Source organism: Callospermophilus lateralis, chromosome X, assembly GCF_048772815.1.
Source record: "Callospermophilus lateralis isolate mCalLat2 chromosome X, mCalLat2.hap1, whole genome shotgun sequence".
Taxonomy (NCBI): Eukaryota; Metazoa; Chordata; class Mammalia; order Rodentia; family Sciuridae; genus Callospermophilus; species Callospermophilus lateralis.
In genome coordinates, this window is record NC_135325.1 from 105,748,770 (window position 1) to 106,014,709 (window position 265,940).

Below are 265,940 nucleotides of genomic sequence, written 5' to 3' on the forward strand. Positions count from 1 at the left end.
TTAATTGGTAAATTTCACCAAGTTTGTCTTAAAAATTTACGTTTTTGCTTGACTCTGTTATTTTTTTAAAAAAAAATTATCTATTTTATTCATTTTAGTTGTTGATGGACCTTTATTTTTTTATTTACATGTGGTGCTGAGAATTGAACCCAGTGCCTTACACATTAGAGACAAGTGCTCTACCACTGAGCCACATCCCCAGCCCCTGTTATTCTTAATTCTGTCATAAAGGTGCCTATAATGATTACAAGAAGGTTAAGAAAATATATATATTTACCAGATAAACACTTGCTAAAATACTGCTTGCACATTTTCCCTCCTCTCTTTTTTTTCTTTTTTGCTTGTTATTTTTTGTCCCTCCCCCACCCCCTTTTTTGTTTGTTTTTTCATCTTTTTGGTTGGTTGTTTTGGGCAGCAGGGATTGAACACAGGAGCACTTTATCACTGAAATGCATCCCTAGCCCTTTTTATTTATTTTTATTTTTTATTTTGAGACATGGTCTAGCTAAGTTGCTGAGACTAGCCTTGAGTTTGTGCTCCTCCTGCTTCAGACTCCCAAGTTGCTGGGATTACAGTAGTGTGCCACCATACCCTGGCACATTTTCAAAGCATCGGGTTTTCAGCTGTAAAGAATATTTCCTCTCCCAATTTTCCTCATGAGGCCTGTGGCACTAGTGCTTCACTTTTCAAGAGTTACTCAGCTATAACTGTGGCTTATTCTTTTTTAATATTTATATTTTTAGGTGTAGATGGACACAACCCAATGCCTTTATTTTTTATGTGGTGCTGAGGATGGAACCCGGGTCCCGCCCGTGCTAGGCGTTCGCTCTACTGCTGAGCCACAATCCCAGCCCCTGCTTATTCTTTAACACATACACAAGTCCAGAAATTCACTGAATCCTAATGTTTCCTATTTGTGCTGGGTTTTTTTTTTTCTCCTCTATACATCCATTTGCTTTTGGCCCTAAAAATAAGCTTTGCAGGAAATGACAGAGAATAACCAGAATTAAAAACATAAAAAAGTTTCAAAACCAGGCAGACTAATAAGAAAGCTCATGAGCGTTCTCCTTTGGCACTTCCAGCAGAAAGTTTAAAACTGGCAGATGTCTCCCCAGCAGAGGCAGGATGATTTCAAGTTCAAAGCCAGCCTCAGCAACTTTGTGAGGCCTAAACAACTTAGCAAGAACTTGTATCAAGATAAAAAAAAATCAATCAATCAATCAAAAGGGCTGGGGATGTGGCTTGATAGTTAAGTGGGTTCAATTCCTGGTACCAAAAACAAAAAACAAACAACAACTGGCAGATGTCCAACATGCCTGACATTTTCTTCTGTGCAGGTGGAAAATGTAAAGCTTCAAGTCTCCAACTCACCCACCCATTTTTCAGGCTGGTGGGAAATTTAAACTGGCGAGTTTCCAATCTGCCAGCCATTTCCTTTATAATAGGCAGAAATTTTAAACACATTAATCTCCATCCCCACCCCCTAGACACTATAAAGGCCCAACTGACTACTTCTGCCTCTCTCAAGTCAGCCCAGACCTGTTTGCATGTCCATCTCACTACCTGGAGTTCCCTGGGTAATAAAATTTCTCTCAGAATCCTTGGTGAATAATAGTGTCAGGAGCCTCCACATCTGATTAAAATTAGGAAGCGGGAGGGCCCCGTAACAGAATAACTAGAAAACATTTATACACCAAAATTTCAATTTAATTTATTATTGTTTCATGAAAAATGTAACTGCCAAGAAGACCAGAAAACTCTAGTTAGCAAACTTTGTCAACAAAGGAGAAAAAGAAAAGGAAATCTACATGAGAAGCCAAATCATAATGGAAAGGATATCTGATGAAAATGGAATTGACACATGGGGAAACTGGGTGATTTCAACTTGTCTATCCTTAAAACTCCTTTCTGTGCTTGTAGAAAACTGATCTTTTGTTCTCTTGACTAACTAGCCATGTGTTCTCTTTTTTTCACAATTACCATTAAATAAAGATTTGCTTCTAAATAGCCTGTTGTGGTGATAATTTTTAAAATAATCATAAATTCACATAAAAATTCATTTCTTGCATATATTCAAAATACTGCATATTCATCATCACTATCTAATTCCAGAAAATTTTCATTATCCCCTCCAAAGAAAACCACACCCTATTAGTAGCCACTCTCAATTCCTTCCTTCCTCTATTCCCTAGCAGTGATTAATTAACTTTGTATATCTATGTTTTTGCTTATTCTGGATATCACATAAATGAAATCAATCACACAATATGTAGTTTTAGTGTCTGGTTTATTTCACTCAGCATGTTTTTGTTTTGTTTTGTTTTTTGGTACCAGGAAATGAAGGCAGGGACACTCGACCACTGAGCCACATCCCCAGCCCTATTTTGTATTTTATTTAGAGACAGGGTCTCACTGAATTGCTTAACATCTTGCTTTTGCTGAGATTGGCTTTGAATTCATGATCTTCCTGCCTCAGCCTCCTGTGCCGCTGGGATTACAGGTGCACACCACCACACCCAGCTCACTTAGCATGATTCTAAGGTAGATTCTCCCATGTTGTAGCACTTACCAGTGCCTCCTTTCTTTATATGGCTGCATAATATTTCATTGCAGAAATATATCAGTTTTTGTTTATCCATACTTTAGTTGATGGACATTGGGTTGCTTACACTTTTAACTATGATTAAAAAAAAGTCACTATGAACATTGGTATATAACATTTCAAAAAGCAGTTTTATTGAGGTATATATAGTTCACATACCATAATTCACACATTTAAAGTGTATAATCGAATGGCTTTTAGTATATTCATCAGTATGGTGACTATCACCACAGTCTATTTTAGAACACCTTCATCACCCCAAGAGAAACCCCTATACATTAGCTATCATACTCTACTTACATACCCTCATTCCCCAGTTATCTTCCAGACATATATAGCCACTAGTCTGCTCTTTGTGTAGATTTCCCTGTTTGGGATATTTCATATAAATGGAAGTATATAATGTGCCATTTTTTTGTGACTGGCTTCATTCCCTTGGCATGTTTCCAGGGTTCTTCCATGTTTCAACATATACTTCTTTCCTTTTTGTGACTGTATAATATTCCATTGTGTGGATTTAGCACATTTTGTTTACCCATTTGTCAATTAATGGACATTTGTATTGTTTCCATCTTTTGGATATTATAGATATTTGTGTGTACATTTTTGTATGCAGATATGCTTAAATTATTCTCTGTTATGTAACTAGAAGTGTAAATATTAGAATATGTAGTATTAATAATTATGATTAACTATTTAATGGACTGCCAAGCTTTTCCACAATGTCTGTGCCATTTTTCACTCCCACTAGGATTTATTAAGTTTGTAATTTCTCCACAACCTCACCAAAACTTTCCCTTTTTTAAAAAGGTAGAGCTGTTTTAAAATACCTTTATTTATTTATGTGGTGCTGAAGACTGAACCCAGTGCCTCACATGTGCTAGGCCAGTGCTCTGTCACCCTAGCCTCAACACTTGGTCTTTTTCATTTTTGTTTTTGCTTTTTTGGTTATAGCCATCCTAGTGGGTGTAAAGGGGAATTTCCTTGTAGTTTTGATTTGCGTTCCTCTGATGACTGATAGACTGATATTGTTGAACATCTTTTCATGTATTTATTGGCTGTTTGTTACATATTCTTTGGATATCTATCCAAATCCTTTTGCTAATTTTCAAATTAGACCTTTTGTAAAGAGCAGCATTAAGTTTACAGCATATCGAGCAAAGTGTACAGCAATTCCTGTATACTCTTTATCTCCCACATGCATTGCCTTCCCCATTATCTATAGCCCCTACCAGAGTGTTACACTTGTCACAATTGGTGAGCCTGTGCAATCTAGGATTGACACCCCAGAAATGATTAGTGAGCAATGCAAGAACACGGATAATCAAGTATTAACTTTGTGTGGTTTACACTGTCAAGTGTAGAGAGAATTTAGAGAAATGGGAAGTTAGAGCAAAGGGAAGTAGACATGCAAGGCCTGTGTTAAGCTGAGTTTTGACTAAGCAGGTTCTTGAAGGATGAATACAACTTGATAAAGCAAAGAAGAGGCATTTCAGATAATAGTAGGGAAATGAAGGAAGGTAATGAGACATAAATGAAAAGTATGGTTCTGTAAGACAGTAAGTGATCCATCTGATTAGAGGAGTTGTATATTAGTGTTAACAAATGCCAAAAGTCTTCTTTGATATAAGGAGAGCAACTTAGAACAGAGCAGGGAGGAAGAGCATGAGAAGAAGATTAACATTAAACTGGGATGAGAGGTGGGAGGGAAAGGGAGAGAGAAGGGAAATTGCATGGAAGGAGACCCTCATCATTAAACAAAATTACATATAAGAGGAAGTGAGGGGAAAGGGAAAAAAAACAAGGGACAGAAATGAATTTCAGTAGATGGGGTAGAGAGAGAAGATGGGAGGGGAGGGGAGGGGAGGGGGATAGTAGAGGATAGGAAAGACAGCAGAATACATCAGACACTAGTATGGCAAAAACATGAATGTGTAACCGATGTGATTTGCAATCTGCATACAGGGTAAAAATGGGAGTTCATAACCCACTTGAACCAAATGTATGAAATATGATATGTCAAGAACTATGTAATGTTTTAAACAACTAATAATAAAAAAGTTCTATCTAGGAGGCAGATTGAATGATATATCAATCATAATTAGAAGCATCATGTTCAAAAATTAAAGAAAACTTTTAGGAAACAAAGATATATACCAATTGCCTTTATGTGTAAGATTGCTTAATTCACCTCAACATTTTAGCCAGTATAATTATCGTCAAACAACCACACAGTGAATTTTCAGTGCTTTCTGTTTATAGGAGTAGTTTTCTAAATAAAAACTTCTTGCATGGATGAACAAGAAGTGAGCCACCTCCAAAGAAGCTTACCAACAAAACTGTTCATTTATTATATGATACTCCCACCGAGTCTTTTGTTTTTGACTGATGATGAAATGTCCAGGAACTGTCAGAGGGATTATGTTTCCAAGAAGCAGAATATAATGAAGGACTAATGAGAATCAGGGACTAAGTAAACACACTTTTCTTCACAGAGGTTTTATTTTCATGTGTCCTGCCACCTTTTTTTGATGGTGGGGGGTGGGTACTGGGGAGTGAACTCAGGGGTACTTGAGCACTGAGCCACATCCCCAGCCCTATTTTGTATTTTATTTAAAGACAGGATCTCACTGAGTTGCTTAGTGCCTTGCTTTTGCTGAGGTGGCTTTGAACTCATGATCCTTCTGCCTCAGCCTCCTGAGAAGCTGGGATTACAGGCATGCGCCTCTGCACCCAGAGCTGTCCAGCCACCTTTTAATTCAATGCTCACAAGTTTACTTTACAGGCACGTACTCCTAATGGGCGAATAATCCACCCTAGTTTATTTTTGGGGTCAAACCATAAAGGAGCCAATTGAGTAGGTTTTTGTTAAATATTAAATATGATTGCAGCAAGAAATTACAAGATAATCCTGGAACATCTTGTACCACAAGTTAAATATCAAAGGTCATTGGGTCAGGTCAAAAACTCAGGAGCCAACTTGAAGATTCTCCTGCTGCTTCAAAAGGGGGCAATTAGAGCATCAGTTGGAATAATAATGAAAATGGATTTAAATGTATCAAATTGAATTCAAGAAATTCTTCAGATTGATAATTTAAATCAATACTAGGGAATCAGTATGGTTTTGGAAACAAAAATAAAAGAATATAGCAAGTATTTAGTTCACTTTTCATTTACATGTTTTACCTCAGGGTAAACACATAGTTTAAAAAGGAACATTTCTCTTTACAGAAACATTCCAGCTAATAAATGAGGAACAAATGATAGAATGTCATCATTTTATTATCCCTAATGAAACAGTGCAGCTCAGACGGAATCTGCAAGTGTTGTTAACTTCATGAAAACATTGCCCTGATGCCTTGTGTATTGTACCACATATAAAGAGTTCTTCTAAAAAAAAATCAAACTAAAATCCCACCAAGCCTCTAAGTCTATAGAATGACTTACAAAAAATGCAGAGAATAAGTGACACAATCAAAAAACACAGACTATGGAAAGCTGCATAGGACAGACAACCCAGTATTGTGTCAATAAATTGAAAGAGGGAAGAGGCACTCTAGATTAAAAGACAGTTAAGACCTATCAAACAAGTATGGTATATGAAATGTATTTGGATCTCAGTCTGAGTAATCTAACTGTAACAAAAACATTCATGATACAATTGGGGAGGGTTTGAACACTGACTATTGTTGCTATTAAAATGTATTATAACTTGTTTTGTGGTAGTGGGGATTGAACCCAAAGCCTTGAGCATGTTAAGCAAGTGCTCTACCACTGAAGCTAGACCAAAATGAGGAAATAAAAGTGGGGAGGACCCCATGAAAATAGAAGAGAGATTAGTGGAGTAGAGGAAGGGGATTTAGGGGAAGGGAGGAGGGACAGGAAAAGGGAGGAATGGTGGAATGAAACTGACCAAACTATCCTGTGTACATATATGAACATATCACAGTGAATTTCACCTTTATTATACCTATAATGCACTAATTAAACAACTGTAAATAAATAGAAGAAAAACTAGCAGAATAGAGGAAAGGGAACAGGGGGAGGGAGGGAGGGAAGGTGGAAGTACTGGGGACTAAATTAGAGTAAATTATATTCCATGCTTATATAATTATGTCAAAGTGAACCCCAGTATTATGTATAACTATAATGCATTAATAAAATTTGAAAATTTCATTATAAAAATTACAGGTATAATAAAGTTATTATTATTACATTTTTAGAAGTATCCTTATTTTTTAGATATGAGTGCTGGATCTTTACAAATTTGTTTGATTTAAATTAATCAAAAAGTAAGGATGAACCAAAATTGGCCATGAGATGAATATTTGTTCATCTAGATGGTAAATACATAAGAGCTAATTATACTGTTGTATTCACATTAAAAAGGTATTATTTGGGCTGGGGTTGTGGGTTTGTGGTAAAGCGCTCACCTAGCAGGTGGGAGGAATAGAGATCAATCCTCAGCACCACTTAAAAATAAAATAAAGGTTATATTACCTACAACTAAAAAAAAGAATATTTTTAAAAAGGTATTACTTTTCATAAAATATAATTAGGCTGTAAAATTGTACTTAGAAAAAGTTCTTATTTTTTATGTTGAAATAAATATACATTATATAGGCATATGAGCATACAGAGATTAGAGGTATAAGAAAGTATAAAAAATTCCCTACTGTTGGTAGGATTAAATATGAAATATATTTTTTATTGGATTCTGTGTTTTTTGTTTATGGGAAACATACTTTTAATTGAGATCCAAAATTCATGTGCCATACAATTAACACTTGTAAAGTATACAATTAATTGCTTCTTGATGTATTCAAAATATTGTGCAACTATTACCAATCCAGTGCCAGAACATTTTCACTATGCAGAAAAGAAAACTCATGCCCATTAGATAGTAACTTGCTAACCTCCTTTTCTTTCCTAGTCATAAACAACTTCCATGAGAGTTGGTGTCTATAAAGTTATATCTATTTTGGACATTTCATACAAATAGGAGCATATAATATGTAGTCTTATGTGTCTGGCTTCTTTTAATTATCATGTTTTCAAGGTTCATCCATGTAGTAGCACAAAATGATACTTCATACCTTTTTATTACTATAATGTTTCATTGCATGAGTATAACTTTTTTTAAACATTTAATTTTTTAGTTGTAGGTGGACACAATACCTTCATTTTATTTTTATGTGGTTCTAAGAATTGAACCCAGTGCCTCATGCATGCTAGGTGAGTGCTCTTCTTCTGAACCACAACCCCAGCCCTGGTACATCTCCTTTTTGTTAGCCACTTGTCAACTGATTGACATGTGGGCTGTTTCAATTATTGACCACATTATCTTCCCTGAATGTGTTGAGGAAATATAATTTTCTTAGAACAGGGCTGCAGAGAAACAGATTAATTCAATTGGTATTTCTTTTTCCATTTTGAAGTGAACATAAATAATGCTCCTGGGTATAAATTATTATATGGACATATGTTTTCCATTCTCTAAGGTATACATCTTGAGTGGAATGGCTGAGTTTAAAGTGTTTCCAAAGCAACTCTACCATTTTACAATTCCACCATAATGCATGAAGTTTCCCAGTTCTCAATATCTTTTCCAACATTTATTTTATTTTGTTTTTGTAATGGGGATGGAAACCAGGGGCATCTTAACACTGAGCTACATCCCCAGCCCTATTTATTTTTTATTTTGAGACAGGGTCTCAATAAGTTGCTTAGGGCCTCACTAAGTTGCTGAGGGTGGCCTTGAACTTGTAATCCTCCTGCATCACTCAGCCTCTTAAATTGGTAGGATTGCAGGTGTGTGTACCTAGCTATTGTTCTTTTTTTTAAAAACTATAGCTAGTTTAGTAGGTGTGAAGTAGTATCTCATTGTGATTGTTGTGATGTGTATTTCAGGCATTCACCACTGTACCTGGCTACAACTTTTATGTTTTTATGTATCCTTTTTTTTTTTTTTTAAAGCTGGATCCAGTGGTACATATCTTTAATCCCAGTGATTTGGGAGATTGGGGCAGGGGGGTTGAAAGTTTGAGGCCAGCCTTAGATATTCAGAGAGACCCTGTCTCAAAATTTAAAATAAGAGAAAGGGTTGAGAATGTAGCTCAATGGTAAAGCATCCCTAGATTAAATCCCCAGTAATTAAATAAATAAATAAGCCTGGCATGGTGGTGTGTGCCTGTAATTCCAGCTACTAAGGAGGCTGAGGCAGGTGGATGGCAAGTTTGAGTCCAGCCTGGGCAATGTAGCAAGACTTTGGCTCAAAATGAAAAATTTTTAAATGGGCTGAGGATGTAGCTCATTGGTAGCACACTTGCCTAACATGTGAAAGGCCCTGGTTTCAATCCTCAGTACTGGAACAGCAACAACAACACATTAAAAGTTGTACATATTAATGGAGAACTATGTTATGTTTCCATACATGTATACTAAGTGAAATATTAAATCAGGTTAGACATATTTATTTCCTCAAACACTTCTCATTTTTAGATGAAAACTCTCAAAAAAACTTTCCTTTAGGTTTATGACACATACAATACATTATTGCTCTTTATATTCATCCTACTGTGCAATAGCACACAGAATTTCTTGTTCCTATTTAACCATAACTTAGTACCCATTGATCAATCTTTCTTCATTCTTCTGTCATCCTTTCTCAACCTTCTCTGCTCCACTCCAGCTTCTGGTAATCACTGTTTTTATGAGATCAACTGTTTTAGATTCCACATATGAGTGAGAATGTGTGTCACTTGTCTTTCCGTGTCTGACTTATTTAATTTAACATAATGATCTCTATTTCCAACTATGTTATTGAAGATGATGGGATTTCATTCTTTTTATGGTTGAATAGTACTCCATTATGTATGTTATGGGTTTGTTATGAAGTGTACCTTAAAAATTTATGGTTGAAGACTTGTTCTCCCATGTAACAATGTCCAGAGGTGGGGATTTGGGCAATTGATTGGATCATGAGGTCTCTAACCTCACTGATGGAGTAATCCATTGGTGGATTAATAATTTGATAGCATTAGTGAGACATGGTAGAAAATATTGGAAGTGGGGCCTAGTTGGAGGCATGCTCTGGAAGAATATATCTTGCCCTTGCTCTTTCCTCATTCTCACTCTCTGTTTCCCAACCACCGTTAGGTAAACAGCCTTCTTCCACCATGCCCTTCTGCCATGATGTTTCTTTCTCATCACAGGCCTAAAAGCAATGGAACTGAATACCCTGAAATCCCAAGTCAAAATAAATCAATCCTTCTTTAGGCTGTGTTTCTCAGTTAGTTTGTCACAGAAAAAGAGAAGCTGACTACCAGTATACATATTTTCTTTATCCATTCATCAGTTGTTGGACTTCTAGGTTGATTCCATATCTTGATTACTGTGAACAGTGGTGCAGTGAACATGAAAGAGCAGCTGTCTCTTAGACATATTGATTTCATTTCCTTTGGCTGTATACCCAGGAATGGGATTGCTGGATCATAGGGTAGTTCTATTTTTAATTTTTTGTCGATCCTCATACTGTTTTCCACAATAGCTATGCTAATTTATATTCCCACCAACAACATGCAAAGGCTCTCTTTTCTCCACATACCCACAAGCACTTGCTCTCTTTTGTCTTTTCAATAATACCAATTTTTACTGAGTTGAGGTGATAGCTCATTGTGATTTTTTTCCTTTTTATTGGTTCTTTTTAGTTATACATAATATTACACTTATTTTGACATGATTATAAAAGCATGGAATATAATTGATTCTAATTCAGTCTCCAGTACGTGAATCTCACCATCATTTTGGTTTTGATTTGCATTTCCATGACAATTAATAATGTTGAGTATTGTTTTCACGTACCTGTTAACCATGTGTTTGTCTTATGATTTTTTTCCCTCAATACTGGGGATTAAACCCAGGGGCATCTGCCACTGAGCTACCTCATCAGTACTTTTCATTTTTAATATTGAGACAGGGTGTCACTAAGTTGCCCAGCCTAATCTCAAACTTGCAATCCTGTCCCATCCTCCAGAGTTGCTGGGATTATAGGCATGAGCCACTATGCCCATCTTTTGTCTTCTTTTAAGAAATAACTATTTAGGCCTATTAAACATTTTAAAATCAGGTTATTTGGGGGAGGGTTGCTACTGAGTTTTTTAAGTTCCTTATGTATTCTGGATATCAACCCCTTGTCAGATGTTTAAATTTGCCAATTTTTCTTCCATTCTGTAACTTGTCTCTTCACTCTGTAGATTGCTTCCTTTGTTGTGCAAAAGCTTTTTAAATTTGATGTAATCCCATATGTCTATTTTTTGCTTTTGTTTCTTGTGCATCTGGGACCTCGTCCAAAAAAATCCTTGCCCATTCCAATGTTCTGAAGCATTTCCCCTATGTTTTCCTCTAGCATTTTCATAAGTTTTGGGGTCTTACATTTAAGTCTTTAATTCATTTTGAGGTGATTTTTGTAATCTGTGAGACAGAGGGTGGAGTTGCCATTTGACCCAGATTCCACTCCTATGTGTATGCCTAAGAGATCTGAAAACATACAATAACTTATCAATGAATATTCATAAAATAATATTCTTAATGCAAAAAAGTAGAAAAACAAAAAATGTTTATTACATGATGAATAGATTGGTAAAATAAGGTACACAATAGATGTTATTCAGTCATAAAAAGAATGAAGCACTACTACCTGCTACCACATGAACGAACCCTGTAAACATTATGCTATGTGAAAATAGTCAGACACAAAATATCACATGGGATCCTATTTATATAAAATATTTAAAAAGAGAAAAATATAGACAGAGTACTGACAGATTAGTGTTAGAATATAAAAATAATTGTCTTTTAAAACAACTGAGCTATAAATTACAGGCCTATATTTTACACATTCAATAATTTTTATTTCAGTTATAGGAATATGTGATCAATACTTCAGTTAATCATAATATAATTTAATCACCTCAAAATGAACCCCCTATAATTGATCACTTTAAAATGAAATCCCCTTATACTTTTTATGGCTATCATCTGTCATTTCCACCCTCTGTCCCAGCCCTAATCAACCATGAATCTCCTAGCTGACTCTACTTGTTTGCCTCTTTTGAATATTTATCACTGGAATCATACCATATGTGGGCTTCTGTCTCTGTATCCCTTCACTTAACATTAGCAAATTTCCTCCATGGGATAGCATGGAGCATTATTTCATTCCTCTTAATGGCTACATGATAAATATCCCATATATGAGTATATACCATTTTTATTCCATTCATCAGTTGGTGAACATTTGGGTTGTTAGCCCTTTTTGTGTATTAAGAATATAACTGAGATGAACATTGGTGTTCAGGTTATTGTGTGAACATATGTTTTCAGTTCTCTTGGTATATATCTAGAAGTGGGATTGATGAGTCATATGGTCACTATAGTTTAACTTTTTATTTGGTAACTGGATTAAACCCAGGGGAACTTAACCACTGAGCCATATCCCCTCCCTTTTTAATATTTTTATTTTGAGGCAGGGTCTCAGTAAGTTGCAGAGCCTCACCTAGTTGCTGAGGCTGGCTTTGAAATTGTGATATTCCTGCCTTAGCCTTCCAAACCACTGGGATTACAGGCATGCACCACTGCACCTGACAACTATGGTTTAACTTTGTGAGATACTGCTAAATCTATCTCCATTATGGCCACATATTTTTAATATTCTTTCCCATTTGAATGAGTGTGGAATTTCTACACATTCTTTTCAAACACTTAAAAACTTATACCTATTTTCTTAGGTATAACATGGTACCTCCTTGCGGGTTTAATTTGTATTTCCCTGTATTAATTGATTTTCTATTACTATAACTAAATACCTGAGGCTGGGTACTTTCTAAAGAAAAGGGTTTTGTTTAGTTACAGTTTTGGAGGTTTGAGGGAAAGGCCCTTGCATTTTCTGGCTGTGATTAAAGCCTTATGGTGGATGGCATCATGGAAGGAGCACAAGCAAGAGGGATCACATGGCAAGACAGGAAGTTAGGACAGCTGGGGATTGGCCAAGCTTGTTCCTTTTTAAAAATATATTTTTAGTCGTAGATGGACACAATATTTTTATTTATTTGTATGTGGTGCTGAGGATCGAATCCAGTGCCTCACACGTGCAAGGCAAGCATTCTACAACTGAGCTACAGCCCCAGCCCCAATCTTGTTCTTTTATAACAGCCTTCTTGTGAGAACTAACCAGGACTTGATGAGAATTTATCAATTTCTTCCCAGGGAAATGCCCTTAATGACCTAAAGACTTTTGACTACACCCTGCCTCTTGCAAGGTCCTGCTACTTGTTAACATTGCTACACTGGGGACCAAGCTTCCAACATATGAACCAAACCAAATAATCCCCTAAGGATTAATAGCACTAAGCATCTTTTCATGTATTTACTGGTCATTGGTTTACCTTCCTTGGAGAAATTCATATTATGTCCTCTGCTAATTTTTAACTAAATTGTTTACCTTTTTTAGGTATGATAATTATGTGAATATTTTACATAGTAGGCTCTTTGAAAATTATGATTTTTAAATATTATTCTCTTAATCTCTGTGCTGTCTTTTCACTCTCTTGAGGGTGTTCTTTGAGGCATAAATTTTTATTTTGATGAAGACCAATTTATATACTTCCTCTTTTCATGTTTTTGGTATACACACACACCCCCCACACACACACATATATATACATATAATTTTTTATTCTTTTAGTTGTTGATGGAACTTTATTTTATTTATTTATATGTGGTACTGAGAATCAAACCCACTGCCTCACAGGCAAGTGCTCTACCACTGAGCCACAACCCCAGCCCCTGTTTTTGGTATATTTAACAAACCACGTTATTATCCAAGATAATAAGATTTGACATCTATATTTCTTCTTAAATATTTAGAATTTAAATCTTATATTTAGATCTTTGATATCTTTTGAATTAATTTTTATTACCAGTATGAGGTATGGCATATAATCCTTCTTTTTTGCCCCTGGTACCCCCACCCACCACCCCCCCCCCAAAAAAAATCCTTCTTTTGCATGTAGATATCTGTTTCTTCAAGAACCATTTGTTGAAAAGACTATTTTCCCTCATTAAGTGGTCATGGGTTTATGGTATATTCACAAAAAGAATATTATTTATCGATAAAGTGGAAGAAAGTACTGATACATGCTATGATATGGAAGAACCTTGAAAATGTAATGCTAACTGAAAGAATCCAGACACAAAAGCCAATTATTATGATTTTTAAAAATATGATATATCCAGATTAGTCAAATCCATTCAGGTAGGCAGAAGATGAGTAACTCCCAGAGCATGGGTGGAGGAGTGAATGGGAAATGATTACCTACTGGGTATAAAGTATTCTGGGATCATAAAAGGAGTTGAAACTGCAGAGAGATGGTTGTTGCAAAGCATTGTGAAAGTACTAGATGCCATTGAATTGAACACTTCAAAATGGTTAATTGTTTAGGTGAATTTCACTTTTTTTAAGTTTATTTATAATTTTTATTTGTTTTGACTTAGAAACACTAACAATGAATTATTTAATTGAAACTATTCTTTTTTTTTTTTTAGTTTCCGGTGGACACAACATCTTTGTATGTGGTGCTGAGGATCGAACCCAGCGCCCTGTGCATGCCAGGTGAGTGCGCTACCACTTGAGCCACATCCCCAGCCCTGAATTTCACTTTTAGAAGAAATAAGCATTGTAGCAAGGTTTAGGGAAATCCATATCTAAAATGTGCAGAAGAGTAAATGTAAATACATTTTCTATAGGAAATCTCAGATGTGATATATTCTTGCTGGCTTTTCAAGAATCATGAGAATTCAACTGTGACTGGTACACCATGAACTGAAGGATTCAATTATTATTAAACTGATTTTTACATTGCATTGTGCCTGTTAGTCCCAGGTGGATAGAGATATTATAGGAAATATGCTGGTAGGAATAATATTTACCCATCAAAATGACACATGCAAAGGCTGTTTTAGAGCATGAAAAAAATTGCCTTTTATGTCAAATGATTGATAGATTTCATTTCAGCCCTCATTTTTAGTGTCTAATTTATTCACTGAATGGTGCAGAAAGATGCCTAGCAGCCCCAATCTTTAAGGAATTCAAAGTTTAACGAGGAAAAGAAAGTATAAAATAATCCATTATGGGCCTTAATAAATATGAAACCTTTTTACCAGTTAGTTCCCCACTGGAGTTGTCATGACTGTGTATTTGAGCAGATGGCTATTTCTTCCTCTGAATCAGTTGTAGATGGAGGGTGAAAAGTTGACTCTCCATTACTCTTGAAACCAAATACTAATCCACCACATCAGATTACATGCCTCCTCCTTCCCCAGGATTTCTGTCTAGCTCTACGACTGAGCTGTGCAATCTCCCACAGAGTTGTGGCATTTTACCACTGGAATGAGGCCTTAAAATTTATCTAATTCATCTGCCCATTTCATGCTTGGGCCTTTTGTTACCAAAAATGACCATAGGGCTTATATCAGTTAAAAAAACTAGATTCTAAGTAACAGAAAACTCTAATCTCTTTGACCTAATGAATAAATGTAGGCTTGGAAGCTGTTTGATTTTGAGTTTCAAAAATAGCACCAAAGTCAGTTTTTTTTCTGTCTATGCTTTCTTGATGTCTACCTAATTTTAACTTGCCTCTTGTGGCTGGAATATGGCTGCTTATAGCCCCAGGGATCTTGTTTCTTTGAGTCATGCAGAAGAGAGGGTCACCTCTGAAACCCCTCTAGAGTGAAAAAGAAAAACTTTTCTTTCCCCCTCACTCTCAGGAAGAAACTGTTTTCATTGGCTTCAGCTGGGTCATGGTCATAGCCAGCTCATAGCCGGGAGTATGGTGATATATATTATATATATATTTTAGGTATGATAATTATTTGAATATTTTACATAGTAGGCTCTTTGAAAATTATGATTTTTAAATATTATTCTCTTAATCTCTGGGCTGTCTTTGAGGCATAAATACATATATGGACAGAATAACTTCATTTTATTTGTTTTTATTTTTATGTGGTGCCAGGGATAGAACCCAGTGCCTCACACATGCCAGGCAAGCACTCTACCACTGAGCCACAACCCCAGCCCCTATGCTGATTGATTTGGATATGAATTATGCTAATTTGCCTATATTGGACCCAAGTTCCAAGAGGGGGTCAGAGTAGGGATGGACACTAAAGAACATGGGGTGGGCACCAAGAAAAAGGAATTAACACTGGGGTGGCTACACAGGGTCTGGCACAGGGTTTTGGTTTAGCCATTGACAAAATCAGGAAAATCTCCATCCCAAGCTGCAATTTCCTTCCTTTGCACAACAACTCTGGTTGTAAGGAAGGGTTTTCACATCTTCCTCTGAATCCACTTCCTTGTTCCTATCCAACTCTGAGATCCAATGGCTCCTTCTTGCTATACTATTGTCCTTAGACTCTGTCTGTTTCTTGCAATTTATTACTTCTTTCTCATCAATGTCTCTTCTGCCTGGGCCTCACAGGCCTTTCCTGCATTGACTGACCTCAAACTGACTGGCTATCTCTGGAGACATTTTCACTTTCACTCCTGGATTTAACAGTACTGACGTTTAATTGTTTCTTTTTATTTATTTATTTACATACATGACAATATTGGAATGCATTACACTCATTATTACCCATTTACAGCACAATTTTTCATAACTCTGTATATAAAATATGTTCATGCCAAATTATGCCATTATACATGTACTCTCTTTTTTTGCATTACAATTCTTAATACACATATATACCACAATTTATCATATCTCTGTTTGTATGTAAGGTATGTTGACACCAAATTCAAATCTTCATACATGTATTTTGTATAATGATGACTATCACCTTCCACCATCCTTGATATTCCCCTTCCCTCCCTTTCCCTCCCACCCCTCTTTCCTATCTAGAAATAATCTTCCTCCCATGCTCTCCCTCCCTACCCCACTTTGAGTCACCCCCCTTATATCAGAGAAAACATTCGGCATTTGCTTTTTTTGGGATTGGCTAACTTCACTTAGCATAATCTGCTCTAATGCCATCCAATTCCCTGCAAATACTATTATCTTGTTCTTTTTTAGTGCTGAGTAATTAATTGTTTCTTTTTTTACTCCATTTGAGGGTTCTTCCTCAGGATAAATTCAGAACTTGTGCCCATAGTGGTTGTGTGAGGAAACCTGTCTGGTTCTCCTCTGAAAATTTAAAGAGGTTGTCCTGATCTATTTTCTAAGGACTCATCCAGCTGTGTAATTCTGTGGCCCTGAATCAAATTATTCAGTCACTGTAGACATGAGAGTTTGAATGAATGGAATGTTTGGAAGCCTACCTGGCTTTGTGGGGTTTGAGTTGGGTTTTCTCTTTTCTCTTGCATAGAGCTCAGCCCTGAATTTGACCAATGTACCAGAATCCTCCCTCCCTTGTCTCAAGCATCTTTTGCGTTTCGCTCAGTGGAGCCTTCTAGACTTGTGCCATCATCTTCAAAGGCAGCTGGCTCAGGGATGTCATCCTTCTGTGTAGCCTGAGCCTATGATCCAGATGTGTCCTCTGCTACATCTCCTCTGGGTCCCCCTTAGGGCCTCAGGGAGGAGTGAGAAGAGAGAGAGGGAGGAGGCGCCACGCTCTCAAGAGGGCTGTCCTCTGCTGCCCAGGCTGGCAGGGTCTCGGTGGCGCCTTTCTCCCCAAGCCCCAACTGGGCGCTTTGTCTTGCAACTATGCAGTGGCCCTTCCAGCTCTTCCATACCTGCCCCCGCGGCCTCCCACTTCCTTTGGGAGGTGGCTGGAGCGAATTGGGACTATATGGTTCTCTAAGGCCTTTCCTTCTACCCCTCACCCCGCCAGGGGTGGAAGGCGCGGGCACCGGAGAAGCTGGGGCAGGACTCTGTGCTGAAACCACCCCAGGGGAAAAAAAAATGTCCGCCTAAGTCCCACCAGTTGTTTTCAGAGGGACAGCCAGCCCTCCTTGGGAGGAAAGGGCAGCCAGACATGAAAGCCACCTCCCCCACTCATATCCCAGAGCCAGTGCCGGGAATAGGGAACCCTGAGGCTGGTAATGGAAGGGGAAACCCGAGCCCGCTCCATTAGGCCAAGGAAATTTTAATTGGAGTGGTTGGATGTGGTGATGGGGCAGCGGGCAATTTCGGGCTGGTGGGTGGTGGGGGCGTGTTGGAGGTGAAGAAGCGGCACCATGGCACTCCTTTGCAAAGCACCAAGTCCAGAGTCCTCTCTACACTGGGGCGCTGAGTGGGGCCCAAGGCTTATGTCCCAGGTGGAGGACCGGAACTTGGAGCACTCACATTGCGCCTTCCACTCGGTGCTTGGCTCAGGCGGGCTCCCAGGGTCTGGGACTTGTGAAACAGCTGGAGACTTTGATTGCGGAGCGACTGGTGCTATCCAGGGCTGACTGGCTGCTGGCAGAGTAGCCAAAGAGGGAGGAGGCTGAACTGGGGAGGAGGATGCCTGTGTGTTCTTTTTAATAACAAGCCTAGGACATCCAAAGGGGAGCTTTCTGATCCCCGGAGACCCTCAGGGGACGTCCGAGTGTTGGTGGCCGCAGACATGTTCCTGACAGAGCCTATGCTCCTTCCAACTTGTCAATTCTATTGTTGCCATTGCCGGAGGAGCGGGTCATTTAAAATCTCTGGCTGCCAGGGTTGGGGCTGTGGCTGTGCCCCAGCGGGGTAGAGCGCTTGCCTAGCTAGTGTGAGGCCCTGGGTTTGATTCTCAGCACCATATAAAGGTAAATCAATAAATAAAGGTCCAACAATAACTAATAAAAAATTTTAAAAAATCTCTGGCTGCCGCTGCTCTGCTAGATAAAAACCTAACTGACCACTCATAGGACTGGGACCCCACACTCCTGGGAACCCGAGTCACCCCTGGGTAAGGGTAGCTGGAGACGGCCAAAACTCTGCCAGCACTTTTGTAAGAAAGGCCTCCAGTTTTCGGCAGCTTGGAGGAACACGTGGACTAAGTGCCCTGGGTTCGGGCATTGGTCTCTACCGCCCATTCCCTCAGGGCTTTGTGAACCAGTGGAGGGTGTTGGAAGTTTGTTCTTCCTCTTCTCTAAGGCCTGCCCCCAAATCCCCACTCCCCACATTGGGCTTTGGTGATCTCTCCCTGAACTCTTTTTCTCCGCCTTAGGATCAAAGATGAATCCCAGCAGCAGCATTTGGCTGCTGTAGGGGCCCACAAGTAGCTGAGTAATCTGCCCGACTTTAGTGCAGTGTGGACTTTTCTTTGGCTTCTTGAGGTTTTGCTGAGGTTTACAAAGAAACAAAGGGAGGGAGGAAGGAAGGAACAAGGGAGGGAAGGAGGCGATGTGGAAATTAGGCAGCGTCAACTACATTTGCTTTGAGCATTTCTGGGACTAGAGTCCAGCTTCCCCAAGTGGATATCTGAACTTTGATGTCATGTCTAGACTTGCAGATTTAAAACTTTAATGCTGGAGCAGTCATTTGATTTACCTAGTGAAAAGGAAAACAGTGTAAACATGAGTCACCCTCTGACCCTGATGTTTATTAGAGATTTAGGGATTTCAAATTTTAAATATATAAACAATAAAATTGTTCAACAACTCTCTATACATTCTCCTCTCAAAGATCTGCTTGATAGAATTTATGATATGGGAAAGATGTCAGTTACAAGAAAGCCTGTTCAGGACAAGAGTTTCCAGCCTTTTAAGCTGTGCAACTTTTTTTGTTAAGACTGCTTCAGGATTTTTTTTTTTTTTTGACATGGGAAATATTTAATGTCAAAAATATCAACTAAAAGCAAAAAACTGTGTGCCCTTACTTTTAATGGGTTGAATTTCATCATTAACTGCTGGTAGGAAGCAAGACCAACACCTGCCCTCTAGAACTGAATCTTTTTTTAAAATATTTTTTAAGTTGTTGATGGACTTTTAATTAATTAATTAATTTATTTATTTATATTCAGTGCTGAGAATTGAACACAGTGCCTCACACGTTCTAGGCAAGGGCTCTACCATTGAGTCACAACCCCTGCCCCTAGAATTGAATCTTTATGCTTTTTTGGTATTCTCTTCCCTCCCCCTCCTTTTCTTTCTTTCTTTCTTTTTTTTTTTTCCAGTCAAGGTATCCCTGTGTTGTCCAAACTGTGCTATTGTAACTCAAGTTCCTTCCATCTCACCCTCCAGAGTAACTGAAATTACAGCTGTGCTCCACTACCTCTGGAGTTTCTGTTTGTATTAATTTCATTGGAAACGAATTTTTTCTGCACAATGCTAAATAATGTAAATTTAATTCAATTCATTTTATTCCAAAGTGAAGTTTATAGGTAAAATTTTACAGATTATATAATAGTAGAACCTTTTGTATAATCGACTGGTTTTCCAGAACATAACCAGTAATTTTCAAATAGTCTTAGTAAATAGTATTGCTTGATGTATTGCCCTATTATTTGTAGACTATTAATGAAACAAAATATACAAATGAATAGAAGTTTAGATTGATCTTCACATGCAACCTATTAGATTGTCCTGTATTCATATTATATTAATAGTATCTAGAATAAGTTAGATTCTAATTCCTACAATAATTCTATCTTAAGTTTATTTTTTGTGTATTTATCAATTTTTTTTTCAGTACTGGGGATTGAACCCAGGGCCTCAAGCATATTAGGCAAGCACTCAAATACTGAGCTACATCATCAGCCCTATTTTTGTGTAGTTATGACTAATCTCCATTATTAAACATTTATTCCATTTATGTATTTTGTTTTTCTAACTTTTGGAAACTCATAATTTTAAATAAACATTCAAGAAGCAAAGTTCATTTTTAAAAGATCATAAGGAGAGTGTGAGAATTAAGTTAGAGGAAGCTTTATAAAGTGTGTAGCATAATATGTGGAATTTATTAAACACTCTATAAGTGTTCATTTCCTTTTTACTTGTGATTCCATGAACAGTTACAAATTGATTTCGACCTAAAACTGTTAGGAACTTCTTCAAGCCTTGGATGCTCCTTGGACAGGGACTGTTTTGAATTTCTAAAGTATGTTCTGAACAAGACAATGGACCTGTTATCCTTTTTGTGTGTGTATGCTAAAGACTAAACCCAGAGCCTTAGGAAGGCTAAGCATGCATTGTACCACTGAGCTACACTATCATTATTTTTATTTTTATTTTTTTGTAGTTGTAAATGGACAGAATGCCTTTATTTTATTTGTTATTTTTATGTGGTGCTGAGGATCAAACCCAGTACCTCACACATGCTAGGCAAGTACTCTGCCACTGAGCTATAGCCACGGCCCTACACTATCATTTTTAAGTGCCCTACAAGAGGTTCTGCAAGTCATGAAAATCAAACTATTTTTAAAAATGGGTTCACTACAAAATCTCACTGCATTTAAAATGTTGTGATATGGAAATTGTTGTGGGAAAAATGGGGCAACCTAGATATTTAAGACAGATTGCAGATTTTAGAAGAGAGGATCCTTCAGTTTCTTAAATCTTTATTTTTTAATAAAGATTTATTTGGGGTGGGGGAGTTGAGTCATAAGGTTTATTGGGAAATGCTTACCTTCCCAGGAGACTTTACCAGAGAGTTCAGGGGCAATGGCTGGATAGGAACACCTCTGTCCCTCATGGTGCTTTGCCAAGTAGTACCTCCTCTCCTCATAACACTACACCAGAAAAGAACATATTCTCCCCCTCAGAACATCTTATCTTGTGGTGAATAGCTGGATGAGAGACATATATTCTTTCCACAACGCCCTCATTTCTGCACCAGTTACCACAGAAAGGGGTTTCATAAATTAGTCTATAGAAGCAGTGACATCATCAGCATTAGCTTGCTTAGTCTGCTTTGTTCCTTGTGTGACCAGCATGCCAAGGAGCAGCTGTCCAGGCATACATGCAAAGCAGCAGCTTTCTACAGCTAGCACTATGTACATATATCCCCTCACACATGAGAGAAAGTCAGTGTTCTATTTTCTAGACATTCTGAGTCTGGATCTGCTCCCTCTTCCCTTGACTTGGCCAGGGTTTCTGGTAACTAAAGGAGTGTTCCAGGGACATGGTGTGTTATTATCTTAAGGATGATACATAGTACTACTCAAAATAATGAAAAACTGAAAATAAGCCAAATGTTCATCTGTGATTAGTTAGATGAATAATTTTGAGCCATGTTCATTAAATGGAAACCCATGCAGCAACAGGAATGAATAAACTACAAAAATATGCAACAACATGGATGGGTTAACAAACATCATGGTCAGTGAAAGAAGTCAAGAGCTATTTTATGATAGCTCTTAAATATAGTTCAACAGAGACAAAAGATCCCACAATGTTATATTGGCAAAGTGATTACCTTGGGAAGATACTAGTTACTAGAAGGTGACAGGCTTCTGAGGTGCTGGTAATGATTTTTCTTGAACTTGATGCCAATTATGTGAGTTCATTGTGTGAAAATTCATTGAAGTGCAGTAACTTCCTTGTGCATTTTCTGTGTATGTTATATTTGAACAATAATAATTTAATGTAATAATGTAATAATAATTTACAATAAATAAATATATCATAGCTAAAATAATATAAAAAATTAAGTACATATAAAGGAAAAGTTCATGCCTGAGGGAAAGTACATGCCTGAGGGAAAGGGAAGGCACTGGGAAATAAGATTGATCAAACCATATTATTTGCATGAATGTATCCCAGCATATGTACAATGATACTACATAAGTTTCTTAACCCTTTAAAGGGAAGGAAGATACTTACCTGACAGAGTAGGTATAAAATCTTGATGAGCTTATGTATGCCAAGGTCAATAAATGTTAATTTCTTTTGTGACATACTTTAAATAATTTTTATTTCTTCTTTTTAGTTATACATGACAGTAGAATGTATTTTAACATATTATACATGCATATAGTGTAACTTCCCATTCTTGTGGTTGTACATGATGTGGAGTTACACTTGTGGTATATTCATATATGAACATAGGAAAGTTATGTCCAATTCATTCTACTGTCTTTCCTATTCCCATTCCCCTTCCCTTCTCTTCATTCCCCTTTGTCTCATCTGCGACATTTTCCCTTTATTCTATGATTTTCATTTTGAAAAGAAGTTTTAAATGATTTCCCAGTCTGTGGTCACAGCTGCTTAGGAAGCTGAGGCCAGAGGATCACTTAAGCATAGGAGTTCAAGGCCAGCCTGGGAAATGTAGTAAGACCTTAGCTCTCAAAAAATAAGTAGGACTGGGGCTGGGGTTGTGGCTCAGTGGTGGAGTGCTTGCCTAGCATGTGTGAGGCACTGTGTTCGATTCTCAGCACCACATTAAAATAAAATAAATAAAATAAAGGTATTGTGTCCATCTACAACTAAAAAAAATATTTTTTTTGAGAGAGGGAGATAGAGAGAGAGAGAGAGAGAGAGAGAGAAAGAGAGAGAGAGAGAATTTTTTTTTTAGTTTTTGGTGGACACAATATCTTTTTTTTTAATTGATTGTTCAAAACATTACAGAGCTCATGATATATCATCTTTCATACATTTGATTCGATTGGGTTATGAACTCCCATTTTTACCCCAAATACAAATTGCAGAATCACATCGGTTATACACTCACATTTTTACATAATGGCATATTAGTGACTGTTGTGTTCTGCTACCATTCCTATACCCTACTATCCCCCCTCCCCTCCCCTCCCCTCCCATCTTCCCTCTCTACCTCCTCTGCTGTTGTTTAATTCTCTCCCTTTTTTCCCTCCTCCTTTCCCCTCACAACCTCTTATAATTTTGTGTAACATTGAAGGTCTCCTACCTTTTCCATATGCTTTCCCTTCTCTCTCCCTTTCTCTCCCCCCTCTCGTCTTTGTTTAATGTTAGTATTTTCCTCATGCTCTTCCTTCCTGTTCTGTTCTTAGTTGCTCTCTTTATATCAAAGAAGACATTTGGCATTTGTTTTTTAAGGATTGGCTAGCTTCGCTTAGCATAATCTGCTCTAATGCCATCCATTTCCCTGCAAATTCTATGATTTTGTCATTTTTTAGTGCTGCATAATACTCCATTGTGTATAGATGCCACATTTTTTTTTATCCATTCATCTATTGAAGAGCATCTAGGTTGGTTCCACAGTCTAGCTATTGTGAATTGTGCCTGTATAATCACTGATGTGGCAGTATCCCTATAGTACGCTTTTTTAAGATCCTCAGGGAATAGTCCGAGAAGGGCGATAGCTGGGTCAAATAGTGGATCCATTCCCAGCTTTCCCAGGAATCTCCATACTGCTTTCCAAATTGGCCTCACCAATTTGCAGTCCCACCAGCAGGACACAACATCTTTATTTTATTTTTATGTGGTGCTGAGGATCGAACCCAGCACCCTGCGCATGCCAGGCAAGCGCGCTACCACTTGAGCCACATCCCCAGCCCCTAAAAAAATATTTAAAAAAAAATAAAATAAATAGGGCTGAGGGTGTAGCCCAATGGTAGAGCCCTTTTGCGCAAGGCCCTGGGTTTGATCCCCAGACGAGAAAAACAAATAAATAAAATTATTTCCTTTGGCATATTTAATTGATACTTTAAACTATATGTCTGGTGCTTTTCAAACTCCAATGACTAATTTATTTTTCACTAAGTTTTATTGGTACATTACAAGTATCCACAATATTGGTATTCATTGTGATATATTTATATATGCACATAACAATTTGGTTGATTTCTACAATGATTTTCTTAAAGTGGTTATTATGTTATAGTGTGCTATTTTTTTGCATAGAACATAGGATAATTTGGTGCTTAAAGTAAACAATTATTTAATGATTATGCAATAACATATCAATTATCCTAAAACAAAAATTCAGTGTTGGTGATACCACTACATTTCATTTTGTCTTTCCTGATTCCTTGTGCACAAATATTGTTCTTAATACCCCCATCAACTTGAATTTCTCCTTTAGATAATGTTTCCTGTCTTCCCAATATGGAATCCTGTACTTTTGGATGTCTATACTCTTGTTCCTGAGTTATTCATATGGAAATCATTCCCCTTTCTGCTTTCATTCATGGAACATTTATTGAAATTCTACCATATTCTAGTGAATGAAACTAATTGGGCAAACAAACAAAAAAAAAAAAGATTCGTTCACATTCCCTAGGCAGAAGGAGTCCTCAGACTTATGGGGAAGACAAATTATTTTATAGGATAAATGCTGTTATAGGGTTGGCCCAGGAAATAGTGAAAGCAGAGAAATAAAAGCAATATTTGTTTATGGAAAATTCAAGATAAAAAACCCTTCAATATATATTTCATGCCAATGAAAATAAAATCTACTATGTAATTTAAGGAGCAGAGGATTTATTCCTGAAAATATTTCCCATTAGATGAATGATCTTAGTCAAGGGAATTACTCTCTGCACATTTAGATTTATCACATTTAAAGCAAAAGTTTTGAACAAGATTACAGTCTCCCAAGTATGTTACATAGAATATTTCTAATGCATAAATAAAGAACTGTGTGGTCAAATATATTTGAATATTACTGGGTTAAGCAAAATTAGATTTATTTATTAATGAATTTGCCAAGTTTTAATGGGTTGTTATAAATTATAAATCCTTAAGAAGGGAATATAATTGTTCATATTTTTTTACAGTATGGAGTCTCTCTGTACTATGGAACAGAGTTATGAATTGTGTCAGTTATGAATTCAGTTTGCTAAACAATTTTCTCAAGAAATAGTTTATATAACTCTTACCCTTAAGTCTGTGATTAATTGAAATTTTAATTTTTAATATGGCATGAAATTAGGGTCTAACCTGTTTTTTATTTTTTCATATAACATTATTCTATTTTGACAGAATAATGTTCAAAATATTCTTTCCCTTATTGGATTGCTAAGGAATATCAGTTATAATATCTGTGGGTCAATTTCTAGACCCTGCATTTTGTTCCATTAATCTATGTGTCTATCTTTCTGCCAGAACTACCCTATCTTGAATACTTTAACCTAATAAATCTTGAGATAAGGCAAGTGTAACTCCTTTAAATTTTATACTCTTTTTTTTTAAAGAGTTTTGTCTATTTTAAGTTCGTTTGTAAACATTTTAGTATCAGCTTCTCACTTTTGTAAGTAAGTCTCCTGGGATTTGGTTGGTATTGTATTGAATCTATTGATCAATTTGCAGAGAACTGATATTTTCATACTATTTGGTCTTCCAAATGATGAATACAGTATATCTTTGTATTTAAGCCTTCTTTAAATTTCTCTTAGCAATTTGTTTTTAGTTTTCAATGTGCAGGTCTTGCACATTTTCCATCATGTTTATCACTACGTATTTCATATTTTGATGCTGTTTTAAATATTTTAAAAATTTAAATATCCGTGGTTAGTATATAAAAATAACAATTGTTTTTGTGTAGTGACTCCATATCCTGCAACCTTAATGAACTCACTTATTAGTTATAGCTTTTTTTAGTTATTCTAGAAGATTTTCTGTTTGGACAACATATCATTCAGGAATAATGGGAGTTTAAGGTTTTCCTTTATTATCTGAATGCTTTATTTCATAACTTATTTCATTCACTAGAATTTTATCTGCTTAACATTGAATAGAAGTGAGTTGTAAGAGTATGTATGCTTGCCTTGTTTCTGATTTTAGGGGAAATTTTTTCAGTATCTTATCAGTAAGTGTGATGTTAAGTGTAGGTCTTTTGTAGTTCTTTTCATTAGATTGAGGAAGATCCTATCTCTAGTTTGCAAAGAGATTTAATCAAGAATGGATGATACACTTTGTCAAATGTTTTCTCTGTGCTTTTAGACATGGTTATATGGTTTTGCTTTATTCTTTTTTTAATATGGTAAATTATAGTGATTGATTTTGTTAAACCTAATTTACATTCCCTAGATAAATTCCATGTAGATATAACAAATTGTCCTTTTTATATATTATTAGACTCAATTTGCTAAAATTTTGTTAAGAACTTTTAAATCTAATTTCTTGAAGGATATCAATTTTTAGTTTTCTTTGTAATATGTTTGTCTGATTTGGTATTAGGGCAGTGCTGCTGACTGACAGAATGAGTTTGGGCATAGCTTAGGTGGTATCAGTGTTCAGGGTCTCTCAGGATGGACTCAAAGTGTTGGTTAGGACTAAGATCTCATATAAAGACTTGATTGAGAAAGAACCCATATTTTTTCTTTCTTTCTTTTTTCCAGTAGTGGGACATGAACTCAGGGCACTCTACCACTGAGCTACATCCCCAAACCCTTTATTTATTTATTTTTAAATTTGAGCCAGGGTCTCACTAAATTGCCCACACTGGCCTTGAATTTGTGATCTTCCTTGCCTCAGCCTCCCAAGTAGCTGGGATTACAGGCCTGTTCCACCAAAGCTGACTGAAAGGACTCATTTCTAATCTCATGCTCGTTAGTGGAATTCAGATCCTTGTGGGTTGTTGGAATGAGGACACTGTTGAGCATTGTGCAGATGCTGTCTTCAGTTCCTTGCCACATTGGCCATCTTATCATACCCTGTCTCATTCCTAATACTAGTTAATTGCATTCCTTTTTCCCTGATCAATTTGGCTGGAGATCTGTTTTATTCTCAGAGAACCAGCTTTTCTTTAATGCTTTTCTGTTTTCAGTGTGTTTGCTTTCAATTTATTTTGATTTCCAGACATGGAATGACAAATTATTGTATGGTTTCATTTATATGAGGTACTTAGAATAGACAAATTCATAGAGACAGAAAGTAGAATAGTGATTTCCAAAGACTGGGGTGAAGGAGAGATGGGGAAGTGATAGTTTAATGAATTTCTGTTTGAGATGATGAAACGGTTCTGGAAGCAAACAGTGGTGATGGTTGCACAACATTGTGCATGGACTTAATGTAATTGAATTGTACACTCAAAATGGTTTTAAAATGGAAAGTTTTATGCAATGTGCATTTTGCTACTAACAACAACATCAACCACAAAAATATCCAAAATAGTCTTTATCTCATAGTTTTGAGCTTAAATGAGATCATTTGTGTGAAGTACTTAGCACAATTGGAGAATGCTTAAGAAAGAAAGGATAAATACTTTTGTAATAATTTACAACTAGTTAGAGGAGGAATAGGCTTCCTTACTAGTGGGATAGTGACTTCCCTGCTATTGAAAGTGTTGAAGAGGAGACAGAACAGACTTCTAAAAGTTTCATGTGCAAACAAGTCACCTGGACCTAGTGTAAAATGAAGATTCTGATTTAAATAGGTCCTACTTGGGGCATGAGAATCTGCATTTCTATCAATCTCTGGTGGAGCTGATGCCACCAATTGGCCTCAGTTGAATAGCCAATAGTTGAATAGCGGGGCACTAGATGATTCTTTGGAGGGATGCTGGAGAAGGTATGTGATAATCCATCAGGTGGAAGAGTTAGTTCTCTGTTGTCTGGTATGGTGGCTATTTGTCATGTGTGGCTTTGAGCACTTGAAATATGGCTAGGCTGAGTTGAGATTACTGTGAATATAAAAGACAAAGATTTAGTATAAAAAGAGACTAAAATATCTCATTAACAATTTTATATGGATTACATGCTGAAATGATAATAATTGGAGTTAAATTAAAAAGTTAAAAACTTAAGAAGGGCTCTGAATGGAAGGAAATTGGCCAGCATCTAGAGGGCATGAAATGTTAGAAGATATTTTTTAAAAATATTTTTTTAGTTGTAATTGGACATTTAGTTGTAATCGTAATTTATTTTTATGTGGTGCTGAGGATCAAACCCAGGGCCTAACGCATGGTAGACAAGCATTCTTCCACTCGGCCACAACCCCAGCCCCAGAAGATTTTCTTTTTTTGGTAACATGGGAAGAGCATAAAGCTGATAGGAAGGAAAAACAGTGTGGGAGAAAGTGGGTTTCCAGAAGCAGCAAGGGGGAATGAGGGAGGGAGTCAAGTCACTAAAGAGGCAGCATGTAATCAGATTTATTCTGTATTCAGACCATTGTATGAATCACAGAAAGACTAAAAAGAAAGACATCAAAATGTTAAGGCTGAAAAGACAAATTTAATATAAAATGTTAGGGCTGGTATCTGGGTGGTGGAAGTGTTGTTTACATCATTATTTTTGTTTTCTTTTATACTTTTATCATTTGTGTTTTAATTATTTTTTGTATTTCCTTTCCCTAGAGTTTAATAACTTTTATAATCATAATTTCATAACTTTTAAATCAGGGAAAGTATTATTTGTTATGAAAACAAAAGCAGCAAATCTATTTCCGATGTTGGAGGAAGATAAATTAGAGGTAGTGTGTCACTGACTTTAGCACACTAGGCACCCCTGCAGGAGCATGGACAGGAAGATGCACTGCACAAGAATTATAGTATTAGTTCATGTATGCAAATGGTGAGGACTAGAAGGATGATCTTTTTTATTTATTTGTTCTAATCAGTTATACGTGACAGCAGAATGCTCTTTGATTCATTGTACACAAATGGGGCACAATTTTTCACTTCTCTGATTGTAGAAGGAAGATCTTGAGACTGTCCAAGTAGTAGTCTTTAGATGTTTGGATTTCAGGTAATTTCTACCTGTCTTCCACTTTTGTATACAGTTTAAGTTTTTAATTTTTATGTTTTATTTTTTGGTTCTAAAATACCCAGGGGCACTTAACCACTGAGCCACATCCCCAGCCCCCATTTTAAATTTTTTTTATTTTGAGACAGGGTCTTACTAAGTTGATTAGGGCCTTACTTAGTTGCTGAGGGTTGCCTTGAACTTGTGATCCTCCTGCCTCAGCCTTCTGAGTCACTGGGATTACAGCCATGAACCATCCAGCAGTTTAAGTTTTTTTAATGACTGCGTACTTTTTTAGATCATAAAAAACATTAAAGCCAGATTGGGGTTGTGGCTCAGTGGTAGAGTGCATGCCTAGCACGTGTCAGGCCCTGGATTTGATCCTCAGCACCATATAAAAATAAATAAAATAAAAGTATTGTGTCCAACTGCAACTAAAAAATAAATATTAAAAAAATTAAAGCCAGTGTAATTTTAAAAATAGATATAGTCTTCATCACAGAAGTTAATAGACCCACTAAGTTAATGTGATATTGGTAAAACCACATCTTGAATCCTCACTCTCCAACCTGGAAGAAGCAAGTGGCTCTGTTGTGACCTAAGTATGGAGAGGAACACTTCGCAGGTAACTAGATCAGTGGTAGAGTGCTTGCATAGCATGCACGAAGCCCTGGGTTTCACTCTAGCACTGCAAAAACCAAATAAACAAAACCGTATACACACACAAAGTCCTTAGTGCTACAGCTGCAAGGAAACAAATTCTGCAACAATCTGAGTGAGTGTGGAAGAAAATTCTTTCCCAGTCAAGTCTCAAGATAAAAACATAGTCTGGCACTGAATGCAGTGATTCACATCTGTAATTTCAGTTATTCAGGAGGCTGGGGCAGAAGGATCACAAGTTTGAGGCCAGCCTCAGCAACTTAGTGAAACCTTGTCTCAAAATAAAATAAAAAGGACTGGGAATGGGTTCAATCCCCAGTAACCCCTCCTCCCACCACACACACACAAAAGAAAACAGCAACAACAACAAAACATAGTCTGACTGACATCCTGATTTGCAGCCTCATGAGACCACAAGCAGTTAAGTCATGCCTGAACCCCTGATCTAAAGAAATGGTGAGACTGTAAATGGGTATTGTTTTAAGCTGTTGAATTTGTGGCAATTTTGTTATGCAGCAATAGAAAATTAATACATACTTCTACCAGCTCTGTGTGAGAATTTGAGATGCTTCATATCCTTACCAACCTCTGATATTGTCAGTCCTCTTAACATTGGCCATGGTGGTCATTGTATATTATGGTTTTAATTTAATTTTTTGATGACTAACAATGTTGAGCCATTTTTTGTATCCTTTTTTAAATTTGGTTTTTAATTTTGAGGCAGGATTGAGACTGGCTTGGAACTTGTGATCCTCCTGACTCAGCCTTCAGGGTTGTAGGGATTACAGGGTTGTGCCACCATATCTGGCTTCCTTTTTCATATCCTAATTAGTCATTTGGATGTACTCACCTATGAAGTGCCTTTCAAGTATTTGTATTTATTTATTTGTTTTTGTTAGTTCACTGCAGTTATACTTAATAGTGGTGTTCCTTTTTTTTTTTTTTTGGCACTGGGGATTGAACTCAGGGGCACTCAACCACTGAGCCACATCCCCAGCCCTATTTTGTATTTCACTTAGAGACAGGGTCTCACTGAGTTGCTTAGCACCTCACTGTTGCTGAGGATGGTTTTGAACTCGTGCTCCTTCTGCCTCAGCCTCCCAAGCCGTGGAGATTACAGGCATGTGCCACTGCACGCGGCTAGTGGTGTTCATTTTTACATAAATGTCCATGTGTGTAATATAACTAGCTCCACTTCAGTTCCCAGTACTTCTTTCCCTCACCTCCTCCCTCACCCCATTCCCTTTATTCTACTCTACTGTGGTCTGCCTTCTATTTATTTATTTTTTAAAATTTATGATTCATAGATATACATAAAGGTGAAATTCCCTGTGGAATATTCATATATGTACTTAGCAAAATTTGGTCAATTTAATTCTGCAGTTACTCCCTTTTCCCATCCCTCCTCTTCTATGCTCTTTGTTCACTCCACTGATCTCCCTTCTATTTTAATGGGATTCTCCCTCCTCCCTTTCCCCCTGATTTTGGTCTAGCTTTCACATATGAGAGAAAATACTCAGCACTTGCCTTTCTGATTCTGGTTTATTTCACTTAGTATGATATTCTCCAGTTCTATCCTTTTATCAGCAAATGCCATCTATAATTTTATTCTTCTTTATGGCCAAGTAAAATTTTATTGTGTATATATACCACTTTTTCTTTATCCAATCATCTGTTGACAGGCATCTGACCTGGTTCCATAACTTGGATATTGAGAATTGCACTGCTATAAACAATGATGTGCCTGTATCACTATAATATGCAGATTTTAGTTCTTTTTTTTTTTTTTAGAGAGAGAGAGAGAGAGAGAGAGAGAGAGAGAGAATTTTTTAATATTTATCTTTTAGTTTTCGGTGGACACAACATCTTTACTTTATTTTTATGTGGTGCTGAGGATCGAACCCAACGCCCTGCACGTGCCAGGCGAGCGCGCTACCGCTTAAGCCACATCCTCAGCCCCGGATTTTGGTTCTTTAGGATAAATACCCAGGAATGTGATAGCTGGGTCATAGGTGGTTCCCTACCTAGTCTTCTAAAGAATACCCATATTGCTTTCCAAAGTTTTACTAATTTGCAGTCCTACCAACAAGGTATGAGTGTGCCTTTTCCCCCACATCCTAACCAGCATTTGTTATTATTTATATTCTTAATGATCTGAATGAGATGAAATCTCAATGTAGTTTGAATTTGTATTTCCTTGATTGCTGGGGTTATTGAACATTTGTTTTTCATACATTTGTTGGTCATCTATCTTTCTTCTTTTCAGAGGTGTTTGTTTAGTCTTTTTTTTTTTGCCCATTTATTGATTGGGTTACTTATTTATTTTTGTTAAGTCTTTTGAGGTTTTTTTTTTTGTATTCTGGATATTAATCCTATGTTGGTGGGGTACCTGGCAAAGATTTTCTCCCATTCTGTAGGCTCTCTTCACATTCTTGTTTTCTTTGCTGTGCAGAGGCTTTTTAATTTAATGCCATCTCATTTATTGATTCTTGCTTTTAGTTTTTGTGGTTTAGGGATCTGTACCAATATGTTGGAGTGTTGATGCAGTGTTTCCTTCTATTGCATTGTTTGTGGTCTAATTCCTAGGTTTTTGATCTATTTTGAGTTGATTATTCTACAGAGTAACAGGAATCTAGTTTCATTCTTCTCCATGGGGATGTAGTTTTCCCAGTACCATTAGTTTAAAAAGCTATCTTTTCTGGGGCTGGTGTTGAAGCTCAGTGGTAGAGCACTTGCTTCACATGTATGAGGCACTGGTGTTCTATCCCCAGCACCACATAAAAATAAATAAATAAAATAAAAATATTGTGTTCATCTACAACTAAAAAGATTTAAAAAAAACAACAACATGTTTTTGGCACCTTTGTCAAGTATCAGATAACTGTATTTATGTAGATTTGTTTGTGTTTTCTATTCTATTCCATTGGTCTTTTTATATATATATATATATATATATATATATATATATATATATATATATACTGATATATATATATCAATAATATATAATATATAATATATCAATGGAATATATAATATATATATATATATATATACACATATATACACACTAGTATCATTTGTTTTTATTACTATTGCTCTGTATATAATTTGGTATCAGATATTGTAATGGCTTGAAAATTGCTCTTCTTGCTCAGGATTACTTTGGTTATTATGGGTCTTTTACTCTTTCGTATGAATTTCAAGGCTGTTTTTCTATTTCTGTGAAGAATGACATTGGTATTTTGATGGGATTTCATTGAATCTGTATAACACTTTTGGTAGTATGTCCATTTTGACACTATTAATCCTGCTGTTCAAGAACATGGGAGGTTTTTCATCTTCTAAGGTCCTCAATTTCTTTCTCTAGTGTTCTATGCTTTTCATTTAGATGTCTTTCACCTCCTTGGATAGATTATCCCAAGTGTTTTAAAAGGATATTTTGAATGGGATAATTTTCCTGATTTCTCTCAGGAGACTCATTATTGGATTATAGTAAAGCTATTGAATTTTGTGTATTAATGTTGAATCAATTTTGTGTATTAATCTTGTATCCTGCAACTTTGCTGAATTTATCAGTTCCACAGGTCTTTTGGCGGAGTTGTTTTTTTTTTTTTTTTTTTTGGCCGGGAGCAGTGGGAGGGGGACATCTACCAAATTACCAGCAAACAGGAATAATTTGACTTCTTCTTTCCTATTTGTAGCCTTTAATTTCTTTCTTTTGCCTGATTGCTCTGGATGGAGTTTCAAGAACTATGTTGAATAAGAGTGGTAAGACCCCTTATCTTGCTCCTGATTTTAGAGGAAATGCTTTCAGTTTTTCTTTGTTTAATATGATGTTGGCCTTGGGATGTTGCAGAGAACCTTTTTAATGTTGAGGTAAATTCCTTCTATCCTCTGAAAACCAGTGTGGACTTTGTCACATATATTTTGGAGTGTGAGGGATGTAGTGGTCTAAGGTAGAGGTATTATAGTCTGGATTTTGTGGCTGGTGAAGGTGTACAAGGCTGCTGCCCCTTTGGAATGTACAGGTTGCAGGTTGGTGAACCTGTTTCTGGGCCCATGGAGTGGCTGGTGACTGTAGGATGCTCCTTTGTAAGCCCCTCTGTGCCGTGTAATGCCCTTGTGTATGCACGAGGTTCTCTGCAGGCTACTTGGGGTTATCCTCAGGAGTTGCCTTCTAGTGGTGCTGGGGCCGAGGAGCTACTTTCCTGGTTGCTATGGTTTTCTCACCAGTCCATGCTTGTGGGGCTTGTTTCTCATCCAAGAGAACCAAGTCTGTGTTCTTGGAGGGTGCTGCATAGGCTGGCTGTAGGATGTTGAGCACCTGTTGCCTTCTCAGGGGCTTCTTCACAATGGCATAGAGTTTGGTGGATAACTGTAACTGTGCCATCTGTGAATGCAGGCTGTCTGTAGGCAGTCTGTGGCACAGAAGCCTCCACTGTGGCTGATGTAAATTTTTAAGTATTTTTACTTAAAATACCTTATTTAAAATAGTTTCCCTAAAGTGCAAGGAAATAAAATCAAGAATCAATATGGATTCAAACTAAAAAGCTTCTTTTCAGCAAAGGAAACAACATGAAGAGACAGACTACAGAATGAGAGAAAATCTTTACCACTTGCACTTCAGACAGAGCACTAATCTCCAGGATATACAAAGAACTAAAAAAACTTAACACCAAAACCCCCAAATAATCCAATCAATAAATGGGTTAAGGAACTGGACACTACACAGAAGAAGAAATACAATCAATCAACAAATAAATGAAAAAAGTGTTCGATATCTCTAGCAATTAGAGAAATGCAAACCAAAAGTACTCATCTCACTCCAGTCAGAATGGCAGTTATCAAGAATACAAGCAATAAGTGTTGACAAGGATGTGGGGGAAAAGATACACTCATATATTGCTGGTGGGACTGCAAAATGGTACAACCACTCTGGAAAGCATTATGAAGATTCCTCAGAAAACTTGAAATGCAACCACTATTTGACCCAGCTATCCTATTTCCCAGTTTATACCCAAAGGACTTAAAATCAGCACAGGACAGTGTCACAGCCACATCAATGTTTATAGCAGCTCAATTCACAATAGCTAAACTATGGAACTAACCAAGATGCACTACAACACTTGAATGGAAAAAGAAAATGTGGTATATATGCACAATGGAATATTACTCAGCCTTAAAGAAGAATAAAATTATGGCATTTGCAGGGAAATAGATGGAGATGGAGAATATCATGGTAAGTGAAATAAGCCAAATTAAAAAAAACAAAGGTCAAATGTTTTCTCAGATTAGCAGATGCTGATCCATAATAGGAGGTAAGTAGGGAAGAATGAAGGAATTTTGGATTGGGCAGAGGGGAGTGAGGAGTGGACAGAGGGTGTGAGGGTGGAGAGGATGATGGAATGAGATGGACATTATTATCCTATATACATGTATGGTATATACACAATGGTATGACTCTGCACCATGTACAGCCAAAGGAATAAGAAGTTGTGAGGCTGTGGTTATGATTCAGTGGTAGAGCGCTTGCCTGGCACTGGGTTTAATCCTCAGCACCATATAAAAATAAATAAATAAAATAAAGATATTGTGTCCATCTACAACCAAAACAATATAAAGAATTTGTGCTCCATTTGTGTACAATGTGTCAGATGAATTCTACTGTCATGTAGAACTAATTAGAACAAAGTTTGAAAAAAAATTAGTTGCCTATTTTATTGTTACTAAGTTTTTAGAAGTCCTTTATATAAACAGGATGAGATTTATACAATTTGTAGATTAAAATCTCTTCTCCTGGTCTGAGGCTTGCCTTTTCATCCTCTCAATAGAGTCTTTTAATGAAAATAAAACTGTTCTCAATTTTAAATTCCCACATTTTATGTTTAGTGTCCAATTTTGGACATATAATAGGTTCCCCCCCTTGTCCCTGCAAATAGGCAATATTAGCAAAAAACTTAAAAATGCACCGTAATTTGTCTTTGGGGTGGATCAGAATATGCTACTCTAAAGTATATCACTTTGGTGTAAGAATGATTTGGAGCTGCCAGGTGTGATGGTGCATGCTTGTAATCCCAGAGGCTTGAGAGGCTGAGGCAGGAGGACAGAAGTTCAAAGCCAGTCTCAGCAACTTTGTGAGAGCCTAAGAAACTTAGTGAGACCCTGCCTCAAAATAAAACATAAAAAGGGCTGGGGATGTGGCTCAGTGGTTAAGTGCCCCTGAGTTCAAACCCGATATCAAGCAACAACAATGACAACAAAACATAATTATTATTTGTAGCTAAAGGCAATTGAGAATGAACAGGTGCAGAAAGAATTCCTTGCTCTCCCCTGTTTAAATGTGGGGCATGAATTTCCATTGGAGGAAGCCTTCCACCACTCATACCAAACATTCCTTACAAAAATAACTCTGTCTTCATTACTTCCCCCATGTACTTCCAGTCACATCCCCACAACTTATCCCTTAAAGCTGAAACCCTATTTTTTTCTGTTGAAAGAGCACCTAAACCTGAGTCTATCTGCTTCTTTGAGTTTCTTTGCCTTTTCATCCTCTCAATAGAGTCTTTTAATGAAAATAAAAATGAGTTTCACTTCTCTTTTGTGAACTCCCTTACACATAAATATTAATAAAAATTGTGTGACTTTTCTCCTGTTAACAGGAGAAAAAGAATTGTAAGTTTAATTCACAGCCCCCAAGTTCGGACCCTATCAGGATAAAGAAAAAGTTTTTTCTCTTTGACATCTGTGGGAGCACGATAATTAAGATGGTACAAGGTCTGGAAAGCATATTTTATAAAGGCTGGTTGAGGGGGATGTGACGTTAAGTCTATGGAAGAAAACACTACTGGTTTGGAGGATAAATGGGAGGGCTGTTAAGGAAAGGAAGAATAAAGGAAGGCAATTAGCATTTACTAAGCATACACTGAGCTCCTGACTCTGTGCTAGGAACATTAGAATAGTTAATCTTCAAGGAAACTGAAGCTCAGAAAAATTAAGCAGATTACCCAAATTACATAGTTAGAAAGTGATGGAATTTGGCTTCAAAAAGGTCTTCTGGTCATTTCCTTCCTAGCTACATATACCCAAAAGAATTGAACACTGGTACTCAATCAAATACTTATATGTGCATATTCATAGCATTATTCACATTAGCCAAAATTTGGAAATCACCCTAATGTTCATCAATGGATGAATGTTTGAAGAAATTGTGTTGTGCAAATATAGTGGAATGTTATTAAGCTTTAAAAATAGAATTAAATACTGGGGCTGGGGCTGGGCTCAGCAGTAGTACATTTGCCTGGCATGTGTGAGGCACTGGGTTTGAGTCTCAGCACCACATATAAATAAAGGTCTATCAACAACTGAAAAATAAAAAACTAACAAACTTAAAAAAAAAGAATGAAAAATTGACATTTGTTACAATTTGGATGAACTGTAAAAACACTAAGCTAATTGAAAAACCACAGAAAAAAGGTCACATGCTGTATAATACCATTTATATGAAAGTTTCAGAATAGATAAATCCAATAGAGACAGAAAACAGACTGGTGGTTGTCAAGGATTATGGAGAGAGAAGAATGGGGAGTGATCGTTTAATGGGTCTGGGGTTTGAAAACAGTAGATGATGAGGACGGTTGTGCAATATTGTCAATGTACTAAATATCGTTGAATTGTTCACATTAAAATGGTTAGTTTTGCTGGATGGTGTGGCTCCTACTGCAATTTCAGCAATTCAGAAGGCTAAGGCAGGAGTATTGCAAGTTGGAGGTCAGCCTGGGCAACTTAGTAAGACCCTGTCTCAAAATAAAAAAATAAAAAAATAAAAAGGGCTGGGGATGGAGTTCAATGGTAAAGTAACTTTGGGTCCAATCTCCAATATCACAATAGGAAAAAAAAAGCTAATTTTATATCATCCGAATTTTTTGAAAAATAAGTTGTTCTTGCTCCAAGTATACTGTTTTCTTCATTAAGACCAGCTGCTTCCCTGGGGCAGTAGAAGGAGGAAGGTACAATTTGGTTTAGTAGAAAAAAGAACTTTCATTCAGTTATACAGTAGTGTAATAAGCTGACTTGTGTTGTAAACTAACACTAGAAGTATTCCAGGACAGCATAGACAACTGTTTATAATATTGTAGAATGAGCCTCTAAGTTTCCTTTTAATGATTAGATTCCATAATTCTATCATCTTTTATAGTTTATGACTTAGAGCAGAATTCAAGCATAACATAAGAAAATATGTAATGTCAAATACTGGTCTTTGTGATAGAGCCTACAAATAATACAGGGCAATTTATAAGAGAAATGACAAACTTTGGTAAATGTGCATTTTTTAAATATTATAGCTTTATAGAATATTAAAAACAAACTATGAAAGAAACCAAACTGCAGATGCATTAAAGTGTGGCATGTGTTTATAATGTTGCTTTTGCAAATGCTGTTTTATTCACTTATTGTAGAACTTTTAAAATAAGTCATTTAAAAACAAAGCTCCTTTTAACAAAGTTTACACAGGTGGTCATGGGATTAGCTGGTGGTGGCAGTAACTGAGGAGGCTTAAAGTAGTCTTGCAGAAAGCTAAGGTAGTGATTTGCCCAGAGGGAGGGCCATAATTCTACAGGGCTTAGTCTACTGGATGTGATGGATAAGCTCAGGCCATAGCTGCACACAAGTCAGAATATAGTCCTTCCAGGTAAGGAGGACTCTAAGGTACAACCCTTCTTGTTTGGCTGAAAGGTAGTGCTCTGTGGAGATGTAAATGAAAGGGAATACACATTTTGAAATGTGTGCATGTTTCTTCTCTCCTTCAGTACTGGGGATTTATCCAGGAGACTGTTCTACCACTAAGCTACATCTCCAGCCCTTTTTATTTTTTTTCAGACAGGGTCTTGCTAAGGTTGCCAAGGCTGGCTTTGAACTTGAGATCCTCCTGCCTCAGCCTCCCAAATCACTGGGGTTACAGGCGTGTGCCGCCATGATGGTTATTTTACCTCTTATTTTATTAAATTTCCAAGTTTAACAAAGCCTGGATTCTGAAGTTGGTTCTGAGTTCAAATTTTAGTTCTACCACTTACCAAATTAACAAATCATTTTTTTTTGCCTCATTTTTTCATCTGTCAGGGAAAATAATGGTACCTATCTTATAGGGTGGTTGTGCACATAAAAAGATCTTAGCATCACCTCTGGTACATGTAAGCACTCACACACAGTATTAGCTATTATTATCATGTGCTGCTTGAAGAAATTTTTAGATGGAAAAAATTTTTTAAAAATGTGAATTAAAATGAAAAAATAATCCTCTTGGAACAAAGGAATTCCAAACATTTGCTTATTCACAAATAATCTTTTAGGTCCAGCTGCCTTGAAGCAACCCAAGTCTACCTATAACATAAACCACAATATATTATATAGTTGTTGCCTACTCTCGCGTGATTGGGAAATCCACGTGAGAGGCTCAAAAACAGGTGTGGCCTGTGGGCTAACGGACTCCCCCAGAGGGCTTTGCGGTTATACTTTTCCAGAGGCCTTAGGGACAGAAGTCTGAAGCTGTCATAGGCCTTCATTTTCTGGCAGATCTTGAGGTGCGGATTAACTGGGACTCCCCCATTAGCATTTCTCCTCTTCGGATTCTTTTCCTTTAACTGTCTGTGGCCCCTCTTCAGTGTCCAAGATGGTTTTAAGTTTCTGTTTAAACCTTGAGCTTCAAGTACAGGGCCTGTGAATAATTTTTCAGTCACTAATGTCTGAAGTTCAGTGGGCACAGAGATTTATTTGCGGCCCTGATCTTTATTTTCTTTCCCAGCCCTGGTACCTCACTGAATTCCGCCCCCCTCCTGTTCCTCAATTTCCCCATTTTTGTTTTAAATCTTTTGCCATGCCTCTTTACATTCCCACCTTTTTCGTACTTTGATCAAGCAGGATGCCCCCTCTCGCGCCCCGCCCATCATTTCTCACGCCCAGTCCCTGTCGTCTGCCCCTCCCCTGTTCTTCAACCTCCTAGTAACAGCAGGGTGGGTAACGCTGTCACAGGGTGATGCTTCTGCTCCGCTGGCATGCACGTCAACTTCAGAAGCCACCGAATTCTCACGCCCTAGCTCCCTTCCCTTATATTTCCTGAAAGTCTCACTGTCCCCTCTGGCCCTTTGTTCTCGCATCCTTCCCGACTACTGCCGCCTCTTGATCCCTACTGCTTCCGCCTCTTATTTCGCGCCTTCTTTTTTAGGCTTGGAGGGGGCGGAGTTGGAATGGCTGCGTCACCGTTGCCGAGGCAACGCCTTGGTTACTTCCGTCGGTGTCAATGCTTCCGGGTTGGCGTTGCAGTGGCGTTTCCGACTGTGGGAGCCTCGGCTTCCCAGTCGTTTGATGAGCCGGAGCAGGTGAGGGGGAGCTCCTGGACTTCCAGGCTGGGGAGCGGGGTTGGGCCGCGCCAGGCCGCGCGGGGCCGGGCTGGCCTGGTTCCCGGCCTGGGAGGGGCTTAACGGTCCTTTGGTCTCTCTCTCCCCTCAGCCGAGTCCCTTCCCTGTCTTTCACTCTTCTGGCATCGGTGGTTTTACTTCTTCGATTGAACCCTGCTTCCTCGACCCCCCTGGGAGGCCGCCTCCTTCAGGCGCCTCCCTTCTCTCCACGAATTCGCTCTGACAGCTGAGGAACTGGCAAGATCCTGCTACCCAGAGGGTGAATGGGTATCTTTCCTGGAATAATCCTAATTTTTCTAAGGGTGAAGTTTGCAACGGCGGCCGTGATTGTAAGCGGAGTAAGCAAACACCTCTCCATTATATTAGTGCTGTTGAAAGATGGTCCCCTTCAGTTTCTACCTCCTGCCACTCCTGAGGTCAAGGCATTGAAGGCATCTATTAAAATGCAGTTCAGTTACTTGATTGGGATGACAGCTTGTCAACATGAATTAATATCTTAGACTCGGTAACATCAGGGAAATTTATAGTTTTCTGTTGGTGATTCTTTGACTCTCCCCCCCCCCCCCCGCCCTTCCGCTCCTCAGGCTAGAGTGGTCGTGAACTCTTCCTTCATCTTCATTCCGTACACCATTAAGTACCTTTTGTCCCCATTTCAGAACTTTATCTCTAAGCTCACTGCCTGTAAGCATCTTTCTCTTCTTTACTTCACACCATCCTAAGACAGTCTCCCTGCCTCTGCTGTTTGTAATCCACTGTGCTTGCTGCAGCCCTAGTAGGTTTACTAAAAATATGGGTTTTTCTCAAGTCACTTTCCTGTTAAAAAAACTTAATTGTCCTCTCCACACCTTGGTTTTTAAGCCTTTAAATACAACCTGCTCCTTCCACTTGTTTCAGCCAACAAGTGAATTTTTTATTCCAGATGGAACTTTCATTTCCTTCTCAGAACAAACCATATTGATGTCTACCTCCACATACTATGTTTTTTTTTTTTCCCACATGTATATCTCTGTTCATCTTGTCCCCTCTCCCACCCTTTCCCTTATCTGCCCCTATCCGGATTCAACCTGCACTCTGTCAAGGCACAACTTAAGTTCTGTCACCTCCATAAGCTTTTTCAAATTATTTAAACCGTGTGGATTGTCTCCTTTTCCATGTTCCTCTTGCTTTTATAAGATTGTACTACATAGTGTAGCACTTAATTTTTCTCTAATCAAGTTTTTTTTCCTACCAGATTCTAAGCTCTTAAAAGGCAAGTACTCTATTTAATACAACTTTTATCCATGCCCCATTTCCTTGATTATTCAAGAAAGATACATTAAGTGGTAAATATTGCCTTGGTGTTAGAACTAATTTCTGTTTTATAAAAAATGTGATGATTATACCCTTAGCACATTATAGGTTTGAGCATTTAGTATGACTTCAAAAAATATATGTTGGCTCCCCATTGTTACCTTCTCAGTCTTAGATTCTCCATTATCTTCTTTTTCTTAAAGGAGAAACCAGGAAAGTCACCCAGAGTTTCCTGATCAGATCTTTGGAGTATCGTAGGGCTATGTAACTAGTATTCTGAGACATGTTTATTGGTACTTGTTAGGTTATCAGTTTTTACTTAGATCTTTATAATACATATATGCAGATTTAAACACAATTTTCATGGGCTTCTTTATATAATAAAATTATTTAAAGTATTATGTTTCTATTTTAATTAAGATATGACTTCTGTCTTTTTACACATATCTGGGGTTAGCCTCATCTGTCAAAATAATTTAAGAGGATTTGGGGTATATTTTACACAAGTAATTCTCTACAAGAAAAGAAAGGGAAGAAGATTTTTCGGTAGAAAATATCCGGTGATTAGGGCAGCATCATGTACAGGGTGTGTAGCATTGGCCAGGTGCAGAAGTTACCTCTCTGTTTTCCCCTGTAATTTTTTTTTTTTTGGTAGCAAGGATTCAACCTAGGGATGCTTACCCACTGAGCCTCAACCCCCCCCCCTTTTTTTTAGATGAGATTTTTTCTGATGGACCCAAATATCTTTTTGTTTATTTATTTTTATGTGGTGCTGAGGATCAAACCCAGGGCCTCACGCATGTGGAGCAAGCACCCTACCACTGAGCTACAACCTCAGCCCTCCCCAGCCCTTTTTTATTTTTTATTTTGAGACAGGGTCTTAATAAGTTGCTAAGGGCCTCTCTCAGTCGCTGAGGCCAACTTTGAATTTGTGATCCTCCTGCCTCAGTCTCCCAAGCCTCTGGGATTTTAGACATGTGCCATTGTGCCTGACTGTAATCTTTTATATATAGGCTGCATATATAGCTAAATGATGTCACACTGAGAAAACAAGTACTTAATGGGTTTATATCAAATTCTGCAAAGCTCTTCTGAGAGTTATAAAAAGTACCATGAGGTATGGTATCTGCCTTCATGATCTTACCTAGTTAAGAGAAGAAATAGCATGGGGCAACTAGAAGATAAACCCAATGCTACTCATTATTTTTATGCCTGGATTTAAGATATAAATGAAGTTTCAACAAGTATTTGTAGGATAGGTGTGACATAACATGTGTCCATATATACAGACTTATGTGAAAAGACTCAGAGGTATCAGCTGACAGTTAATGATTTCCATAGTGTGATAGGGCTCCCTAAAAAGCAACTTAAATTTTCAACTATCGTAATTAAAGTATAATATACCGAATTAAGAAAATGATCAGGAATATTTAGCTTGAGAAAGATAAGATACAGGAGAACATGATTGTTATCTTTAAATATTTGAAGGATTCCCCCAGGAAAAAAGAATACATTTGTTCAATATTGCCTCCAAAGACTCAGTGAAAATGACTTGAGAAAGAAAAACTTTTGTCTTACTATGAGGAAGTACTGTCTAAAATCAGATCTAATCAAAGATGTTACTGTATTTCTTCATAAGATAGCATGGAGTCAAAGAGATTTTACTGTCATATATGGATGGGGAGGTGCTGGTAGAGGCAGTGTAGGAACTGGCCACACTTGGATTTCATGAACCAATAAAATTTAAATCTAAGCATGGGGAGAGGCCATAAATACAGGGCAGTCAAGCTTATTTTGCCACATAAAGACACTAAACAATATCAACTACCAATTAATATTTTGTACAAGAAAGGTGATATTTTTAATGTTCCAGGAGTAAGAAGAATGTGATCTGTTTAATAATAGTCTTTGAGGTTAAATAAATTTGGCAGGAAAAAACCCCTAGATACCCTTATTTGTGAAAACTAGGGAACTCCTGGGCTAACTGGCTTAAGATTTGGTTCATTCTATGGCTCTGCTCCTACCTTATTAAAAGGATGGATAGCAGGTAGTAAAGTTCTGAGAGAGGCTTTTTCTGTTAAAAGAAATTGTAAAGATGGTTTTGGGAAGAAGCATAGCAGCTGGCTGAAACATTTAAGACTATTCTTGGGACTCTCTAAATTGGTCAATAGTGAATTTTTTCCCCACAAACTGAGACCATATATGTCATGTTTTACTATCAATTCTAATCTTAAAATGCAGGCATAGATAAAAATGTTGATATGGTAGTGCTTAGTATTTAAGATTTATTTCAAACTACAGCTGATATTTCAAATATCTAACCCTACTTTGCTCATTAGAATTCCTTTCAATAACTTTCCTCTAATAGGGTTATCTCCTCTAGACTCTATGTTGTAGGCTTGAAGTTTCCATAATTTTTGTGGACTGTAACTAAAACATTCATCTGTATGTTTGTTATCTTACCTGGAAAATTATTCTTTGCTTAGTTACAAAGAATTCCTTATGTGGAAAGAAAGCAAAACCTTATCTCCTCTAAAAAGGGACGGTGACTCAAAGGTGCTAACCCTAGATTGGCATTGGATGGGGGTGGCCAGCAACTATTATCTGTTAAAATGTAAAATTGGATACATATATAATAATGATAATAATTAGCTAATAGTTATTGAGCTAGGTGCGAGGTACTTTTCTAGGTTTTTAACACATATAATTTTCATAACAACCTTATGATATAGTTTTTGTTATTCACATTTTATAGTTTGGAAGAAGGAGGCACAGAAAGGTTGAATAATCTACTCAAAGTCACAGAAATAGTGGTGGAGTCAGGATTTTAGGTAACCTGATTTTAGAGTCTTTCTTCCTGACTGTAAACCACTTGAAGCTGCTTTTGAAATTCAGAAGTATACACACTATATAGCTCTGAAAAACGAGTATTTAAAGGAAATCTGAGAGTCACAGCTAAGAAAGATATTACTGTGAGCTAAACCAGAACTTTGCAGGTGATATCCAGAGCACTACTTCTTAGGTGTAGAAACGTTAGCATTATTTGGGAGCTTGCAAATTCTCATGGCCAGACCCAGACCACCAAACAGAAACTGTCGGGGAGAGGCCCAGTGGTCCATGTTTTAATACACTTTCTAGATGATTCTGGTACATGCTAAAATTTGAACATTACTGGTCTAGATGCCAGAGCTGGGGAAAAAAATCAAATCCAAGAGAGAGGAGCTGAGAATGGCACAAATAGAGAAGAAAGCTGAAAAGATTGAAGATGACAGGTCTGACAGGTGGGATGGAGAAAGAGGGGGGCTGGGAAAAGAATATATTATTAAAGAATTAGAGTATAAAAGAACAGAGTTTGTACGAATGTTTTAAAAGGCCAGGGGGGAGGGAAAGAGTAGGCCCACTAGAAGGATATATGTTCAATGTCAGAAGAGAGAGAGAGAGATGTATTGCTGTCATTCCTCTGGGAGCCAGAAGGAAGATGAAGAGGCTTAGCTCAGCCTGGTCCTAGTCAGGGAAGCTAGTTGTATGTAGCTAGAAGTATCTCTTGGACAAACTCAGACCCTAAAGTTTAATGGAGAGATGAAAGGACTGAGAACATGAGAGGGTAGTGAGCCCGTGCTTTGTACCTGAATCAAGCTAACTAAATACCATGAACTGCTTTTATGAGATGCCTCAGCCTATATAATTTGAATTCTAGTTTCCTTCACTTCTTAATTGTTTAGTTGAATGTCTAAGTTGGGTATGCTGGATGGACTAAAGTCTCTCTTTGGGTGGGGATGAATAATTACACTAAAGAAAGTAGAGAGAATGAGGACATAGGTTGATCTTTGAGTGAATTACATACCTATCCCAATAAAGAACAAATTCATGATTATCCAGCACATAAAATAAGATCTGCCATTTAATGTCATTTGCTTGGTGGGATTTTCCCTTTACAATAGTTTTATCTGACAGTTTTGTTGATCTAATATACATGATCAAATGCTAACAAGTACTCCTCACTTTTGTGCCTTGTTCTGATTTGTCTTTATTTTTAGCACCAGAAAAGTGCCACTGTAAGCCATGAGATGTCTGGTCTGAATTGGAAACCCTTTGTATATGGCGGCCTTGCCTCTATTGTTGCTGAGTTTGGTAAGAATGTGAAAAAACGACAAGTTTTCATTTTATGCTATACATAGTGGTATATGGTGACAGTTATTTATTTTTCTGGTAAAAACTAGAGAAAAAATAAAAAGCTTTCCCTCTTTGTTTTAAAAATTGTTGTCTCAAAGCCCTCAAGAAATATTTCTGAGGAAGTACTACTAATGGTATGGCAAATGAAGTTAAGAAAACTCAAACTTTGGGAAGCTTTTTTGACAGTTTAATGTTTTGCTAATTTTCTAGGCTTAAATAATATACGTGAACATATAGAAGGAGTTGGATATGATAGGTGTTTCTGCAAGTACCCTAGCTTTTCTTTCAAACTGGTATTCTATTGAGAAGAAAATGAACAAGATTGAACAATATTCTTCTCTGTTTAATTTTAGTTTTGAAATATTTTTAGATTTTAATTTTTCTTTTTGTCTTTCTTTTGGATTGAACCCAGGGACACTTGACTACTAAGCTGCATCCCCAGTCTTTTTTAGGGTCTTGACAAGTTTCCATGGCTGGCCTTGAACTTGCGATTCTCATGCTTCAGCCTCCAGAGTAGCTGGGATTAAAAGGATGTGCCACCATGCCCAGTCTAGACTGTGATTTTTAATCTTCCATATTTTCCTTTTCCTCTACCATTCATAAGTGACTATGGTCCACCAGTCCTTGCTGGCTTTCTTAGTAGATGCTGTGATGTCCAAGTCAAAAGTTAACAGAATTACATAATCACCTTGTTAGATTTAGATCTTTAAATATTCCTTGAAAATGTATTTTGTCAATATAATGTGACATTAAAAAAAGAGGTTTGGTTGAAGAAATTTCTCCCCTAAGCCCTCTGCTGGTATTAGTTCACAATTACCTAAGAAACCAGGATGAGTAGAACGTAATAGGACTTTACCATTATCTTTTATAATATTGAGGAGCTGTTTATTTCTTATAACCATATAAAAGAAAAAAACTAACAAAAATTTGTAGTTGTTTATAAGAACACCTGAAGTAGTAAGACCATGCTTTCCTGTGTTTGTAAAAATTTGAGATAACATTAGGGAAAGCTAGAGAGACTTGAAGTGGGAGAGGGTGGGAAAAAGAGACTGATAAGTGGCATATCCATGGTATAGATGAAATTAAAGCAACAGTTATTTTTTACAGTGTCAAATGTACTATGTGTCAAATTGTGTTGCATAGATATAATATAGTACATTTCACTTTACCACATACAACTCTTGTCCTCTGGCAATGGCATTCTAGTAGAGATCTTTTGTATGTTGTTGTTGCTATTACTATTATTTTACAGTGCTGGGGATGAAACTAAGGGCCTTGTGCATGCTAGGCAAGTGCTGTACCACTGAGGTATACACCCAGCCCTTGTATGTATTACAAAAAAACTCTGTCTTATGTTTCAGATATTGTCATTGCCTTATATTTAGCCAAAACTTAACTGTGACTCCTTGGAAACACTTATAAGTGAGTGTGTTCCTTTGTAGGAACTTTCCCTGTGGACCTTACCAAAACACGACTTCAAGTCCAAGGCCAAAGCATCGATGTCCGTTTCAAAGAGATAAAATATAGAGGGATGTTTCATGCCCTGTTCCGAATCTATAAAGAAGAAGGTGTATTGGCTCTGTATTCAGGGTAAGGCTGGATTCCTTCCTTACATCATGAGCAGAAATGCTTTTTAAAGAGGCCAAGGCTGGATGTGGTGGCACATGTCTCTAATCCCAGTGGCTTGGGAAGCTAAAGCAGGAGCATCACACATTCAAAGCCAGTCTCAGCAACTTAGCAAGACCCTGTCTCAAAATAAAAAAAAAAATTAAAAAGGGCTGGGATATGGCTCAGTGGTCAAGCCCCTCTGGGCACAATTCCTGGTGCCATAAGCAAAGAAACAAATAAATAGGCCAAGTATTTCAACTCTATAGAAGTTTGTGCCCTTTGTATTCACCATTCAACTTGTAATTCTGTGTTGATGGGCCTGTTTATATCTCATCTGCTTTTAAGATATGAGCTTTGGATTTTGTGTTTTTCCAGCTGTAAGTAATATATGTTAAAATGGACATATAATTGCAGATAGGCTTTCTCCTGGTTTCTTGATACTCATCCATAGCTGTTATTAATAGCAGCACCAATTAACCACATATATTCTTGTGATACTTTTCCTGAGTTGGCAAATGCTGACTTTCTTTAAAATTTTCCTTTTTAAGAAAATATTATTCTGGTAGCTTAAACGAAAATGCAGAATGAGAGAGGGAGACTTATCTCTTTTGGTCACCTTTTGATTAACCATCAGTTTGAGATTTTTTTTTGGCCAGTTTGTAGCTTATCTGCTAAACAGTATCCTAGGCCATTCTAAATTTAGGCTATCAATTTATTGCTCAGAATGGAAATTAGTTTTATTATTAACCTATGTTAGCTTTATCTTAAAAATAATTTTCTTGGAGAAAAAAAAATCAAGTCATTCTTCTGAAGCAGGTGATTCATGGATCATCTGTTTTAACTTGTTCTTTCTCAGCATGGATAATCACAAGATTTTTTCTGATAACAAGCAATAAAACCAGAAATATGCATATTTAGTCATAATTTTTTATTCCTAACCATTTAAGCTGTTGCTATTTATACTTCCTAAAGTGCAGTTCTACAATTTGGAGAATCTCAAAGGAGGTATGAGTGAAAATGTCTCCAGTTTATGAGCAGAACTTAAATAGGCTGAGATTTTGGTTTTAGTACCTCCTTGTTGATAAGATTAAAGATGTGTCTGCAAGTATTAGGAAGTATAGGTGGATTTCAAAAAATCTTTATAGTGGATAATAGTATATAATTCTTTTTGTATATTTCTGGATTGTTTTCTAATGTTTTCTTAAAGATTTTTGCATCTGAGTTCATGAGAGATATTAGTCTATAGTTTTTATTTTCTGTACATTTTTGACTGGTTTTGGTATTAGGGTAATACTAACCAAAAGGAGTTGACAAGCATTCCCTTTTCTATTTTCTGGAAGAGATTGTGTAAGATTGGTGTTAATTCTTTAAATGTTTGGTAGAATTCCCTGGTAAAATTATCTGGTCCTGGAGATTTCTTCTTTTGGGAACTTTTAAGTTATGGATTCAAATTCTTTAATGTGGTCTTAGTTTGGCCTATTATAACAAGGTACCATAGATTATAAACAACAGAAAATTTTTTCCATAGTTCTTGAGGTTGAGTTCTGGTGAATTCTCTCTTCTAGGCTGCCAACTTCTTGTATCTTCATTTAACAGAAAGAGCTAGTGCTCTCTGGGGTCCTTTTTATAAGGGCAATAATCCCATTGCTTCACTCTGGTGACCTAATTACTTCCTAAAGGTCCTGTTTCCTCATACTACCATGTTGAGTTTAGGATTTTAACATGTGGCTTTTGTTGAAGGGATGATACAAACATTTAGTCCATTGAAATGGTTATAATACTTACTCAGATTTCAATTTTATCTTAATTAAGCCTTGGTAATTTGTGGTTTTCAAAGAATTAATCCATTTCTTCTAAGTTGTTGAATTTATGAGTGTGAAGTTATCCTTGGAATGGTTGAAGGATTTATAGAACTATTCCATTTTATTCCTGATATTGGGGATTTGTAACTTCTATATCTTTCTGCTACAAATTTATTAATTTTATGTATTTTTTCAAAGAGCCAACTTTTTATTTCATTGATTTTTCTGTTTTCATTCTTTGTCTCTCTTTCTTTCTCTCTCTCTCCTTTTTCTTTCTTTCCCTCCTGCTCCCCACCTTCCTTTATTTATCACAAGGGATTAAGCCCAGGGTGTTTAAAGACTGAGCCATATCCCTGGCCCTTTTTATTCTATTTTACGTTTTTATTCTTGAGACAGGGTCTCGCTAAGTTGTTTTAGGCCATGATAGGTTTCTGAGGCTGGCTTCAGACTTGTGATCTTCCTGACTCAGACTCCCAAGCCACTGGGATTATAGATGTTTGCCACTGTGCCCAGCTGTATTTTCAATTTCAATGATTTATGTTTTTTTTTTAAATTTTCTTCATTCTGCTAGTGTTAGGTTAATTTTCTTCTTCCATTTTTAGTTCTTGAGGTAGAAACTTAAATTATTGATTTGAGACTTTCCCTGCTTTCTGATGTAAGTATTTTGTGTTATAAATTTCCCTCAGTAATGCTTTAGGCTGCCTCCCATATATTTTAATAGATTGAATTTTGATTTTCAGTCAGGTCTGTTTTTAAAATTTCCTTTGAGACTTTCTCTAACCAATAGATTATTTAGAAGTGTGTTGTTTAATTTCCATGTGTTTGAATATTTCCTTAATGATTTCTAGTTTGATTCTATTATTGTCAGAATACACTTTATATGATTTTAGTTTTTTAAATTTGTTGAGGTTTGTTATATGATCTAGAATGTTTACTGCCTTGGTCAATGTCTCATGGGTGCTTGAAAAAATACATATTCTGTTGTTTTGAGTTGAAATGAGATGGGTAACAGAAATGAATTGGCTGATATGTATAATCTGCAAATGCATGTTGAGTAAAATTAACTTTTCTTTGTTTTGGGAAGGATTGCTCCTGCATTACTAAGACAGGCATCATATGGCACCATTAAAATCGGGATTTACCAAAGCTTGAAGCGATTATTTGTAGAACGTTTAGAAGGTCAGTATACTCAACTCTCTTTTGAGGTGATCCTCAGAGGGATTATTGAAATCATGCTTAGTGTGAAATGTTCATCACATGATGCCTCAGAACGGAGAACTATCACTTCAAGGACAAAATGAGCTTGTATTGATTTGGGATAAATCCTTGCAAAGGTGATATATGTGTTAGAGGGACCAGCCATTCAAATTTGTCCTTTTTAAATAATAATAATAATAATAATAATAATAATAATAAAATTCTGGTCATCTCTGAGGAAGCATGGAACAATTATGTCCAGATATTGATGCTATCCTCATCAATAAGAGGATTTCATAAGGCATTTTAAGGTGCCAATTTTGATAAGCTTTTGCTAGTTAAATTTTAGGCTATTGTTTTCTAGATTGTGAAGTACTTATGGCCACCTTACTCACATTCAGAATTATTGTATGTCTCTCTATTTGCTGCTGCATCATTTCCAGCCTGATATGTACTAAATGGTTATTTTACCACAGGCCAGGGGCAGTTGGATGGTTGGGAACAGCTGGAGAGACTTTCGGTTAGTAATGTCCTTTGAATCACTTTTTTGTCCTAAACCAACTTTTTCTGGAACCTCCTCTTTGGGGGATCCTGAAGGATTTCCTTCCACCTCTTCCTAAAATAATTTCCTTTCATAGATACTTCACTTGGGTTTACTTAGTTTCTAGTCGTAGGCTCTTCATGGTGGGAAGGAGGGATGAAGAAGAATTTTTTGCTGTAGAATGATGTTCTGTGGTTTCTATTCCTTTTTTCAGTTAAGGAATTTAATTCTGAATTTTTGCTTTTGGGACTAGGGGTATAGGTCAGTAGTACAGTGCTTGCCTAGCATGCATGAGGCCCTGGGTTTGATTCCCAGCACTATAAAAATTAAAATAAAATGAGTAAATATATAAATTATTTTTTACATTTGACTACAGAACCTTTCTGTAGACAAATAGAAGCTTGTAGTGATTTAAGACCAGTCCAAATCAATGTTTAGATAACTTTTTCTCTATTACATGTAAGATTTTATCTTTTTACAATCATTTCCGAATGTTTTGCATTGATGACTGTCCATAAGAAGACTTAGAAAACATATACTTTAATTTGAAATGATTGAAGGGGAAATAACCACATTCTAAATTCATGTGGGTTATGATAATTATGTAGAAGAATAGGTAGGGCATGTTTCAGTGTCCTTTTAGAAATACTGATTTTTTTGGTAGAAATAATGATTTATATTTTATAATTTTATGTTTGGTACTGATTTGGGATCTAGAAATATTTGAGTTTCTTTATTTTCATAAACTTTGTAGTTCATTTCTAAAGTCATTTCTCTAAGATTCTCTTCCTCTGATAGTTCAGTATTCTCTTTTCAGAACTTAGTGCCTAATAAAAGCAGACCCTTTTTAAAATCCTTTTTACAGATGAAACTCTTCTAATTAATATGATCTGTGGGGTGGTGTCAGGAGTGATATCTTCCACTATAGCCAATCCCACCGATGTTCTAAAGGTAAGAGAGATGTCTGCAGTATGCTTTGAAAAGAGTACAAGCTTAAGACAAATTTGGGTCCGTATTCCCACTCTGTCCATTGCTAGCTGTAAAACGATGGATAATCACCTAATTGCATTAAACCTCAGTCAGTTTCCTCATTTGTAAAATGAAGATACAGCAGTGGTTAGGCATTGTTAAGAATTCAATATAACATATGTCAACTGCCTGAAATTGTACTTGGTAGCAGATGCTCAATAAATAGTAGTCTATTTATTATGATATGCATTACCCATTGGTCTTTTTAAACAGGGGCATACAACCCCCTCTAGGATATTTTCAAGGACTGTGTAGTTTTAAAGAAATCAATATCCAGATCTCTTACTTCCATTTGTATTCTTTCCTAAAACTGGTCTGAGAATGAATCTGCATTTCTAGTAGCACTTTTCCCATTTTACAAAAGAAAGGCATATCCCTCCTTACCCATTCCAAATCTTCATATGGTGTGTTGATCTGTGGTGTAACCTGAGATATCAAACAAAGGGATGAATTGAGATAACAGTTTTTTAGAGAAGCCTCTTTTAATAACTATGTGGGTTATCTGTTTCTGTCTTTCCCTGTCTTATCTCTATTTCTCTTAAGGGTGAGATTTGACTTTTAAAAATGCTATATTTTGGCCTGTTTTGGGATATACTGAATTTGGAACCACAATGCTATTATGGTTTAGTGGTACTAATTTGTTAAAAATATAATTGGATTTTATCACATCATATAAAGAAACATTTTAATATCAATCTAAAGTGCAAAATGGTAAATATTTTCTATTTATTAATTTATTTAAATTTATGATTAAAACACTAAATATATGATTGAAATATGTAACAGGATTCCAAGTTTTTGTTTTTGATGCTGGGAATTGAACTCAAGGGCTGTGTACCACTGAGCTATATCCCTGGTCTTTTTTTTCTTTTTACTTTTGAGACAAAGTCTTGCTTAGTTGCCCAGGCTGACCTTGAACTTGTGATCCTTCTGCCTCAGCTTCCCAAGTATCTAGAATTACCAGTGTGTGTCCAGTGAGAATTTCAAGTTTTAAGAAATTATTTTAGGAAGAATGTGAGAAAAAAGAGAAAAAGACACAGCTTTATTTATTTCAGCATTAGCGAATCCACAAGTGAAGTACAAATTATTGCAATTCAGAGAATTTGAGCTGAGAGGGTGACTTGTAAAACAGCACACATGAAAGAAACCACTGGTAGTTGGCAGAAAGAGATATGAAATCATTTTTCTGCTTTAAAATGAGACTAGTTTAGCTTTAAAATGTTTATATTACCTTAGATTTATAGAAAAAGTATGAAGAGAATTGACTATATCCTAGAACTCTAGAATATTTATAATATACTTGTAAGAATGTGCTTTTCAAGAATAGTATACTTAACTCCCTGAAACTACCTTTCTTATCCATCTGGATCTTAGACTTAATCACCTAAGTGATTTGCTTCAATTTCCTATTCCTCTGATCTCTCTTGCAAAATTACAACTGTTGATCAATGCTGCAGTCTGCATTTTCCTTTCTTATACCTTGATAGGACTGAGTATTACCAGTATTGTTTGTGGGCTAAATCTGACTACTGTCTGGGGTGAAGTCACAATTTTAGATTGTGACCTTGCCTATATGATTTATAACATGATTGAAATGTTCAGTCCTTTCACTTATTCTGGGACAGTTCTTTTTCTGGTCTTCAAGGGCATTTTAAATCTTCAAGCCTTACTTTTTTTCATCATTCCTCTTTCTTTCAGCAGACAACTCTACCTCCTATGGCCTCACCTTCTACCTGTTCTTGCCTTTCTACCCATCACTTATAAATCTATTTACATTTATACCTGTCTGTACCTTGTCTCTACTATAGATGTTTTCAAAATGTGGTTCTCCAGACGTGCAACATCAGCTTTACTGGGAGTTCATTAGAAATGCAAATTCTTTTTTAAAATTTTTTTTAGATGTTGATGGACCTTTATTTTATTCATTTATTTATATGGGTGCTGAGAGTTGAACCCAGTGCCTCACACATGCTGGGCAAGTGCTCTACCACTGAGCCACAACTCCAACCCTAGAAATGCAAATTCTTGAGCCCCGCTCCATACTTACTGAATCAGAAAGGATGGAATGGGGCCCAGCAGTCTGTTTAGGACGAGCCCTCCAGGTTATTCTGATATACTATCAAGCTTAGAAATCATGACTTTACATTTACTTCTGTTTCATCAAGGACCATTCTGTATCATTTAATCTCTCTTTTTTTGCAGTGCTATGGATTAAACCCAGGGCTTCATGCATGTTAGGGAGACAGGCATTCTACCACTACACGGTATCCCCAGCCCATTTATCCACTTTCTTATCTTTATTGGTTGGCTCCCTTCGAATGATAAATATGTTCAAGTCTTTCCTAAAGTACTTTTTTCTGACCCTCTGACCTCCTTAAGATACCACCTTCTCTTTTCTGTTCTGCTTCTTGCTTGAAACTACTTTCCACATAACTGGGTGCAGTGGTGCATACCTGTAATCCTGGCAACTTGGGAGGCTGAGGCAGGAGGATCACAAGTTCAAGGTCAACACTTTAATGAGACCCTCAGTAATTTAGTGAGATACTGTCTCAAAAAAGGACTGGGAATAATACAATTCAGTGATAAAGCACCTCTGGATTTAACTTCCAATACCAAAAAGAAACTACTCCCCAGGTTCAAGTAGTATAGTCTATATCATCCATTCCATTTTAGTTCTCAACCTATTTTGATTAATTTCTCTGGGAATTTCTGCTTTGATTTTGACTCCTCCTAGGTTTCATACATTTTGGTTTCATATGTAGGCTTATTTTTCCTATATGCACCTAAAATGTTTCTCTTCTCTATGCAAGTTTATATCATTTCTCCTCTATAATCTTTCTCTGGTTAGTCTTTTTCATTTTCTAAAACTTTAGCTCTCTGGGGCTGGGTTGTGGCTCAGTGGTAGAGTGCTTGCCTAGCTTATGCAAGGGCCTGTGTTTGATCCTCAGCACCACATAAAAATAAAGATATAAAAAAATACTTTAGCTCTCACTATAACAAAGAAATTCAAAATGCATGGCCTCAAATAACATATGAGTTTATTTCTCCCTCATGTAACCATCTAGAGGACAACAGCTTATGCTGGTGGGTAGTCCTATGGTGCAATCAATCATCCAGGACCCAGGTTCATCCAATTTTGTTGCATTGCCATCATCTAGAGCATGGTTGGCAAACTGTTTGTGGGCTAAATCTGACTACTGTCTGTGTAAATAAATTTTGTTGGAACACAGCCACCCCATTTGTTTCTGTATATCTATGGTTGCTTTTGCTTTAGAACTGCTTAGTCAGGACAGAGGCCATAGGCCCTACAAAGCCTAATTTATGTACTGTTTGGCCCTTTTCAGAAAAAAGTTTGCTAACCCCTGTCCTATGGTAATTTTTAATGTATTTAGTTGAAGGTGGGCCATAATCACATCTGTTTTCCAGCCCATGGGGAGACAGAAAGTTAAAGGAAAGCCATTTCTTTTTGTTTTGTCAAAATAAAATCAGATTAAGTTAGAAAAATTTTAAAGTTTATTGATATACAGTAAGAGAGAGTACATACTTTCATCCAGGAAACTTTAAACCAAATGGTAAGAATGTCACCTTACAGCAATTACAGCACAGTTTGTGATACATAAAAGGGGAAGTCTACTCATCTCTAATTTTCCACAGGGGGATTGGTTCCAGGACCCCAAGCCTCTGGGCTATCTGAAATCCTTGAATGCTCAAGTCTGTCATATAAAATGGTGTAGTATTTGCATCTAACCTCCTCACATCCTTCTGTGTATTTTAAATCAACTCTAGATTAATTATAAGTCTAATATAATGTAAATGCTATGTAAATAGTTATGATACTGTATTGTTTCAGGAATAATGACAAGGAAAAAGTCTTGGGACTGGGGATGTGGCTCAAGCAGTATCGCGCTCGCCTGGCATGCGTGTGGCCCAGGTTTGATCCTCAGCACCACATACAAACAAATGTTGTGTCTGCCAAAAACTAAAAAAAAAAAAAAAAAAAATATTAAAAAATTCTCTCTCTCGCTCTCTCTCTTAAAAAAAAGAAAAAGAAAAATCTATACATGTTCAGTACAGATGCAATTGTTTTCTGAATATTTTTGATCATTGGTTAGTTGAGTCTGTGCATATGGAGGACCAACCGTATTTTCACCTTTTTTATTCTAATACTGGGGATTTAACCCAGGTGTGCTTTACCACTGAGTACATCTCTAATCCTTTTTTATTTTTTATTTTGAGACAAGGTCTCACTAAGTTGCTGGGGGGTCTCTCTAAACTTACAATCCTCCTGCCTTAGCCTTCCAAGTTGTTAGGGTCATAGGCACGTTCCATTGAGCTCAGTTATTTTGACTTTTTTTTTGATTGGCTGTTATACATTACCATTCTTTTTAAGGCAAGTAGAGCTGTTAAGCTGATTTGTCCATAACTGATTGATTTCATTTCACTGATTCATGCTGATAAGGATGTAAAGCTTATGTTTTTTATGATTATAGATGGTGCTTTGGGGAAATCAAGATAACTTAAGTTTTGGGTGGTGTATAGTTGGCCTTCAGGGTAAAGCTCAACTGTGGCCTCCATTTTTATCTTAAATCTTTATGTAGTTTTAAAAAAATTTTTATTTTCTTTCTTTTTTTAAAATTAATTAATTTATTTTTTATTATATAGTTTTTTAAAAGAAATTTTTATTTTTAAATATTTTTATTTATAGATGGACACAATACCTTTATTTTATTTATTTATGTGTTGCAGAGGATCAAACCCAGTGCCTCATGCTTGCTAGACAAGTGCTCTAACACTGAAGTATAACTCCAGACCTTTATGTAATTTTTGATAAAAAATTTTAAACATGCACAGAAGTAGAGAAAAAGTGATATAGTGAACATCTTTGTATGCATCACCTGCATTCACTTACCTTACTCTACTCCTAGACCTACTAAGGAATCACCTTCTTGAAGAAGTCTTCTACTTCCCATAGGGTAGTATTGATCTGGCTTTGTGATAGTTTGCATCTTGATTTAATTTGGTTTAGGTTTTTATTTCAAATCTCTTTTAATGGCAGTTGGCTTTCTGCATCAAAGCATGCCACCATTATATGATTTAGCAAGTACATTTATTGAAACCTAGAATGCTAGAGTCATACTTCATGAAAATCAGACCTACGTTTGGGCCATGTATTTTGTGACTGACTACTATGATTCTATGTATGCAGAGTCTGTGGGAAATTGTACCATATCTTTTACTTGGTTTTTTAATGATGTATTTTCTTTCTTGCAGCTTTCAAATGCCACTTGGCAGAATATAGTATCATGCTTTTTACAAGTAAATTCAATTTAAGGTCTTTTAAGACTAAAATTATATTTTTAAAACACTTTTTTGCTTTTTATAATTATATAAGTAATGCATGTTCAATGTAGAGAGAAATGGAAGGCATAAGAAATAAAAAAGAGAAAACAATACTCACTTGTAGCCTCACCATTCAGATATAAGCCACTATCAATATTTGGGTACGTATGTTCGTCCAGTCTCCTTGCTGTGTTTATGAATATTTTTAAGTTCACATATTTTAATAAAAATGATATACATACTGCTTTGCAATCCTTTTTCTAAATTAGCAATTAATTTTAACATTTTTCATTACCAACAGATATTATTCTACAAGAAAAGTTTATGGCTCCATAGTATTCCATTAAATGGCTATACTTGAATACATAATTTTGTAACTGATCTGTTATTGTTATTGTTTGGGGATATTCAGGTTGTTTTTAACTTTTTACTAAACCAACCATATTTTAAAAATTATTGCCTACCCTTTCTGAATTCATGTTCTTTTCCCCCACATTTTCTCCCAACTCCAGAAATGTTGGACTTACCATGGGGAATATGAGGCTAATGAAAATAATCTTTATGAAATATACTTTGACATAAATTGTATTTTTTGGCTGGAATTTAACTCATTAATTTCATCATAACAGCAGAGCTCTTTCTGAGAATTCCCAAATACTTTTTTCTTAATTTTAAATGAGTGAAACATCTCATTTTGGTTCTCTTTGTCAAAACAATGGTCACATCTTGTATTCTAGATTCGAATGCAGGCTCAAGGAAGCTTGTTCCAGGGAAGCATGATTGGCAGCTTCATTGATATATACCAACAAGAAGGCACCAGGGGTTTGTGGAGGGTGAGTACTCTTTTCCTGATATTGTTCTATACTCTCAGTTCCTAGAATTTGCAAGCAATACTTTTTTATATAAGGCCATAAAATTGTAAATTATAACCTCCCCCAAACAAAGTAAGAAGCTCCTGGGATGTGAGGGGGTTGGTTGGGGTTGTGGCTCAGCGGTCGACTGCTCGCCTAGCACATGCGAGCCCTGGGTTTCATCCTCAGCACCAAATAAATATAAATAAATAAAATATAAAGGTATTGTATCCAACTACAACTAAAAAATATTTTTTAAAAAGAAGCTCCTCATCACCAATGAAAGGACCAATATTTATCAGTGATCTTTATTTCTGCTTAATGTTTGAGGGTTGTATATATGGGGAAAGGTATTGCATTATTTTTGGTTTGTTTAAATTCACAGTGAATTTAGTTCTTCAAAGTATTTTTTACTAGTTTTGTAGTGACACACAATCTTGGTCTATGATGGCCTCTGTAGTGCTTATGTTTAAAAATTGTTACTTAAAACAACCTTTTTAACCTTATAAAAAGTACAATGTACTGTAAAATATTGAGAAGATACAGAAAAGTAAAAACAAAAATTACAGTGGTAGTCCCACCACCTAGCAATAATAACTGTTAACAATTCGTCATATTATCTTCCAGCTTTCTATTCTTTTTTAAAATTTTTTTTAAACTTTATTTTTTTATGTGGGGCTGAGGATTGAACCCAGTGCCTCACACATGTTAGGCAAGCACTCTACCACTGAGCCACAACCCCAGCCACAGCCTTCTATTCTTTACTGTTTGTTGTCATTATTGCTATAACTTTTTAATCTGTGTTAATTACTAGATATTGTAATAGTAAATAAGACTACTTATAAACTATGCAGAGAGAATGTATGGGAAACCCATTAATGACTTCTAAATAAAAATGAGAGCTTTGCTAATATTCTTCCTTTATATTTTCCACAGCTACTTGTTATTAAAAATTCAAACATAGACATTGAAAGAATTGAGCTATGAATGCTACTTATGCATGATCTCATGACCTGGACTAAATGACTGGTAGAATTTGAACATATTAGTTTTATTTATGTATATATATATAAACACACCCACTTTTTAATTTTTGCAAAACTAGATGAAAGGGCTGGGGTTGTGGCCCATTGGTGCGGCTCATCTAGTATGTGCGAGGCCCTGGGTTTGATCCTCAGCACCACATAAAAATAAATATATAAAGTGAAGGTATTATGTCCAACTACAACTAAAAAATAAAATAAAATATAAAAACCATGTGAATGTAAGTTGTAGGCATTATGGTGCTCCCTTGAATACTTCATTATGTATCTCCTAGAATATGAACATTCTCTTATACAATAAAAACACCATTATCAAATGAAAGAAAGTTGACAATAAATCCCTAATACTTAATATGCATTTTATGTTAAAAATCTCTCTATTGATGAGATCAGACTAGTTTTCTTATAGGATGTATTTAACTAGTTCCTCTGTTCCTTATATTTACAATAAGCTGAACGTTGAGACCATTGGCTTGATTATATTCATGTTAAGCATTTGTGGTTAGAGAGATTCATAGATGATGCTGTGTTTTTCATGTTGCATCATAGCGAGAGGTGCATAAAGTTAGGTTGTCCCATGATTAATAGTGCTAAGTTTGATGACTTGGTAAAATGATGTTCACCAGGTCTTGCTGTTATAAAAGATAATTTTTCCCTTTGCAATTAGCAAGTAATCTGTGAGGGGATCTTCTGGCAACATTTATATAATACTTCATAACTGGACATACTTTTATGATCCAGGCTAGTTGGATGATTCTGGCACATAACAAAGAAGCAAAGTACATTGTGTTGTGTATTCTTTTGAGATAGACATAATCTTTCATGTTATGATCATAGCATCCATTAATGATCCTTAAAGTTTGCTCTTTGATCACAGCATGGTGTACTTTCTTGATTAGTCTACCTTAAAACCAGAAAATAAAACTAACTAGAACCTTTTCGTAAACTGATTCCAGGTGACAAAGAGCATAGATATTTTTCAAGGGAGCATAGATATTTTTGTCAAGGGAGCATAGATATTTTTATTTTTAATTGTGGTAAAATCTACATAAAATTGATCCCTTAACCATTTGTATGTGTATAGTTCAGTAGTGTTAAATACATTCACATTGTTGTGCAGCCAGTCTTCAGAACTCTATTTTACAAAACTGCAACTCTGTACCCATTAACAACTCCATGTTTCCCTTACCCCAAACCCCTGGCAACCCCTATTCTACTCTCTTTCTATGAATTTAACTAGTCTAGATACCTCATATAAATAGAATTATATAATATTTGTCCTTTTGTGAGATTTCACTTAGCATAATGTCATTAAGGTTCATCCAAATGGTAGCATGTATCAGCATTTCCTTCCTTTTTTAAGACTGAATAATCCCATTGTATGTATATATCACATTTTGTTTATCTATTCAACCATTCGTGAACACTTAGGTGGCTTCACCTTTTGGCTATTGTGAATAATACTGCTATGTAAATGGGTATGCAAATATATCTTTGAGACCCTGCAGTTAATCTAAAAAAATTTTTTATAGTTGTAGATGGGCAGAATGCCTTCATTTTATTTGTTTATTTTCATGTGGTGCTGAGGATCTAACCAAGTGCTTCACACATGCTAGGCAAACTCTCTGCCACTGAGCTACAGCCCCAGCCCCTGCAGTCAATTCTTTTGGTTATATATCCAGAAGTAGTAAATCTTTATTTAGTTTTTTTAGGAACTGAATATAGCTACTTTTATGATCCAGGCTAATTACATGATCAAGGCATGCAATGTAGAGAAGCAAAAAACATTATATCATGTATCCTTTTTGATGCAGACATATTTTAAACACAGAAATATTTTCTTTTCAACAAAGAACTATGCTTATGATTTTCTTCAAATGCATGGTTTATTTTCCTGCTTTGATTGTAACATGGGTACCAGAAACATTTCATTTTCTTCCTAATTCCATTGTAAGAAAAAAATAGTAGGAGTATAATAACAAAGTATAACCAGAACTTCAGTCAGAGTTGGAGAACCAGTGGTGAAGGCTGTGGTTTGAACTACAAAGCACCAGCTACTTTGAAAGAGGACAGTTTCTTCTTAGCTCTAGCTGCCATGTATTGATGGTAAGCCCAGTGTGGCCAAGTTTTCTAGCCTTTCAAGAAAATCTAGAAATGTGCATTTCTATGTAAAGTATCCTAATTTTTCACATATTGACAACTTCTGAATTTTTAAAAATGTTCTGTGGGCCACACAAAACATGTCTGTGGCCTAATTTCTACCTGTGGGTCCCAGTTTGGGGCCTTACTGTTTACAAGTAGTCTTCTGGAGACATCATCCTATTTAACAGTGAAGCAGGTGAAAGAGTCACAGAGGAAGGCACTGTTTGGCCAGATTATCAGAATCAAGCATTTCAGCATAGTTATATCACTTCTACTTTATAAATTGAGTTTGGGAATTTAGAAGAGATTGAACATTTTAATATTAGAGTTATTCCAGAAAGCAGTTATCCTCCTGGTATGTTATTTTCAATTTTTAAAATTCATTTATATATTTTCATTAATTCCCCAGCTTTATTGAGGTATGATTGATAAAAAAGTATTCATATTTAAGGGGTGTAATTTTCAATTTTAATGATAAACAATTATAAAGGTAAAATATTTAATTGTGAAAATGAAAAATATGGTATTTGCCGGTAAATAGATGGAATTGGAGACTATTACGCTAAGTGAAATAAGCCAATCAAAAAAACCCCTAAGTCTGAATGTTCTCTCTGATATGTGGATGTTAACACACAATAAGGGGAAGGGGAAAGAAGAATCGAAGTTTATTGGATTAGACAAATGGGAATGAAGGGAAGGGAGGGGGCATGGGAATAGGAAAGACAGTGGAATGAATCAGACATAACTTTCCAATGTTCATATATGAATACACAACCAGTGTAGCTCCACAACATTGTTAATCACAAGAATGGGATTCTAATTAGGGTAAGTTGTACTCCATGTATGTGTAATATGTAAAAATACACTCTACTGTCATGTATTATCTAAAAAAACCAAATAACATATATAAAAGGCATAAAAATGAAAGTTAATTTATCTGTTTTCCTAACCCCAGATGTGTTTTCTTCTAATTCTTTCTAAAATTTGGTGTATGTGTGTATATGTATACCTTTTTCCCTAAAGTTAGAATATTACTATATATAATTTCATGTCTTGCCTTCTTTAACATTATATCATAAGCATATTCTTGTATCATTAATATTCTTTCAAATATGTGACTTTTAATGCTTTAGCAACCCTCTGTTATCTTGTGAGCTATGAAAGGAATATTGTGTTAGTGAGTAGATCACTGATACTGTTCCCACAGAACTTGTAAGGACTTGAAAGGGAAGTTTTGCTTTTCCTAGGCCTTTTTCCATAGCTGCTTCATACCTTTACTGTTACCCTACTGTGTGTGCATTCTGTACATCCTAAAATTCTATGAATTAAACTCAGAAGTTCTACTTTTCCTCACTGACTTTTGTTTCATGGTTTTATTTTTCATAGCAGCTTTTGCCTTTAAAGTATACAATGTAAGGCTTCTAGTATATTTATGTATTTGTGCAATGGTTACCACTGTCTTAATTTCAGAACATTTTCATTATCAAAAAGAAACCCCTGGGGCTAGGGTTGTGGCTCAGTGGTAGAGCGCTTGCCTAGCATATATGAGGCACTGGACTCGATTCTCAGCACCATATATAAATAAATAAAGGTCCATCAACAACTAACAAAATATTTTTAAAAAAACCCTACCCTTTAGTTTTCATTTTTTATTTCTCCCAGCCTTCCCAGCCCTATACAACTACTACTCTATTCTCCGTCCATATAGATTTGTCTATTGTAGATATTTCTTATAAATGGAAGCATATCATATATAGTCTTTTGTGACTGGCATTAACATACTGTTTTCGAGGTTCATGTGTGTTGCAGCATGTATCAATACTTTTTTTTCTTTGCAATGCTTGGGATGGAACCCAGGGCCTTGTGTGTGCTATGCAGGTGCCTTACAACTGAGCTATATCCCCAGTACTAGTACTTTATTTCTTTTTATGGCTGAATAATAATTCTACATTTTTGGTTTATACTTTCATCAATTTATGAATGTTTAGGTTGTTTTCTACTTTTGGCTATTGTGTCTAATGTCACTATGAACATTGGCTATACATTTTTGCATGAATATATATATTCATTTTTCTTGGATATGAACATAGTTATGAAATTGCTGAATCATATGGTAATTTTGTATTTGACATTCTGAGGAAATGCCAATTATTTCCACAGTGGCTGTCTCATTTTGTGTTCCCACCCCAGCAGTGTATAAGTGTTCCACTTTCTCCACATCTTAACCAACACTTGCTATTTTACTTTAAAAAAATAATTGTAGTCATCTTAGTTGCTGTGAAGTAGCATGTCATTATGATTTTGATTTGCATTTCCCTAATGACTAATGATGTTAAGCAACTTTTCATTTGCTTTTTGGTCATTCACATATTTTCTTTGGGGTAAGTGTCTTTAGATCTTTTGTCCATTTAAAAAATTGGATTATTTTTCTTTTTATCATGTGTTTTAAACGTTTTTTTTTTTTTTTTTTTTTCATTCTGGGTACACTCGTTCCTTATGAGATACATGATTTGCAAGCATTTTTTCTGATTGTGTGGGTTTCCTGTTCACTCTCTTGGTGGTGTCTTTTAAATCGCAATTTTTTTTTAAAGACAGAGAGAGAGAGAGAGAGAGAGAGAGAGAGAGAGAATTTTTAGTTTTCGGCGGACACAACATCTTTGTTTATATGTGGTGCTGAGGATCGAATCAGGGCCACACACATGCCAGGCGAGCGCGCTACCGCTTGAGCCACATCCCAGCTCCATAAATCGCAAAATTTTTAATGATGAAATCTGATTTATCTATTTTTGTCTCACGCTTTAGGTGTCATATCAGTGAATTTATTTTTAGTACAGCAAGTAAATTGGGAATATATAAGTTTTAGTCACTGATTTGAAAGAATGATCTCTGTATTTCAGACTTGGCTTTTTTCCCCCATACTTTTCAACTATTGATGTATTTTATTCACTTGGAGATTTATGTCACTCTCTTTATTTCCTTAGTGTCTAATGTTAACTTGTGTTTTGTAGGGTGTGGTCCCAACTGCTCAGCGTGCTGCCATTGTTGTGGGAGTAGAGCTACCAGTCTATGATATTACCAAGAAGCACCTGATATTGTCAGGAATGATGGGAGATACAATTTTAACTCACTTTGTGTAAGTAGGAAAGGTTGTACTTATTTTATACTTTTGGCAATTTGAGCACACAAAGCCTCAGTCACTGATTCACAGGTGAAATTAATAACTGTTAAATATGACCATAATACATTTGTCTCTCTTATTTCCAGCACTTCAAGACTTCTGCACATTTTGCATTTCAGAGAGATCCCAGATGCTATGAGCACTTGAGTACTGCAGAGCAGTGTGTAATACAGCAGCCTACAAGATGTTTATAAGATTTGCATATATTCAAATATAGACTCTATATGCTAAACTCATCTATTATTTTCCTTGGTTTATTTTATATCAGAAAGCAAACTTTTCTCAATGAGACTAAGATAAAAGGGTGAAGTTTTGTGGAGTCTCTGAATCTAAACCACATTTTTGGCTAAAGACTGTTGCTGATCTCATTTTATATTTTTTTAGTCCTGCAAACTTTATGATGTTTTGTAATTTAAATGTATTTGACATATTATGCTGTGGTTTGAAAATTATATGTAACTAATAAATAATGATTTACACTTCCTGCTTGGAGGTGTTGTTAAGCATATAAACTGTCTACTTTGAAAAAGGGGGCAAGTGTCAGATTGAAAAACTGATGGGATAACCTTGAATGATGTTTGTTTAGAAAAGATTTCCTTTTTTCTTTAGATTGTAATGAAAGGGCAAATGTCAGGTTTTATCTGATAGGTCTGAGTTATTGTACCTTTATGTTTGGCTTAATTTCTCTTTAAGTGAACAGGAGATGGAAGTGGGGACAATCTATTTTCTTAAAGTTTTCATCTTTAGTTCCAGCTTTACATGTGGCCTGGCTGGGGCTCTGGCGTCCAATCCAGTTGATGTGGTGCGAACTCGCATGATGAACCAGAGGGCAATCGTGGGACATGTGGACCTCTATAAGGGAACTTTGGATGGTATTTTAAAGGTATGCAAAATGTGGGTTTGGGTTACATTTTTGGTTTTCTTTGATATCTCAGATATTTTTTCAGTTCTTATTCTTAGTTGCTACATATCATTCTGAAGACAAAAGAACCATTATGTATATTATGTCGCCTCTCTAAGTCATTTCCAGGTAGAAAATCTGTCTTTTTGGCCACCTGCTGATGCTCGGTGGTCCTTAATATCATTATTCTAATTTCAGTGCTTAAGAATACAGGATAATTTTATTAGTAGTACCATGTAGAATTATTGATAGAAAAGACTTAACATATCTCACATTACCCACTTCAGATAAAACAGAGATTCTGTAATACAAATTCTGGTACTGAAAACAGCCCAGAAATCTGGTGCTTGATTTAAGTTCAAAATTGTTTTATTGTTCATATTTTGCTTTGAAAGTTTCTGCTGTTATGTTTTTATAAAGTTTAATATTATATAAATGTATTATATATATTTATTAGTAAAATCATTGCTACAGAAACAAACCTGGGGCTAAAATGTGGTGCTGCCATATTATTTCTCTGCTGTTATCAGATTCATTGAGCAATTATTATATATTAGGCACAGAGAAATAGCTATTACAAATGTACTGGTACTTCTACTAATCTAAGGGGATAAGCATGAAGCAGTGGGTCTTTAAAAGTTTTACATGCCTCATAAAGAAATAATTAATAAAGCCTGGTAAATGATAAACTCAGAGTTATGTGGGAGACAATTACAGTCCAATTTGGAAATTTGAAATAGAATCCCTGTAGATGGTGGTAAATTACATAATAACAACTCCCGTCTGTTTAGTACTTCATTGTGTGTCAGGAGCTGTCCTAATGAGACTTACATGTATTCCTTCATTTAATCCTCATCATTACCACGAGTTAGATACTGAAGCACTGAGGGATTAAGTAACTTCAGGGTTCCACATCTAATAAGTGGGAGTGCTGGGATAAACTTAGACCATTTGGCTTCCAACCGACCTTAGCTTCTACATTATGATGCCTTCCTCATAGTGGTAGCTAAATTTTGGCTAGGCTATAAAAGGTATTGAATGTTATGCTGATATGCTTGTACTTTTTTTTAACTTGATAGAAAAATATTTAAAACTTTTTAATCAGGTCACATTTACATTTCACTTTTTAATGTTTTTATTAATGTGTTAGAGTTATACATAGTAGTAGAGTTCATTTTTATTTATTCATAAATGCATAGAATATAATTTTCTCCATTTCAATCCCTGGTACTTCTGCTCATATTTGCATTTTAAATAGATGAATTGCCTTTAAAGAGGTGGGATCTAAGACAGTGGCTCTCAGTCTTTGATGAAAATTTAATCACTTGGGTTTCACAGGTACTGCATTTACCTTAGAACAATCAACTCCGGACCTGAAGTGTAAGACACAAGCATCAGTATTCTTAAAACTTCTCAGGCTGCTGCAATATTCATCCAAGGCTGAAGACTACTAATCTAAGGGGATAAGCATGAAGCAGTGGGTCTTTAAAAGTTTTACATGCCTCACAATCTGCAAGGCTTGTTAAAATGCAGTTATCTGGGCACTATCTCTAGATGCTGATTCAGTTGGTCAGCAATAGGACCTGAGAAGCTGTTCTTCTAACAAGTTCCCAGGCAACACTGATAATACTAGCCTGGCAACCACACTTTCAGAACTGCTGACCTAGAGATATGGAAGCTGACTGGACGGTTTTTATACTAATGTGAGCTAGAAGTGATAAAGGCCTTAACTTTAAAATGGTAGTGGGAATGTAGAAGGTGGTACAGAATTGAAAATAATGTAGTTGATAAAGTCAACAGAATTTGTTTGAGAAGTGTGGGAGAAAGGATATATCAAAGATGACTTTCAGATTTTTGGATTTGATGACCAGATGGCAATATTCATTGGCAGAGGCATCATAGGAAGGGGAATAGATTTTGTGGGAAACATCATAGTTGTGGATACTTAGTTTGATGTGCTCATGAGGAACACCCAGTGCATATGTATGGATATACTAGCCCTAAGATGGAAAATTTCATGGATGTAGATAAGACGTTGTGGGATCATTAGCATATAGGTGGTTCATAACCAAAGAGAGCAGGTAGAGGTGTTCTCAACCTTTTTGCCTTCCTAGCACACTGCAGCAGTATGTAATTCTTTCCAGTAATAATGATTCACTGAGGCAGTGGTTCTCAGACCCTGGGGAATTTAATTTGGCAAAAGTCTCCCTTGGTATTTCTGACATGTTCACCTCTCCATTTGACAGTCGTTGGAATAGAGAGAAGAGGAGTGGACTAAGGAAAGAACACTGGGGAACATCAATTTTTAAGAACTTAGTAGGTGATGACCCCAGGAAAGACAGTTTAAAAGATATGAGGAAACTTCGGAGAGAGTGATGTCATAGAAGCCAAAGGAGTAATGAGTTTCAGGAAGGAATGAGTCATGAGTTATTTAATGTCATATGCAATAGAGAGATATAGGATGATGAGGATTACAAAATATCTGTTGGATTTAATATTCTCTAAGTAAGGTTTCATGGATTGATGTTTGAACTGTATGTTGAACTGTGTGGATTACTGTGTGTTGAGGAATATGTTTAATCATTCATTCATTCAGTGAAAACAGTTTGTGTATCACATGATAGACAGTGTTCTAGGTTGGTATAGATATGTTGGTGAACAAAATGACACTTAAATTCTAATAGGAGGAGATAAACACATAGGAAGTGAGGATAAGTAAATAGGTATAAAGCACTCTTTCAAGAAGGTTGGCTAAGAGCTCATAGAAGGTAAAATAATATAAAAATAGCATTTATTGAATGCTTATTATGTGCCAGGCATTCAATATAGAGTATATGCTTTAACAAATCCTATGGAGAAGATATTATCTTTCCCTCTTTATAAATGAGGAAACTTTCAATCATAGTAGCTAAGCTTGGCCAGTAACTTGCCTAAGATACACAGCTAATGAGTGGCAGATCTGAGATTGACTCTAGGGTCTAATTCCAAAGTTTACTTACAACAACTATGCTGTGTTGTATCTGCAGAAATATATTTTTATATTGGTAGTACCTTTAAGTATTTATATGTGCTCACTCATTCATGTACTTGCTATGAAAGTGATTTTGTTTTATGTCATCATTATATATGATGTACCTTCCATATTATTTTGCATTTCCTCTTTTAGAGTCCTAAAACACTTTGGTAAGGAGTCATGCATTCATCTCTGACATAGTGAAGAATGGCTGCAAATCTCATCCTGTCACCCCTATCTAAAGTTCATTAGTGAGTCAAATGTGGTGGTATATACCTATAATCCTAGTGACTTGAGAGGCTGACTCCAGGCTCTCTATGATCCCTTTTCTCTCTTGTAGCCTTATTTATATCACCTTTATTTTACATTCCAGGCACACTAAAAATTTCCAGCCCTAGGTTTTCCTTTTCCCTTCACATGTTCACCCATACCATATACTACCCCAAATATATCTTTCACTTGGCCAGTTCCTAGTCATACTTCAGATCTCATTACTTTTTCAAAAAAGGTCTTCCCTGACCATTAAACTAGGCTATATATTCAAGAGTTTCTTGTAGTTCCTCTCTCATAGCATTTATTAATATTTTTAAAAATTTACATATCATTAAATTAACCCATTCAGTATTTAGTATACTTAGCATTTTAGCGTATCACAACGAGATATATCAACTTTAGAACATTTTTATAACCTCAAAAAGAATCCCTATATCCTTTAGCTTTCATTCCTTATCCCCCATCCATCTAGTTCTGAGCAGCCACTAACCTACTTTCTATCTCTATAGATTTTCCTCATCTAGATATTTCATGAAAATGGAATCATACAATATATAAATTTTTGACTGGCTTCTTTCACTTACCATAAATGTTTTCAACATATTACATGTTGTAATATATATCAGCACTTTATTCCTTCTTATTGCTGAATAATGTTGTGTGTTTCTGTTTATTCATATTTGTAATTGCTTTTAGTGTCTTCTGTCCTGGTGGAGTATAAATTCCATGAAGGCAGAGCTGTATGCATCTTGTTTATTACTTTTCCACAGCAAATTATTAAATGAACTAAGATATGTATCTTCATAAAGTATTCTGTGTCTATGCTTATCTACCAAAGTTCTTTTTTTTTTTTTTTTTTTTTTTTATCTAACCTCAGAGTTTTATTTCTGCAATCTGGTAAAACTTCACAAATTAGAAAGATTTAAAGATCTTTGGAGATTTTGCATACTCATCCCCAAAGTTCTTATTTTCACACATCTGTCTCAAACAAGAAAGTATCTTCCACTTCTCAAGTTTTGAAGGTGTTCACTATTTTGCAGATTTATAAGGATTTAGATGGTTGACAGAATTGTTAGAGACCATCAGCATTTGTTTCCCACAAATATTTGTTGGAAACTTAAATGGGGCAGACATGGTGGGGATGAAATAGTAAACAAGACAAACATAGTTCCTGCACTCTTGGAGATTGTATTTTAGTTAAGGGAGACAGACAATAAATACACATGTACACACAAATGGTATAATTTTAGATAGAAGTAAATATTATAAAGAAAATAGACCATATTAAAATATTCACTGGGTGCTTGGGAACTACTTCAGCTTAGATGGTCAAGAAAAACCTGTGAGGAAGTAACAAACTGACATGTGAATGATGAGGAGTTGGTGGCCATGTGTAGAACCTTGAGAAAAGCATTTCATAAACAAGGAGCAGGTTACAAAGGATCTGAGTTGGGAATAAGCTTGATATGTTCAAGAATTAGAAAGTAGGCTTGTGTGGCTGAGTATGGTGAGTGAAGAAGAAAGTAGTAGGAAGTGAAACTGGTGAGAGAGGCAGAGGCTAAATCATGTAAGTTATTGTGTGTCATTGCAGAGAATTTGCAACTAGAATGAAATCCACAAGAAAGCCATCTGAGATCTTTAAATGGAAAAGTGACATGATCTGATTTATAACTCTTAAATATTGTTCTGGTTTCTAGATAGAGATTTTAGACCAGTTAGGTATTCCAGGTAAGAGAAGATGGGATTATAATGTATCTCTGAGGTCCTTTGTCATTTATTGACAATTCTAGGTTATCTTCATCTAAGCTTTTGTTTTGAGTGATTTTCAAATTTTTCAGCATTAGTTTTGGCCTGAGACCTTCAGAATTTGCTAAAGATCCATCGATGTCAACATTACCACTGTGTTTCCATAAATAGTACCCTTATTATATTATTCTTTGTTTCTTCCAAAATTGATTAGTAAGGATAATTATCTCTAGTGTTCTTAAACTGTAAGGGGAGATAGGGATATTTGTAAATCTGGCTTCTCATATTGTCTTATCCAAATACATCCACTTTTATATAGTGTTAAATTTCACTTCATCAATTCAAAGGAAAAATAATATTTTTCAATATCTAACACAATGCCTAACACATTGTATTTACTTAATAGATGCTTGTCTGATATAACAGACAAGTATCTATTAAATAACAGTTAAAAAAAACTATAAAATAACAGTTTCTGCTGGCAAAATTCAGCACATACCAACAGTTTATGAGCTTAAGTATACATAATTTATCATTTAGATCTTATAACCACTTGGTCTATACAGAGATCCCCCCATGCACCATATTGTACAAAGCAGGAAACTGAAACAAAGCAGTTTACATTGTTCCTTCTGTAATCCTGAAAGCATTCATATGAAATAAACCATGGGGTCACACAGAATTTACAATGATGGAACAATGAGTTGTCCAACTCCCTATGGACTTATACCCTGTTTTACTTTTCTTCATAGCATTTGTTCCTAGTTATCATATATATCAATTTGTGTATTTGCTTGTCAGCCCCACTAGAGAATATGTACTCAATGAGGGGAGGGACTTTGTAAGTTATGTACTGCAGTGCTTTAAAACAACAAAATATTGCTACTTTGGAGTTTTTGTGGATCAGGAATTGGGAAGTAGCTTAGCTAAGTGATTCTAATTTAGGGTCTCAGAGGAGATTGTAGTCCACATGTCACCTACGACTGCAATCATATAAAGGTTTGACTGGAGCTAAGATATCTACTTCAAAGACTGCTCATGTGGGCTGTTAACTGGAAGTCTTATTTCCTTACTGTGTAGGCCTTTCTTCATGCCACAGTGGCTGCTTTCCTTCAGAGTGAATGATTTAAGATCATAATAAGGCAGATGCCTTATATATATATGGATATTTTTATGATACTATATTGAACCCAAAAGCACTCTTATCACTGAGCTACACTCCCCAGCCCTTTTATTTTATTTTTATTTTTAAAAAAATATTTATTCTTAAGTTTTAGATGGACACAATATCTTTATTTTATATTTATGTGGTGCTGAGGATCGAACCCAGTGCCTCATGTTTGCTAGGCAAGTGCTCTACCATTGAGCCACAACCCCAGCCCCCCTTTTTATTTTTATTTTGAAATAAGGTCTCACAAAGTTGCCTAAGCTGCCCTTGAATTTGTGATCTTCTGTTCTAGTCCCCTAAGTATCTAGGATTACAGACATGAGCCTCTGTACCTGGCTCTAAAATATCTTAAAACCTAGCAAGGGAAGTGACATGTGTAAACTACTGTCATATTCTATTGGTGACAGAGCAGTCCTGATACATTATGGGTGAGGGCTTCACAAGGTCATGAATAACCTGAAGGTAAGTTTTATTAAGGGCCATCTTGGAGGCTGGCTACCACAGGCACTATTTGTGTACTATTCTATTTCCAGCATCAAGAACAGTGCCTTGCATATGTTAGGTGCTTAGTAAATATTTGTTGAATAAGTGGGTAGATGTCTTTAGACTACTTATGAATTCAAAGTGTATTTTTAGAAAAAAAAACATTCATGGAGCCATAAGTTGCTGGGGTAGGGATGGAAAATGATTGTCACATGTAAAGAGAAAGGGAATTTACTGTTTTTTGTTATATCTTTCCTTCAGATGTGGAAACATGAAGGCTTTTTTGCCCTCTATAAAGGATTTTGGCCAAACTGGCTTCGACTTGGACCATGGAACATCATTGTATCCTTTTCAAACATGAGAATGAAAGCAGATTTTTCAAGATCCCAGATAATTCTAGGCTATGGGAAGGAAAATTTGATTATGAAAGTAAATAAGTAAGAAACTCAAGCATCCTAATGAAGACCATTGAAACTAAATATAGAGAACTAAATATAGGAACTAAATATAGAGAAATAGCTTTTAATTGGAGGCTAATACAAACTAACTTGTTTTCCTATTCAAATCAAAATGACTACAAACACAGCCAATCTGGAAGGGACTATGAAGTTTTTAGAAGCCCTGATGGGAGATGCCCACAGGAAAGTTCATGCTGAGGTGGTCTGGGTTTCCTACTCCTAACTATAGGACTAAAATAGCTGGGAAATAATAACAGGACAGAAAACATTCATAGAGTGAAGAAATCCACAAGAAATTTCCTTGTGGGTGAATTGCCCTCCTTTAGCTGTGCAGAGCCATGTATTGGGCGCTGTGTGTGGTGCTTTGTGAATAGTCATGAGCACCACAGGGTTGAAAAGTAATTCCCTCCCTATGGGGTCTGTAGGCTGACAGAGATATTATCTCTTTCCTGAACTCTTTGAAATTCCTCTAATCACCTAATGTGTATAACAATTATTCTAGCATGAAATTATACATTGTCCTTGATGTTCTTGGGTATTGTGTATGTTCTCTTTGTCCCTAAGTATATTAGGATTTTAATCTGTTTAATTCCTAAATGCCAGCAATCATAGTGGGCACATGGTAGGTACTCAGTGCATCTTTGATTTGACAGGTATTGTTTTAAAAAAGACTTTTAAGCCAATGCATCTTAGAATAGCACAGACTAAGTACCTTAATTTAAGAGAATGTAATGCACAATTTTAAAACTGGATTTGGCTTTCATCATCAACTGAGAGATCTTCCATGACTTTTTCCTCAGTTTTTTATTACATATGAGCAACTCAAGAGGCTTCAAATCTAAGAACTGAATATGTGTGAGCCTGGCTTTGCCAGCCTTTCTATTCTTTTTCTTTTTCCTTTTTCGTGTTATAATGTATTTTGACAAAGTTGTGTTTACTGAACCAATGGTCTCCCAAAGGCCTCCTGATGGAAGAAAAAAAGGATGGTTCAAAGTTGTTTATGTGTTTGTGTTATCATGTTAACTTTTCCCTGAGAGGAGTGTTAACATTGAGACTCTGGCCCCAGATTGGTATCTTCTGTGAAGATGGATACTGATGGGTGACATTCAAAATGGCCTTCTTTTCAAATGTTGGTTAAATGTAGTTGCTTAGCCCCAGGTTTGGGCTAGAGCAGAAGGCATAGGCCAGGACGGTTACTGCTATGAATGTTATAGACCTTGGTTCTCATTAAAGTATTTATTGGCAAAATCACTTTGACTTTGTCTTTATTTACTATTTTCTATACTATTTTATGCCAACTCTTTTTTTATATCTTTATTTATTTTTAAGTGGTGCTGAGTATTGAACCCAGTGCCTCACATATGTGAGGCAAGCATTCTACTGCTGAGCTATCGACCCAGCCCCCTTTATGCCAACTGTTTAAGTTACATTCTCCAGAAAGTGATAAAAAGAAGGTGAATATGAAATTGAGACTGTACTCTTTTTTAATATTTATTTTTTAGTTGTAGTTGGACACAATACCTTTATTTTATTCACATATTTTTATGTGGTGCTGAGGATTGAACCCAGGGTCTCACATGTGCAAGATGAGCGCTCTACTGCTAAGCCACTACCCCAGCTCCAAGAGACTGCACTCTTAAAGCACACATTTATGGGAATAGAATAAGTGTTTTGTGTTTTCCCACTGCTATTCATTGTCATAATGCCACTCACTGCTAAACACCAGGCAAGTAGCTATTTCCTAATCATGAATGAGGAAGCAAGTGGCTCATTTGGAAGTTCCTACAGATAAAATGTTAAAAGAGGCATTAATAGGGAAGAAGTTCTGGCTACTGTCTTGTAATACAACATTGCCTGGCATATTGCAGTCACTCAAACATTGGTGGAATGAATAGTATAGGTCTTCATCTTTATTGTTCATTCTTTTTTTTAATTTTTGTAGTTGTAGACCGAGAGCATGCCTTTATTTTATTTGTTTCATTTTTATGTGGTGCTGGGGATCGAACCCAGTGCCTCACACATGCTAAGCAAGCATTCTACCACTGAGCTCCAGCCCCAGCCCTGTGGTTTTTAAGCTCACATTATGGTGGGAGAACAGATGTGTAAATAAGTAATTACAATAAATTCTGAGTACCATGTGAGGGATGAACAATGTTCTATAGGAACACGGAAGAGAAACAGCTACAGGGGATTTGCCACAGGTTCATAATCGAGGTGACATTTGAGCTGAGTCAAATGAAGATTAGATCTTACCGTGTTGATGAGGCATTATACATTCTGACAAATGTTTAACATGTTTCTACAATTAGAAAATCATATAGAATGATTTAACTGCTGTCAAAATCCTCTCTCTCCTCTTCATCCTTCCCTCCTTCCTAGACCCTGGCAGCCACTGAATATTTTTATTGTCTTCATGGTTTTATGTTTTCCAAAGTGTCATATAGTTGGAATCATATTGTGCCTTTTTCAAACTGGCTTCTTTCACTAAGTAATACGTATTTAATTTTCCTCCATGTCTTTTCATGTTTTGATAGCTCATTTCTTTTTAGTGCTGAATAATATTCCATTGTCTGTATATACCATGACATATTTATGTGTTCATCTACAGAAGGACATCATGGTTGCTTCCAAGTTCTGGCAATTATGAATAAAGATGCTCTAATCTTTTGTGTACATGTTTTTGTGTGGATATAAGTTTTCAGGTCACTTAGGTAAATACCAAGGAGCACAATTGGTGGATGTTATGCTAAAAGTGTGTTTGTTTTATAAGAAACTGCCAAACTGTCTTCCAAAGTGGCTATATAATTTTGTATTCCCAGCAGCAGTGAACAGGAATTCCTGTGGATCTACCTCCTTCCTAGCCTTCAGTGTTGTCATTTTTTGGGGTTATAGCCCTTCTAGGAGATGAATAGTAGCATCTTGTTTATTTATTTTTATTTTTGATACTGGGAATTGAACCCAGAGGCATTGTACCACTGAGCTACATCTCAGCCCTTTTTAGTTGCCCTTTTTTATTTTGAGACAAGTTCTGGCTAACTTACTGAGGCTGGCCTCAAACTTTTGATTCTTCTGCCTCAGCCTTCCCAGTCACTGGATTACAGGTGTGTGCTGCAGTACCTGGCTGTTTTTTTTTTTTTTTGTACTGGGGATTAAACCTGGGGCACTTTACTACATCCCCAGTCCTTTTAAAATATTTTATTTAGAGACAGGGTCTTGCTAAGTTGCTTAGGGCCTCACTAAGTTGCTGATGCTGGTTTTGAACTTGCGATCCTCCTGACTCAGCTTCATGAGCTGAGCCATTGGGATTATAGGCATTTGCTGTTTATATTTATTTTTAAACACTTACTACATCTGTTAGATAACCAACTCAACCCCAGATAGATAAGCAGAAAGAAGGTCATTTTTTCCACATTGGCTGAAAAAAGAGTGTTCATATTGTTAGAAATGACTCTCATTCACATTAACTTAAATGTTCTTTCTTAAGAGAAACCTTCCAGAGGCTGAGCTCTAGGTTTCTGTCACTTGCTGATGAAAACAGTGTGAAAGGGCTGGGATTGTGGCTCAGTGATAGAGTGCTTGCCTAGCACATGTAAGGCATTGGGTTCAATCCTCAGCACCACATAAAAATAAATAAATAAATAGATAGATATAAAGGTATTATAAAAAAGAGAGAAACCTTGCAGTGAATTTATCTACCCAATCTAAATAATTTTTCACACTATAATTTTTATATCGTATCACAATTTATATTGCATTTATGTGATTATTTGATTAACATCTATATCTTCTATCAGTCTGTAAACTTCATAAGGAGAGAGATTATGTCAGTTTTGTTGACTGCTGAATTTTCAGTACCCAGAACAGTTATATACACTGAGTAAATTTTTGTCAAATGAATAAATGAATTGATCTGTAGCCAAAGTATCAGATAATATGCATTAAAATATCATAAAGGTTCAGCAAATACTATGGGATTTAAATTGAATTAAAATTTGAATTACTAGATAGAATATTATATGATAAAGTTTACTTCAAACCTGAGCCACTTGAAGGGCAGTATCATCTTGGCTTTAAGTATTGTCTGTGTGCTAATGACTTCCAAGTGTCCATCCCTAGCCCATACCTCTCCCTGTATTCTCCATTCCATTGCTTACTCCACATCTCTGCTAGCGTCTGACAGGAACTACAGACTTAACAGGAACAAAACAAAATTCTTGACTTGCCCCATACAAAAACCCTTTTAGTGGCTCAGACCTTGAAGTAATCCTTTATTCTCACAACTCACATCCTGTACCCCAGCAAGATATATTTAAAGGGCTGAAATGATGATCAAAATCTGTAGGTTACAAGTTGAAAAAATCTTCACCCCCTCCTCCCCCAATGTTTTGAGTGGCTGGAGCATAAGATGACTCAGATAATAATAACTAAGCCAGGCAGAGTGGTGTATACCTATAGTCCCAGCTGTTCAGGAGGAGGCAGAAGCAGGAAGATTGCTTGAGCCCCGGGGGTTGGAGGCCAGTCTGGGCAACATAGTGAGACCCTATTTCAAGGGAAAAAAAAAAAACCCTAATATTCACATGACTTTTTGTTTGCCAGGTACTGTTTTAATTGTATTATTTATAAAACTGTCCAAATCCTTATAACTATCCCTTTAGAAAAGTACTGTTCTCATTTTTCAGATGAGATGATGAGACTCAGAAAGGTGGAAATGATTTGCCCCTAGAAAGTGGCAGAGCCAGCATACTAACCCAGGTAATCTGGCTCATGAACCCATGCCTGTAGTTATTATAGAGGTGTACTGACTTAACCTTGTCTAGAGTGAAGAATTTATGGCAGTTGAGCACTAAAAAATATTGATTTCATTAATTCTCCTATCTTTATAGCACCCTTCTACCCCACCCTTCTTCCTCCTGTCTATGCGAGCACAGTTCACCGGGGTAGCATAGTGGGGTTCAGAAAGAAGGTTCTTGCTATCAGAGATGGCACATCAAAGCAAAATGAACTTGTTTCTGTTGTACATTAGACCATTTGTTGAAGAACTTAGAATTATTGAATTTAGAATTCAAACTAGAATTATTGAACTTAGAATTCAAACACTAGTTTGAAATTTAGTTATTTGGACATGGGGCTAGACTTCTTGCTGTCTGTATTTTGTATTTTGTTATGCTTACAAATAATTTTACAGGACAAGTGATTAAGCTACTAAGAACCTGATTGTAAATAATGTGTGTGTGTGTGTGTGTGTGTGTGTGTGTGTGTGTATATATATATATATATATATATATATATATATATATATATATATATATATTTGGTACTAGAGATTTAACCCAGGGGTACTTTATCACTGAGCTACATCCCTATCCCTTTTTGTGTTTTTATTTTTGAGACAGGGTGTCACTAAGGCCTAGGGCCTCATAAAGTTGTTGAGGCTGGCTTTGAAGTTGTGAAATTCCTGTCTCAGCCTCCCAAGCCACTGGGATTAAAGGTGTGTGCCACTGTGCCCAGCCTGATTATAAATAATTCTTTATTTACTAAATTATGTCATTTAATGAAATTTTTAAAAAAGCCTAGTCCTCAGATATTATATGTAAGTTAAAGTAATAAAATTGCCTCCCCCCATATTTTCATGTCTTCTTAGTTAGAATGGCAATTCCACAATAATCTTAATTTCTAAATTTTCACTGTAAAGGATATTTGTCCTCTCTTTATTTACAATGTCTTAGCTGTGCTTACTCACTTAAACACTTTTCATGCATTCTTCCCTTTCCTGTTTGTTTAAAAAAAAAAGCAACACAGGCTGGGGTTGTGGCTCAGTGGTAGAGTGCTTGGCTAGCACACATGAGGCACTAGGTTCAAACCTCAGCACCACATAAAGATAAAATAAAGATATTATGTCCACCTATAACTAAAAAATAAATATTAAAAAAACACATTATTATATTAAGATTACTAAGGGACCTGGAAATCTTAAAGTAGTGGTAGGGATTTTGGATAAGAAATGCTTGAATTAGGGGCTGGGGTTATAGCTCAGCAGTAGATTGCTCACCTCACATGTGCAAGGCCCTGGATTCGATCCTCAGCACCACATAAAATTTTTTTAAAAAATTAATTAATTAATTAAAGATATTGTGTCCAACTACAAGTACAAAAGAAATAAATAAAAGAAATGATTGAATTATGAGTCAGTCTGGTTTTTTTTTTGAAATTAACTTGTGGTCATTCAGCTATAATTTATTGGTTATTCTATCTTTTTTTAACTACCTCTGAGATGATATGACATCCATTTGCTTTTCTATAGGAAATGTTTTTATAGTTGTTGAATGGCTCAATGAACAAATCTGCAAAAATACTACAGGTGATAAAATCACATTGAACAGTTTTGTAAGATAGCATGGCATTTTATTGGACCTATGACTATGTTATCTTTTTGTGTTAATCAGCTTTTAGTGCCCTAATGTCAACACAATTGAGACAGAGCTGGAACTGATATGGATCTATTATGATAAATGAGAAATAAGATTAAATCATGGGATTGTTGGACAATATATACCAATAAGAACAAACCTAAACAGATGCAGAGACCTCATCAGGCTCTTGGCCCCACATGCTCTTAGTCCTTCCAGTGCTGAGGAGCAAATAAATCCTGCCTGCCCTGTGCTGTAAAAGGGGTTTTGAAAAAAACAGGAACTGCTTTGTGCATTAAAACAGAGTCTTAGACTCTTAGCAGCTGCATCGGTCGTTTCTAGGATTCCTCATGAGAGGGCTCTTTGAGCCCAGTGGCTGATTATGGTCCTAACAGCTTGTAAATCCAGTGAACATATGGCTGGGTAGTAGCATGTTAAGCTCTCATGTACTTTACCCAGCCATGGTTATCCATTAGATGAGAGCACATCTTTCCCTGTGAGCAAACTGAGAGACTATGGCTTTAAGGCTTCAGTTGCATCAAGAACTATATCCTGGCCCTTGTATAAATGTTTTATTCCCATGCCCTCTTAGCATTTTATGGTATTGCACAAAGTAACTGCCTGAGAAAAATTTAAGAGTCAAAACACTGAAATATCACACTGTGCTATATTGATGATGGAGTTGCACCCTGAGGTGCTTTCTTAAACTACTGTGCTCTATTAGTCCAGACCTCTGAATTTGCAGGAGGAAGATTAATCCTAGTGGTGGAACATATCAAAAGGTTTCCTTTTGTTAACAACAACAACAACAGGAACAACAAAAGTTAACTCCCTTGGTATGGTTTATGCTTTCCGGAATTCATGTGCCTTATTTCTTTGATATTCATATCAATGTGGTCTGTTCATTTATGGTTCACTTATGACTCCTCTTAGCAGATCTCCCAGGGAAACATAAATGCTCCTTGATCTAGTAATACTGCTTTGGAAAACTTATCCTTAGAGAATCAAAGAGAGACATGTCGGATTTATACACAGAGTGTTTATAGTGATATTATAACAATGAAAAATTGGAAATACCCTAAATTAAACACAACTATAGGAAAATGGGTAAAATATTACATACTTGTACACTTATTGTTTAGGATTTTAAGGAAAAAGAAAGGGCTAATGTTTTTCTGAGCACTGACAATGTGCTATAATTTACTAGGCATTTTCACACATACTATCTAAGTTAATCCTCACTATAACAACTAAGGTAGGCATTATTACCCAATTAACAGTTGAGGAATCTAGTTCTGAGAATTTAAACAACTGAATCATGATTTGAACATTTGTCTGTTGGACTTCAAAGCCTGTGATTTTTCTCTTGCACATACTGACCCTCAGGGAGAGCAGAATTTTGTTATTTGGATTGAACCTAGTATTGATCACCTAACCTTCTGTTTCTGCTATTCTCCTGTAGCTTTAGAGAAATCTTTAAAATTTTATTTTAATTGACAGATAACAATTGTACATAATCATGGGGTACAATATGATGTTTTGATATATATTTACAATGTGGAATGCTTAAATCAAGCTAATTAAGTAAATTACACTCAGCTTTGCTTGTGTTATATTACCAAGATCTAGCCTTTGCAGCAAGGCCAGGAACTAAACTTTGAACCACCAATAAGGATGGCATTGGTTTGAACTTGCTTTCAATTTTGTCCAAAATCCAGTCATTATTTGTATTTCTGTCTAGTTTCCAATAACTCATAAACCAATCCAAGAGTGTGTTAGCAAAACTGTTATTTGCTGGATGCTCAGCACTTCAAGGGATATTGGGTTCCATCATCTACTCAAGAGCCAAAATCTTCAGTTGTAGGAGCATAAAGCTTTTTTGGTGAGAGCAAGCATGTTCTCCTCTGGGCTAGAGTGGTAAACAGAACAACTGCAAAAGAATTTACCAAAGGAGGACTAATGTGTAAGAAACCCACCATTAGAGAGTGAAGATAAGGAGTGTGGAAATTTCAAGAGTACAGAAACTCAGAGTCGTGAGTATTTTCCTCTGAATGGCTGATGAAAGAAAGCTGGGAGTTTATCTAAAATTAGAGGGGAATTAAGAAAACCCAAGTGCAAAGCATCATGATGTGGTGACATCTTTTTGAGATAATGATGGCTAGGTTCTATACAGTTTCTGAATATTGTAATTTGAGTTTTTAATGAAAAATTTCAAGGGCCTCTTGAAATTAGCACATTAGGTTATCATTTTAGAGATATTGGAGGATTAACCTTCCAGGGTTGCTTCAACACCAAATCCCAAATATATTAGTCTACATCATTTTAGTTTCTTGTTGTCCTCTTTTGTTCTCAACTCACTTTCTCAGGAGATAACTCAGTTTAAGGCCTTGTGAACTAAACTTTCTAAGAATCCACTGTGGAGACCAGGAGGTTGAGGAATGAATTACAGGGAACTTAGGAAGGCAGAGTGTGGTTTCTGGGTTTCTCCTCATTCTGTCCTTGAATTTTCCTGCCACGGCTTCCCAGAGGTAGCCTGAGCAAAATTCCCAGCTGCCAATTGTCATTTTTATACCCCACAGAAAAAAGAATGAGGCACCTGCTCCTCAGCTGGCCTCCTCTACCATTTTGGTGGCATCTTCTTGTGTGACTGAGTTTCTTAGGAAAATGCAACTTTGGGAGTAACTGGATGAAAGTGTATCTCTGGGGGTCAAAGTGGGTCCAGGCTGGAAAGCTTGGCTGTGTCTGCCTTGGTATCTACCTCTTTTCCTTTCCAGTGCCTCAGAATTTGTGTTTGAGCATTGTTATCAGTAAGTATCTATAAGTTACATATGAGACAACTGGGGGAAAGGAGCACCAGAGAGTTAAGGTGGTGGTGGATTGGGTGACATAGTAGCAGAAACAATCACAAAATAGGCTGTTTCCCAAATAATACAATTTGAACTCCATGAAGTGTGGGGAAAGACAAGCTTTAGACTCTAATTCAAGTTCCTATGTTTTATGCAAACTCACTATGTAAAATCCCTGATTTATATTAAAGAAGGCAGGAGGTACAAAAACTCCTCACCAACTAAAAAAACCCCTTATTTCTGTAGTTCTGTGCTGTCTAGTATGGGAGCCATTAGCCACATAGAGCTGTTAAGCATTTGAAGTATGATTAGTTTGAATTCAGATAATCTGTAAGAGTAAAATACACACTAGATTTCAAAGACTTAGTGTGAAAAAAGTGGTAATTTTTAATATTGATTACATGTTGAAGTGATAATACTTTGGATATACTGCATTAAATAAAACATTAACAAAAATGTTTAAGGAGATGGAAATGTTAATTACTCTGATTTGATCATTACATATACACGTGTATTGAAATATCACACTCTACTCCATAAACATGTACAATTAGAATAATAGTTTAAAATTAAAGTTTGAGATGTTAAAGAACGTTAACATTAATTTTGCCAGTTTCCTTTTTAACATGGCTACTAGAACATTAAAAACTGTTATGTGCCTTGCATTGTATTTCTGTTGGACAGTATTGCTCTGATATGTTCAAAAATAAGATTTGTTATATAAACAGCTTTGTAGCAGTACATTTCTTGCTTTAAATAAGTATACTATACAGGAGACAGGCCTGTTTCAAAAGAAGGACAGGGAGGAATGGAGATTTGCAGATGGAAAAACTGGTTATAGAAGAAAATCAGGATCCCATCCCAGTTGCCTCTCATTCTGGGGGTGAAGGGATGTGGAAGGTGGGGTGGTCAGTCATCTGAGGCAACTTTTATCATTCCCTTAGCTCCACGTGATCTCTTAGCTGGGGTCCAGAATCAGGAGAGGAAGGACACTTTGAAACTTCTCCTTCCTTACCATCTTAGCCATCAAGCTCTGAGTTGGAGACAGTGATGATGTGACAGGAATTTTCCCTGGGCCTCTCTGAACCACCATTCCTGGTTGTGAGAAGGCAGAGGAGTGAGGTGAGCCCCTTCTTCACTCCCAGGGCCATGTGGTAGAGCTGCAGCCGCACCTCCTTCTGCCAATAGGCATAGATGAGTGGGTTGAGCAGGGAGTTACCTACACCGAGCAGCCACAGGTACTGTTCCAGCACTTTGTAGAGGTAGCACTCCTGGCAGGCCACCTGCACAATGCTAGTGACAAGAAAAGGGGACCAGGACAGAGTGAAGCTCCCGATGAGAACAGACACAGTGCGGACAGCCTTGAAGTCACTTGCATACCGCGGGGGCCGGTAAGCTCCCGCCAAAGCTCCTGCATGCTCCATCTTTTGAATCTGCTGTCTATGCATGGAGGCAATCTTGAGCATGTCACAGTAGAAGAAGACAAAGAGGAGCATGGCTGGGAAGAAGCCAGCACAGGAGAGGGTCAGCACAAACCTTGGATGAAACACAGCAAAGAAGGTGCAGGGCCCTTGGTAGGTGGTTTGCTGGAATATGGAGACTCCGAGTGGGAGGAAGCCAACAAGGTAAGACAATAACCATAGCCCAGCAATGCAGGCCCCAGCCACAAGCCCACTCATGATCTGAAAGTAGCGGAGGGGCTGCTTAATGGCAAGGTACCTGTCAAAGGCAATCAACATGACTGTGAGAACAGAGGCAGCTGCAGAAGAAGTGACAAATGCCATCCGAAGGCTGCACAGGGTCTTCTGTGTGGTCTGAGCAGAGCTGGAGAGCTGGTCTGCAACTAGGCCAGAGATAGCCACGCCGATCAAAGTGTCAGCCACAGCTAGATTCAAGGTGAAGCATAGACCAACACCATCATTCTTGTGGATTGACAGCAGCACAGCCACAGCCACTAGTGCATTAGTAGCAATGATAAGGAAGGCCAGAATAGCAAGGATCACTCCAAATGAGAAAGATGACTCCATGTCTTGATGTGGCTTGACTTCCACTTACCAAGGCATGCTGGCTTTCCAGCTCAAATTCTCATGGCTCAGAGGAGGAGGATCTGTGGGCTCAGAGCCATAACACAATTCTGGTCATCACTGGCAGTTCAGGCTGGTAGTTTGCCAATCTTTGGGATCTTGATGTCATTAAAAATCATTCACTCTCTCTCTTTTGAGTCCTCAGCCTTCTGCCTCTCCAGCTTTCTGAAAGCAGCAATCCCCGTGCAGACCTCCCCCTGAGCCCTGAGATAGTCCCTCCCCCTCCAACAACCAAGTTACTAGACAACTACCAAGTACCTGGCACATGCTGTCTCTCCAGGCCCTCTCCCTTCATTGATGCTTCAAAGGCTTTGGAGGGATGGGTGCATTCATCAGGTCTCCTCTCTGACAGGAGATATAATTGACTCTAATCACACTTTTTCTTCCTCCATAGCTTAAATTTCCACTTCTTTTATTCCTAAGGCTCAAGTGCCAGCTTAATAACTAATCTCAGCTTAATTAAGCATTTGCTTAATAAATAATTCTCAGTTACTATTATGACTGCCTTTAATCAAGCAAGATGATCATAATCAGTTGAAGTGGGCTGATTACTGTTTGAGGGGCCCAGCATCCTTTCAGGAGTGTTACCACACTTTGAAACTGTTTCTTATCTTTTGCTTTCTAATACCTCAGATGCTAATTCATTCAAATAGAACATGCTGTTGCCATGTATCTTGCTCCTTGGAACTCAATTCATTGAGAACTCAGGACAGGAAATAGAAGGCAAAGAATTGTTAATATTGTCATTCGGTTTAGAACAGAGCCCATTCCCCATCTCAAGCTGCTGTCTCTTTGGTCTATTCATTGGGAACTGTTTCACACCATGGCAGACTGAGTAGTGACTAGAAGGTTTGCCTTTCTTCATCCTGTAGGTCTGAGTTTATCTGTGAAAATCAAGGTGGGCTTCATTCAATAAAGAGTATGCTCAATTTTTGATAGTGGAATTTTCCAGGGGAAAAGCTTGTGGGGATTAGGCCAAAGGGCAGCAGTGTTGCTGAAGCAGGTGAGATGGGTGCAGGGAAGGTGGCTGTGTAAGTCACTCCAATTTAGGTTGTATATTCATTTGCTTGGGTACATTTGAACTAACCTTTTGCCTGCTACTCTCATCTTGGATACCAAGAAGAGAGGGGTGGGGATAAGAGTGATTAGAAGCTTATTTACTCAGTTCAGGTGAGAGCACAAATGGGAAAGGTTAGTGTTTTAAGTGAGAGAGTGGAGAGCAAGGTACAGAGGTGGAGGCAAATATTATATTCCGGGATGTTTGACAGTCTGAAAAGGCCTTTGGTGACGTCTGTTCTACAAAGGCTCAGAAAAGCTGTGTCATGAGAACTTGATATTCCATTGCCAGTGTGGGAACAGTTCTTATTCTTTTGGTACATGCATTTAGGAGGTTGATTTCAGTGTTGATGAGCTTTCTCCAGATCCCAACTGTGCTCCAATCTTATAAATTCAAATTAAATTTTGGATTTGGAACATACTTAATACAGTATGTTTTTTCTTTGACTTCCAAAAATAAGTAAATTTTAGTTAAAAAAAACAACAAAGGGCTGGGGATGTGGCTCAAGCGGTAGCGCGCTCGCCTGGCATGCGTGCGGCCCGGGGTTCGATCCTCAGCACCACATACAAACAAAGATGTTATGTCCGCCGAAAACTAAAAAATGAATATTAAAAAATTCTCTCTCTCTCTCTCTCTCTCTCTCTCTCTCTCTCTCTCTCTCTCTCTCTCTCTCTCTTTAGAAAAAAAGAGACTCCTCCAGCACCAAGCAGCATGCAGTACTCATGGCTATCTATGAGGAGGTGAGCATGTTGGACTTCCAGGAGTTCAATCAGGCTGTGGAGTAGCACCTCGGCAAGACCATTTTCACTTATTACTTTAGGGGTAATAAGGACACCAAAGGGAAAAGCTGGTGTCCAAACTGCATGCAGGTGGAACCAGTTGTTTGAGGGGCTGAAGCATATTAGTGAAGGATGTGTGTTCATCCACTTCCAAGTAGGAGAAAAATCTTATTGGGAAGATTCAAAGAATGACTTCAGAAAACAACTGAAAGTAACTGCAGTGTCTACTCTAATTAAATATGAAATGCCTCAAAAACTTGTAGAATCTGAGTGTCTTTAGACTAATCTTGTAGAGTTGCTGTTCTCTGAAGATTAAAATTTAATGATGGCAATTGTGTCTTGATTTCCTAGTTTGCTCTAATATAAAAGAAACTACATATTTGAATTCATTTTGGCAATAAGTAAATGATCATGTGAAAATTATGTTATATTTAAATAATAAAGAATGCTTTTTAAAATAAAAAATAACAAATTTGTGGGGCCTATCCTCAAGTTTCAGATATAGTAGGTCTGGGGTGGGTCCATGAAACTGAATTCCTAACATATTTCTATCTTCTGTTGCTGCTGGCTAAGGGACCACACTTTGAGAACCACTGCTCTGGTGCCATGGTTCTTAACCTTGGCTGTGCATTAGGATCACTTGACAGCTCCAAAGCATACTGTTTAGGTCACATAGTAAGAAATCCCAATATAAATTTGTCTGGGGTGTGACCTGTGCATCTGGAGTTTTATCAGGCAATTCTGATATTTAGCTGGGGTTAAGAACCGCTGTCCAGTAGCAAAAATACAGACTCTGGGATCAAAATGCCTTGGGTCCATATCTCTGTGAATTTGGTTGGGCAGATGAGTTTATCTTTCTGATATACCTTTGGTTTTCTCATGTGTATTGTGGGAATAATAATACCTAAATCACAGGATTGAGGATGGCAAAATGAAGTATCATGGATGTGACAAGGCTTCATAAACTGTAGAATGTTATATAGATATTATTACTATCTTTAGCATTTGTTAATCAAGTTAATATACTGTTAATCAAAGTATACCTGAATGTTAATCAAAATATTAATCAAAGTGTTTATTAGTGATTACACAATCAAATCATGTACCAGAAGCAGTGGTATGACAGGAGAGCTTCATACAAATGTAGAAACTCAGGCCTTGAACAAGATCTGAAGCAGATTCTGAGTTTTAACAAGATCTTCAAATGATCTGTACACACACTAAAGTTGTCCTTGCTCTCTCCTATTTGCAGGTTCCTGCTTATATTAGTTCCCTTTTGCTGCTGTAACACACTACCACAAACTTAATGGCTTATAACAACACAAATATATTATCTTACTCTTCTCAAGGGCAGAAGTCCAAAATGGGCCTTAGAGGGCTTAAATCAAGGCATCAGCAGGAATGTGTTCCTTTAGGAGGCACTAGGGGATGATCTGTGTCCTTGCCTTTTTTTTAGCTTCTAGAAGCTGCCCACATTCCTTGGCTCTTGGACACATCACTCAGAGCTCTGTTTCCATAGTTAATCTCCTTCTCTGACTGACCCCTCTCAATTCTCTTTGTAAGGAATTCTGTGATTACATTGGACCTGACTGGAAAAACCAGGATAACCTTCTCATGTCACGATCTTTAATTTAGTTGTACCTACAAAGACTCTTTTGCCATGTAATGTCACATATTTTTAGGTTCCAAGGATTATAACATGGACATTTTTGTGGGGGTATTATTCTACCCACCACATTGGTATTCTCTGCTGCCTTGATCTCTTTCTCCTTCATCCATCTACAGATGTTCTCTCAGTCTGCCCTTCTTTGCTTATACTCTAAATCTTTTCTTTTCTTTCAGCCATTAAAATTTTCCTGTTTTCTGTTTTGTCTTTTTAGAAACCCACAAACTGATTCAAATTAATCTAGGCAGTCTTGAATGATCTTTCATTGGACATATGCAAGCAGAAGCTGAATGCCCATCTGTCAGGAGGATTTTAGAATTTCTACAGCAGTGCAAAACATTTTTGATTTGTCTTTTAGTCCCTAAACAACCTCCTTTGAAGGTCCATGGCAGGCATTCCTCTCTCTGATCTTACTCCCATCTTTCTTACCTACTCTCACCTCTGTGTTCCCTTTGTTTTTATCACTTCCTTTCCGACACCAACACAAGATCTTAGCTGTGTGTCCTAGGGGTATGTCCATACTGTGAGGTCAAGGCCATAGGCTATGTGGCTGTTCCTGGGAGGATGGTGGCTGATCCTTACAGTCCTGCCTCATTGGAGTAGGCTAGGGGTTCTTGGGATCTTCAGAGTGAAACATCTACAAGACAAACAAAAGAATTGAGAATGATAAGAAAGGTAGAAGAGTAGAGAGATTATTTTCTGGTCAAACTATCTCACTATGAGTGCATTAAAGGTTATTAATCATGGGTGTCACAAAGGATATAGCAGGGCACATCAACCACCCTGAGGGCATGGGACCCAAGAGCAGAGATTTCAGCAGGAAAGGTAGTGGGGGAGAAGGTAGGTTTCAACATGAGAGCCCACTATCAGAGCCAGTCCCCTGGAGGGAAGCTCTAGAAATGTACCCAGGATAAGCCACACCTGACTCTTTGTGGTACCTAGGCCAGCTGTCTGCCTGCAATGATTTAGCTGTATCTTGTCCATATCTCTTCCTGAATCGCTGGGCTGGTATATACATGACTATGAAATGTCATGCAGCAGTATGAAAAGATTGGGAAAGGCTTATATCTACTGACTTATATTTCCAAGACATATTATTGATTGGCAAATTAGGTCACAAATAAATATATAGAGCTTGGGTCCACTTATGAAAAAAACTCTCCAACTCCAAATATACACATGTATAAATGCCTAGAATGCGTAGGAAGGGAAATTGTTAACAAAGAGGAAGTAACTGAGGAGTGGGATTGGTAGGAAATGAAGAGTCATGGTTTACTTTGAATACTTTTGATGTTTATTTTTATTCATCATTGATATGTAGTATTTCTTCAGTATACATACATCATATGATATATCCTTTCATCCACAAGTACACAAATTTATATGCATATGATCTACTTTCAATCACTTCCTGTGTCAGAACACATATATTTCTCCATGTTTTTTCTCTACTCGCTTTTTTTTTCTGCAATTCTTAATACACCTTTATACCAAAATTTTTCATATCTCTGATTGTATATAAAGTATGTTGACACTTTGAATACTTATTATTTTCATAGTGAGAATGAATTTGTGTAATGTCAGCAGAAAAAAAACATCCTAAACTTCCCCAACATCAATATATATATACTATGTATAGTATGTATTTATAATAAAAGCAAATATACACACAACATACAATATATAATATATATAACATTATATGTCACATAGCACATTACATACACATTATGTATCATAATGTACATATAATATAAAATATAATATAGACACAATATATAATATTACAAATACAATATATTACAAGAATATTCTATATTATTATTTTTATATGTTTTTTAGTTGTCAATGGGCCATTATTTTATTTATTGATTTATTTTATTTAAATGTGGTGCTGAGGATTGAACCCAGGGCCTCACACATGACAGGCAAGTGCTCTACCACTGAGCCACAACCCTGGCCCCATATTCTATATTATAATACATATATAAAATATAATATATGATGTCTCTATAATACATATTAAACACATTTAATATATATGATATGATATATATTGTATATCATATTGCATATCAATGCAATATAAAATACATATTGCACACAATATATAATATACAATTTTATATTCTATATTGTCTATAGCATATTATAGTACATATAGTATATTTTATTTACATATTTTATACAATAATATTTATAATATATAATACTATATAATATTTATATATAATAGTATATAACATAATATACATACATTATATATGTCATATATTATTATATACAATACCCACATTCTATATTATAATATATATAATGTATTATATATTGATGTATATAATGTGTATTAAATGCATGCACCATAACATAATTATATGTGTAATAATGTATATATTATATAATGCAATAATTATATAATATAATGCATATACGAGTCATATAATACATACTATATATTATATACAGTACATAATATATATAATATATACTAGGTTTTTCTTTTGCTCATATTGTTTTTGCCTACCTGTGCAGCAGTTGTAGAGGTTAGTGTATGTGGATTGAGAGAAATGATATGGCAAGACAGGGTGAAAGAATCAGGCTTTAGTCTCTTTTTTTGTTATGGTACTGGGAATTGAATCCAGGCCCTTGCATATGCTAGGCAAGTGGTCTACCACTGAGCTTAAAATTCTAGACTGTTTTAGTCTCTTCTTAGAATAGGAGTCTTTGACAAAATAGCCCTAGAATTTTGGGGCATCTTAACTTTCTTATAGCAATGATGATACCACTTAACATTTATGGGGCATTTAATTCCAGCAGCTGTGCTAAATGTACAAAGTGTATTTTCATTTAATCCTCACAACAGTTCTATAAAGTAGGTAGTATTAATACCTCGATTTTACAGATGAGGAAATTGAAGTACACAGAGAGGGTAACTTACTTGTCCAAGGCTACCCAGCATATAAGCAGAAGCTATTGGATATCTACACACAGGCTAGCAGATTGTATGGAACTCTGTGGACATCAAGAATTTGTCTTGTCCCACATCAACCACAGAAACTACATATTGTCCCCTTTTCTTGTCAATTTGTGCCTCTGTGCCTTTGCATATCCTTCTACCTCTGACCTTAAGGCTAACACTTTTATGTTTTGTTTTTTTAAAAGGTATTTGGGCTGAGAATAAATAGAAGCCTTTCCTTGTCAAGAAAGTCCAGTGTTCATGGAAAATGAGGATCATTTTTCTCTGAGCTCAAGGAACTAAAAGTCTGAATTCATATATACCTCTCCATTTTCATCCCACTCTTGCTTTCCATTGCATCTCATTTAGCACGTAGTTAGCTTTCAGCTTCACTATTTTTGTAGACTTTTTGTCTTATCTCTCTCCACACAACCCTCTTGTACCAGCATGTTTATTGAGTGCCTACTCTGTGCTATTTTCTGTGTTATGAAAGAATTTGCGATACATTCAATTAATGTATTATGAGTGAGGAATTATTATTATCCCCATTTATAAGTGAAGAAGTTGAGGCTTGGGGAGGTAAATGGTCCTGCCCAACTGGAGAGGGGTAGTAGATATGGCATTGGAATCTAGTTCTCCATTCTCTTGGTCTATTGGTCTTTGTGCTACTCCTTGTTGCAGAAGCCTGTGTGTGGTAGGCTGAATAATGCCTTCCACCTTGCACTGATGTACACACTTTAATCCCTGGAACCTATGACTATGTTACTTTACATGGCAAAACTACTTTGCAGGTGTATTTAAATTAGGGATCTTGAAATGGAGAGATTACTCTGAATTTTGCAGGTGGCCCTAGTAATATAATCACAAGGGGAGCCAGGAGATCATAGTGAGCATTTTAGGGGATATGACAATAGAAGCCAGGGGTACTAGGGATGCAAGGAAGTGATCACCAGTCTCAGACTGCAGCAGTCTCTAAAAACCAACAAAGCCAAAGAAACAGATCCTTTTTCTAGAACTTCCAGGATGAACCAGGCCTTCCAACTCTGACTTTAGCCCAGTGAAATTGATGTCAGACTTCTGACCTCAAGAACTGGAAGATAATACTTCTGTGTAACTTTAAGCCATTTTAAGTTTGTGATAATTTGTTATAGCAGCAATAGGAAACTAACACATGGGCTTAAGTGGTTAATATGAGGAGAACATTTAAAATGGGGTCCTGGTTGTTTTTCTGTCCAAGAGGCATTTGGTTGCCATGCTACAAAGGTGCCCACTTAGCTGGGAGAAATCAGCACTGCTGCCTTATATGCCATGATGCCAGGGGCTAGGAAGTCCAGCAGAGGGCACTGTGCAGGAAGAAAGTAATCTGTGGAAAGGCTCTGCTTCTGTTTGGCTCTATGAATAGGATAGGTCTCTAATGGGAAAGATCCATTTCAGCATTTCTGGGTGGCTCTCTGTTGCATATTAGTTCTGGCTCCATACAGGCCAGAGGAGCTCTCTTAAGAGTAAGCCTTTTTATTTGCCGCTCAGGACTAAGAAATTTCTTCCTTCTTTTTGAAATTTATTCATAAGGTTGGGAGCAGTATGTCAAAATCCTTCCCTTCTCTGCATAGAAGGATTTGGGTAATATGGCACACACATTCTTCATTAATGTCCATGGCTTGTGGAACGGGGTGGGGCAAGGGGAAAAATCTATTCAGTTCTTGTTTCTTTTTCATTGAAAAATCTTTTTTGAAGGGTTATTCTTCAACAAGAATAACCTGATCTCAAGGGACCATTCTAGCCTGAATTTTATATAGTAACCCTCAAATTCTCAGATAGCTATTTACAAAATTTTCCTAAGAAGGAGCTGTTTTAGTTCATTTGTGGTTTGTAGAAGGGATGGGGGTTGTAGCAATGGCTGGAAGTATTTGGAACCTAAGAAGACTATTAATATTGGTAACACCTATTCTTTATCTCAATCCTCACAATATTCCTGAAAGTCAGTATTTTCACCATGTCATATCTTGGAAAGCCTACCACAAAGAAATTAACCAAAGTTAATTAAATTGTTTAATGGTTTCATGACTAGCAACTGGTTAAAGTGAGATCTGAACTCACATTTGTGAAGCATCTGAGTCTACATTCTTCTAACTATGCCACCTGATCTCTTCAAAATATAAGATGCTGACTAGAGATAGAATGAAAGCTGTGTAGCAGCTGTGCCCAGCCTCATGAAGGAAGCCAGCCCCCATTCTGGAAGAATGCTACCAGCTTCATGTAAAATCATTTGACTTCAGTCAAGACAGACCCAGCCTGTTTCATCTCTCAGGGCTTTGTATGGCTCCTTAGTTTGTATCTGTCATCACCCATCTGCTCTGTTCTTTCTCTATATCAGTGTTTCCCTTTGCACTAGTAGTAACTGGCTTCTTCACCTTGGGTATGATATGCCATTCTGTGATCTGTTGGAGCAAGAAAATACCCCAAGAAAAATCTGGATCAGTACAGTGAAACTGACTACAAGGATGGTAAAAATTGCACTTGCAAGAAACCTTTTAGAGAATATGGACAATAAAGTGTCTTGAGGCTTGACTTGCTTAGGTGCAGCTGTGATGACCCTATGGGAACTCCTACTCTAGGCAGACTCTTGTTATCCCTTGAAAATGAGTTTCTGTTTAGCTCCAGTTAGATCAGCCCAACATTACTTGTCATTCTACCTGGTCTGATAGTCCCATTCTGTTCAGTCTGGCACACATGCTCCTTAGGTCTGTGTTACAATGGGGATTTCACATTATGAATTTAGAATAAATGTGATTTGTGATCACAGGTGGGTTGTATTTGGACGAAATCATCTGTTTTCCCACCTTTTTTCTCTCCCTTTCTTCTCTGGAACTGGATTTTGCATTTAACTAAGCTCATCAAAGAACCTTGGCAGTTTCTGAAATTTGTGCAGCTTGAAGTATGGAAAATGGTTGTTTTGGCTTGGAAAGCGGGGGAAAGATAAACAACAACAGCCTGGTGATAAAAAGATATCTATTGTGTGTCTTCTAGAAGGTATACACACCCCTGGAAGCAACTTGGTCTCTTCCTCCTTAAGGGTTTGGGATTCTCTGTTCAGTCCTTCCAGATTGCTGACTCTTATAATTCTTGTTAATTATCTTGATACATCTTCTTTTTTCCATATTTAATTGGTGCATCATAATTATACATATTAGTGTGATTCATTCATATTTGCCTCTTGATAAGCTTTGCAAACTGTTCTCCATTATCTCTGAGTGATGGTGTTCATAGGTAGTCCTTAGATGTACTAAAGCAGTGGCCTTTAGCAGTTGTTTTCGGGCCATGGAACCCTTTTAGAATCTGATGGAAGCTATAACCCTTCTCAAAAATGTACATCTTAATATACATATATGTCATGCAAACAAATTCAGGGTCCTCATAGACTCCCTGGAGCCCATGCATGAATCCCATATTAATATCCTTGGAAGAGGTAATAAGATCCTCTGAAATGCATTATTTTCTTTATTCCCCACCAGCCAATAGATAGATACCTGATGCATTTCAGAGGATCTTATTACCTCTTCCAAGGATATTAATTTGGGATTCATGCATGGGCTTATGAACAGAAATACTTAATCATCCTTTTTAACTCTAGCAAGCATCTACATCTACCCTCTGAGATTTGTGTTTTGCTTCCATCAGACAGCATTTTCCCTAAGTCTTCATCATAGGAGCAGGTAAGTTCAGGATACATTCTGGTGAGATTTAGAGGTCTCTCAACTCAGTTTTCCTGATGGTGACATTGTTTTGGGTCAATTGAAATAAATAGGTGAGGGGCTGAGGTTGTAGCTCAGTGGTAGAGTATTTGTCTAGCAGGTGTGAGTCATTGGGTTCGATCCTTAGCACCACATGCAAATAAATAAATAAAATAAAGGTCTATCTACAACTAAACAACAAGAAAGAAAGAAATGAGTGAAAACATTGAAAAATTAAATTTGCTTCTGCCAAGAGAATGTTTCTGTAGCATCTGACAATAAGAACCACCTATTACTTGTCTTTTTGAGTACACTTTCTCATGCTTCTTCAATTTCGTCTCTCATCTTCCTGCTCAGTCTTCTTTGTAGACTCCTCAGGAACTTTGACTCCTCAATTGGACAAGTTAATGCATCAGTTTTCTCCCAAACCAGTCTTCTTACTCAAGCAAAGATGATGACCTTCTCAAACCAGAACCTCAGCCTCATCTCACATGCTTCCTCACTACCCACATCTACTTTACTCAACATGCCTCTGACGCCTCTTGACCTTGAACCTGCCCATCACAGCCAACTGATCTAACTGATATGCCAGCATCAACACTTGTGTTCCTTTAATCCATCCTCCATTCTGGATCCAATGTGATCTAAAGTAAAATCCCAGGCTCAAAGAAGCATACGTGAATTGTGTTTTATTTTTAATGTTTCCCCTGAAGACTGCACATATTCACCTTTGTATTCTCAGCATCTAAAGCAATGTCTGCATATAGCAGGTCCTCAACAAAAATGGCTGGCTGGTTGGTTGGTTGAATGACTGATTAAACACATGAGCTCTTTTATCTGCAAAGCTAAAATCTTACCTTCTTTATCTCAACAACAAGTCTTTTCACAAAATGGCCCTAACTCTTCCATCCTCACATACTGCCACTAATGCCCTGCCCCATGTCATCCCCTGCTCACACCATACATTTTGCACAATTTGATGCTTTTGCATCTGGTGGTTCCTCTGGTAGAAATTCTCTCTCTGTACAGCACCCATTCCCTAGCTTCCATCTACATGTTGACTGACTTAAAGGCCAATCTCAATTGTCACCTGCCTCTCTATTGCTTCCCCTGACAATCTGCTTTCTACTCCCAGCTTCTGCTGACACCCCCAGCAATCAGACTTAATTCTCCATCATCTAGTGCTAATGGCATTTTATGCACATCTTCATTATGACATTAATCGCATTGTATTATATTTATTCACATCTCTAACTACCTTGCAACACTATGAAGCTGCTCAGGGCAGGGACTGAGTCTTGTTGTCTTGTTCACTGGAGTGTCCTTAATGTCAAACCCATTACCTAAGCACTGACAAACACAGGATATGCCTTTATGTTGCTGTCATGTTTTTTCCTATTTATTTTTATTTAAATATATTTTTAGTTTGGAAAAAATGCCATCATGAAACATTAACTTTGATATCACCCGGAGGCAAACCACTATCATCTCATCATATCTTTCCTGACTAGTTGTTGTTGTTGTTGTTGTTATTTTGGTACTGGGAATTGAACCTAGTGGTGCTTAGCCACTGAGAAACACCTCCAGCCCTTTTCATTTAATTTTTTTTCTAATTGTAGATGGACACAACACCTTTATTTTATTTATTTATTTATTCACTTATATGTGGTGCTGAGGATTGACCCAGGGCCTCACACATGCAAGGCAAGCACTCTACCATTGAGCTACAACCCCAGCCCCTCATTTTTTTAATTTTGAAACAGGTGTTGCTAAGATGCTAAGCACCTTTCTAAGTTTCTGAGGCTGGTTTCAAACTTGCAATTTTCCTGCCTCAGCCTCACGAGTTGCTTGGATTACAGGTATGTGCCACTGCATCCAGTGCTCTTGTCTAAATTATTGCAGAGCTTCTTTCTTAAAATATATTTTTTACTTGTTCTAATTAGTTATACATGACTGTAGAATGCATTTTGACCCATCATATGTAAATGGAGTATAACTTCTCATTCGTCTGGTTATACATGATGTAGAGTTACACAGGTCATGTAATCATATATACACATAGGGTATTAATGTCAGATTCATTCTACTATCCTTCCTACCTCCATGTCCCCTCCCCTCCCTTCATTCCCCACTATCTAGTCCAAATTACCTCTATTCTACCCGCTGCCCTTATTGTGAATTAGCATCCTCATATCAGAGAAACATTTGACCTTTGGTTCTTTGGGATTGGCTTATTTTGCTTAGCATAATATTCTCCAGTTCCATTGATTTACTGAAAAATGCCATAAATTCTTCTTTAAGGCTGAGTAATATTCCATTGTGTATATATTCCACAGTTTCTTTATCCATTCATCTGTTGAAGAGCATCTAGTTTGGTTCCATAGTTCAGCTATTTTGAATTGTGCTACTATAAATATTGATATGGCTGTGTCACTGTAGTATTGCAGAGCTTCTTAACTGGTCTTCCTGCTTTTACTCTAGGTATTCCCCTGCACTCCCACCCCACCCCCAGTCTGTTGACAGCACAGTAGCTAGGGTGATCCTGCTTAAATGTAAGTCTGATCAAAGTCCTTTGGTAACTTTCCACTTCATAAAGTCCAAGGACATTTATCAGCATGGCCCTGCCCAATCTGCTCCCCTTACTTTCAGTTATTCTGGGTATTGTGGTCAAGAGTGCAGACTTTGGAGCCATAATACCTGGATTCCAATCCTGCCTCTACCATTTACCAGTGGTGTGACATAGGACAAGCAACTCAAGTTCACTGTGCCTCCATTTCCTCATCTGCTAAATGTTAACAATCATATCTACTGTATCTACTTTGTAGGGTTGTTTTGAACAGTAGATGAGTTAATATATGCAAAGTACTTAGAACATTGTCTGGTCCATCATAGGTACTAAATAAGACTTTGTTAAACAAACATAAACCTCCTATCATTCTCACTCTTGCCCACACTTCCAGCCACACTGGCTTCTTTGCTGTTTCTTAATACAGTCCAATCTCAGCAAGTTTGGATTTACTGCTCCCTCTGCCCGGAACACTCTTCTCTAATGCCCCCCATGGCTTGCTCTCCATAATCTTGCACGTCTATGTCTCTACGTCTCTACGTACAAGTTACTTTTATCAGGGAGGCTACCCTTGAATAAACTCCTTCCCTTTATAAAATAGTAACATCCTACCACTCTGTCCAATTAGCTTAATTCATTTTTCTTTCATAGCACTTATCAACATTGGACTTATATTTATATGTTTATTTTCCTTCTTCATCAGCAAGAATGAAAGCTCCATGAGGACAGGGATTTGTTTGTCATGTTCACTGTTATTACCCCAGAACCTAGAATGTCATCTGGCACTTAATAGCTACCCATTAAACATTATATGAATGAAAGACAAAAGAAAAGGCATGAACACTGCCAAGGTACCATTTAAATAAAAAAATAAGTGATATCTAGATAAATATCAGAATATTCTAATAGTATAGATAGGAACAACAGGAAAATAAAAGCATCTCCTACCCTCATCTGTTTCCCAAAGGTAACCATACTTGTGTGCATTTTTAAATTTCATTAATTGATAAGTACATTGGATGCATGCTATGTCTGCAGGAAAGTGAGGTTTGAGGTGTTTGGGGCATATAAATGCAGAGCCTTTACCTTCCAGGATCTCACAGTTTCTCTGGGGGAGAACATGAAGAAGTTTTTTTGTTTTTTTTAATTCTGCAGAATTTAGAAATAGAAGTCATCACTGGGAACTGGGAAGTCAGTAAAGGTTTCCTGCATAAGAAATGACTTGATGGGGTTTGGGCAGGTTTCAGTCAGAGAGAGGAGGAGTGTGGCCGAGGGATGTCTAGGTTGGGTAATGAAAGGGCTCCATAAGGAATGTATAGAAGTGGATCCTGGCTGAGGGTGAGGCTGAGGCTTTGTGTGCCGGAGCAGTAAGAGAAAAGACTGAGGCTGTTATAGGTGTACACTGCAGTGGTGTAATTATTAGGACTGATGATAAGATTAATTTTTTTAAATATTGTTTTCAGTTGTAGATGAACACACAGTATCTATTTATTTTTATGTGGTGCTGAGGATCGAGCCCAGTGCCTCACACATGTGAGGCATGCTTTACTACTGAGCTACAGCCCCAGCCCAGGATGAATATTTTGAGGTGAGGAATGGCAAAGACTGAAATATGACACCCATGATTTTGAGACTGGGAGAAATGATGATTACATTACCCAAAATATGAAAATCAGGAGGAAAAAGTGTTTGAGAGTGTGGTGTGGTGTTAGGAAGTGGTGAGAGGACAAATTGTTCAGCATTTTCTTGAATATGAGGACTGCCTTTGTATTCCTTAAGAGTGCCCACAGGAGCTAGAACTTAATTCTGCATACAGTAGGTGCTAAATAAAAGTTATCGGTGGAGATCACTACTAGTCATCTTGATGGCAAACTCTCTTCCTCCTCTCACATAAATTCAGAGAGTCCTTTGGATCCCTATTCCTTCTCAACTCAGATTTATAGATATTTATCATCATCATTTCCATACCAATTCCTACTAATTGAAAGCACATCTCTGAAGAATTTGACTTCCTTGCTTATTTCTTTACTTCAGGTTCTTCCTGCTGATCAGCTATCCCACTTTTCTCTGGGCTTGGCAATTTTAGCACTGATAGTTAGGAGTTCCAGGAAACCCCTCAGTTCCAGGCAAACTGAGATAGTTTTCAGTACTCCCAGATTCAGAATACTTCAGCTGAATCTGCTGGTAGGATAGTAGTAGACTTCTCATATTATCAGTCTAAACTGTCCTTCCCTTTGGTTGGTGTTTTCTTTATTTGCTCCATCTTCTTTCCAGATGTTGATGATTGAGCCCTGGCATATAGCCCTCTTATTTCACAGTCAACTGAAGAAACCAGAAAGATAATGCTATGTGGTAGCTTACTACATTGCAATGGCCACTTCAACCCTACCAACTAAGCAAACTGAGATTCCTAGGAGCAGATAAAACTCAAATGCAATCTGTCACTGTTTAATTTTCATTGCCAAGATAATTCTTCAAAGTTAATGAATAGCTGGGTGGGAGTGGGGGAAGGAGAAGGACAGTCCCTGTTCTGGTTCTTGGCAGGATATTGGTTACAGATTGTAATCAATCAAAATGCTTTTATGAAGGGCTTACTATCTGGTGCTCTGAGCTAGGCCCATACAGATAACTAGAGTTCTGAACCTTCATTTTGAAAACACTGTGGTCCAAGAACACATAATGCTGTGCACACATGAAAGATGGACTCAAATCTTCAATATGGTTTAAATCACACATTATATGTCACCATTTCTTTTACTGATTCCTGGATATTTCTGGGGTGAAATACATAAAGCAGAAATATATATTTACCCCTCATATCATTAGCTCTTTGAATGCAGAGTACCCACTCTTACAGTTCTTTCTACAGAACTTAGCTGAAGAGGACAGAGTTAGGGCAAAAAAGTGAAGAAGATATGTATAGATACTCAGTAAGGACTGATCAAATGGATGTGGTCTGATGGGTGTTACCACTGTATACCGGTGACGAGTCCTTGCTTCTCCTAATGCTGAAGTATAACACCAGAGAAGCAAGCTGAGGCAAGTGTAGAGAGGAAAGTGGAAGGCTTTATTAAAGGACAGCAGAAAAGACTTCTCCCCGGACCAGAAAGACAGAATCCATGGAAGGGGGAAGTCTTCCCGTTTTTATAGCTAATGTCTTCTTTCAGCTTTCCCACACTCCTGTCTTTTGTTTCCCTTTATCCTGCAATGATAGAATGCAGGTGGGAAGCCCAAAAGGTGGGAGATAGGTGGACTATTTCATGGGCAGAAAGGGCCTGGGGTAGTTTGATTAACACTTCCCTGTTTGCTGGAAGCTCATTCATTAACAGTTTCTTAGGATGGGCTCCGGGCCTTGGGGACAGTAACATTTCAATTTCCCCAAGTGCTGCTCAGCTTTCCTGGACTCTATTCTCGATTATGGTCTCCATTTTTTTTTTAACATACTTTATATTAGACCCGATTTACCTAACTATACTAACTACCTATCTTTAAATCTGGCTTCATGGGTACAAAGTACCTTTCAAGCTAGTCATTTGAACCTTAATTTCTTTCTCTATAAAATGGGGATAGTGATTGCATCTACTTCATGGGGTTGTAAGGTTGGAGAAACTATATGTAAATTGCTTAGCTCATCTAGTATCTTTTAGCTGGTTGTCTGCCCAATTGGGAGCTATTAACAATATTAATTTGTACCTCCTGTTCCACTAAGAGAAAGACTATGGTAAAATGTAAGGGTTGGAGCTCTGACAACAACCTGCGGGTGTTGAATTCAGACTATGGAGACACACTGTAGGTTACCTATATATTGGGATTTAAGGGATAACAAAAACTTGATTCTCCCACCTATCTTTTTCACTTTTTTGCCCTAACTCCGTAAAATGAATGCTTTGATGGAACTGTATTTGAGCAACTGACTGGGATTGAAGACCCCCCGAGTGGAGCTTTAGACCAGGAATAAAGCCGCATCAAGTACCTTGTTCAACCTTCATTCAGCAAAAATTTAGTACTAAATCAATCAGTGCCTAGAATTATGTAAGAGCTGGAGGGTCCTGTAACGGACCAAGCTTGTAAACCCTAGCTTCGCATCAAAGAGGGAAGTTGCGATGAACTAGGGAAAATCTCTCGAGAGGAATGAACGCCACCAAGCGTGGAGATCCGCTTTCGTGTTACTGCTCAGGCGCCACGGTTTTCGGCTGCATCTGCTGAACTCTTCCGGCGCCAGTTCCGCAGACTCGAACGCGTCGCGCGGGGGGGTGAGGGGCGCTGTGCTTGCTCTAGAGCGGCGCAGGCGCCAAGTCCTAGATAGGCGCATGCGCTAGAGATGCGCATGCGCTACAGAGTATAGCTTTGCCCGGAAGTTAATCCGCGGGTGTCGAGCGCGAATTTGTGAAGATGAAGTAAGGTTTCAGCTTTCCTCTCAGAAAGAGGGAGTGGGTTGCCGGGGGTGGCCCACCGGGGCTGGGACGGTAGAGTGAGTGGCTACAGGGCCGAGGGGCAGGAGAGTTTCAGAGGAGACTAGAGCTTCTAGTCGCCTAGTTTTGCTCTCTGTGAATTCGGGCCGGACCAAACTTACTTTCCTTTTCCGCCCTCCGTGTAGTCCTTTAACTAAAGTGAAGCTGATCAACGAGCTGAACGAGCGAGAGGTCCAGCTTGGGGTGGCGGATAAGGTGTCTTGGCACTCCGAGTACAAAGACAGCGCCTGGATCTTTCTGGGTGAGCTTCACATTTTTCTGGGAGTCTCTCCTGGCCGGCTTCTGATCTTTTCAGCAGTCCCGCCCAATGTTTCTCCTCACACTCATCACCCACTCTTTTTTAAACGAAATATTTATTTTTTAGTTGTAGTTGGACACAATACCTTTATTTTTTATATTTATTTTTTAGTTGTAGTTGAACACAATACCTTTATTTTATTTATTTATTATTATGTGCTGCTGAGGATGGAACCCAGGGCCTCGCATGTGCTAGGCGAGCACTTTACCACTGAGCCCCAGCCCCTCATCACCCACTCTTATGTTCTGCCTGTCTGTGAATCCGTTTTCCATCTTTTCTCGCGCATTTTAGTGTGCTTTCCCTGCCAGTCAGTGTTCCTGTGAGTTACCACTTGCCCTTCACAGTGCTAAGTCCTGCCACTTGGTTTCTCAGAAACAGTTATGTTCCTCACACCCACCCACTAGACAGCTGAGGAAACTGAGGTACAGAAAAGTTAATGGGAAAGGAATTGGGCAATACAAATGAGAAGGCAGCCATGGTAGAGAGTCTGGGTGGTACACCCAGGCTATTATGTTCAACTTCTGAGTACTGATTAAAGGTGTAGCCTTTAATCAGTAATTCTGCAGTTTTAGTCTTCTGAGAGGTTATTGCACCAGACATTGTGCTAAGCACTTTATATGTATTGTTTTGTTTAATTCTTGTAATAGTGAACTCATGAGGCAAGTATACTCATTTTACAGATGAGTAAAACATTTGGAGGGGAAATGACTTCCTATGAAATGCTTAACAGTTGTGATCCTTATTATATGTATAGTGGGTTGGTAATGACACATTTAAGCTGATATTTGTGGAAGCAGAGTTTTGTGATGGAGATATCAGCTTTGTAGGACTTTGGATGTGAGGAGGAAAGAATGATCAGATTAGTTTGGTCTGCAGTGACCTGAGCCTTTCCACTCAAATCACTTTTTTTTTCTGTACATTTGGCACCTTGTATATATTTGTGTCATTCCATCAGACTGTTTTGCTGTGAGGGGAAGGTGTATAGCTTATGTTTTTGCCTGGCCTAGTGCATAATACACAGTAAATACTTGGTAGTGTTTGTTGAACTGTAATGTGTTTTTCTTTTCTAGGAGGGCTTCCTTATGAACTGACTGAAGGAGACGTCATCTGTGTGTTCTCACAGTAAGTCCTCTTTCATTTCCTGCCTCCTGTGTTTTGACAATAGTTTGATTCTGCAGTGCAATTCGTGGCATTAGAAAGCCACATTTTATTTCTAGGCTCAATGACATCCCTGCATGGGGAAGACTGCAGCTTCTGCTCTACTCTTGATCTGTCCCAGGGTACGGTTTTAAGTATATTCTCATGTGGAAGATCTCACAAGTTGGATAATTTGGGAGACTGTCTTAGGGATTCTGGTCTGTTTCTGTTACTTTTTCACTGACCCTTGTCAGCCAGGTTTTACCCAAATATAGTGTGGAACTCCTGGGAAGATACTGGGTTGGCTACCTCCTTTGGATTCTGAAAATTAGTATCCCATGATCACAGGGCCCTCTGGGCCCTTACCTGTGTGGTATTGAAGGATTAGGGTAAAGCATAGAGGAAATGGGGGACAGAACCCAGAAAGTTTATGTGGTAGTTTGCTTTCTTCATTTCTAGATGAATGTGAAATTAGTGAACAGAGCCATTCTTTTTTTACCCAGGGGCTGAAAGTCACAGGCTGATGTGGAACAAACTAAGAGATCTGTTCTTGGTAGGAGAGGATGTTGGCAACTCATAATGATAGTGCCACCTGGTAGAGAGGCTGGGCAATTGACACACAACCGAGAGTTAAACAGAGGCTGGGCAGTCCACAGGGTTAGAGGGCCTTTGCAACTCTTAAGAGCAGAGGGTCACTGCCTTTTTAAAAAAGATTTTTAAACCAGCATTTATTTTTTAATTAGCATCCAGTAATTGTACATATTTGTGGAGTATAGTGCAATAGTTGATACATGCCTTTGGGTTTTGTAGCTTTTAGAGGCAGAGAACTGTTTTCAGAGAAGTTGGATATCTAGTAAAGGTAGAAAGGATGGGGCAAGCAAACACAGGCAGCATGTCTTGGCAGAAGGCTTGCCATAGCAGGATAGTTGGATTATCTGTAGGGCCTTGGTTGAGTGGTTGGGCAGTTTATGGGGAAACAGGCCAGGGAAAAGGAATTGGGCAATACAAATGAGAAGGCAGCCATGGTAGAGAGTCTGGGTGGTACACCCAGGCTATTTCATTCAACTTCTGAGTGCTGGAAAGTTCACAGCAGGTGTAGCCTTTAATTTCCACACTTTTGTGGTACTCTACTGGATCCAGCCTCCCATCTTGGAGCTGGTTCAGTGTTGCTTGCATTGAGTAGTGATGAGCTATTGTGTGTGTGTATGTGCATGTGTGTGTGCACGTGCACACGCGTGTGTAGTGTATTATAATTCTGTATTCTGGCCACACAAAATGAAGATTGCCTTTGCCACTGGTAACAAGGACTTGCAAGTGAAAGGCTCCAGGTTTCACTCCCAGCACCACAAATAAATCAAAACAAAAAAGAGCATTATGGGGAAAAAAGTATAAAGAAGAATGTACAATGCACTTTTTTTTTATTCTTTTTAGATACACATAACAGTAAGGTGTATTTTGGCATATTATACATGCATGGAGTATAGCTTATTCCAATTAGGATCCTATTCTTGTGGTTGCACATGATGTGGAATTACCCTGGTTGTGTATTCATATACAAGGATAGGAAAATTATGTCTGAATAATTCCTCTCCCCTCTCTTCCTTTCATTCCCCTTTGTCTAATCCAGTGGACTTCTATTCTTCCCCTTCCCACCATCCCTTGTTATGGGTTAGCATCCACATATCAGAGAGAACATTCAATCTTTGGTTTTTTGGAGACTGGCTTATTTCAACAGAATGCACTTTAAAAGGAAAAACTTAAAATTTGGACTGTTTCTTTATCATCTTGTTTTAATTAATGTTGGACATTATTTCCAATTGTTTGCTATTATAAATTTATATTGCAATATACAATGTAGTATATAAATCTTTGTATGCATCCCTGATGGTTTCCTTAGTGAAGGAGGGGTGTGAATCAATATGCTAGTATTTTTAAGATGCTTTATAAACATTGCCAAATTGTTCTTAAAAGGTTGTACCAATTTCCACTCTGATACCAATTTTCACCAGACAGCCCATTTTTCTGAATCCTAAGCAATGACGGTTATGCAAAAAAAAATTGCCAAATGGTTTCTTATTATCATTTTACTTTGCCTTTATTTCATCATCAATGAGGTTAAACATATTTTCAGCCCATTATTATTTTTTTCTTTCTTTTATTTTTATTTTTTGGTAAAAGTAATTGAATGCAGGGGTGTTTAACCACTGAGCCACATCCCCAGTCCTTTTTTAAAAGTTTGCAGATAGGGCCTTGCTAAGTTGCTGAGGCTGGCTTTGAACTTGTGATCCTCCTGCTTCAGCCTCCTGAGCTGCTGGGATTACAGGTTGTACCACCTTGCCCGGCAGCCCATTATTATTTATTTGTAAATTGTTTACTCATATCATTTATTGGGGCTTTTTTCTTGTGTTTCTCCTTCTCTTGTTGATTTTATGAGAGTCTTTATGCATTAAGGATATTAACCTTTTGTTATAATACTTGTCATGGATCACTGTGGATTTAATTTTAAAAATATCTGATGTTGTGTTATTATCATTATTCTTTCCTAATGCACAAATTGTCCCAATTTGAGTCAGTAGGATTCTTTTCAAGCCAGCTCTTATCTTTCTTTTTTAATTTTGAAATAATTTTAGGCTTAAAATAAAAAATTATAAAATAGAGTACAGAATACTTATATTTCCTTCACCCAGATTCCCAAGATCTTAGCACTTTTTCCACATTAGCTTTATCATTATTTTTTCTCATGTGTAGATATTATAATTTTTTTTCTGAAGCATTTAAGTCAGTTGCAGATACGATGCATCTGTCCCTAAATTCCTCAATGTCCTTCCCCTAAAAAAGGACATTCTTTTGTGTAAACTTAGTATAGTCATGAAATTCAGGAAATCAGTACTAATATAAGGGCAAAGTTATTTTATACATTCATTCATTAATATGTTTAAATTAGCATATGGTAAAATTGATTTTTGAGAAATATGTAGCTGTATGAGTTTTAATACATGTGTAGATTTGTATAATCATCCCCATAATTAGAACAGTTTCATCATTCCCAAAACTCCATTGTGCTTACCTGTTAGTATTTTATTTTTCTGTGGTCAAATTCATCAGTCTGTTTTTTATTGCTTCTGGATTTTGAGTCATAATTAGAAAGTATTTCTCTCCACTCACCCATCTGTGTTATTACTGTCTTGTTATTTTATGGTTTCAGTTTTTTACATTTATATCTCTAATCCACTTAGAGTTTATTTTGTTGTACAATGTGAAGTTTGGATCCAGTGGATTTGTGTATGTGTGTGTGTGTGGTGTGTGTGTGTGCATGTGTCTCTGGGGATAGAACCAGAACCTCATGCATTCTAGGCAAGCACTCTATTACTGAGCTGAGTCTAGATCTGGATCTAGTTTTATACTTTTTCAAATGGATATCCAGTTGTACTTACCTCATTACTAATAATATCCATGTTTTCCCCAGAAAATCGGATGCCACTATTATAGACAATTTTTTTCATATACACTTGGTGTGGCTCTACATTCTCTTCTGTTGGTTCGTCTGCCTTTCCATTGGTCAGAGCCACACTAGTTATTCACAAGTTTTTCAGTATGCTTTGTAGAGTTACTCATGCTCATGACACATTCTTTTTTTTTTTTAAGGTTTTCCTAGCCATTCTTACATGTTCATTTTTTTCCCAGAAGATCTTTAGAATAGACTTATCCAGACCCCCCACCAGGGTGGCAAACTTTTGTTTTTATGTTGTTACACTTAATTTTTATATTAAGTTGGGGGAAGATTTTGATTATCAACTCATCCTGTCCAAGAACAAGGGATGTCCTTTTATTTGTTCAAAATATGTTTGTGTTTTTCGGGAGTTTTTAAAACTTTTTTATATATGTTTTGTACGTTGATTGTTGTTAAGTGTATTTCTAAGTATTTTTTTGTTGCTGTTATAAATGGTATTTCCCTGCCATTTTATCTTCTGATTATTGTTTTATGTAAGAGAATGATTGACTTTCAGCTGTATCCTCTTACTTTACTGAATTGTTATACTGTTCTTCTCATTGTTTATTTTTTGAATTTTTTTTAGTTGTAGTTGAACACATTACCTTTATTATTTATTTATTTATTTATTTATTTTTATGTGGTGTTGAGGATTGAACCCAGCCCCTCGCATGTGCTAGGTGAGCACTCTACCGCTGAGTCACAACCTTAGCCCCTCGTCGTTCATTATTGATTGTTTGATTTCCTATATATACTATCATATGTAATCTGCAAACAGAGATAGTTTTGTTTTTCCAGTTCTTGTATTGGTTTTATCTATTTGCATTGACCTGTACTGCTATATATTTACTGCTAGATAGCTCTCAGCTTTAACTGAATCACCTCTGGTGTTTTCCTTAAAAAAGGTACTAGACTTTGGACTGAGATGTATAGATGTGTTCATGTAATGCTTCCATCAATTCCTATTATATTTTTATGATTTTACTTTTAATTTTTTTCCTGAACACATTATTATTTCATTTCCAGTAAAGAAAAATTTATACACAGCAGAATGCCCAAATTTCAAGCATGCAATTTGATGTGTGTGTATGTGTGTATGTGTATATATATGTATATAATACACATATATACACACACACACAAACATACACACACACCCACACACACACATACATACACACAAGCACATATCTATTCCCTCAGCTATTTCTGTGATTTTATTTTTAATTTATAAAAGTTTAACTTATCTGGAATTTTAAGGTTACAAATTTTCCCAAGTATGGCCTTAGTCACATCCCATAAATTTTAGTACATATTTTTCTATTTTTGTTCTTTTCTAAATAGTCTATCACTGATCACTTTTCTTTATTTTATCTTTGTTTTATCCAGTTGTTAGCTGGGAGAGTATGTTTCAAGTTCTAGTTACTAGACTTTTTTAAAAAAAAATATTATTTCCAGCTTTATAACATTATCTTTGGAGAATATAGTCTATTCTGGTTTTTGGAGTTCATTGAGATTTACTTTGGGACCTGATCTACAGCTAGTTTTATTATATATTTCATGAATGCTATAAAAGAAATTGTAATCTCTTTATAGGATTCAAATATATCTGTGTCTACTACTCTGGAAGTATTTGTTAGATTTATTGACATGTTTTATTTGCATTTGTATCATATAAATTCATGTTAATTTCTTTGGTCTTATTTATTTCTGTCACTTGTTATAAACTTGAAAAAAGTTTTTAAATCTCCCCTAACTTTCTTTGAATTTCTAACTTTTTTTTTTTTGTTTTTTTGATCCTGGGGATTGAACCCAAGGCTCTGTGCATTTGAGGCTCTAACCATTTTTAATTAAAATTTTAATTTCTTAATTGTGGCATAATTTCATTAGCTATACCTATATATTAGGACCTTTTAAAATATAAAATAACCCTCTTAAGTTACGCTTAATTTTGGCCTTGAATTTCATGTCTTCACTCTTTTTTTTAATATTTATTTTTTAGTTATAGTTGAACACAATACCTTTATTTATTTATTTATTTTTATGTAGTGCTGAGGATCGAACTCAGGGCCTCGCACGTGCTAGCGAGTGCTGTACTGCTGAGCCACAACTCCATGTCTTTACTCTTAATATTTCCACCCATGTTTTCAATTGGATAATCCTTCTGTATCCTTGTTTAACATTTTATTTTCAACCTTTTTAAGTCATCTTTTTCTAAATACATCTCCTATACTGTCCTTATTATTTGACTATTGTTTTGTGATTCAATCAAAGTTTTGCATTTTAAATCAATAGTGTCTTATTCTTTTGTAAAATAAACAGATATGGGGAGATTGTTAACATTAATCTTGTGCGAGACAAGAAGACTGGGAAATCCAAAGGGTTTTGTTTCCTCTGCTATGAAGACCAAAGGAGCACAGTTCTGGCTGTTGACAATTTTAATGGGATCAAGGTAAGCATTTTATTTATTTATTTATTGTTTTTTAGTTGTAGTTGGACAGTACCTTCATTTATTTATTTATTTTTATGTGTGCTGAGGATTGAGCCTAGTGCCTTGCATGTATTAGGCAAATTCTCTATTGCTTAGCCACAACCCCAGCCCCTAAGTGTGCTTATTAAGCAAGATTTGGCTGAACTTTTTCTGGGTGTAGGGGTTGGATTTCATTCTCCATCTGATCCCCACAGGTTCAGGGATGTACTGATTGGTTGGGTGTGTTAGGAGGGCTGTAGAGCTACCAGCTAGGAAGTGATTCTAGGAAATATTCTGTTGGCTCATGGTTCTGCCAGGACTTGTTCTTTTTTTCCATTAATAAGCCAAACCATGGTGTTACACACCCCCACACTCAGGCTTCTATTTTTCACCTTTCCCTTCTTGTCCTCCACCTTCATCTCTAGTGTACTAGAGAATGAAGAGACAAGGTAATGCTGCTCTTCCATATTGTCTTGTGCTGAGGGACTTGGAGCTCTATCAGGGCTTCATGGCCTAGGATATAGGTGTGCATGTCTGTCATGTGACACTACTGACCTAGCATATTGGGCCCTGGGGGGGAAAAAATCTCCTTTTAATCTCATAACAAATTGTACAAAAGTCAGTCAATATGAAATTTTAAGAGAGCCAGGAATCATAGGGAGTCACTGTGTCAGGAAAGTTTTCAAAAATGTTTCAAAATGGGAATCTGATAGATAATAGAAGCTTCTCAGGCTTAAAATATATGAAAATCTCTCTTGTGTTGGAACAGTAAGAGCCAAACTTCAAATTTCAGTTGTCTTTGCCTGTGGAAAAAGTATGTATCTGCTTGAAAATAGGATTTTACATGAAGGATTAATTTTGTCATTCTTTGCCTGGAGTCGTGGTTCTTGGCCCAATTGTGAGCTGTGTTCCAGTATGGTATGGGTAGAACAAGGTGTGAGGGCTTAAGAAAAAAGAAAGTAATCTTTTTTTGGTCAATTTCCTGCCCCCACCCCCAACAGTTGATCTCACTTTGCCTTCTACCTACTGTGTTAAGAAAGCAGCTATAGCATTAAGCTAGATTTCAGGAATTCCATCTAGCTGCAATGCTTGTCTAGTTTATGTTTCACTATAGACTGTTAAAAGTTGGGGGTAATTCATTGTGTTTTTAAATTCTCATAGTCTTCCCCAACACTTGTGCTTTGGGGCAGTACTTCCCAGGTTTTTTTCACTTCACGGTACACATAATTATAATTATACATTATAATTCTATAAATGTATTGTTTGCATGAAGATATTTGTATGGCACCCTGTGGTAAGCCATTGAGGCTGCTGGTGCAACTGCCCCCGCCCCTGCTGCAACACACCCTACCTAGCTTCTGAGATCATTGAGTGTATTAATATCTAATACATGTGCCGTGACATACCAGTTGAACAGTTCTGCTTTAGTGATTTCCCCAGAAACAAAAGTAGCAAAAAGGTAATGATATAATTCAAACCATTGTTCTTCATGGCTTGGGCTCAAATAGATTGTTCGATATGAGGGCTGTCTTTGCTGAAGCATTGCCTTTCTTGCTTAGATAAAAGGAAGAACTATTCGTGTGGATCATGTGTCTAACTATCGGGCTCCTAAGGACTCAGAAGAAGCAGATGATGTGACCAAAGAACTCCAGGAGAAGGGCTGTGGGGCTAACACCCCCTCATCGAGTTCATCTGAGAGTTTAGAAGATGACAAACCCACAAAAAAGCACAAAAAAGGTGAAGCATTGAGACCCAAAAGAAGATTCTAGATAGTCTTAGTGTCTGGTCTCCCTAGCATTCATGGATAGTCAATAATCAACTCTTAAGTGTGAAGAGGAAGATGTGGGGTTTCTTATTTTTACTGGGAAAGGGGAGGTATTAGTAGAATAGTGGTATGGAAAGAATTGTGTCCCCCCACAAATTGATATGTTGAGTTCTTAACCACCAGTACCTCAAAATGTGACTGTATTTGGAGACATGGTCTTGAAAGAGAATTCAGAGTGAGGATTGCCTTGTATAGGAAGTTGACCTGTCAGTGGCCACATATGTCCAAAATTACTTCTTAGGGGCACTAAAAGCATAGCCTGTGACTGCTTCATCCTGCTATCATGAATGTTTTCCTGATGCATATTTTCTATCTGTTAGTATGTGAAGATTTTAACTATAACAACTTGGTTTGATGTGTTGTACTCAGAACAAATGCACTTTTTTAGGGGAGTTTATGTTTTTCTCTTTTCTTACTGATTGTCTTCCTTTTTCCTCCAGAGAAAAAGGAAAAAAAGAAAAGAAAGAAAGACAAAGAGAAGACTGACAGGGAGGTAAAAGCAGAGCAGCCATCTTCTTCATCTCTTGGAAGCAAGACAATAAAAGAAAAGGATAACCCTGCCCCTAAGAAACACAGCAGTAAGAACTCAGAGAAGGTTCAGAAGTCTGAATCCAGAGAGGGACAGAAGCACTACCCACGCTCCCCTGATGTCAAGACTTCCTGCCATGTTAGAGCAGAGGGCCCAGAGAGGGAGTTTAAGAAGGAGAATCCCAAGTATGAGCACAAGCCCTCAAGCAAGAAGGAGGCAAGAGAAGACAAGAATAGGAATAGGGATAGAGGGCGAAGCTCAGACACACATTCTAGCCGTCACAGTGGGCATTCTGAAGGGTGGAGTCACAGAAGTAGAAGTAGGAGCCATGGGCGTTCTGAAAGGTGGCATCACAGAAGTAGAAGTAGGAGCCATGGAGATTCTGAAAGGTGGCATCACAGGAGTAGAAGTAGGAGCCATGGGCGTTCTGAAAGGTGGAGTCACAGGAGTAGAAGTAGGAGCCATGTGTATCCTGAAAGGTGGAGTCACAGGAGTAGAAGTAGGAGCCGAGTGTATCCTGAAAGGTGGAGTCACAGGAGTAGAAGTAGGAGCCATGGGCATTCTGGAAGGCGGAGTCAAAAGAGTAGAAGTAGGAGCCATGGGCATTCTGGAAGGCGGAGTCACAGAAGTAGAAGTAGTAGTCAAGATAAATCCCGTAGACATAAAAAGACCCAGCACTCCCGGGAGCGGGAGACTTCCAATCCCAGTGAGCATAGGCGATACTGAAGCCTGTTCCAATTGCCCGGTTAATTGAAAAATGAATTGTTTTTAAAAAACGTAATCAGATTCAGTTCTGCTGTTAATATTTCCATATATAAAATCTCTGTGACTGATTTCTTTTAATCCCTTCATAGTAGATTTGTTAAGAAAGTTGTAATTTCAACAGCCAGTTATCCCCAATTTTTTGGTACTCTCCATTGTCCCTGGGAATATACTTGGTACTTCATCAGAGTATGTGCCCTGAATTTTAGTTCATAAATATTAACCTATAGACCCCAATTTGAGGTGAAATTGCCAGAAAGGGAGAATACCAGATAATTCTATAAATGTATTGTTCGCGGTAGGTATTTAGAGCCCAGGAATATAGGACCACCTCAGTGGCACATGGAATTATATAAAACTATATATAACTATTTAGCTATTGTGAATTGACTGCTATAAACATTGATGTGGCTGTGTCACTCTAATATGCTGATTTTAAGTCCTGTGGGTATAAACCTAGGGGTGGGATAGCTGGGTCAAATGGTGGTTCTATTCCACATTTTCTGAGGTATCTCCATACTGCTTTCCAGTGTGGTTGTGCCAATTTGCAGGTCTACCAGCAATGTATGAGTGTGCCTTTTCCCCTACATCCTCACCAACATTTATTGTTGTGGCTTTATAGGGATTGGTAGGATTCCTAAAATTAGCCAGTTCCCTCCCCAGCTTTCCCTTGAAAACCAGTTTTTAAATACCTTTTTTTAATTTTTATTTTTGTGGTTGATATATCTCTGCAACTTTTTCCTTACCATTTATTTATTTATTTATTTGTATTAAGATGAAATTCACATAACATGAAAAATGAACTATTTTAAACAATTCAGTGGCATTTGGTACATTCACAGTGTTGTACAATTGCCAGCTCTGTCTAGTTCCAAAACATTTTTATTACCCCCAAATGAAACCTTTTACCCATTAAGCAATAACTCTTCATTCCCTCCCTTTCCCAGTCCTTGGCAACCATAAGTCTGCTTTCTGTTTCTATGAATTTACCTCTTCTGGCTATTTAAAGTGAAACCATGTAGCAGTGGTGTTTTGTGTCTGGCTTCTTTCACTTAGTATAATGTTTTCAAGGTTTGGCCATATCATAGCATGTGTCAGTACTTCGTATATTTTTTTTCCGAGATGGGATCTTCCTGTGTTGTCTAGGCTGATCTCTTAATTCATGGGCTTAAGTGATTCTCTCACCTCAGCCTCCCAGGTTCCTGGGATTGCAGGTGTGTACCACCATGCCTGGCTCACACTTTATTCTTTTTATGGCTGCATAATATCCCATTGTATAGATATATCACATTTTGTTTATGGATGGATTTTTGAGTTGTTTGTACCTTTTGGCTAGTTAGTTCCCTTTTTGTTTTCCAGTTATATAAGGCTTCCTTCTGGGCCTACTTCAGTTTTCAAGTAGCAGTTCTTGCTGCAGTGGGAACACTTGTCAGTCCTGGTGGTCTTAGCAGTTCCTTCTCATTGTTAGTCTTAGTTTTCTTATCAGTCCTTATCAGTTCCTTGGGAGGAACAGGTTCACAGGATCTTTAATGCTTGTGCTCCATTGCTAAGATTGAATTTCTCTTTTTTGAAATCCTGAGCTCATTTTCAACTTCTTTTCTTTTTAAAAAAATTCTTGTTTTTAGATATATACATGACAGCAGAGTGTATTTTGACATAGTGTACATACATGAGTACAACCCATTCTAATTAGGATCCCATTCTTATGATTGTACATAATGTGGAGTTAGAGTGGTCATGTATTCATTTATGAGCAAAGGAAAGTTATGTCTGATTCATTCTATCTTTCCTATTCCCTTACCCCTTCCCTTTCCTTCATTCCCCTTTATGTAATGCAATGAACTTCTATTCTTCTGCTCCCTACCCTCCCTTGTTGTGGGTTAATATCTACATATCAGAGAGAATATTCGGACTCTGGTTTTCTGGGATTGGCTTATTTCACTTAGCATGATATGCTCCAGTTCCATCCATTTACTGCCAAATGCCATAATTTCATTCTTCTTTAAGGCTGAGTAATATTCCATTGTGTATATATGCCACATTTTCTTTATCCATTCATCTATTGAGGGGCATCTAGGTTGGTTACGTAGTTTAGCTATTGTAAATGGAGCTGCTATAAACATTCATGTGGCTGCGTCACTATAGTATACTGATACTAAGTCCTTTGTGTATAAACCGAGGAGTGGGATAGCTGGATCCAATGGTGGTTCCATTCCAAGTTTTCTGAGGAATCTCCATACTGCTTTCCAGAGTGGTTGAACCAATTTTCAGTCCCATCAGCAATGTACGAGTGTGCCTTTTCCCCCATATCCTCATCAACATTAATTGTTACTTGTGTTCTTCATAATTGCTGTTCTGACTGGGGTGAGATGGAATCTCACTGTAGTTTTGATTTGCATTTCTGTAATTGCTAGAGATGTTGAACATTTTTTCATAGGAAACAATTAAGAATGTGAAGAGAGAGCCTACAGAATGGGAAAAAAATCTTTGCTACCTGTACATCAGATGGAGCATTAATCTCCATGGTATGCAAAGAACTCAACATAACACCAAAAAAATAATAACTCAGTTAATAAATGGGCAAAGAACTGAATAGGCACTTCACAGAAGAAGAAACACAAGTGGTTGAAATTGAATTTCTGACCCTGCAAAAGGGAGGATCAGAGCTTTAATATGTACTTAGATTATCCTGTGTGTTAGTTTGGGTAGGTCCTTGATTATCTGTGCAGGAGATTGTGGTGGGATTGAAATTCCCATAAAGAAGAATAGAGAGGGAGCTGGAGGAGTGTGGGAAAGCTGTCAGACTATGGTTTTAGGTGTGATGTCTGAAGAAGAGAGTGGAAGAAGGATGTTTAGGAAAATTCTTGTAATGCAGGTATAAGAAAGTTCCAGCAAGACCATTGGTGGGTTGTTGAGCTAAAGTCACCTTTTAGAAAAGTCCTGCAGGATCAGACCTGATAAATAGTAGTCCTTGCTATTTGCCTCTGTCTCGGCCATTGTGTCTATTTTGTTCATGTGCCCATAGTGCCTGGTCTGTGTTAGCTAGTGACAAAGACCTATGCAGTTGACTGAATCATTTTGCATTGTTGTTTTAAAACATGTGACAGAATTGAATCACACAGTTGAGAGGGCTTGATTAGGTAAGCCTGAAATTCATAAGGTCAGAGTTGACATTGTCGTCCTTAGGCAGAATTTTACCAGGGAACAGTTTTTACTGTTAAGGCTTTCAGCTGATTAGATGAGACCCACTCAGCTCATCAGGGGTAATCTTAAGATCAGTTGATGGTAGATGTTAACCACATCTATAAAATATCTTCCCAACAACACCTAGATTTAGTGTTTTGAACAACTGGAAGCTATAGCCAGCCTAAGACAAATTAACACAAACTAATCATCACAATTTACCATCTTGTCCAAGCGTGGTGTTCAGTTTTAGACACTTCTACTTGGCTTTCCTCATTGGGACAGCTGTTCCTCGACAGGCAGTGGAACCCTTGTGGGGCTTATTCCAACTACTAAGATGATTCCAGTTATATACTTGGGACTAGGAAATGACCACTGAGTAAATCAGTAGGCTCACTATGAGCCCTATTTGAGTCACTCAGAACTTAGTTGTTACTTGGCCTCAATAAATCCTCAGTTTAACGGGCACTGTGATGATGCTTCCAGTCAACTTAGGTTCTCAGTGCACTGTTCATCAAAATGTTGGAATATTCTTTCCCCAGTGTACATACATTCAAGTAAGTGGCTATAGGTTCCTTTGGGGAAGTTTAGGGAAGTCATTGCGTACCATCGTCCTCCCCAGGAACCCAGATACCTCTTTCCAGATCTGAAATGGGCTGAAGAAGTCTGGGAGTTGATTAAGAAATTATAAATTTTAATTAGAGGAAAAGTACTCAGGCTCCTGTTCTTCCACTCTTTTTCAGCCTCTAGATACTGAGTAACACCTTTGTTTGGCTGTTGGAATTGCTCTTGGGGATACCATGTTCCTTTAGCCATTTCCAGACTGCCTGAAAATAAAGCCCTCCTGGCTACCCATCAGACCTTGTAGTTACAGTATTTGTGGCCTCCCTGAGTCTGGTGCTTAAGTGCATCTACCTACTCTCTGTTCCTCTGGAGCCCCTTTATTCCCTTGGATGTTAGAGTCCACCTCTGAGGGTTTCCCTCTGTCCTCTTTGACTTGCAGCAGAGCCTACCACTGACCTTAGGTATGCTGGTGCCCCTGTCACCAGTACATTCCTGATGGCCCTTGTTTTCTCTGACCCCTCTGTGGAGCATTGTCATCTGATGGGGTTTTTGATCACATAGTCCCTCCACTCCAGTATACCCTTTTCTTTTGACTTTTTCTTTCTGTGCTGTTTTCCAAGGCAGCTAAGGCCTCTGTTTTTTTCAGCATTGGCCATTACTTTTACCAGCCTTCCAGGAGCCACCTAGAGGCTGCTTGCCCACTGTGGTCTTTGCCAGGGGGTTAAATCGTGAATCTTGAGAAAGTGCTTCCAAGTCTGAAATCTTGCTTTTCTGGCCTTCTTGATATAGCATCCTTGAAATCCAAACCTAGTGCTTTCTTGTTGGTGGGTGTCAGCTGATTCTAGTAGCTCGCTGATATGTATTCTCTTCCTTAATAAGCCTAGTATTTTGCAGCCAGGCTATGTTGGGATTAAACCCTACTCATCCACTTAATAATCAGGAGAGGCTGCATTCAGCTCCTCTGAGGGGTACATTAGTTCTAGGCTTTGGGAATTAATTTGTAGCCTCTTCTGGTGCAGGGGAAGTGCTATATAATGATATTGCACTAGAGAAGAACATAGTGGTTGCAGGATCAGTACCCTCAGGGATGTCTGGTTAAGTGTTCCCATTCCATATTTCAAGGTGCTAGCACACCTGAAAGGCCATTCCCCTAGACCATCTCCATAGAAATTGTTAGCAGTGGACTGCCACCCTATGTCATAGGTTATTCGTGCCCAATATCCCACTCACAACAGTGTCCAGAACCCCATCTTACCATGGCCTGTTTTCCTATTTCACTGGCACCAGTTGTGCTAGTTTGGCCTCTCTGAGAAGCAGGTGTGAAGATGGGATTAGACATACAAGAGATTAAGGAAAACCGAAGGAAATGGGGAGGAAGCTGGGAAGAGCCTGGATGCAGGTCTAACCCTTGTGGATGAGATTGAAGTTAGGAGAGGTGATAGAAAGAGCCTTGAACTGTGTGGTTCTAAGACCTTTTCAGGCAAAGAAATGTGTCTGTTGGGAGGGGCTGTGTACCTAGACCCTGAGCACACCTTCATGTTCTTGTTGGCTGGCTTAGACTGCAAACTTATCCATCTCCTAATACTGAGCTATTGCTGCAGTCATGTAGGCAACTAAGTATGACAAGGTGATCACAGTGTGAGTACTATTTAAACTTGCTTTCCAGGGGAGGGATACTGGTTTGTTTGCTCATTACACAAAAAGTCCCAAGTCCTTGACCCCAGATTCCTCAGCTGTAATCCAACCCCCCACATATGTTGCATTCATCTGAGCGTATTGCATTGCCCTGGTACTTGGGAGCAGGGGAGTTGGAGAAGCTATGTGGATGTTCATAGTGTTCACTGTGTTTTAATAAACTCTTGTTCTAAACCACGAAGTCTCATTGTCTCCTTTCTGCTTCTGGGAGGTAAATGATAGGTTTACTCCTTGCCATCTTGTACGAGGTTGGGCTCTGGCTCAAAAGTTTTCTGTTAGGGCAGTCTTAGGGTCTTAAAGAAATCGTTTGCTTTAGTGATTCTGCCCTACTGGGGCATGCCCATGGGAAGTCTAGGCTTGGTGAAGATGTGGTGATTGATGGTAGATTTTAGCCATTTGGGTTTCAGCTGCAGCTCAGCCACTGTGGCCAGCTGTCAGTTATGCTCCCAGCATTCAGATTCTAGAGGCACAGATTTAGCCTTCACTAGGCTGAGCCTGAAACAATCCACTTGCCATTATTTTTATTTATTTATTGTTTTGGTACCAGAGGTTGAATCCTGGGTTGCTCAACCACTAAGCCACATCCCCACATTTTTTATATTTTCTTTTGAGACAGGGTCTCACTAAGTTGCTTAGAACCTTGCTAAATATCTGAGGCTGGCCCTGAATTTGTGATCCTCCTGCCTCAGCCTCCCAAGCTGCTGGGATTACAGGCGTGAACCACCATGCCCACTAGCCATTTGTTTTAGTTAACCTTTGGGAACAGTGATTGTTCTCATTCCTTTCACAGGTTCCCTTTACAGAGGACAGTGGAAGTTCATTGGTGGACAGTTTTCCAATGACCTCAATGTTTAACAGCCACATTAAATGAAATGCTCACAAAAATGCTTTTAGTTCTTGGCATATTTATTTTATGATGTGGCCTAATTAATGCCTGAGTCTGTCTGTCTCTGTTCTGTTTCCTGTTAGTTCATGCACCTAGTAAGTACCTATCTTGGCAGTTGATGGACTCATTGACTCTTAAATTGGAAATAATCTTTATCTGGAACAGGCCATCCCTTCTGTAAACATGTTTTGAAGCTCTTTGAAAGGAATGACATGGTCATCATCTAAATCGTATTCTACTGAAGTGTAAAGTGTTTTGCACTGGGCTGTTGTGACCAAATGTTTCCTGGTGTCTTTTATTTGATCTGAAAATGTAAACTTTGAAGATGTAATTTTGGGTGTGATTATTTGCACTATGAAGGATTTAACCTAGAGTTCTTCCTTTACTAAATAAGTGGCTCCTGATTTCTGCAAGTGTTACTGGAAAGTGCATCATAAAATAGATAAGAGCAGGTTTTATATTTTTTTCAGTAGAAAATAATCGGCAATTACATTTGTGATAAGAATTTGGCATTTAATAAATTAAGTATGACCCATAGAATGTCATCCAAGATGCATTGGTCCCTCAATGCATTGGCCCCCTTTCATCTTAAATTCCTGAGGTCTTTGAATTTTTAATAGTATACAACATGATTGTTAAATGACAAATGCATGACAATACTTTGTGATTGTTATTGGAGTGCATATCTTTTTTTTTTCACTTGTATGGACATTTCTGTGTTGTCACTATCCATATCATTTTCAGTGGCTATATAGCATTTCTTACTAATACAGCATACCAATCTCCCACTTGGATTATTTTAATTTTCCATTTTAATAATAGTACTACTTTGGAAATTTTGCAGTCCTTTTAAAATTTTTCCTCCTTTTAGAATTTTCCCAGGACCATATTCTCCAAAATGGAGTTACCAGCTCCAAAAGTACAGATAGAACCATAGCTTGCTTTATTGTCAGTTTGCTTTTCAGAAATGCTAAATTGGTAGAACTATCAGCACTATAGAATTCAAATGCAATTTTTCCCTACATTCTGGACAACCTTGAATTTTATCATTTTATTCCTTTTTATCTTCTCTGAAAGTTATCTTGATACCTTCAGGTTATTCTAATTTGCATTTGCTTTCATTGCAGGTGAGGCCCAGTTTGTGTTGTTATGTGTAGGCTTTAGCTCTTTAAATGGTTCCATCTCCAAGGACTGTAGATACTAGCTCATACATTTTGATGCTTTTTTAGTCATAAAAACCTTTATCATTTTTGGCAATGATAATGTGTATTCATTTAGGAATATGGACAATTCAAATAAACAGGAAAAATTCATAATCCTACCACTGAGATTATACTTTTTGCCTGTCATCCTTCACCAGTTTTTGTGTTCATATATGTAATATACAAATGTACTCTTCAAAAATATAACCTTTTTCATTTTATATATTATCAGAAACCTCTTCTTTTTAAACAAATGAGTAAAACTCTTCTATTAAAAGGCAGAGACTTATAGATTGGTTCAAAATACAATAGATATAGACAACAGGAGAGACATCTAAGACCACTACTAACAGCAACAGGTTAAAAGTAGAAAGATGGACAAAGATATCAGGAAAATGCTAATAAAAAATGTTATGCAGCAATCAGGTAATATAGAAATCAAGGTTAACTATATTAAATAGGGGTAAAGATGGTTTTCATTAACTTCACCAGTGCATCATTATAAGTTTGTTTCTTATTCTCCTTATCTATTTCATCCACTTCCCTAAACATACCTTCATTGCCTAAGTGCCTGTTGTGTATAACTTCTCTAAATTCCTGGAGAGGTTCAATCAATCATTCACGAAAAGTTTCTTCTGCTTTTTCCTCCCAATCTGACTTTTCCTCAGGCTTTGGTTTTACCTCAAGCTTTGGTTCATTTTCATTTTTTGGTTTTCAGGGTTTCATCTTATGCCTTCATCCTTCCTTTTTATTTCCTGCTTATTCTTTGAATGCAATTACTTCTGTCTACTTTTCCAACCTTGGTGGTACTCAGAACAGACCTGCAAAATTTCAGTAAGTTGACTCCTCCTTCTGCTGGCCTCCAGCACAGTGACCTGCACTGTTGAAGGAAACTGATACCCAGATGGGAACAAGGATCAGACTAGCAGGACTTTGGCACACCTAGCTCATAGATTTTAATATATTTTAGCCAGCAGACTTAGAACAGATATGCTAGGCACCTTTCCTCCTATTCTGGTGCTCACTTTTGGATATTGGTCAATTAGCCCAACAGCATTCTGTAAAGGAGGGCTGGCCGACTTTGTTTATTCAAAGGTGGAATTGTGAGCATAGAAACAAGCTCCAAGCAGTGTTACCAGAAAATGATGGCTGTCAAAGAACACATTGATGTTCTTTGTCTTTCCTTCCATTTTCCCCTCCCTCCCTCCCTCCCTCCCTGTTTTCTGCTTTTCTGAAGGGAGGATACTTGAACTTCTTTTTAAAGATAGATGTTAATATACTTTTTTATTTCTCAGATTATCTTGGGAAGGCTATTCATTAGTAGCAGAACTCGTTTCTTAAGAGAAGTGGATAGCATTTGGGTGATGGGAAGGAGAGGAAAGGCTTTTCACTGTATCTTTTGTACTTTGGATTTCTGTACGAGTTTTTGTTACTAACAAAAATGAATTAAAAACACATGTAAGATCAGTGTTTATTATATTGTAGACCTTTAAGAACTGACTTCAAAATTTATGCTGCTGCATTTAATGAATTTTATTTAGTATGTGAGGGCAGGCAGGAATGAGTGAGCAGATGAAGACAGCCAAGTTTGAGTATAGATATGTGGGCATCAGAATTGCCTGGCATTCTAGATACTAAAATTCAGTTCACTTAACATTCATGGAATGCAGGTACACATGAAGGAAATTTACTTGCCAAAAAGTATTTCTCTGAGGAGTTTTGTTTAAGTCTGGGAACTTCCTCTAACCTACCTTTGGATAAAGCCAAGATAGAGAATAACTCGATGAGTGACCATTTTCCTGTTTACTGAGTGGCTCGAGGGAGGCCAGAATGGTTGTTTCAGTACCAAGGTGATGTTTCTGTCTAGAGAAGCTGTTTCTAGACCAGCACTGTGTTTGAGGCCCCCTGGTTAACACAGGTTCTGATTTGCTCTTTGATTTCTTCCTTCAAGATCAAGGTGCCAGCAGGGTTGGTGTTTGGTCAGGCCTAGATGGGGCCTATGCTTTCTCTATTAAATTGAGTTTTGGCAAATATGGATGAACTGGTATGGCTGAAAAGCATGAACTTGCTTCTAGCCACATTGGTGGTGCATGTGTCTTAAAGAGGTCAAGAGGATGACTGAAGGTTTCAGAGATCCTCTGAGGAGTCACATCGCTGCACTGCCTTAGATGTTTGGGGAAAGACTTTGGAAATGAATTTTCAAGGAACCCCTCAGCATCACCTGAATTGGCTTGTGTCCATGAGGCCACATACTGACTAGAACTGCACTATCCAATGAGAGAGCCAACAGCCACATATGGTTACTTAAATTGAGATAAAATGAAAAAATTCCAGTTCCTTAATCACACTAGTGATTCAATGACCACATATGTGTCTGGTGACTGCTATACTAGACTCTGTATATGTAAACCAATCCCCTTATCAGCAAACATTCTCTTGGATAGCACTCAGTTGTAACCTCCAGGCATGGCAGAATTGGAAGTAGATGTGTGGTTCATAGTGCAAGCCTCTTTGGCACTTTCCATGCCCACTTAAACCCATTCATCATTTGAGATTTGGCTGAATTCTAGTCCTAGGAAACTTTTGATCACTCCAGCTCACAGCAATGACTCCCTCCTTGGGATCCCTTAGATCCCTGAAGTACTTCATAGCACACTATGTTATTGGTATCACACCTTTACTTATCAGTCTTATTTTCCCAATAAGGCTTCAGGGCCCTCAAGAGCAGAGCTTAAAACCCATACTGCCTAGGAGATGCATTTGTGTGTGAGGCCCAGTCCTTCTTTCCATGCCAGAATGCTCAACAAAAGCATTGATCAAACTTTCCTTATTTTCAGCATCCATGAGAATCTGCATGTAGGATAGACACTGTGTTGTGCTCAAAAACCCATTTATTTTGAGAGGAAGGTTAGCATGCATATTTATGTCAGTTATAGCTTCAGCTTCTGTCTTCATGAGGAGGTGAGGGTGGGGGTGGGGAAGACTTAGAAATATTGGCGTTAGACCTTGAAAACGCCTTTGCCATAGCTGATGACACCTTCTTCATCATTTCAGAGCCCTGTTTGGAAGTACTAGGCTTAGGGTCTGTAAACAAACCAAGAGAGATACAGATATTGATTAGTCTTCCTAGTTGAGGTGGTCATGATAGGGGATTGATAATTAGGACTCAGTAGCATTTACAGAAAATAACCTTATGCTTTCACAGAGTCTTTATTTGCTGTATTAGATACCCCTGTGAGGAAAGCAGGAGAGGTTGGTGAGTTCAGACCCTTCATCTAAGGTCAGATTGGCAGAAAGTAGCCACGTTGGTACCATGGCAAGCTCTGCATTCCCTGCACCTTGATGTTTCTTTAGCCAACTCTGCAGAACCTGTCTTCCTCATCATAGCTGATAACACTAAAAAAGCCTACTGAGCCAATTCCAAGAATGATGTAGACATTAAAAAGGAAAAAGTCAAAATCTATAGGGGCCAAAGACAGAAGCTTGAATGGGGACCTAAATAGTTTGAAAAAGTTAGACAAAGATTTTAGTTGCAAGACTAAGGCATGCACTGCAAGAACATATTCTGAAAATCTCACTGGAGTGGAAAAAAGAAGCACTATTTTGGAAATATAGGGAATCTTGTTAAAAATGCACTTGCCTGGACATTATTTCCCAGAGATACTGAGTGGGTAAGCCTGGGGAGGGACCAGGATGATGTTGTTAATGACCATCTGGGATGGCAATCGGAAACAATGCCCCTCTATTTGCTAGTTGCTATGCATTCTTTTTATGGGGGGGGCATACTAGGGATTGAACCCAAGGGACACTTTACCATTGAGCTACATCCCTAGCACTTTTAATTTATTTTTTAAATTTTGAGACAGGTTCTCACTAAATTGCCTAGGGCCTCATTAAGTTGCTGAGGCTAACCTTGAACTTGGGATCCTCCTGTCTCTGCCTCCTGAGCTGCTGGGATTATGGGTGTGCATCACTGTGCCCAACTAATTTGCAAGTCACTATGAGATTCTACATATTGCTCTAGATTAGCAGGTGGCTGTTATCCTAGGATCCCAGCACACATGAAGCTCATCTTGAGCACAGCAAACACTTTGGTTACTGATCCATACTCCTTTCAAAGTCAAAGAAAAACCAAGCATTAGATGTGGTGTTCACTCTGTATTGGGAGTAGGAGAGTTAGATTTCATGTTAAAATGAAGTCACCTTGGGATTGGGGTTGTAGCTCAGTGAAGCACTGGGTTCAATCCTCAGGACCACATAAAAAATAATAAATAAATAAAGTTATTGTGTCCATCTACAACTAAAAAATAGAATATTAAAAAATGAAATCACCTTGGTGAGACCAATTCTCTTTGACACAGATATTCCGATGCTTTGATGGGTTTATGGGCAGAGTAGTGGGGTCCATCTGGTTGATACTGGTCACTGTGAAGAGAGACATGTGCCTGAGGTTTGTATGGCTGAAGTGAATAGGCCACAATGCACTCTTAAGTGCATAATGTGAATCAGTGCACCCAATAAACTGATTTAGATTCCCAATAAAACTGTCTTTTTAAAAAATACACTATAAGGGCTGGGGATGTGGCTCAAGCGGTAGCGTGCTCGCCTGGCATGCGTGCGGCCCAGGTTCGATCCTCAGCACCACATACAAACAAAGATGTTGTGCCCGCCGATAACTAAAAAAATGAATATTAAAATTCTCTCTCTCTCTCTCTACCTCTCTCTCTGTTTAAAAAAAATACACTATAAGATGTAATGGGCATGTACTGGTCCAGAAGTCCTTTTTCTTGTGGGTTTTCATAAACAGCATTGCAATTTTTAATAAATTCTCTTATGTGGGACTCTGCCATTTTGAGCATCTTAGCACAAAGTTGGCCATTTGTATTTATTCCTCCCATGGCCCTTATTAGCACAAAAATATAATCTTTGACTTTATAACTGCTGTCCAGTGAGTTTTTGGATCCTGCAGAATATAGTAGTGGGGAAGAGGTATGTTCCTGTCAAATTAAAGGTAAAGAAGAATGTGATTTTACTACTTGATATGTCATGGGAACCTCTATGGGGGTCTTCCTCTCCTTTCCATAAACTTTGCAGGCTGTCCTTGACATTGCCTATTTCTGGGGTGCAGCGTTGACTGGATGTAGCCCCAGGCTGGCAGAAAGAAAGCGTGTGGGATGAAAGCCACAAGTTGTGCAGAGTTTGAGCCCCAGTTCGGCCATTTGCTGGCTATGCAACCTCAGCCAGGTCATTTCCCTTCATTTTTATCTGATGTAAAATGGGACATGACTTGTAGAGGGAGCACATAATGGTAAGCTATTTCACCTCTGGGACTGTTTCCTTATTAACTAAATGGAGACAATGCTTCACAGAGGGTTGTGAGAAAAAGCACTCTGGTATACAACTGGTACCTAATCAATGTATTCAATACCTGTTACCCCTATACTGTGAGGTTCAAGTCAAAGGTTTGCATTAACAACTTGCAAATCATGATTTATATTCATAGTAAATAATATTACTTCAACTCTACAGTGGAGGTGGACGGGGACACTGCAAAACAGGAGTTCCTTGCTCTAGGGGAGTGCATCAGCAAAATGTCTATATTCCAAGTGTCAAATTGAGAGCTGTATTAGAAAAGTATATATATTTTGTACCTGCAAGATCATCACTTGAAGACTGTACATTGCTAAGAATACTTGCACGTTGAAAGAGGGTTGTTAACTGCCAGTACAAAAGGGAAACATTGTGTTAGTCCTCTGTCCTTTGTTGAGTAGTAAACACTAGAAATACCTAGAAACCCTCAAGGGTGGAGCACCACCATTGTGGCATTGTGCCCCGTAATCTGTATGTGCTATAGATTTAAAAAATTGTTCTCTGGGGCTTTAGACGTTTCTATGCTTGACTTCTCATCATTCTAAACAATGATGACATCCAGAAGTGGCCCCAGAATGGGATGCAGAATTTAGCTGCCCTTGTGGGATCATTTCAAGGTCTTCAATGTCTCAAGTCACGAAAATGTCAGTCATGTCTGCTTCCTGCATCCTGGGACATGGAATATATTACAGATCTTCTCTAAGAGAAGGTAATGATGTGATGGACAAGGTCTTAAGGGACATAAGAGTAAAGGGATGTTTATGTTATCATTCCTATTTCCTTTTAGAGAATTCTTAGCAATTGTGTGGTCTGGAGCCAGAAAGTGGTAGGGTGCATGGAAGTGGTAGTCAGGCATGAAGAATGGCTCAGGCCCTAGCTTTCCTCTGTGGACCTTTATCACTTTTTGGAACTAAGAAGCAGCATGGTCTGGAAGGCATAAAATAGGCTATGGCAGATGGCTTGGCTATAGGGTAGCTACTCCATGGTGGTGTCAGTTCCAAAAGAAGTGGAACATCAACAAAGTAATGTCTAAATACATGCAAGATGAGAAATGTGTTCTGTTTGGGTGGAGAGCAAAATATATCTTAAGAGTTTGACTCTAGTTCTTCCAAGAGCATTTGGGACAGCTTATGGGTTAAGATATTACCAAATAGGATACTTAAGGTGATGAACTAGGACAGGGACAATCTAAAGCAGTGGTTCTCAACCCTGCCTGCACAATAGAACCACCTGGTGGAATTTAAATAATACAGGCTTTGGGCTCACCCAACTTAACAGGAATACCTGAGGACAGAGCAAGTACAGGAATGTTTTTTTCAGTTCCCCACATGTGGAGTTATGCAGCCAGGTTGAGAAGCTGGAAGGGCAGATAACACCAAACCCTTTACATGAGTAGATTAAGTCTGTGGTTCTTGGTGTTGGTTATACATTATAATCTCCTGGGGAGCTTTTAATGTACAGTTGGTAGGGGCAGCCTAATGAATAAAAATTTCTGGGGGTAGGAGCTGGGCACCAGTTATTTTTAAAGTTTGCCATATGGTTCTGATGTACAGCGAATGTTGAGACCTTCTCTGTTCTTCGTGGTGGTTCATAAATATAACTGTGCATCACATTCCTGGAGAGAGTGTTTGGGAACTCCTGATAGACCAAATTTGACTCTGAAGCTAAGTCATTATTCCAGTCAACAAATGTTTGTTGAGCATCTACTATGTTAGGGATACTCAGTGTGAGGGATATAGTCATGAACTAAAGAGAAAAGGCCCCCGCCTCATGACTCATAAACACATACACACACGTTTTATATATATGTGTGTGTGTGTGTGTGTGTGTGTGTGTGTGTATAATCTCCAGAGAATAAGAACAGGTGAACAGGTATTTTTGTCAGCTTTGTTTACTGCTGAAACTTCATTGTCTGGCATAGTAGCACTTGATAAATAATTGTCAAATGAATGGTGAATTAAGTACTATGAACAAAATAAAGTGTGATAAGGGGGTTAGTTTATGTATGTGTATTTTTCATGGGGTGCTCAGGAAAGGCCTCACTGAAAAGATAACCTTTAAGCAAAGGCCATAAGAAGATGAGGGAGCAAGCCACACAGCTATCTTGGGGTGGGGAGTTCCTGGCAGAGGAAGAGCAAGTGCAAAGGCTCTGAGGTGGGAGCAGGCATGGAATGTTAGGGGAGCTGGAAGGAGATCATTGTGGCCAGAGTAGAGATTGACAGGTAATGTGGAAAGGAGGGGAAGGAGTGGGTAGCTCATGTAGGGGCTTGTAGACCATGTAAGGAGTTTACCATGAAAAGAAACATGTGGCCTCTTTTTCTGAGTCTGACACTGGAGAACTCCTGCATTCATATATACAGAGACTACCATTTTCCTGGAACTACATACCAGCAGTTATTTCTGGCTACTCAATAAAGCACACTGAGTATCTCAGTGGAGCATACCTTTAACTAGAATTTTATAGCTAAAAAAGAAAAAGTCAGAAGAGCAATTAGAAAAAACAGTCTAGATGAACCAGGGAATCAGCTTGGCAGAAGGAACAGCCTGTCAGTTGGCCTCCAGATGGAGATTCTACCTGTCCTCTATAATTTTACTTGCAAATTGTGGTCTCTAATGAAGCCTGAGGCGGTCACACAAATGTTACTATTGATAAATAAAAAAATGACTGGAAAATTGATGGCTGTGTGTGTGTGTGTGTTCATATGCTAGGAGCGGGATTAGACTGAACCAGAGGGAAAGCAAGGGTGATATAAAACAGAGAAGGTTCTGTACCTTCTGCCCTTGTGGGAGATTTACTGGGGAGGGGGTTTTGTAGGCCAGTCCTCCATAACATTGGGATATGGTTGGAATCAGTATTTGTTTGTCTTAAGAAGTGCCTCGTCCTCTCTGAAGCATCTCTGTCCCAACCAGGCTTCTCCCCAGGTCTACTTGTGAGTGCCATAGGACTCACTCACTGCCTTTCCCTCAGATGTTGCAGGAATAGCATTAATGAGTGGAACTAAACTAAGAGACACCTGTGGCTTACTCTGCACACTAAGACAAGGGCAAGGACTTGAATCACAGATGGGGACTTTGTTGAACGGAATTTTAGGTATCATGAGTGAACCCCAGCTGGGACAGATTTGGGCAAGAGAATGGTGAACAAAGGGTGGTCCCTTAGGGCACAGCACACAGGTATTTTCTATTTCACCTTAATGATCAGGCCATTTCTTCCAGAGTCCCACTGGATAACAATGAGCCTGTGAAAAATACTTACCTTAACACTGCCTGACCTTTCTGGATCTAGCTCTGCAAGACTTTCTGTGATGAAAACAGAGTATTAGGAAACAGTTATTTCTGAGACACAATAGTTATTTTTAGAACAAAAGCAATTTAAATACTTCCATCAAAGAATCATAGAATTTAGGCAAACAAAAAGCTTGAAGAGGCTAGATCTCTAGAATGCTGGGTACAGGTCTTGGCTCTTTCCTCCAATACTGGGAAAGATGGAGTGTGATGTGGTGGAAGGAATCCAGGCTAGAATGCCAAAAGAGGCAATCTCTTCAACTAGCTATGCATCCTTGTATAACTACTCAAACTCCAGGCCTCTTTGCTCATCTGTAAAATGAGAGATTAGGCTGTGGAGGATTTCCAAGAGCCCCTTCAACTCTTTGGTTGTATATAGTTTAAAAGCATAATCTTTCTACTTACTATATCTTGTGCCTGGGACCCTCTTCTAGATCTTCCTGTGGCTGACTCCTTGTCATTAAGGACATGTTTCTGGACTTCATGTTTACTCTTAATTTTCTTTCATATTTATTCAGAGATTCTACAAGCACTTACTGAATACCTACTAAGTGTGTCTTTTCTAGGCATGTGGGAACACAGTGAACAGAACAAAATCCTAACATTCTAGAGAAGGGATATAGATAAATAATAGAAATATGCAGTATATCAGATGGTATAGTGCTAGGGAGAAAATTAAAGCATGGAAAGACATAGGGAATGTTGGGGTAGCTGTGAGGTTTCAATTTTAAAGAGGGTGCTCAGGGAAGGCTTTCACTTAGAAGATGATGTTTGAACAAATATCTAAAGGTGGTGAGGAGTAACCTGTGCAGATATCTGAGAGAAGACCATTGCAGGCAGCCTTGCAAGTGCCCAGGCCCTGAGATAGGAGAATGCCTGGTGTGTCTGAGACTTGGTGTAGCTGGAATGGAAGATTTAAGAGAGATTATCAAGAGAGGTGGTCAGGAAGGTTATGGGGAAGGAGTGGTGTTTAGACCTTCGAGGACCTTGTAAGTCATTGTAAGGGATCTGGATTTTACTCAAGGTAAGAATGGGAAGTACTTATTCATATCTAAAATTTTTGTGTTTATATTTCCTGCTTTACATACACTCCCAAGTTAAGTCCCATGAGGGCAAGCACTTTTTGTTTGATTCACAACCCCAGCACTTGAAATAGTGTCTAGCACAAAGAAAGTGCTCAGTGAATATTTGCTGAATAAATGAATGAATTGTGTAGGTATAGTATTACCAAAAGATGCATTAACTAAGGGTGACTTAAATAATGAAGTTGAACAAAATACTGACATTGGAGTCAGGTTTAGAAGATTTTGAATTTACATTCTGACTCATTGTATAACCTTGGGCAACAACTCTTTATGCTGAACCTCATTTTCTTCATCTCTAAAACTAGGAGGTTTTTTTGTACTCAATGACTTATTTTGGGTTGTATATCCCTTGATTCCACAATGTAGGAAACACATCATGATGTATCACCACCCTTTGCAGTATGATGTGTTCATGGAATTCTGACATACTGCAATTCCATAAATGTCATTTCCACCTTTGGATGGAGAGGACACTTTTCTTGAGTAAATCCTTGAGTGAATTGCAGACTTGAAATAGTCAAGGTCAAAGCAGGTAATGTGGTTTGAGTTTCAAGGCCATCTTTACAGTAAATATGACACTCCTACATCAAGTGCTGTCCTTGTTGGAACCACACTGATGCTGAGGTTTCAACAAACTGAGGACCAAACCTTCAACTCATAAATATTTTAATGAATGGATTCTAACAGATAAAAATAAAGTGGAATCCATCCTAGTTACATTTTAATGTAAGCAAATAAATTCAGGTTTAATCTTTAGCTTTAAATGATTTTTAAAATATATTTTAGTAGGGTTAAGCTACTTATACAAACCAAGCATACACTCTTAAGATGATTAAATTTTAGTAGTGTGGGGTTGGGTCCCCATATAAATTATCGGTGTGATAATTTCTTTTTTCCTGGTAAGTTCCCATAGGAGTACAATAAATGTGAACTTAAATATCATATCATATACTCTATCATTAATAATTAATGAAATTGCCATTTGAAAAGGCAAACTAGTTGGTTCATGTGAATTAATTAACTGTCCTAGTACTCCTCCAAAGTAGGTCAACCTACTGGAAAACCCAGGATTAAATTCAGGTTTGACAATAGGAAAACTCATCAATGCAATTTACAAAGTCGCCTTTTAAATATCATCTAGTTTAAATTAGGGAAAAAAATCAATCCAACCTTCTGTTATTTTGGCACTTGGATCTGGGGGGCGATCATCATCACTACTAAAAATAAAAGGTAAAAGACATTTAATTTTCTATGATTTAATACATGAAGGAATGCTAATTACGCAAACGAACATATGTCAAAGTCATTATTCATATAGAAGCAAGTCTGAAATGATTGTGTCTGTGGGTTCTCAAATCATGTGCAAATGATTGCTATATTGACTTTTATTTGGTCTTATATATATAGCTTCCTCTTCTCCATTGATGCAAATAATTGAAGGTTCGCTACATCACGAATCTTATATGTTAAAACAATCCTGAATGGTGGGCTGGGTGCTTGCTTTGCACATGTGAGGCCCTGGTTTGATCCTCAGCACCACATTAAAAAAATAAACAAAATAAAAATAAAGATATTGTGTCCATCTACAACTAAAAAAATATTTTGAGGGCTGAGGATGTGGCTCAAGCGGTAGCATGCTTGCCTGGCATGCACATGGTGCTGGGTTCGATCCTCAGCACCACATAAAAATAAAATAAAGATGTTGTGTCCACCGAAAACTAAAAAATAAATATTAAAAAACACTCTCTCTCTTTAAAAAATATTTTGAAAAATCATGACTGGAGATAGGGTCAAGAGAGAGTCAAGAGTAAGTGTCCTAAAAGGGTATCAGGTCAAAAAGAAACCTTTATTTCATGGTGCCAAGAAGAAAAGAATGTAGGCACAACCAGGTCAATTTTTCTCCTTATACCCACTATATCTCCCATGATACAAAGTGCTACTCTTCCTAGTTTGTGAATTCTTATAAATGTAAGAACAATTTTAGACATGTTTTGGCCATTCTAGGAAATAGCATCAATCGGACATCAAGTGTACAGTATACTTTGATCCTCTCTGTCCTCTGTAAATTTTGCTTAGCCCAGCCTTTGCTTCTGCTGGCTTTCTCAACTTGGATGGTCTTTTTAATTACATTTTATCCATCCTTAAATGCTAAAATCAAACTCCATTACTTTTGAGATTTCTTCTTGGAATACTTCAACTTACATCTTCTCCTTTATTCTTGAGACTCCTTTGACAGTCAATGCCACATTTAGTTGAGCATTTAGATCCTTAAGGGAATTAAGCTGGACAATCTCTGGGCAAGCCATTAGCACAGGAACTATTGTTTACCCAGTACCTGGCTCCCAGGCTCAAAAACCTAACACATTAAAATCCTAATCTAACTACTCTAATTGGACCACTATATACTAAAAATCAAGTCTGAGGAGAAGGAAGTAGAGTCAGATAAATAGAAATGGGAGAGAAGATGAAATGTGAAGATTCAGGAAGTAACCAGAGCAGGGAAACAGGGGAGATGGGGTGAAGATTGAGAGGCTAAACACTACTTCATAGGTTGACTCAAGGGCCCCATTCTTCCCCTAAGCATAATATTTATTGCAGATTTCTATTTTCTTAACCAACTCATGTTGCTTTAACTGAGGGTACCTGGAATATGAAGGCAAATCATCTTCATTGTATGAGGATGAACTCATGATTCTATGTATGGTAAAATGTATTGGTTCTGTGGAAGATCTCATTTCTTCTACCTGGAAAAGTACCAGTTAAGTATTATACAAAGTAGCATTTATAATAAGTCAAGTCAAAGTATACTGTAGCATTTCCTTAGTTTTCTATATAGCCATCATTTTAGACAAGGCACACTGTGTTTGTGTTTGGTCATGAAATCTCAAATAGCTACCCAGTAAAGAGCAGACTGATTTGGTGAGCTAGCTCCTGCAGTGACCAGACTTGTATCTCTGTTTTCTCTGGTTCACTGCAGCTTCTGGGTTAATCCAGGAAACCCTAAATCATATGCAGTCTCAAAATACATGGTATGATACGACTTTTTGGGTACGGCCAACACAAGAAGTCAATGGCTCCCAGACCATCACTAAGATAAGGAACCAGGGACAGGAGTTGTGTCAAAGTGATTACAGGCTCACAGGCTGATTGCAGGAGGAATGTTCAACATAGTTTGACTAACTTGCTGTATCTTTTAAGGAAAAAGTTGGCTAAGTAGCTTGCCCCAAGGTCACACAGCTAGTTTAAGTGGCAGAAACAGAATTCTAACCCAGAGAGGCTGAATCTGCAAGCCTCATTTCATTTCCTTCAGCCTATCTTCTGATTAAGTTCACTGGCATTTAGTTTTTGTGCACCAAACTTATAATATATTTGCCAACCAGCACACAAGAAATGATAAAACCTATCATTTAAAATAAGTAGCCTGCATTTCTCTTTACTGATTCCCAATTTCTATTGCTTCTATGTAACTTAAGACTCTCTCCATGATCTTTTTTTCCCCTCAATTAAGGCTCCTAACTTTGTCTGTTAATCATTTACCATTCACTGTGAATATCATCAGAGGTAGTAGAGACTCACTAAATTCAGTTTAGTACCTTTTCCTTCTTACCCATGATACATTGCTTGAACCACATTTGTAAAACTCTCTACCTTCTCCAAAAAATCCCAACACTCATATTAGTCATATTCCTCACTTACACTAGATCGTGTCTTTCTCTCCCAATAAGAAGAATTTGTGTCAGTTGAGGATTTCAAGGTAGGGACACGAACTTCAGGAACAGTTTTTTTTGGTTCTGTCATCTTAGATTCTCTCCACTGGGTTGATATTCTTTCAATATTTTTTATAGATGTTCTAGAATTGGGATGATGATATTTGCTAAATGATAGAAATTTTTTCAGACTTCTCTTGCTCACTAGTGGCTTAGGGGATGTCACTGGGTTTGCAATGGGCTTTGTGTCTTCTTCTACTGGGCCTTGAATTGGTTCTTCTGTAAAAGCTTCTTTAACAACTTCTTCTAGAATAACTTCATCTTCGTCAGAAGTTAAGCCCTCTTCTACCTTGTTTTCTGACCCTCTTTTATCAATATCATGAGCTACCAGTCGGATGATAAGATCTTTTTTGTTCTGGACATCCTTTAAAAGTTCCACTTTAGTGATATCCGGTTTTAACAGATTCTGAAAAGAATTCCTACTCGCTGTCTGGAATTGAAGAGACAATGAATATTAAAAACAATTGCCACAGTCACTTTTCCTGTGGTTCATTTATAATAAGGTAATTTCATTATATTTTCTACTTAGTAAATTGTTTATATTCAAGTGATAATTACTTATATATTAGTGATATACTTAAAAGAAGAAATAAATGAACACCTTAAGCAATATTTGCATATCCACCTTCCCACCCCCACATATGTATTGCATTTAGATATTATTCCAGTCTAAAGAAGAGAACCTAACTAATGTTCTTTCTTTTGCTTCAAAGTTTACTTTATACTTGTCAATAAATGCAAAGTACACAATTTAAAAAAAAATTTTTTTTTAGTTGTAGATGAACACAACATCTTCATTTTTATTTATTTTTATGTAGTGCTGAGGATCAAACCCAGGGCCTCACACATGCTAGGCAAGTGCTCTACCACTGAGCTACAACCCCAGTCCCAGTACACAAGTATTTTAATTACATTGTGTTTTGATTATTTGTCTTGAAAGTTTTGTTATCATAGTTATGATTACACTTTTTTTGAACTTCTTAGTAGAGCAATCTAAAGACAGATATTTTCATGAAAAAAAGACAAGGTAGTGGCTGACATGGAGTTTTAAAAATGATGGATAACAGACAAAATTGTGAAGGCCTTTGAATGTTCATTCCTCACCATTCTTCTCTTCTATTTTTCCAAAAGAAGCTTCAAAGTGTAAAACTTCATTGATCCTCCCCCTCTAGTCAAATGTCACTTTCCATTTACAATGTTAAAGACAGCTCAATAAAAAGACAATTATAATTAAATAAATGACTTTCCCCATTTAAGTAGCCTTTGATGATGCCACAGACCCTTTAAATTCATTTGAGTTATCAATCTTAGATCTAAAAAACTCTTAATAACATTACAGACCAGTTTTTCATATAAATGCTACTCTAAAGGAATGTCTTTTGTGCAAAACAAAATGAAAGAGGGACTTCTGTGAGAAATGGAAACAATCAATTTTGATTATCTGTGCTGATGGAGGGAAACAGTGGTTCAAAAGATTGCATTATTCATTCTATATGGCTTTGGAATTTGTCACTGTGTGAGCCTTTAATATGCATGTGTCTGGTGTGTCAGCAAATGTTGTATATCAAAACAGCAAATGAAGCCTTGATGGTAGATTCCAAACTGCAGAGTAGCCTGCAACTCATCTGGGTTCCCTAAACTCATGTACGATTCTTTCCGAAACCTCCTCCCCCATGCTGAGGATGGATAGGGGATTGCTATCCAGATCACTGCAAAGCATCTGTTGTAGCTGAGCTGCCTGTGTCTGTTTATTTTCCTTAAGATACCATTTGCTTCCATGAATAGTGGCAGGAGTTGTTGGTTTGAATTAAAAATTCTCTTCCAACTTTCTCTGGGCTATAAAGAGATGAAGTACTGGTAAAGGATATAAGTGAAGAGAACAGCTAAGCAAGAATAAGAACTGTGACAGATATTTCTGCACATGATAAAGCATCAACTTGGAGTAAGTTCTACAGTTTAGTTACACAGATACATGCACAGGGAATTACTTACCTATAAATGATACTACCTATTAAATGCAAATATAAATTTGAGAACCCAGAGAGAAAAGGACACTTTAGAGCAGAAAAGGAACTTCATATGATCTAAGAAACTAAGGAACAAGGAGATTCCATTAGTGTCCTAACCCCTAAAAATCTCTATAGTTGGCACTGAAAAAAAAGTAGCCAGTAATGTACTCCATAGCTCTGAAACTTAGTTGAATGTTTTGGAAAATAATGCTAAGAAAAACATGCTCCTAGGCTTATGCTCCAGGCAGGCTGGTGTTTTAGAACTTTGCATAGTTTTTTAAGTCACAAGCTACATCCCCAGTATGAAAGCATATCATCAATGCTAGAGACTCATTTATAGCAAGGGGCGTGGTATTAAATGAAATGTGGGGATGGATCAATATAAGTCCATCTCTGGGAAAAATCTTATGGAATGAAATAATAACAGTGAAATCAAAAGAGTGTGCAGTCTAGTTGGTCACCATGGTGCGTGCCTGTATCCCAGCCTCTCCAGAGACTGAGGCAGGAAGATCGTGAATTCAAAGCCAACCTCAGCAATTTAGCGATGTCCTGAGCAGTTTAGCAAGACCCTGTCTCAAAATAAAATATAAAGAAGAACTGGGAATGTGGCTCATTGGTTAAATGACCCTGGATTCAATCCCTGATACCATAAAAAAGAAAAGAAAAAAGAAAAAGAAAAAGAAAAAAGTATGCAGTCTATTATTTGTCAATGAATGTTGCTAAGTCAAAACAGAACTAGTGTGGATCATTAAGTTTGTGGATTTAAATGTCAAGTAAAGACTGGTTTAACTGATATTCTAACTGGTCCTTTTGCACCCCTAAGGACAGGTAGCCAAGAATAAGAACTGTGACAGATATTTCTGTAGATGATTAAGCTTTGACTTAGGGTAATGTTCTATGGTGTAGTTACACAGATATGTGTACAAGGAATTACTTACCTATAAATGAAGACTAAGACAATGTATATCCATAAAAGAGAGATATGAGAATTGTTAAAGATTATATTTCTTCTGAATTGCCATATGTAAACAATTCCTCTCAGTTTGGTTGCTGTCCAGGGCACTTCACTATATTCCTATTCCTCAAGAAATAATAGTTCAGTCTGACTGGCGAGTGAAAACTGGTTTACACTTTTATACTGAGCCACAGAAGTGATAAAGTAAGTTCTAGCAAGGCAGAGGATTTTACTGAATGAATCAGGAGTATTTCATTCTACTGGACTGGGCAAGAGAAAACTGACCATATCTTACAAATGCATTCCATAGACCAACCCAAGGAAAGGAGTCACAGAAAGGGAACCTAGCCAGTAGCCACTCATTTATTATCACCATTGCCTTTTGTACTTACCTCTAATGGCTTTACATTCAGTCGTCCAGTCTTATCCAATGAGATCCGAGTATCCTTCCTCTGCATTGTTGCAATAGATGAGTATTTGGAGTGACCTATCCCACTTATTGATGCTCTTCTAAGGGCTTCTATGGTATGTCCAGTTCTAGCTAAACACTTCACTTGCAGTTTTTCAAGAGATTGTGTTTTTATAGAAATGACTCCTAAGTGTTCTGCGACAATGTGTGGATCAATATTGATTGGTTTTTTCCCATGGTGAGGAATTATTTTAATTGGGAGTTGCTCTTGAGGTAAATCTTGATATGACTCTTTTTTCTCTAGCCTAGTATCCATTTTAACAGCACGTTCATGTGTCTTTTCAATAATTCGACCAATGTCCAGATTGCCAAAGAGATTAGCATAAACATTTTTTGAGGTAAATATTTCTTGTGGGCAATTTAAAATTTTATTAATAATCAAAGAAGCCACCTTATTAGGAAAGAAGTTTGTATTTTTTATATCATAATAGAGTTCTTCAGGTGTTCCACACTGTTGTAGTATATGATTATATAAAGAATCAACAATCTGAGAAATAATTTCTATACTTTCTGAATTTAATTGTTCTTTAGGGTTAGCAGGTATGACACTGATATTATTTCTGGCAATTTCATCTATCACAGATTTTGTCAAATGAGATGCAATTCTATTTAACTCAGGTTTTGATAAGTTTTTAGCATCTTTGTTTGAGGTAGTTGGCAACTTCGCTATTTTGGCCAAGAACAAGGCCAACATTTCCTCTAAAATTGTGGCATCTAACACACCATTTTTTCTGAATGAAGGCTTTTCCTTTGACCTTAGGTTATCAATTATCTTAACCACTTTTTCCATAATTGTGACAGCTTCCAGAACTAATTCTGAACTTGATGGTTCTTCCTCCACTTGAGGATGAAATTCAGAATTGGAAATTTCCTTCACCATTAAATATCCTATTATGTCAGAGAGCATATTGCTTTTACCCATTAAGTCTTTATACATTGCAACATGTGAACCAGATTGCTTTAAAACAGTATTATAAACAGAAGTAACTACTTTTTCAATAGTTGCACTGTCTGCTAAAGATATAGTATGTGCTTCTTTGGCCTGTGGTACAACTTTAATCTGACTTTTAGACATATATTCTTGGAATGAGTTTAATATTTTTGAAGTTATATTTTGCACTTCATCATTCATATAATTTTCTGGCTCGCTATCCACATTTGGAAACACAGATAAAATCTTTGATAAAAATTTTACAGCGATTTCTTCTATTATGTTAAAAGGCAATTCATAAGCCAGCAATTGTGGAAGCTGAGGAAATTCAGTAGTTTGGATAACAGATCTAAGGATATTTTCAACAACATTGTCAACTTCTGTACACTGTTGTGGAGTTAGCTCTCCAGAAAAATAGTTTTGCAACTGATTGCCAGCCATTTCTCGCACAACTAAATTAACTATAGTTTCTGAAAGCATTCTGCATCCACTGGTGAAACAATTTTGTATGCTCTCTTGAGATACAAATTGAGACAAGAGATTATTATAAATAGTCTGAACCACTAATTGAACAATTTCATCATCATTAGGATGTAAGGATTCTACATACTGTACAATCATATTTTCATCTTTGGAGATCTCTGTCATAATTGTATTTACTAACTTCATTTGAAGGAAATTTAGTTCTGTGGATGAATAATCAGATTCTCCTGCATTAGTGTTCAAGAAAATTTTCGAAAGGAGAGAAGAAGTTACACTTTCTAAAAATTCATAAGGTAGCATTATGGTATATGGACAAGATGTCTGGCATTCTTTGTAGGCTTTTTGGGACACTTTTTGGATCCTTCTCACAAACTCCTCTGATTCTAAAGGCAAACATACTGAAGCTGGAACCTGGTTGCAAAGTAGCATGTTTACCTGATGCTGAAGTAGTTCTTCTATTACTGCATTGGCTAACCTTTTTGCTACAATTTCACTGTTTCTATTTATGTCCTTACAAATGCACTCTTGAGATCTATATTCCTGCAAAATATTGCATATAGAGGAATGAACAACTTTATTGACTAGCATTTTATCAATTGATGGTGTTTGAGCCATTAAAGTTTTACTATCTGAAAAAGGCATGTGAGTTACAGGTGGTATTCTATGTGTGAATGGTATTTTGTCCATAATTATCATTTTTATCTCTGATGGTCCTTTAGCCACAGATGTTTCTTTCTGCCTAAGAGATACTTTATGAACTGATGGAACTTTATCTGCAGTTGGGATGGACTGATTTCCCTGATCTGGGTTTAATATTTTAATTTGAGCATCTGAAAACTCCTTTAATAGGGAATCAATCAGTTTCATAGCTGTAACATGGAGCTCATCTTTATTTATATCACTGGTTATATTTTTACATGCATCATCTGTGCCTGGTGAGGAATAAAATATCAACTTATTAACTATTTCAGAGATAACATCTTCTAAAAAGTTGGCAGGCAAAATCCCAGAATTTTTTCCTGGTAGGTCCAGGGGATAGACTGGTTTACTCAGTTTACTTTTAGTCTGTTCATCTTTACATTTCTCATTCTTTTCCTTGGGAGCTGGAGCATCTTGGCTAGCTGAATTTGTTGACACAGGCTGTACCAAATCCCTACCAGCCTCTTGAGTTATATTTGCTGCTTTATCATCTAGGCAGCTTTGGAATGTTGAATCATTGATTGGTCCTTGAAAAGAAGATGTTTCTATAATGTTGCTGTAAATACTTTCAGTGATATTTTTTTGAACTTGTTTAGGATGGAAGATTGTTTTGTCATCTATAACTTTGTAAGCTGGAGAATGTCTCCTCTTTCCTTTCACCTTGGACTTCCGAGATGGTAATTCAAAAGATACATCCTCTTTTTTGAATGTACCTTCTCTTTCTTCATTATTCTTTTTATCATCTATTTTAAAATCTAGTTCCAGTAGAACATTCTTATTTTTCTCGTCAATGGTAGCAGGTGAAAAATGTTGGTATATCTCATCATCATGCCCTTTCTCATCTTCTCTACTGGAACTTTCCTTTTTACCCCCTTTATTTTTATATGCCACACCTCCATCTAACTCTGATTCTATGGTAATTACTTCGTTCTTCATTATACTAGTTATAGCAGTACATATTGGCTCATAGATGCTGCCTTTTTTCATTGATGTGTCTTCCTTTTTGAAATCCTCTTTTACAATAATTGTTCCTCTATATATCTTTGAAGTGTCCATTTTGTTTTTCAGGCCTGAGGTAGATGGTTGTTTTGGTGAACAAATTGGGTTCTCCTTTAAGCTTCTGTTTATCTTTGTAAAGGATTTATATGGCAGGCATTGAACTTTTTGGATGATGTTATCCACATCCAGAAATGAAAAGATGGTGGAAGACCAGTCTCCCCAAAAAAGTGGTTGAATTTTAAAAGCAGAGATTGCATTCTTAGCTAAAGCAGCAATCATCTCTGCAACAATTTTACTCCTATCATCTTTCTGAACATTGTTAGGCCTATATAGTTCCATGACTTGTTCATACACAGAATCTGATACTTTATCAACTATCTCTTTATCTATTGGTGGACAAGAAAATGTTTCTTCGGCATTCTCTAGAACTTTAACTTCACTTTTCTTAAATTCCCCTATCAGGATATTTGCAAAATTTATAGCCATGCCCACAAGTTGGTCTTCTGACATTTCTTTGTCCTTAGGATTTTCAGAAATACTTTGGAGAGTAGAAAACTTGTGAACAAGGTCAATTATAACATCTTCCAAAAATGAAGCAGAATACACAGAAGCCTCCTGTGGTAAGGACGAGGTTTTTTCCTTAACAGAATTTGAGAGTTCAATGGCGTAGTTATTTTCAGGTAAGTTATTTGAAGATGATGCTTCATCATGTAAAAATGGCCGGAGATGGTGGTCTACAATTTCCTTCATAATGAAACCAGCTATTTTCTCAAGGAATGACCCTCCCCTTTGGCATACATCTTTTTGTGTGTCAGCTTGAAATTTAATTTTTTTCATATTGTTACATATGGAGTCAACAAAGTCCTCAATTACATCTAATTGTATACTTTCTGCATACTCCTCTGCAGTGGCAAGTCTAATCTGATGTTCAGAAATTTCTGTTATGATTTCATCAGTCAATTTTGAAGCTGCACCCACAAAATCATAATCTGGCGACACTTCTTCCTCTTTTAGTTCAGTTTCAGTCACAGATGAAGGGAATATATATGCTAGCAGCTTGTAAATCATATCTTCTAAAAAGGCACGAGGCAAAACAGTGATGCATGATGGTAAGATATGGCTATCATCATTGATGATACTGAGCACATTTCTGATGATGTTCTCCTCTTGCAGAGAGGTGTAAGATGACATTGCAAATTCTCCTGAAATTAATGCTTCCACCTGATAATCATAAATTTCTCCTAATAGCAAACAATATATCTGCCTTCCAAAATTGGTGACATCACTTTTTATGGCACTATAGACATGAATTAGAGATTTATATTCATCTAATATTTTCTCATAAATTAGGTTAACAGTTTTTTGAACCATTTCTTTATATTCTTCTGAAAGATACAGATTTTCATCCAAGTTATCTACAACTAAAATCTCCGATGCATTGAACTCTGACACAATCGATCTTACTAACGCTGTAGCAATATCAGTAATGTTGGCTGTTGCCAAGAGACTATGTGAGAATACATAAAGGATTTTGCATAAAACTTCAGAAATTACTTCCTCCAAAAAGGCAGCTGAATTTATAATGAAAGACAGTTCTCTTTTTTTAGGATCTCTAGCTTCGTGTTTATAAGTTTGATCAAGAGTGCCTGAAGGGAGAGTTTTATCTTCTGGTAAAAATGACTGAAGGTGATGGTTAAATATTTCTTTTATTATATAACTTGCTATTTTTGTAACAGGTATGTTATTTATGTCTTTTTTATCTTTTGTAAGTGAGTGGTACAGATTTGAATGAGAAATATCAGTATAAATGGCATCTACCATAGCCTGAATATCTTTTTCTGAAACTATATGTTGTTTTTCACATCCATGTTTAGTGATGCATATTGCATGTTTAGAAATTATTGACATGATTTTGTCAGTCAGTCCCATAATTGTGTTACTTAAGTCCAACTGCAAGAGTTCTGGATCTTCTGCACTGAAGTCCAGTGGACTTATCTGAGATAAAACTTTGGTGACTATTTTTTCCAAATGTGTGTGTGATAATATGGTGGTATATGTTGTAGAAGTCTGTCTTAGCAATCTTGATTTAGTAATATTGTCATGAACTCTTTTTATCAAAACATCAATATTGAGTCTTGAATATGATTTAAAAGGAAGCTTTGCCACAAGATCTGGATGAATTTGGAAATCAACAACTTCAGCCAGGATAATTTTAGTTATCCTCTCAGACAATTTCATTGTGTCACTGAGAAAATCCTTATCAGGTGATGGTTCTAATTCATATTCTTGTAAAACTTTGCTATACACTGTGTCAGTAATTTTAAGGATTACATCTCTATCTACTGTTGGCAGACATAATTGTTCTTGAACATTTTCTAGGATGATAACTTGGGCTTTTGAGAATTCTTCTGTTATCAAATATATGAGTTCTTCAGATGTTTCCAAAAGTTCATTTTCTGAATTTGTAACTGATTTTGTTTGCACAATGCCTAACACTCTATGGAATATTTTTCTTAAAACCCCACAGATCACATCTTCCAAAAAGACTGAGGGGTAAGCATTGGAAAAACTCTGTTGCCTTCTTGTATCATTGACATATGTACATTTTGAAGGAGGTGATAGATTTCCATACACAAATGGATGAAGATGTTGTTGGCAGATATTTTTAATGATAAAACCTGCTATTCTATCAATAAGAACCTCATTACTACTTGTGATATTGTGCTCAATTTCTTCTTGAGACCCAGAGTTTTGCAAAATATTTCTGAATACTGAATCAATGAGATGCTGAGCATCATCATCTGAATAAACAGAGTCAGTATCTCTATCTTTTGAAAATCGAATTTCATGTTGGGAAATTTTCCCCTTAATGTCATTGATTAGTTTCGAAGAGAATTCATTGACATTAATTTGTGATCTGTCTTCTGGAGTTTTTGCATATGAAAGCATGCACAAAGAAGGATGAAAAATTCTAGATAATAGTACTTTGATTAGGTCTTCTAAAAATGTGTATGGTAGCATGGTGTTATATGGAGATAAATGCTGGGTTGACTTTGTAGATTTACTGATCCCACTAAAGATGTTCTGAATAACATTCTGTACTGTTAAAGTAGCATAGGAAGATGCTGACAAATCCCCAGAAAACAGTGGATGGAAAAGATAGCCAGAAATATCTTCCACAATTAAATTGGTAAGATGTTCTGCAAAAAGTTCACTGTCTTTGAGTTGTTTATTAACAGTTTCAGGATCCAGCCCATACTGTTTCAGAACATTCTTATAGACTGAATTGACAAGTTCATCCACAGTGTCTGTATCTATAGTAGGAAAAGAGTGTTTTTGATCATCACGAAGAATATAGATTTTAGCTTTGCTAAAATGTTTATTAATTGAGTTTACCAATTTTTGGGTCATTTTATCCAATTCAGTCTCAGTGTTATAGTTTGGGTTGAAGATTCTTGATAAAAGCCTGCCAACAACAACTTCTACAAATGCATTAGGATAAAAACTCATACCTAGTGATGATGGAGTCTTGCAGTGTCTTTGTGGTTGTGTGACTTCACTGAGAACCTCTTTAACCATATTAGATATTTCATCCAATGGGGTCTTCGAATGAGGTAAGGCATCTCCACACAAAAAGGGCTGAAGATGATTTTCAATGATCTCTTGAATAATAAGACTAGCCATTTGGTCAACCAGAATTGGGCTTTGGCTTGCTATGATTTTCTGTATTGACACAAGAGAATCATACATCCGCATAATATTACCATAAATAGAATCCACCATATTTTGGAGGTTACTTTCCATATATAAATTTTGACAATCATATTTAGTGAGCCAAATCTTATGCTTTGAAATGGACAGCATAACTTTATTTATTATACAAGTGGATATTTCATCAAAATCTGAAGTCATTAGATTATTCCCCAAGCATGAAGCCTTGCTGGATAGAGGAAGGAGTTGAAATAATAGCTTTCTAATGACATCTTCTAAAAATGAGTGTGATAGCATGGTAGTATAACCTGGTGAATGTTGAACTTGATAATTAAGTTCTTTCATGTTATTTTGAAGTTTTTGCAGTATCTTTTCTGCTTTGAGAGGGCAGTATGAATTAGGTGTGAGATTTTCTAGAAGGTACAGTGGGAGTTGGTAGTCTAAAATCTCTATCAGTATGCCATTTGTTATCTGTTCTGCTATTGATGTAATAGCATGGGTCAGATTATCACCACAGGCCACTTGCAATTCATATTCCCATAAAACATCATTATAAACTGAATCAACAATCTTATTCACAATTTCTTTAGAGACTGATGGAAAATAGATCTTTTCTTCAACATCCCGGAGAACAGTGACTTGAGCATTATTAAACTTATTCACCACGGAGTTCACCCCTAATCCATTCATCTCATTGAGCTGGATCTCAGTGATATTTACATTTTTGGCCCACAATGAGGTATAGAAGCTAAGAAAAATTCCTGAAATTATTTCTTCCAAAAATGTGGCAGAATAAACTCCTATTTCATTCATTGCCTTTTTACCTAGTCTTTGAAGAGGAGGTAGACAAGAGGATTTTCTTGGAATATGCCTACTAAAAGGGGCTTGTATTTTGGGAAAAATCTCCCTGACATTATTGAATGCCCCTATTAAAGGCTTGTTGTCATCACTCTTGACCTTTGCAGAGCCTTTACCCTGCCTTGATTCATTTAATTCTGGCCTTTTTGTTTTTGGAAAACTGGAAAATGTCTTTCTTGTCTCATATGTTAAATGTTTTTTTGCAAAGATTGGACTTCTCAGAGGTTGCTGTACATTGTGTGACAGTTTTTCCATTAAGGATTTTACCAAATTATGGGAAATGATACTAACCATGGATTCTTGATCTATTTCTTCTAGATTTTCCAAAAGGTTTGACATATCATATCCTTCAAATGGTGAGCATACATTCTGAAGTATGTTGAACAGTTGACATTCAGCTGATATTTCATCAGAAAGAGGGTCACTTTTAAAAGAGTTGTTAGGTGCACATTCTTCCAACAGCATTGTAATAAGTTTTTCACATACAACATTTAGAAGAAAAGCAGATTTGGGAGAGAGCATTAGGTTTTCTCTGGGTGTGCTATGACTTTGCTGATTACTTAGAGATGGGTACATTGTCATTGCTATTTGACCAGAATCCATATCCCAATTTGGAGATTTGTCTGATAAAAACAAATCTAAAACAATATTAAAAATTTTATTGACTACTATTTTGGATTCACGAGTTTTTAGGCTACCAATCAGGGTGCCTAATTTACATGCCAGAGAATTCAGCTTACTTTTCTGTATGAGTTGGTCCATTCGAGGAATAAGAACTGATTTCCAATCTCTGGGGCCTATCTGTCTTTTCATACTTTTGGTTTTGTTATGAATGGTCTCACTACAGCTTGTAAGCATGGACAATGACTTATTTCTTCCTTTGCTGTCAGACTGCTCATTTATTCCCATGTCTTTGGACAGAACATGGATCACTCCTATTAAGAGATTCTGAAAGACATTCTTGAAGTCTGTTACATCTACTCTTGGGCAGTAAATATATTTGATTTTTCGAGAAACCATTTGTTGCCTAATGTCTACCTTTAAAATGTCACTATTAAGAAGGATTTGAATAATGATTTCAGAAATGTTTAAGGCAAGTTTTCTGATAGATATTGACCGACTTTCAAACGGTTGGGAATGAATTAAAATAATCTTGTTAAGAGCTGCATTTTGGCTTTCTAGGGATTTCTGTCTTGTTTCACTGTCTTGGTTGCAATCAGAAATTCTTGAAAGTATATATGAAATAACCAATTTTGTGAGATGCTCACAAAACTCATTAAGTGAAAAATCACTGTTTATGCTCCTTAGAGGTTGTTTTGATTCATATTTTTTCCTTAACAGTGTGGAAGCATTAGATACTTTTTCATCCTGAGGACCTTAAAAGAGAAAAAAAACATTGATTGCTATTTTTAACAAGCAAAATATGGACGATTAAAAGCACTGGCAATATTTTATATATGAATTTCACCTCACTCAAGAAATAGAAAAACCTAGTCCAGAAAGAAACTGTTTTTTTTTTTTTTTTTCAAATCTCTTTTTCCCATCTGTGGAATCCTTACTTCAGCTAGGAAGTTAAGAAGAGAGCCCAGCAGAGTTCAAATCTCTAAGTGCTGGTTTCTTCCTTGAATAACTACATTGCTTTAAGGAAGCTGGAAATTCAGAGGCAGAGAAATGATTTCTAGCTTTAGTGTTGATATGCCTTAGTTAGATTCTAGTGATTTGTTTGTTTGTTTTTGGATTTGAACTCAGGGGCACTCAGCCACTGAACCACATCCCCAGCCTATTTTGTATTTTATGTAGAGAGAGGGTCTCACTGAGTTGCTTAGCATCTTGCTTTTGCTGAGGCTGGCTTTGAACTCATGATCCTCCTGCCTCAGGCCTCCCAAGCCACTGGGATTATAGGCATGTGCCACTTCACCTGGCTAGATTCCAATTATCTTTAGAGTCAACACAATTCTTGAAAAATGTTTTGGCTAGGCAACTAATTATCCAATTGAACATATGTTGAATTGAACTAAATGAAAACTGATATTCAAAGGTTTTTGAAAAACAAATGTGGTATGTGCATGTAAAATGCAGAAAGGGAGTGCAAATACCATTTTTGCAAGCATGGGTTTAAAGTATCATGCCTAAAAAGAACTTAAGATAGGCACTGGAACATGAGCAGAACCAGAAGTTTAATGCCACTGGTCTTAAACTCTGTCAAGAATAATGGTAATGACTAACTATGCACCTCAAAAAAAAGTGTACATGAGTTATTACTATACATTATTGTAAGCAAGTTTTTAAGGAACTTTAAAAAACCCTTAGAACTTTTTCAAAAAGTTATTTATGTATTTATATTTTAGAAATTGCCTTTAGAGCAGTTGTATGTACCACACAAAGAAACTTGTCTCATCATTTCATAGACATACCACATGTCCAACCATAATCTCCTGCTTTAAATTATGTCAATTTAATCACATCTGTAGATGGGTAAAACTGAACAACAGCTCTCCAAATGACAATTATGTGAATGCATAACGTATTTTCTTTTAGCATACTGTCCAGATGAAGAACACAAGTAGATAAAGAGCTGCCTCAAATGCAAGACTATTAAAGAGAAACAGTGAATGCAGCTTCTCAGAGGTGAGGGTAGTAAGAAATTCTTAATTTTTAAAAGTTAAAATTCTGAATTCTTAAAATGATCATTGATTTTGTTTTCTAAAATTATGCCAACTTTTTATAGTTCGTATCTTACTCACCTGTGGCTTCAAACTTCTTAAAATGTGTGATCACAGATGTAGTAATATATCTTGCTATTAGATGGATTTCATTAGGTCCCAGTTCTTGGTCTGTAAAGGCAACAACTTGAACCTCTTTGAAAGCTGTGATTTCCTCTAAACTTGGAGACTTATTTTTCCATTTGTCCAGTAAAGTGAAATTTCTACTTGTTTCAAGGCTTTTGTTTTCCTTTTCAGTTTTATAGCCAATCCTTTCTCTCCAAATTTTCAGCAAACTTTTCTTCTCATTCTTTTGTTCTTTAGATATAACAAACAAAGCCTTCTCCTTTGATTCCAAAAATGACTTCATTGTTTCCATATTTTCATTAGTGTGAGTGAATGATCCTGGAAGGTCATAACTCAACAGAATGCTATTGACAATATTTTCTGCAGCTAACCCTATTTTGAGTGAAGAAACAGTTGTCTGTATTTTATTTGAGTAAAGCATTCTTTGATTTTCACCTTCTTCCATTTTCGTGAAGCACAAGGTGTGTTCCAGTGCTGATTGTTCAGGGACACCAGATTTCTGAGATAGTTTTGGCAAGACACTGTCTCTAAGGAAATGGGTGTTTCCTTTTATGGATTGATTAAAATGTCTGAGGTCTTGTGCTTCACTTCTAGAACATGATGGTCTAACTTCTCTTTCAATCTTTTCCATTGCATCTGTAGTTTTACTTGTATCTCCTGCAGAATATCTGACATACATAGGGGGCTTTGAGGAAGCCCTGCCCTTTCTTCTATCTTCCTCTGAATAAAATACCAAGCCAGATGTCTGTGAAGGATTATCCCTTGGGCTAAGTCCATTTGGTGTTGAGGTGAGCATTTCCACACCATTTGAGGATTTGGCCCAATTAACAGTGTAGGCATTTTCAGTTCCTCGGAGTAGATGTTCTTTGGGATGATTTTTGATCAATGATTCATAGAAATGGGTACACTGCTCCATCAAAGTGCTGATAATCTGACTTGTCACAGTATTTTCTTCAAGTGCATGAATTGAAGATGGTTCCACTTGCTGTTTTTCTTTGTCTGTCTTGTTCTTAATTATTCCGAGCATGTCGTTCACAGTATTAACAGCATAAGTAAGCAATTCTGAATGGAATGAATATAACTGCCGAAGGGTATCCTGTATATTTTCCTGGGAAATCATAGTATTTGACTTAGAGTCTTGAGGAAACTTGCTTAGTGGTTGTAATTTTGGCAACAGTTTTTTCATTGATGGTTTCTGTTGATCAGCAAGGAAGTTTTCAATAGGCATTTTCACAATTTCAGAAAAAGCATATGTAGAGACATGCTTAAACTGTAAGTCTGCAAATGACTCTAAGATATTTAGAACTCCTTCAATGATCTCTTGAGCAATTTTGTGGCAGGAGCCCAAATAAATTTTGTCTTTTAATTCTGTGTTATAGATTGATGCATCATTGCTATTGTTAGTTCTTACTAGAGTTTGTCTTTTGCTTACTTGAGTTTCTTTACTTTCTGTTGTGAGTACCTGATTCAAGAAACACAATTTTAATTTTTCAAACAATATTTCAACAATTTCATGGCTAAATATATTAATTTGTTTTTGGAAATCCTCAGTTCCTGCAGAGGCTCTTCTAAAATTATGGTACCTGCTTTCACAAGTCTCAAGAGGTGCCAAATTTAAAAGTGAAACGGACTGCTCTAATTCTTTTGCTTTTATTAGAATTTCATTCAAAACAGTCTCAGCTACTACCAACAGCTTACATTTTTCATTTTTCATGTCACTTGATTCTGTTTGCCATATATCAAACATTTGTTTAAAAATAACTTCTTTAGGAAAAATTTTTTCTAGCTGTGAAGAAACATTTTCCAAAGAAAAACGTGCTTCTGGGTTTGAAAGAGAAATTGTAGTTAAATTCTTCTGTGACAGTTTGAATTTATCTGGCTGTGAGCCTTTTGTTGGATTCACCAAATTGTTCTTGGTTGCATATAATCCTTCCAGAATATTATTGACTATTTCACTTGCTGTCATGAGTCGATTGAGGGGTAAAGCTTTTATGTTTATTGTTGCTCGATTTTGCTTCACCTTTTGAAATTCATTCACAATTGTTTCCAGAATAGTACAAACTATATTGATGGCATGCATTTTTAATTCTTCATGGGGAAGTTTTGTTTTCACTAATGAATTTTGGGCATCTTCTGCTGAGACTAGGTGTTGTGGCCCAGTGGCTAACTTAGACTGGCTGCCTCGTGGAAGCTTCTCTGTAGAACTTGACTTGGTCTTGCTTTTTGCCTTACCACCACTAGGTCTGGACTGTGGTTTGGTCCCAAATTTAGACACAGAGATAGCTTTTGATTTTGTTTTAAAATTTTTTCTAATTCCTGGTCCAGGGCTGCCCTTAGGACCAGCTTTAGAACTGCCTGGCCTTTGAGGTGGTGTTTCATCAGACTGATGGCTAGGGGATGAACTTTCATCTAGATTTAGCCAAACAAAATTTGTGATCTTTTGGAGAATCATTTGGACCAACTCATTGCCCACATGTAGTGGAGAAAGTTCCAATAATGTGGTTTCCAACAAAATGACACTTTGGAAGTCTGTGAAAGAATAAACTTGTGATGTTACACATTCAGGGGAAGGACTTCTTTTTTCTGCTTGTTTCAATCCCCTAAAGCATGATGGCTTCATTGGTGATTCATCACTGCCAGGTATTTCCAATTCTCTTTTGCTGTCCTTATTTTCATACAAGGTTGTCACAACTATTGAGAACATTTTTCCATAAACACATTCAACTATGTCATTTGTGACTCTGCTTATTTGTGACAGCAAGGGTTTTTTTCGTACTGCTGTTGTTTTAATTTTAGAATCAGTTGTACAGTGGGAGAGTTCACCAGATGGAGACCCATGGTCTATGTCTTCCATTACCCTTTGATATGCCTTCTTTAAAATGTCCTTTACTGAACCTAACACAGCAGGTGTTTTCTCCTGCCCAGATTCTCTATTTCTAAATATTTCCTCTAGAATTCTTTCAAGATTCTCTTCTTCTGATATGATTTGGTTTTGATTTGGGCATTTTGAAATGAGAGACAATTCAGGGTTGAAGTCCATCTTTCTTTGTCCTGGCAATATTTCATTTTGTACAGCCAATTGAGTAATGACATCAGAGTTCTGTTTTGAGTAAAAACTACTGTCCTTTGAAGATAGTTTTTTGTTCAAATTCTTCAAGATATTGTTGATGGTTTCATTTACAATGATGTTTTCTTGGAATAAAGCATTATTTGAATATGAATATGTCTTTTGGATTTCTAGGTCTATGTCACTTTTAATAAGCATCAAAATGGTACTGGCAATGATGTCAGCATATTCCTTAAGACTGCCTTGTGATACATGAATTGTGTGTCCATGCCTTTCTTTGTAACTGCCAAATGTGTAATTTGTGGCCTCTTGACTGAGAATGGTTTTATCTGTAGATATTTTCAGGATGTTTACATCTGATGGCATTTGCTTTGATTCAAGAAAGACCCTGTCATTTTGTTTATAATTTGTAATTTCAGGGATAACAAATGATTTTTCCCCATTCTGGGGATTGAAGGTAAGTAGTGACTGTATTCTCTCTGTGACAAATACATTTAGCCTATTAAAAATAGTTTTTGTAATGAAGTGAGCAATTCCCTCACATGGGTTAGGGGTAAATGGCTTGGTATCATGTTTTTTCAGTATAGTTGTCTGACTATCATCAGAGAAAGCTGATTTCAGCAATGTATCTCTTCTTGAAAATGGAAATCTCTGCTTTTTCCTTTCGTGTGTTGGGTCCATAACAAGTGATTGTTGACATTCTGCTGTTGGAAATTCACCACACAATGTCAGGGATGATCTCACAGAAACAGAATCCTTCGCCTGTATGCCAAGCATCACAGCAGAACTAAGATTTTTAAGAACAATATCCACCATATCATTGGAAATCATAGTAACACATGACTTAGGAACCAAAGTTATTTGAATATTGGGGACAGTTCCAGAATTTATTTCTAGATACCTCCCACCTACATTATATTTAACACTTGGCACAAAATATGATAAATTATTCTCCTCAAGTGTTTTCTCACAAATGTCACTTAAAATTCTTTCAATGGTGTCTAGTACTTGAAACTGAAGTTTTTTTCGATAGTTACTCTTCTTGAATAGTTTTTCCACAACATTTTCTGGCTTGCTTGGATCAGTCTTCCTGCCAGCTGTATTTTCTATGTGCTTGCCTTTAGTAGATATGATATCTAATGTTGTGTTAACGATCTGACTTGTAATACTTCCAGAAACTACATTATGATTCAAGACTGGATTTTTTACTTCTTTGTCTAACATATGTTTGATTCCCTGCAAAATATGTCTAGTCAGTTGTGTTGCATACATACTTAATTGAGAGCCAGTCAATTGACATATTGAGGTTGTCTTTTGTGACTTTTGTGACTTTTTATGATCCACTGAGCAACTGGAGACTTGATCATCAGAACATGAATCTTCATTTGATAAACATGATTGGCTGCAAGTGGTCACTTCCTTCTGTAAAGGGAAAGTCATTGGAACTGTGAAGTTGATCTGAGGATAAAAGAGAGATTTTACTTTGGAAGTAACAAATGCTTCTAAATTTGTCAATACTGACTGTATAATATCTTCAACTACATTTGTTCTGGTCAATTTGCCAATATTGAATCTGGTCTGAAGAGTACATGAATTTCTATCCAGTATGGTAGAAAAAGCAGAGGACTTTCCTCCACTGGTGTATTCATGAAAAGATACATTTGATGGAATGGTGATAGTGTTATACCTATTTTCACAGGCATTTCTATCTGTCATGGTAGCAGAGTAAAGTTTTTGAAATATGATTCTAATAATACCATCTGCAACAATGGTTACATCTGCTTCTGACACTAAATGAGCCATCTTTTTCTCCAGAGCTCTAACAGATGTTTGAGCAAATGGCTCATCACCAGCATGAAGGATGTCACGTAAACGGGACTGTGGCAAAGAAAGTGCATTTAATTGATCAATTAAATCATTCTGAAAAATTTCATTCAAAATATTTCTTATAATTGGCACAGCTGGGGACTTCTGTGGCTCTTTGAGTTCTATTTCAATTTTTTTCAATATTCTTTCTAGTTCCTGTTGTTCAAAAGAATCAGATTTAGCTTCTAATTCTAGTGGTCTTTGCTCCCCAGCACTTTCTTTCTCCGTGTCTGCATTATCTTCTAGATATGATTCTGGTCCAGCTCCACCAGGAAGAAAATTTCCATAGATTGGCCTGTATCTGTAACTCAATTCATTGTCTTTCTCTTCTGGTTCAGTTTTATCACATGAATCTGGAAGCATTCCATCTAAAACTAAATTGACTAGCTTCTTAAGCATTTGTTTCTCTTGTAGTGGGTTGTGTACACATGTTTCCAAATCTGGCAAGCTCACATTTAATTCAGTTTGGATAGCCTTCAAAATAGCACTTGCTATCTTCTTTGTATGCATTTGTAAAGCAGAATGCAATCGTTCTTCATGTGTACTGGCCCCCATGTTGGTACTTTCATTTTCCCAGTCCATCTTGTTGCTCTTTTTATTTCCATTGGTTATAGAACCCAGAGTTTTAAAATTTTTATTGACAAACCTTTCTAGTTTAACAAAAACTGATTCAAGGATATCTAAAGTCCTGATTTTTGGTTCATCTGAATACTTTTCTTTTGCACTCACGGTTTTGGGGGCAGTAGTTTTTCTGTTATTGGCAGTCACCTCTTGACTGTCTTGCCTATTTACACCAGAAATCAGGGAGGAGATGATGTTAGAGCACCTGTTCATTTCCTCAATAAGTGAAAAAAAGGATAGACTGTCAGTGTCAATATACTTGGAGATATCTTTAAATTCAGAATATATGAAACTGCTATTCTCAGTGCTACATAACTTCCTAATGATATCTTCTAGAATTGATTGAGAAATATGCTGTATGTCAGGTTCCAATGCAGGTGTCATTCTCAAATCAATCCACTCTCTGTTTGACTCATCAGATGAGAGAGGATGAAGTTGGTCTCCTGCGAGCTTGCATAACATGTCATATAAGGTATCTTCAATTCTATCTAGTATTTGCAATCCAGCATTTTCGTGAACTTCTTTTTGTGTAGGAGGCCAATGAAAAGGAGAAAATGTTTGTTGATCAATGTCAGCAGTTCCACATAAGAATTTAGACCTTAGCTCCTTTGAAGGCAGTAGAGTATTGCTTTTATCTGTCACTCCACTTAACACCTCACAAATACAAGTTACTAATGAACTTGTCATAATGTTATTGCTTAGCTTCATAACAGCAGAGTCTAATTCTTTCTCAGTGTTAAGAGGAAATTCTGTATCCTTAAAGTTTCTGGGAAGTCCCCTTATTCTAAGATTTCGATTTTTCTTATTACATTTTAGTCCTTTCTGGATACCATCCAGTACAATTTTTACCACTTTGGTTGCATATTTACTAACAAGAGGTTGAAAAAAAGATTTCTTGCCAGGTACAGCACTGCTTCCTGGTTTGAAGCATTTTTGCAATTTTGGACTAATAAATGAGTTCAACTTCTTAAAAATTGTGTGAGTGATCTTATCAGTAATATGAACTATAGGTTCAGATGTTGATATGCTTTCTTCATGTTCTAATTGGGGATGCCTTGTTGAGTCTTTACGAAGTGCAGATAAAAATATCTTCTTTTTACTCTCCAACCATATTTCTAGTGGCTCTTTATTTGGTACATCGGAGATAAATACAGAAGTTTGGTGTAATGATTTGGTGGCACTGGTGATGTGACTAGAACTCATGTGAAGTATTTTTAATACAGCATCTGCTAATTCTTCAGCTACTGTGTGGATTTCGGTTGTAGAGAACAACTGATCCATCCATTCTTGATGTGATAAAACTTGTGGTTTTCCTGAGGTAAGCAGTGAAGCTTCTTGACCATTTTTATTGGCCAGGTAACCAAGGGACAGAGAAGGTATGTCTTTAAGCACTTCTGCTAAAGTACTTGTTATTACATTCTCTGAGGCTATTTCTATTTTATGCTTTTCATCTTGGCTGAAAATCCAAATGTCTTTCTTCAAACATGGCTTGTCCTTGAGAAAATCTGTATTGTTAAAAGCTGGAAGGTCAGTACTTAACCTCCAGACTTGAAATGCTTCTTTGCCTGGACAAGCAGATGTTGTAGGTAAGTCGATATTTCTTTTGTATTCAAGATCAGCATTTCCTCTTTTTGACCAGTCATCAGGAAATTGTCCTTGTGATTTTCCTTTTTCATCCTTGATAGATGAAATCAGCGCATTTTCCACAATATTGTTTATTTCTTCATTTTCATCTTCAGAATAAAGGACCATACCAGGAACATTAATAGGTGTAAGTAGTTGCCCATATCTAGGACCATCAGCTACTCTAGTGCCAGTGAGCCTGTTCTCTTCTTCAGGGTCAGAAAGCCCGCTCAGTCTGGAGCATCTATGTATTTGGACATCTCTTTGCCTTGACTTCTGATGCAACTGAGTCAAGATATCATCAAGTACCTGAAGGGTGAACACTGTTTCTTCAGTTGAAGTAAGCCTTTCATTATTAAGTCCAATTTGTATATAATCTAGTATAGTGCTGATTGCTTCCTCTATGTGACCAAACAGAGAAGATTGGGACAAAATATTTGACACTAAATTTTGTAAAATGGCTGCATCAGGTTCAGTACTGGATTTTCTTATGCTGGAAATCTTTCTCTGAAGGAGAGAACATGTTGGATCTTTTGTGTGTTGCTGATAAGCATGTTTGGGTGTGACTTGAAGGTGAACAAATTCATTTTGCTTGGAAGATGCAAGAGCCTTTAGCTTTTCTAAAATCATACGAACCAGATCGTCTGCAATATCACGCATGTTCTCTAAAGTACAAGGCAGTGAATTATTTAAAGATTTTTCTTTTGGTGAAATGAAATATTCTCCACTAGGTGTTAAGTCTGATTTAAAGTGGACTGACACATCTTTTTGGGAAAATACCTCAGAACATTTTTTCTCAATTGCATACTGTAGCTTCCCAAGCACATTTTCCACAATTTCAGAAGCTGCTGAGGAGATATTGACATTAGAGATTATTTGTTTTGTGTTGGCATCAGTGTGGTTAACAGAAACTTCAGCCGTAGTAGAGGTGAGTGTAGGAATGGTCTGGGTTAAATCAGACATCATTTCTCGAAAAATGTTTTCTAAAGTCAACTCAGTTTCCTCTTTTAGGTAATATTTAAAGTTAACAAAAATATCCTTTAACTCCTGCATCTCATTTACAACATTTGCTTTTTCATCAGAAGATGGTGGGTATTCTAAGTCATCTGTTTTTGTAGCAGCATCCTTAGGTATCTTGGTGCCTGCTTTACTTGGTACAAAAAGGTCACTATCGGATTCACAGACTTTCACCTTGGGGTGGTCAAAGGTCTCACTATAATCACTTTCAAGGGCTATATATTTGTTTTTCTTCTGATGACTTTTTCCCACAAATTTTATTTCTGTGTCATCAGATGAGAATTTTGAAGGTGTGGGTAGGTTCTCCATTGACCTGTTAGGTACCTTTGCAAAAGGCTCTGCCTGAAATGTCATATTTGGTTCGTATACCAATATTTCACTGCATGTGCTACAGCATCTTGAACTATCTGAAGATAGGGAAGAGTCATAAGACTTTAAGCCTGTATTATTTTTTATCCTTTCTTCATAATTTGTGACGACTGGGTATAATATACTGGTCACTGCAGCCACAACCCATGTCATTATATTATGAATTATAGTGTTCAGTTCTTCATAAGTTACCTGGAAGGGAAGTGAGCAGGAATACAACAAAAATCAAATATAATTGTTCTCTGTGTCAGAGAAAGGGGTAAACTTTAATTCTGTATGTTAATGTGCAGCTAGAGTAGTCATGTATAGAGAGAGACAATATGAAAGGGTATTTTTAGAACCTCAGATTAATTTCAACTGGTTTATTTTCTATGGCTGTAATCTATTCTTTGATTCAAAAGCCCTTGGAAATTTTATTTTTAGTATTTATTACTGGAGATAAATTGGCTTTCTGGGAAAAGTCAGATAGATGTCTAAACTCATACCAAACAAATGCTTTGGTGAGAAATAAAATTGTATTTATGATCTGGGCAATATTTCTTAAAAATACAAATAAGATTACCTCAAAAAACTATTTCATGAAGCAGATTTGCAGTCAAAATTGTGTTCATGTCACAGCTGACACTGGCCCATGGGTAGATGCAAAGTGTATTTTTAAAACTCTGCATCTGTTCATATTATTGTTATAGATATATTTTGGAAACATAAAAATCCTCTTGCCTATATTAAATAGTAAGTTTTTAAAGTTTTTTTTACACTCAACACAGCTAGGCCAAGAGTGCTTAACTGTTGCAGGAACTCTGTTTTTCAAGGTTTGAACACCAGTCAATGGCAGCAAAGGCCAGGTGCCTGACATTTGGGCAGCACAGGTAATGATAGAATCCTTATAATGTAGTTGTTGCCTACACCCTCTTTCTCCCCAGAGTTGGCTCCAAGACTGCTCAGATTCAGGCCAACGTTCAAAGGAAAGTTTACACGTTGTTATATATTACATACTCTCTCTTGATCTCCTGTCAAAGGGTTGCAAGCCAACTCAATGGAGAGTCATTTCATTCCACTTTAATTACCAAATACCTCAATGCATTTTTATTGTAATAAAATACATGACATAAACTTTACCATATTACTACTTTAAAGTGTATAGTTCAGCAGCATCATGTACATTCACAATGTTGTGCAACAGTCATCACTATCTAGTTCTTTTATTGCATTTTTTAACCCACTATCCCGACTGGAAAATGGCAATTGAGTTGGAAAACTATACTTTGGGATGACAGTATATAGTTTAAAAATACTTTTTTAGAGAAACATATTCTAAATCAAACACTTCTAAGAATAACATCTAAATATTAATAACATCTAAATATTAATAACATCTAAATATTAATAAGAAAGTCACTCACCTTCTTGGTCTAATTTTTCTAAATCTATTCCAATATACATAAGTTAAGCATTTCAATATATATTATTTGCTTATTGCCAGAGGTCACGTGCATCATTCTTACATTTAATTTTTTTTAGTTGTCAATGAACCTTTATTTATTTATATGCAGTGCTGAGAATCAAATCCAGTGTCTCACACATGCCAGGCAAGTAAGTGCTGTACCATGGATCCACAATCCCAGCTGTCATACCTACATTTTTACTCTTAGCATAGTTGAGAAGAAGCATTTCCAACTTTGATTGAAAAAATATAGGCATTCTTAGACATTTTTCATTAAGTGAAATGTGATAAATAGAATTTGCTTTTTCAGTTGATTTTCATCACAAAACTGAGAAATACCTTTTAGTGATAGTGTATATTTGTGTTTATCACATGGTCTATGAACTGAATAGACATTTATGAAAAAGTGTGAGAGAATGTATGCCACTCCTCTGTACCCTCCTCCCCTACATGTTTGCTGTCTAGCCCCTGAGTTGGGTCTCATCACCCTCTTAGCTTGCAATAGTCCAAGTTTCAGTTCTCAGGTCACCAGGTTCTTTCTTTAGGTGGAGTAGCCGAACTACATTCATTTTACTCCCAGGAAAAGTAAGAGACAGATTTCAAGTATCATGGCTCAGTCTTGAGCAAGGTCTGTAAAGGCATTTCCCTTAATGGCTTCCCATTATATGGAGTGCATTTTGGGTATTTGATGCTTTTCCTGTGATGGATGAACCTCTTAAGGCTACCCCAACCTACCCTCCTCACTCCCCTGTCCTAAGGGCAAACATCTTCTTTTATAAATAACTTTGAACCACTGCAAAACCCAAGATTAACTGAGAATGAAAATCAAGGAAGAGAAAAAGGCAGAGGGAGACTAATGTGAACAGATGATATAGCTGGTTGTCTGATTCACAGATTTTTCTATTTTAAGATATGAGACAATATCCTTAATATGTTACTTTATCAGTGTATCTCATCATACATACTTTTTCTTGACAATAATCTTGATAAGAGGTCCATTGTCTAAAGAGTCAAGAGATTGATTTTATTACTTAATAATTCATGGAACTTCCCCCCAAATCTGATATTATACCCTTGATTCATGTTAGTCATGTTTATTTTGTAGTTGAGCAGTAGTAAAAGATCTACAGATAATGATTTGATAATGATGAATGAAAATTATGGTTTTCATAATAATAAAATCAGTATCAAATTAGATGTAACTCTTTTCAAGGTATCATAATATTCCAATATGTTCTAATCAGAATTATCACCTACCACACAGAAACAAAAATACATTTTACTAAGTTGTAACAAAAAAGAGACCACTGAAATCATGCACATTATAGACTTAAAGTTGAAAAAAAACCCCTAAGGTCTAAAGATGCAATTCTGATTCATTTTCATATTTTTGCCAATATGGATACACTGTTTCTCTTCATCCTGAATTTATTAAAAGAAAAATGATACTCCATCTTCATTGTTACTTGGCCTACACCTTGCATTATTGAATTTACTTTTCCCCCAAGGCTTACAATTCAATTTTGAGAAGTTCAGCCAGACTGAGATATTATAACCTAACTTTTGGTAGAAAAAGAAAATTTTACAGTTTCATAATATGGTTAGTAGCAATACCCCATCCTCAGATGAGTACTTTGTTTTGCAATTTAGACCTGGAACCTGAATGCTGTTAGTGACATAGTTTCTATCCTGGACTTCATTTATTTTTCTGAGACCTGGTTTTGAAGGACAACTGTGGCACAATATACTTCCCTGCAGATCTCCTGCAATATATTGTTCCCAGAATCATTTTTTTTCTTTCTCTACCTTGTATCACAGGCATCAAGTGGAATCCAGTGATTCCTGTGTATTCATTACTACCTGACCCCATAGGCTTTCATCCTAAAGGCATGCATTTAGATAAAAGGAGAAAGTAAAGCCTCATGAACAAATCTAACTAGATAAATGAGAAAAGCCTCATGTAAGAGTACTAGAAAGTAGTCACAATATTGATATAATCTGGAATTATGATTTAATCATCTTGTTGGGGTCAACTGAGCAGAAACATGCAAGTGAATGGGGTTGTTAGATCTGAAAGTTCTACCGTAATTCCAGGAGTAATGGGATAGTCCATCTATTTTTCCCTAGTCTGAGGTGGTTTTTCATGATAGAGCTATGGTTATGTTGATGTTACTTAGAGTAAAGCATCTAAGATTTAGGTCATTTTTGGTGTCAACTCTCTATGTCTTAAGTAAAAAGAGCAGAGATATTAATGACAATTAATTCAGAATCCCCAAAGAGAAGGCACATTTTCACATGCCATAAAACTATAAATATGCTTATCTACTTCTGACTTTCCTTCCATTTAAACTCACTTTAGTCCAGAAGATAACTTCAAGATATCTTTACTTGGTTGACCAACTACCATCTACTGAAGACTATTATGACAAGACTAAATTTTAGTCAGTTTGCATAACCCTTCTGAATATATAATCTTAAAATCTGATCAGTTGTATTCTACCTGTAACTCAGGCCTATAGCTTTGGGGTAATTTCTGACACCTCTTGATTATCTACACCACGGAGTTCATTCTATTGCCAAATCCATACATTCATTACAGAGGCTGTGTGGGATTTGAAAGCAGCATCTCTGCACTCTAACTTTGGTGTTCTACTCTAAGAGCTAAAGACTAGGTAGAGTTTTGTGGGTGGCTGACATTTTGTCCACTATCCTTTTTGTCCTCAACTCACTCTCTGTTACTATGCATGTCTCTCTTTTTTCCTGATGAATGTGTAGCACAGCTAAAGTCAAGGTAGTGTTTCATTGATCTTGGTGTCTACCTGATACCCAGAACTATGCTGTGAACATGGTATGTTATTTAAAAAGTGTGATAAGTCCCATTCAACATGTTTTGGGTCTGTGCATATTTCTCTCTACTCCAAAATTGAGGTCTTTGTACAGGCCACAAATCACTGATGAACTTGTACAACTGACTCCTAGTTAATGGTCCTTAATTTATCCTACATGTTGTTGGCAGAGGCATTTAGCAGAGTTGTTGACTTGAGAATATCCTCTTCCTCCTTGCAACTATCAGAATGTCACCCAATGAATCAGATAGAAACTATTGAGCACAGTCTTTAGGGAAATAGACTCACTATATTTTTGACTCTTCTCATCCTCTCTTCCATACCAATCATAAAAACATACTCATCATCTGAATGCAAAGCTTAATTGTTGCAATTGTTTATTCTTAGATACTATCTTATCACATTTTTCCTCTTGTCCTGATGTCTTTGGTTCTTATTATATTTTATTAATCTCACTGTGTATGTACTTGTGCTAGCTCTAGAAAACACAGAAAACTAAGGAGGTGAGGTGTGAGAAGAGAAAGGAGGCAAATGATGGAATAGTTGTGATTTGTCCACAGTTGAAACTTCTGAAGCAACAGAAAAAGAGGACTGAGTGAAAGATCTTGAACCTGCTTCATTCTGAATAAGGTAAAGGAATGTGACATGGGTGCAATGGAAAGAATTTGAGTAGATGGTGGTGTTAGCTAGTGTGTGTGTGTGTGTGTGTGTGTGTGTGTGTGTATGTGTGTGTGTGAGTTTGTGCATGTGCCTACCTGTGTGCATGCTCTAGCCTAATGCTGTCCTGGATATATCTTAAAGATATTTTAGCCCTATATATTTGAAAGGGATGCTGGAGAAGTCCCAGATCATATGTGGAGTTCTCTATCATAGCTAATTTTTAATAAAGTGGTATTCAGAGCATTTGCTATTAAAAAGACTCAAGTGATTCTGTAGCTCTGTAGTCTGTAAGGAGGGAGGTAAGAATTAACACTTTATGAACTACACATAATCATTACTACCTTTATACTGATTGAATATTTGGACTAGTCACTTTCCTCCTTATGGTGTCTTTAAATCCCATGAGCACTTGCAAGTCAGACAAACTGATGCCCATCAGTCCTTAGCTCAAATTCCTTCTCCAAAAAACTTGGTCTGAATGTCAACACGATTTATCACCACACACTATTTCACTTCAACCAACCATTTGTGCCATACTTTAGGATTCTAAAGCTGATCTTGTACCTCATTTGGTTCACTGAGTGCTTAAAAGGTGGTGATGGTGTGTGTGTGTGTGTGTGTGTGTGTGTGTGTGTGTGTATTCCATTGGGAGTTATTTCATGTTTGTGAAATATTATTCAAGATTGAAGAGAACAGCACATTGGCAAAACAGGTGGCCACTAAGTTTTGAGGGTGGAAAAACCCTTAGACTAAAATAAAAATCTTCTTCACTGGCCTTTATTTTCCATCATTAGAGACTGATTATTTTAGATTATAATGCAAATAGCATTAGGATTGGGGTAATAATAATACTAGATAATGGACTAACTTATTGTCATTAGGATACCAATGCCCCAATAGTCAGAAGTAAAGACACATGTTAGATCAGGGAGAGGAGAAGAAGAGAAAGCTACCTGGAGAGGAGAAATGATAGTAGGGTTCTACCTGAAAAGGAGTGAAGGCCCTAGGTGTTGAGGGAGCATAGAACCAAAGTGAGAATAGACGAAGAGGTGGAAGAAGTTGACTAAATTTTGCCTGCTTTACATTTTTAGCTTAGTCCTGAGAGGTTATAAAAGATGAGAGTTTTACTAAGTAGAACTTAATAAAGTAGAACTACAAGAATGAAGAGAGAATGATAGAAATCTGCCTTCAAGCAGCATTCCTGTACAATTACTAAAATCATATATTAATGTATTAAGTTTTATTAAATACTTACCTATTTAAAAAATCCTGAGAAGGGACAATGTCCTGAACTGTATAGATTTTTCAAAGAGAAAAAGAGAAAATTATTATTTGTTCTTATCCTTCCCAAGCTATTTGTAAAACAGCAATTAACATATATGTTATTAGGTTTTTATTCTCTGTTATTACTGCTTTGTTTCAAACCTCAAGGTACTCCTCAGGAAGTATAGAATGTACTTTAAAATTTTGGACCTTTCCTACATGTCCAGCTTAATTTCTGGTCACTGTTCTTCAAATATTCTGTGTTCCAGAGATGTACAACAACTTGAAATCCCCAAAATATAGCATGTTTTTCACATCTTAAGGTCTTTGCTCTTTCTTTGTCTGGAATTTTAGTATCCCTCTTTCAAACTTCTCATCCTTTAGGATTTATTCAGCTCATGTCACCTCCTCCAGAGAGCCTTCCTTGAAATCCACCTAAAGCCCATCCTCTGTTAATGCTGCTGAAGCATCTTATACACACTTCTATTATAAGACATCCTGTGCTGTATTGTAATTACTAGTTTACAGTGTCAGGCACGTTGTAAATAGGATTTATTTGTTTAATGAATTCTTTAATGTATTTACTTGTTCAATGTTTAGTCTGCATGTCATTGATCTCTTCCCACTCAAATGCTATCTAAAATGTTTGTATGCCATCTAGTTTTAAAATTTTAGTAAATATTTTTGAATAATTATACTAAAGTCCATAATATGTCCATAAGAATCCTGGGATGGTATGTCAATTATGCATCTACATGACTAAATGAAAATCTTAAAATAATGCTCTGAATAATAAAATAGTATCACTGATTAGGGCCTAGGTCATGGTCAAGGTGATTTACTATTTATTTTTCTCCCAATAAATGTAAAGTACATAGTGAGTAATCAGTAAATCCCAATGATCAGGACTGGGAGTGTATCACAGTGGTAGAGCACTTACCTAGTGTGTGTGAGAGTCTCTGGGTTGATTCTCAGCAACAATTTTTTTCAACACTCTTAAAAAATGTTCTACTTAAATTGTATGTACCCTTGAGTTTCTTTGTGTATGAGTATGTTTTTGTGAATGTTCAGTTTTGGAAAGGAAGGGGCTGAAATTAATAGTGTATAAACATGAGAAATGAAGTGTGAAGATAGAACTGTTGTGGTTTTAGAATATGTCAAACAAATCCTTTGATAGTTATCCTCCATAAGGAAAAGGTCAATTCTCTTCCTTTTGAGAGTGATTGGGACTTAGTACCTTGCTTCTAATGAATGGTACATGGTGATAGTGATGGTGTGCAACTTTTGAAACTAGGGTCATATGGTGTATTGTAGCTTAAGCCCCTTCTCTTGTATCTCCTCTTCTGGGGGAAGCAAGCTACTCAAGAAATCCTATGGAGAGGTCTACATGGTGAGGAATTGAGACCTCCTGCCAGTGACCATCAGGGACTTGAGCCCTCTTGCCGAGAGTCCTATAAATGAACCACCTTGGAAGTGAATCCTTCAGTTCCAGTCAGGTCTTCACATGACTGTCTTCGCATGACTGTAACAGTTTTGGATGATATATCTTGACTATAAGTAAATTCATGAGAGACTTTGTATCCGAACCATCTAGCAAAGTTGCTCCCATATTTCTGACTACAGAAACTGTGAGATAATAAATATTTGTTCTTACAAGCTTCCAATTAGGGAGCAATTTGTTATTCAAAAAAAAAGATATCTAGTGAATTTCTTAAAGAAAAAGAACTCTATGATTTCCAGCAATGGGGAGAATTAAATATCCTGAAGAGCCCAAATGTATAAAACCTGTTAGAGATGCAATGGGAATTTGATGGAAATGCAACTGGAGAACTTTAATACACATCTTTGATGGTTGGACATATCTAGTTGACAGTAAGAAAAGATATTCTAATACACAAAAAGTTCAGTAAAGACATCAAATAATTGAATAATAGAATCAATAAGTATAATTTAATACTCATTTAGAGTCCTACATCTTTCAAATAGAGAATATACATTTTTGGTTTGTCTATGGAACACATTAAAATATCAATCACAGGGCTGGGGTTGTGGCTCAGTGGTAGAGTGCTTGCCTGGCATGTGTGAGGCACTGGGTTCGATCCTCAGCACCACATAAAAATAAATAAATAAAATAAAGGTATGTGTCCATCTACAATTAAAATATTTTTAAAAATATCAATCACATATTTGGCCACAAGAAAACCTTAACAACTTCAAGATGGTAGAGATTTACAGGCTATACTCTCTGAACCTAGTTTCAAAAATATGACCCTAAATACTAATTACTTAGTTATTAAGAAACTATTGTGGGTAACTTTTAAACCAAGAGGGAATTAAAAGGAGAAAAGTATAACCTATCTAAATGAGAATACATTAAATAACTATAGAAAAACCCCACAAGTTGTTCCTCTAGGCTTTGCTATAAAGTATTCTTTCATTGCTTCTCCCATGATTCCAGACCAGCTTCTATAACTGCTTAAATGACTGTTCCACTTAGATGTCTTACTTTGATACCCACATGCACCTCAAACTCAGTATATTCAAAGTTGACTTAATTCTTCTTCTTTCCAACTTGTTCCTCTTTCTGTATTATCTAATGAATGGCACCACTATATTCACTATCCATTTAGTTGCCCAGTCTAGAAATCTGAGAGTTGTCTTTAATTCCTTATCTCCCTTATTTAATTGGGAACCAAGTCATCCATTCATCCTCCATAGTCAAATCTGGGCCCAGCTCTCCAGTCTCACTGCCATTGCCTTCATTGAGAACATATTTATTGCCTTGACTATTTGTAATAACCTCTTTAATTGTGATAAGAAGCAGCATGATATTATGATTAGGATTGGTTGAATCAGACAGATTGGATCTGTTTGATTCAATCAATCTGGGTTAAAACTCTGGCTTTGCCATATACAAGTGACTTTAGTAAGATAGTTTACCACTCTGAGACTTAACTTACTTATATGTAGAATGGTAGATAAAAATGTTCTGACCTAAATAAGTTACCAGAAGGGTTAAGTGAGAGACTATAAAGGGTATAGCATGGTACATAGCAAGTGTTCAATAATTGCCATTATTATTTTTATTGTTTCTTTGAACTTCATACTCTTCTAATTCCATTTTTACTTGTTTGCAATGACAAATTCTGACCATTTTATGTCCCTGGTGATATTCTTCAATAGCTATCCTTAGATAATAGGATAGACGGCAAATATTTGGCATGGCCTACCAGAGTCTTAATGATCCAGTTTTATCTACCAGTCAAGCTTCATCTTCCACAACTTTCTACCTTTAATTTTTAGCCAAAGCAATTATTTCCTAGAAGGTTATCTCTATCATTTTTCTGTGTAGAAAATTCTTTCTCAACCTTCAAGTCTCAGCTCAATTATGGCTTCCTCTGCAAAACTTTCCGTATTTCCCTATACTTCCACTGGACTTTATACATACCTTCATTGTACACTCATCACATTGAGTTGTGATTATTGATATAATTGTTTCCCCCTAAACTGTAAAATCCAAAGGTAGAGACCATGGCTTTATTACTTTGTATGTTAAATAATTATCACAGCACTTGACATGTAGCAGAAACTCAATAAATGTCAATTAAATGATTGGGAGATTTACTTAAAAATTATTGCTTATGTTTACCTGGATCATAGTTGATATTTGATTTCTTGTAATTTTTTTCATTCAAATCATCATTCGTTATCTACATATGGCATAAGAAAATATAAACAATGAAACAAAGTTTACCCCCAAAGAATTTTTAAAGGATTTGATTATTGACTATTTTTCATATTAAAGATACAAAAATTGAAGAAAATATTTTAAGAACTTATTTAAAAGTCTATTTAGAATAAATATGTATGCCTTATTATGGGTCATATTACATATATTATTACTGAAGAACTCAAGATAACTAAAAAAAATGTACTGATCAACATGGAAGACAATCAACTGAACAGCTAAAAAGAGTATGTATGGTTTTTGAATGAAGCTAACCATTGGAGAAGTGTATTCAGAGAGCCGGAAGGCAGAGACCAGGTTATCTGCACACTTGGAATGTGACTCTTTGACTTAACCAAGAACTCTACTTGCTTGGGTAATTATATTGGGAGATAAATCCAACAAAATAGATCTTGTTTTTTTTTCCTCTAGGTCTGAGAGCTGAACACAAGCCATCAGAAATACATTTCCTGATACCAGTGGGATGGGAGAAATAAATTGGAAAATAGTAATATTCTAATTTAATAAAAGAATTCATGATACTTTTCAAAATAAATAAGATGTTTGTGACCATTTGATATACTCATATTGTCCAACATATTTCAAAGTCTCTTTTAAAAACTGATGATATAAATTTGTTTATTGATATTTTTAGGTAAAGTATGTTATATTACTTTTGTAATCCATGTTATACTGAAGGACACTTTTTTTCTGGCTCTAGCTAGAAGCTAGTAAAATTTAATTTCTTATATACAATTGCTAAACTATCTCCAAGTAGTAAGTTTCTTTCTTTAGATACCAAGCATAGTGATTATGGATGTTGACATAGTAGCATAGTGCCCATACACAATAGGTGCTTCATTAATGTGTGTTTATACAGAGAAGCTTATTATGGCCAATACATGATTTTTTAACCATTATATATGTGTATCTGTCATTTACTATGCATTTAACATAGGTTATAGCAAACAATGCCACTTTCTACTTTAGTTATGTAGAATTCGTTTGTGAAGACCACAGTAAATTTCCTGCATGATGACATCTCAAGTCATGTTAATTTTTAGAGCTGAAGAAGTAGTTAACACAGTGATAATGGAGCTAAGAATGTGATATGCATTTGATTTCTGTAACAACAACTGGAAGCCCCCAGTGACAATCTATGTTGTGACCATAGGCTATGCTGTGAATATCTGCTGTTACCTTTCCAACATTAAATGACTGGGCACTGGTGACAAAGGGGACAGAATAAGATAATATGGCTGACTCTGCACACCCATTACCACTTGAAGAGTAGTGATTCATCCTCAATTTGATGCTTGCTTTGCAGGGAATATGTACCTTAAAGTTCTGGTAACCCACCAGTTAGGAAGCCTATAACTTAAGGGCTATTAAGTGGAAACACTTATTTCTGGTGATTACTATTATGAATTAAGGCAAATATAACATTCAAGTTTTGGATCTAAACAAGTTTAAAATCTCAGGCTCACTACTTTTTTTGCCAGCTTACAAATTGTTATTGATATGGCCTACATTTACTGTATGGCAACATGAACATAACTGATAGCTATGAATGTCAGTAGAGTGAAGCAGCCCAGGACTGTTACTGGGTTCCTATTTCAATTTTTATAAAATCTTACTATGGAATGGTTAACTACAGGGAATAAGGATATTCTAAATTATTATTTAATGAAAGAAAATTTTATACCAATTGTTAATCATAATTTCATACCTTATTTGTTCTGTTTGCATCTGGTACAAAAGAGGTACTACTTACCTCTTGTGTTAGAATATCCAGTATAGACTGTCTGGAGATAGATGATGATTTTTCAGAAAAAACTGGAGTAAGAGCCAAGGCACTGTTTACTTTGGGGGGACAGAAGAGGTACTGTTAATTACTAGAAAATGACATAGCTCTCCTTGCTGTGTTGACATTATGTCTAGAATTATTATAGTCAATAATGTATTTATTGATGCAAGTTGAGGCAGATCCAAGGATAAGATGACTTTCTGAATTCTTCAGCCTATAAACTTCTACTGGCTCACCACTGCCTCAAGGACAAGCCTGAACTCCCCAATCTATGACCCAAACTTCCTTTACCAGCTTAATATCCCTTCACCCCCACTATCAGAATGACCTATTTTTCACTTTATGCAATAGACAAGGGGGAAACTCTAGGATTTTCTTTTTTATTTGTTCTTTGCAGATATACATAACAGTAAGAATACATTTGGACATATTAATACATGCACAGAGTATAACTTATTCTAATTAAGATTCTATTCTTGTGGTTGTACATGATGTGGAGTTTCACTGTAGTATATGCATATATGAACATAGGAAAGTTATGTCCAATATATCCCACTGTTTTTCATATTCCTATACCCCTTCCCTTCTCTTCATTCCCCTTTGTCTAATTCATTGAACTTGTATTCTCATTCCCCCACCATTTGTTTGTTAGCATCCACATATCAGAGAGAACATTTGACCTTTGATTTTTTGGGATATCTTGTTTCACTTAGCATGATAGTCTCCAGATCCATCCATTTACTGGCAAAGGTCATAAAGGCATTCTTTTTATGGATGAGTAATATTCCATTGTGTATATATGCCACATTTTCTTTATCCACTGATCTGTTGAAGGGCTTTTAGTTGGTTCCATAGCTTAGCTATTGGGAATACTGAGTACTTTCAAGTTGAGTAATTATATACCCAAAGCTGTCTTTCAGGAAGATTACATTCACAGTAACATATAGGATAGGTTAAAAGGGTAGGTCAAAAGGAAGAAGAAAAGATTGGGAGAAATTTATTGCAATAATTAATGTCAGGGTGACACGAATAGGAAGGAAAAGGAGGTTGTGAGAAAGCTTAAGGAGTATATTAGAATGTAAAAATTTGGGGATGTAGAATATGAGCAATAGAAAACAGTCAAAGATAGGTCAGGTTTTATGCCTGGATAACAATGGGAGGAACAGAGGACAGGGATTGGGTTGACTGGGGGTTGATAGATGTGGCTTTGTTTATATTAGATTTGAGGGGCTTGATGGCCACCCATGTGATTTCCTAATGTTCTTGATAGGTGTGTGTGTGTGTGTGTGTGTGTGTGTGTGTGTGTGTGTGTGTTTATGTGTGTAGAATATACCTGGGAATACATGGGAAGCTTTTACAGAAACTGGTAGATATTTGGTTAAACTCTAGTCTAGCCCTGGGGAAATGGAAAACAGCATGCATTAATATGAGAAAGGATGACAGTAGAGGATTCTCTGCACTGGAACTCCCAAATCACAGTGTCATATGTCAAGAAATTACTTCACCTATCTCTACTGTGGCCAGCCACAGTGGAGACTCTAACTTCCTTACACTATGCAACCCCGAAGAACCTATTCGCTCAGGAATTACTAAAAATATAAATTAGTAACATTTATAATTATGGATAATTTTTAATCTTCATGTACCAAAATAAACACACATTTTAAAACCTTTATTTCATTTTTATGTGGTGCTGAGGATCAAACCCAGTGACTCACACATGTTAGGTGAGTGCTTTACCTCTGAGCCACAACCCAAGCCCCAAGCACACATTTTATAATCAGAAAAAAGCATAACTTGAAAACCCATACAAAAAATTAAGCATTGAACTGAAAAAATAACAAGTTATGGATATTGTCCATTTTCTTACCTTTATCATCTAAAGACTGTGATGTTTCAGTTGTTTCTATATCATCCTGTATGATTTAACATTCAAGAGAAAACATTAAAGTAATTAAGCTTCTAAGAGACTTTTGTCTACTCTAAAGCAATCAAATTAACACAGTACCCTTTCCCCCATCCCCATCTCTCTCCTGAGCACTGATCTCAATGCTAATACATACTATCAACCTTCTTCTTACTAACACTCGTGGGTTGTCTAAACTAGTTAGAACTAAACTAGTTCAAAATGAAGACCTATACCTGTGTGCCCCATCCTTCCAAGCTTGCTTCTTCTCTTCTATTCCACGTTTTGGTTAAAGGCATGAAAATCCACCCAGTAAGCCATTCTAAAAAGCTGAGAGTTGTTCTATGTATTTCAAATAAGGACAATTCAATCCAATCTAATCTACTGCTTATTGAACACAATGCATGAAAATGAAATGTGAAACAATAATTTCTGACCTAAAGAAGATTATCACCTAGTAGAACAAATAAAATATAATATATATTTTATACATAGTATACATACAAATATATATAATAAGTTTTGAGATTGAAGTAAGCCTGGGCACTATGGAAGCACAGAGATAGACATCTCATTAATGTAAATCTATATACAAAAATTGAATCAATATCATCATCACCATCATCATCTCCTTCACTCTAGATCCATACATCTATTGATTAACCAATTCCTGACACAGTTTAACTCCGAAATATCTTCAGTCTGTGGTCTCTTGTTAACACTAATAGCCACTGCCTTAATTTGAGTCTTTATATTACATTTTTGGTGTACTGGGGATTGAACCTAGGGGTGCTTTTCCACTAAGCTACAATTCCAGCTCTTGCTATTTTGAGACAGGGTTTCACTAAGTTGCTTAGGATCTTGCTAAATTGCTGAGACTGGCCTCAAACTTGCAATCCTCCTGTATCAGCCTCCTGAGTGTCTGTGGTTATAGGTGTTCCCATAGTACCTGGCTAAGCACTTAAATTTTTATCTGGACTATTTCAGTAGACTTGAAACTATCTTTCCCCTAATCTCTTCTTTTTACCATCTCTTTCACACATTGAAACTAGATTATTTTTTTAGAATCCAAACCATTCTCTTTTGGGGTGGTGGGTACTGCAGATTGAACCCAATGGTGCTTCACCACTTGAGCCACATCCCCAGCCAGTTTTATTTTTTTATTTTGAGACAGAGTCTCACTAAGTTGCTAAGGACCTCGCTAAATTGCTGAGACTGGTCTCAAACTTGTAACCCTCCTGTCTCAGCCTCCTGAGTCACAGAGATTACAGACGTACACCATTGCACCCAGAAAATTATTCTTTTTTTGCATCCCTACTAAAACACCTTCAGTGGCTCCCTATTACTGAGAGGATAAACACATACTTCAGGGAGGTGTACATAAAGAAGGCTTTGGCTTCAATTTACCTTTTCAGCCTCATCTCCTGCACTTCCCTGGCTATGGTTGATAATACCTCTTTGTTTTCCCTTGCACTTTAATTTCTGTCTGCAATTTCTGCCTCATTATATCCTCAGATGTATTCATCTGAAAAATTCAAGACTGACATTTCAAGACAATTTGATTAAAGTTTCCTTTAATAAAGCATTTTTAGACCTCTTTAGGCAGGATCACTCTCTAAAGTGCTCCCAGAGTATTTTGTACAAAACTCTCCTCTCATTTATTACAAGATCTTTTATTTATGACTTATTCTTAGGTGGTGACTATGTCCTTTCCATTTTTGTATGCTATGTCACTCACATTTTCCCTTTTCTTTCAAGCTTAGCATGGGACCTTGCCCACAGTAGGTTCTCAATAAATGTTAGCTGTCATCATTTTCATCATTATCATCTTAATCATCGAGTGTTTAAGTTCATTTCTTCTAAACTTTCATGGTTCACGTAGCATGAAACTAACTCAGCACCTTTGCCAGGAAGAGATTTAAGATCCCATGTTCTTGAAATCAGAAAGTACCAAGCCAGGGGCTATTCATCAAAATAAAAATTAATGACAAATACTGATGATCAATATAAAACATGTAATCATATAACTTTTCACCTTTTTTTCTGTTGTGTTATTCTGTACATCCTTCTCAGGGTAAAATAAAGTTGCTGATTTTTTAACAGAAATCTTGTTATTGATTGGAAAATGGTGAACTGATTCTAAAAGTAAATGAAAGGGAAAATACAAAATTTGTAAATGACTTTATTGAATATGATCACTTACACATATTTAAAATGTTAAATTTGTTCAGTTTTAATATATGTATAAGCCCATAAAATCATTACCACAGTCAAGGTAACAAGCATTTCCATTGCACCCAAAATTGTAAAATGCTCCTTTATAATTAATAGTTTTCTCTATCGCTGTACCCCAGGTAATCACTAATCTTTTTGTTGTTATATATTGATTTCTATTGCCGAGTATTTTACATAAATGGAATAAAATAGGATCTATTTTTTTCCTGACTTCTTTAATTCAGCATATTTTTTTGAGATTCATCAACATTGATGCCTATATTAGTAGTTTATTCCTATTTATTATTATTTTTATTGAATAGTATTCTACATTATGTATGTACAGAGTTATCCATTTACCTATTAAGGAGAATTTAGGTTGTTTCCAGTTTGGGGCTATTATAAGAAATGCTGTTGTGAACATTGGCATACAAAGTCTATGTACACACATATTTTTGCTTCTTTGGGTACACACCTTTTGAAATGGCTGAATCACAGGGTAGATATCAGATTAAGTTAAGTTGCCAAGCTGTTTTCCACAGTGATTGTACCATTTTATATTCCCACCAACAATGTAAGACAGTTCTAGTTTTTCTAGGTCTTGAAAATACTTGGTATGATCAGTTATTTAAATTCTAGTCATTTTTACTAGGTATGTGATTTAATTTACATTTACCTAATAACTTACAATGTTGAACAGATATTCATGTGCTTATTTCCTATCTTATGTCTTCTTCAGCAAAATGTCTGTTCATGCCTTTTGTCAATTTTTGTTAAAGTTTGTATGATATATATTGTATATATTTATATTCTACATCTTTTTACAATGAACATACCATCAACATACAGGACTGGAGACCATGTTTTTCTGTGCTTGCATTTTGGGGCTTCACAGATGTAAACATACATTATGCAACAGGACTACTGTTTCAGAAAATTTATATCATTATTTTTCTCATTTTTGACTCCTTAAGTACATTTTACCCTTGTCTTCTGTGGGCATCTTTCTTTGGAATTGGAGATAGGGATGGAGTATTGAATTTGTAACATGAAAAATACCATGATAAATATCAAGGTAGCATTCATCACCTTGTCATCTAAAAGTAGGGTGATATAGGGACAGTATACATTGGGAGACATGTACATGTCTCTAGAATTTTCCAAAGTTTTATCTTCATTTTTTCTGTAGCAATAGATTGGAAAACTTAACTCAGAAAAATTCTCCTGTAGTGTTGTGGTTTGGATCTTAAATGTTCCCCCCAAAGCTCATGTGTTGAAAACTTGGTCCTCAATTGATAGCATTATTGTGTGGTGGAAACTTGAGGAATTGAAGCCTATCTAGAGGAAGTTAGATCATTGGGGGCATACCCATAAAGGACATATTGGGACCCTGTTGGACCATTCCTCTCTCTCTCTCTCTTTTTGCTTCTCAGCTGCTATGAGGTAAGTAGTTTCCTTCATCCATGATGTATTGCCCCACCAAAGTGCCGGGGCTATGTGACCATGGACTGTAACCTCAAAATATTCGGCCATAAAAAATCTTCCATCCTTTTGTTAATCTTAGGTATTTTGGTCACAGCTATGGAAAGCTGGCTAATACATGTAGTGCACTGGAAATACCCTTGCTCACCATTAAGAGTTATCTGGGTTCAGAAGGAAGGGGGATATGACTTAGGGAAAATTACCAAAGAAATGTCAATTTTTTACAGTAGCACAGAGGTGGTCAGCAAATGGAGGGGTGGTTGGACAGAGAAGCTGGAGAACAAAGGAAAAAGAATAGCTTCCTACATGGCTTATGCTGGGCTTTGGTTAGCTTAGATAAGTGAAATTAACTTGGAAAGCAAACAAGAGGTACTATTGCTCCACTCTCCATTTAAGGACTCTAAAAAGAGATCTGTTAGGTTATCCTATCCTTGTTGCCTTTTTCTCGCTTAGTTCTTTGGGGTCAGGCATAGCAAGTTTCTCTCTGAAGTGTTGCTTTTTTAAGCTATTCTTGGCTCCCATGCAGTGTGGACATGGCCCAGAAAAGGTTGAGATTCTAGCTGGGGAGCTTGTGAGCAAGGAGACACTATGGGAGAGGTGAGAACTCTACCCCAATTGTTATGGGGCAGCCAGACAGGATGGGGGAGATGGAAAAGCCAGAGAACTCTCCTAAAGTCCAGAGAGACCAGAATATTAGTCATTAGCTGGCAGCAGGTTAAAACTATGAATGCCAATAGGCCAAGCACTTTCAGAGTGGAGATAGGAACATCTTTCTGAGAATCCGGGGAGGCAGAGCACATTTCATCCAAACATCCTGACTCTGTTTGTCTTTATGAGGTCATGGAAGCCAGTGCTTCACCCAAATTCATGTGAATATGAAGCACCTGGGGATGTTTTTAAAATGCAGATCTTGACTTAGTAGGTCTAGGGTGGGGACTGGGAATCTTCATTTACAATAAGTTCTTGGTGATGCCCATGCTACTGACACTTAGAAGAGTAAAAACATAAGATTTAATTTTTGTCTCAGACATCTGGACACCATCTTTGGGAAAGAAGTACAGAGATGAGGAGGGTCCCTGAAAGTCTGAGCAATTTGGGGGGGCCCATGATGGTAGAATCTAGAGGAATATTCTCAAGAAGTCAATCACTGAGCCAGAAAACAAAAGGAAGGAAATGCTTAAATGAAGTAAAGAGTGCTGGTTCTCTGAGTATTAAAGAAGCCTCCTTGAGAAGTAGGCTGAAATGTTAAAATGACAAAAATAGGGGGCTGGGGATGTGGCTCAAGCAGTAGTGTGCTCGCCTGGCATGCTTGCGGCCGGGGTTCGATCCTCAGCACTACATACAAACAGAGATGTTGTGTCTGCCAAAAACTAAGAAACCATGAGCAGAACATCCAAGAAATATGGGATAACATAAAGAGACCAAACTTAAGAGTCATTGGGATACAGGAAGGTATAGAGGGATGTCCAAACCAAAGGAATGAGCAATCTATTCAATGAAATAATACAAGAAAACTTCCCAGACTAGAAGAATGAGACAGAATCCCAAATCCTAGAAGCCTACAGGACGCCAAATGTGCAAAATCATAAGAGATCCACACCTAGACACATTATAATGAAGATGCCCAATATACAGAATAAGGAGAGAATTTTAAAAGCTACAAGAGAAAGGAAGCAGATTACATTTAGGGGTAAACCAATCAGGATAACAGCTGATCTTTCAACACAGACTCTGAAAGCTAGAAGATCCTGGAATAACATATTTCAAACACTGAAAGAAAATGGGTTCCAACCAAGAATTGTGTATCCAGTGAAATTAAGCTTCAGGATGGAAGATGAAATTAAAACCTTCCACGATAAACAAAAGTTAAAAGAATTTGCAGCTAGAAAACCATCTATTCAAAACATCCTTGGCAAAATATTACAGGAAGAGAAAATGGAAAATATCAATGAAAACCAACAGTGGGAGGTAGTACAGTAAAGGGGGGAAAATAATCAAAGAGGAAAACAAACCATGTTTAGTAACATAAATAAACAAATATGGCTGGAAGAACAACCCATATCTCAATAATAACCCTAAATGTTAATGGCTTAAACTCACCAATTAAGAGACACAGGCTAGTAGAATGAATCACAAAACAAGACCCAACAATATGCTGCCTTCAGGAGACGCATTTGATAGGAAAAGACATACATAGACTGAAGGTGAAAGGTTGGGAAAAATCATATCACTCATATGGACTTCGGAAACAAGCAGGAGTGTCCATACTCATATCAAATAAAATAGATTTCAAGCCAAGGTTAATCAAAAGGGATAAAGAGGGACACTACATACTGCTCAAGGGAACCATACACCAACAAGACATAACAATCATAAATATATATGCCCCTAACAATGGTGCAGCTATCTTCATCAAACAAACTCTTCTCAAGTTCAAGAGTCTAATAGACCACCATACAATAATCATGGGAGACTTCAACACACCTCTCTCACCACTGGACAGATCTTCCAAACAAAAGTTGAATAAGGAAACTATAGAACTCAATAACACAATTAATAACCTAGACTTAATTGACATATATAGAATATACCACCCAACATCAAGCAGTTACACTTTTTATTCAGGAGCACATGGATCCTTCTCAAAAATAGATCATATATTATGTCACAGGGCAACTCTTAGACAATATAAAGGAGTAGAGATAATACCATGCATCTTATCTGATCATAATGGAATGAAACTGAAAATCAATGATAAAAGAAGTAAGGAAAAATCATGCATCACTTGGAGAATGAACAATAGGTTACTGAATGATCAATGGATTATAGAAGACATCAAGGAGGAAATTAAAAAATTCTTAGAGATAAATGAAAACACAGACACAACATATTGGAATCTATGGGACACATTGAAAGCAGTTCTAAGAGGAAAATACATTGCTTGGAGTTCATTCGTTAAAAAAAGAAAAAAACCAACAAATAAATGATCTAATACTTCATCTCAAAATCCTAGAAAAAGAAGAGAAAAAAACAGCACAAGAAGTAGAAGGCAAGAAATAATTAAAACCAGAGCTGAAATTAATGAAATCAAAACAAAAGAAACAATTGAAAAAATTGACAAAACTAAAAGTTGGTTCTTTGAAAAAATAAATAAAATCGACAGACCCTTAGCCATGCTAATGAAGAGAAGAAGAGACAGAACTCAAATTACTAGCATACGGGATGAAAAAGGCAATATCACAACAGATACTTCAGAAATACAGAAGATAATCAGAAATTATTTTGAATCCTTATACTCCAATAAAATAGAAGATAGTGAAGGCATCGATAAATTTCTTAAGTCATATGATCTGCCAAGATTGAGTCAGGAGGATATAGACAACCTAAACAGACCAATATCAATTGAGGAAATAGAAGAAACCATCAAAAGACTACCAACTAAGAAAAGCCCAGGACCGGATGGGTATACAGCAGAGTTTTACAAAACCTTTAAAGAGGAACTAATACCAATACTTTTCAAGCTATTTCAGGAAATAGAAAAAGAGGGAGAACTTCCAAATTCATTCTACGAGGCCAACATCACCCTGATTCCTAAACCAGACAAAGACACTTCAAAGAAAGAAAACTACAGACCAATATCTCTAATGAACCTAGATGCACAAATCCTCAATAAAATTCTGGCGAATTGGATACAAAAACATATCAAAAAAATTGTGCACCATGATCAGGTAGGATTCATCCCTGGAATGCAAGACTGGTTCAATATACGGAAATCAATAAATGTTATTCACCACATCAATAGGCTTAAAAGTAAGAAACATATGATCATCTCGATAGATGCAGAAAAAGCATTCGACAAAGTACAGCATCCCTTTATGTTCAAGACTCTAGAAAAACTAGGGATAACAGGAACATACCTCAATATTGTAAAAGCAATCTATGCTAAGCCTCAGGCTAGCATCATTCTGAATGGAGAAAAATTGAAGGCATTCCCTCTAAAATCTGGAACAAGACAGGGATGCCCTCTCTCACCACTTCTGTTCAACATAGTTCTCGAAACACTGGCCAGAGCAATTAGACAGACGAAAGAAATTAAAGGCATAAAAATAGGAAAAGAAGAACTCAAATTATCACTATTTGCAGATGACATGATTCTGTACCTAGCACACCCAAAAGGGTATACAAAGAAACTATTAAAGCTAATAAATGAATTCAGCAAAGTGGCAGGATATAAAATCAACATGCATAAATCAAAGGCATTCCTGTATATCAGCGACAAATCCTCTGAAATGGAAATGAGGACAACCACTCCATTCACAATATCCTCAAAAAAAATAAAATACTTGGGAATCAACCTAACAACAGAGGTGATAGACTTACACAATGAAAACTACCGAACCCTAAAGAGAGAAATAGAAGAGGATCTTAGAAGATGGAAAAATATACCCTGTTCATGGATAGGCAGAACTAACATCATCAAAATGGCAATATTACCAAAAGTTCTCTATAGGTTTAATGCAATGCCAATCAAAATCCCAACGGCATTTCTTGTAGAAAGAGAGAAAGCAATCATGAAATTCATATGAAAAAATAAAAGACCCAGAATAGCAAAAATAATGCTAAGCAAGAAGTGTGAATCGGGCGGTATAGCTATACCAGACTTCAAACTATACTACAGAGCAATAGTAACAAAAACAGCATGGTACTGGTACCAAAACAGGCGGGTGGACCAATGGTACAGAATAGAGGACACAGAAACCAATCCACAAAACTACAACTATCTTATATTTGATAAAGGGGCTAAAAGCGTGCAATGGAGGAAGGATAGCATCTTCAACAAATGGTGCTGGGGTAAACTGGAAATCCATATGCAACAAAATGAAACTGAATCCCTTTCTCTCGCCATGCACAAAAGTTAACTCAAAGTGGATCAAGGAACTTGATATCAAATCAGAGACACGGCGTCTGATAGAAGAAAAAGTTGGCTACGATCTACATACTGTGGGGTCGGGCTCCAAATTCCTCAATAGGACACCCATAGCACAAGAGTTAATAACAAGAATCAACAAATGGGACTTACTTAAACTAAAAAGTTTTTTTCTCAGCAAGAGAAACAATAAGAGAGGTAAATAGGGAGCCTACATACTGGGAACAAATCTTTACTCCTCACACTTCAGACAGAGCCCTAATATCCAGAGTATACAAAGAACTCAAAAATTAAACAATAAGATAACAAATAATCCAATCAACAAATGGGCCAAGGACCTGAACAGACACTTCTCAGAGGAGGACATACAATCAATCAACAAGTACATGAAAAAATGCACACCATCTCTAGCAGTCAGAGAAATGCAAATCAAAACCACCCTAAGATACCATCTCACTCCAGTAAGATTGGCAGCCATTAGGAAGTCAAACAACAACAAGTGCTGGCGAGGATGTGGGGAAAAGGGTACACTTGTACATTGCTGGTGGGACTGCAAATTGGTGCAGCCAATTTGGAAAGCAGTATGGAGATTTCTTGGAAAGCTGGGAATGGAACCACCATTTGACCCAGCTATTCCCCTTCTCAGTCTATTCCCTAAAGACCTAAAAAGAGCATACTACAGGGACACTGCTACATCCATGTTCATAGCAGCACAATTCACAATAGCAAGACTGTGGAACCAACCTAGATGCCCTTCAATAGACGAATGGATAAAAAAAAATGTAGCATTTATACACAATGGAGTATTACTCTGCATTAAAAAATGACAAAATCATAGAATTTGCAGGGAAATGGGTGGCATTAGAGCAGATTATGCTAAGTGAAGCTAGCCAATCCCTTAAAAAACAAATGCCAAATGTCTTCTTTGATATAAGGAGAGTAAGAACAGAGTAGGGACGAAGAGCATGAGAAGAAGATTAACATTAAACAGGGATGAGAGGTGGGAGGGAAAGGGAGAGAGAAGGGAAATTGTATGGAAATGGAAGGAGACCCTCAGGGGTATACAAAATTACATACAAGAGGAAGAGAGGGGAAAGGGAAAAAATACAAGGGGGAGAAATGAATTACAGTAGAGGGGGTAGAGAGAGAAGAGGGGAGGGGAGGGGAGGGGAGGGGGGATAGTAGAGGATAGGAAAGGCAGCAGAATACAACAGACACTAGTATGGCAATATGTAAATCAATGGATGTGTAACTCATGTGATTCTGCAATCTGTATACGGGGTAACAATGGGAGTTCATATCCCACTTGAATCAAAGTGTGAAATATGATATATCAAGAACTATGTAATGTTTTGAACAACCAACAATAAAAATTTAAAAAAATATTAAAAAATTCTCTCTCTCTTTAAAAAAATAAAAATGACAACAATAGCTGCTACTCAGTTGGACTATTATAAAATGAACAGGGGAACAAGAGTGGGCAACACGGTACTGCTGCAGAAAAACATGGGGCCGAATATAATATTTCTGCTGCCATTGAAGTGACATAAGTTATCACAGGTCTGAAAAGGCCAAAATCAAAGTAAGGGCAGGATTTTGAGAAAGAACATCAGCACCAGCAGAGGTCTCACCAGGGCCCTAGGCTCAAAACCTTCAGAAATATCAGTAGCACCTCCATTCAGCAATGTACAAGGATGGTTCTCCAGCTGGAACAAATGAGATATAGGTACAAACCTCCCTAGGAGGCAGTATTTCTGAGCAAGGGGTAATAAAAGCAGCTGGTGTGGCACAGGTTGAAGTGCCTCAGGATCTTATTGATAATTGAAAAGTACAGAGACAAGATCAGGAACAGGGGCTGTGGCAAAGTCAGGGTTCTGAACTGTGTTTGGAGAGTTGTCAGCTGCAAGATGTAGGCTACCTTGCTCATGGAAGTGTGGAGACAAGGACACTAATTAGGAAACCCAATGCAGATGGCAATAGCACTGTTGGTAAGGATTACTAAAAGTCCATTTATGTGCATAATAAGCAGGAGAGATCATTACCAAACCCAGTATTTACACAAATTATTAATTTCTAATAATAACATTTCAATTACGTTTTTTCTCCTGAGGTCCTTGGGATACTTTCTGGTCACTGGCAATATAATTCATCTTCTTCTTTGGAGCAGAAGCTTTAAAAAAATGAGACATTTATTTTCAATAGTGTAAATAACAAAATTACCTAAGATTGACTCTATCATTTCATGCCCAATAAGAGGATAAACATGTGCCAATCTATGTATGGAGTTGTGTTGTGGGAGGAATTGAAGAGGATAGGCAGCAGTTCTCAGTGGGAAGAAATTTTGTTCTCCAGGGGACATTGGGAAATATCTAGAATCATTTCTGATTGTCACAAAAGAGGGCAAGGTTGTTCCTGGCATGGGTAGAGGCCAGGGATGCCATTGAACATCCTATGATGCTCAGAATGCCCCTCCACACAAAGGATTACATGGCCCAAATGTCAAAAGTTCCAAGGTTGACATCTATGCAATGGGGAGGAAGGACAATGGCATTTATAATATCGAGTGTACTTAAGGTTATACTTTAGCTCAAACTGCACATAATTGTGTTCTTGGAGAAGGGGGGAAAACTACATCCTACTCAATGGGAGCATTTTTTTCTCTGTACAGAATGTAGACCAGCATGATGACTGTGCTAGGGACCCTCCAGGCTACAGTGGCAATGACAAGTTGGTTGTGTCTCACACTTTTGGTAGAAGCAACCATATACAGAGACCTCACCTGGGGGAAAGGTGATTACAGCTCCTGTTTATATCCATTTAGACAGATGAAAAGAATTCCAAACTGCATGTGTGCTAACTGGGTTTTCATTACAGTTATAAGGTGGGCATCATTTGGAGTCTGCGTGATGGAAGATGGCAGCCTTATTAGAGTAGTGTGTGTCAGTTTCATATGTGAAATAGACATTTTCACCATTCTGTTGCCTCTGTAATGTTGTGAACTTAAATTCTTTTATATTTTCGATTTCAAAAAGGATTTGACGTGGCCACACTATAAGATTCCTTCCTGTAACCTTCTTTCTACTCGAGATAGAAGTTAACAATTGTGAATAGAGGGGGCAATATCACTGTTGAAGTGACTTATCAACTAGGGGGCAGAATGCCTACCACCTCATTGTTTCACTGAACCAAATAAGGAACTGTTATTACTGACTCTTGTTTGATAAAGTTTCATTCTTTCTTCTCTTTCATATTGTCTAATCTTACTAGCTCTTTTACAAAAATTGTCCCCCAAATAAACTGTACTGTCATTCTAAAGAGAATGAATAAAAAATAAAACATTTTGCTCATTTAGAAAACCTCTTCTGTTTGCCTTATAAAATGTTTTTCTTTTTTTATCCCTTCCCCTCCCCTTTTTTCCTTCCCTTATTTCCCTTTCTCTCTTTCACTTTATTTTTATATTTTTTCTGTGCTGTATATATATTTTTAAAAATATTTTTTTAGTTGTAGGTGGACACAATACCTTTATTTTATTTATGTAGTGCTCAGGATCAAACCCAGGGCCTTACACATGTGAGATGAGCGCTTTACCACTGAGCCACAGCCACAGCCCCTCTGTATAAATAAATAAATAAATATGTATGTATATATATATATTTAGTTTTTAGTTTTTTAGGAGGACACAGTTTCTTTATTTTAAACTTATGTGGTGCTGAGGATCAAACCCAGTGCCTTGTGTATGCTACCACTGAGCCACAACCCCAGCCCCTGTGCTATATTTTTAATTGGTTCCCTTTGTTAGATCTTATTTTGTTCTCTTCCACTTTCATTATTTTCTGCAGTGGCAATTTTTGATTCTTTGTTAAACATTCTACTTCTTTTTTTTTCCCTCTTCGTCTCTAATTTATTATTAGCCCCTTTTAAACAATGTTTATTTTTTAGTTGTAGGTGGAAACAATACCTTTATTTTGATTTTATGTGGTGCTGAGGATGGAACAGCTCCTCACACATGCTAGGCAAGCACTCTACCACTGATCCACAACTCCAGCCCTATTAAAAATCATTATTAGCTCATTATACAAAATACATGTATGAAGATGTGAGGTTTGTGTCAACATACCTTATATACAAACAGAGACATGATCAATTGTGGTATAAAGGTGTATTAAGAATTGTAATGCAAAAAAGTCAGTAAGAGAGCTCATGTATAAGGGCAAAATTTGGCATGAACATACTTTATATAGAGAGTTATGAAAAATTGTTCTGTAAATAGATAATTATGAATGTAAAGCATTCCACTATTGTCATATATGAAGTAAATAAATAAATAAAAATCATTATTAGCCCCTTTTATTTTTTATTTTTTAAAAAAAACTTTCATTTTTGTTTGTTTTAATTAGTTACACATGACAGTACAATGATCTTGACATATCATACATTTAAATCAGATGGGATATAATTTCTCATTTTCCCAAGTGTACAGGTTGCAGAATCACATTGGTCATGTAGTCACATATATACACACAGCAATACTAGTGTCTATTTTATTCTGCTGTCCTTCCATTCCCCCCTTTCCCTCCCCTCCCCTCCCATCACTTCTCTCTACCCAATCTAATGTGACCCACTTTTTTTTTCCCCTCACATCATCATATCTGTATTCTGTATAAAGAAGGGGGGGTCTCCTTCCCTCTTCCATGCAATTCCCCTTTTAAAAATCATTTTTTGGGCCTGGGGTTGTGGCTCAGTGATAGAGTGCCTGCCTCGTATGTGTGAAGCACTGGGTTTGATTCTCAGCACCATATAAAAATAAATAAAATAAAGGTCCATCAACAACTAAAATATATTTTTAAAAAATCATTTTTTTCTTTTTTTTGTGTAGTGTTCTTACAATGTTCGTCTTTTAAGCTTTTCTTTCTTGTCCTTTCTTTTTTGCTCCCGTCTTTCCTTTTCTTTCTCTCTTCATCTTCTTTTTATGCAGTATTTATTTATTTATTTGCTACTGAGGATTGAATCCATGGGAGCTTTTCCATTGAGCTACTTCTCAAGTCCTTTTTATTTTTTATTATGAGACAGGGTCTTGCTAAGTTGCTGAGGCTGGTCTTGAACTTGTGATCCTCCTGCCTCAGTCTCCTTATGCGAGGATCGCAGTCATATGCTAGTGCCACTTTATTCTTAATGGCCCTTTCTTGCTTGTGAAACTTTTCTTTCATTCTCTTAATTTTGACATCTTTATTTTCTTGTCAATTAGACATTTTAAAAAATATCTTCCCCTTATTTTTCTTCATTTTATACTCCTTCCTACCTTCAGTCTTTTCTTCTCTTACTCCTTTATCTATGTCTTTTTCTTACTCCTTTTATTTCTGTTTCCTGCCTGCCTGCCTTCCTAGTTTACTCTTTCTTTTTTTTTCTGACCTATCCTACATTTTCTCTTTCTTTTACCCTGTACTTACTGGCACATTTTAAAAGCATTTTCATTTCTTCTCTTTCTCTTCCTATTTTGTATGGGGTTATTTTTTTTTTTAAGCAGTTCATTTATATGCTCTCGGTCTCTCTAATAACTCCTTTCCCTTCTTTCGTCCCTTCCTCTCTCTGCCATCCATCTTCAATCTATCTTATTTTACTTAATCTATCTTATTTTACTTAAGATTTTTACTGACTTCTTCCTTGTAGATCTCTCCCTATTGGCCACAACTGTACATAATTTTCAGACTAGCTCCTTCACCTTACTCTCATGTTCTGTTCTTTATTTTTTTTCTTTTCTACAGACTCAGTACCTTAAACTTTTCTTTCCATCTTTTCCTTCCTTTATTCCATTTTCTCTTTTCTCACTCAATTTCATTTTCTCACTATTCCTTCCCCCATTCCCTCCCCCTTTTCTTTCCATTTCTATTTTTTCGTTTCTTTATCCAAATTCCTGTCCCCTCTTCCCTCTTCCTTTATTCATTTCTTCTCCTCTTCCTCTGGTCCCATTCTTTCCTCCCATACTTCTCTCCCCAACTTTATTTTAATCTTTGTGTTGTTCTGTTTGGTTTATTTGCTCCGTGTCTTAGGGTTTATCCCACTCATGCTTTCATAATTTATTGCTGAAGCATTTATATTGATTCTTCCTTGCTAAACATCTTCCTCTTTCCTTCTTTCTTTCTCTCTCTTACACTGTCCTTTTTCTACTTATTTTATTCACTCCTTTATTTCCTGTTTTTTCCTCTCTTTAATTTATCTCTGTATAAAACTTCTCTTTTATGTATCAATTTCTCAGTTTAAAATTTTTTGCTATTTTTATTTCTCTTTCTTTTTTGTCTATATCTTTTCTTCTTTTATTATTTTTTGGCACATTTTATTCTTATTGTCTCTTTTCTGCTTTTGAAACACTCTTCCTTTCTATAACTTTCTTTTCTCTTTCTCATATTTTCCCCTTTGTTTTGCTTATTGGTTCATTTAAAACATTCTCAGTATTTCTTTCTTGTTTACTTACCTTGTCCTTCTTTTCTTCCTTCCTTTCTTGTCTTTTCTTTCTATTTTTTCTCTGTGCTTATCTGTATGCCTTCCTTCCTTCCTTCTACCTTTGTCCCCCTTCCCTCTCTCCTTTCTTCCTATGCTGTCCTATGTTCACCTTTTTTCTATTTGTTGAATAATTGAAAAAAACCCTTTGTTTCTTCTCTTTTGCTTTGTACCTCTCTATCACTTATATAGTGATCTTTTCCCCTGTGTATTCCTTTTTAAAACTAATCTTCCATGCCTCCCTTCCTTCCTTTCAATTTATTCTACCCCGTGAACTTTCTTATCTTCTTGTCACCCATCCATCATTCTATCTCATTTTACTGTAAGACTTTAACTGACTTCTTTTTAGGTCTCTCTTATTGCAGTTTTATTTATTTATTTATTTTTACTAGCTCCTCTCTTTAATTCCCTGCCTCTCACTCTATTTTCCCCTCTCTTACTTTTAAATTTTATTCTCTTCTACAGATTCATCATTTTAAATGTCATTTCCATCTTTTCCTTTCTTCCTGCTCCCTTCATTCCTTTTCTTTTCCTTCATTAATTTGTCTTTCTTTTTTTACTCTATTTCATTCACTATCAGTTTTTTCTCATTCTTGTTTTTTAAAAATAGTTTTATTAGTTGTTGATGGACCTTTATTATTTATTTATTTATATGTGGTGCTGAGAATCAAACCCAGTGCCTCACACATGCTAGGCAAGTGCGCTACCACTGAGCCACAACCCCAGCCCCTCATTTGTTCTTAATAAATTCCTCCTACCTCCACTGTTTCACTTTTTTCTTTCTGTTTTTTTTTTTTTTTTTTTTTTTTTTTTGTGTGTGTGTGTGTGTGTGTGTATCCGTGTGCTGTTTTCTTCATTGGCTTATCTTGTAGTAACATTTCATTCTTTTTTTTTTTTTTTAGTTTTACATGGACACAACATCTTTATTTTATTTTTATGTGGGGCTGAGGATCGAACTCAGCGCCTCACACATGTTAGGTGAACGCGCTACCACTTGAGCCAAATCCCCAGCACATTTCATTCTTTTTATATTTTGTTTTCATTATATATTGCAGTGGTATTTCTTATAGACCTTTGTTAAGCATTTTTCTCTCTTCCCTATTTTCTTTCCTTATCTATCATTTTGATAGTCTTTTCTAAATTGATTTTCATTTTTACATTTCTGTTAAATTTGTATTGGTGCCTCTTTTTTTGCTCCTCTTAAAACTTTTTGTTCCCTGTTGTGTAAAGTCTTTGTATAGGCTTCTCATATTTTAACTTTTTCCTTTTCTATTTCTGTCTCTTTCCATTCTTACATCTCTTTCCTTTACACTTTATAACTGGATCCTTCCTACTTGTGTAATGCTTTTTCTGTTTCTAGTTCTTGTTTCCTTCCTCCTTTCCTTCCTTTCTCTCTTCTCATATTTTCCCCTTTTACTTTTTTAAATTTTAACTAATAATTTGAAAATATCTCTACTTCATTTTTTCCCTTTTTCTTCATTCTTTTCTTTCCTTCCTTTATATTTTTTCTTGCTTCCTTTCCATTTCTCCTCTGAGCCTGTCTAAGTGCACACTGGCCCACCTTCCTACCACCTTCCTGCTGCATTCTTTACTTCCTTCTGTCTTTGTTATTTTCTCCCTTCCTATTCTATATTCTCTATCTTTCAATATTAGCCCCCTTAAAATATTTTTAACTTACTCTTTCCTTTTCTAATGCTCTTTCTTTTATGCATTGACTTTTTAAAAATTGGGTTCTTCCTTTGAAAATCTCCTTTTCTTTCTTTCTCTATTCCTTCCCTTAATTCCTCTCTTTCATCTCTATGTATCTGTGTATTCCTCCTTCCTTTTCTTTCTAGTTGTAATCTCTTATTTTGCTGTCATATTTAATTTTATGAATTCCTTATAGATATTTCCTTTACTGTCCACAATTGTACTTTTCTTCCTAGTTCCTTGATTTCAATCCCCTCTCTTATGCTCACATTCTTTTTCAAACTTTCTCATGAAAATCATAGACTCATCACTTTGTAATTCTTCTCAGTCCTTCTTTAATATCTTGCCTCTTCCCTCCTTTCTTCATTTATTGCCTTCTATCATTTCTCACTCCATTTCCTCCTCTCTTGTCTTACCCAGACTGCAAAGCTTCCTTTCTTTCTTCCTCTTCATCCTTTATTCTTAACCATCCTTCCTTTGTCTTTCCTCCTTCCATTTCTTTTTCCTTCACATCCCTTTTTCCTTCCTTGTATTTTTTCATTCTCTTTTTTTTGTTACTGGTACCTATTTTTAAACATTTCTCATTTCATCTTCACCTCTTTTGTTTTAACTATCATCTATTTGAATGTTTTGTAGTCTTTCATATTGATTTATGATATTTAAAGTCTGAACAGTTTGTCTGTGTATCTACTAACCTAGCTATCTAATCCATCTTTATTTCACTGTCTTTTAAAAATAGTGACTGCTACAAAAGAATTGCACTTCATTTTCTTATTGTCTCCTCACTCATATTGTTTTTCTTTAACATTTTAAATTTTTTGACAAATCATTTATAAGCTTCTTTTTTATTTATAAGCTTCTTCCCATTATAATTCAATCCTCCTTCCTTCCACTCTACTTTAACACTTTTTTTCTAGTGCCTCTAAGATCTGATCTATCCATCTCTATCATCTATCTTTTTGTCAGTCTTCCTACCTTATATCTGCCATCCTTCCTGTCTACCTATTATCAATTAATTTATATTTATTTTATTCTACTTTCAACTGGATTCTTTCAAGATATTTTTCTTGCTGACTCTACTTCTTCCCTTCTTTTATCTCCTTCCTGTTTTCTTGCCTCTATAAGCTTTATCTTTTCTTGCTCCATTTCTTTCACTGTCTCTACCCTTGATTTTTTCTTTTTGTTGTCTACCCCATAACTACTTACCTGCCTGCCTGTCTGCCTGACCTACCTCTCCTTCCACTCCTCCCTCCCTTCCCATCTCTTTCCTGTACCTTATTCTCTCCTGTCTTCCTTCTTATTGTCCTTTTGTTTCCATATTCCCTGTGACCTTCGTCCCTCCTATCTTCATTCATTTTCCCCTTTTCTGTCTTTACCTCTCTCTTTTACCTTCTTTTTTCTCCTTTCTTTCTCTCCCATTCTTCTTTTACTTTTTCTACTAAATCATTTTAAAAAACTGCTTCACACTCCACTCTTTCTCACTCTTTTCCACCTGCCTTTTTTATTTTTTGTCTCAATATGCATTTATTAATGTACTTAGAAATGTAAACAGAAAATTATAAAAATGACATTTCCATTCATTTGGTTTACCAGTGTATGTCTTGCTGAAGGGAACCATTCTAGGGACAACAGACAGGATGTGGAGTGTGTGTGTGCGTGCATATGACACACATGTGAACTAGTGATGGTGAGTGTATTCTCTTAAAGTGGACCCTTTGGAATCCCGTAGGTTCTCATGTTAGCAGATAAAGACTTTCTAAAGTCTTTGTACCCTGCTCCAACTCATGTGCCCAACTAATGCCTCATGATGGACAATGAGGGGTGTTTAAAAAATTGTTCAATGAGGAATGTCTGAGGAAACTGAGTATCCAGCTGAAGAAAGATAGCCAGAAAACACAGAAAGCGCAGGTAGTTACTGCACCTTCAAAAGGCAGAATGTTGGTTCAGGGAAGTAGGTGATTTCCAGCTGACATAAAAAGGGTCATTCCAACTAGAAGCTGCTGAAAATCTGGGTGGGACTTGAGCAAAAGGAAGAAGTCCATGGGCCAGCAAATGTCAAAAAGTGGAAAGAATTGGGGAAAAAGGGAAAAGAAATATTAACTGACTGGCGTCACGTTTCCTATACAAACTAGTTACACTGCATGCCTAATGGATAGAGTCAAATGCTTTCCATTTAATTCAAAACAGGTCATCCTCGAGTCAAATATACCAGATGCTTTCTACACTGGGCACATTTACTAGCCTATTCCCAGTCTCCTTTATAAGGGAAGTTAAGTTATCCCCATCTGCCTTGGCCACACACACATCCCCTGTGCCCGCCCGGGCCCTGGGCATGCACTTCCTCTCGATGGCGGCAGGTGGCGGTGCGGCGCGCCCTGGAGGCGCCCTTAGGCCATAGCAGGGCTCCCTCCACACTGTGGCTGCCCCGCCCAGCAAATTATTAGGGACTTTCTGGTAGCAATCACACAGCTGCTACTGCAAACTGGTAAGAGGACCTCAGTGTTGAGGACGGGATTGCAAAAATGTGCCCACCCTTTTGGAAGGGCACTTTGTGGTGGGAGAACCTGTGAAGAAGCTTCTTGGGAGCAGAGCAGAGCTGTACCAGGCTTTTCCTGTTTATGTTCCATCCTATCTATCTATCTATCAATCATCAATCATCTGTTATCTCTATCTACCTGCTAACCCACCTACCAGTTATATGTTTATTCAGCTATCAATCATCTATCTTCACATTTAATTTTTTCTGTTTGTTTTTCCTCACATTTTTCAAATCTCTTCCTCACTGCATGATGGCATTTGATTTTGTTGGCTTTCCCTCTCATATTCCTTTTGTCTTTGCTCCTTACTGACTTATTCTTTATAAACTTCTTTCCTTCTTCCTAGATTATTCTTTCTTTATCTATTTTCATTGTCACTTTCACTCTTCCCTTTTTGTACGTTTTTTGGCTTCTTATTTTAAAACTTACTTGGTTCTCTCTCTTTTGCTTCCATTATTTTCTACAGTGACATTTTATATTGACTTTTCCTTGTTAAATAACTTTGTTTCTTTCCATCTTTTCTCCTCTTTCTCTAATGCTTTCATTTTTAAAATTTTTACTAATTTATTATAGACATACATTACTGTAGAATCCATTTTGACATAATTATACAAGAATGGGGTAAAATTTGCTCTAATTCTGTCTCTAGAACTTCCCCTTTCCCTCACCTCCACCATCCCTCCCCATTCCCTTTCTTTTACTTTACTAATGGTATTACATTTTTTTCTTTTTTTTAATATTTATTTTTTATAGTTGTAGTTGGACACAATACCTTTATTTTACTTTTATGTAGTGCTAAGGATCAAACTCAGTGCCTCATGCATGCTAAGCAAGTGTGCTACCACTTGAACCACATCCCCAGCCCCTGCTGGGTCTTTTTAAAAATATGCTTTTTCATTTCATCTCTATCTCTTTTAACTCCTTATATTTATTTCATAAGTCTTTATATTGTCTTATGCCTTTTAAAGTTCAATCTATCTTTCTATTTACCTATCTAATTCCCTATATTTGCACCTATCTATCCATAGTTTCTTTTTTAAAAAATTTTTTAGTTGTTGATGGACCTTTATTTTATTTATTTATATGTGGTGCTGAGAATCGAACCTAGTGCCTCACACATGCTAGGCAAGCACTCTACCACTGAGCCACAACCCCAGACCCCAAATAATTTCTTTTTTTAAACTGACTCCCTTCATTTAAATCTCTTCCCCATCAGCACAACTGTATTTGATTTTCTTATTGCCTCCTTCCACATTCATATGCTTTTTCCACATTCATAAAGTGTTCCCTTTTGACTCATCCTTCTTAGATGTCCATCCATCCATCCATCCATCCACCATCTATCCACATCTTTCCATATCAAGTAGGTATCATCCTTCTATTTGCATTTATTTGACTCTATTTTTACTAATTTATTTTAGATCTCTGGCTCTCTGTTCTTCACATATGTACCTAATTTTCTTACTCTTTTAAAACTAACTCCTGTCTATGTCTTATTTTTTCTCTTCTTTTTAATTTTTTTATTTTCCTAGCTTCAACCCTTAAAAAATATTTTATTCTGCTGGGCGTGATGGCACACGCCTGTAATTCCAATGGCTCAGGAGGCTGATACAGAAGGATCACGAATTCAAAACCAGCCTCAGAAATGGTGAGGTGCTAAAGAACTCAGTGATACCCTGTCTCTAAATAAAATACAAATTAGGGCTAGGGATTAGGCTCAGTGGTCCAGTGCCCCTGAGTTCAATTCCTGGTATCAAAAACAAAAGACAAAAAACAAAAACAAAAAACAAAACAAAACAAAACAAAAACCCCAAACGCAAGACTTTTATTCTTTGTCTCCCTTCCTTCCTTTCTTTTCCCTCCTTCTATACTTCTGCAATTTTACTGTCACTATATGCCTCTGTGTCATTTTCTTATCATTTTATCCTCTCCCTGGCTTGAGTTATAATTTATGGCTTGATCTTCATTTCCATTGTGAGCCTATAAACTTTTTCTCTTCCTCCCTCTCCCTTATTTCCTGCGTGCCTTTTTCCTTCCTACTCCTTTTCTCTTTCTCATACTTTTAAAAGTAGTGGTTCCTCTTTCAAATATTTCCTCTTCACTTTCTCTCTTCTTTTACCTATTTAATATTGTCTTCTCTTCTGACCCCTCCTTTAAAAAAATCTGGCATGCATAACTGTCAATCTACCTACCTGTTGATCTAGCTGTCATCCATCCATGGTTGTTTCATGGCATTTTTAAAAGATTTTTTTTGACTGAATTCTTTTATATAGTTCTTTCAACCTGTTTATCTACTCACCTACCTGGGTACCTAGCTATCTTGCTAACAATCATCTATCTTTCTGTCTTTATTTATTTTTTAAATGATGGCTTCTTTTTAATTTCCTGTATACTACATAGTTGTACTTGATTTTCTTATTGGCTTCTCCCTTTCCCTCTCCTTTCTTTCCCTTGCTGATTCATCCTTTATGAACTTTTTTCCTTCTTCCTCTCTTCATTCTTTCTCCTTCTTTTTTTATTTTTGCCATGCTGGGGATTGACACAGGGCTTTTCACTTGCTAGACTACCACTGAGCTATACTCTCACCCTTCTTTCTTCTTTACTTCTGCTTATTCCTTCCCTTTATCCCTTATTTCCCTTCTCCTCTTGCTGTATTTTTACTAGTTCCTTTTCCAAACCTTCTTTTCATCCCTCTGACTTCGTATATTTTTTTGTCCTGACTTGCTAATGATTTTTTGGAAGTCTTTTTTTCCTCTCTCTCCCTATCCTCTGCAATTCTGTTTAATTTTCTCAGTAGCTCTTTTTAAACTCATAAGTGTCTCATCCTTATATTGTCTTGAAGTAGCTCTACCATTGAGTTACATCCCTACTCCTTTTTCTTTTTTCTTTTGAGACAGAATCTGGCTAAGTTTCCCAGGCTGGCTTTGAATTTTGGATCCTCCTACCTCAGCCTCCCGAGTCACTAGAATTATAGATGTGCATCACCATGCCTGGCCATTCTCTCCTTTTTAATTTTATGATTTCTTCATAGACTCATCCCTCTCTTCTTCCTTCCTGTCTTCCTTCTTTTTCTCTCTCTTAAAATCTTGCTTTTAAAGAATATGTTTTTAGTTGTATATGGACACTAATACATTTATTTTATATATTTTTATGTGGTGCTGAGGATCAAACGCAGTGCCTCACATGTGCTAGTCAAGTGCTATAACTATCATTGAGCTACAAACTCAGCCCCAAACTCTTAAAAATGGTTTTATTTCTCTTGGGTTCTGTAACTCTTTCTTTCCTTTTATATTGTGCCCCATTTTATTACTTGATTCTGCTTTTAAAGTATTTTCTTTCAGGCATGGATCCAACATGGCGGTAGGCACAGAGAGATCAAGTCTCTGACCTCCTCAGCTGCATGGGCATAGGGATTCGTAAACCGTCTGAATGCTGTTTGCTCAGGATCATTAGGCAATGCTGAGCTAACGTGGATCTGGGGTGAACAGTCTGGGCCTCTCAGAACACACACTGAGCCTGGATTGACTGAATTCAAGTGCCCGTTTGCCTTCTTCTCGCAGACAAACTGCTGTGACTCAGCACTAAACGATCCTGCTGAAACAACTGGTTGGCCCTTCTGAACCTGGGGAGGTTAATGCCAACCGAGCCTTCATAGGCAGTGGCCACAGGATTGAGACGGAGCTTGGGAGAGCCAGTCAGGACCCACCCGTTGCATTGGTCAGCCGGCAAAGGGAATGAACTGTCGCCATTTGCATGGGATACCGCCATGGCAGAGCACTGACGTCACCAGAATGCGGTGGAGGAGATAACTTCATTGAAACCAGCAGCCACAGACGCTGAAAGCGAGAAGATCCTGGAACAACGTATTTCAAACACTGAAAGACAATGGATGCCAACCAAGAATTCTGTATCCAGCAAAATTAAGACAACAAAATAAAAATCTTTCATGATAAACAAAAGTTAAAAGTATTTGCAGCCAGAAAACCAGCATTGCAAAGCATCTTGAGCAAAACACATACACGAGGAAGAAATGAAAAACAATAACCAAAACCAACAGTGGGAAGTGCCTCAGTAAAGACAGAGGGCAGGGGGAAAGCTAATCATGGAGAAACAAACTAAATTAAAAAAAAAAGATAAATAATCAAACATGGCTGGAAGTACAAACCATATATCAATAGTAACTCTAAATGTTAATGGCTTAAACTCTCCAATAAAGCGACATAGGCTGGTAACATGGATTGAAAAAACAAATCCAACAATATACTGCCTCCAGGAGACACATCTGATTGGAAAAGACATACACAGGCTAAAGGTGAAAGGTTGGGAAAAAATATACCATGCACACGGTCCTCGTAAACAAGCAGGGGTGGCCATCCTCATATCACATAAAATCGACTTCAAGACTAAGTTAATCAAAAGGGATAAGGAAGGACATTATATACTGTTAAAAGGAACCATTCACCAACAAGACATAACAATTATCAATATTTATGCACCAAATAATGGAGCTGCGATGTTCATAAAACAAATTCTCCTCAAGTTCAAGAATCAAATAGACCACAACACAAGAATTATGGGTGACTTCAACACACCTCTCTCACCATTGGACAGATCCTCCAAACAAAAGTTGAATAAAGAAACTATAGAACTCAATATCACAATCAATAACCTAGACTTAACTGACATATATAGAATATATCAACCATCATCAAGTGGATATACTTTTTTTCTCAGCAGCACATGGATCCTTCTCAAAAATAGACCATATATTATGCCATAGGGAAACCCTCAGTAAATATAAAGGGGTGGAGATAATACCATGCATTTTATCTAATCATAATGGAATGAAACTGGAAATCAATGATAAAAGAAGGAAGGAAAAATCCTACATCACATGGAAAATGAACAATATGTTACTGAATGATCAATGGGTTACAGAAGACATAAAGGAGGAAATCAAAAAATTCTTAGAGATAAATGAAAATACAGACACAACATATAGGAATCTATGGGACACAATGAAAGCAGTTTTAAGAGGGAAATTCATCGCCTGGAGGTCATTCCTCAAAAAAAGAAAAAACCAACAAATAAATGAGCTCACACTTCATCTCAAAGCCCTAGAAAAGGAAAAGCAAAACAATAGCAAATGTAGCAGAAGGCAAGAAATAATTAAAATCAGAGTGGAAATCAACAAAATTGAAACAAAAGAAACTATTGAAAAAATTGACAAAACTAAAAGTTGGTTCTTCGAAAAAATAAATAAGATTGACAGACCCTTAGCCATGCTAATGAAGAGAAGAAGAGAGACAACTCAAATTACTAACATACAGGATGAAAAAGGCAACATCACAACAGATACTACAGAAATACAGAAGATAATTAGGAATTATTTTGAAAAGCTATATTCCAATAAAATAGAAGATAGTGAAGACATCAATAAATTTCTTAAATCATAAGATTTGCTCAGACTGAGTCAGGAGGATACACACAATTTGAACAGACCAATATCAATGGATGAAATAGAAGAAGCAATCAAAAGACTACCAACCAAGAAAAGCCCAGGACCGGATGGGTACATAGTGGAGTTTTACAAAACCTTTAAAGAAGAATTAATACCAATACTTTTCAAGTTATTTCAGGAAATAGAAAAAGAGGGAGAACTTCCAAATTCATTCTATGAGGCCAACATCACCCTGATTCCGAAACCAGAAAAAGACACCTCAAAGAAAGAAAACTACAGACCAATATCTCTGATGAACCTAGATGCAAAAATCCTCAATAAAATTCTGGCGAATTGGATACAAAAACAAATCAGAAAAATTGTGCACCATGATCAAGTAGGATTCATCCCTGGGATTGAAGGATGATTCAATATACAGAAATCAATAAATGTTATTCACCACATCAATAGACTTAAAGATAAGAACCATATGATCATCTCGATAGACGCAGAAAAAGCATTCAACAAAGTACAGCATCCCTTTATGTTCAAAACATTAGAAAAACTAGGGATAACAGGAACTTACGTCAACATTGTAAAAGCTATCTATGCTAAGCCTCAGGCTAGCATCATTCTGAATGGAGAAAAATTGAAGGCATTCCCTCTAAAATCTGGAACAAGTCAGGGATGCCCTCTATCACCACTTCTATTCAATATAGTTCTCGAAACACTGGCCAGAGTAATTAGACTGATGAAAGAAATTAAAGGCATAAAAATAGGAAAAGAAGAACTTAAATCATCACTATTTGTGGACGACATGATTCTATACCTAGAAGACCCAAAAGGGTCTACAAAGAAACTACTAGAACTAATAAATGAATTCAGCAAAGTGGCAGGATATAAAATCAACATGCATAAATCAAAGGCATTTCTGTATATCAGTGACAAAACTTCTGAAATGGAAATGAGGGAAAACACCCCATTCACAATATCCTCAAAATAAAAATAAAATACTTGGGAATCAACCTAACAAAAGAGGTGAAAGATTTATACAGTGAAAACTACAGAACCCTAAAGAGAGAAATAGAATAAGATCTTAGAAGATGGAAAAATATACCCTGTTCATGGATAGGCAGAAGTAACATCATCAAAATGGCGATATTACCAAAAGTTCTCTATAGGTTTAATGCAATGCCAATCAAAATCCCAACGGCATTTCTTGTAGAAATAGATAAAGCAATCATGAAATTCATATGGAAAAATAAAAGACCCAGAATAGCAAAAGCAACTCTAAGCAGGAAGTGTGAATCAGGCGGTATAGCGATATCAGATTTCAAACTATATTACAGAGCAATAGTAACAAAAACAGCATGGAAATGGTACCAAAACAGGCGGGTGGACCAATGGTACAGAATAGAGGACACAGAAACCAATCCACAAAGTTACAACTATCTTATATTTGATAAAGGTGCTAAAAGCATGCAATGGAGGAAGGATAGCATCTTCAACAAATGGTGCTGGGAAAACTGGAAATCCATATGCAACAAAATGAAACTGAATCCCCTCCTCTCGCCATGCACAAAAGTTAACTCAAAATGGATCAAGGAGCTTGATATCAAATCAGAGTTTCTGCGTCTGATAGAAGTAAAAGTTGGCTCCGATCTACATATTGTGGGGTCGGGCTCCAAATTCCTCAATAGGACACCCATAGCACAAGAGTTAATAACAAGAATCAACAAATGGGACTTACTTAAACTGAAAAGTTTTTTCTCAGCAAGAGAAACAATAAGAGAGGTAAATAGGGAGCCTACATCATGGGAACAAATCTTTACTCCTCACACTTCAGACAGAGCCCTAATATCCAGAGTATACAAAGAACTCAAAAAATTAAACAATAAGATAATAACCCAATCAATAAATGGGCCAAGGACCTGAACAGACACTTCTCAGAGGAGAACATACAATCAATCAACAAGTACATGAAAAAATGCACACCATCTCTAGCAGTCAGAGAAATGCAAATCAAAACCACCCTAAGATACCATCTCACTCCAGTAAGATTGGCAGCCATTAGGAAGTCAAACAACAACAAGTGCTGGTGAGGATGTGGGGAAAAGGGTACACTTGTACATTGCTGGTGGGACTGCAAATTGGTGCAGCCAATTTGGAAAGCAGTATGGAGATTTCTTGGAATGCTGGGAATGGAACCACCATTTGACCCAGCTATTCCCCTTCTCAGTCTATTCCCTAAAGACCTAAAAAGAGCATACTACAGGGACACTGCTACATCCATGTTCATAGCAGCACAATTCACAATAGCAAGACTGTGGAACCAACCCAGATGCCCTTCAATAGATGAATGGATAAAAAAAATGTGCCATTTATACACCATGAAGTATTACGCAGCACGAAAAAATGACAAAATCATGGAATTTGCAGGGAAATGGATGGCACTAGAGCAGATTATGCTAAGTGAAGCTAGCCAATCCCTAAAAAACAAATGCCAAATGTCTTCTTTGCTATAATGAGAACAACTAAGAACAGAGCAGGGAGGAAGAGCAGGAGGAAAAGATGAACATTAAACAGAGACACAAGGTGGGAGGGAAAGGGAGAGAAAAGGGAAATTGCATGGAAATGGAAGGAGACCCTCATTGTTATACAAAATTACATATAAGAGGTTGTGAGGGGAAGGGGAAAATAAACAAGGAGGGAAATGAATTACAGTAGATGGGGTAGAGAGAGAAGATGGGAGGGGAGGGGAGGGGGGATAGTGGAGGATAGGAAAGGTAGCAGAATACAACAGTTACTAATAGGGAATTATGTAAAAATGTGGATGTGTAACTGATGTGATTCTGCAATCTGTATTTGGGGTAAAAATGGGAGTTCATAACCCACTTGAATCTAATGTATGAAATATGATATGTCAAGAGCTTTGTAATGTTTTGAACAACCAATAAAAAATAAAGTATGTTCTTTCAATCTATGTTCTTTAAATGTGTGTGTCTATTTTTAGTCCTTTTTACTGCATTTGTTAAGTCACTCTTGGTGTCATCTTGTGGTCACATTTTCTCTGCTTTTTCATTTTATTCTTTTTCCTAGAGACTCATATCTTATAACCTTTTATTCCCCTGCTATCTTCCTCCTTTTGTTTCTTCCTTCCCTTGTTTCTTATTTCCTTCCTTTTAAAAATTTATTCTTTATAGTTGTATATAATATTAGGATATATTTTGACATAATCAAAAAAACATGGATATAATTTGCTCTGATTCAGTTCTCAGCACCTCCCTACCCACTTTCCATTCTTCTTGCTCCCTGTCCTCTACTGATCTTTCTGGCATTTATTTATTGGTTCTTGGGATTGAACCCAGGGGTACTTTTACCAATGAGCTCATCCTAGCCATTTTTATTTATTTATTTTTTAGACAGGGTTTCCTTAAGTTGAGTAGATATGGAACCTGTGATCCTCCTGCCTCAGCTTCCCAAGTCGCTGGGATTATAGCCATGTACCACTGTACCTGACAGGTTTTTTTTTAATTAGTGTCTTATGGATATAGTTAATTTTAGGATTCACTGTGGTATATTCGTGTATATACATATGAAATTCCAGTCAGATTCATCACACTTTTCTTCTGTTTTCCCATTCTTCTTTCCTCTCCCTCAATCCCCTTCCTGTACTCTACTGATCTTTCTATTTTGATGAAATTCCTTCTCCCCTTCCCCTCTTTCTCTCTCTTTCTTCCCTCTCCTCTTATTTTGCCTTAACTTCCATATACCTCTTATTTCATTTTTTCTTTTTGAAGTACTGGGGATTGAATTTAGGGCTGCTCTACTACTGAGCTAAATCTCCAACCCTTTTTATTTTATATTTTGAGACAAGGTCTCACTAAGTTGCCTAGGCTGACCTTGAATTTGAGATTTTTCTGACTCATCCTCCTGAGTTTGTTGAGAGCCACAGCCGAAGGGGCCCCAGCAAACTTCCAGCTGCCAGCAAACTTCCAGACTGCCAGCTGATGATTGACTCACAGCGGCCCCAGCAACATCTAGCTGATTGGCTCCTCTGCGGTGATGCTCATTGGAGATGCTCATTGAGCTGTTTCCCTGCCCTTTCAGACTACCAGCTGATGATTGGCTCACAGCGGCCCCATCAACATCTAGCAACATCTAGCTGATTGGCTCCTCTGCGGTGATGCTCATTGGGCTGTTTCCCTGCCCTTTCAGACCACGGTGCTGCTCATTGGGGGACTTTTTTGGCTCCGCCCATGCGACCCAGCCAATCGGCCTCAAGAGCAGGAGGATTGTGGGAGGAAGAGGCTGGGTTGGGGTGTGTGGCTTGTGGGAAGCCGGTGGTGGCAGTTGGGCTCTGAGGGTTTTTTCCTGAGGAGCTGTTTTGTTTGTTCACAATTGTAGCATGTTCTTGGCCTGGCATCTAAAGCCTGTTTTACTGCAGCTGCCACAATTTTCCCTTGTTCATTAATGTCTCTGGCATCTAAAGCCTGTTTTACTGCAGCTGCCATGACTTGCTCTTGTTCATTAATGTCTCTACATAATTTAATATATGTATTTAAATCTTCATGTTTCCATGGTCTAATGATATCTCTGCACCAACGATTCGCTTGGTCATAAGCCAGTTGTTTTATTAATGGCATTGCTTGTTCTGTATTCCCAAAAACTATGGTAGCTGTTTGAATAAGCCTATCTACAAATTCAGCATAAGATTCATTAGCTCCTTGTATTATCTTAGATAATTGACCTTGTAAACCTCCATGTCCTTGTAAAGTCTTCCATGCCTTAACTGCATCTACAGCAATTTGTAAATATACACCAGGATCATATGCAATTTGTTGCTGCTGATCCTCATAAGGTCCCTTTCCTAACAACATATCTAGATTTCTCTGAGGATAACCAGCTGCTGCATTTTGCCTAGCAGTCTCCTTGCAAAATTCCTCATTGGCAACCTTCCATAACAGGTATTGTCCTCCATTTAGCACAGCTTTACACATATTAGCCCAATCTGCTGGCGTCATGTTCAAGTTGGTAATGGATTCGACCAAGCTTACAGTGAAGGGTGCTTGAGGACCATAGGTTGTTACAGCCTCTTTTAGCTGCTTCACTGTTTTGAAATTTAAAGCATGGTAAATTCACTGCCCTCCTGCCTCAAATACAGGGCATGTTAATACTTGAGATCCTGTCTCAGGATCCGAACTATCAACTCCGGGGGTTGGGGGCCTCTCAGCATATGGAGGTGGCCTTGTCAGTTGGACACTTACGTCCTCTGGTGATAGAAAGGTGTTAGTAGCAGTCTCCTGTAGAGGTGGTGCTGTTGGTTGGACACTTAAGCCCTCTGGTGATAGAAAGGTTTTAGTAGCAGTCTCCTTTTGTAACTTTCCCCCTGATGGCTTTTTCTGCTCTAAACTTTCTTTCTCTGTCTGATTAGCTCGAAAGACCTTCTCTTTTACTTGAATCTTTTCCTCTTTCTGACTAACTTGAGAGATCTCCTCTTTTACTTGAATCAATATGTCTTCTCCTTCCTCTACCTTTGTCTGAATTGAAGGCTTTGGACTAAGCAAACCAGATACCAACGCCCACAATGTCAATGTGCCAGCTGGCAGAGTTCCTGGGCTGTTCTTTTCTATTCTTTTTAAATCTTGGCAGGCGAGAATTCTACCACTGGTACAGCAGCAATAGTTACACCTGATCAAGCTTTTACATTTTTAGTACCCAAACAATCAGCTCAAAAGGTAGAGCTTAAGGCAGTATTACAGGCTTTTGTGATGTTTAAAAATTCTGTATTTAATTTATTTTCCGGTAGTCAGTATATAGTTAATGCTATAGTATCCCTTGAAGATGCTGGTAGGATTTCCCCTTCCTCTACTGTTTTCTCTTTGCTTTCCACTATACAAAGTCTAATCTGGGACAGAAAAGATCCATTCTTTATAGGACATATCAGGGCACATACAGGATTGCCTGGAGCCCTTAGTTTGGGCAATGATTTAGCAGATAAAACTACACATGACAAACATATTTTCTCTACACTAGAAAAAGCTATAAATTTTCATAAAAAGTTCCATGTCAATGCTAATACTTTACAAAAGTGTTTTAAAATAACTAAGGAACAAGCTAGACAAATAATAAAACAATGTCAAAATTGTGTGTCCTTTTTACCACAAGTTAATCTTGGAGTCAATCCTAAAGGATTGATACCTAACCATATTTGGCAGATGGACGTCACACACTTGCCAGAATTTGGAAAATTAAAATATTTGCATGTTACAGTTGATACTATATTCTACCACTGGGATGAGATAGGAATTCTGGCAATAATGGCTAAAGAAAAAATTATGTGACATTCCAGAAGGCACTAAAAGAAAACAATTTTCTTAACAATTTACATTGTCTTCACCGGCACTGGGATGAAGATAGGAATTCTGGCAATAATGGCTAAAGAAAAAATTATGTAGGCACTAAAAGAAAACAATTTTCTTAACAATGGATAAAGAAAAAATTATGTAACATTCCAGAAGGCATTAAAAGAAAACAATCTTCTTAATAATTTACATTATCTTTAAGAGAATTATTAAATATAATGAAAAGGAAAGGTGAAAGTAAACAAACAGATCTGTTAACCTCCTTTTTTGTTCACATTTTAAAACAATCTTCAACAGCTGTTTACCCAATTTAAATTAAACCATTTAAATCATGTGAATAAAAAAAATTATTTGGATCCATTTTTTCATGAGCACTCATCATATATGATATATGGACATACATTCAAACATATAACACAAAACACAAGTGTGCACACATACATACGACACATAACAAAATAGTAAAGGCCTTATAACTTTTTACAGGTGAAATCTCCATTGCAATGTTTAAAAACTCTATAGTCAAAAAATAGAACTGATCAGCAAAACATTAATCTAGGTCTGTATGAGCTCAAAAAACAAAATAGAACTTCATGATATGGGAAAGGGCAATAATAAAATAGATATTGAAAAAATCATTCTGGTTCTGTCGCAGATGTAAGAATAACCAAACTGGAGTTCTGGATATCAGCTGTTATGGATTTGAGCTAAATCATCTTCTTTTTGGTCTGTAGAAATCGCTTTAGTTAATCTGTCTGCAATCAAAATCGGCTGCTGTTCTCCCTGTGGAAACACACAAACAGACCCCCGACTCCAGACAATCACTGGGTCAGGACCTTTCCATTGTCCTGTTAGAATGTCCTTCCAAAGTACCTTGGGCTTATGTACATTTTTTGGACACATATGCCTTTCCACAGCACTAAGTCCTGATGAATCCAAATTTTAAAAGTTTAGAGTAAAAAGGGTTATTTTAAGTTTATCTTTGGGGAATATATACCCCTTCCCAATTCCTTCTTTTTGCTTTAATAAGTAAATTTTAATAGTTTGATGAGCTCTTTCAACTATGCCTTGTCCCTGTGGATTGTATGGGATTCCTGTTATATGAGTAATGCCAAATGATGAGCAAAATTGTTTAAAAGAGGTAGAAGTATAACCAGGGGCATTATCTGTTTTTAACTGTTTTGGAACGCCCACAGTGGCAAAATTTTGTAAGCAATGAGCTATAACATCTTTAGTTTTTTCTCCAGCATGAAGGGAGCCCATCAAAAATCCAGAAGAAGTATCAACTGTAACATGCAAATATTTTAATTTTCCAAATTCTGGCAAGTGTGTGACGTCCATCTGCCAAATATGGTTAGGTATCAATCCTTTAGGATTGACTCCAAGATTAACTTGTGGTAAAAAAAGTCCCCCAATGAGCAGCTCCGTGGTCTGAAAGGGCAGGGAAACAACCCAATGAGCATCACCGCAGAGGAGCCAATCAGCTAGATGTTGCTAGATGTTGCTGGGGCCGCTGTGAGCCAATCATCAGCTGGTAGTCTGAAAGGGCAGGGAAACAGCTCAATGAGCATCTCCACAGAGGAGCCAATCAGCTAGATGTTGCTAGATGTTGATGGGGCCGCTGTGAGCCAATCATCAGCTGGTAGTCTGAAAGGGCAGGGAAACAGCTCAGTGAGCATCTCCACAGAGGAGCCAATCAGCTAGGTGTTGCTGGGGCTGCTGTGAGCCAATCATCAGCTGGCAGTCTGGAAGTTTGCTGGCAGCTGGAAGTTTGCTGGGGCCCCTTCGGCTGTGGCTCTCAACATCCATGAGTTACTAGGATTAATGGTATGTGCCACTGAGCCTGACTAGTCTTTCCTTGTGACTGTCCTTTCTTTTCTCCATCTCTCACCTTACCACCCTCCTTCCCACCTGCATTTCTTCATTACTTACTAATTTTCTTACCTTTCATTTCTGTCACCTTCCTTCCTTCTTCCCATTTTTATACCCTTCACTAGTTCCTCTTTTAAAATATCTTTTCTACCCTCTGTTTTCCTTTCTATTTCCCATATCTATATTTTTGTACATTCTACATTCTTTTTTACTGGCTTCTTGTTTTTATGTTCAATCAATCATCTACATACCTGTCTATTTAGTAGTCAATCATCTATCTTTCAGTCTTTATTTTACTACTTTTCCCTCACTCTTACTTAAAAAATCTTCCCTCTTGGGCTGGGGTTGTAGCTTAGTGGTAGAATGCTTCCCTAGAATGTGAGAGGCCCTGGGTTCAATCCTCAGCACCACATATAATTAAATAAAGATCTATTGACAACTAAGAAAATATTTTAAAAATTTTCCCCCTTTATATTATTGTACTTGATTGTCCTACTGTTTCTTCCCTCTGATCATTATATTCCATCTTGTCCTTGAATTAATCTTGTCTTTGGTGACTCATCCTTTACAAACTTTCCTTTTCTTTCCTCTGCCTACCTTTCTTCAATCCTTCTTTCCCTCCTTCTTTTATGTTTTTTTCATACTGAATGTGTTTAATGGTCTTTTTCACTTTCTATATTTTCACTCTGTTTTACTACTGGATTCTCCTTTTTGAAATAATTACCTTTCTATCATATCACACACCAATTTATCCATTCATCCATCCCTGTACTACTTAGCTTTCATTCACCTATATTTATTTTAATATATATTAATCTGGCTTTTCAGACCTCTTTCCCTTCCACAATTATACTTAATTTTTATTACTAGTTTCTCCTTTTAAATTCAGAACTGTCTCATTTCCATTTTATTATTATTATTAATATTTTTAGCTGTTGATGACCTTTATTTTATTTTTATGTGATCCTGAGGATCAAACCCAGTGCCTCACACATGCTAGGTAAGTGCTCTACCACTAAGCCACAACCCCAGCTCCCTCCATTCTATTAATTTACTGTTTTTGCTAGACTTATTCATTTACAAATTTTCTTTACCTGTCTCCTTCCTTTTCTTTTTTAACTCCTTCTCCCTGCCTGCCTTCCTTCCCTCCTTCCTTTTTTCTGTTCTCATTACCTTTTTATATGTTGTTTTCACTCTTTTAAAAATTTTCTCTTACTTTCTGTCTTTGTGTGCTTACATGCTTGTCCTTCTTTCTTCTTTTTTCCTATGCTTGTTTTTTTTAAATCTGACGCCTGTTAAACATTTTTCTTTTCTCTTTTTATGCTGTTAATACTGCTTTTTCAACCAGCTTTCTATCTGCCTATTTACTAACTTAGCTATATGTCATTTATCCACCTATCTATATTTTATTTTATCTTTAACTGATGAGTTCTTTTAAGATCTCTTTCTCTACTTGCCCTCTACAATGTACTTTTCTTACTAGCTCCTCTTTTCAAACTCCTCTTTCACATTCTTCTTTTATATTGCTCTTTTTCCCAACCAACTTATTCCTTTAAAACTTATTTCTTTCCTTCTTTTTCTATTCTTGCCTATATTTTAGACCCCTCTGCTGTCTCTTCTTTAAAATCTTTTCTTTCTTTCTCCCTGTATTTTGTAACTCTATTTCTTTCCTTTCCCACTGCCTTTCCCCCCTACTTTTAATGTCCATTTATCTATGTTTATCACCTATGTATCATCTATTCTTATTTTAACATATTTGTTAGTTGATTTCTTCTTTTTAGGTCTCTTTCTGCTGTTCATGATTATAGTTATTTTTCTCACTATCTCTCCTTTTCAACGTTTTCTGTGTCTCATACTTATATTCTCTTTTCCTTACAGAATCTTCTCTACTTTTTCCTTAGAGACCCTTCCGTATATTTTCTTTCTCCCTTCCTCTTTCCTATGCTTTTCCTCCCTTCTTTTCATTGTTTCTCTTCTTTACTTCCTCCCTTCCTGTTTTTTCTCCATTTTTTAATTTTTTAGTTTTTTTATTAGTTGCTCAAAACATTACAATGATCTTGATTTCTTTTGCTGTCTTTCCCTTCCCCCTTTCTTTCTCTGCTTGTATGCCTGCTTATTTTTCTGTTTTCTTTTGCACCCCTTCATTATTTCCTTACTTTTCTCATTTCTTTCATTTCTCCTTCTTATTGTCCATCTTTTCTTTCTCTGTCTTTCCTCTTTCTTTCCCTCTTTGCTCGCTTTCTCTCCATTATTTCTGATATTTTTTTTACTGGCTTCTCTTTAAAAGTTTTTTTCCTTCCCTTTCTATGTTTCTCTGATTCTGATTCATATATTCTTTAACTGGAATCTGACTTTTATGTTCTTTCTTTTCTTTCTTTATATCCTCTATTTACCTACCCACTTACCTTCCTGCCAGCCTATCTATGTGTCTATCTAGTTATCAAACAACTTTCTGTTTTTTGTTTTGACTCCTGCTTTTAAAATCTGCCCCTCCACTCAATTGTACTTGACTGTTTTCTTAGTTCCTGTTCACTCACATTTCCTCTCATTCTTTAACTCTTTTTTTTCTACTAATTCATCTTTTATAAACTCTCTTTTGTTCATTCATCTGTTCCTTCCTTCCCTCTTTATTTCTTTTGCTCTCTTTATATTGTGTATTTTATAATATTTTATTGTTCCCTTCTTTCTGTATTTTTGTCCCATATTTTTTACTGGATGCTCCTCTTAAACATCAGTAATATCTTGATGGTTGCATAGCACCCAGTCCCAGCCCTGCTTCTTACAAAGTGACCACTTAGCCAATTTTATTGCCTGGAAAATATTAACGTCAATCTTATCTTACAGGATTGCCCTTAGGATTACTGATAATGTATGAAAAACATCTAGTATAATGCTTGACCCATTGTTAAGTGTTCAATAAACTGGTGAATTTTATAAAAACAACCAGTAATATCTGCTGGGCCTGGTGGCACATGCCTGTAATCCCAGCAGCCGGGGAGTCTGAGACAGGAGGATCACAAGTACAAAGCCAGCCTCAGCAACTTAGCAAGGCCCCAAGCAAGTTAGAGAGACCCTGTCTGAAAATAAAATATAAAAAGGGCTGACGATGTGGCTTAATGGTTAAGTGCCCCTGGGTTCAATATTTGGTACCAAAAACAAACAAACAAAACAAAACAAAACAGTACTATTGCCATATTTGTCCATTTACGTACATATTCATCTCTCAGTTGATGATTGATCTTTCTCTCACATTCCCTCTCTTGTTATTTTATTATTTTCCCTAGGTTCATCATTTTTAAAAATTTCTTTTCTCTCCTCCTCTTTCCTTCTTTCCCTCTTCCTTTTAGTCTGTTTTTTATTGGCTCTTCATTTTTCTCTTCTATTATTCCCTATTTTAGTACTGCCTATTTTATTGTTTTCTACCTTTTAAAGATCAGTCTACCTGTCTACCTTCCTACTTACCTAGCTAGATGTCTAGCTAACAGTCATATTTCTATATTTTGTTCTTTTTTGGGTACTGATTTCCACTTTTTAAAATTCTACCCCCATCTCCCCAAAAATAGTTCCTGATTTTCTGGCTAGCTCCTGTTCACTCTCACCTCCTTTTTTTATGTAATTCTTTCTTCTCTTGATTTCTCCATTAACTAACTTCTTTCTCCTTTCCTCCCATCCTCCCTGCCTTCCTCTGTTCTCCTCTTTTCTGCTGTCTCCTCTTTTTAAACTTTTTCTTCCCTTCACTCTAGTTCCATTTTTATAAAATTGTCTGTTTCTGACTTCTTTTATCTTCCTATATATGTAACTTCCAAACACTTGCCTGTCAAGCACTCATTTTAATGAATTTAAAAAATCGATATCCTTCTCATTTCTTTTTCCCTTATTCAGCTGTACACGAGTCTACTTTTAAACTTGTATTCCTTCCTTCCTAATTTCTAAACTCTCGTCTTCTTCTATTTCTTGTCTCTGAGTATAAATAACTCTCTCTCTCCTCTGTTCTTTGCCAGCTTGGCATGCTTGCCTCCTTCCTTTGAATTTCCTGCCTCCCAGAGTGACCCATATCTTTCCCTCACTTCTCCCGCTCCTTTCTCCCTGTATATTTTCCCACTCACTTCTCCGAACTCTTTATTTCTGTGTGTCTTCTGTAATTCCCCCTCTTGCTTTTATTTTTGGTACCCAGGGGTACTTTACCACTGAGCTAAGTCCCTGGTCCTATTAATTTATTTAGAATATTTACAATGAGAAAAGAAATCACAAAGTACAATTTTTTAAAAAAACTTACAATAACCACAAATATTACAATTGCCAGAAAAAATGACCCAATCTATGTATCATCGTGTCACACATCTTTATTTTCCCTTCACTTTTTTTTCTGCATGCTTTTTTTCTTCAAATGATAATTTTAACTATTAGTTTTGAGAGCAGAAATAGCTGTTTCCTTGAATATGATTGAATATAATATGTTTATTAACTATAGTTCATAATTTTTGACATTATGAAGCTTTTTCCAGCTTTCTTTCCATAAAATTATTATTTTTGGCTTCCTATAGAATTTACTTCTCACTTCTAACTAAATTTTTTTAATAACAAATTATTCTAAAAACACAAAAATCATGACTTATCTCTCTTCTCTTATTTTTCTTATTTAATGACTTGTATCCTTTAAATCTCCCTCTAGAATTGTACTTGATTTTCTTTCTGTTTCATCTTTTCAAATTCCTCTCATAAACAAATGCTTCAGTTTTTCTTTTACCTAATCCTAATGACTCATTTTATATTAAAGTTGCCTACCTCCCTTACTTCTCTCTTTACTGGCAAAGATTCTTTTTTTTTTTTTTTTGTTAGCAGCTTTTACTCTCCATATCTCAGTCCATCCTTTTTTTTTTTTATTGTTGGTTGTTCGAAACATTACATAGTTCTTTTTTTTTTTTTTAAATATTTATTTATTTTAGTTCTCGGCGGACACAACATCTTTGTTTGTATGTGGTGCTGAGGATCGAACCCGGGCCGCACGCATGCCAGGCGAGCGTGCTACCGCTTGAGCCACATCCCCAGCCCCATTACATAGTTCTTGATATATCATATTTCACACTTTGATTCAAGTGGGTTATGAACTCCCATTTTTACCCCATATACAAATTGCAGAATCACATCAGTTACACTTCCATTGATTTATATATTGCCATACTAGTGTCTGTTGTATTCTGCTGCCTTTCCTATCCTCTACTATCCCCCTCCCCTCCCCTCCCCTCCCCTCTTCTCTCTCTACCCCCTCTACTGCAGTTCATATCTCCCCCTTGTATTATTTTTCCCTTTCCCCTCGCTACCTCTTGTATGTAATTTTGTATAACCCTGAGGGTCTCCTTCCATTTCCATGCAATTTCCCTTCTCCCTCCCTTTCCCTCCCACCTCTCATCCCTGTTTAATGTTAATCTTCTTCTCATGCTCTTCGTCCCTACTCTGTTCTTAGTTACTCTCCTTATATCAAAGAAGACATTTGGCATTTGTTTTTTAGGGATTGGCTGGCTTCACTTAGCATAATCTGCTCTAATGCCATCCATTTCCCTCCAAATTCTATGATTTTGTCATTTCTTAATGCAGAGTAATACTCCATTGTGTATAAATGCCACATTTTTTTTATCCATTCGTCTATTGAAGGGCATCTAGGTTGGTTCCACAGTCTTGCTATTGTGAATTGTGCTGCTATGAACATCAATGTAGCAGTGTCCCTGTAGCATGCTCTATTTAGGTCTTTAGGGAATAGACCGAGAAGGGGAATAGCTGGGTCAAATGGTGGTTCCATTCCCAGCTTTCCAAAAAATCTCCATACTGCTTTCCAGATTGGCTGCACCAATTTGCAGTCCCACCAACAATGAACAAGTGTACCCTTTTCCCCACATCCTCGCCAGCACTTGTTGTTGTTTGACTTCCTAATGGCTGCCAATCTTACTGGAGTGAGATGGTATCTTAGGGTGGTTTTGATTTGCATTTCTCTGACTGCTAGGGATGGTGAGCATTTTTTCATGTACTTGTTGATTGATTGTATGTCCTCCTCTGAGAAGTGTCTGTTCATGTCTTTGGCCCATTTGTTGATTGGGTTATTTGTTATCTTGTTGTCTAATTTTTTGAGTTCTTTGTATACTCTGGATATTAGGGCTCTGTCTGAAGTGTGAGGAGTAAAGATTTGTTCCCAGGATGTAGGCTCCCTATTTACCTCTCTTATTGTTTCTTTTGCTGAGAAAAAACTTTTTAGTTTGAGTAAGTCCCATTTGTTGATTCTAGTTATTAACTGTTGTGCTATGGGTGTCCTATTGAGGAATTTGGAGCCCGACCCCACAGTATGTAGATCGTAGCTGACTTTTTCTTCTATCAGACGCCGTGTCTCTGATTTGATATCAAGCTCCTTGATCCATTTTGAGTTAACTTTTGTGCATGGCGAGAGAAAGGGATTCAGTTTCATTTTGTTGCATATGGATTTCCAGTTTTCCCAGCACCATTTGTTGAAGATGCTATCCTTCCTCCATTGCATGCTTTTAGCCCCTTTATCAAATATAAGATAGTTGTAGTTTTGTGGATTGGTTTCTGTGTCCTCTATTCTGTACCATTGGTCCACCCGCCTGTTTTGGTACCAGTACCATGCTGTTTTTGTTACTATTGCTCTGTAGTATAGTTTGAAGTCTGGTATCGCTATACCGCCTGATTCACCCCTGGCAAAGATTCTTATGGACCAAACTTGAGTTAGGTTCTTGAACCTTCTGTTGGGCCCATTTTGCACTTCCTTGTAAAATCCAGTTTTACCAAAGAACCCTGCTAAACCAGTTTAGTCAGAACTTTACATACTCCATATCTGATCACCCTTAGTATCCAATCTGGTTCCTCATCCTCTACCACCCTTCCAGATGATATCTGATCATCCTGGCCTGTCTTTAGCAAGAATCCTGTTAGGTTGGTTTAGCCACAATCCTCTTTACCCCTGGTGTTTTCTCTTATCAATTCTGTATCCACAAATACCCACTCTGCTCCATTGGCTATCAATTTTCACTAGCCCATGCTTTATTTGAAGTTGAGCCAAGTTCTAATATGTGGTTTCTTTTTCCCTGTGTCTGTGTAGCCCTGAATCAAATGTTTTACTGTTTTAACTACTGTCTAGCTCTGGTTTACTTTAACGCTCCCTCCTTCTTTTACTTTTTTGCCTCTCCTCTTTCTTTCTTGCACAGTAGGTTTTTTTTTTTTTTTTTAACTGCTAGTTTCTCCTATTCATCATCTGATCTATCTACATGGTTACCTACCATTCTATCTTTATTTTTCTCTTTTTAGATAGGATATCACTAAGTTGCTAAGGACTTCCCTAAGTTGCTGAGGCTGCCCTCAACTTGGGATCCTTCTGCCTCAGTCTCTTCAGTGCACCACTGTGTCCCATCAACTTTTCTATTTTTACACTTTTTTTTCTCTCTTTTCTTTCTTTCCTCCTTTTTTATTTTTGTTGCTCCTCTTTCACTTCTTTTTTTCTGCCTACCTTCTATCTTTCCTCCCCTTTCTTCTTTATTCATCCTTGTCCCATCCGTTTCTTTATGCTCCTTTACCCCTTCTCTCCTCCTCTTTTTCTTCTTCTCCTACATTCTTTTTACTGGTTCTTTTTAAACTTTTCTTTCCTTCTATTTAACTCTTTTTTTGTACTGTATTTGTGGATTCACTTTTTAAAAGTTTATTGTATTTAACTTATTTCTGCCTGTCATCTTCATTTTATTGCATTTATTTTCACTGAATTTTCTTTTTTAAAAAATCTATTGTTGTTATCCCATAATTCTAGGTAATTTTCTTCTTTTTTTCAAACATTTTCTCTTTCACTCTCAGATTCTCTATTTTCAAATCTAATCTAGATAGTCATCCCTTTTACACTTTTAATCTTTTTTCTCATCTTCCTTCCTTCCCTGTTTCCCTTTCTGTAGTCTCTTGATGTTCTCTTTCTCTTGCCTGCCTCCTTGCATTTCCACACCCACCCCAAATCAAATCTACTTTTACTTGTTTTTTTCCTTTCCATCTCTTTATTTTTTTTAATTAATTTTTATTGTAGGTTGTTCAAAACATTACATAGTTCTTGATATATCATATTTCACACTTTGATTCAAGTGGGATATGAGCTCTCATTTTTACCCCGTATACAGATTGCAGAATCACATCAGTTGCACATCCATTGATTTACATATTGCCATACTAGTGTCTGTTGTATTTTGCTGCCTTTCCTATCCTCTACTATCCCCCCTCCCCCCTCCCCTCCCCTCTTCTCTCTCTACCCCCTCTACTGTAGTTCATTTCTCCCCCTTATATTTTTCCCCCTTTCCCCTCACTTCTCTTTATTTTTTCCTTCATATCATTCTCCCTTTAGTCTGTCCTCTTCCTTTCCCTACCTTTTCTTTTTAAACTCTCATCTGACTCCTGTTTTAAAGATCTTTTCTTTTTTTCTGTATCTTTCTTGTTTTTGTATTATCTTTTTACTGGCTTCTTTTCAGAGTCCTATCTATATCAGCCTGTATATTTAACTATTAAATAATCTATCTTTGCTACGTTTTTATGGTTTTACTTTTTACCCCTACCCCATGTTGTCCTTAGTTTTCTTGCTTGTTCTCTTCAAGCTTTTTTTCTTTTACCTTTACTCTATCTTTTTCTGTGCTATTTATTACTGGCTCTTCCTTTTTAATCTTATGTACATACATACCCACCTATCTAACTAACTATCAATCATTTCTATTTCTATTTAACACTTTTCCCCCCACATTTTTATTAGTGCATTAAAGTTGTACATAATGATGGGATTTGTTGTTACATATTCATACATGCACACAGTATAACAATATAATTCTGCCAATATCACTCCCCATCCAGCACTTGCCCCCTACCTTCCCTCCTCTTACTCCTTGGTCCCTTTCCTCTACTGATATCCTTTAGATTTCCATGACATTTGTCCCCAATAGCTCTCTTTTTAAATGTCTTTTCAAAATATCGTTACCTATATTGTACTTGATCTTCTCACTGGCTCCTCCTTTTTAATTTCTCTTTCCCTTTGTCTCATTTACTTTGCTCTTTTCCTAGCGTCCCATCCCTTTTAAAGTTCTTTGTTTTGTTTTCTCTGTTCCCCCAATTTTTCTTCCTTGTTTTATTTGTCTATGTGTTTTACTTTCTCTTTTATTTGCTTATTTTCTTCCCTCCCTATCCTTCCTACCTTCTTTCCTGGTTCCCTCCCTCCTCTCTCCTTCCTTTTTTTTTTAAACTCACTTTATGCTGGATTATTTTCTTAAGCTTCTCCCCCTTTCCTTCTCTGTTTCTAATTCTCTCCCTCCTTCTATCTTGCTTTGTACTGTGTTTAATTTCTGGTTTATAGTTTTTAATCAGACCCACCTGTCTGATTTTTATGACTATTTTGTCTTTTTTTTTTTTAATTGGAAATCTCTTTTTAAAAATACCCTTCCTTCCCTAACTGCACTTAAATTTCTTACTGGCTCCTTCTTTCAAACATATCTCCCACAATTATACTTCCTCTTGTTTTTCATTCTCCTTTTTCCTATTGGATCATCCTTTTAAAATTTCCCTTTCTTCTTTTTCTTGTTTATGCGTTTATCTATGACTTTTACCCCACCTCTTTCTTTCAAAGTGTTTCTTACAGTTTTTCTTGCCTCCCTTATTTTCTTCCCTTTCTTCCTTCCTTCCTCCATTCTTTTCCTTCTCCTCCCCCTGAACCCCTCCTTCTTCCTTTTCACCTTTCATCTTTTCCTTCTCTTCCTCCCTCCTTTATCCTTTCCTATGTTTTTTCTTACATTTTATAGACTTCTCTTTTAAAATTTCTTTTATTATAAAAGTCTCCCTGTTAAGCCTTGTCCCTTTTTATTTTACTCTTTTCCTACTAGCTCATTCTTTTTAAACTTCTTTCCTTTCTTGGCCTTTCCTTCCCCCTGTTTCTTAACATTTTTCTTCCTCTTTTTGTTCACTCTTTTCTTTCCTCACTTTCTTCCTTCCTCCCCTCAACCTTCCTTTATTTATTTTTACAGGCTTCTCTTTGAGAATTTATATTTCCCTTTTCTATTTCTTATTTTAACTCTCCCCTGCTTATTTTTGTCCTTTTTATGCTTTCTCTTTTTTTTAAAAAAGTATTTTTAGTGGCAGATAGACACATGTGTTTATTTTATTTATTTATTTTTATGTGGTGCTGAGAATCGAACCCAGTGCCTCACACATGCTAGGCAAGTGCTCTGCCACTGACCCCAGCCCCAGCCCCTGCTTTCTCTCTTTTTTAAAAAATATTTATTTTTTAGTTGTAGTTGGACACAATATATTTTATTTTATTTATTTATTTTCATGTGGTTTTGAGGATCAAACCTAGGGCCTCGCACATGCAAGGCAAGCACTCTATGCTGAGCCACAATCCCAGCCCACCTTCCTTTTTTTTTTTTTTTTTTTAACTCATCTTACTTGCTGTCTTTCTCTGGTCCCTTTATTTCTCTCTTTTTCTCTTCCTCCACCTCCTTTGTCTTTCTTTATTCCACGGTTTCTTTCTATACTTTCCTTCAACATCTTTCTTACTGGCTGTTCCCTTTTAAGGGTCTGTTTATATTATTTATCATTTAGTATTGCTATCTCTTTTTAAAATTTTCTTTTTGCCTCCTTTTTATTTTTCTTCCTTCTTTTTCACCTATTCTCTTCCTATTGTACCCTTTACTTTGATTTAGTCTACCTTCATTGTTTTGTGTTTTCTTACTGGTGTCTGCTTTTCCCTTTTAAAGTCTATGTTCTCTATCTACCCATCTATCTTTTTTTTGTGATAATGGGAATTGAATGCAGGGGTACTTCACCAATGAGATACATTCCTAGTACTACTTTTTTCTTCTTTTTATTGGTTCTTTTTAGTTATACATTAGTATTCATTTTGACATACTCATAAAAGCATGAAATATAATTTGTTCTAATTCAGTCCCCAGTACGTCCCCTTTCCCTCCCTTTCTCCCTCTTCCTATTCCCTTCCTTTTACTTTACTGATCTTCTGTTTACTTAGGTTTTTTTTTTAAATTAATGTCTTTTAATTTTAAAAATGGATGTACATGATGGTGAGATTCACTGTGGTGTATTCATATACGCACATAAGAGAGGCCAGATTCATTCCCATTTCTTTCCCTATCCCATCCTTTCTCTCTTCCCTTATTCTTCCTTCATCTACTTCACTGATCTATTTTTATTCTGAGTCATGGCCTTGCTAAGTTGCTGAGATTGGCTTTGAATTTGCAGTTCTCCAGTCCTAGCCATCTGAGTAGCTGAGATTAAAGTGCTTGTCTTTTTTGCTCCCTTTCTTGCATTTTCTTTCTCCTTTCTTTGCCTGTTTTTTTTTTTCCTCCTCATCTTTCCCCATTTCTTTCTGTCTCTTACTTGTTTCATTTTATTCTCCAGCTGGCTTCTTCTGTACAATTTCTTTCTTTGACTCTTTCCTCCTCCTCGTCACCATTTCATCCTTTGTTTTTGTACCATCTTTCTTTCTCCTCCTTTCTAACTTTTTGTTGTTACCTTTTCTGTTTCTGGCTTATGTTTTTTTCTTTTATATCTCTTTAAATTTTTCTTTTTTCTTACTAACTTGCTGTCTCTAGTTAGATTAAGTATGATTTTTCTTACTGGTTTATCATTATTTTATATTTCTCTTTTTTGTCTCCTTTACTTAGTCTTTTTTTTTGTAATTTTTTTTCTCTAACTGGTTCCTTTTCTTATACTTTTTTTTTTTACTCCTTACTGGCTCCTCCTTTTAAACTTATTCTCTCTCTCTTGCTCTCTGTTTCCTGTTATTGGCTGTTTGCTCTTATTGGCTCCTTTTAAAACCAGATGTATAGCACTATTGTCTACTTAGTCACTTTATAAGAACAATTGATCTGTTATAATGTTTATTATATACATGTGTATGTGTATACTCTTTACAATTGGAGTTGTAACTGGGAAGTGCCTTACACAGTGCCTGAGACAGGTACTAAGAACTTCTAGGATTTAACTTTTGCAAGAGTCTTTGTTTTCACCATATAAGTAGAGAAGGGTTTTCTAAAAATACCAATATTTAATATACACAAATGCTTCTTCTACTTAGTTCTTTTTTTCTCTCTTACCTGTTTCATCTTGTCTTTTGTTTTCAAGGATATTTTCTTGTGATTCACTTGCTTTATGCCCATTTCTTTGCCCTTTTTGATAATGATAGGCGATTTTTTTCTCTAGAAGAGCTTGTTTCTAAAATATCAAAAATATATTTAATATATTTAAAATTGTTAATATCAACTTGCCATTAGAAATTTTAAAACATACTTCAAATGTTATAGTGTATTTGAAGTGAATCTTCATTCATGTCTGAAAATTTATAAAGTTACAATGAGTACAAAACTACAAAGGTAGTAAAGCAGTAATTTCCTATTGTGGCCCAGCATGAAGAAAAAAATTTTTTTTGTAATTCTGTGTATCAAACCCAGAGCCTATGTATGCTAGGCAAGTGTTCTACCATTGAGTCACATCTCCAGCTCAAGAAAAATATATTTTAATAATTTATTAATAATTAATAATTAACTAATCAATTAATTAATAATTTAAATAATTGTCTGCTTTTTCAAGGTTGTTCACACTTCAGACAAGCCCTTGAAGTACAGGTTTAGGCCAAACTGGATCTCTCAGTCTAGGCCTCTTGTGACAGCACTGTAATATTTAAAAAAATGGCAAAAGCCTTCCTCAAACTGCCCAAGTCTTTGGTAAAAGCTCACTACCTTCCGGTCAATCTCTTGTCTGATTTTCCGACGGTGTTCTTCAACTCTTGCTTCTCTTTTTACTTCTTCTCTGATTTTTGTCAGAAGAAACATTTCTTTTGTTTTCCATTCCTAAGAAGCACAATGTTACTGTAGTCAGCATGGATTCTCTGAAATACTTTTAAAAAGTATTTTGTATATCTTCCATCAATAAGCAAAATAGGGCAAATCCACAGCCTAATTGAAATTGAGCCAACCATAATGAAAATCTCACACTGGATTTAGAATTGGCTTGTTTCATTTTCTTTCATTGGGAATGTGTTGGTGGATGCAATGGAATGGCAAAAGGAAAGAAATTATTTTGTTATCATATGTTTAATTCAAGGATAAATGTGGTTTCAAAGATAGTTCTAAAAGGCTACTGGCAAGAGGGTTTTCTCTTCTGGACTCAGGGTATATTATATGTTATCTGTTGCTCTTAAATATATTTTGATGGAAAAACTAAACAAATAATAGCTTTGTCTAAATTTACGGAAGGAGAATGCAGCCATGATTATTTTTCACTAGGCTCAAATTATAAAACTTTAAAGAACAGATAAAGTCTGACTGTGTGACTATAATATAAGGGACCTGTAATTTGTGGTATAAATCTATTTCAATTAAAAGTTTGTTTATTATAACAGGGATAAAAGATTTACAGGGGTTTATTTTTCAAACCTGAAATAGCTTCAGGTGAGAATACTAAACATGGTTACATATAAAACAACCATACTCAATTTTCACCCTGATATTTAAAATTTGGCATTCCTTACCTCTTCAATTTGTCTATGTAAGTTAAGTTTCCTTCTTAGATGTTCCTGATGTCGTCTTTCTTCTTCCTTCATCTGAAGTGCACTCTGCCTTTCTGTTGTGTTTTCATTCTTGTCTAATTCCCTACTAATCATATGTAAATATCTAAGTAAAAGTACAAATGTAATTGAAAGTAAGTTGACGATTTCCTTCATGATGGCATTTTCTACTTTAATATTTCCAAATCACCAGTTTTATTGCTTTTTACTTACTGAACTACAGGGAATTGAGAGTTATTCAGGGACTTTTAAACTAGCCTGATCCACCAACTCATCATGATATACTTGTTTTACCATTCTGTTATGCAATTTTCTGTTCCTATGCCTGGGACAATGGCAAAATATGGAACAGTGTGATTAAAATTTTACAAAAAATATTTAGAACTCAGTGGTTTGGGGTACATGACTGTCCAAAGATGGCCAAAATCAACCGAAAGATTGACTTTGGTGGGGGCTGGAGTTGTGGCTTAGAGGCAGAGCACTTGCCTAGCATGTGTATTGCTCTGGGTTCGAGTCTCAGCACCACATATCAATAAATAAAATAAAATTCCATTGACAACTAAAAAAATATGTTAAAAAACTGACTTTGGAAAACCACATTTGAATTTCCTTGAAATTTAAGTGGGCATTGGCCTTTCTATGACTCCCAGGTCCCTGTACAACCTATCATTTACAGAGAGGTCTGTAGACTGTCACTCTGGGACACTAGTGGATTAGTATATATTCTAGCGTATCATGAGGTGAATTCATACAATATAAGAGCCAGGTGATTAGGAGACTGGTCTTTACTCTGATAAAAGGAAAAAAAAAACTGCTTAACTCATCTTTTACCTCCTGAAGCTCTGCCTCAATGGCAACATTGAGTGTGTGTGGCAGTAGCTAAAAGAGCACATAGTTTGATATAGAATGATATATATTGCACTCATTTCTTTAAATTTATGTTTGAAATATGTGCTAAGGACACATTCTCTCTCCCTTTGCTAGTATGGCCTTGGTTTTCCAAGATCAAGGATTAGTACTTTGGATTTCTTCTGCGAATATCAGTTTGATTTACCTCTTGGGTTCCTACTGGCTCAACTTTGTTAGGTAGAAACTGTCCCCTGAGCTGTGGTACCAATGTTTCCAATCCCTCTATCTCTTGTTCTATCTCTTCTCTCCACAACAAAAACTATTGGTGGGTTGAACAGTGTTAAACTTTTGTTCATTCTGTAGTCAAGTCTTTCTAGTATTTTATAACTTTTTGGGATCCACATGTGTCCATGAAATGTGCATTAACTTTGATCATACCTGCGTTTTATTAACAAGTCTTGGTCTGGAGTTGTTTGTGAGCTTCCCTGTAATAGCCATTGTTGGAAACGGGTAGCATCACAATTATCATAGACTCCCTTGTTTTCTTGCAAATCATTTACTTGTTTTTCAATCATTTTCTGAAAGCAAAAAGTATTAAAGCTTTTATGTTTTTTTAAAGACAGACAGAAAGACAGACAGAGAGAGATAGAATGTTAATATTTATTTTTTAGTTATCGGCAGACACAACATCTTTGTTTGTATGTGGTGCTGAGGATCGAACCCGGGCCGCACGCATGCCAGGCGAGCGCGCTACCGCTTGAGCCACATCCCCAGCCCCAAAACTTTTATGTTTGTCAGAAGTAAACCTAGCCTTTGACATATTTTCTTAAATTTTAGGCTTAGTAAATGTCTTGTGCTTTGCAAATGGTTAAGTATGTTAACTTGCATTTCAGTCTAGTGTGGCTCCACTTCAGACAAAGAAATACTTTTCTCCATAAATGAAATTACAATGTTTCATTATGTTTTTTTTTTTTTTGTAGATTCCTTACAGTGACTTTATTAGATTTTTTACCTTAATGTTTTTGGTTAGAATATTTTTTAGGTTAGAATCTTTTAAGACAATGTTCTGCATAGTACCAAACCTTAGATAAAAAATTTTAAGTCCCAAATAAACAAATTGAAGAACTTGACTTACTTGCTCTCGTACATAGTTTTTTTGAAAGTCTATTTTTAAACTAGTCAGATATTGTCTGTACTTATTCAATTCCTTCAAAGAACATATAACCTACAAAAATATAAACACAAAGTTGTAAGAATCATAACACTTTCTAGAGAAGATAATAATAAGAACATTCATTTTAGTAAGAATTTTGAGATCAAATCTAATAATAATGCACCCTGGTAACAACTTTGAAGGCAGTATCTGTATATAATTCCTTTATCAGCAGGAAATTTCTATCTAAATAATATTATTTTATTAATGTCTTATATCATAGTCAGAAATTTCCTATTCCCACTCAGTTTGCTATTTAAATACCAACATAGTAATGATGTTTAACCCTCAAAAGAATTTATTCTGTCAATCTGTATTCTGCTGGGTTCCATTTGTTGCCAGTTTTCCCAACAGGTATGGGAAATTACTTTTAGATGTAGGGGAAAGGCACTACATTTGGGGGAAAATACATAAATAAATGTGTTATATTATGCATGTCTTTACATACTCAACTTTTTGGTAAATATCTTTTGCTGTTTTTAAAGAAGACGGTCAAGTAGGAAGTAGTTTTAGAAAAAAAGCCACCTGATTTTCCCTGACCCAAATACTGAGTAATTAATTTAATTTTAAATTAAGTATTGCTCAACTAGATGTTGACACAGGCTGCCAGTGGGGCACAGAAGAGCAAGTGTCTATCAAGTCCATAGGTTTCTGCTAGTTAACAGGAAGTAGGTTTCAACATACTTTATTATTGCTGGTGATGTAACCGCCTTTCCTTAGTCGCTTCAGCATATCTTTTCTCTTATAGTATGTTTTTAGATGTGGATCATGTAGATTTTTATAGCTGGGTTTCAGAAGTCGGCAATAAGGATCATTAAGATTAAAACCAAAAGAAGGTTGATAGAGCTGCAAACAAAAAGATACAGAAGTATTATAAATGCAAAATGAATGAAGTCACACTTTTTTCAGTGCTGGGCATGGAATAGAAGCTTCACACATGCTAGGCAAGTGATCTACTACTGAGCTACATCCCCAGACCCAAACATCAATTTGTGAAAATGATTAGGATATTCATCAAAAATAAAACATGCAAGCAGAATCTGAAGTGAGAAAGTGCAGACAATGGGATAATTTGGTAAACCTATTTCCTTTCTCTTCCTGTCCTCTCCCAGAGTATGTTTAGGATGAAGGTGGCAGGTGGAATCCTAATTTGTACATTCTGTGTTCAGTCTGCCTGTGGCCTCAACCTCAGTCCTGACACACAGAGGTCAGACTGACTGTTGTGAAGGAGGAGAGAGTGCATGCCAGGTTTGAGGAGCCAGATGGACAAATACACAGAAATAGGAACCAGCATGGGTATGTGTTTAGGCAGAAAAGACCCCAGACTGTTAAGTTGAAGCTCTGATTGGATATAAAGCTAAATGAGCACTGAATGGAACACCTGAGGCATGTCCTAGGGTCTTCTGTCATCAAAATGATAACTCCATTTGGTGTTTGAAATTCAAGTTGAGATAAAGCATAACCACAGAAAAATGTTTGAAGTTTAATAGCAAGCTGAAAAGGATAAAGAAAAAAACTTAAACTCTATTAAATAAACTAGTTTACCGTTTCACTTATATTTGTAGTATAGAATACATTAGTACTTCCTGGGAGAACTGGTAGCTTGACCCCTAGAGGCATATCCAACAGATGAGATACACCAACTTCTGGAATGGTTCTTTTCTGCGAGCTCTGTCAGATACAATTAGAAAGTTTGTGTTTTCTTCTAGGAAGTTCCATTCAGTTTAGACCAATCAATTATACTTCAGTGGGCTAATACCTCCAAATAAATCAAACAATCACACACAGGATTGAAAGAACTCGCCAGACCAGCAACCCTGAGGACTTTCTTGCTTCTGAGGGTCAACAGCATTGTGTCCCGCCCAAGCCTAGTCCCGGCCGTTGGCAGTGGCAGCGGTAGTGGCAGCTAGAATCACTGGTTGATGGAGGCCAGCGAGTAGACAACGGAATTGTTAAGGATCTGCCGGTTCCCTCCCATTAATGGAGATCTACTAGACTGGACCCACCTGCCTATCTGAAACCCAACCCCCAGGGCCAACAGGAGGACTGGTAGACACTCACTATGCCGCAGTCCTTCTCAGCTTTCAGGGTGCTGGTGGCCACCTTGGTGGCGGCTACTTTGGCACTCTTAGAACAGCTATTGAGGTATAGCTCCATGGCCATCCGTCAGCCCCCAGGGGTCGGGGGCTGGGGTAACAGGCCGTCTTCGTTTCTCCTTTTATACTTTGCCCACTCTACGCTCTGATTAAGTCTGCGCAGCCAAGACCCTGGTTGTTAGGGTAACGCATCAGCCAAGCCACGCCCCTCACAATACTGGGTTCCAGGCTGTGGTGGCGATGTCATCATATGGCATAGGCCCAACGGACGTCTCACTAACCGCCTCTTCCCAACGGACATCTCACCAACGGCTTCTCCCCAGTGGACATCTAGCTAACAGGTGTCACCCAAATGTGCACCATTCATAGGGGGAGGGGACTGAAGCACCACCTTGTATCCAGGATACGCGTGTTCAAGATCCAAGCCTCGAGGCTTCAGTGCCTCAAAAGTTAGGAAAGTGGTCTAAAATCCCGACCACAGCTGGAGTTTCCTGTCTTTTTGAAACTCATATCCCTCATTTTCCAGAATGTATCTGACTTTATCAGTAGGTAGATGGATTTAATTCCTTTAATTCTTCCTGGCCGCCACACAGCTAATGTTCTACAAGTGTTCACATCCATGAGTAATCGTGTGGTTTTTATTAGAATCAGAGGGTGACTTTCCACATTCACCTCCTTTATAGACAAAGTAACCTCCCTTCCCCTTCCCCTAGGCATACTCCCCAGTCCCACTTAGGACACTATGCTTTTGTTAGACTTGAGACTTAGAGGTTTCCACGACTTTATTGAGTTATTACGGATGCTAGCTAAAGGGCAATAGGACTGGTCCTGGGACAAATTTCCAAAGCTAGCAGCATAACTGGATATTAGTTGGAAAAATGGACACCAGGCTTAAAGGACTGGGTGTTTTATAACAAATTTTGGGGAGATGAAACAAATTGTTCACACTGAATTTCATTGACTATGGATGAAAGGGGCAGGGCAACATGAAGTGAACAAAATCCTGGGAAAAGACCTTAATCCATAGAAATGTGTTTGTGCTTCTTGGTTGTTTGGCTTCTCAACACACAGGAAAGGAATATGGAGCAGTTTTTTTTCTTTATTGATTTAGCTTTATGCAGCAAGTTAAAATGGCCTTCTCTTCTTTCCTGCCTCGATTCTCTGGCCCTTTATTTAGATCACCTCCAAATTCTTACCAGTTTCTTCAAGAGCCCAATGCTTCCTCCATTGAATTCTTGTTTCCTGTCCTGGACTTTTCATTTCTCTGGCCTTTCTCTCCCTCTTTTTATTTCTTTCTACCTTTTCAACCAACCAACCAACATCTACTGAGTGCCTGATCTGTGCCAGACACTGTATTGTGTACTGAGGATTCATACTCTCTGTCATCAAGGAGCTCACTATAGTGCAAATATATAAAGGGTTGAGACTGAAACTGACTTTTTAGGAATTTGTTCTTTTTCTCTATGCTACATATGTATCTAGTTTATATACGTATAGACCCAACACACATCATAATTAAACTTCTGAAAACTATTGTAACCATCCAGAGACAAATGAAACATTACTTACTGGAGAAAATGGATTTGAATGACAGAGTATTTCTCATCTGAAACCATGGAAGCCAGAAGGAAGAGGTACAGCACTTTTCAAGTGCGAGAGAAATGAATTACCAACTGTGAGTTCTGTACTCAGTGAAAATACCCTTCAGGAATAAAGAAGAAATAGAGACATTCTCAGAGGAAGGAGGACTAGAATTCATTGTTAGCAAAACTACTCTTGGTGGCTAAAGGAAGCTCTCTAAGCAGAAATGAAATAACACCTATTCTGAGGAAGGGGTGAGGATGAGGAGATTTAAATTCAAATTTAAGTTCAAATTTAGTGATACAGAATGAAAATACAGATAGCTCTTTTCTGTTCTATTTAAAACTTGGATATCCTGAGACTCATTTCATGTCCATGGAAACATGGAGCTCTTGAGGATAATTCACTCAGATCCAGATCAAAGACATGAATACTGTGACTCAGCAAGGTGCAGAGCTGTCCAGTGAGGAATGCAATCTGCTTTCAGTGGCTTACAAAAATGTGGTCAGGAGGCTATAAGTCTGCCTGAAGGGTTATCTCCAGCATCAAGCAGAAAATGTTACAAATGGACTGGGCACAGTGGCTCATGCTTGTAATCCCAGCAACTCTGGAGGCCGAGACAGGAGGATCACAAGCTTGAGGTCAACCTCAGCAAATTAGTGAGACTCTGCCTCAAAATTTAAAAAAATAAAAAATAAAGAGGACTGGGGATGTGATAAAGCACCCCTGGGTTCAACCCATGGTTAAAAAAAAAAAAAAAGAAGAAGAAAGAGTAGGAGGAGGGGGGAGGAGGAGGAGAAAAAAGAGGAGGAGGAAGAGGAGGTGGAGGAGGAGGAGGAGGAAGAAGAAGAAGAGGAGGAGGAGGAGGAGGAGGAGGAAGTTGTTGTTATTGTTGTTATTGTTGCAGCTGATTAAGGAAAATGTGTAGTCAGAGATAAGATCCATCTGCATCACAGTCCTGGAATTGTTGGATAAGCATTTAATTGCCAACACAACAAATCCAAAGAGTAAGGTATTCTATCTGAAAATGAAGGGAGATCACTTCCTGTATCTTGCTGAAGTTGCATGTGATGATGATCAGAAACTGGCAATAGGTATTTCCCAAGGAGCTCACCAAAGGCATTTGATATAAGCAAGAAAGAGATACAACCTCTATACCCATTCCACCTGGGGCTTGCTCTTAACTTCTCTGTATTTTCTTATGAGATCCTTAATGATGCATAACTGCCTGCACACTGGCTAAAATGGCTTTTGATGAGGCCATTGTAGAACTTGATACACTGAATGAAGACTTATACGAGGACAACACCCTCATTGTGCAGTTCCTTAAAGACAACTTAACATTGTGGACATCAGACATGCAAGAGAAGAATGTGATACAGCAGAAGGGGCTGAAAACTAAATATAAATAGAGTGTCATCCTTATTCCCTTTAAGAAACCTTTTAATGTGTCTGCATTCCTTATTTCAGTTATTTCCTGTAACAAAGAAACTCACTCATGTGTATGGAATCAACTTGGGGAAAACGCCATTCCTTGATTTGTGATTGTCTTAGCCTTCTTGGTGTGCAGTTACTGCTGTAGAAAAGTATTCATAGCTTCATTTCATATACACATAATTAACTTCCACATACTCAGTAGTGGACTAAAAATATATCTGGTGCTTAAGTAATCTGAACCAGTTCTGCAAGTTATTGTGCTTTGTATTACTGTGAAAATAAGAAAATGTAGTTAATTACAATTTTAAAATGTTGTACATAGCTTCTTAATTTCTACATGTCCTTCATTATTCTTCTTTGAATGTTTCCTTTTAGTAAGCAACTTCTGCATACTCTTACTCCATTTCTTTTTACTAGGAATCCAAAAGTATTAGAATGAATGGGAAAGGACTTGACATTCCTGTGTATCACATACGATGGAGGTCGTGTCTATCTGTGACAACAGAAGTTGTCACTTACACCTCCTGCTTTGGTGGTTCTAGTATTGGTGTTACTGTGTAATGGAAGTAGCATGTTGCTGCTATAATACAACATTGCTTTTTTGCAAATTAAATTGCATGTGACTTATTGATACAGTAGTGGGGGGAAATTAAAGTACACAAGTCCAAGTCTAAAACTTAGTACTTTTCCATAAAGATTTGTACACATGAGAGAGGGTGTTCAGTTTGTCTACTGATAATTCTTTAGAGAGTTGGACCACTATTATGCTTTGCTAATCATTGACTGCAGTCTCAAAGAAAACCTTGTGAAAATGTCATGCCCTATGTAACAGCAGAGTTACCTAAAATAAAATTAGGTTTGATAAAACAAAAAAAATGGATATCCTTGGATCAGGATTTTAAGAGACTTTATTATACAAGCTATATTTTCTGCTGCAAATGACAGAATTTTATTCTTCTTAATGACCAAATAATATTCCATTATATATAAACACACATATATATATATATATATCACATTTTATTAGTACATTTTAATTACATAAAAATGGGATTCCTTGTGATGTATTTGCACATGCACACAACAATTTGGTCAAATTCATTGTCCAGTACATCACCTTTTCCTCTCCTCCCCAATCCCTATCCTCTACTGCTCTCCCTTCTATTTTCATGAAAAATTTTTTTCTTTCTAGTTTCTATATATGATAAAAGACATACTCCCTTTGACTTCCTGAGTCTGGCTTAGTTCACTTAATATGATGTTCTCCAGTTCCATCCAATTTCCTGCAAATGTCATAATTTCATTCTTCTTTATGGCTATGTAAAACTCCATTGTATAAATATACCATATTTTCTTTATAAATTCACCCATTGATGAGCACCTAGGCTTGTTCAATAATTTGGCTATTGTGAATGGTGCTACTATAAACATGGGCATGCATTTATTGGTATAGTAAGCTGATTTTAATTCTTTTGGACAACATTGGTAGTTTAAGCAAATTTCCCTTTCAGGCAATCTTGGCTTCTTCTATCATGAACCTCAAAATTCTTCCAGCCTCCACCTTTTGCATGTGACTTATTAATACAGTAGTGGGGTTAAATTAAAGTACATCCAATTCCAAAGCCACTTCCATTTTTTTTTTCGGTATTTCTTTCAGCAGTATCCCTCTTTCCAGTACCAATATTAGTATTAGTTTCCCACGATTACCATAATAAAGTACAGAACCACAATCTGGGTGGCTTAACATAATATAAATTTATTGTCTCACAATTCTGCAGGCAAGAAGCTTAAAACACAGGCGTCAGCAGTGCCAGTATTTCCTCTGAAACCTGTAGGGGTATGTGTACTTGCCTCTTCCTACCTTCTGGAAGTTTTCCAGCAGTCTTTGGTGTTCCTTTTGCACCTGAAGAACTCCAATTTCTGCCTTTATTATTACATGGATTTCTGCCTGTGCATCTCTGTCTTCATGTGGCCATGTTTTTTAAGGATACTAGCCATATTGGATTAGGAACCTATCTTATTTCAGTCTGACCTCATCTTAATGAATTTTATCTATGACTTTCTGAGGTACTATGGGTTAGGACTTCAATACATTTTTCAACCCATAACAGAGCCTGAACAGGGTAGGGAAGGCCTTCTTGTGTGTGGTTTGCTCAGGATGGGGAACCACAGCAGGATCAAGATGAAGAGGGCATCTCACATATGTGGGTGTTGTGGTGTGGGTGTCAGGCTCTGAGCATTATGAGCTGCACATCTATGCAGGAAAAACTTATCGAGGCAGCCTGAGCCCAAGCAAGATGAGAAGACCATCTATGAGAGGTGTATCAGGTTCTGAGTCTGAAGAGGCTGAACAAGCCTGTGGTCTACATGGGGATGGAGTTGGGGTTCTGCTATGGCTTGAGTGAGGTGAGACAGGCATCCATGCAGGAGGGATGATTTACCTTGGGGTACTGAAGTCCCAAGCTGTGGACATTGACTTACACGTGGAGACAGCCTGACATGGATCATTAGTGCCATCACAGGACATCCCAAGACAATTAGCAGAACTTAAATGAGGTCTGAAATTTTTGATGGTTTGGATAAGAAAATGTCTTTACTTATGTTAACCACTAAAGTATTTGGGTGATGTGGGGCTTCAAATTGACAACTAGGAAAAAAACTCTCTGAATTATACTTAGCTTTTTTTTCAAATTTCAAAAAAAAAAATAATTAAAAATTCTAAAGCAAATATGGCAAAATGTCATAATTCTAGATACCTGAGTGGTATGTTCACAGGTACTTATTATGACATTACTTATAATTTTATATCTAATTATGACATTCCAAATAGAGAAAATATTAAATATTAAAGGTAATACATGGTTATTATAGAAAAAAAGGAAGTCAATTACTCATGAATTAATTTCCCAAAGACATTAACACTGGGTATATTTCCTTTATAATAAAAGAGAAATATCAAAGCAAACTAAACTTGAAGGTATAAGACTTTGAAGGGAGGGTGATTTTTAAAGTTAGATAAATCATTTTCCATTTTTCACCTTTAGAGGAAATGTTGAAATTATTCAAGTTAGTGGTCTGATTGGAGGTGCGTGGAATGACTTGTACATCACCGCTGGAGTCACTAGAGGGCGCACTCCTATCAAAGACCATGAAAAATCTGAAAATCAAATCTTGAAACATTTTTTGAAATTGTAACAACAACGACAAGAACAACAAAACCTCGATTAAACTTTCCTCTCTCTTTTAAAACACCAGTATGATATCTGGTATCCTTTTTTATTTATCTTGCATCTGATACTTCATGGCTGTCAAAATATTGAAACTTCTATTTAAATCTAATTCTACTTTGCCTAAGGTGGTAGCATAAACCCTCTTGAGGTTTTGTAGGTTCTCCCCACATTCTCCCCACATTTCCACAGAGGCATAATTGTCACAACTACCCTATCAGTAGTCCTATCTTGACTGTTACCTTCCCTTTGTAGCTATGAGACTTGTTTTTATTTTTATAGATTAAAAATAAAAATAATAAAATATTTTACAAGTTTGATAGTTTTCTAGAAAAAGTAAAGAGTATTTTCCACGTTTGAAAGTCAAATCACTCTTGCTATTGAGGTATGTGTTGTAGAAGCTGGTTTTGTGTAAGGAGGTATTTGGGGATCGCAATACTTCTTGGGGACCTTTGGCCATGAAACAAGTCCATTGCCAGACCCAAGATTGTGGTGGTGCACTTATAGTGTCATGACTACATCCTTGAGACACACAGAGGGTCAGAGGTGAGAGAAACCTATCTATGTTTGATGAAATTCTAGGTTTCCTCAAACATTTGATCTGAATTTCATAAGATGTTTTTAAGTCTTAACTTGTACTAAAGGAAAATGTACCCACTTAAAAGTCAGGATATGGGGCTGGAGTTGTAGCTCAGCGGTAGAGAGTTTGCCTAGCATGTGTGAGGCACTGGGTTTGATCTTCAGCACCACATAAAAAATAAATAAAATAAAGATCCATTGATAGCTAATTTTTTTAAATAAATAAAAGTTAAGATACCTTATTTTTAGTGATCTCGGAATAATTATTTTTTTTATCTTAGTACTAAGTTTTAAGCTTCTTTTACATTTTATTTACTAACAATAATAGCTGATAGTTGCTGATTGTTTAAATGTGGCAAGCACCTTGCATACCCATCTGATTTCAGAGTGGGGCTAACATTGTTATTTTCCCATTTTACAGATGAGGGAACAAAGGTCCAGTAATCTTAAATGTTTTAATTACTTAACTTAGGCCTGTAGGATTCCAGGCCTTATTTGTCTAATCATACAGCTATACAGCCTTCCCAAACAGGTAGCTTGTAACACTATGGTTTTGCCCTAAATTAAATTATCTGTTTATGTGAAGTTGTATAAGTAACTAAGCTCCAAAATGCATAAGGGTCATGCACTTTAAAGACAGACAAGCTTTAGGAGATTCACACTGGGTACATGCAGTTGTCACAGAAGAGAACACTGCACACAAACACGTGATGGAAGCACGTATAGAGGAGCAGGAAAGTGGGCCAGTGTCGCTGAAGTAGAATGAGGGAGCAAGTAATAGAAGAAAGGGCCAGGTGAATAAAAGGGATTCAGGTTTTACAAGAACTTATAGGCCTTCATAACTTTTTGAATCTGAATGAAATGAGACATTACAGAGTTTTGAACAGAGATATGAGCTGACTTAAAAGTTATCATTCTGCCTGCCATGTTGAAATTAGACAGGTGGTCAAAGGTAGAAATCAGTTAAGAGGTATATTAGTTTCCTAGAGCTGCCATAACAAAGTGCCACAAACTTGCAGGGCTTGGTGGCACATGCCTGTAATCCCAGTGACTCAGGAGGCTGAGGCAGGAGGATTGCAAGTTTGAGGTCAGTCTCAGCAACTTAATAAGATCTTGTCTCAAAATAAAAAGCTCTGGAGATGTAGCTTAGTGGTAAAATGCCCCTGGGTTCAATTACCAGTACCAAACAAACAAACAAACAAACAACAACAACTACAAAAAGTACCATGAAGTTGTTGGCTTAAAATTACAGGAATTTATTGTCTTACAGATCTGGAAGCTAGAAGTCTGAAATCAAGGTGTCATCAGGGCTATGCTCTTTCTCTGACTTAGGGTAGAATCCTTCCTTGCTGCTTCTTACCTTTGATTCTTGGCATTACATGGTTTGCAGCTGCCTCTGTTGTCCTATGGCTTCCTTCCTGTGTGTCTCTGTCTTCATATGGCCATCTCCCCTCTGTGATTCTCTTCTAATAAGGATAATAGTCATATGGGATTAAGGGTCCACCCTACTCCAGTATAAACTCTTTTTTTAAAGTAAAGTTTTAGTTGTTGGTGGACCTTTATTTTTTTGTTCATTTATTCATATGCGGTGCTGAAGATCTAATCCAGTGCCCACACATGCTAGGCAAGCACTCTACCACTGAGCCACAACCCCAGCCCAGCATAACCTCTTTTTAACTTCTCTAATTACATATGAAATGACCTATTTCCAAATGAAATTATATTCTGAAGGAGTTTAGGACTCCAACATATGTCTTTTTGGGGACACACTTTAACCTATTACAGAAGTCTCTTGCAATAGTTCAGGCAAGAGATAAGGGGAGTTTGGGCCAGGGGGCAGCAAGAGTGGTGGTAAGAAGTGATATGATTATGAATATGTATTAAAGGTAGATCACAAAATCTTTCTTGGTTAATTTGGAGTGGACCTAAAAGAGAGAATAATTAAAGATGACTACAAGGTGTTTGGCTTGAGGAACTGGAAGGATGAAGTTTGCAACAACTGGGGATGGTAAATGCAGAAGGAAAGCAGAGTTTGGAAAAACCAAGGTTTGATTTTGGACAAAGGAAATTTCAGAAGACTGTTAGGCATTCAAGTGGGTAATGTCCACTTGAATGTAGGTATATAAGCGTGGATTCAGGAAGGAGTTAAAAGCTAGAGACAAAAATCTAGGAGAGAATTCTAGCAAGCCTGAGAACCCACTTGTGATGCAAAGAATAAAGCTTAAAATAAAGCTTGCTTTCACTAGGATTGGTTGCTGGGATGCAGATGTAGGACAATGGAGAGTTGAATTTAACCTTGATTCAGGTTCTTCCAAGTAAATATGATGGGAGAGAAAGGTGGAGACCTGCGGACCAATGTAAACAAGTTATTATAATTATGGACCATGGACTTTTAAGTCAGATCAACATGCAAGTGAGGAGGGGGTGTGGAGAGCAAAAACAATGGTTAGGGGTGGGAAGATTGTTGTAGTAGAGGTGTTGGTGTTAGAGGGAATTAGGGAGTAAATGAGGAGAATGGGTGCTTAAATTGAGATTTTATTTTATTTATTTTTAAAGTAAGTTAGTGACAAGCCACTTTATTTATTTTTTATTTTTTAATTTTTTTGTGGTGCTGGGGATCGAACCCAAGGCCTTGTGCATGAGAGGCAAGCACTCTACCAACTGAGCTATATCCCCAGCCCCTTAAATTGAGATTTTAAAGGTGATTCAATAATTTTTAATGACAATATATATAAAGTAAGCATGGGTTTAGGTGGCTGAGGATGGCAAAAGGACAAGATGTGGCCAGGGTTTTATATGGATTATTTATAACATAGGCTATTGTAATGAATGCATATGGGTGCATGTGTATATGTATGTAGACTACACATAGATCTCAAAATCACCAGAAGGGATGACAGAATAGTCATATAGTGAACCATGAACTAAAATCCACACTGATCATGGTCCTTCTGCTCAGGAGGTCGATGATAGCAACAAGAAGGTGTTGTAGGGAACAGAGTATGTTAGGAAAGTATTGGAAAGGAGCCGGGACAGGGAGTTTAAGGAACTCTTATGGACAAGAAATGACAAATAGGAGCAAGGAAATCACGTTTCTTACTTCTGGGATCAATGGTACATGAAATATGAGAAAAAAGTAGCCTCCACTTGTAAGGACTGTACAAAAAGCAGAGGGGAGCCAAACTATTATTTATTTATTTATTGGTACAGGGGATTGAACCTAGGAGTGCTTAACCACTGAGACACATCCCCAGTCCTTTTTTAAATATTGTATTTTGAGACAGGATCTTGCTAAGTTGTTTTGGGCCTCGCTAAGTTGCTGAGACTGAGTTTGAATTTGTGATCCTCCTGCCTCAGCCTCCCAAGCACTGCAATTATTGATGTGTGCCACCATGCCTGGTTTGTACCATCATGCCCAGCACAAACTTTTAATATGGCAGAAATTCAAGGGAAATTTTGGAGAAGCTGAGGATGAAAGGATTTTGCACAGAGCAGGGCAGAAGATTTTGGGAATGTCTGGGAGGGGAGGTAGATTGAGTAAGATTAGGGAATAGAGGAATTAATTTCCAAATGAGTGATAATGAATGATCTAGGTGGTTGGCACTCTCTGTGATAACTGAAGCACATGGGCGTTTACAGCGTGTTGAGTCCTGATGATCTCTTGGCTGGGGGTGGGGGAGCAGATGGTCGGTTTTAATTGTTGCCTCTTCTTGGGGCTGGTATCTTCTGTACTGAGTAGTGGTTGACAATGGGGATTATAGGAGAGATGGAGTGGTGGTCTCCCCAGAAGCATGTGAGACAGTGGACCTCTCTTTGATCTTCTCAAGAGACATATCAGAAGAAGGCTTGATCTTACCAGGAGCTTAATATTGTGACCCTCAGGGCCTCCCTTTTAACCATACTGGGTATTTGTGATAATTTTAATCCTTGACATCTTTCACTCTCACAGTGTTTCTCCTTTCTTTTCCCTATTGATTAATTCTTTATGAACTCCCCTCCCTCCCTCCCTCCCTTCTTTCCTTCCTTCCTTTCTTCCTTCCTTCCTTTCTCTTTCTCTTTCTATATTGCCCAGGTTGGCCTTGAACTTCTGAATTTAAGCAATCTTCCTGCCTCAGCCTCCCAAGTAGCTGGGATTACAGCTGTGCACCACCACATCTGGCTTGCCTCTTTTGTTTTCATAGTTTACTCATTACTTTAAAATAGTATAGTGATGCTTGTTTTTGTAAAAGTGATACATGATCATTATAAAATATTCAAGTAATAGAGGGGACCATAATGAAAAAAATAACTTTAAAAACTCCTCCAGATAACCCTTATTAATGCTAGGTGAACGTCATCTCACACATCTCTATGAATTTTTACATTTGTAGTTATTTAACATGATCTTGAGTTTCTTTTAAACATGAGCCCATTGTTATAAACAGTTTAAATACTATAGACAGTCTAATCTTTTACTTTGCAAATGAGGAAATCCAGTTCTAGAGAAAGGAACTGACCTGTCCAAGGTCACTCATTCAGGCAGTAAGGCCCAGATCTCTTGTATGTTTTGTTTTGCAGTGCTAGGGATATGCTGTATCACAAAGCTATAACCCCACCATCAATGGAGTTTGTTTGTTCGTGTGTTTGTTAAACAGTGCTCTTACCCTGTTACCATCTGCATGGTATACTTCATGTTCTTTCACAATATAGATCTCTGAGTGGACCATTTTGCTTTTGAACTTGTACATTCATTCATCTAGGCATTCAGGAAGTCTTTATTGGACACTGTACTGTCCTTAAAGAAAGGGGGACAGGACTGGGGCTGTGGCTCAGAGGTAGAACACTTACCTAGCATGTGTGAGGCCCTGGGTTTGAACCTTAGCACCACATAAAAATAAATAAAATAAAGGTATTGTGTCCAACTACAACTAAAAAAATATTTTAAAAAAAGAAACTGGGACAGTAAAACCCCATATCCTTGAATGTCTCTTTTATATTCCCCAAACCCAGCCAAGTTAAAGGAACAATGAGAGCAAGCCTGGACTGGAAAGCCAAGATACATATTTCTTGAAGGACACTGACTTTGTCTTACGCACATAAAACTAGGGCAAGCTAGTGCTATCCATAGAAAGCTACTTTCTTCCATGTACACCAGGATAGCTGATCTTCGGGATGCTGATTAGACAAGTAAACTAAGCAAGCTTGTGCTGATGATGTCCCTGCTTCTGCAACCTAATGTATAAACCCCTCTCTCAGTGGTGACTGGTTCAGAACTACGGGCACTGTAGAAAGGATATATGTCACTTTTCCAGCCAGTCGCCACTGGACAAACACCATGAGGGAGAGGAGGCACTGTTTGTCACAGCACCTTAAGAATGGAAATGCCTCTGAACTCTTGGAGCATTCACTGATTTCTTCTAAGTTTTCCCCAAAAAATCATATGTCTTGAATGCCATTTCTGGGCACTTTCTTTGGCCTCTCTGCAGCCTGCCCTACTGCTCTGGCTGGGCTGTGGTTGTGATACATGCTCATTGAATACCGGGCAAAAATGCTAGGTATTGGAGATGTGGTGTCTGACCTTGCTAAACTTACATTCTACAGAAAGCACAGAAAGTTTGTGCTGTACTCCTCAACCCTCTCCAAACAGGTTACTTGTTTATAACATCAGATCCTTCAGTGATGATGGACAAACATAGTATAAATTGTTAGACTTAAAATACTAGTAATTTTTAGACTACTATTGTTAGACATAGTAATTGTTAAGACAACAAGTATAGTAATATGCCACAGTCTGGCTGGGCGCAATTCAGGAGCCACTTGTCAAAAGAAACAAACTTTATTTTTAGAACACACACACCAAACCACACAGCTCCTCAGGAAAAACCTTCAGAGCCCAACTGCCACCACTGACTTCCCACAAGCCTCTCAACCTCCCCCACTCCTCCTGCTCTTGAGGCTGATTGGCTGGGTCGTGTGGGCAGAGCCAAAAAAAGTCCCCCAATGAGCAGCTCCGTGGTCTGAAAGGGCGGGGAAACAGCCCAATGAGCATCACCACAGAGGAGCCAATCAGTTGGCAGCTAAAAGTTTGCTGGGGCCGCTGTGAGCCAATCATCAGCTGGCAGCTGGAAGTTTGCTGGGGCCCCTTCGGCTGTGGCTCTCAACAGTAATAAGTAATAAGACAATAAATAGTGATAAATATTAGCGAAATCTCTGAAGTCTAGAATGCTTTTCTGTAACTATAGTTCTTTTAAATTAATTTAAAAATACTGGTATTACATATAAAACATAAAACATGCCCATTTAACCATTTAACATTTATAAATATGGTAGTGGCACATTTCTATAATCCCAGCTACTGGGGAGGCTGAGGCAGGAGGATCACAAGCTGAAAGAGCAACATAGTGAGACCTTATTTCAAAATAAAAATTTAAAAAAGGGCTGGGGATGTAGCTCAGTGATAGGGCACTTGCCTAGCACGTTGCTGATCCTACCTTCCAGAAATAAGACTACTAAATATTTTGATGTGTGTCCTCAGTAACTTTTTTCTGTGCTTATACAAATTTGTTTTTTAATAATAAAAGGATTGTGTAATTGTTGCAAAAATTCAAGTAATAATTCAAATACAGAAATAGCTATATAGTATAAAGAATAAAAGTTCCTCACATTCTCATCCTCAATCCCAGATCTCATAGGAAACTATTAACATATTGGTATTATTTCTCTCTCTCCCTCTCTTCCTTTCCCTTATCTTCCCTTCTCTGCTCTTCTCTCTCTCTCTCTCTCTCTCTCTCTCTCTCTCTCTGTATGGGGTATGGGATTGAATGCAGGGGTGCTCAACAAGTGACCATTGATGTGAATATTTCCAAATAATATTCTGTACATTTACACACACACACACACACACACTAAAGAATTTCTTTCTTTTCTTTTCTTTTTTTTTTTTGTTTTAAGCTAGAGTGTCTGGAAGTTTAAAGTTCAGATGTCAAGGGCATGGTCTTGTTTTTTTTCATTTTCTACAAGTAGAACAATGCAGCCATATGCCGTTCCCTCTCAGATTTAGTATCCAATGCTTGGAATGTGAGCAGATGCTAAAGGCTATTAATGAAGTCCTTGAAGGGAAGCCCATTTGTGTATGTTGTAGATGCAAGGCTAAAGTTGAACACATGTATTGGCCAAATGAGCAGCTGGCAAGGGGGTTGGAAAAGGAAGCACACTCTGACATTGGTTGCAAGTTGCTAGTTCATGGGAACCACATCACCTAGGGCAGTGTCCCAGCATTCCTCTAATTTAGGAAATGGAAGCAATACTTACGGCCTTATAACCTTTTAACCTCAATTTCTGCATTACTGTGTAGCAAACATAATGGAGAAAGAAAAAAATCTGGAAAAATACTCTGACATGGTCTAAGTAAGATTGGCTTTTATCAGGTCTAAAATTGGGAAACTCCAAATTTTCTCTTTCTTATTCCTCAGATACAAAGGATAAGCCTCAGTAATATATGCTTGATTAATGGTAACTCTCTAAACTCTTTAATGTCATCTAGGTACTCTTCATTACCAAACACCACATGTGCTCTTCTTTCAGTTGAGTCATACCCACGCAGCTGCAGAGGACACAGTGGTGATCTCTGTCACACCAACAATCAGATATTTGTTGTAATAGCCTCCTAATCAGATAGCACATGAAACTTCAATGAAGTCGTTAGAACCAGACTTAAAATAATTAACCTTTTCTAATTTAAAAGGCCTAACAGGGAATGGTCTCTGTGACAGGTATAAAATTCCATTTCTTCTAGAAAATTACTCACCCAGCAGATGCTCCTTCTGACTGAAAGAGAAATTTCATTGAAAAAAATAACATTCACCTTTTATCATGAACATTGCACAGGCACAATGCATTAAGGCAGTAACTTTCCATGTAGCAATCCATAACCTTGATGCTCTCATTGATAATATTCATTGTCCATAAGCAGATTATAAATATTCACCTGTTTCTATTCTTCATCAGTGTCTAGCAAGAACACCAGAATTCTGCTGGGTGTGATGCTGCACACCTGTAATCCCAGGGATTTGGTAAACTGAGGCAGGAAGATTACAGGTTCAAAGCCAGCCTCTGCAACTTAGTAAGGCCCTAAGCAACTTAGTGAGACCCTGTATCACAATAAAACATAAAAAGGGTGGGGATATGGCTCACTGGTAAGGTGCCCCTGGGTTAGATCTAGTACAAAAAAGAGAGAGAGAGAGAGAGAGAGAGAGAGAGAGAGAGAGAGAGAGAGAGAGAGAGAGAAGAAAGAAAGAAAAGAAAAAAATATATGACACTTGAATTCAAATGCTTAGGGTCCTGGAGGTCTGAATGCATCGTAGTATTAAGCTTTCTCAAAAAATATAAAGTAGGTTATGAGCCAAAGCTTTAAATTGAAAATAGATATTTTCTGGGGAAAAAAGTAATACTATTTCCGCTGCCAAAGAGAAGAATCAAGATCAAGAGGAAGAAGCTATTTTTATACCATAGTGCAAGATAAGAAAACTTTGATCTATTATTTGGATGTGACCTTGGGTTTAACTTGGTAAAACTTGCAGTGGTTTTCTGGAGTACTTACCCTTCTCCCCTACACAGAGCTATACACATCTACAGACAATTTTGTGGAGTCAAGTCCAACGTAAATGCTGTGTGCAGTCAGAAGAGACTGCACACAGCAGCACACAGGTTGTTGAAAGGCTGGCCTCCGTGCCCTGTCTTGCACAGAGGTCCTAGAAAGGAGTTCCTGGAGGAGCTGGGTGGGCATTAGCAATGGGAGAAACAATGGAGTCTATAGCACCTTTGGGCTAAGCATTGTGAAGTTTGGGAGGAAGTTAGCGATGATGTGGGGTTGTCGATCTTTACTACATCAAGCTTGCTGAGTGCTAACTGGAAGGTCAGGGCATAGAAGTAAAGGGTTCTGAAAACTGTGGCTGATATTTGTCTATTGTTCTTTTCCATTTTTCCTTCTCTTTTTCTTTCTTCTTTCCTTTTCTTCCTGGGGCAGGAGTGTCAGGGATGGAATTTAGAGAGGCTGTGAACTCCTGAAATTTCAGCAGAGGGAAATACCTATAGTTTGCCTAAGTGCATCCCAGTTGTCAAGTTTCAGAACCTCTGCCAGGTGTGGTGGTACAGGACTGTAATCCCAGCAGCTTGGGAGGCTGGGGCAGGAGGATTGCAAGTTCAAGGCCAGCCTCAGCAACTTAACTAGACCCTGTCTCAAAATAAAACAAAATGTTCTGGGGATGTGGCCCAGTGCATAAGTTCCCCTGGATTCAATCCACAGTACAAAAAAAAAAAAACAAAAAAAACCCTTATTAAATATTTTCAATTTAGTTTTTACCTCTTTAGGACAGTTGCTCTTAATAGATTGCTCATCTGTATCATTTCTGTGAGGATCTTGTATTTTGTAGCTCTATCAAAGAACAAGCTTTCTAATCAAAACTAGCAATTACTGAGCTTACTCTGCACCAGGGACTTAACTTATTAAATAATAGTACTCACCCCTTAGGGTTGTTGTAACAATTGAGTGAGCTTAAGTATACAAAGTACTTAGTGCAGTGCCTGGTATACAGCAAGCTGTCAATATGTGAGTCATTATCTCCGTTATCACTGCTATTACTACTGCTACTATTGAGTTAATGGAATAACCGCAGCCAAAGGCCTTGCAAAGCAAAGTGCAGGATGTAATTATGCAAGACTTTTGCTACATACAGCAAGCTACCAGGGAATGAGAGAGTACAAGTTTCTTAGGATGGAGCAGATATACATTGGTCTGGAAGCAACAGAAGGAGTGAGGAATAGGCTGATAACTGTCCCCACTCTGTCCCTAGGGATAAGATGAGGCTGCTTTTGAAGATGGTGTCTAACAAGGCTGGCTACTGCAGTAAGTAAAAACACATCTGGATTTGGATTCATTCCTACCTAGCTGTGCCATTCACAAGCTGAATGATCTTGGATTAATCAATGAAGTATTCTGAGCCTCAGTTTCCTCATCCTTAAAATGACAGAGCTGATAGAACCTATCTCAGATGGCTGTGTAATGATGTGTGGGATAATACGTGTGAAGTAACCTTAGGTGCCTGCTATCTAATGATTGCTGCTGCTATTATTCTTAACCTTTCAATCACCCATAAAGCCCATTCACAGCTGAGAAAACTGAGGCTAAGAGGAGCTAAACAGCTTGTCCAAAGCACAATTGATTTGCATGACCCAAAGCCTCTGATCTTTCTACCACTTCATGATCTCTCTCAGAAACATTGTTCTTATTCCAGAAATGAGAAGCACAAGGTCAGCTATCACCTAAAAATTACAATAACAAACCCCAAACATGCTTCTCAGCCCTTGAGGCAGCCCAATTGCTCATTGCACTGGCTTTGAACTCCAGAGAAAAGGAGCTGTTTGTAACCTACAGTTGGGTGGAGCTATTTTTTTTTCCTCTCCAATGCCAGCTTTCTTTTTTTTTTCTCCACTAAATTAGTGTCATTTCAGTGAAACAAAGGTGTTTCTGATGTTTCAGCCTTTTCATCTTCCAATTTCTTGGAAGCTTTTTATTTTCAGACAAATTACTGCTGCCCCAAACACACGGACCTCAAATCTAAGGATTTTCTGGATCCTCAACATCTTTCTGAGAATGATGCTTAATGCTGGGCTCAGATTAGATGGGAAATGCTGGCCATCATGCTCGAAGGAGACCTCCTTGCCTTTCTTATTCCTTACATGATGCTGCATTCACACCTCTGGCAGCAGCTTTTTGGCATATGGCTTTGCTGGCTGTGGCACCTGATAATCTCGGCAGCTTTGGTGTACTTCTTTTTTTGAAATAGCATGCCCTTTAAGGTGTTGCTCACACATACCCTGTTGAATACCCGTAGCATATGGTGTTCCTAGAGTCTCACTATTCTTTACTCAGGAGAGGGGTGAAAGGGATACATTCATCTTGCTGATCTGGGGAAAAGCAAAGATTCAGTCAGATTAACCTCTCAGGAAAATTATTGGAATTGTGAGTGGGAATCATCATAAACTGCACAGTCTGAATTTATGTGACAGAAAGTTATTGAATGTGTATTATGAAGAAAGCATGTGCTGAATATTGTAGGGATACAAACACATGGTCTCTGTCCCTAAGGCTAAAACACATCTTTTAAGGTCTTCATAGAGTTTCAAAAGCAGGTTTCAAAAGGAAAATACTCTTCTCCTCCTCACAAAAACATATTCTTTGGGAAGCCAGTGTCTGTAGGGCCAGAGAAAGCTTTAGAAGAAAGTGATAACTTATTTGGATGTGGTATAAAACAGATGCTCAAGAAATATTTGTTAAATTGGGATCAGGCAGATGAAATACAGAAAGGTCATTTGTAAGTGGAAGAATGATTCAGTGAGTAATATTGCAGAGGCAAGAATGCTAACAAGGGGTACTGGGGAAAGAAAGTGGTGAAGGCCAGAGTAAAAGATGTATGTCACTGTAATCCCAGCAGCTTAGAAGGCTGAGGCAGGAAGAATGTGAGTTCAAAGCTAGGCTCAGTAACATAGTGAGGCTCTGAGCAACTCAGTGAGACCCTGTCTCTAAACAAAATACAAAAAGGGCTGAGCATGTGGCTCAGTGGTTAAGCACCCCTGGGTTCAATCCAAAATGATGTCACAGAAGAGTGGAGAATAAGGCTAGAAAGCAGGATTGCAGCCTGGAATGCCATGCTGAGCATTTTGCCCTTTGATTAGTAGGTGTCTGGGACCTATTGTAATTATTGAGCATAAAAATGATGGCCATGGACTTATTTCCTCAGATGGCTCTGATGACAGAATAGATGGACATTGTTTTTTTTTTCTTTTAACAATAGTTGGAGAGAGATCAAGAGAATGAGTATGAAGAAAAAGTTTACCCTGGTGATCAGATGCATTTCAAACTCCATAAGGAATACTTTCGGTAGAATGATGGATTAGGAACTAGATCTCCAAGGTTTAAAGGAAAGAGTGTTATAGAGGAGGGATTGTGAGCAAGCCTCAGCATCTCAAGGGCTGAGGCACTAGAAGAAAAAGTTTGTGGAATCATAAGCATCTCTGAAGTTAGAGAAGAAGTGGCCTGTGGAGAGGGAAACATTGGAAATGAGGGAGAGACTGACTGATTCATACAAAAAGATCGTGGAGGAGGAGGTGGTCCAGCTGGGAATCAGTGGATGGATTTTCCTTGAAAAGGAGGATTTTTTTTTTCTGTCTCAGAAATGGGACTAAAGGAAGCGAGATGAAAGGACATGTCTTGAGGAAGAGAATGAGCCCCAAGAAAAGGAAGGGGTGGCAAGTTTGCTCAGGCCTGCACATGGAGCTTAGCCCTCTCAGCACAGGGCTCAGAGTGAACACCCTTCTCAAAGCTTTGTTCATCTTCTTCCACACAACTCATGGCCTGATTGATTCTCTTCAGCTTCAGTCAGAGACAACTTGACAGCAAGTTTCTGGTGGACTTCAGACAGAGCATAAATTTCTGGTGGGCTTCAGACATAGTATAAATGGCTGTCCCCTGAGAGCAGGCTATTCTGGACACCTAGGCATCCTCATTACACAGCCAATTAAACTACCATCACTAGAAAGGGATCGCTGGCAGTTCAAGGTCTCCTTGAATAGACTTTGCATTTCCACATTCACACCTATCACAGCCTTACACTCAAGGATCTCCCAACCACTGCAAGGGGAAGATGTAAACATGACCCTGAAGCAGCACTTTCTCAAAGTGGGGGTCCCAGAAGATCTTACTCATTAGATAATAGGCAAAATACCTTTCAGCTTTCAGAATAGAAAGGAGCTCAGGCAGCTCTCTAAACAGCAGGAAACTGGAGATTTTTGCTCTTGGGGCTGCAATTGTAGCTCAGTGGTAGAGTGCTTCCCTAGCAATGTCTGAGGCACTGGGTTTAATCTTCAGCACCACATAAAAATAATATAAAGGTTTTGTGTCTATCTACAAACCAAAAAATTTTAAAAAATATTTGTGCTCTTTTGCATCCATCTAGACAGAAGCATCTCATCTCCTCAGCATCTGGCTTTCCAGAAGGTTCCTAAGGGAGGTCCCTGGGTATTGAGCCCACTAAGCCACAGTCTGGGTTTTCCTCATAGAAAGGTTCCAGCCCTCTTGTAAATACATCTTTCAGAAACAAATTTATCTGGTTCCACTTAAATGAACTGGGAAATGACCCAACAGAAAGACTGAAGCAGGGGAGAGAGGGACGTGTGCCAGTTATACCATTGCATGGGGAGTGGCCACGCTGGGCCTTTTTCTTTTGGCAGGAAAATGTTGACTTTTTGAATACAACACACTTTCCCATCTACTTAACTATGTTATTTAAATAAATTGCTTTGCTCTTGAGGGACCTTATACTCCTTGGCTCAGTGAGAACCTGGTAGATTGGATGCAGAAGGAGCTGTCAATGTGGAATCTAATAGAGTTTCAGTGTGGGAATATTAGGGGTCAGGAGCAACCTCACATTAGTTATCGCATCTTGTCATTAGATGACATGGATATTACTATAAAGAGGAAATCTGCAGGGAGTACAGAGAGGAAAGCTATAAATTGGCTAGAAGTACGAGATTTCAGTGTGAAAGCAAGTGATTGTATTCGAGATCTGAACACCAAACCACTCCACAGACTGCTCACACTCCCTGCTGCCCTCTAACCTCTCATCACTTTTTACCCTTTGAAATATTGTCAAGTTTGGATTACTCGTTGGTTCTTTTAAAACAAGGTCAGATCCTCTTCCTTAGTGCTACCAGCTGACAAGGGTTCAGAGGCAGCAAAGTCATTTTAACACCAGCCTAAACAAACTTAATTAGGGAAGCTGTTCTGTTGCCAAAAATCACCTAGTGCATTCCCAAAGCCAGATTTAAAGGGCTGGTGGATGTTCTATTGTTTGTTATCATCTGCCTTATTGTTTTCCTTCTTTCGTGCAGGACAAGACACACAGGAGCTTATTAGTATCCTGATACCCACAATGACCACCTAGCTGTGTGACCTTGGCTGAACTACTTAACTTCTCTGAGCCTCAATTCCTCCGACATAGGCTGGAGATAATAATGGTACTTATGTCTGAGGACTGCTTTGGTTGTTCAATGAAGTAATACATTTGGAGTGAATAGCACAATAGGCACAAACACACAGTAGGCACTACATCCCTGATTGTTATTTAATGATACAGTAACAGCCATTGAAAGCAAATATGAAATTAATTAAGTGCATATGAACCCACAGGTTGATTTGTTTTATTTGGCTGATTAGAAGGGTTTTGAAAAGGAAAGAATAAATGTCAAGACAGAAGGGTAAATAATGAAATATATGCTCATTTTCTTTGCATCTGAGGATTTCATAATTAAGACTTTAAACTAAGAATGAGAAGAGTACAGTAATGTGCTCTTGCTAAAGTCCTCAAAACTGAAGACAAGGAACTTCTGTGTTTTGTCACCCATAAACTTATAACATCACTATTGCTATGGGTAAAAATACATATTTTTAAATGCTGGTATCCAGGAGCCTATACCAGGTTTTAGCTCAGATATGCAGCATCTTGTTTCTTTTTGATGGCCACATCAAAAGAAGCAGTATATGTAAAATGCAGTCTCTTGGACACCCATTCTCAGAGATTCAAATCCAGGAGAAGGAACCACAAGCATCATGGGTAGTTGAGACCTCAAAAGTCCAAGAGTTAGAAATGGAAAATCATTAATTAGTGGGACCCAGCATTCCTCTACCCCACTGCACCCCTAGCCATCCCACGATGCCTAAATAACTCAAACCACTCTGTGGTCTGAGATTCTTTATTAGCCATTGTATCTTTTATTTGGCATGGCTTTAGAGCCTCAGCACACCTCTGCTTGTCTCCTGCGGGGTGTGTGGGGGGATGAGTCCTTAAGTAAGATTTGCCCTCTGCTCCTGACATGAGCTCCCCCTCCAGAGTCCTGTGTCATTACCATAATTGTCTCCCAACCTCTGATTAGACTCAAACATGACAGTAGCAATCATGTTTCATCTTCAACTTGTAATTGGATGCAATATGGTGATTATGCATCCTGATCGAAGGGCATTTCCATGGGATAATAAGTGCTCACAATAGCAATCTCCTTGGGATGTTTTTGCTTTTGGCTTATAGCTGCATATCTTGTCCCAAGCTCCCTGCCCCCACAGGGAGGGCATGACTTCAGCATCTGCTGCTGATTTTTGCCTTGATTTTCCTCATCAAACACATATGCATGCGCGCGCGCACACACACACACACACACAATCTCATTTGGTGCATCTGTTGTTAATTGGCTGCCTGTCGTGGCTGGTCCTTCTTGGGCTCTGTCCCCTTTTTCCTCAAACAATCCCTCTAATCCTCAGGTCACTTAGAATGGAATTGAGAAAAAAGATCTGCGAATAATATCTGTAGAAGACTAATTTTTATTCTTCTCCATCAGTGTGTAGGATTTCTTTTTCTTCTTTTATCCTTTTTCTCCTTATCTCTTTTCTCTCTCTTTTTTTTAGTTTTATTGATTTTATTTTTTAAATACATGACAGTGGAATGCATTACAATTCTTATTACACATATATACCACCATTTTTCATATCTTTGCATATAGAGTATGTTCACGCCAATTCATGTCTTTGTACATACACTTTGTTTTTTTTGCATTACAATTCTTATTACACATATATACCACAATTTTTCATATCTCTGTTGGTATATAAACTATGTTGACACCCAATTCGTGTCTTCATACATGTACTTTGTTTAATGATGTCCATCACATTCCACCATCCTTGCTAATCCCCTGCCCACTCCCTGCCCCTCCCACCCCTCTGCCCTATCTAGAGTTCATCTATTCCTCCCATGCTCCCTCTCCCTACCCCACTATGAGTCAGCCTCCTTATATCAGAGAAAATAATCAGCATTTGTTTTTTTGGGATTGGCTGACTTCACTTAGCATTATCTTCTCTAATTCCATCCATTTACCTGCAAATGCCATGATTTTATTCTCTTTTATTGCTGAGTAATATTCCATTGTGTATATATGCCACATTTTTTTATCCATTCATCCACTGAAGGGCATCTAGGTTGGCTGCACTGTTTAGCTATTGTGAATTGTGCTGCTATAAACAGTGATGTGGTTGGGTCCCTGTAGTATGCTGTTTTTAAGTCCTTTGTGTATATACTGAGGAGAGGGATAGCTGGGTCAAATGGTGCTTCCTTTTCCAGTTTTCCAAGAAATCTCCATACTGCTTTCCATATTGGTTGCACCAATTTGCAGTCCCACCAGCAATGTATGAGTGTACCCTTTCCCCCACATCCTCGCCTACATTTACACTTCTCAGAAGAGGGTATACAATCAATCAACATCATCTCTAGCAATCAGAGAAATGCAAATCAAAACTACTCTACGATATCATCTTATCTCTTTTCTCCGTTAAAAGAAGCAGGTCTATGGGTCTCTCCCTCTCCCCATGCTCCTCCCTCTCTCCATTTGTAACTGGGAAGTTAGCATGGGAGAGTGTAAAAAGCCCAGTGTTCAGATCACCCAGTTCTGACATTTTCTAGCTGTGTGAACCTAGGCAAATCATCTCACCTCTTTGAGCTTATGTTTCATTTTATTTTTTATCTCTAAGATAGGCATCATTGTGCTTATGATATTTTGCACTGTGTCTGGAGGAATACACTATACATGAAAGTGCCACAATCAGAGTGAACATTTGATAAGGGCTAGTCATTGTTTTGATACTTACCACATAGTTTTTTTTCCTTTCTGGTATTGAGGATTGAACCCAGGGCCTTGCCCATGCTAGACAAGCCCTCTAAAGCTGAGCTATATCCCCAGCCTTTTTTATTATTTATTTTGAGACCTGGCCTCGCTAAGATGCTGAAGCTACACTCTAACTTCTGATCATCCTGCCTCAGCCTCCTGGGTAACTGGGGTTATAGATATGCATCACTACATCGGTGTGAATATAATATATTCACACATGTAAATAGCTTTAGAGTGCTTGTTTTGTTTTAATGAAATAATGTGTGTAAATATCTTAGAACAGAGCCTTGGATACTTGCACAACTAATAATTGTTCCCTCCCTTCCTTTTTTGAAAAGGAGGAAGAAAAAACACCAAGAAATCTCAAGGGCTCCTTATAATGAGGTCATCATTGTTTCAGGTACATCTGACCTAATTAGTGCAACAGACAACAGTTCCCACTGCTCCTTAAAAATCTCTGTGTCTTGCTCACTTTCTGGCCTAGGCCCAATTCTGCACTTCCATCAACCCTTATGTCATGGTTTCTCTATGATTTTTTTGTGTGTGGCTCCAGGGCTTGGTGATGTTGAATCAAAGGTTATTTTTGGGAATCATTCTCCACCCACCACCTCATTCTTTTCTCATCTTTACCTCTCTTTACCCTGCATAATCATCTGGTGGCATTCAGGGTTTGAGAAGATGCTAAACTCAGTGCTATATTCCTATGTCTTCTGTGTTGTAATTCATTGATTTTTTAATTTGAGCTTTAACTGATTTTTCTTTAATTGAAAAAAATCATATCATAACAGATTTTGGAGGACACTTAGAGACCATAAGTCCAAGCCACTCATTTTATTTTATTTTTTCCTTTTTATTGGCACATTATAATTATACATAACAGTGGGATTTATTATAATATATTCACACATGCACACCATAAAACAGTATAATTTGATAAATTTCATTCCCCAGTACCTCCATTTTACCTCCCTTCCCTCCTCTTGGTCCCCTTCTTCTCTTCTACTGGTATCCCTTCTATTTTTAAAAATCTGTTCTAATTAGTTATACATGACAGTAGAATGCATTTTGATACCATATTGTGCACACATGGAGCACAACTTCTTGTTCCTTTGGCTGTACGTGGTGCAGAGTTACTCCAGTAGTGTAATCATAGATGAATATAGGGGGATAATATCTGTCTTATTCTACAATCCTTCCCATCCCCACAGTCCCACACCTCCCCTCACCCCCTTCTATATAATCCAAAGTTCCTTTATTCTTTCCTATCCCCCCTGCCCCACTATGGATCAGTATCTGCTTATCAGAGAAAACATTTGGCCTTTGGTTTGTTGGGATTCCAAGCCACTCATTTATTTTTTTAAATTTTTTTAATTCCAATTTGTTCTATATGACAGCAGAATGCATTGCAATTCATGCTACACATATAAAGCATGATTTTTTCATATCTCTGGTTGTATACAAAGTATATTCACACCATTCGTGTCTTCATGCATGTACTTTGGATAATGATATCCATTTCATTCCACCATCAAGCCATTCATTTTAAAGTTAAGGGTTTGAGACTCCAGAATGTCAACTTATTTGTTCAGGGCAATGGATTCATGACATAGTTGAAACTGGACTCCAATACCTGATACGTACCCAAGTGTTTGTTCCTCTATAGTACACTTTTTAAAACAAGATCCTCTTATATATTAAGCTATAAGTTACAACTTAATTACTTTTATCTATGGTAAGGTCTCCCATTTTTTCTATTGTTCCTGGCTCTCCCACTATTAATACATTGAACTGTGTCCCTTAAAACTTGTAAGTTAATGTCCTAATCCCTAGTATCTCAGAATGTGTCCTTACCTGGAAATAAGGTGTTTACAGGGGTAATCAAGTTAAAATGAGATAGTTATGATAGGCCTTCATCCAATATATTGATGTCCTTACAAAAGAGTAAATGTTGATACAAAGACATTGCAGAGTTGAGAAGATGCAATGACACAAAGAGAGAAAACAGACATGTGACTACAGTGATGCCTCTATAAGGCAAAGAGCAGCTAGAACTGGCAGCAAATTCAAGGAATGAACCTCTTCTAAAGCCCTAAGAGAGCATGACCCTGCTGACACCTTGATTTTGGAATTCTAGCTTAGAACTGTGAGACAATAAATTCCTGTTGTTATAAGTCACCTGGTTTGTGGGACTTTGAAATGGTAATCCTAGGAAACTAATACAACCACCTTGGATACTTTTAAAATCTCCAAAAGGTAAATATTGTTAGCAGGAGAGAAATTTGTTAAAAGAGCAAAAGTCTCTCAGACATGACTTATCTACTTTAGATTACATTATATTTGTACCTGGGAGTCAAGTAAAATATTCACTGTGTCAGTGTTATGATTGTTGTTTAGCTCTTTTGCATTGGTCAGGGTTCTCCAGAACCAATAAAAAATATTGATCCAGATTTCTATCTATCTACTTATCATCTATCAAGAGAGAGGAGAGAAAGAGAGAGAAAGAGAGAGGGGGGAGGGGGAGAGGGGGAGGGGGGTGATTACAGGAATTGGCTTAAGTGGTTATGGAAGCCAAGAAGTCTCACCATCTTCTGTCTGCAAGCTGGAAGGAAGCTGGTGTTATGATTCAGTCTGAACGCCTGATGAACTATTGGCTAAGGGTGGACAAGGATGAATGTCACAACTGAAATACAAAGTTCCCCTTTCTCTGCTATTTTTGTTATATTTGGGCCCTCGATGGATTCAATGATGCCTGCTCACATTGATAAGGATCATCTTCTTTACTCAGTCTACTGATACAAATACTTATCTCCTCTGGAAGCACCCATAAAAACACACACACAGAAATCATGTGTTGCCAGCTGGCTGGGAATCCCTTAGCCCAGTCAAACTGACACATAACATTAACCATTACATCTTCAACTAAATGTATAAGATCATTTTATTATTGTTTAGTTGCTCATGATTTTCTGAGACTTGAAGAATTTTGGAGGAATATGTTTTGGTTTGTGGCTACATAGGGTAGATGTGCTGGCTACCAGTGTTCCTCTAGGCATAGTTATAGGTTTTGAGGACCATTACAAGCCCACTTTCATGATCTTCTCCAGATACACCTTTCAAGTTGATGCATCTGGGCCATGCTAACATAAGGTCCTTTATATTATTGCCTTGGTGATGCAGCTGTCACTACAATCTCACAAGAGAGTGACAAGATCCAGAGCTGGGTTTTTTTCCAAACATCAAAGCCAAGAAATTCATACTAATAATTACCCTCTCCTCCATCCTGGCACTGGTCCGTTAATAAGAACTGTCAATACACATGCAGTGTTAATCTATACCCGGTAATACCCAGGCCAGACTTCATGACAGATGCTTGGAAAATTTCATAAACAGGGATCTTTGCTTTTAATCCTCTTGATGGTGTTTTCCCAGAGCTGTGTTTGTATGACTGCTGAAAGTTAGATGGTTAACAGTGCACTGTAAGGACTACATTGAGGTCAAGGAGAAGAAACTGGGGCTATCTAGCTACGATTAAAGCAATTGACTATAAAAATTGGTATAACTTTACAGAGGGGCATTACTAATGGATCCTGTGGAGCAGAAGGAAAACAGCATGGGTTTTGGCATCACCTAGACTTAAGTCTGAATTCTATGTGCCTTTAGAAATATGACCCAGATTCACTGAGCTTCAGAAGTTTCTAAAAATAGGGAAAATCCCAAACATTTCATGGGTTAAAAGTATAATATAGCTAACATTAATGTACTCACCAACAAGCTTGAAAATAATTATATATTATAAATATAGTTGTAGCCTCATGTGTATCCTTCACCAAGCATGCTCCCTTCCTTGCCCTTCTCTGCCGCTTTCTATGGTCCCACCATGCACACACCAAAGCAATTAATACTGAAAACTCAAAAAAGACTCAGACGTAGAGAAAGTAAAATTGCTTCTGAAATGGCAAGGGAGGTAGAAACTCTTATTGCCAGGTTAATTAGTATATCTGGCAAGAGACTAGCAAAAGGATCTGTTTAGGGAAAACATGGATGGTGTTTCTACTTTTTAAGTAGAAATTAGAACCTGTCAGGAAAATATTACATTTCTAGAAGGCTGAGTGCTTTTCTTTACAAGACCAGATTGTCACTGAAAAGAGAGCTCAGTGAGCATTGGTCCTATGTGGGTGTGATGGTTAAATTTATGTATCAGCTTGGCTGGGCAATGGTACCCAAAATTTGACTACCATCATTCTAGGTGTTTCTGTGAAGGTGTTTTTGAATGAGATGAACATTTAAATTTGTGGACATTGAGTAAAGTATATTACTCCTCATAATATGGGCAGGCCTCATCTAGTCATGTGGAGGCCTAAGATAAAAAATATGACTTTTTGTGAGCAAGAAGGAATTCTGCCTCTGTTATAGTTTGGATCCAGAATGTCCCCCAAATCACTTCAATAAGTGAGACCTAGTTGGAGGAAGCAGGTCCCTGGGTGTATGCATTTGAAGGGTATTTTTTGTCCCCCTCATCTCTGCTTCCTGGCTATCCTGAAGTGAGAGCTTTGCTCTGCCACACACTCCCTGCTCTGATTTTGATTTTCTGCCTCATCATAGGCCCAGAATCAATGGAACCAAGTGATCATGAAAAATAATCTGGGAAACTGTGAGGCAAAATAAATCTCTTCTCCTCTAAGTTGATTTTTTTCAGGTATTCTTTCACAGCAATAGAAAGCTGATTAACGGTATCCAAATGGTACTTGAGATGCAATATCAAGTCGACCCTGGGTCTCCAGCCTGCTGGTTTGACCTAGTAGGTACTCACTAAAGAAATGACCAAGGAAAAGGCAGAGACATTTGGAAGTGCAGAATTGAGTTATCACATATGTACTAGGCTTATTAATTTAAAAAGTAGGTTAAGGAACATTGTTCATTGCCTAGATTAGGTCTAATAATCCCCCACTATGGAAGGTATCAGTGATGCTCATCAATATTGCTGGTTTTTGTCCTGATAGGCACAGAGTAGGACTATACTTTTTTGTCTTTTGAAGTTAGAGGTGCTCAAGTGACTTGCTCTGACAAATGAAATATGAAAAATGTTTCCAGGTGGAAGCATTTTGTTGTTGGTTCTTAACTCTCCAGTGTTCTCCTTTGCCTTGCCAAATAGGGAAGCATTCAGTGATAACTGGAAGTGCAATGCTGAGCCACCAAATGGAGGACATCTGCTCTCGACAGGCCCTCAGACATGTCATGGACGGTGTGGGGAAGAAACTCAGTCTGCTGTAACCCACTGAGATCTTGAAATCATTTGGTATTGCAGTGTAACCTATCTTTTCTTGATTTATATGTCCTAGAAAGTGGAAGCAAAGTGTCCCTTAATTTAATACTTAGTAGTGTCTTTGAGGATACAGTACAAAAAGTGAGAATAAAGTTAATGTGACTGATTTTTAACAACTTGCCAGAATTTATAATCCCCCAAATTAATGTTCTTGCCTTCAAAGTAGTCACTGTGGAATTATATAACAATTTAAATGATGTTAAAAACAGTTATGAAATTCCTTTTACGACCCAACCTCAAAATTGATTAATTTAGTCATTTGCTATGTGCCAGGCACTGGGAATACAGAGATGAAAAGACTTGTTCTTTCCCCTTCATGAGCTCACAGTGCAGCTGCAGGAAATATGTAAGTGATCTAATGTGACCCAATGTCTAGAGGGCTACAGGTGAGAGAAGATTCTAGAAATCTAATATTGTTCTGCTACAAAGATGCAGGAAAGGCTTCATAAAGAAGAGGTGACTAAGTGTTCACTAGACGGTAGATTGGGGTGAGGTGGAGGCTATTTCAGGCAGAGGGACCAGCAGGAGCAAAGGAGGTTTGAAGTAGTGGCCCATTTGGATAAATGCAGATGCTTCTGGAAAACATGAGGATGAAGAATCAGGGAGGGGGAAGATCCCAGAGAGCCTGTCATGGGATATTGAGGCGTTTGCACTTTATTTTGTAAGTGATGGAAAACCAATGAAGGGTTTTAAGCAGGCAAAGTGCATATTTTATTTTTAGGAATAGCAACAGGAAAATACAATTAATATTGTAACAGGAAAACATTGTTATGTTTTCTGCCTTCTAAGAACTGTGAATTCTTGTCCCCTACTGGTGGGATGAGTATGGTTGATGTAGGTTTGGAGCTGCTCAATGAGAATAAAATTGTCTGACAGAAGAGGTGGAGATAGAGATACTAGTTCATGTATGAGGGAAGGAAAGACAAAAAGGAAAAGGGATGAGGTTGACTGAGAAACTCAAAGAGAAGTGTGTCTAGTGGGGGTTTTCTATTAATTCCTTAGATGTTTGGGGGTGCTGTTAAAACCATGTTTTGCTGGGTATGGTGACACACGCCTGTAATCCCAGTGGCTCGGGAGGGTGAGACAAGAAGATCGCAAGTTCAGAGCAAGCTCAGCAAAAGTGAGGCTCTAAGCAACTCAGTGAGACCCTGTGTCTAAATAAAATACAAAATAGGGCTGCAGATGTGGCTCAGTGGTTGAGTGCTCCTGAGTTCAATCCCTGGTTACCACCCCCCCCAAAAAAAAACCCTCTGTTTTTTTGAGAGAACCACCAGTAAAATCTGAATTGCACACCTGTGCTTTGTGGAAGGGATTCACTAATCACAGATGCAGCAAAGTGCTGACTGTTACTTAAAGGTTGGTGTGGACAAAAAAATTAGAAGCTGCCCCTGGAAATAAGCAATTCCCAGGCTCTATATTTTAGCATCTGGCTTGCCCTTATGACTTGTTATGGTTAACAAGACAATTGCAAACTTAACACCAGCAGAGGCTTGGAAAAGTACTTGCATATCTCCAATTTTCCTCCTGCTCCACTGCCTTCACCATGAGAACATGCTTGAGCTAGACTTTTAAAAACTTTTTTTCATAGTTGTAGATGGCCAGCATGCCTTTATTTAATTAATTAATTTATTTTTTATGTGGTACTGAGGATTGAACCCAGTGGCTCACACGTGCTACGCAAGCAATCTGCCACTGAGCTACAGTGGCAAACTGCAGTCAAACCCTGGGCTAGAATTTGCCTGATGAGAAGCATGTGGATTTATCATCCCACTTCCTGAGTTGACTGCCAGCCAACTGGTAGATAGGTGAGCCTCAGCTGAGAATAGACTGTCCAATTGATCCCAACCAAGAGCAAAACTGCCCAGCTGACCTGGAGTCTCATGATAAGTCAATGGATATTGTTGTTTTATCACTGAGTTTTGGAGCTATTTGTCATATAGCATTGTTGTGACAAAGTGTAGCTGATACACATGCCATAAAAGTGACCTACCCAATGAGCTGCTGCTTCAGTTGCTATTGGCACGGTGAGGGATCAGGAACCTGCCACTTCAGCCATTGGCTCCAAGTTCCAATTTCTAGGCTCACAGGTATTGAAAATAAAATACAAATCATCCATTATGCTAGTAAGGACCACACTAGCATAGTCAGTGTAGTTCTGGAGCCAGTGGTTCAAAATCCTCTTCTGCAGAAGAAAAAAGCATAGTATATTTCAAATGCCTCAGAGTTTTCCACTATTCTGAGAGATCTTTCCTTGATATTTTTCTCCTATGATTTCTGATGAGTCTCCTTCCTTAATGGCTTCTGTTCTAATTTTATGGGGGTTTTGGTCCTATTTTTACGTTATGTTTAAGCTTCAAATTCATTTCAAATGACTTGGGAATAAGGTATGGATCCAAAGCCAGAGTGTCATAGAAGCACTGAATTGTGGAGCTAGAAGAAACTGTTGCATAGAACTAGGGGCAAGAACATCAGTAGAGTCTATGCTCATCGGTGGGACTCTGTCCTCTGATCATCCAGAATATGTTCTCTTGCCTCATTTCCCCACATTTTATTTGTGCGAGGCTGTGAAGTAAGGGAAAGCTTGGAAAGACACCTGAAACACCATGCTCTAGTTTCACATCTCAGATTCTAGGAATCCAGTTCTCAAAATACCATATATAGGTAAATTATTGGAGCAGTCATCTCCAAATGTCCAAATTCAATTTTGATTCATTCCCTTTAATTGTTATTACTGTTTCTCATAAGCCCACATACAAGATGCTTGTTTTCCTCCCCTTTGTATTTTAGAGAATTTATTCTGAGTTCTTTTCTTATACTATCCTTAAGAATGAACAAACTATTCTTGAAATTTTAGGCAAAATGGTAATTTTCATGAAAAGTCTTTATTCTTAGAAAATACATGCTGAAGAATCTAGAGGTGAAAACTCATGACTGCTCCAACTTACTTTTAAATGGTTCAGCAAGATTAAAATGTGTATATCTACTGTTTATTTAGATAAAGCAAATATGGCAAAATGTTAACAATTGATGGGTATTAGCAGAGGATATGTGGGTGTGAATTGTACAATTTTTGTAACTTTTTGTTCAAAAAATTAAAAGAGTTGTTCCCTAAAGAAACTTCTGGAATAGATAGTTCCACCAGTTTTACTACATATTTAAAGAACCTCATTGTATATGCAGAGTAAATAATTTCTCATGTATTTGAATATAGTCCTCTGACAGTAAACACATAGGTACATTCTAAGACAAAAGGTGTCTAACTTCCTCATTAGATTTATTATTAATAGTATTTTAAATCTGAAACAATTTAATGACAGTCATAGGATAAATCAAATTACGTACATTAGCATTATTAGGAACTGAAATTTTTGTTGAAAGAGAAGAGAGTCAGAGATATGATATATGTTTCTGGGAGCAAAACCAGAGCTTCTTGGGATTTGCAGCAGTTTCCACACAAGCATTTCAGAATCGACTGCTTTGGAACCATAGGCTGAGAGCTCTGGCAACAGCTTCCCTGGCCTTTGCACCTTAGCTCTTCTGACAGATGTGTAGGTCTCTGTTTGCTTGTATTGAAACACTTTATACTTGGAGTACATGGAGATACTTCTGTTTTCCCTACCAAGCTGATGAATACAGGGAACTATTTTAGTTGTGGTTCGTCCAAACCCTAACTTAGATCCCTTCTCATGAGACCTGTCAGCTTTGTGTAGGTTGTGTTTCATATAAGATTCCTTATCTTAGGTGGGTTCTGGGCCTTGGCATCTCTGCTGCTTTTCACTTGAGGTTGTAGAACTGATGCTCAACGTATGCAGTGCCAGCAAATAGTCTCAGAGAGAAGGCGGAGTCTCAATCAATTTGGACTGTGATGACAAAATGCCATAAACTGGGTGGCTTAAACGACAGACATTTGTTGCTTACAGTTCTGAAGACTAGAAATCTGAGATTAGGAGGCCAGTATGGTGAGGTTCTGGTGACAGTCCTCCTCTGGAATGCTGAGTGTTAACTTCTTGTATCTTCACATAGTAAGAAGGGAGCTAGAGAGCTCTCTAGGGTTCCTTTTATGGGGACACTAATCCCACTCCTGAGGGTTTCATCCTTGTGACCTAATTACCTAGCAAAAACCCCACCTCCTAATATCATCACATAGGGAGTGAGGATTTAAAAATATGAATTTTTAGGAAACAAGCATTCAGTCTTTATTTAACAAGTGACTTTGTTGAACTAATATTCAGCTTGCTTCTCTGGGATTGGGGTTTCTCCTGAAAATTTGACCTGGCAGTTTCCACAATATCTTTTAATCATGCACATATTTTAAGGGATGTTTTTGTATTTTATACAGAATTTTGGGGTTGGGATTTGCAGCAGTTCATCCAAATAACCTAGCCTGTCATTAGAGGAAATGGAAGCCCCCAGAAGCTTTGGAACTGGATCAAAGGAGGCCCTACAGCGCTATGCTAATGGAAAAAAATGTGTGCCCCTCAGTAAACCAATAAAAGGGATCTATTTAAGGCAAGAGGGCTTTTCAGAGTCTCTCAATTTAAGCCATTTATGCAGTTATCTAAACCATGATGCTGGCCCTCTTCATTATAATGGCTTTTAAAAATCTAGTATAGTAAGGTATCATTTCTTTGCACTTATAAATTATACCACTGATAGATGTAAAGCCACATCTCTTAGAACAGTGCCTGCTTTTGGGTCACTGTGTCCTTTGCAAATCTGATAAAAGCACATAGGCACCAAACTGAGCACACAATTTCAGTGAGTTCATAGATTCCCTAATGCCCATCAATAGGTCCCAGGTTAAGATGATGTCACTTTGAAAGTATTTAGGCCATTCAACTCTGGAAACCAGCAACTACACAGAAGGTGGACATGTTTCATACACGTGTTAGGCCACCAGGGGCGCTGCGGGCCCACGTGCAGGAATGCCCATGCTCATCAGTTTCAGATTGAGCAAAGTTTCCTTCTTCCTGCTGAATCTACACTTGAGAAACACAAAGCAAATTGATGTGGCACTAGCTTAAAATAACTGTTTCCTGTTGAATTTACTTTCTTGGATCTTGAAGATGAGAAGAACAGACTGTGAAATTGAGCTTGCTCACATGAGTGGTTCTTGAAGTTCAAAGCCGGTTTGAAGTTAATTCTTCAGCTGGAGAACTCTCTCCTTGCACACTTCTTACCCCTTTTAACAAGGGAGTGGGTAGAAATTCAAAATTTTTATTGTCAGAATGAAGATTCCTCCTTTAAATCTTCTCTCTGCTGCATCTTGGATCCCAATGATTGTAATCTTAAAAAATAAGGGATCCAAATATAACATGGATGTTTTTCCTTCTAATATTTTATCAGAAGGCATTTGGAAAATGTTTTCTGGATGGAAATGAGGGTGCAGATCTAAAAAAGAGATGGTCCTCCCATTGGTTTATTTATTTATTGAGGTAGAGTCTTGCTATTTTTCCCATTCTAGCTCCAGACTCCTAGGCTCAAGAGTTTGTCCTGCTTTGGGCTCTCAAGTAGCTGGGACTATACACATATTTCACTGTGCCCATCTAATAATACTATTTTATTGATTTTTTTAAAAAAAATGACACTGGAATGCATTACCATTCTTATTACATGTATACAGAACAATTCTTCATATCTCTGGTTGTATATAAATTATGTTGACACCTGTTCGTGTCTTCATACATGTACTTTGGATAATGATGTCCATCACATTCCACCATCCTTGCTAATCCCCTGCCCCCTTCCTTTCCCCCCCACCCCTCTGCCCTATCTAGAGTTCATCTAATCCTCCCATGCTTCCCCTCCCTACCCCACTATAAGTCACCCTCCTTATATCAGAGAAAACATTTGGTATTTGGGTTTTTGGGATTGGCAAATTTCACTTAGCATTATCTTCTCCAACTCCATCCATTTACCTGCAAATGCCATGAATTTATTCTCTTTTATTGCTGAGTAAAATTCCTTTGTATATATATGCCACATTTTTTTATTTATTCATCCACTGAAGGGCTTCTAGTTTGGCTCCACAGTCTAGCTATTGTGAATCATGCTGCTATCAACATAATGTGGCTGTGTCCCTGTAGTATGCTGTTTTTAAATCTTTTGGGTATTGATCAAGGAGAGGGATAGCTGGGTCAAATGGTGGTTCCATTCCCAGATTTCCAAGGAATCTCCATACTGCTTTCCATATTGGTTGCACCAATTTAATAATGCTATTTTTTGAAGTTTGTGTATCTATGTATTTGTTTTTATTTTTCCCATATTTTTATTGGTGAATTGTAATTGTACATAATGTTTGGATTTGTTGTTGCCTATTCATATATGCACACAATATAATAATATAATTTGGCCAATATCATTCTCCAGTATTTCCTCTTTCCCTCCCTTCCTCTCTCCCCTTGGTCCCTTTCCTCTATTTTGTTGATCTCTCTTCAATTCTCCCTCAACACAGCCTTCCTTTCCTTTTAATTCTCTAGCCTCCATATATGAGAGGAAACATATGACCCTTGACTTTCTGAGTTTGGTTTATTTAACATAAAGTTCTCAAATCCCACCCATTTTCCTGCACATGACATGATTTCATTCTTCTTCATGGCTGAACAAAAATCCATTGTATCCATATATACCACATTTTCTTAGTTCATTCATCCATTGGTACATACTGAGGTTGGCTCCTTAGATTGGCTGTTGTGAATTAATCTTTTCTAGCTACTCTTCTGACACAGGATTAATATCCAGAATATATAGAGAACTCAAAAAACTCAATACCCCCCCCAAATAACATAATTAATAAATAGGCAAATGAACAGACCCTTCTCAAAAGAAGAAATACAAATAGCCAAGAAATATATGAAAAAAATGTTCAACATCTTTAGCAACTGAGGAAATGCAAGGAGGGTCAGGAAAAGGGGAGAACAGTGGAAGGAATCTGATTGAAATTTTGTATGTACATACAAGAATATAACAGGGAATCCTAACATTAAGTATATTCACAAGACACTAATTTTAAAAAAAAACATAAATAAATTACAGAAAGATCAATAGAGTAGAGGGAAGGAAGCAGGGGGAAGAACAAGGGAGGCATGGGAAGTGCTAAGGACTGAATTACAACAAACTATATTCTATGGTTTGGGGATTATGTAAAAATGTATCCTAATGTTATATATAACTAAAAATAATTTTAAAAATACAAAAATTAAAAGATGACAGAAAAACTACACAGAGATTTCCTCTCACTCCAGTCAGAATGGTAGCCATCTAGAATACAACCTAGAATCCCCTTCAGTGGATGAATGGATAAAGAAAACGTGGTATATATACACAATGGAATATTAATTAACAGTAAATAGAATAAAATCATGGCATTTGCAGGTAAATAGATGGAGTTGGAGAAGATAAAGCTAAGTGAAGTTAGCCAATCCCCAAAACCAAATGATGAATGTTTTCTCTGATATAAGGAGGCTGACTCACAGTGGGATTGGGAGGGGGAGCATGGGAGGATTAGACAAACTCTAGATAGGGCAAAGGGGAGAAAAAGGAGGGGAAGGGGCAAGGGAGTAAAAAAGATGGTGGAATGAGATGGATATCATTACCCTAAGTACACACACGAATGGTGTGACTTTACTTTGTGTACAACCAGAGATATGAAAAATTGTGCTCTATATGTGTAATATGAATTGTAATGCATTCTGCTGTCATATATAACAAATCAGAATAAAAATAAACAAGAATACAAACAATAATGAATGCTGGATAAGATGTGGAGAAAAATGAACACTTTTACATTGTTGGTGGGATTGTAAATTAGTAAAAACACTATGGAAATCAATATGGAGATTCCTCAAAAGACTAGGCATGCAACCACCATATGACCCAGCTATACCACTCAATATTTATCCTGAAGAATAATACTATTTTTAAAATCATATTTCAACCATTTAAATTCTACCACTTAATATTTTCACACAAGTACTGGCAAGGAAAATGAGGATACATGGTTAATAGCAACCAACAAATGAGCATTTGTTATATACCAGACACTGTGCTACATACATCCTTATACATGAATTTAATCTTCAAAACTGTCTGATGACCTCAGTCCTCTTATTAATCCCACTTACAGATGTAGGAACTGGGTCCAATGCCACACAGTTAAGAGGTGGTGTAGTTGAAATGTACAAGCAGCCAGAGTCTAGAGCCCAATGTCATAATTATTGTGCTTTTATAATTTTACCCCAGGTGGTATTACTTAGAGAAGCATCCAAGGATCAGAGTCAAAAACTTGAATTTTACCTCTGCTCAGCCAGTACCTAGCCATCAGAGTCTGGGAACCTTGTTTAATTTCTTTCTGCCCAAATTTCAAATTTATTTTTGCATAAAGTCAGTTTTTTTGGCAGGTCTTCAAGAGCCCTCTTCAGTCCCTATTTGTTTACTGTTCTTGACTACCAAATCCACTTGAAATAGCGTTGATCTTACTCTATTAATACTTTGGAGTCAATTTGTTTGTATCTGGACTCAACCCTAGCAAAAGAATCCCTCTATCCACATCTGAACTCTGCAAGTTTATTCATTATTCACTAAAAACTACTGAATGCCTAACACATTCCAAGTACTGGCTAGGTACTAGGAACATGATGGTAAGTAAGACGATCAATATCTCAGGCCTGAAAGATACAACAGTGTATAAAGAGAATGAGAAGCTAAATGAATTAATAAAACAATTACCTGTGCAAATTTTGACTAGTGCCATGAAGAGGAACCTACTTCAGATTGGGTAATCATGAAAGGTTTTTCTGAGGTGGTAATATTTATTTATTTTTATTTGTTCATTTTAGACATATGACAGTAGAGTGTATTTTGACATATTATACATACATGGAGCATAAATGATTCTAATTAGGATCCCATTCTTGTGGTTATACATGATGTGGAGTTTCACTGTGGTATATTCATATATGTACATAGGAAAGTTATGTCTAATTCATTCCACTGTCTTTCCTATTCCCATTCCCCTTTCCTTCCTTTTATTCCCCTTTGTCTAATCCAACTAACTTCTATTCTTCCTTTCCCCCTTATTATGTGCTAGTATCCACATATTAGGCAGAACATTTTACCCTTGGATTCTTGGGTTTGGCTTATTCTATTTAGCATGATAGTCTCCAGTTCCAAACATTTACCTGCAGTTGCCATAATTTCATTTTTCTTTATGGCCGAGTAATATTACTTTGTGTATATAGACCACATTTTCTTTATTCATTCATCTGTTGAAGGGCATCTAGGTTGGTTTCATAGTTTAGCTATTGTGAATTGAGCTGCTATAAACATTGATGTGGCTGTGACACTGTCCTATGCTGATTTTAAGTCCTTTGGGTATATGATGAGGAGTGGGTAAAATGGTGGTTCCATTCCAAGTTTTCCGAGGAATCTCCATACTGCTTTCCAGAGTGGTTACACCAATTTTCAGTCCCAGCAGCAATGTATGAGTGTATCTTTATCCCCTACATAGGAGGTAACATTTAAGCACAGTTATAAAGAATGAGAAGGCACTAACATCGTTAGAATTTTGAGGGACAGCATTCTACAGCTAAGAAACAGCAAACGCAAAGCCTTGAGATTGGAATAAGCTTAGTTCTGTTTTGTGGAGCAGAGAGAAGGGAAGCGTGGCCAGAGCAGAGTGAGAAAGGGGAGAACAGAAAAAATAAGGCTGGGCAGTTAGGCAGGGACCAGTTCATGCAAGGTGTTGTCGGCCAACATAAGTGGTTCTTCTTGTTATTTTAAAATGAAATTTAAAACCATTTAAAGGTTTTAAATAAGCATTTGTATAATCTGCTTTTCTTTTTGGAATAATTCCTTCAGCTCATGTGTAGAAGATGGTTTGAGGAGAGCTGGAGTGGATGTAAGAAAAAGATGCATACAAAACTAACTCAAAGAGGAACAGAAAACCCAGGTTTTCTTATAAGCATTAAAAGTGTTAACTCTGTCATTAAAAACCTTCCTTTGTAAAGAGAAACCCTGGTTCAGATGACTTTACCAGTGAGACCCACCAAATATTCAAGAATGGAATAATTCCAAACATACATGAACTTATTCAGAAGATATGAAAAGGATACAATTCTCCACTAACTTTATGAAGCTAGTTTAACCTTGCTAACAAGACTCAAAAAGGAAACCATGAAGAATTATAGGCCAGTCTCATGCATGAACATTGATACAAAAATCCCAAATGAAATATTAGCAAATTGAAACCAGAAATGTTTAAGAACTGATGTGATTCTGCAATCTGTATACGGGGTAAAAATGGGAGTTCATATTCCACTTGAATCAAAGTGTGAAATATGATATAACAAGAACTATGTAATGTTTTGAACAACCAACAATAAAAATTAATTTAAAAAAAAGAATGTAATAACTAAGTTGGGATCATTATTAGATTGCAGAGTTGATCTAACCCAAGAAGTAAATTTATGTAATTTTGCCACCTTGACAAATTCAAGGAGAAAAATCAGATGTAATCTCAATATATGGAAGATAACAATTTCCCCCCAAAATAATATATGTTAATGAAATTATAATTTATTATTAACCTATATTAATTAAGATAGGTGATACTTTTCTTAGAGAGACAACCCAATTGAACAGAATAGAGCTCAGACATAGATGCATACATATATTGACACATCCCATAAAATGAAAGTGGCAAGAAAAGTATGCATTTTTCAATTAATAATATTATAAAACTGGTTAACACATTGATGAAAAATGAAAATTGACCCTACAACAAACCATAGGTAAAAATCATCTCTAGAAGGAAAAGAACTAAATATGAAAAACAAGATTTTAGAAGTTAATTTGGGAGGAACTTTCATAACTTCAGGATAAGGAGGGGCATATAATACAAGAAAAAGGAAGCAAACATAAGGGGACATCTTGATAAATTTAACAACATCAAATTAACTATATAATAAGAGAGTGAAAAGACTGGCTGCAAGGAGTGAAAAACTTTTGTAACACCTATAAACCAATAAATGACACATGTCTAGAGTACACAGACAACTCCTAAAAATCAATAAGAATAATCAACCTAATAGAAATATGAGAAACTTAAACAGCACTTGATAAGAGAGGAAACTCAAATGGCCAATAAACAGGAAAGGTGCTCAACTTGATTAGTAAATAAGAAAATGCAAATGAGTGGAGTATACAAAGGGAGGGTGAAGGAAAGGAATTGTGGGTGGGAAAAAAGAAAGACAGTGGAATGAATTTGACCTAACTTTCCTATGTACATATATGAACACACAACCAATGAATCTCACCATCATGTACATCCACAAGAAATTAGTTAAAAAGTAAAAATGGGAGTTCATATCCCACTTGCATCAAAGTGTGAAATATGATATATCAAGAACTATGTAATGTTTTGAACAACCAACAATAAAAATTAATTTAAAAAAAAGTAACTATGGATAAATGGTAGAAAGATCAATAGAGGAAAGGACAAGGGGATGGGGAGAAGGAAGGTGAAGGAGAGGTACTAGGGTCTGAATTAGAACAATATATATATATATATACCATGCTTTTATAATTATGTCAAAATGAATTCTACTATCATGTATAAATAACTAAAAAGAATCAGTAAAAATGCAGTAACCAAAAAAATAAAATACAAATGCAAACCATAATGAGAACCATTACTCACCCATTTGACAGGCAAAACTTAGAGAATCTGTCAAAAGCTAGAGTTCAGGCTGTGGGTGAGAGAGGAGATAGGAAAATCCACTTTCCAAAAAGCAACTATGAAGTTGGACTTAATTATAAAAACAATCATCTTGGCACTCTAGAAATCAACCAAAGGCATACAACAATCTGAGAAGGATTTGTGCACAAAAAAAACTGTATAAATTTAGATAAATTTTGGGAATCCGTGGCATTCTTCTCTAGGGATGCTCTTATCTGATTTCAGCTCCTGTGGCATGCAGCTTCTACCAGATCTTAATCTGGAAGCTTCTCTGCCGAGGTCAAGGGGCAGGACTCACTTAATTTTGAGAAAAAGATAATGCCCATGCTTAGTGTCACTGTCAATGGAATTGAATTCTAACAGGCTGGTCAGTGCGAGATGGCCAATGACTTGGCTCTCCTAGTAAGTTTGTGGTTGGGGCAAATGTATGTCTAGCTGAGGCTGTTCACATTCAAGTGGAGATTTCAAGAGGACTCAGGCTAATGTCCCACTATTGGCCAATTCTGAGGCTGGTGGAAGTGGCAAAGGGGTTTGGTGGAAGGTATAATCAGAGGCAGATTGGAGAGTAATCTGAACTTTGCATGCAATCCCCTAACAAGATACAGATCCACAAAAGATACTGTCTCAAGATGTTTGAGCACCTCTGACCATCTAGGTACACTGGCACAGAGATGACACCTCTCAAGCCAGACTTAAAAATTAAAACAGGAATTTTGAAAAACAAGTGAGCAGTGGCATCAGTGGCACCTCAGACATCACACACTTGCACAATAAAGGGGTGACAGATTAAGCCCAGGCAAGTTATTAAACAAAGAAATACATAAAAATAAGTAAAAGAACAATAGCCTTCAGGAGAAAACTATGAGAATACAGAGTGGCTACAAAATTCATCTAAAATGTTAAGTTTTCAAGAAAAATGATCACAAAATATGTAAATAAACAGAAATTTAAACCTATACCCAGGAAAATACACATAAATAGAAACTGGATCCAAGGGTTCCTGTTATGGTTTAGATGTGAGGTGTCCCCTCAAAAGCTCATGAGTGAAACAATGCAAGAGTTTAGGGATGAAATGATTGGGTTATAGAGTTTTTGTGCACAAATTCTTCTTATGGGGACCTTAATCCAATCAGTGAATTAATCCCCTGATAGAGATTAACTTGGTAGTAACTATAGGCAAGTAGTGTGTGGCTAGAGATGGGTCATTGCAGGTGTGCATTTGGGGTATATCTTTTGTTCTTGGAAAGTGGAGTCATTCTGTATTTCTTGGTGGCCATGTCCTGACCTGCTTTGCTCTGCAACACATCTCCACCATGATGTTCAGCCTTACCTGGAGCTCTGAGGAATGAAGCTCTCCTTCTATGGACTAACACTGAAACTGAGGGTTCCAAATAAAATTTTCCTCTTTGAAATTTTTCTTGTTGGGTCTTTTGGTAACAGCAATGAAAAAACTGATTAAAATAGTTCCCAGTAGTTGGATTGAACAGACAGAAAATTCAAAGCATCTATTATAAATATGTATAACAAACTAGAGGAAGCCATGTTAAAGACATAAATGCAAGTAAGAGAACAATCAACAAATAAGACTCTCCATAAAAAGAGTCAAATAGTAATTCTAAAGTTGAGATGTGTAATAACTGAAGTGAAAATTATTTTACACAGACTCAAGAAAAGATTCTGGAGGGCAGAGGAAATAATCAGTGGAGTTAAAGATAAATAATTTTAGTAGAAATTGTGCAGCACAAACAGCAGAGGAAAAAATAAGAAGAAAAATAAATGGAGCTTCAGAGAACTTTGATTAAGTCTATAAACATGTAATGGAAATTGAGACAAAGGAAGAACAAGAATAGCAAGGAAAAGGGGCAAACAAAATTTGAAGAAATATGGCCTCAATTTTCCCAGAATTGATGAAAAATATAATATATAAATCCAAGAACTTTAAAAAACCTCAAGTAAGATAAATTCAAAGAGAGCCACACCTAGATACTTCAGAAACCAACTGTCTAAAAACAAAAAGAAAATTGTAAAGGCAGCATACAAATGCACATTATATTCAGGGGAGCATCAATATAATTATTTATTTTCTTGTAAGACACAAGGGAGGTCAGGAGTCAGGGGAATGATATGTTCAAAATGTTGAAGGAACAAAAAACTATCTAGTAAGAATTTTATTTCTCATAGAAGTATCCTCTGAAAATAAAGGTAAAATAAAGACATTTCCAGATAAACAAAGACTAAGATAACTCCATCACTGGAAAAAAAAAAAGACTAAGATAGTTTGCTAGCAGATCTGACTTATAAGAAATCCTAGGGACTTAAAGAAGTTCTTCAGGTGGTGAGGAAGTGACAAAAGGTAGTAACTTGAATTTATAGGGAACAATGAAGTGTGCCACAAATGTAGGCTATTATAAAAGGCTTTATAATTATATTTTTCTTATTCCTCTTATTTTAAAAATGAACTAAGATTGTATAAAATAATATTTATATTGTATTTCTGGGGTTAAAATATAGATATTGATTTATAAGACAAAATAGCACAGAGGAAGGAGGTCAAATGGGACCAAATTGGAGCAAAGATCTTGTAGTAAGCCATAATTAAGTTAGTATTAATCAGACGTAGATTGTGATAAAATAGGACTCATATTGTAACCCCTAGAGGAACCACTAACAAAACAATAAAAAGTGTAGTAAAGAAAACAGAGAAATTAAAATGGTACATTAAAAAATATTTAACACAAAGGAAGGCAAGCCAGTGAGGAACAACAAAGATAGGAGTCATACAGAAAAATTCACAATGTCATATGTGATTAAACTATAATAGGAGTTAAATGTAATGTGAACAGTATAAATACTCTAAACAAAAAACACAGATTGTCAGAATGGATTTTTTTAAAAAACTGACATACTTTAGATTCAAATCAAATAGGTTTAAAGTAAAAGACCAGAAAAAATATACCATGCAACCAATTAAGAGAGCTAGAGTGGCTATATTAATATCAGACAAAATAGAGATTAAAATTAAAAATATCATTAAAGAAAAAGATATTTCATAAGGATATATGAGTCAATGCATAAGGAAGATAAACTATACACAGAAATATACCTAAAAAGAGACTCAGAACATAAAATTTAACTACAGTTCTTATTGATTTCAATACTCTCAGTAATTGATAGCACTGCTAAACGGAAAAGGAATTGTACAGAAGATTTGAATGACACTATGAGCTAACTCAACTTAAATGACATAAATAGAATACTGCAGAATTTATAGAATTGCAGAATATTCTTTTGAAACACATATGGAACATTTTCCAAAATAGACCATATGTTAGGTCACAAAACAAGTCTCAGTACATTGGAAAGAATTGAAATCATGCAATATATCTTCATTATTATAACATAATAAGAAATCAACAAATGAAAGAAAACTTGGAAATATCCATATTTGGAAATTAAAAACCACACTACAAACTACCCATATGTAACAGGAGAAATCACAAGGAAATTGGAAAATATTCTTTATTGAATAGAAATGAAAACATGGCAAAACAAAACTTATGAACTGACATACTTTAGAATGTCAAGAAGACATTTAGTGCTTTGTAGGAGAATCATGACTTTAAATGTCCATATCAGAAAATATGTCAGCAAACAGTAAAAATAGAATCTAGAAAAAAGATAAGTAAATGAATCCAAGCAAGCAAAAGGAAATAATAATGATTAGAATGGAAATCACTGAAATTTAAAAAATAATAGAGAAAAATCAATAAATTTAAAAGTTGATCTTTGAAAAGACCAACAAAATTGACAAACCTTTAGCTAGGCTGAGTAACAAGAGAAAAGACCCACGTTATCCAAGTCAGAATTGAAAGAGAATACCACTATTGACCCTATAGAAATTAAAAGTGCTATAAGGGTGTGGGTTAGTTTCCCAGGACTGCTGGAACATAGAAACAAAAATTGGATGCCATAGAACAACAGAAAGTCACTTTCTCACAATTATGGAGGCTAAAAATCCAAAATCAAGGTGGTGTCAGAGCCACACTGTCTCCAGTGGCCCTAAGAGAGAATCTTTTATTGCCTTTTCCAGCTTCTGGTGGTTGCTGGCAATCCTTAGCATTCCTTGGTTTATTGCAGCATAACTATAATGTCTTCACAGGGCCTTCTCCACTGTGTGTGTGTGTGTGTGTGTGTGTGTGTGTGTATCTTCTCTATGCCTTCATATGGCTTTCTTATGAGACATCAGTTATTGGATTTAGTATGACCTCACCTGAATTAATTATATATGCAAAGCCCCTATTTCTGAATAAGTTCACATTCCAAGATTCTGGGTAGACACAAACATTTTGGAGACACTATTCAACCTAGTACAGGAAGTACTTTGTGTTGACAAATTAGACAACTTAGATGAAATGGACAAATTCTAGAAGGAAAGATTAATGAAACTGAGGAAGGAATAGGAAATCTGAATAGACCTATAACAAGTAAAGAACTAAATTTAAATAATAATTTAAATTTTTTAAAAATAAAAACCCACATCCATATAGTTTCACCGAAGTCCATCAAATATTAAAAGAAGAAAAAACATCAATCATTTGCAAACACTTTCAGAGATAAAGGTAAAGGGACCACTTCCTAACTTATTCTACGAGGGCAGTATTACCTGATACCAAAGTCAGAGAATATCTCAAAGAAAAGTATAAGCCAATATCTCTCATGAACATAGATGCAAATATCCTTAACAAAATATTGGTGTGGCAGGCATAATTCTAACATGATCCCCCAAGATCCTGGTCCTTGGTGTACACACAACTTTAATCAGTTATTTAATTAAACACTAATCTAGGTATTGCTGTGAAGGGATTTTGCAGATGTGATTAGGGTCCTAAATCAGTTGACTGATAGGGAAATTATTCATATGGACCTGACTTAATAACAAGGGTCCTTTAAAAGCAGAGTTCTCTGACTGATCTCCAAAGGGGAAGTCAGAGATTTGAAGACAATGATTTGACATGCTTTTGCACTTGAAAATTGATAGAGCAGGGAATGCTAGCAGTCTCCTGGAGCTATAAGCAGACCCCAGATATTACCTAGCAAGGAAACAAGAGCCTCCATCCCACACTGACAAGAAAGTCAATTCTCCCAACAAAAGCTTGTAAATAAACGTTTCTCCAGAGCCTCCAAATAAGATTCAGTCTGGCTGGCTTCATTTCTGCCTTGTGATACCCTCAGCAGAGAACCCAGTCATGGCAGGCTTGACTTCTGATTTACAGAACTGTGAGTTAATAAATGGGTGTTGTTTTAAGTGGCTGAGTTTGTGGTAATTTGTTATGCAGCACTAGAAAACTAATACAATTAGCAAACCAAATTCAGCAATATATAAGAAGGATTATACAGCATGACAAAATGAGATTTATTCTAGTAATGCTAGATTGGTTTAACATCTGAAAATCAATTAATTTAATATACTATATTAATAGAATAATGGACAAAAACCACATGATCATGTCAAAAGAAGCAGAAAAAAATTGACAAAAGTATGCACTCATTCATGATATGACAAACCAGGAATAGAAGGGAAGTTTCTTTACGAAATATCCACAAATTCTTAAGTTTGGAATGAGGTGCAATGGCAAATCTGATACACTGCCAATAAGGATGTAAATTGGTAAAAATACTTTGGAAATCTAGTAGCTTGTCACTAACTGATATAAGATTCTCATACCTCAGGATCCAGCAGTTCAACCACTAGGTATATACCCTTGAATATGTCTTATATATGTTCATAGCTACACTGTAATAGCCCAAAGCTGGAAGAATGC

At 37.0% G+C, this 265,940-nt stretch overlaps 4 protein-coding genes and 2 pseudogenes across 6 annotated transcripts; 4 read left to right on the forward strand and 2 right to left on the reverse strand.

Moving 5' to 3' along the window:
• Positions 1-40,074: 40,074 nt before the first annotated feature.
• On the forward strand, positions 40,075-73,714 carry Slc25a14 (solute carrier family 25 member 14). Of its 3 annotated transcripts, XM_077106805.1 has the most exons (11): positions 40,144-40,206; positions 40,337-40,583; positions 45,573-45,666; positions 47,151-47,298; positions 50,203-50,297; positions 51,722-51,807; positions 57,963-58,058; positions 64,270-64,394; positions 65,187-65,322; positions 72,285-72,365; positions 73,282-73,714. In XM_077106805.1, the coding sequence occupies exons 2-11, from the start codon at positions 40,509-40,511 to the stop codon at positions 73,321-73,323; spliced, it is 978 nt and encodes a 325-aa protein (XP_076962920.1). In that variant the 5' UTR covers positions 40,144-40,206; positions 40,337-40,508; the 3' UTR covers positions 73,324-73,714. The 3 variants fall into 3 exon arrangements, with proteins under 3 accessions (XP_076962919.1, XP_076962920.1, XP_076962921.1); XM_077106804.1 differs by lacking the exon at positions 40,337-40,583 and having other exon boundaries at positions 40,075-40,206; XM_077106806.1 differs by lacking the exons at positions 72,285-72,365; positions 73,282-73,714 and adding an exon at positions 66,679-66,732.
• A 9,039-nt stretch (positions 73,715-82,753) lies between these two features.
• Positions 82,754-83,761, reverse strand: Gpr119 (G protein-coupled receptor 119). Its single transcript, XM_077107761.1, has one exon. It carries the CDS (start codon positions 83,759-83,761, stop codon positions 82,754-82,756), a length of 1,008 nt encoding a protein of 335 aa, XP_076963876.1.
• Positions 83,762-85,597: 1,836 nt separating this feature from the next.
• LOC143639501 (thioredoxin domain-containing protein 17 pseudogene) lies at positions 85,598-85,970 on the forward strand (annotated as a pseudogene).
• Positions 85,971-100,901: 14,931 nt separating this feature from the next.
• Positions 100,902-117,175, forward strand: Rbmx2 (RNA binding motif protein X-linked 2). Its single transcript, XM_077107084.1, has 6 exons — positions 100,902-100,970; positions 101,171-101,286; positions 102,414-102,465; positions 108,293-108,422; positions 110,000-110,177; positions 110,706-117,175. The coding sequence occupies exons 1-6, from the start codon at positions 100,966-100,968 to the stop codon at positions 111,518-111,520; spliced, it is 1,296 nt and encodes a 431-aa protein (XP_076963199.1). The 5' UTR covers positions 100,902-100,965; the 3' UTR covers positions 111,521-117,175.
• Positions 117,176-122,024: 4,849 nt separating this feature from the next.
• LOC143638675 (fibrous sheath-interacting protein 2-like) lies at positions 122,025-219,546 on the reverse strand. Its single transcript, XM_077106500.1, has 17 exons — positions 219,451-219,546; positions 218,935-219,060; positions 218,074-218,235; positions 217,312-217,401; positions 216,615-216,754; positions 215,292-215,433; positions 214,501-214,611; positions 213,859-213,976; positions 153,865-155,097; positions 146,452-153,783; positions 135,950-145,083; positions 132,739-133,023; positions 131,029-131,093; positions 129,997-130,043; positions 127,713-127,756; positions 124,738-124,804; positions 122,025-122,170 (listed from the first exon to the last, which is right to left on the reverse strand). The coding sequence occupies exons 1-17, from the start codon at positions 219,544-219,546 to the stop codon at positions 122,025-122,027; spliced, it is 19,338 nt and encodes a 6,445-aa protein (XP_076962615.1).
• A 1,946-nt stretch (positions 219,547-221,492) lies between these two features.
• LOC143638676 (14-3-3 protein theta pseudogene) lies at positions 221,493-222,468 on the forward strand (annotated as a pseudogene).
• The last annotated feature ends 43,472 nt before the right edge of the window (positions 222,469-265,940 follow it).

Excerpts from the sequence above, each read along its gene's own strand:
- Slc25a14 (XM_077106804.1), top strand. The coding sequence starts at position 40,075 with ATGGCTGCGTCACCGTTGCCGAGGCAACGCCTTGGTTACTTCCGTCGG. Across the intron at positions 47,299-50,202 it reads GTATTGGCTCTGTATTCAGG|GATTGCTCCTGCATTACTAA; the intron begins GTAAGGCTGGAT and ends TGTTTTGGGAAG. Across the intron at positions 50,298-51,721 it reads ATTTGTAGAACGTTTAGAAG|ATGAAACTCTTCTAATTAAT; the intron begins GTCAGTATACTC and ends TCCTTTTTACAG.
- Gpr119 (XM_077107761.1), bottom strand. The coding sequence starts at position 83,761 with ATGGAGTCATCTTTCTCATTTGGAGTGATCCTTGCTATTCTGGCCTTC.
- Rbmx2 (XM_077107084.1), top strand. Across the intron at positions 102,466-108,292 it reads GTCATCTGTGTGTTCTCACA|ATATGGGGAGATTGTTAACA; the intron begins GTAAGTCCTCTT and ends TAAAATAAACAG. Across the intron at positions 110,178-110,705 it reads CACAAAAAAGCACAAAAAAG|AGAAAAAGGAAAAAAAGAAA; the intron begins GTGAAGCATTGA and ends TTTTTCCTCCAG.
- LOC143638675 (XM_077106500.1), bottom strand. The coding sequence starts at position 219,546 with ATGGAGCTATACCTCAATAGCTGTTCTAAGAGTGCCAAAGTAGCCGCC. Across the intron at positions 219,061-219,450 it reads CTGAGAAGGACTGCGGCATA|AGCTCGCAGAAAAGAACCAT; the intron begins GTGAGTGTCTAC and ends TGTATCTGACAG. Across the intron at positions 133,024-135,949 it reads TGAATGTAAAGCCATTAGAG|ACAGCGAGTAGGAATTCTTT; the intron begins GTAAGTACAAAA and ends CTTCAATTCCAG.